The sequence below is a fragment of the Tiliqua scincoides genome, chromosome 4 (assembly GCF_035046505.1).
Source record: "Tiliqua scincoides isolate rTilSci1 chromosome 4, rTilSci1.hap2, whole genome shotgun sequence".
Lineage (NCBI taxonomy): Eukaryota > Metazoa > Chordata > Lepidosauria > Squamata > Scincidae > Tiliqua > Tiliqua scincoides.
In genome coordinates this window covers 143,715,707-144,004,064 of record NC_089824.1, presented here as the reverse complement: position 1 = coordinate 144,004,064, position 288,358 = coordinate 143,715,707, and the positions used below count along the sequence as shown (strand labels likewise).

The following is a 288,358-nucleotide window of genomic DNA, read 5'->3' as shown; positions in this document are numbered from 1 at the left end:
TTCAAGTATAATAATAGGAAGGTATCATGATTTTGGAACCGATTTTGAGTTCATCTAGTAAGAAACTCAGAGCCCAATCGTATCCTTTCTCTCCCCCCCATCAAGGTCCAGTCAGCATGCTACTAAGAGTACTGTCAGACTGATGCTGACTGCTTTCCAGCAGCAGTCAGTACCCACTGAAGAGGCACTAGGATGTCAACTTCAATCAGACAGTGCATTGTTTTCTATTCAGGGTAGTAACTCTGTAACACACAGTGATTTACGGAGCAGAGTATCTTGGCTATAGAATATCTTTGTGCACGCTGTTGTGCAGGTAAAAGAGGTATTCAAAAGTGGGTCAGGACTGAATCTCAGGTGCACCACAGCTGCATTGCCTTGTCATATTGTTTCGAGCCCTAGGCTTGCACACAGCCAGGGCTAGGGTCTTAGATTAGATCCTACACTAGGCTTTGGAGATGTTACTTTTCCAAACCCCAAATTTTCAGTAAGCCCTTTCAGTCTCTCATCCACTCACCTTCTTTCCATTGCCATGGCACTCCCTGTGTTCTTTGCCTTGCCCCAGTTCCTTGTTCTCTCCCTCCACCTTTCAAAACTGAGTGGATGCTTCTCCCATGCCAATATCCACCCCTGTTCTCTTTCCAATTGGCTTAGATTGAAGGAAATAAGAGACAGAATGGTACAGTAGCAACTCACGCTGATTGGCCAACACCAGGTAGAAAAAGAAAAAGAACCATGACTGCTTGCTGGTTCTCCCTTTTCACTTGTTGGGACTTGAAGGTGGGTCCCATCTTGCAGGTTGGGGTTTGAGATGGGCCCCTATCCTTGAGAAACTGAAGATCATCTTTGCATTTTCAGCTTTACATTAAGGATTCAATTCTGATTTTATTTCTTTCTTACTAGTGACTACTTCTGAAGTAAACATGAAGAAAGGACAGGTTTATGAGAATTTCAATCATTTATTTTAATATATACCAAATTATGAAATCCATGGAACTGGCATATATTTTGTCTTCTGATTAGGACCAGCACGGCAAATGCAGCATTTTGTTTGAGTCACAAGAGAAAGTTCAATTTCAAAAGCGGCACTTTTTTTTACAAGTACTCTTCAAACAAATTATTCTAAAGTGCCTCACAAGCACTAAAAACCTTAACAGCAATTTCTGTACTGTAATTTCCAAGTGGAATGGCCCATACAAAATATATGTGGAAGGCAATAGTCTAATGAGGCAATTTGATTTAGTTCTCAAAAAGCAATGCCTTATTAGAGAAGCTGAAGTACTTGAATGTCAGAAGATTCAGTTCAGTGAAAGCACCTCCTCTCCTCCTTCCTCCCCCCCCCAATTTGCTGCTAGCATTTGAACCCCCAGTGTTTTTATAGATATAGACACAAATGCTGCACGTAAGACCTGAACAGAAATGTATTTACATATTTACACAGTACTGAGGTTACTGGCAAATAGATGGCTGGTCAGTAAGCCTGTTTTCTCCTCTTATACCTCCTTATACCTCATTGTCATAGTTGTCGACTCACCTAGGGTAGGTTTCCATTAAAAATCCAGGCAGGGCTGGCCCATCCATGAGGCCAACTTTAGCTGTTGCATCAGATTGGGGGCACACTCTTTCCTGCTACCTTCTCCTCCTTCCTGCACTGGAAAAGGGAGAGGGGGACAGAGAGGAAAAGGAAATGTGGAAGGAAGGAGGTGGCGCAAATCCGGGGTGGACTGCCCCGAACTGCCCAGGAATGGGGCTAGAATCCTGGTCCCGCCTCCCACTCCATCCCCCACCTACCCCTGGGAATGCCTGCCACCCGCCCTTCCCCTGCCCCGAAATGCCTCCCTCCCACCTCCTCCCTTACTCCGCCAGTCACCCGCACCAGCCAAGCTTGGCTGGCACAAACTCACCCTGCCTGGGGCCCAAGTCGGCGCATCACCCTGCCCGGGCCCATATGTTGGCACGAAAGTGTTTTATGGCACTTTCGCAACAACGATGGGGCAGTGCAAGGGACTTGCGCCTGCTCATCTGCCAGTCTAGATTGCGCCCTAAACTGCCTTGCGATGCTTGCAATCAAAGGAATGAAAGAAATAGTGAATTTTCTCCATCCCCACTTTTTTAATGGACACCTATTGGTGGAGAGGTTCTAGTCTTTGTTAATAATTATGGGTACAGAACCTGAGGATGTCATGGAAGCTGGAGTGGTGGAAAAAGCTGCACTGCATCAGATTTTTCTCATCATGACGCTGCAGTAAGAGTGCCAGATTCTAGGTTGGTTTTATAATCAGTCCTTGAGTGCTGCTGAGGCATTGCTGTTTTGCAGTTGGCAGTAGAATTTAAATTGGTGGTTCTCTATGACATTTAATAGAGCAGTATATTATCCAGTAGTGCTGACTCCCTTGGTTAAGATCATTCTGTACAGTTACCACAAGTAAGTCTCATTTAGTGAATATCTCCGGGGAGTGTAGTTGCTTGTAGCTTCTGCCCTTTTTATAGCCTCTATCCAGTGTAGCTGGGGGAGAAGCTGTAGATTGGTGGCAAAGCTCTTGCTTTACATACAGAAAGTCTCTGGTTCAGTCTTTGGCATCTCCAGGTAGGGCTGGGAAAGATCCCTTATTGGAACCCTGGAAAGCCACTGCCTGTCAGTGTGCATACTACATTGTACAAAGGTACAAGGCAGCTTCTGTTCCATGCAGAGAGCAATGGAAAGGGCAGAACCTGCAAGGAGGAAAGCTTTGAAATCTTTAAAAAAGGGAGAAGCAGCACAGTAACCCTTAATGCGTCAATAATGCCAGTTTGCAATTGTGTTTTACTACAAAACAGTATTACAAATCAGATCTGAAAAAAAACATGAAGAAACAAAAGAGAAAACAATGGTTTGAAGAATACAACCAGAATTCTTCATTAAAAGTGACCAAAGACTTCAATTTCAGAGAAGAGAACTGGTGTAGAAAGTACCTCTAAGACAATGTGGCTTGCGCACTACACATTAAGCAACTCTGCTTGCTCTTGTGTCATTGGGAATTGAAGCCAAGTTTTGGGTCTTCCAGGTTAGCTACTAATTGAAAAGACTTCTGTGTATCTGAATATCACAGTTATAACTACAATGTAAAACAACTTAAATTACTTCTGTTACTGGAGGTCAACATTATAACTTTGAATGAGTCACATTCTTGTACATTTATTTACTATCTGTATCTATATGTTTGGGGCTTCGGTTCCTACTAATTATCTGTGCAAAATTAAGATTCTCTTTAGATGTTACAAAAGTGGCATGGGAGTTATTTTTCCATGTGAAAAATCCTAGTGATTTTTCTAGTGAATCACCTGCAGGACTAGCATGTTAAACCCATCAGCCAACCAGTATCTCAAGTGAATGGACTAAGATTTTATTATATTTTTCTCTAATTGCTGTGACTTCGTTTTAATTGATGCTATGTAATATACAGTATGTCTTTGGAAATTAGCATGAGAGGTTTGTACATCATAACTGGCTTGAAGTTATTTACGGACAGCCATATCCTCATTAATTGAGTCTAAAAAATAGGCCCCCTTCTGGACAAAATAGCAACTATAGTACTTCATAAAATGATAGGTTTTAGGGCTAATGGAGATAAAGAAACAAGAATTTGCTAGTCAGCGACTGCTATGGGCTGCATTGTAATAGAAAATGTTGACAATACCACCAGCATGAGTAGTATACTAGTTTGCTTTAGATTCCCCCCTCCACCGCCAGCAAGGCCTGCTAGGTGAACTCAGAAATTATCCCATATCGTTTCGATTACCTCTGTGCTTCAATGAGCACATGCATTTCCATTCCAGAACCCAGAATTATTCACCTTAGTAGAGAGATGGCTGCTCGAACCTTGTGTTCCTCAGTGCATGAAGAGCTTGCCCTGTTTGTTTAAGGGAATGAGGAAGTCTTCTTTTTAGAACCCCAGCACATGCAAAGGGATTGTTTGTTGGGGCAGTAATGTGGGCCATGAATGAGAGTGAACTGAGGTGCAACTTACAAGAGAGCTAGTCGGGGGGGGGGGGGAGAGAGGTAGGATTTTAGAAAACCAGTTCAGATTACTCAGATGAACTACAAGGGAAGATCTGTGCTTTTCATACTTTAATTGAGAGCAGCCACAATTTGTGATTTATTTATTGAGTCTATTTATATATCGCTTTTCAACAACAAAAAATAAAGTTCACAAAGAGGTTTGCACAGTAAAATAAATTTTAAAAAAATTATCCCCTCTCCCAAAGGAGATCACAATCTTTAAAACTCTCTCTCTCTCTCTCTCTCTCTCACACACACACACACACACACACACACACACACACAGACACACACACACACACACACAGAGTGGAAAAGATGTTGTGCTAGAATGCATAGGGGCAGTTGCTGTGCATCCAGTAAATATAAGGGAACCATAATTTAAAAGGAGCCTCTTGACCTAGTCTGCAGAGGCAAGGATAACCTTAGCTTACATTCTGTGAGATGTTATACTGAGCAATTCTGTCTAGCCCCAATAGCCATTGAGCTTTTTGCCTGAACAGGAAATTAAATCCCTCAGCCCTTGTTCAACATTCTGACCATTAAATGACTCTGGCTCTTCATCAAGACAATGGGCTGTATCTTCAAGTAGCACTCATGCAACAGCATTTGCACAAGTCATCTTTTCTATCCCCTTCTTCCTATTGCAGTTATCCGAAACCTCAGAAAAGCCACTCCTGAAGGATCTTTGGGGAGGGAGTTGGGCTGAGGTATGGGAGCTGCAGTGCGAATGAGGAATCTCTGGAAACTGTGCACAACACCTCAAACAGTGCTTTTCAGTGAAATCAGCTCACGTGTTCAGGTCCCAGACATAAAATGCAGAGTAACCAAATGATAAAAGACAAAGACAAATGTAAAGTCCTGCATGCAGATACAAAAATCAGAGCCACAAGTACAGAATGGAGAGATGGGTGCTGTAAGAAAGGAAATTAATGCCAGGGCAAGATAAAAAAGGACAGCCTCATTCCCATAAGTCACAGAATTAAAATACTTCTCCTTTTCATTTAAAATGGCACATATTTTTAAATTTAGTCATTGCCGTGTATATTTAGAGTAAATGTATTCCAATTTTTATAGCAATAGTTGTCGTTTGCTATTTTGTCATTGGAGAAACAATCTTTTAAAGATTATTTATTTATTTATTTATTTATTTATTTATTTATTTATTTATTTAAGGGATTTATAACCCGCCTTTTCACACCGCTTGAGAGCCGTCAAGGCAGCTTCCAAAATAATATTTAATACAATAAAAACAATGCTAAAATAATTAAAACCATAAAAACAATAAGACTCAATTGGATCAGATGTTTCATAAAAGATGTTTCATTTGTTGCAGTGATATCTAAGGGTGTGCAGATAATTTCCAATATGTGTGATCAGTTCATTGCCTTCAAATGACTCTCAGTGCAATGAAAGCTGAAACCTGCTGCTGTCTTCCAGTATCAAGAGGTGGGGCGGGGGCTTCACATGTCTGGTCTTGAACTGCGTCATTCAGATCAGAATTTGGGCAACTGCGTGCTACTCATTGACTGAAAAAAATCTTTTTTTTAACTTTTAGATTGGGGTGATTGTAAAAAAAGAGGGGGCATTGACCCCTTGTGTCTCAGATGACCATCCCGCCCAGCTCTTTAACATTTTTGCGCCCCTCTTATTTTTGTGCCTGGGTCACATTCCCCATGTGCCCCACCCTAGTTACACTTCTGGGGAGACATGGTTTGGCAGTGGCATCTTTGAAAAGTGCTAGTTGTCTTAATGGAGTAGAAGCTGAACATGAACCAGCTGCAAACTCTCAGTCACTAATGCATTGCTGGGTAGCTTTAACAGAGACATAGAGTCCAAATCACAGAGGTAATGGTTCTACTCTATTCTGAAGTAGTCGGACCTCACTTGGAATGCAGTTCTGGGCATCCACATTTTAAGAAAGACGTTGATGAGCTGGGATGGGTTCAGAGGAGGGCTTCTAAGATGGTGAGGGGTCTGGAAACTAGTCCTATGAGAAATAGTTAAAAGAACTTGGTATGTTCAACCTGGAGAAGCAAAAATTAAAGGGAACTATAACAGCATCCTCAGATATCTGAAGGGCTGCCACAGAGAAGAAGGGAAGTACTTTTTCTCTGTGGCTCCCGAGGGCAATACTATAACTAAGGGATTGAAATGATAGGGAAATAGATTTAGGGTAGTCATGATGTAGAATTTCTTAAACATAAGAGCTGCCCTGCACTAGAACAATCTGCTTCATAAAGGAATAGGCTCTCCCTCATTGGAAGTTTGCAAGCAGAGGTTGGATGGTCAGGGTTGCTGTAGTTGCTTGCACTGAGCAGTGGGTTGGACTAGTTGATTTCAGAGGTCAGTTCCAACTCTTAACATTATAAGGTTTTGTGAAAAAGTGACATGCTTGTAAGATAATCAGAAATATTATTTTGTAGGATAGGCATGTGACTTTCCCTAATCTACACGGTAGATCAGTGTTTCTCAAACTGTGGGTCACGACTCACTAGGTAGGTCGTGAGCCATTTTCAGGTGGGTCCCCATTCATTTCAATATTTTATTTTCAATATATTAGACTTGATGCTACCGTGGTATGTGACTACATTTGGAGAAATGTTGTGCATCTGTACTTTTATAGGCTACTATGTATATGCTTGTAACAGTAAATGGGACTTACTCCTGGGTAAGTGTGGGTAGGATCACAGCCTAGGATTGTTAAAAAATTTTCCTGCTTGATGATGTCACTTCTAATGGGTCCTGACAGATTCTCATTCTAAAAAGTGAGTCCCGGTGCTGAAGGTTTGAGAACAACTGCAGTAGATAATCTGTTTTGGCCCTTTTGACCAACTGAGTAGGGACCAGGCTTCTTAAAACCAGTGGAGAAATACAAAATAGCAGCCCAATTCTACCCAACTTTCCAGCACTGATGCAGCCACAGTGCAGCTCCAAGGTAAGGGAACATTGACTCACCTTGAGGATGCCTCCATGACTTCCTCCATACTGCAGTATACTATTCACACCCTGTTGGTACAGCTGTATTGGTGCTGGAAAGTTGGGGCACAATCCTAACCAACTTTCCAGCATCAAGATACGGGCAATGCAACTCCGAGATAAGGGAACACACACTACCTTACCTTGAGGAGGCCTCCGTGACTACCCCCCAACTGCAGGGTGCAGCATATGCCCCACTGGCGCAGCGATGCCAGTGCTGGAAAGTTGGTTAGGATTGCGCCCTTAGAGCCCAATCCTGAGCTCCTGTGGCATGTGGCTGCAGCAGCACAGAAAATGGCTGTCACCGCATCCTGCACACCCACAGCAGCCGCGGGCGGCACCTCAGGAGAAGGGGACTTTGTCACCTTTGCCCAGGTAAAGGGAGTAGCCCCGCAGTGGGGCGACTCGATTGACTGCTGACCAAAAGATCGGTGGTGAGGTAAGAGACTTTGTGTCAGGCGCCAAACCTGACAAGAAGGCTCAGGATCTGGTGGAGTGTCGCTCCACTGGTTCTGCCTCCCTCCCTCCCTGCTCCCACCCCCAGCACGCCTTGCCCACCCTCTCCTGGTCACACCCCCTCCCTGCCCTCTCTCTGCCCTCCGCCCACCACCCACCTCCCTGGAACGCGTCTTCCCCGCCTCCCCCCCCCCGCTTTCCTCTCCTCTGCTCAGCTGTCCATGCGCTCGCCCGGTGTTAACGCTCACAAACGTGCCTTATGGCACGTTTGCAACAGTGCATGCCGGCGGTAAGCTGGCATGTTAAGCTCAGGATTGGGCTCTTAGTTCAGATTGGGCTATAATAGTGCAACCTTAAGCGTAATTACTCAGTAGTAAGTCCCACTGAGCTTTGTGGGCCTTAGTCCCTCATAAGCATTGCCTCCTAAGTGGTCTCACTAGCTCTGAAACTGGTGGGAGTTGTGAAGATTAAGTAATTAGATATAATTGATTACACAGAGGTACTTTTATATTTTAAAGGCAACACAATTGCTAAGTACTGCTATAATTAATATTTTACTGACTATCACAACACAATATGCCTCATGCTATAAACATCCAGAAACCCCAGTAGCTATAGCTGCTTATTCTAGTGCTGTGGCTTTTCATGCTCTGAAATAGATTCAGTCCTCCTAAGGAAAATGTCAGCAGTTTATTTAAAAGACTGGAGGCTTGAAGCTTATTTAAAAACCAAACAATGACTAAGAAGTTTTTTGATAGTGGGTAAAGTGATTTGGGGGTATGTTAAACCTGTGCTGCATGAATGCAAAATAATTCTAATGTTTGCGATGGACTCCATTAATGCCACCATTATATGCAGAGGAGGAATATAAATGATCCAAGTTGGAAGTAGATAAGCATGATGGTGGTTAGAATTTTTCATTTGTAAGCAGTCTCCTTCTCAGAGAGGCAATAGCTCAGCTATGCCAGTGGAAATTGCATTGGAAAAAGCACAGTGTGTTTAGAAATAGATGGATTGCTACACTTCCCCATATACTTGTGCTTTCTTTTCTCCACGTTAGCTAAGCCATAGCAAGAGTTTAAAGAACATATGTCTCTGAAGTAGGAACACAGCCATTTACTCTGGACATAATTTGATCTGAGAATGATTTGCTGGTGATACACATAGGACTATATGGAAAACATTTTGTACTCTGTACTTTTTCTGGTTGGGGGATACCAAACAGTCACCAGTGAATAGAGTCTTGCAACCTGAGATAGTTTCAACTGGAGATATTAGTGATTGAACTTTGGATCTTTTCTGCGTGTAAATTATGTGCTCTTCTGTTGACATCCTCAGGCACTAGGACTGTGGTGTCTAACACAAGAAGCAGCCACTATGTTTAATGGCATATCAAGCCTCAACTTGGTTGTGAATATCACCTGAAGCCTTGCAAGCTTCTTTCTGCAGGATATCCATTTTGGGTTTTGTACCACACTGATTGATCTGTAGAGAGCTCGTCCTTGCCTTGAAACTGTGGATTAGATTAGATGTCCTATTGGTTCCTATTCAGTTGTATGATCAGTTGTATGATCCTGCAAAAAACGTAAGGGACATCCTGTCAAATGAGCAGCATGATTTGTCAATTCTTATTCCAAGCAAGCATACAGTGGTTATAAAAGAGACATAGGACAAAAAATGTCTACTCTGGTTAGCAGCTTCTCCATTTCTATTTGCAGAAAGCTTACCTATTATTCAAATTATTGCTAGTCCCTTCCTATACTTTACGCTTTTTTTTTCCTTAATGCATATAGGTCTGTTGGAAAGCAGCCTGTTATTGAAACACATTGAAAATTGTAGATGAGGAGTTGTATAACGAGACTACCAATTGCGCTTTACAGGCTGGTGTGCAAATTTTTCTTTCCCTGCACAGGAAGCAGGAAAAGCTGGTTTAAAAAATGAGGTTATTCTACCATCCTGTAAATTGGTCCTAGGGCTGATGGATGGTTTTTCCTTGTTTGAACGTTGATGGGAGGGTAGGAAAAGAGGGTCAGAAATGCACTGGAATTTTAATAACCAATATAAGAAATCAGCAATGTAATGCAAAGTAATGAAAGCACTCTGTAATGAAATCTGGTGTGCCTGTTAAAGCTAAAGGGTGGTATAATTCAGAGAACAAGGAAAAGATAAGCATTTCAGCACAACAGCTAAGCTAATGCTATCCCTATAGTTTGTCTTCACTGATTGATTGTCTGCTGTTGGTGATAGATGAATGGAGCATATCTTCAGGTCAACTAGGAAAGAAATTGTTTGGCTTAAACATTGTCAGTGCGTTCCTCAAAAGTAAATGCCAATCGTGGTGGTTGTATCGTACATATAAGAAAGATAATATATAACTGACAGAATGACTGTCAGGAATGATAATAAGGTCTCAGCCAGCCAAGATGACAAAAATCAACAGGCGGATACCTTGTCTCCTTGTAAAAGCTAGCTGCAGGGAGGTGGATCTGAATCAGGACCTTATTACAGGTGGAGGGAGGCATTAAGCTCTTCTCTCCTCTTCTTCACTATATTCTTGGTGAAAATGATTTCATCCTCTCCTAAGCTTCTCTTTGCTCCAATCAGAAAAGTTTTCCATAATGGGGCAAACAGCAGGGTTTTTGTTTTTGTTTTTTTTGGTGGGAGGGAATATTCATCATGAAATGGTTCAGGAGAACAGGTTAATTCTGCTTCCCATAGTTCCAGTGTGAATCATTCCTCCACACTCCAGAAAATTTGCAAAACTTTAAATGCAAAGAAAATATAGATCTCCATTGTCTTGTATAATTCGTTCATTAATAAACCTGAGAGGCAGGATAGAATGTTTTCAAGATGAGACTAGAGCTTCTCACCAGTTAGCCTGTGGGTGAGCTGCTGCACACACAAGGCATTGCCGTGAGCCAAATGCAGGATATTTATTTTAACGTTCTCAAAAGAGCTTGTAAAAGATAGTAACAATATGCTTGTACATGTTAACATACTGCCACTAACTCCTTTTATCTTTGTCTTCCATAAGCAAAGGTGGCCAAAACTACCATTAAATTGAGAGAAACTGCCCCTCCAAGTCACATAATTAAGGGCGCAATCCTAACCCCTTATGTCAGTACTTTCCATCATTGGCATAGCGGTGCCAGTGGGATGTGTGCTGCATCCTGCAGTTGTTTGTCACTCACTGAGGCCTCCTCAAAGTAGGGGAATGTTTGTTCCCTTACCTTTGAGTAGCATTGCCCTTAAGTCAGTGCTGGGAAGCACTAAGGGGTTAGGATTCCGCCCTAAGCCCCCTTTCTTCTTTGCTGTTTTGAATCTACTGTATATGTGAGAGTGACCAGCATCAGGTTACCCTGATCTTTGGGACAAAGATTGTGCTGGGATTCCAGCCCTCACTGTGTGTTGGACCGCTGCACCTCCCTCATGCTTATGCTTCCATGTTTACTGCGCGTCCACCTCCTCTGTGCTTCCTCGGCAACCAGCAGCAACTCCTCCAATACCTCAGCAGACTGGAAAAAAATTATTTAATGCATTTAATATATTTTAAGAAGAAGAAAAAACTATCATTATTGCAGGGACTTTTTGGAGAAAGCATATTGGCCTATAGGAAGGGTGGGAAAAGGCGGAGTTGTTGCACAAATTCAGACTCATGTGGCAGCTCCTCCTTTTTCCACTCTATGTTACCCTATGAGAGCATCCTCTAGAACAGGGGTGTCAAACTCGTTTCATACCGAGGGCTGAATGTCATTCATGATGCCTGCTGAGGGCCGGAAGTGAAGTCATTAGGCAGGAAGTGATGTCATTAAACAACTCATGACCAAAAATAAGCACTTTTTCTCACTTAGGAATTCATTAACTACAAATGACAGAAGAGAAAACAAGCAAATCTTTATCATATTTCAAGATATGGGAGAGCCCACTTTTCATGGGGGCTGCCCTTTTAGCAGTAACACCTCAGCACTGCTCATCAGCTGAGAGCCTGAGGGTTGGATAAAAAGCTTCCGTGGGCCGCATACAGCCCCTGGGCCTTATGTTTGACACCCCTGCCCTAGAAATTCCATGATCATGTTGGGGCTCTTAGGGGATGCATCCATTTGCAGATGGGATACCAAGCAGCATCAGCGGCACAAGACTGTCAGCTATCTTGAATCATTTTTGGCACTCCAAAGGGTTCAGCTCAGTCAAGGAGGGGGACAGATGTGCACCTTTGGGCCTGCATGAGAAAACAGGCTCACCCAGGGCTTGCTTCACCTTTCTATATACTGTGGATGTATTTTAGGCCAAAATCCTAACCAGCTTTGCAGTACTGACACAGCTGTGCCAGTGGGGCATGTACTACATCCTGCAGTTGGGTGGTGGGCACAGAGGCCTTCTCAAGGTAAGGGAATGTTTGTTCCCTTACCTCAGAGCTTCACTGCTCTTACCTTGGTGCTGGAAAGTTGGTTAGGATTGCGCCCTTAGCAATTTCGAGTGCAGACATATAAATATATATATGGGAGAAGAAGATAAATACCTTTCATGTCGTCCCTCAGTACTAAAAAAATGCTAAGCTAGTTGCATATTCTCCTTGCTCCTGTCAGAGCTTACCCTGTTGCCATTATCAAAGTAAAGTTTAGCAGTGCTATACAAAGATGATTAAGAATTCACATTGATTTCGCCTCCTCAACTGAGAACAAAGGACATGCTTGATATAAAAAGGTTACGAAGAGTAGTCAAATCAAAGTGGTAATTCTTAACACTCCATGAATACTTTATGTGCAATTGGGAATGCATCGATGATGCTCTGAAAGTGCTTAACAAACATTAATGGATTTCAATGAATCATGAGCCTTGACAACAACCCTGCTAGGTTCCATGGGGAATTGTTGTTGGCTTTACAATGCAGGAAGTGAAAAGGTGACAAAGAAATCAAAGTTTTTATGAAGTTCTCCTAATATGTCTCGTCTTTTATTTTAAGAGGTACCTGATTTTAGATGCTTTTGAATTGCCTGAGGAATTACATGAAATTCAAAAGTCTTACAGCACAATCTTATGAATATTTGGCCTAAAGTAAGTCCCACTGTATTCAGTGGAGCTTACTCCCAGGTGAGTATGCAAAGGATTGCATACTTAAGGCTCAGTCCTATCTTGCGCTGGAACAGGCAGGCCAAGTTGACTGAGCTGTACCCAGCACAAGGTCGGTGCAGGCTGGAGCGCAATTTGGAGAAAGGGGATATTTATCCCCTTACCCTGTGTTGCATGCCAGCCCGCCCTATGGGGCTACTCAGATCTGTGCCTGCAGTTTCACAAGTGCAAATTGGAGTGGCCCATGTAGGTGGTGGGCCCAGGAACAGGAGTTAGGATCTGGCCTGTGCTGCTGTGGCTGGTCCCACCCCCTCCCAGGCCTGATATGCCTCCCAATCCGCCCTCTCCTACTCAAAAATTCCCCCTCCCCACCTCCATTTTGCTGCTCTGCCACTCTATCCCACCCCTGCACTGGCCTACCCAGGCCCGCACCAACTTACCCTGTCTGGGCACAGATCTTGCCTTGTGCTGGCCTAGCCTGCTCCTGAGTATACTTTACAGCATGTTTGTAACACTCAGTAGCTAGTGCAAGAGACTTGCACTGGTTCAGGGGAATACAGGCGGAGCCTATTTATCTGTGTTAGTTCCGTTCCGTGACTCGACGTGATTAGCAAAAAACGCATCGTGCTAAATTCCATAGAGTTACGCAAATACACTGCAGCCTGACATTTCCGGATGGAAAGAAACGAAGGCAGCTGTTATCAATCGCCTCCCCTCCGCTCCGTACTCAGCTCTCCCCGTTGCCAGCAATGCTTTGCTTGGTGGGAAGGCTTGCTTGTATCTGTGATAGCCTGCACCATGGGGGGGGGGGGTTGCTTGTGTCCTTGATTGCCCGCACCATCTCAATGGGGGGGGGAATTTGGCAAACACTCCCTGGGTTTTTTAAAGCAATCCTCTCTCCTGCCTCCCCCTCCATTCTCAGCCCTCCCCGTTGCCAGCTGCCCAGCTTCCTTCACAGTTGGGATGCTGATCTTTTAAGAGTCCAGCCCTATGCGTTTCTACTCAGAAGTAAGCTCCATTCCAGTCAATGGGGCTTACTCCCAGGAAAGTGTGGAGAGGATTGTAGGCTATATCTCATGCTTTGCTTGGTGGGAAGGATTGCTTGTGTCAGTGATTGCCTGCACCATGGGGGGGGGGTTGCTTGTGTCAGTGATTACCTGCACCAACTCAATGGGGGGGGGGGAATTTGGCAAACACTCCCTGGGTTTTTTAAAGCAATCCCCTCTGTTGCTACCACACCTGCCCCTGTGTGAGAGTGAGTGAGTGAGTGAGTGAGAGTGAGAGTGTGCACGCGCGTGCATGTGCATGCATGCACATGAGAGAGAGAGAGAGAGAGAGAGAGAGAGAGAGAGAGAGCTTCACCTTGCTGCATGTGTTCTGGCTACAGAGATTTTCGGGCCCCCCCTTCTTCTCTTCAGCCTCTTTGCTGGCTCAGGGGCTCCAGGAGTGTTACTGTTCATTTGCAAGGGGAACATCTTCCAGGGCTATTTCCCTGCCTGAGCAAGACAGAGCCCTTTTGCAGTGTTTTGGGCTGCCTGGAAAGGAAGGAGATGCCAGCGCAGGGCAAAGGAGGCAAAGGTGTGTGACTTTTGGTTCCCCCATCCCATTCCGGTTGAGACAAATCCGCAGATAAAAAATCCGTGGATCAATAGGCTGCACCTGTATTTGGATTATGCTGCCCACGTCTCAAAGGCACACTCCATAACTTCAGCAAAAATTAACATGTTATAGGCATTATGTCTACTTCATGGCATTTTACAATATTATACATGTGTACCTACCTTTTGCTTCATTAGAGCCACCTTGTAAAAAATATCCATACATTTAACATGTTTCAGCAAGACTGAATTTGATCAGGGCTTCTGCAAGAGGGACCATCTCAGGCAGACATCTTCTTTGCTTTGGAGAATGAGGCATTGTTTCTAAGCAAGCATTACATTGCTTGTTAAAACCAGACGCCTGGACTAGATGCCTTTAAAACAGAATTGGATAGATTTCTGGAGGAAAACTCCATCATGTGTTACAAGCCATGATGGGTATGTACAGTCTGAGATTAGCTGGTTGCTCAATATGAGGACCAGGAAGGAATTATTTTCTGTCATCCGGCCTACCCCAGTTTTTTCACCTACCACAGACTGACGAGGGAGGGAAGGTATATTCAGTAGGTTTCAAGCATTAAAAATTGGTCACTGTGTTTAATAAAGTAGCACAAGATAAATCCTATTGCAATCTGGTATCTTCTCTGGGGGTGTGTGAACGTAAATAGAATGCTAGATGCAGGGAGGTGGCAGCAAGATGCAAGTATCTTGTGGTCTTGTGTGTGCTTCCTGAGGCATTCTGCAATTCTTGTAATTCTGCAATGTTTTCCAAAACCCAGATTTTTACTGCAGTTTTCTTCATAACTTGCAGCCTGCTCCTTTATTTAGAAACAGGCCCACTTAGTTTGACAGGGCTCACTCCCCCAATTTTACATACCAATTGTTATGATACTGTGATCATATAAATGATCACTGTTACCCTGCACATGCTTGATCTCATCTGATCTTGGAAGCTAAGCAGGGTCAGACCTGGTTAGTACTTGGATGGGAGACCGCCTGGGAATACCAGGTGCTGTAGGCTTATACCATAGTCTTTCGAGACTGAAGGTTGCCAACCAACCAACCAACCTGTTATGATACTTTCTCCCAACTTTAAGATTGACTGCTGAAGAACAATGCCACTGGCTTTATGAGCTAGATAAGACTGGATCTGAGTGGCTTGGTGGTATGCGGTGTGTGTATTCTGCTGGTTGGTTTGGTTAGTGAGCCATCCAACCAGCATGTGAATGGCCAAGAGGAGGTTCTTCCTCTTCTTCCTTTTTTGTGCAGTGATAGCAGCTAATGGGTATGAAATCTGACTGCGCCACTCTGCCCATCCTCTCCTTCAGGCCAGTTGGAAAGAATCAGTTGTGGGGGAGTGAGTTCTGGAAATTCTTCTACAGTGAGAGCAGCAGCATAATCAGCTGAAACATTTTTTTTAAGGGATTTTAGCCAAGAAGCAGCACTAAGCTCAGGAGAAGGCAAACTGAGAGCTTTGCCTAGGGGCATAAGTTAATGACTGGGCCTTCATTTGTCCTAAGAACTACAATCCAGGACAGATTGTTGGTCATGTTACTTTAAGGATGCAGTCTTAACCAACTTTCCAGCACAGAAGCAAGAGTAATGCAACTTGTAAGGGAACAAACATTGGCTTACCTCTGCGGTTTTCAAACTCTCATGGAGTTTGAAGACCACAGTAAGTCTTACAGGGGAAGGGAGGGAGGCAGCGGGGGCAGGGGGGAGGCAGCAACACGATCCTCATGATCCTCAGGATCATGTTGCTAAGGGGGGCTGCAGGGACTGGGATGCACTCACCAGTTCCTGCAGCAGCCTTCCTGGGGTGCGGGGAGCCCTGTGCAAGGGTCTGCAGCTAAAAGTGAAAGTGGAGTGATCACGCTCCACTTCCGGTTCTACAGAGGTGGAGCGTGATTGCTCCACTTTGACTTCTGGAAGACTGAGGAGCCCTGCAGACACTTGCGCAGGGCTCCCTGCACCCCAGGAAGGTTGCTGCATGGACTGGTGAGTGCATCCCAGTCCCTGCAACCCCCCCTTAGCAACGTGATCCTGGGAATTGCGTTGCTGCCTTCCCCCTGCTCCTGCCCCTTAAGGGGGTAAAGGCCAGGGCTCTCAGGCTGGGGTGTTGCAACGCCCCAGTTTGAATAGCTCTGCCTTGCCGAGGTAAGGGAACAATCATTGCCCCCTAACTGCAGGATGCAGCACGTGCCCCACTGGGATAGCTATGCCAGTGCTGGAAAATTGATTAGGAGTGCACCTGAAGGCTACAATCCTATGCAGATTTACCTGGGAGTAAGTCTAATTGAACATAGTGGGACTTCTGAATAAACATACATAGGCTAGCACTCTAATAGCTTTTATATTTATTTGGGTTTTTTAAAATTCAATTTAGAAATTTTTATACATTTGTTTTAAAACTATTTATTTAAAAGATTTTTACACCACCTTTCCTCTGCTGAAGCAGATGCCCAAGGTGACTTGCAACACACTCCAAGAGTTTGAGATGTAAGGATCTAGATCTTTAAGTATAATAAATTTCAAAGTAGAAATAAGTGGCAGGAGAAAAAAAACAACACTGAAATGAAAGCATTTAAAGTTTGTTTTGGTTGTTATAGGCTTAATGGGATGTGGCTATAGGGGTGTCATGGTGAACCTGTGCACTTTAAAATATACCTTTCACTACTGGAAAGGAATAGGCAGAGTGGCACAGCAGCAACACATGCTCTTTGTTGAATGGAGGAGATGAAGGGAGGCAAAACTGGGTAAGGAGGCAAGGAGAGGAGCAGTGGGCGTTCCACAGCAGGGGCAAGGAGCAATTGGGTGGGAAGAGACTGAGGCTGCAAGCATCTGCTGCCCATGAAATGCGTTCTGAATCTGCCACCTGAAGGCTTGCTTCAGCTTGCTTCATGGTGGGTCAGCGTATGTGGGCCAGAAGCCAAAAAATCTAATGTTTGACTGTTTGGTCAGATCGCCTCTTCTCTCTGTCTCCTGCCTTTATTCTGCCTCCTTGCTCTGGTCTCCACACTCTTTGTAACTTGCTTGCCCTCATCTCTTGCTTTTCCCTACTGCCCTGTTCAGCACATAACCTTTCGATCCCTTTCCTCTTCTCAATTCTCCTCTCTTTTTCATAAATTGGCCTCTCTCACCCCAATGTCTCAAGCCCTGTTCAGCAATTCATCTTGTATAGAATGAACACATGTAGGGGAGAGGCACTGCCTTCCCAACACATTAATTAGACTATACAGCTTTATGCACAGGAATCCTTACAAAGATGTTTTAATGAACATGCATAGCTTGCAGAACAAAGGCTGGCACCAAGGTGTAGCCCCCATACATGACTGCAATCCACTAAACCAGGGGTGCTCAAAGTTTTTGGCAGGAGGGCCACAACATTTGTCTGACACTGTGTCGGGGGCCTGGAAAAAAAAAAGAATTAATTTACATTTAAATTTAAATAAATTTACATAAATGAATATATTAGAGACAGAAAATGAATTAATGAATTCCATCCAGTTTATGATCCCATCCACCCTAGTAAAGGGGGGGGGTCTTCATGCCAGCTTATGATCCCATCCACCCTAGTAAGGGGGGGATCTTCATGCCAGTTTATGATCCCATTCACTCACACACACACACACACACACACACACACACACACGGAGGGGGGGTCTTCCACACTTTCACATACCCGCCTGCTCACCCGCCCCCTCGCCCTCCCCTCCTTCCTTTGCCTGGGCTGCTTACCTGCCTGCCCATGTGCTGCTGCTGCCTGCCTGCCTGCCTGGCCGGCCAGCCAACCAGCCCTCCCTCGCTCCGGAGGGAGACGTGCTGCGAGCTGGGCTGGGTTCCCCTCCCTTGTGATCTCTCTCTCTCCCCCTCCCTTGGCTCAGGTTGCAGGAGGGGAAGGGAGGGGACGGGAGCTGAGCCAAACGGAACAGAGCAGAGCAGAGCCCAGCCCAGCCCAGCCCCTGAGCAAGAAAGGAGACTAGCACGCAAGCGCACAGGGTCTTTTATAGTGGGAAGTAATGCGAGACCTGCAAGTCTCACGTTACCATCCCACTATAAAAGGCCCTGCAAGCCGGCTGGGCTCATCTTTCCTTCGCTGCCACTGAGCTCAGTGGCAGCGAGGGAAAGCAAGGCGCGGAGCTCGCGCGGCAGGCCAGCACGGGCTGGGGTGAGGGCCGAGTGCCAATTGGAGGTGGGGGGACCCCCTGGGGGCCAGATGCGGACTTGCAGCGGGCCGCAAGTGGTCCACGGGCCGGGGTTTGGGCACCCCTGCACTAAACAAACAATGGAACAGGTCTACAATATTTCCCAATTTTTTCTGTCTCTTACCCGTGAATCCCCCTTATTTTGTATTATTTTATCTTGTACTGTTCACCTTTCAAAATTTCTATTACTATTAATCATTTTTTAATTTGAGACTGCTGTTTGATCTGGGCCTGAGGGAAAGATGAGATTTATACTTTTAAAACAATTAAAAATGAAAGTGATAGTATTCTTTCAATTTAATAGAAAACATCCATTTAAGTCTGTGTATGCAGACATTTGGTAGGCCACTGTGAGATATAGGAAGCTGGACTAGATGGGCCTTTGGTCTGATCCAGCGGGGCTCTTCTTTTGTTCTTATGTAAAGGGCAAAGACAATTCTAAAAGAATGCATCACAGTCTGTTGCCATATACAGAAGAAGAACTTGGCATTAAACCTAGCTTTTTAAGACCATTTTCCATGTCCTGCCTAGTTTTTTTTTTACAAGTTTCTGGCATTTTGTTACAATACTTTAAGGGGGAAGTCAGATATGGGAAAGGCTCAGTTTAAGAACAGATTGCAAGATGTTTATTTAATCAGACGTGACAAAGTAAAAGAAAATTAAGGCCCTTGCTATTATATAATCAGTTTCACTCACAGTTATGAAAGATTTCTGACAGTTCTTTACAAATTTCACACCTGTGCTGCATTTGCATGTCTTTGTTTTCTGTTTGCAATCTTGGATTGTCACTCTAGACAGTGGGGGCTGTTGGTCAAAGCCCAGCACTGGTCACTCATGACACCCCCTTCTGCCTCCTATTGATGCACTAGGTGCTAGCCATTGGTAATGAGGGTTCCAGGATGAACCTAGCAACAAGGCATCTTTACTGGACAGAGACACTCAGCCAGTGTCAACACCTGGTAGCTCTTCCATAGAATAATTCCATATTCCATATACATTAGATGCTGTATAACTAACTGTGGAGGGCCTACTTCAATCCCCAGGATTGCACCACTGCTGGAGAAGGGGGGGCTATTTTTAAACTTAACTTATGTGTTGCCAGGGTCCAGGGGCTATGGAGAGCCTCATGGAGCACTCTGCAGGGCTCCCTTCCGCTTATAAAAAGTGAAAGTTGTGATCGTGACCCACTTCTGATTTTTCATGATAGCAGAAAATTTCATGATTTTTCACTTTTTACAAGCTGCAGGGAGCCCTGCAGAGCGCTCCGTGGGGCTCCCCACACCCCCTGTACCCTGGCAGCATGAAAGTTAAGTTTAAAAAAAAGCCCCCTTCCCCCACAGCAGCAAAATCCTGGGAATCACTGCTTTCCTCCTGCTCCCACCTTTTAAAAGGAAAGGGGTGGTGTTACATGGGCTGGTTGGTCGTGACCCATCAGTTTGAGAACCACTGGTCTGTGGGGCTTAATTCCTTGTAAACGTGGATAGTATTGTAGCCTTAGACTATTATGGAGAAAACTGTTGGTTCTCCTAACAACAAAAAATGAATTCTGATTAGCCACAAGTGATAAAGTTGTTGTTGAAAAGATTTCATCCTTTGCTATGGCAATCATGTATCACAGACTAATGACCCAATCCTGTCCTTCAGTAGCACTGGTAGAGCACATGCTCTACTGGGTTGAACTGTCACAGAAACCATAAAGCGCTTTGTGTGCTTTGTGCTTTTTTTATGTGCCATAAAGTGCTCTGCTGCAGTGCGAAGGCTAAGGAATGCTGGTGGGAAGGCCAGAACCTTCCTGATGGTACCCCCCCCGGGACACCCACTAGGCAAGGTAAATTTGGTGCAGGGGTGGGTGATGGTGGGAGAGTGACGATGGGGGCTGGTGGGGAGATCAGGCCCAGGGGGGTGTTATCAGCAGCATTGGTGCACACCATATCCTGTCCCCCTTTCCAGGCCTGATTCGCCAACACAGATTATCTCAGACTGTTACCAAAAGGGCTGTTTTGTTTAGGGGGAATTATTACACTACCCTTTTAGAGCCTCAGGATCGCAGGCTGGATAACAAGACGGCGTAATGCAGAGAAATTCCCTTTTAGCTTACAGAGGAGACTGAAAGATAACTTTTAATAAAAGATTATAGTTTTATTTCAAAAGCACAAAGGTAAACATAATGCACATGGATAAGTGTATGTTTCTTGGTCCTAATGCTTGAATCTAGTGTACCTAGCTTTCATGGTGGTTGCATGTAAAAAGTATTTGGTGCATCCGAGGAAATTAGAAAAAGGAAAGGTTGTAGGGAAGGTTTTTAGGGGTCCCTGGTCTGCCAAACCTAGTTGCTAACTAAAGATGGGGAGAGAAGGGGAGAAAAAGGGGGGGGGAAGAAAGGAAAAAGTTCCAGACTCCAGATAGTTACCTGTCTTTTAGAGCAATTGGATGGGGGGGGGGAGTCCTGTGTGGAGGACCCTCTGACACAACCCAGATGTGTTGTGTCGTTGGAGGGGGAGCCAGAGAGAGAGATGTGGGCCAAAGTCCTCTCTTAAAAAGGGTTTTTCTGACTCTGCTGAGCTGAATGGTAACTTCCTTACTACCAGCAGGGTGCTTGGGAGTGTGTGAAAGGATTATCAGCAAAATTCAATGGGGTCTAATGGTTGGCTTCCTTAATGGGGGAACTTAAACAATGGGCAACACAGTTGCAGTTCATAAGGCAGTTCAGGTTTGCATACAGTACTTAAGCAGTGATTGAATTAAACAATACAATGAATAGGAGGCGCTTAAACCATGATTTAAGATGCCAGACTTCTTCCAAGGAGGTGGATTTAAGATGCCAGACTTCCTCCTATAATGTGTTTGCATAAACAGTGATTGGATTAGGAGACACTTTTGCATAAACAGTGATTGGGTTAAAACAATGAATACAGTAACCACAGGGAGGTGGAGGTTGTGTAAGCTTGTGACTTGACCTGATTGTGGTCCTGTGTGCTGGGGTTTAACCTGCATGATATTTTATTCCATAGTACATAACCAGATAGAAAACCACAACTGAGGAAAAAAAGGGATTTTCACGTAACAAGAAGATAACTTGAAGATAACAAGAAGATAACAAGACGGCCAGTGATATTGCTGGTGCAGGTCTCAGTTGACACATTGTGGCTGCTGGGCTTACCCTGAGGAGACCTCCTGCAGCTAAAATTCCTCCCAGGGATGCACTGGCACTGCTGCATTACCTCGTGGGAATTTAGTTAGGATCGGGCTGTTAATTTAGTTTTAGTTTCATTTTTTACTGTATTTTTGTTAACTTCATTTCATTTTGTTATTGTTGAGGTCTAAGCAAAGAAATTACTACTTTATTTTGTGGTGATACTTGCATGACTCTTGTGAAATAGTCACTGATTCCTTTTTATAGAGGTGGAATTGAAGCTGTAGTAGTAGCGTCACCAAGAGGATGGGGGCAAGCTTTTAAGCTTTGTGCAAGGCACAGAAAAATCGATGAGAACAGGTTGCAGGAGACAATTTGAGCATTTCAAATCACGTACTTCAATGTTTAAGGAACAAGCCTAATATTAGAAATAAAAGAAGGCTGAAAAGAAATACAAGCTGTTGGTGCTCTTCCCTTCCCATCTTCCCTAATAATGTGAAAGGCAGGATTTATGGATCCCATCTGTGGTGATATCTGTGAACTTTATTTAAAATCAGTCATATGACCTGATATGGGTAAAATACTGGTTCATATTAAAATAATTAATCTAACCAATGGGCAGCCCAATCCTATGCTGGCTCCAGTTGGTGGGATAGGCATGCACATAGTCATAAACATGCCATAAAGAACATTGCGGCTGTGCAGAGGCCAGTGCTGTTGGCAGAAAGGCCTCTGCTGGTACTGGTTCTGTGCACACCAACTGGGGTAAGTAAACCACAGGGAGGTGGGAAGAAGAGAGGATGGGACAGGGTAGGAAGAGGGTGTTTTGGGTGGGGGATGGTGGGGAGGAGGGCACTTCAGGCTCGGAAGAGGGTGAAGACAGTGCACTGCACCCTAACTTCTGTCCCAAGCTTGACTGCCCTACACGGGTCTTCTCAAATGTGTGGCTGGCATAGATCTGAATAGACCCAAAGGGGCTACCGGGGCCGAACACGGGATAAGGGAACCAGTGTTCTCTTACTGCAAGAAGGTCTCCAGTTACCTTCCTGGTCACGCGGGATACAGCTGCAGTTGTTTTGGGCTGGCAGCCCCGATAGGATTGGGCTGTAAATGTGTCAGCCTACTTAACAATTGGTGAAAGAGATTTTCATTTATTCTTCTTTCTTCTCTTTGAAACAAACTTCTCTCCAGTTAATTACACACATCAATTCTGAATGTATTTGCCCTTATTTAATAGACAATCCATTCAATTTTTAAATGCTTCCTTTCTCAATTTTAAGGTTGCCAATGTTACTCTCCGTAGGAGATGACTATCTTCTGCAGTCATCTTCTTATTAAACAGTGTAAAATAACATTTCAGCTTTTTAAGGGTGTTTTAATTATATATTTAATTGGGATACTTTGTCTCTTTCAGGCATACTAGATCAGCCAGCAAATTATTTGTGACAGCTTAACTCCACTGCCGTTTAATAGTTCAAAAAACTTAATTACTCCCATCATAGAGAGTGAAGAGTAAATATCTGTATTAAGACATTAACACAGCAATGGCAAAATAAGCCCAGTGAAATTAGGGCTATTTCTATCTGGTACTGTATTATTATGAAGAGCCCTTATTATAGAAAATATGCACAGCACAATCTTTGATGGCCACCTTGTCATTTGAGCAACCAGGTTGGGTATTCTGAGTTAGCTATTTTCTGGGGTTCAGGATCTAGTGAATATTAATTCCTGTTAATTCATAGAATATTAATTCATAGATTTTACAATTTCCTGTGGTTTTACGACCAGCTGTAACAGCTGTGTGGAACAGCCCTCAAATTGAAAAATGAAGGAAGTTAGATAAGAAAATTAACTTCATTTTTTAACATGACAGAACTGGTATTTTTGCCAAGCTGTAGCTGTACATGATGGGTGTGAGGCAGAGGGAGTAAAGAGGCTCTTCTTTCCTGCCTGTCTGCCCCCCTCCGTGCATCCAGAAATAGTGATTTATCACACATTGTCGCCTGCGTTAAATTCCTGAAGGAAACAAATATAGTTAACATGTTACAAGTCATGACCAGTACATTTTTTCACAAGAAATCCTGAGGTATTCCAGCTCCCAACAAACGTTTGTAAAGACCGTTACTTAGCTCTAACAGAAATGTGAGCGTGTGAATATGAGCATGTGAACAGGAAGTGAATATGAATAAATTAACTAATCTTTGGATTATTAATACTCTTCACAGATCTGTACCCCAGATTTGGTGGTATTTTTGTCCTGCTCAAATCAGCGGTTGAAAGAACGGCTAATGAAACGTGCTGAGCAGCAAGGGAGACCAGATGATAACCTCAAAGCTACACAGAGACGCCTGATAAATTTCAAGCAGAATGCCATTCCGTTGGTCAAGTATTTCCAAGAAAAGGGGCTGATCATGACTGTAAGTCTCCTGATAAACTGATTTATTACTGTGTCTGACTCCCATCTAACCATAGATATATATTCAAAATTGTGTGTCAGGACAAAATTTTGCCTGTTTATGCAAGATAAAGATACTTGTTTGGGCAACCTTGCAACTTTTGTTTGGCATTTAAAGCTAAAAAATAAGAAACACTTTTAAGTGTGTCATTTATTTATTTTAAAAAAATTTCAAATATTCGTGCCCCAAATACTGACAGTCAGGCTTTTGTATTTCTTTTGCTAGTCTAGACATCTGGTGTAACTGTACAATGCAAAATCAGCTTCTTGCTTTCTCTCTTTACAAAAGTTTTCAAAAAAAAAAAAAAAGTTGTGTCATAAATATGTCTTGGGAAGTCTAAATATTTAAATAATCCACATTTTGGATAAATGGAAATGTTATGTGTTGTCATGACTAAAGGTGCAGTCCTATGCACACCTCCTTATAAGTTAGTCCATTTAACTCAATAGGAGCTCCTGGTTAGCACTGTTAGTGGGGAAGGGTTCCAATGGCCTTACCATCTTCTCCTTCTTTCCTCTGTTTGTCTGCTCCTTTCCACTTCAGACCTTATTGGCCTCTGCCACTTTTCCTCAGGCCCTGGTGGCCTTTCTCTCCTCCATATTCCTCCAAGCTCCTGTTCCTTCTTCTTGACCTTCTTTCTTTACATCCACTCTCTCCCCCGCTCTTCTATCTCCCTCTGCCCTGTTTCTCCCCCTCTTCATGGCAGCTGCCATCTTGAGGCTGTTGGGGTCTCATGATCTCATGCGATCTTGTGTCATGCCCAATCTCGGAGCTCCATCATTGGCCCTGACCTCCCAGCAGATCCAGGTCCTCTTTGTTCATGAGTGTGAAACATGTTTTTGAGACAGTGCAACTTATTTACTAATGAAAGCTTCAGACTGTCCTTGCCAATACTACACTTACCTGCAGCAATTAAAGTATTTATAAACCACAGCCAGCACTTTAAAAGCAAGTCAGCAAGTATTGAAGATATTGCTTCATAGTTGGCAGCTACAACATTGCAAAGAAAAGGGCTCGCCCTACCTCTAACATGAGACTCGTTTAGTTAGTGTATGCCTCTGAAAAATGAAAATACCAGTTCACATGAAAATACCAAGAGGAAATAAATAATCATGTTGAATGCTGGATGTCAAAATTGAGGCTTCAAGATTAATGCCTCTAGCTATAGCACAATACTTATTTTTAAAATGAACTGTAAAATTGCAGAGCAAGCAAGTAAGCTTAGCTCAGGGAAATATGACTTGGATATATGACTTGGCAGCCAATATTTGGAATATGACTTGGCATATTCAAGTGGAATATGACTTGGCAGCCAATAGTTGTAGAAAGATTGTTTAAGCAAGGAATAATTATTTTTGGTGCAATTAGACATAATATGGGAGGTTATGTGTGTGTGTCCCCATGTTTTAAAAAGTAATTAGCAGCTATAGGGGATGGAATTGGATCTGTACCACAGCATTTCAAGTAGCAGCTGGTTTCAGGCAGAGGCTGGATGGCCAGCCTGTCAGGGCTGCTGCTTTATCAGTTCCCACATTAAGCAGAAAGGTTGAACTAGATGATCTCTATGTTCCCTTCCAACCCTAATATTCTGTTACTTTTTCTTGATTAAACTTGTGCTCCAAGCTGCTATTTGCTAGAAGGAGAAAAATTACAGGTAGTTGTATGGATACCTGTAAGTTTCCCCCTGCTGGACATGTAGGAGGTTTGGGGCAGGGAACTTCAAAGGAGAAAGCATGAGGAAGGGGTTAAATCTCTTCTTGTCCAGCACTGTGATCCTGATGTGGGCCCTTTCATAGCTGCTCTTATTTTTTTTCTTTTAATTTAAAAAATATCCATCCTCCCCTTGAGCCCTTAACGAGCATGCAAGAAGAGGGTGTGAAAGTTGGATAGAATGGCTGGGCAGGCAGTGGGCCTGGGTAATGGTAGGTGAGTGTGGGGTGCTGGGCACTTCCTTCCAGTTTGCTACTTCCCCCATCTCATGCAGGGAAGTCCAGTCCTACTGAAATCCCAATCATTCTTTGTCTTAGAGTTAAATCAAAACTGGTTAGTGACAAACCAACAGACTTCATTTAGGATTAACATTTCCTTCCTTCAGTGAGAGGCTACCAAGAATCAAGAAGAGGCAGAATGTTCAGTCTTCCTGCAAGATATACACAGTCTTTTGACTCTAGATGAAGGTTAAATGGAGAAATGCCAATGCCAATGAAGGAGAGTTTTGGCTTCCACTGGTTTGGTCAGAAATACCACATACAGGCTCTGCGTAAAGTAACAGCATTGCTGTGTGTTTGTAAGTAGCTCAAAAATAGAAATCAGCACAGGTGAAAACTGCCTCCCTTCACAGGTTGCTAAAAGAAAAGGTGTCACTTTTTTCTCAGTAAATATGGTGTTTATATTCACAAAGCCCCCCCCCCCAAGAATTGCAGTTAAATTACAAAAGAGGACTGTAGGCATTGCCTCTAAGAATATATTCCAAGCAGTTATATATTTCATTTTGCTAACTGAAAGCCATGGGAATGGTGTTAGATTTCCCCAAGGACTTTCCATTCTCTCCAAGCTTTCTTTGTAAGCTTTGTTTAGGAATATGAAAGAATTAGGCCTCTTGGAAATGGTTTAATGTTACTGAATAGCATTGTGTTTTATGACTTCTTTGTAGTCATTTCAGAGGCATAAAAAATGTATTTGAACTCTTGATGTCTTACTTGTCTTTTGCAGATAAAACTGGCCCAATTCTTCCCTTTAGGTTGAGTTCTATTCAGGATTTTTGTGCAGCTAAGATTTAGCCTTTGAACTAAACAGATTTCAAACCTGGGCAGGATATATTTGCTTCTTATTGAATACATAAGAAGCAAGTGTCCATTTAACATAAGAACATAAGAACAGCCCCACTGGATCAGGCCATAGGCCCATCTAGTCCAGCTTCCTGTATCTCACAGCGGCCTACCAAATGCCCCAGGGAGCACACCAGATAACAAGAGACCTCATCCTGGTGCTCTCCCCTACATCTGGCATTCTGACTTAACCCATTCCTAAAATCAGGAGGTTGCGCATACACATCATGGCTTGTACCCCATAATGGATTTTTCCTCCAGAAACTCGTCCAATCCCCTTTTAAAGGCGTCTAGGCTAGACGCCAGCACCACATCCTGTGGCAAGGAGTTCCACAGACCGACCACGCGCTGAGTAAAGAAATATTTTCTTTTGTCTGTCCTAACCCGCCCAACACTCAATTTTAGTGGATGTCCCCTGGTTCTGGTATTATGTGAGAGTGTAAAGAGCATCTTCCTATCCACTCTGTCCATCCCCTGCATAATTTTGTATGTCTCAATCATGTCCCCCCTCAAGCGTCTCATTTCTAGGCTGAAGAGGCCCAAACGCCGTAGCCTTTCCTCATAAGGAAGGTGCCCCAGCCCCGTAATCATCTTAGTCGCTCTCTTTTGCACCTTTTCCATTTCCACTATGTCTTTTTTGAGATGCGGCGACCAGAACTGGACACAATACTCCAGGTGTGGCCTTACCATCGATTTGTACAACGGCATTATAATACTAACCGTTTTGTTCTCAATACCCTTCCTAATGATCCCAAGCATAGAATTTCCAGTGAAAAAAGATGAACTGCTCAAAATATCTTCACCAGCAAGGATCATTTCATGCACTGTGCTGTAGCAGGCTTGTAAAAGAGGGCAGCATGAGTGAAAAATGTTTTTCGTATCTGCTAAAAAATGCCTGTGTCGTGACAGTGCATTTTTTCCCCTGGAAAGAAACAGGAAGACTTATTATGGTCACATGTCCATAAGCATCTGCCCCTCTTATATGTCTTAAAGACTCTTCAACAGACTGTACAAGGCAGTGATGCCACTCAACAGCTGCTTAAGTTTAAACAATTTCTGCCCAATGTTGCATATACGCAACAGGAATCAAATGTGTACACCTGTGGGCTGGGCAGAAATGGGTTTTAATACTCCTACCTTAAACTCCAAGTTTTCAGGACTTCATTGTGTGATCTTCCAATTTCAGTACAAGGTCAACTAATATTCCTTTCCATAACCCTCATACAGTTACACTTACCCCTGCTAATTGGGTAAGAGGCACTTTTTCAAGTGGGTGCTCCTTTTTTTAGCAGGAGGAGAGTAACTGGCCCACCTCACCCCAGCACTGTCTGTTCTAGTGGCTGTCTGCTGGTATTCATTTGCATCTTTTTAGATTGTGAGTCCTTTTGGGACAGGGAACCATTTAGTTATTTGATTTTTCTCTGTAAACCGCTTTGTGAACTTTTAGTTGAAAAGCGGTATATAAATACTGTTAATAATAATAATAATAATAATAATAATAATAATAATAATAATAATAATAATAATAATAGTAATAATAATAATAGTAATAATAATACAGTTGTTGTGATGTATTTTGCATCATGACCTGCCATGTATTTGTACTGCAACACAAGCATTAAGGGCCCAATCCTATCCAACTTTTCAGCGCTGGTGCAGCCATGCCAATGGGGCATGCTTGACATCCTGCAGTGGGAGACAGTTACAGAGGCTACCTCAACGTTTGATGCCTTATCTCAGGGCAGTGCAGCTGAATCAGCACTGGAATGTTGGATAAGATTGGGATAAAAAAACTCCCGGTCTTCAGTATCTCTGTCTCCTCTGTGGTATCTGAACACACAAAGAGAAGGATAGGAAAGGAGGTAATAACTCACAGGTAGAGACTGTGCTTTGCACATAAGAACATCTGGGATTCATACTTTGTCATCTCCAGTCAAAAGGATGAACTTTGGACAGATCTCCTCCACAGTCTTATAGATATCAAATACATAATTAATGTAAACTGAGCCTAGCTTACATGTGAAATGCAGAACACAAACCAAGCACATTCTTCTAGCACAGTGGTTCCCAGACTTTTCAGCAACAAGACTCACTTCTTGAAACAACACCAATCGGGGCCAATCTAGGTTTACCAGACTTTTAAAAAAAGGAAATCTAGACAGAAAATTTTACTTATTAATTATATATTCATTTATTTACTATAAATAAATAAATTAAATAAATAAATTTATTATATATAATAATAATACCTTCGACCTTTTTCTCTCTTTATTTACACATACCTGCAAACTTCAGGAGCTGAGCTCCTTGCAGTGCAGGTAGCAGCTATCTTGCAAACTTTGGGAGCTGAGCTCGTTGCAGGGTAATTAGGAGTGACAGTATCTGAATTTTCAATAGCCTCAGTACTTGAGGCAATTCATTATCTGATCTTTTCATCACCTTCTGGCAACCGACCAAAAATCAGGTCGCAACCCACCAAAGGGTCCCAGTTCACAGTTTGGGAACCACAGTTCTAGTAGAAACATAGTTTAATAATGAATGAAATCACCCTCCAACAGTTTAATTCCCAGAATAATCCTGGGCTGGGTAGACTGATGGCTTGGCTTGGTTTATGACAGTTTCATATTCATTTGACAGTTATCTGATTTGTTCATCACCTCCTCAGTTTTCAGTATTTCCTCTATTGTCCACTGGAAAATTCAACTTACTTCACAACTCTTTCCTCCATTCTTTTTTATACAAACACAAAGACAAAATATAAATTTGGTTTTCCTTTTTATTAATGCTTCCCTTTTTATTTCACCAACTCTTGTCACGTTGAGTTCCTGCTGTCTCTCTTACTCACTGACATTTTGAACTTCTCTTATGTACTCAGCTGGAGTCACCATTTTTCACTTTTCCTCATGAAGTCTTAAACTTCTCCTTGTCTGTTCAGCTCATTACCCTTAATCTGAGGTTCTATCATATACTTTCCCTAACTATGCTTTTGTCCTTTCCAGAAGTTTAGGCAATTCAATCTCTGGTTACACATAAATTGACAAGGTACATAAAATGTGCATAGCCTGATCCAGTCTTTCGCCTACCCATTAGTGTATGCAGAATTAGTATTCCCACATAGGAAGAGTGCAGGAGGCAGGTGGATTGTACCTGTCTTTTATTCACTGATTGATGGCCTAATCCTAACAGGGTTTTATATTGCCAGGTAGTGCTCTGGCAGCACACGGTCCTTTATAGCTGTCACAAAGCATGACATGCCATACAGCACAGCCTGGCCAGGTTCATGCACCAGCAGAAGAGAAGGGGCACCAGTGCTGGTCTGTCAGCATGGGGGGGGGGATGGGGGGTGGAACAGGGTGAGGAAAGGGAGAAACAATGATGTCACCTATATCCTATCCCTCTTCCTGGCCTTGATAGCAGGCACGGGTCTGAGTAGACCCAGCAGGGCGGTGAGGGCTTACACCAGGGCAAGGAAGAATATGTTTCCTTAACCTGAGAAGAACTTCACAGCCTGAAACTCGCCTACAGGATGCAGCATGCACCCCATTGCGTGCCATGTGGGGAATTAGGTAGGATTGGGCAGTTATTCAAATGTATAGGATAACTTCGCCCATACCAGGTATTTGGGATAGACCACATTTTAAATATCCATTTACTCAACTGAAATCCAGTGCAAGACACCTAAAATCTCAGTCTCTCCTAAAGTCATGTAAAAACCCATTATGCTCTGTGTCAGGGTATATCTCAGAGTGCACCATTTTCCATATCAGCCTCCTGTCCATTAAAAGTCTGTAGAGGCTCTGCCAGGTTCCCTGCTTTAGAGCCTGGGGAAAATAGAACACAGCGGGAACATCTGGGTTGTGGTCCCATTGCTTTTTAAAAATGTTAATCCTGAATGGCTGGGGTTTTCAGGGAGTTTGAGGGCCACAGTAAGTCCTTGCAGGGGAGGGGAAGGAGGCAGCGGGAGTGGGGGGAAGGCAGCGACGCAATCCCCGGGATCGCTTCGCTAAGGGGGGCTACAAGAACTGGGATGTACTCACCCAGTGCAAAACTTCTGGTTTTGTAAAGGTGGAGTGCAATTGCTCCACTTTCACTTTTGGAATGTCGGGGAGCCCTGCAGATGCTCACACAGGGCTCCCTGCACCCCCAACAGGCTGCTGCAGGGACTGGTGAGTACATCCCAATCCCTGCAGCCCCCCTTAGCAACATGATCCTGGGGTTCGCGTCACTGCCTTCTCCTTGCTCCTGCCCTTAAAGGGGCAGAGGCCAGGGCTGTCAGTCTGGGGCACTGCGACACCCCAGTTTGAATAGCTCTGCTGTATGGTCTTATTGCTATGAAAAACAGCTGTTGAGGCTTGCCCAGCCCTGCAACTGATGGAAAAGCATGCAAAATATTTATGGGCTTTTAAAGAGGTTCTGGATTTGTTTAGAATAGATTGCTGTCTAGATTTTAGGATTTTTATTTGGATATTTTATTTGTAACCTGCCTGGAACCAACAGGGGAGGGGAGGGGAGGTATACAGAGCGTACCGTTTTCCCGTAACACACTAACTTTCTATGTGTAGAGAGTCTGTGATGAAAGAAGAGCTTCTGACAGTGAAATCTGTTACATATACAGAGTGAGTCATAATGGCCTCCAGGATTTTAGTGTACTACTACATCGTACTGGAAAGGGATAGGGTAAAATAGTTAATGGTAATGGAAAGAGAAATGTTCAGAGTTTTTAGAGATCTTACAAATGCTGGATATGTCTGCCATTCATGACATGGCAAGTGCCTATCCTGTAATCCAGTTCGACCCATACTCATACCAGCGTTGCCTGGTCCACCTGATAGCTATGGTAATGCATTGCTTCAAAATCTTGGAGGAGGGTGGCACAAACACCTTGTCCTTAAGATAGCTTCAGTGGAAATTGAGCACGAAAGTGCCACTGAGCCATGATAATGGACTTGGTTTTCATGTACTCCAAAACAAGTCTTTTCTGCGCCTGATGCCATCCTGACTGATGGGAACTCCCCCTACCAGCCAAGGACGTGCCGATTCCCTGGTGCACACACATACAAAACTTGGAGACTTGCTCTTTCTATCGCCATGCACTGTGTTTCCATATCCCTTGCCGTTACAGTGTTATGGCTCACCCAAATCCTGGAGACTGTTATGACTCACCTTGTAGTCTATCACTGGATGCTGATGACTTGTGGTGGCGGCCCTGCCAATCATGCAGGTCATGTTTGTTTCCAAAACTGATGCAGCTGTGCCAACACGACATGTGCTGCATCCTGCAGTGGGGAGGGGGGAGCGTCACCAAGGCCTCTTCAAAGTAAGGGAACATTTGATACCTTACCATGGCCTGCACTGCATCTGCATTGGTGCTGAAAAGTTGAATAAGATTTGCCCTTACACTTAAGGAATGTGAGTTCTAATAGCATAAGAGCAGCATAAGATTTTCTGCCCATCAATCTCATGGATGGGCTGGCCCTGTCCCTGTGTTCAGTGCAAGTCTGAAAGTGCAATCTAACAATGTGCACTTACTTCACTTACCAATTCATCTAATTGGGAACCCTGTGCAAGCAATGTTTTTGATCAATTTACAGAGGAATTTACATGTGTATTGCCTTTCATGCTTGTACAGGGCCAGGAGGCAAATATTCTTCCTCTCTGTGCTTTCAGTCTACACAGTAGGAGATGAGGAAGTAGTCAAGGATCTAGTGTACTACTGGTTTTTGTTATGAGGAATCATAGAAATAGAGTTGTCTCAGGAATTGTCTGACTCTGAGGGCCCAATCCTATTCAAGTTTCCAGTGCTGATGCAGCTGTGCCAAGGGGCATATGCTGCATCCTGCGGTGGTGGGGAATCATGAGCCCTCCTCCAGATAAGAAACTGTTTGTTCCCTTGCTTGGGGTTGCAATGCGGCTGCATTAATGCTAGAAAGTTGGATAGGATTGGGCCATAAGACATGTTTGATGCATCTAGTCTTCTATTCCAGCATAGCCCCAAACTGAATAAACAACCACATTCTAGTCCCTAATCAGGTTTTTGTTCTATTGTGTGCTTCATTAGGGCATACTTCTTATTGCTATACAAACTAACTAGTATATCTGCAGTACTTAAGTTGGGAACAAAGCTGATTTTGCAGTTTAATTAAACCACAGACAATATATGTCACTATAGCAATCAGGTAGAAGAGAGATGTGGACAATTATGCTGCAAAACTCAAGTGCAATCAGAATGTACTTCAAAAGGAAAACATAATTTCTGCAGTACAACAACCTATTTTAGTTAAAGGCTATGTTACCACTGACTTCAGTAGAATCAGGTGGCCTTTGGGGGGTATCAGCTGTTCATTTTAACAAAATTCCTTGCAACACAATATGTTTAGATATTGTTCAAAGTTGTTCTTCCATGCTTGTGTAGCATGGAATTTTGAAGAACACATGGGGTCCCACAGCCATGCCAGTAAGAAAATACAATAAGAAAATCAACTTTAACAATCACATTTTAATAATTCCATTTCCAGGTTCCCTCTTCTAGCTAGCAATTCATCCAGGTCCTCACCCTTTCAGCTAATTACAAAGCAGACATTCACCACAGAGCCGCCTTAAACATTTAAGAACACAGAATCTACCAATTTTCCATCCCTAAGTAAAATTTATTACTGTTGCACTCTGCCCTGGGCTAAAATTCATCAATTTTCTATCAGGTGGAAGACTAAGTAAAAAGTAAGATTGACTGACATCCTGTCCTGAATTCTCAACAGCCAGAAGGAAAAGAGAAGCCAGAACATCCCATCTTCATCACCATTGCTGGGATGGCAATTGACCAGCTCACATGTATTTCTTCTAGTGGAGAGGCACCTAATCTGCTGCTACCACTACGTGTCTCAGGGCCATCCCCTGATCACAATCCAGGAGGATTCCATCACTGTCATTACTGCCTCACATTCCCTTTTGTTCCTCATGCTGTTCTGCTGGCTAGGAAAATCAGAATCAGGCAGCAAGCAGTAATATGTAACTGGGACTTCCATTGCTGGAGTGGTCCACCCAGTGGCAGTGCAACCCAAATGTTTAAATATCAACTTTAAAGATATTTAAAACATTAAAGCAACATCTCTGCATTTTAACAATGAAATTAGAGCAATCTCAAGTGCACGCTTTGTCATGTTTTCATACAGAAGTAGTTTGTAATGTGTGAATAAGTACAAGTGACTTTTTAGCCTAAATACAGCAGGAAACTATGACACACAGAACTTTCATGTTTATGTACTTAATGCTTCTTCATGCACTGAGTTGAAATTCGTTGAACATAGTCCAAAAGGCCAGTTTATTTTCTTTGACAGGTAAAACATATGTACATGGATTTCCAATTCGCACGTGTAGCTTGCTCAAAGACAGTGTCAGTTCTGAAGCCCAAGGGTGGGCAGATAACTTGGATAGCAGGCAGGCAGACTAAAGAGCAGTAATTTTGAAATTCAAAGGAAGAACCTGGTGGCCTTCCTCAACTACTTATCCAAACAAAGGGTAGGCAATGAATCTGGTGCCCCTGTCTGATAAGGTCTGGTCTGGTCATACCAGAATGCCAGGCTTCATAGGCTGGTGAATTCTGGAATTTGTACAAGTGTCCCAACACTACCTGGTCTCTCCTGTGGCTAGCAGGCCTAGTGGCACAAGAAGCGGGGAACCAGTGTATGGGGGTACTGTTGTGTGTTTTGATCAGCACACAAGCAGGGAACCTATTCAGTCATGTCTGTTTCACTAGTTGTTCTAATGTTGATAGAAATAGTCTTTTAATTGAATTGCAAAAATTGTAACTGCAATTCAAAAATAATCTTTTACTTGAAATTCAAGTTCAAATGCCATTAGGCATATATGCTCAAAACTAGAAGTGTGAAAAGACAGCATGTGCTGTAGAGAAATGTCATGCATCTTGTAAAATCAATCATTGTCTGCTGCAGTGATGCTTTGTTTCTGAACAAAGTCATTCATGATTCAGAGCACCATACATCATAGGCATTGCAAACCCTTGAATCACATCTACAGTTCTTGGTGTAAATTCATTAGTAACAGAATGGCAGACGTTTCTATTCCTTAATACTTAAATGTATTCAGATGGTTTCCTTAACTTTCTTTATCACAGTTTTTAATTGCTTGTTAGACTGTCAGGCTTACCAAACGCTGTTTTGATTTCTTCTCGGCTTTGTTAATTCACTCTGAGTGCAACTTCAGTTTAGTCAGCATGTCCTTGAGAATAGCAAGGCTTCTAATTAAGAAGCATATGTCCAGTCTTGTTTAATTCTGTAAGTAAGCTTACTACATACCGAAAGAATGTTCGTTGCCATATTCTACTAAACAGATTATTTTTAAATATGATATTTTTAGAAAAAAACTAAACTAAATTAAAACACTAACCTAAAGTGTTGCCTCTTTGAGCACTCCGTTTACAGAGGAAAAAGCTGGGATAAAAATCATTTAAATAAATAAACATGACTAAAAACAAGTCGAATTGCATTGCCCCATTGCATGCACATTCAGACAGCTTGTCCATCAGCACTAGATCCCGTACTTGAGCGTGCACCGTTGAACAAGAATAAGCAGGTTATTATTTTTCCATCTGTGTGCAATTTCTAAACAGACTGTCAATAAAAAGATTATGCAGAGCCCCCCTACCAAAAGAGATATTACATATAATGTGCTCTTACAATTTTTTAACAAGTTTTTTTTATTTGATGTTTTCACATGGTTTTGTGGCTGTCCAGTTGCAATTCTATGACCATGGATTGTTTTTCCAGGCAATTGACAGGGTTCCTTCCCCTACCTACTGCTGCCTAAACAAACAAACAAACAAACAAACAAACAAACAAACAAACAAACAAACAAACAAACAAACAATAAACCTGATTGGTCTTTCCACCTGATTCAGATAATGTTTGATAGAAAATCATATAGCAAGATGTGTGTGTGTGTTTAGTCCTCCAGAAATATGAGAAGATATCTTCACAAGAGGATTAATACAGACAGGGCCATGGCCTGACAAAGATTTCCCACAGATGAACAACTATCAATGAACATTTGATTGCATGTTCAGATGGAAAACAGCCACAGAACAAATCTCACCTGATTAAATTCCCGCACAATAATTGAACATTTGTTCTGGCTCTATATCCTTTTAAAGCAAGCCCCCAAAACTTCCATTTAAAAAATCCAAGTAAAGGTAACTTTGAGATGAAATTAACAGCCCAATCCTAACCAACTATCCAGTGCAGATGCAACCATGCCAATGGGGCATCTGCTGCATTCTGCAGTTGGGGGGGGGAGGATCACAGTGGCCTCCTCAAGGTAAGGGAACATTTGTTCCCTTACCTCAGCTGCCTTGCGGCTACATCAGCACTGGAAAGTTGATTAGGACTGAGCTAAGTCTTACTGTATAAATTTTACTTTTTTTAGCATAACAGCCCAATCCTACCTAAATCCCCATGTGGTGATGCAGCGGTGCCAGTGTGGTGTCCACTGTATCCCATGGGGATTTTCAGCTGCTGGAGTATCCTTGGGGTAAGGGGATACTTGTCCCCTTGCCCCAGGATAACTCCAGTTGCCACTAAGGGGCAAGACAGACCTGCACCAGCTCAATCGTGCAATGTCAGCCCAGCATGCCGGGAAGAAGAAGCCACATAGCATCCCTGTGAGTGTGCTGCAATGCCTTAGATACTGTGGTGCACACTTTGGGCGCCTCTGTTAGGGCCCAGTCCTATCCAACTTTCCAGCGCCAATGCAGCTTCAATGCAGCCCCAAGGTAATGGAACAAGCGTTCCCTTACCTTGAAGAGGCCTCTGTGACTGTCCCCACAATGCAGCACATGCCCCATTGACACAGCTGTATTAGCACTGGAATGTTAGATAGGATTAGGTCCTTAATCACTCAATTCCTGCTCCTTTTGCCAATCTAATTTTTCTTCTATCAACATGTGAAACTAAATTACATTAGCGAAACTTTTTTTCTAAAACTCCTCAGTACAATTTTCGCTCTTAGCTTTCACAATCTGCTTTCACAATTTCACATTATCTGCTAATGTTTTCATTAGTAGTCCAGCCTTTATCTCTTTTTCGCTTGTTCAGACAACCCCACAACTGAATTGTTCAGTTATACAATTCTTGCCTTTTCCTAACTAGTGGAATTTTGTAGAGATGGCAAGAAGCCTAATTTTGTAAGCAAAATTGTTTTGAAGAGCACTTAGGCCAGTAGCCCAATGGCACTTGAGCTGATAATATAGTTTATATAACAAACTATTCCGCTATACCTTCATTAACATGTATTAAATGGCTAAATAGCATGATGCACATGAGCTTTCCTTATATTATGTTCAGCATAAAATTGTCTTGACTAGTAAACATTCAGAATCCATGTATATGTCAGCCTCACTGAGATGCTCAGTGGATCAAACATGCCGTCCAGATGGAGACACCTGTTGAAAGGGGTAAGAAGGGCAATATTTGCCTGGATTCCCCAGCTGCCACATAGCCCTCTATGCCACAGTGTTTCTCAAACTGTGGGTCGGGACCCACTAGGTGGGTTGTGAGCCAATTTCCAGGTGGGTCCCTATTCGTTTCAATGTATATTTTATTTTTAATACATTAGACTTGATGCTACCATGGTATGTGACTGCATTTGGGGAAATGTTGCAGACCTGTTGTTGCAGATCAAATAGATCAGCAACCGCTTGATTGCACTTCTGGTGGATCCTGACAGATTGTCATTCTAAAAAGTGGGTTCTGGTGCTAAAAAGTTTGAGAACTACTACTCTATGGAATTCCTCATAGGCCCTGTTCCTGCTGGTGTGGGGCTTTTTGGCTGCTGCAGTGATACCATGATGGCAGGGCTGTCTTCATGCCAGTAGTGGTATGTGGGCATTTTCCTGACTTAGGTTTGAGCCGTTAGGCTTGTACAGAATAGTCAGATAGCCCTTCATTGCACTTTCTCCCTCATTGCTCCAGTGCCATTCAACACATGCTGGATTAAGTGGGAAGAGTTTCATAACTATAGGTGCACATGTCTCAGCAACAGCAAAGGCAGGTAAATAAGCAAATGCATTGAGGGGTGCTCTGTACAGTGGTAGTAGTACAGTAAACTATATATTCCAGGCGTGCTTTCTAAGCCTGTTTTTCTCTCCCTTCAAGCAACAAATGCTGGGTTACGTTGCCTTTGACTTCTCGACTTTATTAAAAGCTACATCATTGCTGTCATGTCTCAGAGAAATTATATAGTTTTCCACCTCCACAATAACAATTGTAAGGAATGTGTTGATTTAATCCAATCACAGTACTCCTCTTTTAAATACTAAGAAGCATTTCTTAGACATCTGTGACCTTCTCACACTTCTCCCATTTTTCTTCATGAAAAGAAAATATGTATAATCTAGCTAAAGTTGTTCAAGACATTTTTTCGCAACTCAAACTACCTTATAATTCCATACATTTGAATGACAGTGCAATCCTATGTATGTCAACTCAGAAGTAAATTCCACTGTATCCAATGGAGCTTACTCCCTGGTAAGTGTGTATAGGATTACAGCCTGAGAGCTCAATTCTATTCCCCCCCCCCCACTGGAGCAGCCATGCCAAAAACAGGTGCACTATATCCATCAGGGGGAGGGGATTGGGAGACTTCAGAGGTGATTCAAATCACTTTGCAATGGGTCAACTCAGACCTGTTTCAATAGTGCAAGTCCAAGGAGAAAAAGGGGGCAGAGAAAAAGGGGGATAGGATCTGCCATTACCACCAGATCCACTCCCCATAATCGCCCCACCCTGTTTTGCCCCCTCCCTGTCACCATTCTGCCTTCTACCACCACCCCCCATCTTTCCACTGATTTACCTGCTCCAATGGGAGGCAGGAAGACACTTTTGCAGCAGGATTGGGCTGTGAATCTTATTCAAAAACATTTTGCAGTATGCATACTGGCAGATATTTATATTTCAATATTGTCTTTTGTAAGATCTCCATCTTGGTCACTGCCTAAAAGCCCAACCACAGGTTGAGACTAATTATTCGCGTGGGTTCTGTTCCAAGCACTCATGTGGATGGCAAAAAACGCACTATAGCAAATCAATTTCAAAAACAAAGTTTCTTTGCTCCAGTAATTTAAAAACAGCCTTGCTGACCTTTTGACTCTAAGATAAGAGTCATTACGAAGACAGTCCATCAACCAGTCCTCCTCCAAGAGCTTAGAAAGCTTCACTCAGCCCCTCCCCTTACCAATGCAAATCCATCACCTTTCTTTCATGTGCTCAGGGGGAAGGGAGGGGCCCCCTGGAGAGAGAAGGATTGATGGATTGTCAGCCAGCTGCCTTCTCTCCCTCTCCTTAAGGAGGCTGTTGTTAAAGGACTGTTCAGTTTTTTAAACTGATTTTAAAGGGATGCATTTTCCTCTTATCCAGGGATCAGCACATTCCTTCTCAATTGCAGTGGCCATTCGTGTTGAGTCAGATCTGTGTATAAAAAATCCGTGTATAAATAGGCTGGACCTGTATAACATTTTTAATTCAGCCAACCACTAAAATTTAGTTCCACCTCATTTATCCCAGGTAGGAGATTATCTTCAATCAAATTAGTCAAGTCATCAGAAAAATTATATCCCCAAATACTATATCCTTATCTATTTCCACTGTAAGCCTCCAGGTGTTCTAGTATCTGCTCTCAATTGCTGCTCCATGTTAATGGTGATTAGTTCCAATTTATGCAGATTGTTTGTAACCTGATATGTAGCTGAAACGCTGGGTTCTTGCAAAGTCAACCCCACATCACTTGAATAAAGCATTAATTTATCTTGTATCATTATTTCTTTTATACTAGCCTCTTCTTTCACTTGTATGATCTCTACCTCAATACCTCAATTAAAAAGTAGTAAGAGAGAACAACCTTGTATGAACCCAATCTGATCCAATTTTCCAGCCCTGGTGTAGCCGTGCTAATGAGACGTGCACTGCATCCTGCAGTGGGGGAACAGTCATGTATGCCTCCTCAGAGTAAGGGAATGTTTATTCCCTTACATCAGAGCTGCATTGCACCTGCATTGGTGCTGGAAAATTGGATAGGATTGGGCCCTGTGACACCTCACTGGATATTTGTAACGGAAGACAAACAGCTGCTTAATAATATCCAAGCAAGTACTGAGTATATCAAGTCCATCCAGTCTCTGAACAATGCCAAATCCAAAACACATCAAGGTCACCTTAAAAAAAAAAAAAAAAAACCTTTTCGATCCTATCAAATGCCTTTTCGGCCTCCACAAAAATAGAATGTTGTTGATTGTATTGGCTGCTTCGATCAAGTAATTAAATTAATTCTCCTCTTGATGTTCCAAGTTAACTATCCACCATGTACTTTCTCAGAACATTGCTTACAACCCAATCCTAACTGGTCCACAGTACACAGTGCTGCCAACAGAGTGTAAACTGCATACGGCAACCATGCAATCCGGGAAAGTTAAGTAAAAGACTTCTTTTTTTACCTCCTCATAGACTGGCTGACCTCCAATGGGTGTCCTTGGACCTACACCAGATATTTAGCTGGCATAAATGCGAGGAGCCTCAGGGGTCTCCTCCAGGTACATGACCAGCCCAATCATGAGACAAGGTGAGACAGGCTGCTTCAGACAGCAGAAAGGTACAAGATGCCACTTTGCACCTGCCTCACCTAGCTTTCGTTTGCACTTGTCTCTTTTCCTTCTTGCTTTGCCACTTTGAAATAAGATGGCAGATTGGGGTAGAACAAGGAAGCAGAGAGAAGCACTGCTCCACTTCTATTTTTGCCACCATTCTCCCTGATCTACTGTTCTATTCCAAAGCAGAGCAAGAAGGAAACCGGTGAGCTGGGCAAGCTGGTGGGAACAGGGCAATTCTGATCCCTAATTGGGAAGAGGGACACTACTGCCATTGGCATCCTCATCTTCCTTTCTCCTCATGTGTAGATGAGGCAGGTGGGCAGACTAAAAAAACTACCGCTGCCACTGCTACCATTACCTCTCCTTTTCTGCTTCTAGACTGCGAGCGCAATCCTGAGCTCTGCGCACCGGCTAATCACCAGTGTGCACTGTCGCACATGTGCTGTAAGGCTAGTGCCAAGCAGGTGCCCAGCATCCACCTCTCTGCAGTCGCATGGACCACCAAGCAGCAGAGAGGAAAGTGGGGGCATGGGGGGAGGTGGGGCGGAAGCATTCTGAGGAGGAGGGAGGCAGGCGGAGATGCTCCACTGGATCCTGAACCTCTGCATCTGGAGCCTGAGCCTCTGCATCAGGCTCAGCTCTTACCTCAAGCAGATCTTTTGGTCAGTGGTGAATTGAGTAGCCCCATTGCGGGGCTACTCCCTTTACCCGGAGTAGTAACATCTTTTACCTGGAGTAGTATCTGAAGTAACAAGGCTCAGGGTTAACCTACACCTACACCTGAGGCATTAAAAAGCAGCTACCATTTTGGACCAGATCTCACAGGCTTTAGGTCTCACTCAATATAAAGGCAGTTCCTTGTATTTTCAGTACATTAAGGGCCCAAACATATTACTTTGAATACATATGTCAGCCCAGTATTTTCCTTTATTTTTGGTAAAAACACACCTGGAAACATGCAAACTATAGCAAAATAGCGCTAGGAGGTGATAGGGGAGCTTTAACACATTGGCCCATGTCTAGATATGGACCCCCCCCAACACTATTTATCCAGAAAATTTAATGGGCCAACACACCCATTTAAAGCAACATGCATTTTGACTTTTAGAACAGTGTTTCTCAAACTGTGGGTCGGGACCCACTAGGTGGGTCGCGAGCCAATTTCAGGTGGGTCCCAATTCATTTCGGTATTTTATTTTTAATATATTAGACTTGATGCTCCCATGGTGTGTGACTGCATTTGGGGAAATTTTACAGACCTGTACTTAGCTATTACATATATTCTTTTAACAATGATAATCAATGGGACTTACTCCTGGGTAAGTGTGGGTAGTATTGCAGCCTGAGATTGTTAAAAATTTTTCCTGCTCGATGATGTCACTTCCAGTCATGACATCACTTCTGGTGGGTCCTGACAGATTCTCATTCTAAAAAGTGAGTCCCAGTGTTAAATGTGTGAGAACCACTGCTTTAGACAATTAGTCAGAATTTCTAGCATTTAGCCAACTGAAAGCCCAATCCTATCCAGTTTTCTAGGACCAGTAAAGCCATGCCAATGGGCTGTGCGCTGCATCCTTTGGTGGGGAGGCAGTCACACGTGCCTCCTCAATGTTAGGGAACATTTGTTCCCTTACCTCCGGGCTGCATTGCGACTGCACCGGTGCTAGAAAGTTGGGTAGGATTGGGCCCTGAGAATCGAGGTAGGCAACCTATGGCTAGCTTCAACATGCCTGCCACTTTTGTTCCTAATTGTTTAGGACACCCCTGTATAGACTGACCTGCTCTATTATAATTTCTGATGACAGCTTGAGGGAGAACAGAAGAAAACTTTTCCATTGCATTAACAATGCTGGGACACACATACACTAGGCTTTCTGAAAAACAAAAACATATTCGGACCTGTTGGGTTCGGAACTGATTCAGGGAGGAGAAAGAGAGAAAATTGATTTCTTCTGTCAAAAACACTCAGCACAACTGCCATTAAATTTAAAAAGCAATTAAAATGCAGTCATAAGCCAGATCGACAGCATGGCCCTCCTCCCTCATTTTATCACATAATACTCACTAGTCACCCACTCATTACAATGCAGACCTTCTCATTACTTCCATCTTAACCTCACAGCAAGATGTGTTTTCGCTGCAAGCATTTTCTGAAATAAGTAGATTTCACTCAGTGGCTCGTTAATAAAAATTAGAGTCACAAGCTTTAACTGATTTAATCCAGCCATTTTCAACTACTGTGCTGTGGCACACTGGTGTGCTGTGGGAATTTGGGAGAGCATCATTTATCAATAGGACCATTGGAGGATGTGAGCCCCCCGTTGACAGCACAGTGTGCCTTGTCAATTGTCAAAAAGCTGATGGTGTGCCTTGACCATTTTAGTGCCTTGCCAGTGTGCGGCAAGATGAAAAAGGTTGAAAATCACTGATTTAGTCAGTAGATTAATCAGTTACAACAGTGTAATTTGTGCTTACCTGGAAGTCTTCTGTGCCTGCTGATGTGGATACGAGTCCCACTGTGGTCAGTGGGGCTTACTTGCAAGTAAGTGTGCATAGGATTGCAGACTTTGGCATACCTAAGGCCATTCATTTCAGTGTGCTTATCTGCATAGGACTGGGTTGCCAGGGAAATTTGCCCTCAAGTGAACAAGTACAGGACTGTACTATTAACTGATTAGTCAGAGATGATTTGTTTTATTCAATGGAGGTGCCAGATAAAGATAAATGTGGGTATATTTTGACTACTTTGTTCTGTTCTGTTAGTGAAATAGGGAATGAGATAAAAAAGAAAATACTCCCTCTCCCCCCTTTTTTACTTATTCTCTCCCTACTATATGTAGTACAGCCTGAACAGGCAAACTTATATCTTTTGATGATCAGTTTTTCAGGAACCGGCCATTTGTTTCTAACAACACAATCCTCTGTAACAACCAAAACTGAGGCTGCAATCTTATACAAACTTTCCTGGGAGTAAGCTCCACTGAACACAATGGGACTTATTTGGGAGTAGATAAGCATAGGATTGTGGTGTAAGTCCCATTATGTTCAATGGGGCTTACTCCCAGGTAAGTGTGTATAGCCCAAGTGTCACTATTCTCGGTTATTATTATTTAAATTTAAACTGAAGCACATAATCATTTTAGCATAGTATTTTCCATTTAGATCAGAGTGTTCAAAGCTATAATTTGTAGTAATTTTTGATTATAGCATCTTGTTTAGTTTTACTTCCAAGCTTTCGACTTTGACCTGAAATAATATAACAATTGCAAATGAAGAATGTACTCGTGAAGTAATCGAGCGCTTGTAAGAGCTTTGTTTCTTGGTAATAGTTGTCTCTTTCATTTGTACTTTCATTTGAACTACAAATTCATTTGTACTTTCAATTGAACTACATTGTGAACCTAAGCATGTTAGGTCAGTCGGACTTAACTGGCTCTTAAATGAATTCAGGATTGCAGCCAATGTTTTTGCATTAGAACAGGGTTGATTTGAGATGCAAGCCAATTACATTTAACTAGGAATAGGTTGCGTAAATATTCTAGTTTGGGGTCCCCAGAGAAAGGGATTTGAGAACCCTGAAAAACAGTGCATGAATATTTGCAAAAATACCAAGGCTTCCACTCCCTGTCCCTGTAAATGCGCTTCTCAGAGCAGTGGGCGCAAAAGGAATGCATTGACTTTGCCTTTGTGGAACCCAGAATGAGAAGAAGATTTTACCCTGAATACTTGAAAATACTGCACATCCCTGATCTTGTCTGATCTTGGAAGCTAAGCAGGGTCAGGCCTGGTTAGTGCTTGGATGGGAGACCGCCTGGGAATACCAGGTGCTGTAGGCTTATACCATAGTCTTTCGAGACTGAAGGTTGCCAACCATTTGTTACTAAGACCAGCCAAAACGTGTTCTCGTGTCTGTATGTAACTTTCATAATGGCACTAAGTGCAAGTCAATACACGTCTACACAGAAGTCAGCCCAGTGCAGTTCAATGGGACTTACAGTCCAATCCAACCTAACCATGGCATCGCTGTTCCTAAAAGATGGTGTGATCCTGATCATGTGGGCTGATCCTGATAATGTATGGGCAGCCCTATCCTAACCTGCACTGGCACAGCTGGGCCAAGTGGCCCACATTGTATCTAACACAGGTAAGGAGCAGGCTGGAGGTCTCTTTGTGGTAAGGGGATATTTTCCCCCCTACCCCAAGTAACACTTCACCCTGCCTAATGGGGCTACTTGGATCTGAAACAGCTAATTCATGGGCATAAGTCTGAGCAGTCCCATATAAGGCTGCTAGGCCCAGGACAGAGGATGGGATACAGCAGAAACCTCCTCTGCCAATCCCGCCCCCCTCCCAGGCCCCCATTCTTCCCTCCCCATGCCCTGAATTGCCCACCTCACCTCTGTTCTCCCCAAGCCTGCATGCTGCTCAGCACTTTTTAAACCTCTGCTAGTGGCCGGAGGCTCGAATGCAGTTCCAGTGGGCCAGCTCAGGCCATTCTGCTGGTGCTGCTTACTCTAGAGTCATTGCAAATGTGCTTTACAGCATGTTTGTGATACTTTAGAACATAAGAACAGCCCCACTGGATCAGGCCATAGGCCCATCTCCAGCTTCCTGTATCTCACAGCGGCCCACCAAATGCCCAAAGGAGCGCACCAGATAACAGGAGACCTGTATCCTGGTGCCCTTCCTTGCATCTGACGTAGCCCATTTCTAAAATCAGGAGGGTGCACATATACATCATGGCTTGTACCCCATAATGGATTTTTCCTCCAGAAACTTGTCCAATCCTCTTTTAAAGGCATCTAGGCCAGATGCCATAACCACATCCTGGGGCAAGGAGTTCCACAGACCAACCACATGCTGAGTAAAGAAATATTTTCTTTTGTCTGTCCTAACCCTCCCAACACTCAATTTTAGTGGATGTCCCCTGGTTCTGGTGTTATGTGAGTATAAAGAGCATCTCTCTATCCACTTTATCCTTCCCGTGCATAATTTTGTATGTCTTAATCATGTCCCCCCTCAGGTGCCTCTTTTCTAGGCTGAAGAGGCCCAAACACTGTAGCCTTTTGTCATAAGGAAGGTGCCCCAGCCCAGTAATCATCTTAGTTGCCCTCTTTTGCACCTTTTCCATTTCCACTATGCCCTTTTTGAGATGTGGTGACCAGAACTGGACACAATACTCCAGGTGTGGCCTTACCATCGATTTGTACAACAGCATTATAATATTAGCCGTTTTGTTCTCAATACCTTTTCTAATGATCCCAAGCATAGAATTGGCCTTCTTTACTGCCGCCGCATATTTGGTCAACACTTTCATCGAGCTGTCCACCACCACCCCAAGATCCCTCTCCTGGTCTGTCACAGACAGCTCAGAACCCATCAGCCTATATGTGAAATTTTGATTTTTTGCCCCAATGTGCATGACTTACTTACATTGAAACGCATCTGCCATTTTGCTGCCCATTCTGCCAGTTTGGAGAGATCCTTCTGGAGCTCCTCACAAGCATTTCTGGTCTTCACCACTCGGAAAGTTTGGTGTCGTCTGCAAACTTTGCCACTTCACTGCTCAACCCTGTCTCCAGGTCATTTATGAAGAGGTTGAAGAGCACCAGTCCCAGGACAGATCCTTGGGGCACACCGCTTTTCACCTCTCCCTGCTGTGAAAATTGCCCATTGACACTCACTCTCTGTTTCCTGGTCTTCAACCAGTTCCCAATCCATGAGAGGACCTGCCCTCTAATTCCCTGACAATTATTATTAATTATTATTAACAGTATTTATATACCACTTTTCAACTAAAAGGTCATGAAGCGGTCTACAGAGAAAAATCAAATAACTAAATTGGCTCCCTGTCCCAAAAGGGCTCACAATCTAAAAAGATGCAAAAAGAACACCAGCAGACAGCCACTAGAAAAGACACTGCTGGGGTGAGGAGGGCCAGTTACTCCCCCCCTGCTAAAAAGAGCAGCACCCACTTGAAAAAGTGCCTCTCACCCAGTTAGCAGGGGTAATGACTATGGAGTTTTTTCAGTAGCCTTTGGTGAGGGACCATGTCGAACGCCTTCTGAAAGTCCAGATATATAATGTCCATGGGTTCTCCCGCATCCACATGCCTGTTGACCTTTTCAAAGAATTCCAAAAGGTTTGTGAGGCAAGACTTACCCTTACAGAAGCCATGCTGATTCTCCAGGTCCTGAGTACTGCACAATATTAAATCCAGAGTCACCTGTCCTCTGGTGGGCTCCGTGACTAGCTGCTCTAAGGCACAGTCATTTAGCATGTCAAGGAATCTGGTCTCCTTTTCGTGACCAGAACACAAATTGACCCAGTCGATGTGAGGATAATTGAAATCCCCCGTGATTACAACCCTCCTTGTCACCTCCCTGATCTGTTTCCTCATTTCAAGGTCCCCTTCCAATTTCTGGTCTGGAGGACAATAGTACGCCCCCAGTATTACATCGCTCCTCAGGCCTGGTGATTCTATGGTGATTCAACCCACAGAGATTCTATGGTGGAGTCGGACCCACCTTCAATCTCTACTTTGCTGGATTCTATCCCTTCCTTAACATAAACGGCCACCCACCTCCAACACGCCCCTCCCTGTCCCTCCTGTAGAGTTTATAGCCTGGGATTGCGGTATCCCACTGATTTTCCACATTCCACCAGGTTTCCATTATGCCCACTATGTCACTGTTTTCCCTTGTCACCAGACATTCCAGTTCTCTCATCTTCGCACAGAGACTTCGGGCATTTGCACATGGAATGCCCCAGGATGGGCTGCTTATTAGCTCCTTTCCTCTTTTCCTCCTTTCCTTCTTTCCAATCCTCTCATTGTGCCAAACCGTCTATCACGGCCCATCATGCTGCCATTCTCAATATCTTCTCCTACTCTGTCTTTACCTTGTTGTTCTCTTTAGGCTGGTGCAGCAGCTGCTGTGCTGGCAGAGTGCTTCAGTAAGATTGTGCTCTTAGGCAGCCAAGTCAAAAGATAAGAACATCCTTTGGCTTAACCTTATATGCCCTTTGGTTGATGATATCACTGTTTTGCCCTATGAGTAATGGTCACCTCAGCAACCCCCCTTCACTTCAGACCCAGGTTAAGTGGTCAGGGGTGCCCAATCTGAACTTATGCCAGCTCCAGTAGGAGAGACTTGGTAGAATGATTCTTTCTGGAATGAGGGAGCTTAATATCTGAACAATAGACTGTGTGCTGTCTCCTAATGGCAGCAACAACAATCCTTGAGTATGCACTTGCCTATGTTGAGACAGAACAGGGGGAAATCTAGGGGTTTGCACCATAATATGTGACAGGAAGGCAGCACATGCAATTTGTACATGACAGTGATGGCTTGTGTTCATAGAAAAACCACACAGAAAGACAGTGCATGTACGTGTTACCTCCACATTACAGTAGTAATACAGGAACCACCAACCTTTTTTTCTAAGAGCAATATTTTCATCTTTGTTCATAACAACGGCAGAAAATATGTGCACTGGAAAACTATAATATCAGCAGTGCTGCAGAACTCCACCATTATCAAATAAAACAATCCATTATTTTTTTTTCTGTACTGCTATCAAACTGAATAACAAAACCTGCATAGGTCATTTAGCAGTTCATGAAATCTGAAGTTTAGAAGTCTCCCTCTGAAAAGAGTCCATTATTTCTTGTTACATTCTAGTAATAATATTGCCTTGAAAAAACTGGAAGTTACCAAAAAAAAAAAAAAAAGGCTCAGAACAGCTCCAGATGTGACTGGAACAAGGCTCCGGTCACATTCGGAGCTCCAGTGTGCCCCCAGAATTGTGGATTTCACTGTCCACAGTTTTCAATATCTGCAGGGGGTCCAGGAACAGAACCCCCATGAATAAGGAGGCACCACCTGTAATTACTTTAGCCTTTTTTACCTTAAATTGAACTTTGCCAGACTAGCAGGCTTGAATATAAGAAGTTACCCTCATGGAACTCTTTTCTTTGGTTAGGCTATGTGTGCCAAAGTTAGAGGAATAAAATACACATCAATGCCACATTGTAGAAAATATGTATATCCCAGCAATTGAGAACAATTGTAACCTTAAGCAAAATTAAAATAGAATAATGATTAAATTTCTGTTTGTTATTCTGGCTTGTTCACAAATCATGGTTAGAGCAAGACAGGATTTAGACTTGGATGCAACAATAAATCTAATATGTTTTACACCAGGAACAGAAATTGCAAATTTCCTTCCGAAGTGTGCAAGGAAAGAGAAAAGGGTGTAAGCCTGAGATTTGTGACATTAACACTCTAAACCATGGCGTCTGCAAAGTGTCTGTATTACATACCAAGGGCTACCAAGGTATCCTCCACCCCATACTGAAGAAAATGAAGCCAACTCCGCACTACTCAAGAAAGGTCTGATTTGGCTATGATCTTTGAACATGATGGTGGCCAAGAACTCTCTTTTTCACTGTCATAGTTGCCACAGAATAGGCCTTAAAATGTACTCTAGTATTTGATCAGATTGACACACGCATTTCTCTACCAGCTCTGCAGATGCTTGCCTAGTTTTTTCAGTGCTAGCAGCCCCCAAGAAAACCAGAGCATCAATTTTGCTCTACAATGAGGTTTAGGATACTTAGGAGTGATAGTGTTGATGGCCTGCCCCAGACGTTCATCAAGGCCTTGGCAGAATCATTCGCACTAGTGGCACAGAAAACCCACAGAATCAACAGAAATAAATTGGGACCATAAGCCTTTGGGGGTTAACCTTCTGAATAAAGGGGCCATAATAAGTCTAAAACCTCACCAAGTAGTGTTCTGTCCATGGCAAAGAAGTTATTCTCCTCCACAAACAGATCATCACCCACCTGGCCAGCAGTAAACACTAGGTCCAACATGTTTCCTCCAGAATGTGTTGAAGCAGCTAGCAAGTTGAGAAAGGTTCATAGTTGCCACAGGAGCCACGAAAACTTGAACTACTTCCAAACTGGGAACCTCTGTATGAATATTAAAGTTTCTGAGCACCAAACACCTAGGGGACTCCGATGCTGCAGCTGAGATCATCCTGGTGAGCTCAGATAGGGAGACTGGTGGGCGGCATGGTGAATAGTATGCAAACAGAAATCCAGGTCTTGCCCATTCAGCATCAAGAACAATACTCAACCCCCCCCCCTCCAAAAAAAAGAAAACTATTGAACAGGTAACCCAGATGGGGATGGAATCACAATAGATTATCACGAACCTTATTTTCATCAGGAAATAATTTCATCTTGTTTTCAACATACTGTGTTGGAGGTAGGTTCACACCTAGAAACATCTAGAGTGTCTTGTATGCATTTCTCAGCCCGGGGCATATGGCTTGCCTTGTGGAGGCCACGCCATACGGTAAGGGCTGCCCAGATCCCACATGGGTAGTGAAGCTGGGTGAGATAAGAAAATGTAATATCCCAGAAAATTTTGGGGTCTCCTCCTGGGCCCCTTTTGTGACTCTGGTCCCGGGTACAGTTTACTCCCTGCACCCCCTCTCGTGAGCCCTGTTTTGACACAAACAAGAAATTCCTTGACAAAATGCTTGAGTAGGGTTATCCAGAAATTATATCTTCCATCAAAACAGGAACAGTTTTGTATAGGTTCAAAAGGGAAAAGGTTGATACAGTTATTACAGTGACCTCTCAATTCAACAGACTAATGGGGGGGAGGGGGTATTCTTTAATGCTGAAATTGTTCTAAATTTGAATGCATTGAAGTCAATGGAGACATTACATGTAAAATGCTTATGACTCATTTTTATGGAGCAGAAAACATTTGTTGTTTCCGAATTGAGGTCCATTAAATCAAGGGTTCACTTCCTCAACAACCCCCTTCCACAAGATGCAGCAGTGGATATTTCAGCACATGCCATTCTGTCCTGGAGAATCTTTCAAACCTCAGGAGCAGACTTTCAGAGGACACAAGGGACCAGAGAATGAAGGGGAAGGAATGAAATGTTCCATCAGCTAAAAGAAAGTTAGGATCCAAGCCTTTGTTGCTTAGTTATTATCTGAGACAATGGCTTGTTGCACAAGCATGCTATTTTTTCCACTGCAATGTAACAGACAAATGTGATAAATGCTGTTTTTATTGTAGGTAAGTGATGTAGCCAATGCAAAGTAAATGATGAATTCATAATGTCAGTGACATTTACATGAATGAATTTCACAGAGTTATTCTTAGCAGCGGTGAAGAGTTTTGGAGAAGTCCTTTATTATACAGTAGCGTTCAGACCACATACCCTATTCCAAAGTGTCTGATCTCCTTTTCTTTTACCAGTTTGATGCTGACAGAGATGAGGAAGAAGTTTTCAATGATATAAGCCTGGCAGTCGACAGCAAACTGTTGCCCACTAAAGATGCTGTAGCAGGTCAGTTAACGACTATTTCAGTACCAAGTTCCAAAATACACTCTAGGTCCAGAATGTCGTTGCACAGGATTTCTTGTTTTCAAATTCTAAGGATGTTCACATTTATGGAAAGGAACTTAAAATATGACAAAACAAAATGGATTTTCTTGGATTGTGTGTTTAGTACACTGTTTAAACTTTAATGAGCACCATCAAGGTTCTAATGGTGCTGGTTAGAACTTGAGAGCAGAATCAGAACTTCTTCCAGCAAGAGCAATAACTCACTGCCCCGCTGCCCGGGACACATGAGATCTCGGTCACTTCCAGGTTCTCTCTAGAAGAGGCAATGGTAGTTACGGCAGGTTTGCACTTTTCCTTCTGCTGTGGAGGCTGGAAGCCTCTACAAGAGAAGGAATGGTGTGCAAAGCCACTACCACCTCCTTCATAACTAGGGCAGAGCCTGGGGGCAGTCATACACCCCCACATGACGTAGCACCTGAGGCCAGTCTCCCTCAGGCTTCACACTAGTTACAGCTCCGTTCCAACACATCCCCCAAATCCTGCATTCAAGTTACTTCTGAAAGAAAATGGTGCTATTACCATGTGTGAAATGCGAAACAACGATGCACATATTCAAATTGTGTAGGCACACAGCAATTTGCAGTGCCTATGATTGTCACGCATTGCAATGTGCAAGCAAGAATTAAGCAGCTTCTTCCATGGATGTGACTTATGTGTAGGATTTGGTAACATGTAATCAGCAGCCCACATTTCCTACTTTGTGGGGGATGCCAACTCCCACATATTAAAAATGGTATTTCTTAAAGCAACATAATATTAACCTCTGCTTCTTCATAATGTGATTAGTGTATAATCATCACATAAATGTAGGAAATGCAAAAATTGTTTGCATAGACTTTTCTTGCAAAAAGTGACCAATCTAACATTTCAGCCCATTCTGCCTTCTTCTCTCTACTAGTCTTTATGCTGAATTTGACCAGTAGACCACAGAAAAAAACCTGAATTATGACTTTGTTTTTGCATAACAGGGTGTGTAGTATTGACAAGAGTCAAAAGACATTTTTGGGTCAAAGGCTTCAGTAAAGCAACTTCTTGACCCGAGTGTACTCTGCCTCTTTATTGCCAATATAATTTCATCCTGCATTGTCTCTAATCAAACTCACAGGCTACCACTGCAATGTGTACATAGCATGTCAAATTTTGACCTATCCCTATAAGTACCCTTGCAGGTAGCTACATTCCCATAACTGGTAGGGAAAAAAGAAGACATTCTTTTAAAAAAGAACAATTTGCAGCCTTCATAGACCGTAATGATATTCTTATTCATTGTTGCTCCCCACCATATAATAAAACTGTTGCTATGGGCAACATCTTGTCTTGAAATTCTCTGGTTTAGAGATTCAATAAATGTTTGTATTATTAACACCTGAGAACAAAAATGCAACAGTTATCATTCTGATACCTATCAGTCTTTTAATAACTTTTAAGCAACCATTTGTTGCTCCCTCACAAATTTCAGATCACTTTCCCAGCAAATATGTGTGCGATTACAAGCCGCCCTGACTGTTTTGTGAATCCCATCAGATTATACTTCATAAATGAAAAGTACACATGAACAAATAGTCTCTCTCTCTCTCTCTCTCTCTCTCTCTCTCTCTCTCGCTCTCTCTCTCTCTGAGACTATTTATGGCATTCTTTCAGGCACAGTGAACCAATAAACAGTCTCTGAAATGGTCTTTAAGTATTATCATTGGAACCAGAGGAGAAGCTGACAGACAAATATAAAAAAATAATATGAAAAACAATGCTCTGTTATGTGTGAATATTTAATAGCACAGGAGTACAGTTAGAGATTTTGCACTGGTTGAAGGCCCAAGGCCATTGGAGCACCCACATGGCCAGGCTGACTCCTTGAAACCTCTAAAGAGCTGCCACAGATTTCTCCCCATTACTCACTGATGGGGAGGGAGAGAAGCTGCTATCTACTGCTGTCAGTCATCAGCAGTAATGGGGGGGGCAGCTGCAGTGCAACACTTTTTCCCAGGACCTCCAACAATCAGGTGCCAGTAATGAACTGTATCCTTAGTTGTTCCGCATGTGGAAGGCACTACTGTTCAGGTTGAGGGGGGCGGAAGAGATATTGTTTCTGATTCACTAATTTGTTTCCAGCTCTTGTGCCTGTTCCAGAGAGTCTCCCAATTTTTAGGAGCATTTTCAGAAATGCAGAAGGTAGAGGGATTGGCAAAGTTAGTCGAGTCCAGCCTTGCCCATACCCTGAGGAGGTGCTTTTAGGAGAGCAAGAAAAGACATGTCAGCTGAGATCCAGAACGGACCATGGCCCTTGGTGTTCTTCCCATAGACAACCCTCCCAGAGAACCTGGAATCTCAGGGTATTTGAAATCCCCATGTGGGCGCGGGCCATTGACTTATTACCAGCCCCTATCTATTGACACCAGGAGCAGAAACAAGATTGAATAAGGGGGGTGGTCCAAGGAAGTGGTCACATGGTTGCCCAAGGCTTCATATCTGATGGGACTTCTTCAGAACAAGGTGGAAGCAGACAATTACAATGCATGGTAGAAAGCCTAAGAGTTCCAGTTTCTCTTTATGGATGGCACTAAGGAGCAGCATTAGGATGACAAAGGAGCGGAGGAGAAAAATAAAGGGGAAAAACCCTTCCTAATCTGTGCATTGTGTGCTTTGCAACACACCAGAGAAACAAATTGAAACGGGATGAATATAAACCTAACTCCCTTGCCATTTCTTCCACTTGTCCTACCACTGTCCCAAGAACTGAGTAAGTTAATGGAAGGAGGAAAAAAGAGCAACCTTCTCAGAACAGAAAAGAATTCCAGAGGGTCGAAGAGCTTGCCGCTCATTTGAAACCTCTGAAAACCTTCTCTGAATTCAAGCTTCATGAAATTAGCTGGCATCTCTCATTAGAGGCCCTGTGCAAATATTATAGCTTGGTATACAAGATGTGTAGAGGGCCCCCACGATCATGCCAACTTAGCATTATGTGCATGTATTAGCCCTGCTTCACTGCAATCACCTTTTGACCTAAGCAACAAACGCTGAACATAGGAAAAGATCCTCCTTGTGCTTGCCACCCTGTCACTGGTCAGGTAAACAGGAGGGCAAAGCTAATGTAAATGAGTCACTGGCAGAAGCAGGGCTAAAGCAAGTGCCCTCCACACATTTGTAACATCTGCAAAGGTCCTGCTGCTAGGAAAGCTTGAAGTGAAGTGGACCTTGAATCATTACAAGTTGCAGCCCCATAGAGAATTGGTGTTATGTTTTGTTATGAGTGTTATGCAGGAGCCCTAGAACCTCAAGTGTGACATGCAACATTGTGATAGAACTAGCCCATCACAGTAACAGTTGGCTAGATAAGGAAAGAACTGAGGGATCCAGGCGGCAGGATTTTTAAAAAAGTACCAAAAGTGTGGTTTTGGTAACTTCAAAAAATCCTAGCAATCAGTGTTCAGCACAAATCGCAGCATGATTTTATCTGATATGGTCTCTTTTTATGCCCTCCCTCTCTTTCAGTGAACTTTAAATTTTTCTTTAAATCGGATTATTTCTTTAAATCAGTTGATTTAAATTAAAGTAACTGGGCTGTAAAGGCTCCCCAACCAGGAAAGTGATGTTCATATGTAAATTGGTTAGAATCTCCTTCCTTGCTCCTTGAGGCTGTGAATACATAGGCTGGTACAGTCTCTATTTCTATAGAGCAGAGCACTCAAGGAGGTCCTTGTCTTTAAGAACACAAAGTACTTCCCCACTGAGGTTAGTGGTAATGCTTAAAAAAAATGCTTGATGTGCATCACTGCATTTGGAACTATTTCTGTTTGAGTAAGGGGAAAAGGCCTCCAAAAAGATGACTTGCAAAAGGCTTATTGAGAGTCTTGTGAAGCACTCCATTATGAAATATAGTGAGCAACCTAATAAACAGCTTTAGGCAAAATATCTAGCCATGTTTTCATCTCCAGCCTATTTACTAGTTCTTGAATGCTGGAGTGTTACAGCTTCAGCAGCTGACAAGTACAGCCACTGGCTAGGCAGTGTGCCAAATTAAGTGGGATGGAGGTAGTAGACCTGCTAGAATATGTGGCCAAATGACTTTCAATTCAACTTTACACCCAGCATTTAAATATAGCCCTCTTTTCGTCCTTTAGTGGCGAGAGGCAATTAAGAAGTATATTAAAAGTATAATTCTTAATTTCTCTGTTCTTTGAGTAGATTTTCCATCTTCTTGCCAAATCCTTTTATTATTTATTATTATACTGATCTTTCTTAATGGTTCAGTGAACATGAAAATCATTTTAAAAGGAAGATAGTTATAGAACTGTATAATCACTCCCAAATCCAAAAGCATAGCCTTTCCACCTCTTCTTGTTGGCAGTGAGCACAACTTTGAGAAGCAATTAATTCATAGTACAGGTGTCTCCGAGTATCCGTGGGGCATGTATTCCTGCCCCCCCAGGGGATACCAGAAATGTGAATAAAAGGGAACCCAAACTTACTGTTTTCCTGTCTCTTCTTTGGACCTCTGGAGGCCTCTTCTGGGTTGTACTGGGCCAGCAACCCACTCTGTTGGCGTCATGGACCTTGTAATTGCCTGAAGAGGCAACCAGAAGTGACTTCAGGTCAAACTAGAAGTTGCATTTGCAACCCCGAAATAGCTTCCAGGTGCTTCTGTGGGCCATTTTGAGGGCTGCAAAGGCCAGTAGAGTGGGTTGCTGGCCTGGCATGACCCAGAAGACCCCCAAAGGCTCCCAAGAAGAAACTGGAATGCTTCGCAAAAGAGTTAAGAAAGGGCAATGGGTGCATGGGGGTGCATGGAGAACTGGATCCACAGATACCAAGGGACACCAGCAGTTGACCCAGTTTTAGTAAAAATTAAAACTTTGGACAGGAAGAGTGGCAAAACTTACCACTACATAACTGTAGTGGCTTTTGTCACCCTTATATTGAGGTATTTGAAAATGAAAATGGTTTTGTTTTTTGAAAAGTTGTTGAATTAAAATGCAAAATGCAGGGTTTTGTGCTTTTATTCACAAGTGAATATACAAGTCCAGTGTTCCTTCCTCATTTCCTATGAATAGAGGTGTTTGAAAAATGTGGTGTTTGGGTCTTTTTATTAAAATGCAGAACATTGTGCATTGTGATTTTACTTCATTATCAACAAAAAAGAAACACATACAGACTGTCCAGTATGGTTTGAAGTACTCTTGTTATTTACTGTGGGGATCAGACATAGTTGGAACTGCCAGATCTACTACTGATGCCTTTAAATTTCTGGTAATCCAAGTGTTGATATCCAACAAATCTGACCTCTATCACTCTCAGACTTCTTGTCCAGAGGGCAATTTGTCCCTTCTCAAGGCTTATCCTTACCCCATAGCATTTTTTTATACCAGTGCATTCCATTATGTCTCCCTCTCCAAGAGAAAAATATTTGAAATCCCCGAAAAAATATTAAAATGTGCAGAACAAAGAAGTGCAGCCAAAATATTAACAAATAATACAGTTGGACCTCTGTATTTGTAGGGTGGGGTTCATTCCCGCTCCCTTGAGGATACAGAAACATGTGGATAATGGAATTGTGGAGGGAGTCCATCAGAGGACCTCCAGACATGACTGAAAGTGCCTTCCACATCCGGCCTCTCCGGGCCTCAGAAAGCCTCTCAGATACAACCAGAAGGCACTTCTGCTTGCGTCTGGGAGGTCAGGTGAGGCCCTCCAGCGCAGGTTCAGAAACCCATGCTGAATCAAATCCACAGGTTCTGAACCCCCAGATAAAGAGGGGCCAGCTGTATATATATTAGATCGCAATCCTAACCAACTTTCCAGCGCTGACCTGGCTGCAATGCCGTCCCAAGGTAAGGAAACAAACATGCCCTTACCTTGTGGAGGCCCCCTTGACAGCCTCCCCACTGCAGGATGCAGTGCACACCACATTGGCACAGCTATGTCAGTGCTGGAAAGTTGGTTAGGATTGTGCCCTTAGAGCACAATCCTGACCCGAGGCACAATCCTGACCCGCAATCCTGACCCGAGTCAATCCTGACCCTTAGGGCGCAATCCTGACCCGAGATTCTGACCAGAATCCTGACCCACTGCCCACCTCTATCCATAGGAAATGAGGAAGGAACACTGGACTTGTATATTCAGTTGTGAATAAAAACACAAAACACTGCATTTTGCATTTTAATTCAACCACTTTTCAAAAACAAAACAATGCAAGCCAGTGCAAGTCCCTTGTGCTGGCCCAGGAGGGTCGCAAACGTTCCATAAGGCAGAGGCGCGCTGGCCTGTGGAGGCTGGGACAAGCCTCTACGCCGAGCCTTGCATTGGCCCGCCTAGGGGCAGGCAGGGAGCAGGAGGTGGGTCTGGGATCCAGCAGTTATACGGGATCCCAACCCCCATTCCCAGGGAGATTGGAGCGGCTTCAAACTGCTCCGCTCTCCTTGAACTTGTGCCACCTCAAGAGGTGGCGCAAGTCCGAGGAGACCCATAGGGGAAATGGTGCCTTGCCCAGAGGTAAATGTTTCCCCTTACCTCTGGCTGAGCCACTTTTGGCCCCTATCCTGTGCTGGATACAGCACAAGCCTCCTGGCTTGCCTGTTCCACTGCACGATAGGATTATGCCCTTAGTTAAATAAGGTCGCAACCATATGCCCACTGAACATTATAGAAGTTACATCAGAATAAATAGTCATAGAATTAATAATCAGAATAGTCTTGAATTAAAAATTATTATATTAATACACAGATTAGGCCACTACTGTTTTGTGGAATGTTTACCCCACATGTAATCATGATTAATTCAAATCCAAATAATCCCTGCATTCATTACAGCATGATATAGAGTTGGTATTGCTTTTTTCTTATTTTTTTTTTGAGGGGGGGGGATATGCTTATTTGTGTAAAGATCATGAACCGTACACAGCTCAGAAAGTTATATTTATAATATTCATCCAAGATTAGTAGTTGGTTTAATCCTTTAAAGCAGCTGCTTGGAAAATACATAAGCAAGTGTTCTTTAGCTAAAATCTTCAAATGCTTGAACAGCAACTTGTATATACAGTCATATGTTTGTGCATTCCATAATATCAAGTGATATTTTCTGATTTTAGGCCCATGTGAACTTGACCTTAATCTCATCATGGATCCTGGGGATATTGCAGATGCTGAATTTGACTTTGAAGACCAGGTAATGGCTTATACAGAGCAAAAACTCTCTTTTTCTCTGTGATCCCTTAAGTCCATTGCCTTCCACTCTGTTTTACTTTTAGAGGTACACTGCAGACTCCTGCCCTCTGCCTGCATCCAGGTGAATTAAATTAGATGTATGACTCCTTATTATGAGCATTCCTTGTGCAGCATTTACTGCTACCAATAAGCAATGAGCATGTGGCAGGAGGAGAACCATGGATAAGTGAAACTACAGATATGGGATCCATGGATACAGAGGGGTACCTCTATGCATTAATGGCTGCATACTGAGTGACCATGCTTTTAGAAAGTATTTTTCCGGTCATTTTGTTTTTTCTTTCCCATGTTTTTCTTTCCTACCATCATCAAGGACTTGACATCCTCAACTGAATTCTTAAGGCCAAATTATATGTCACGTTAAACACAGGATTAAACTAGGGCTGCAGTTTTGATTAAAATTGTGCCAGTGGAAACTTCCTTCTTGGGTCTAATATAGTGGACCCTCCTTATCTGTGGGTTTGGCATGCACAGATATATAGTGGACTCCTTATCTGTGGGTTTGGCATGCACAGATTTGACTCAGCATAGGTGCTGAGGGCCTCACTTGACCTCCCAGACACAATTGAGAGATGCTTCCAGTCATGTCCAGGAGGTGCTTTATGGGCTTTCCATGGACCCCATTATCTGTGGAAATCAGTATCCATGGGGGGGTGGGGGGGTCTTGGAACTAATCCCCCGCAGATACTGAGGGTTCACTGGAGCAGCTTCAGGTGCACAATCTTGGTCAAGAACTGCAGTGCAGTGGAATAGTGTTGAATGCCCTTTCCCGTACACCATAGGCCTAATTCTGACCTTCTCTCCCCCCCCCCCCCATAGCCACTATTTAACTTTTTAAAAATGTGCAGCTGAACTCTGCATTTGATGTAACAGGTACGCTTAGTGGCACTTGACTGAGAGAAGCTCATGCTTGCCAGAATGCGGAGCTGTCTCTGTTTTTCTGCTAATAAGAATAAATGAGGTCATGATTTTGATACCTCCTAATATGCCATAATATTCTCTCCATTAATTAAGGGGTATTAAAATTAAAAGCAATTGGACTTATCTAGAATAACCTCCGGTAGGCCATTGCAGTTGATGTAAACTGAATCCGAGTAAGCTGTTCAACCAAACATGCTATTAAAAATTTCTTGGTTTCCCTTGGTAAGTCTACTTTCATCCCTTCATTCTTATATTCAGACCCCTCCAAATTCTTCTCCTACTTTTCTCTTTTCTCATTCAATTGTCAGGTGCTCCCACTCACAATTTCATGATTTATCTGAAATGTTCCTGTGATTGTTTGCCAGAAAAGGCTCTTTCACCCCAATATTCAGCCCCTTTTTAAGATTCATTTTCTCATGCCACCAAGTTAGAACTAGGGCTCTCAACAATGAATCCTTTAATTCATTGTTTTTCTCAGAAAGGTGATGAGCTCTGATACATTAAAGTCACTTCATTTTATGCAGTTGGAATAAGTCAGGGGTGTCAAACTCGTTTCATACCAAGGGCCAAATGGTATTCATGATGCCTGCTGAGGGCCGGAAATGGTCTTGTTAAGCAGAAAGTATTGTCATTAAACAGGTCATAACCAAAAATAAGCACTTTTTCTCACTTAAGAATTCATTAGCTGCAAATGACAGAAGAGAAAATACATAAATCTTTATCTTATTTCAAGATATGGGAGAGCCCAATTTTTGTGTGGGCTGCCCTTTCAGAAGTAACACCTCAGCACTGCTCAGCAGCTGAGAGCCTGAGGGCCAGATAAAAAGCTTCCGCGGGCCGCATCCGGCCCCCGAGCCTTATGTTTGACACCCCTGGAATAGTTATGATGCTTTCTATCGGTTTCCATGCTGGTGTAAAATGCATGGATACGTTGGCAACTTACAGCCCAGTCCTATGCATGTCTACTCAGATGTCTGTCCCATTGTATTCAATGGGGCTTACTCCCAGGAAAGTGTGGATAGGATTGGGCTATCATTCTACACAAAGACAGGAAATGTTTTAAGGGATCTGAAATGGATTGGAGAGAGACATTACTTCCCATAAATGTGTATATTCACACACACACACACACACACATGCATGTTAGAATGCTCACATTCACACTCCTTTTGTCCCACTCTTGCCTCTGGGGCAGAGATTTGGCTGAATTTCTGGTCCTCACCTGTGGGGAGTCAAAATACAAATTATATAAAAACAAGCAAACCAACAATATCTGTGTCCCAGAGGACATACACTGCATTAAGTGAAAACTGGATAGGGAGAAAGAAGAGGTCAAACCAAACAGGCTAAGAAGAATAAGACAATTTATCCCACGGATCTGGGAAAATGCTTATTACTAACACCAAAAACACACGTTTGTAGTTTTGACTGTGGCAGCCACCTGTCCAAAGTGAGTGGGAGCAGATTCTTCTTCTATCTCCGAGTAGTAGAACCACTCTAAGTAAATCCAATGTTGTGTTACAATGCTTTCTGTGTAATTGCATAGGCCTAGAACAGGGGTGCCCAAACCCCAGCCTGAGGGCCACTTGCGGCCCTTGGGGACTTGCAACCCGGCCTGCGGGGAGCCCCCAGTCTCCAATGAGCCTCTGGTCCTCTGGAGAATTGCTAGAGCCTGTGCTGGCCCGACACAATTGCTCTCAGCGTGAGGGCGACTGTTCAACTTCTTGCGTGAGCTGTGGGATGAGGGCTCCCTCCACTGCTTGCTGTTTCATGTTTGTGATGCAGCGGTAGCAGTGAAGGAAAGGCCGGACTTGCTTTGTGCAAGGCCTTTTATAGGCCTTGAGCTATTGCAAGACTTTCATTCATGTACGCTCCATCACTAATATATTCATTTATGTAAGTTAATGTATATTTATTCAAATTTGAAATGTAAATCAATTCATTTTTTTCCTGGCCCCCGACATAGCGTCAGAAAGACGGTGTGGCCCTCCTGTCAAAATGTTTGGACACCCCTGGCCTAGAAGAAAAGTCCAGTTGGCCAGTGGGTAGGAGGAAGTGCCCATGTGAGTCTCAGCTGACTCTTTTTCACCACTTCCCTCTTCCCCAGCCAACTGGGCTTTTCTCCTGGGCTTCTGCAATAACACAAACCCCTGGGAGAAAGACCAATGGTCAGTGCAAGAGGATGCTGTGCAGGTCTCAATTTGCACAGCATTTCTTTCTCCTTTTGCCCTGTCTGATGGGATTGGGGCTATCACTATCTGCTGGATCAGGCCCTCCCTCCCAAGAGGCTGAGGTGGGGAGTGATGTGGGATGCCTGCACCATGGGTGACAGGCCTGAAGCAGGGCTGTTGGGGTGGGCATCATAGAAGAAGGGGTCAAGGTTTGACTTGTCCCAGGATTGGGCATTAGTCCTTTGCCCATTATATAACAACTTATAAGAGGGTCTTCCGACAGGTTCCATTTCCTCAGAAGTGCCGTTGGTAATTACCCGCAAAAGGGCTTTTCGGTGACAGGCTCCCCCTAGTGGAAGCCCCCCCCCCCATTCTCTGAAGTGTCACAAGCTTCCTCACTGTCAGTCTTCCACCATCAATTCACAGATTTTCTACACATATTTTGTTGTCTCAAACATTAGACATATTCTTGGGTATATTTGGCGTGCTGAATCTAAAAATTGCATTGGATGTAGTTTTGGGGGGGGGTACTTTATATGCTGATTTGAGCAGCTTCTGTGTAAGGAAGCCAAAGATGTCCTAAATTCATTCAAACATTCTTGGCAAATTAAAAAAAAAAAATTATAGGCCTGTGTTGTGGATGTGCCTTTTTTGAGCAAACTTTTGTTGCTCTGCTATAAATGCAGCTGTATATATAGGTTAATTTTGCTTTGGTTTGTTTTTAGTTTTGATTGTTGCTAGTATTTGTTATTGTATTGTTTTAATTTTATACATTGTAAGCTTCCCTGGGTCAAAAGAGGACAGAATATACATTTTTTTAAAAAATAAGACAATCAAAAATATAGTCACCACACTATACTTTCTTATACCATGCAATAATTCTTCAGGGAGCACCCGGTGAACCCTCTCCATTGGGGATATGCCCAGTAAGACCCTTCCATCAGCACTGGTGAGGGTGGAAACACATGTGGGGCAGATCTCTCAAAAGTCAGGGTATATTTCTTAGCTTACAGCTTTAACTTAAGCATCATGCTTCAGAGCATTAAGGCTGCAGTTTCCAAACTCGCAGGGAGTCTGGGAACCGAGGTAAGTGATAATAGGGGAGGGAAAGGCAGTAACGCAATCACCAGAATCACACCACTGCTGGCGACAGGTGGGATTTGAACTTAGCTAATGCAGTGCCGGCCTCCAAAACGGGAAGTGTGCCATGATCATTATTTTTAGACTTGCAGAGGCGCAGGGATCCCTGTGGAGGGGCCTGCGGGGTTCTCTGCACCCTCTTGGAGGCTGGCACTGCATTAGGTAAGTTCATTCCTGTGTCCCGGCTGCGGTGCAGTCTTGGTGTTTCATTGCTGCTTTCCACCCTCCCCGCTCCTTAAAGGGACAGAAGCAGGGGTTCTCTGGTTGGGGTGTTGCAACACCCCAGTTTGGGAATCCCTGCATTAAGGGAACCTACTTAGTATATTATGTGAAGCACCCTAAATTTACAGTGCAGTAAACAATGCACTCCATTTACGTTATATATGTTGTTTTACTATATGCAGTTGCTTATAAAACAAACGTGGAAGGGACCATTTTCTGTAGCTAATGATAGCTAACACTACTTTTTTGTACTGTGCAATTCGTATGAGACTGCAAACACTTGCACACTTACCCGGGAATAAGTACTATTAAATCCAGTAAGACTTATTTCTGAGCATACATGCATAGGATTGTGCTGTAATTTATGCACAATGCGCTGCAAATTACAGGCAGGCCTCATTATCCATGGGGGGTTCTGTTCCTGGAACCCCCATGGACAAGGAAAACCACAGGTATTCAAAACCCATGGTTTTTGGCCCCCCCTTCGAACCTGACCAGAGATGAGCTCCGGTCTGGTCAAGAGGCTCTTCTGGATTGACTGTCAGACAATGATTGGAAGTTTAAGAAATAAATAATTGTAATTTGGGACCACTCTTGCTATAGTTTAAGAATGTGTTTTTATATCTTTGATTATTTGTTTTTTGTTTTTCTTTAAAAATAATAAAATAAAAATAATTTTTTGGTAAAAAAGGAGGCTCTTCTGAAGCCCACAGAGGCTGCACACATCCAGCCACAGTCTCTGTGGGCCTCAGAAAGACACCCAGAGTGGTTTAAAGGCAACTTCTGATTTTTGCTGAAAACCAGAAGTCTCCTTTAAATAACTCTGGGGGCCACAGGCAGACACGTGTGGCTTCTGCAGACTTCAGAAGAGCCTCCAGAGGCTCCAGGTCGGGAACCAGTGGATGAAGAAACCCACAGGTACCAAACTCACAGTATGTTGGCTGTGGGCTGCCAGTATGTTACATCAGAATTTTCTAGATAAAGAGATGCACCCTATAAATACAGAATATCATTCCTTGGCAATGCATTCTAATTGCAGGACAGTTAGCATTCCAGTAAAAGATTTAATTTCCTGAAGCATACATTCCTTGATCTACTGTGACTGCATAAAAGCAAAGTCAGCTCCTCAAGAGCCAGCTCAGAAATATACAGTACACTGGATTGATCTTTTTTTTTTGTCCCACAAGCTGCTTTTTGTTTTTGTTTTTCTAAATGCAGCCACAGAGCCTACAATCTGGCTTGAAAGCCCTGCACTGGAGAATGAGACTTTTTAAGGTGTTGAAATCATGCCTCTTGTCGCTTCTGGTATTTTCGTTCCAGTGGCACCTGTATCTTACCCCTCACAAACGTAAATGGGGGAGGGTTCAATAGAAAGTCATCAGAGGATTTAAAGAACCCATGGAGCACATGATGCATGCTGTAAGGGGCAAAGCAATTATCTTGTAATTGGATTCATTGCAATAACATAAATCCAAGAGGGATTTATTTTTTCATTGGGCACTGGGCTTTTTTCAAAGGAGGAAGTCATGAAGCTGATTCTTTTTGTCAATTAAAAGTTTTTATTTTTACTAGATGAGATGAACCAGATGCAGCTGATTACATTTGACTGTCATTCCTACACAGAGAAGCAAACAGCATGGTTGGCAGTAATGCAATCTTACTGTATATTTGGGGGAAAGGTCAGCTTGACAATGCAGAAGCATCTGTTGCCATTCTAATAAATCCATGAATAATGACTGCCTTTGTCAGTGAGTTAGAATTGCTAAAAGGGCAAGTGATTAAAAAAAATAACTCACTGGCAACTGAATTTTTTAAAAAATAACTACAGATTTCCATTGTTTTGAATATAGCTAATGTAGGCACATTGTATATGCATGGCAGTCCCCATGCAAAATGCATGATGTCATGTTGCACATGCATAGAGAAAAAGCATTGTCTCATCCTGTAGTGTTTTCTAGCTGGCACTATGAAACTGGTCAATCCACAAAAACTGGATTTGGAGAGACTCCCCCCCACAGATCCTACAATAGAATATCACCTGTGATATCACTGTCTGCCTGTGTCTAAAAAACCACCACTGCCTAAACTGAATATTTTGCATTCATAAAAATGAAGGTAAGCTAAAATGTTTGTTCAGAATATGGGCAAATGGAAGCACTTCTAGCTTTAGACTTTGCATCGAGTGCTTGAGAATTTTATGACTGTGACAGAAACGTAATGCTCCACTGACCTTTTTGTTGTGCATGCAGTCATCAAACCAGGAGTTGTTCCAACCACCTCTCTGCTGAGAATATCAAGTGAGGATAAGATGTGTATCTAGATATCAATGTGTTGTACGTATATAGCTGAAAGTAGATAAAGGGCCTGTCAGAGAGATGGGGCCAAGAGGGTTCGGTTTCCAAGCAACTAAGGAGTTGAACACGAGCAGATATTTAGCAGAACACTTTGGCAGTCAACTGAAGCTAGAAGCATCAGTAAGTTAAACATATGCTGTTTTTGAAAGAACAGAGAATTAGCTGTGCTTCAGAAGTGTTTAGCAGAACCACTTTGGTTCTTCATGGACTTGAGCATTATTCTTGGTTGTGTACAGATGACTACATTTCCTTATGTAATGGTTGCCATCTTGAGGCCCATTTAAATGGTTTCCAAATTTAAGTGCATCTTCAGAGAGAGCTATTTTTTAAGTCTTTTGAAGCAGCTTCCTAAAGACAAGCGTTCACACATTTTTGTTTGACTTAGTAGCCAGCCATTATTTGTAATCTCCAATAAAGATGCAGTGGAATTGAATGTGTGACATGAAAAGAGAGAATGTTCACTGGTAGGTAGTGGGCTGACATGGCTGGATTCACATGTTCTTCATCTGATTGAGATGAACATCAGTCAAGATGCTGCTGTTCAGAGCCAGTCTCCATTGTGACTGTGGTGTCTTCACAAATGCAGATCACTTCTGTGTGGAAAAATGCACAAAGCCTTGTGGATGTGATGTGTTATATATGTATGTGATGATTGCATATACCATGTGCCTTGTTCACTGTATGCAAGTGTTCTAGGAAGCCAATTAACAAGTATAAACCACCTTGCCAGGAATATGAAGAAATGTTATTTTAGTGATGGAGTATGGATAACAATATACTTAAAGGATGATTTTGAAGTGTCTCAAGCAATTCTTCTCACTGAGCATTTATCTCTTTTCAAATTAAATTTTAACATCTTATGAAATTATGTCCCTGCTGACTATTTTACCACTCTTATAGTGGTATATTTAAAGATGTAGGGGAAAATTTTTAACCATGATTACAGCCTTGAATTATTGCAGTCATTGGAAGAAATTCCCAAGACACTGAATGTTGGGGGGGGGGGGGAGGAATAAACATGCCATCTTGAGAAACCCCTTACCTCTTTCCATAGGAGTGGAATTCTGCATAGGGCTAAAGAGTTATGATCATTATAGTGTTTTAGAATCAGGAAGCTCATAAAAGTACTAATAAGGGCATTTATTATATTCATTATTTACAATAGAGTGTGGAAGGTTTGGGTTATATTTGTAAAATGCAGCAATAATTTTAGAGGTATTTTAAATTTATCTAAAGATTGGTTAAAGACTATTTAACAAAGGGGTGGCCAAGCCACAGCCCGAAACATGCCACTTTTTATTTAGAGAATCTTGAACATGCCACTCCATCTTAACATCGCTTTTAGCTATTACCACGATAGCTAAATAGAGCTTCCAAGTTCAAGGACAGTATATTTCTGAGTGCCAGAAAATATAAAGCAAGAAGCATGGGAGTGCTGTTGCCTATTTGGGCTTTTCCAAAGATATTTGGCTGACTGCTGATGAAACCCAGAAAGGTGGTCTGCATAGACGCCCAGCAGGTCTTGTTCCAAGGTCCATATAATGTATGTTGCTCTTATGCATAGCCCAGCTCCCTCCTGCCTGCCCACCTTCTTGGCCTCAGAGGTGATCTTAGCCAGGATCTCTTTGCAAATGATTTTCCTGAGGATGGTATCTGTGCCTGGCTGGCCACCTGGGCTTTGCCGATCTCATTGGCCATCTCTACGCTGCCCAAGCCAGCCTCTACTGCCTTCTACAACCTGCCCCTTGCCTCTTCAGTGCTCTGCCAATACTGTCGTTTATTTAATTTATACATTTATACTCTGCTTTATCTCCTTCTCGGGCATTCAAAATGGCTTCTAAGGTATGTGAGTGACCTGCCAGTTAGTGGAATGCAGCTCACTACCATCCGCCCTATTGGCTTTCTCTCCTGTCCATTGTTCTTTTCCTGCTTTTCTCCCCATTTTCCAACCAGAGCAAATTAAGCAGAGTAGCCATGGTCACCCTGAGTATGCCCTTTGCAGTATTAGAAACTTGGGGACATGCTGTGTAAGGAGTAACAAAACAGAACAAACCCCAAATTTGTGTGTGCCACTTAGAAAGTGTCTGTGTACCACTAGTGACACACGTGCCACAGGTTAGCCACCACTGATTAAACCGTTAGACCAGTGGTTCTCACACATTTAGCACAGGGACCCACTTTTTAGAATGAGAATCTGTCAGGGCCCGCTGGAAGTGATGTCATGACCGGAAGTGACATCAACATGCAGGAAAATTTTTCACAACTAGGCTGCAGTCCTACCCACACTTGCCCAGGAGGAAATCTCATTGACTATCATTATTAAAAGAATATACATAGCTTGTTCAAAGTACGTGTCTGTCACATTTCCCCAAATGCATTCACATACCATGGTAGCATCAAGTCTAATATATAAAAAATAAAATATCGAAATGAATGGGGACCTACCTGAAATGGGCCCGCAACCCACCTAGTGGGTCCCAACCCACAGTTTGAGAAACACTGCATTAGACTATTTAAAGACTATTGGCTAAATACTATTGATTAATTGCTACAAAGTTGTGTGCATCTTCTTGTTGTTCTTTGTGCTAGTGGAGTAAAGAAACCTAAACCAATTCAGAGTCAGAGTGGTCCAGGCACATCCCACCTCCCCATGGATGAGGGTGCCTGTGGAAGAGGAGATATCACACTACTTGTGGACTGGTGTGCTAGTTTTAAAAGGAAAGTTAGTGCTATGAAAATTTGTCTTTGTATAAAAGAGAATAGAACCTTTATCTTGAGCATAGACAAGAAACAGCTTGAAAAGAGAAAATCTGTATCTTTTGTTACTGGAGAAATCATAAATACTGGACTATTGTGGAATGTCAAAGGTTACTAGAATAAAAAGAAGTATTTCAAAGAAAACTGAAACAGAAGAAATGAATGACTCCCACAGGAATTTTTACACACTTTGCTAGCCAGAAAAATCACAGTTGATTAAAATCTATTGCCTAGCAAAATACCTAGCAAAATACCTTCTCAAGAACCATTGCTGCATTTCCACACTGAAGCGTAACAGATCGGTTTTTCATGAAATGCAAAACAAAGGAGGTGTAGTGATATATTGATATCAATATATCAAGTGAAAACCAGATTACTGAGGAATGGAGCAGAAAGCATCTGTTGATTGTGTCTAAAAATCTGACATGTCCAAAGACCACATGGTGGAATGAAGATTGCTGCTAAAAGTCATGAAGTAGAAATATCGCATGGAAGTGTAGTTGTAAAAATTTTTTTGTATTTGCTGAGATTTTTCTGTACTTTTCCCCAGCCTATAGTCTAATCATATTCTGTTATTTGTTATGAATTTTAGGTTAAGTAACCATTGCAGACAAACAGAAATCCCTACCCATCCTACCGCAGAGATTCCAAGATTATTTTTGAATCCTACAGTTCTGCAAAAAATGAGTCTCTGAACCTTTTGATTTTAGCTTTCACGTGCAAACTCAAACAGCTACCATGTACTCTGTCTGGCAATTGTAATGATCATGGGCACATGTAACAATATAGTTCTCTAACACTTCAATCCTTTTGGGCTCTTCCATTGCCGGAAGTAGCATTCCAGCGCTGGTAGCTGCTTTACGACTGTCACAAACTGCCCACTGGCAGCCCACAAGGAAAGGTGCACTTCTGAAACACTACTGGATAAACCAGAGTAGCCCTGTGCATGGCAACGAGGAAAGGAATGCCTGCATCAGCAGGGAGGGTGGAATGGGACAGGGTGAAGGTGGGAGGCATGTTGGAGGCAGGAGGGGATGGCACCCATTGTGAGTGACATGTGCTGGTTGCTATCCATTCTGAGAGCATCCAACATGCTCCTGTGTCTCCTTGGACTTGTGCCAGCTAAAGTCCAAGGAGACAGCTACAGAGCCGGTACAAGTCCAAGGAGACAAAATGGTAATCAGGAGGCTTATGGAAGGGTAAAGGAAAATATTTTTCCCTTTTTCCTCCTGATCTGCCCCCCCCCATAGCCACACCAGCCATAGCCACACATGTTAAGAACATAAGAACATAAGAACAGCCCCACTGGATCAGGCCATAGGCCCATCTAGTCCAGCTTCCTGTATCTCACAGCGGCCCACCAAATGCCCCAGGGAGCACACCAGATAACAAGAGACCTCATCCTGGTGCTCTCCCCTACATCTGGCATTCTGACTTAACCCATTCCTAAAATCAGGAGGTTGCGCATACACATCATGGCTTGTACCCCATAATGGATTTTTCCTCCAGAAACTCGTCCAATCCCCTTTTAAAGGCGTCTAGGCTAGACGCCAGCACCACATCCTGTGGCAAGGAGTTCCACAGACCGACCACGCGCTGAGTAAAGAAATATTTTCTTTTGTCTGTCCTAACCCGCCCAACACTCAATTTTAGTGGATGTCCCCTGGTTCTGGTGTTATGTGAGAGTGTAAAGAGCATCTCCCTATCCACTCTGTCCGTCCCCTGCATAATTTTGTATGTCTCAATCATGTCCCCCCTCAAGCGTCTCTTTTCTAGGCTGAAGAGGCCCAAACGCCGTAGCCTTTCCTCATAAGGAAGGTGCCCCAGCCCCGTAATCATCTTAGTCGCTCTCTTTTGCACCTTTTCCATTTCCACTATGTCTTTTTTGAGATGCGGCGACCAGAACTGGACACAATACTCCAGGTGTGGCCTTACCATCGATTTGTACAACGGCATTATAATACTAACCGTTTTGTTCTCAATACCCTTCCTAATGATCCCAAGCATAGAATTGGCCTTCTTCACTGCCACCGCACATTGGGTCGACACTTTCATCGACCTGTCCACCACCACCCCAAGATCTCTCTCCTGATCTGTCACAGACAGCTCAGAACCCATCAGCCTATATCTAAAGTTTTGATTTTTTGCCCCAATGTGCATGACTTTACACTTACTGACATTGAAGCACATCTGCCATTTTGCTGCCCATTCTGCCAGTCTGGAGAGATCCTTCTGGAGCTCCTCACAATCACTTCTGGTCTTTACCACTCGGAAAAGTTTGGTGTCGTCTGCAAACTTAGCCACTTCACTGCTCAACCCTGTCTCCAGGTCATTTATGAAGAGGTTGAAAAGCACCGGTCCCAGGACAGATCCTTGGGGCACACCGCTTTTCACCTCTCTCCATTGTGAAAATTGCCCATTGACACCCACTCTCTGCTTCCTGGCCTCCAACCAGTTCTCAATCCACGAGAGGACCTGTCCTCTAATTCCCTGACTGTGGAGTTTTTTCAGTAGCCTTTGGTGAGGGACCGTGTCAAACGCCTTCTGAAAGTCCAGATATATAATGTCCATGGGTTCTCCCGCATCCACATGCCTGTTGACCTTTTCAAAGAATTCTATAAGGTTTGTGAGGCAAGACTTACCCTTACAGAAGCCATGCTGACTCTCCCTCAGCAAGGCCTGTTCGTCTATGTGTTTTGAGATCCTATCTTTGATGAGGCATTCCACCATCTTACCCGGTATGGATGTTAGGCTGACCGGCCTATAGTTTCCCGGGTCCCCCCTCTTTCCCTTTTTAAAAATAGGCGTGACATTTGCTATCCTCCAATCTTCTGGCACTGTGGCCGTTTTGAGGGACAAGTTGCATACCTTAGTCAAGAGATCTGCAACTTCATTCTTCAATTCCTTAATAACCCTTGGGTGTATGCCATCAGGGCCCGGTGACTTATTGATCTTTAATTTATCAATGAGGTCTGAAACATCTTCTCTTTTAACCTCTATCTGACTTAACTCCTCGGTTAGGAGGGGCCGTTCGGGTAGCGGTATCTGCCCGAGGTCTTCTGCCGTGAAGACAGATGCGAAGAACTCATTTAATTTCTCTGCCATCTCTAAGTCTCCTTTTATCTCCCCTTTCCCTCCCTCACCATCCAGAGGGCCAACCGCTTCTCTGGCGGGTTTCCTGCTTCTAACATATTTGAAGAAGCTTTTATTATTCCCCTTAATGTTGCTGGCCATGCGTTCCTCATAGTCTCGCTTGGCCTCCCCTATCACCTTCTTACATTTCTTTTGCCACAGTTTATGTTCCTTTTTATTCTCTTCATTAGGGCAAGACTTCCATTTACGGAAGGAAGCTTCCTTGCCCTTCACAGCCTCTCTAACTTGGCTGGTTAGCCATGCGGGTACCCTCCTGGATTTAGTGGAACCCTTCTTTCTTTGCGGTATACACCTCTGCTGGGCCTCTATTACTGTTGTTTTAAGCAGCCTCCATGCATTCTGGAGAGACTGGACTCTTTTTACCCTCCCTTTCAACCTCCTTCTAACCAGCCTCCTCATTTGAGGGAAGTCCGCCCGTCGGAAGTCAAGGGTTTTTGTTAGAGATTTGCCTGGTATTCTTCCCCCAACGTGCACGTCGAAACGGATCGCAGCATGATCACTGTTCCCCAATGGCTCAGTAACGTTTACATCTCTAACCAGGTCCTGCATACCACACAAAATTAAATCCAGAGTCACCTGTCCTCTGGTGGGCTCCGTGACTAGCTGATCTAAGCCACAGTCATTCAGCACGTCAAGAAATCCGGTTTCCTTATCGTGACCAGAACACAAATTGACCCAGTCAATATGAGGATAATTGAAGTCCCCCATGATTACAACCCTGTCCTTCCTTGTCACCTCCCTGATCTGTTTCCTCATTTCAAGGTCCCCATCAGATTTCTGGTCTGGAGGACGATAGCACACCCCCAGTATTACATCGCTGCACAAGCCTGGTAATTTAACCCACAGAGATTCTACGGTGGAGTCGGACCCACCTTCAATCTCTACTTTGCTGGATTCTATCCCTTCCTTAACATAAAGGGCCACCCCACCTCCAACACGCCCCTGCCTGTCCCTCCTGTAGAGTTTATAGCCCGGGATTGCGGTATCCCACTGATTCTCCGCATTCCACCAGGTTTCCGTTATGCCCACTATGTCAATATTTTCCCTTGTCACCAGACATTCCAGTTCTCCCACCTTTGCTCGTAGACTTCGGGCATTCGCATAAAAGCATTTATACACGGAATGCCCCAGGATGGGCTGCTTATTCGCTCCTTTGTCCCCGCATCCTCTCATTGTGCCAAACCGTCTATCACATCCCATCTTCCTACCTTTCCCAATTTCTTCTCCTACCCTGCCTTTGTCTTGTTGTTCTCTAACCTCCCCATCCTCATCCGATAGGGATGAGGAGTCCCGAACCGGATGCCCCTCGGCTCCTGTCGGCCTTCCCCCAGGGATCAGTTTAAAAGCTGCTCTGCCACCTTTTTAATGTTATGCGCCTTTTTAATGTTATGGTGGGGAAAAGGTTTGCTTGGGCTCTGTATTTCACAACTTAAATGTTAGTTTTTTCACAAGTTAAATATTTAGGGTTTATAAATATTATTAGGGGTTATAAATATTTATAACCGTTTTCAATTCAAGATACAGACAAATGTGGATAAGTACAGGGAAATCTTGTGGGACACTTTTTCATGACAGTCAAGAAAAAAATAACTTTCTAAGTCGATCGTAAGGTATGCTTTAAAAAGCACCAACAATTCCCATCTCAGGAATGTCAGAAGTTAGCTAGTAAAAATCTATTGGAGCCCATGAACAATCTGTTCATTTTAAGTTACCATGGGAACCAGTATATTAAGGTCTAAAAAAGAATCCATTCTAGATGCAAAGAACTGTAGTTTGCCTTGGAGAAAATACTGCCTTTAATTTTAGAAAAATATAGTCACTTTGGCATTCTGAGTTGCCTTTGATTGGCTTGAATTTCTATTTTTGTTCTTGGTGTCCAATAAACTGGATGTTGTTATGATCCTGTAATGATCCTGTATGATCATATGACAAATGGTTCTGAGGGCAGTGCGCCCTTTGTGCCCCAATCAGAGGTGCAATGCTGGACATCGCGTCTCTGCCTTCCCCCCCTCCCCTGCTGCCTGCAGCCAAGACTTAGTGGCTCTCCAACTCTCCCAGAGAGTTTGATAACCACTGGTGTAAGCCTTTGCTTTCTTGATGGGTCTGTTCAAACCTGAACCAACTATTTTGGCTTTGAGACTGTCCATGTTCCTAGGATTGTTCTTGTTTTAAAGATAAAATAGATTAGTAGATATGGACAGTCCCATCATAACTTACATCCTGCGCTGCAATGCAACAGCGTCAGAATGGCCTCCGCTGTATTCCATGTAGGAAAAGAGGCTGCTGGAGTACACCCTGAGGTAAGGGGACAGTTGTCCCCATGCCCATGGAAAAGTAGCCACAGTGGGTCTAAAATCGCTGGTGTAAGTTCGAGCAGCCTTATGTCAGCAGTTCAGGCCCAGGAGTGGAAATAGGATATGGCCGTAGCCATTGCTGTCGTTCCTGCCCCTTTCCAGGCCAATCTACCCCCTCCCCAGCTCCATCACACACCCCTGCCCACCCCCATTCTGTCTGCCCCTCTGCCAGCCCATATGGAGCTTACCTGTGCCAGCAAATGCTTGCTCTCTGCTGGCACCAGCAGGCCAGTGCCACAATCAACTATGCTGTTGCAACGTGCTTTACTGCATGTTTGCAAAAGGGTATACCGACAGAGCATGTGTTCCGTTGGTGCAAGTTCTCAATCGGATTGTGCTGTTAACTTGGTAAAATGAGACTGCAATTATTTTAATCCATCATAGCAATTGGCTTGAGAAATGAAAGTCAGATATTTGATAGGTATTTGGTGCAGACTTTTGTATCCTTCGATGTACAAATCTTGTGCTCAGAACCAATCAAGTTTCTTGTCCACTTGCAACAATTTCTCAAAGACTAGGTGATTCCTCAGTTCAGACCTAACTGGTTTCACTGGCAAAATTATGCGGTTTCTATGAGTCTAAGGTCATCTCACCTCTTATCGTAACAAATGAAATATAGCAAGCTGATTACAGATAATATACGTACAACAGAGTAAAAGTAATGGAAGTGGAAGATAATAGAGGATGGATAGGATAATAACAGCACAAGTGATCGTTATTAAAAACAAACCAATATTGTTTGCAGCTTGAGCATGTGGGAAACGTTGATGTGCCTAAATATGAAAGATGAATGGGGTAAGATGTGCCTACATTGTATGACTTCATTCATCCTCTTGATACCTAAATTTTCAATCTGTATACAAAAAAGCAAGTTGAATTAAAGGATATTTACTTTCTAAACTTTAAAATGTTTTTTCCCCCAAAACATTTTCATACTAGATTTCAGTTAGCTTTATTGGAAAACAGTGATCCCTGTACAAACTTTGCATCAGATTTGGGTTTGTTTAAACTGCTATGGTTTATGAGTCACAATTCACTGTTATCACCACCTACAACATCTGAGTGGTTGTATGTCATCTCACTGTGATATGCTGTGATTTACTATCAACAATTAGTTACAATGTCAACACGGATTTCATGCTGCATTTAATCAAATGCATTAATATATACTATTGATCTGAGCAGGGTGCAGCCCTAGTTGCTGGAGTGAACCAGGAACCACAAGCAGTACACAATTCCTTAGTCATTTAACAAAGAATATTGACCCTTTGAGGATCAGAAAAATGTCAGGTCCCTTTGTATGGTAGATGCATACCTGGAAGGAACATGAGTGAAAGACCTTCACCTGTTTTGGTGATGCTTGCACCCGGTTTCTCATGCCACTGACTAAAGTGGCATGCCCAATCCTAAAGAGTGCCTGCTGGCTTACCTCTGGCAGGCGCTGGGTTAGTGCTGGTGGAGCACTGGAGCTCTGTCGCTTGGCGGTTGTATGGACCGCCGGTCAGTAGAGAGGCAGGGGGGGACGTGGGGGTGAGATGGGGAGGAGGCATGCTGGGAGAGGGAGCAGGACAGGAGGGAGGCAGGACTGGTGGAGCTTCACCCGACACAGAGGCTCTAAATTCTATGCTGACCCTTGGGTCACTGTAGAATCAAGTAGCCTCATTGTGGGGCTACTCGCCTTAGTCGGGGGAAGGGGATGAAAGTCCCCTTCTCCTGAGGAGGCGGCAGCGGCTGCCTGAGATGTACTGGATGCAACAGCAGTCATTTTCGGTGCCACTGCAGCCCCGTGCGCTGGTCAGCTCAGGATTGGGCTGCCAATATAATAATTGATTCCTGACATGATCTGCTTTAAATTCAAACTGACAGAATTCTGGTAGCAGCATGGAAACTCAGTAATATAATTCTAGCCTGCCTCATCACCAACCCCCAAGACAGATACTGCCTGTTAAAAAATGAAATCAAAAAGCTCCTTGGTTTTAAGAGCTGTCTCTGCAGGCATGCCCATAGCTAGAATTTTCAAGTTCAAACAAATGTAGCTTTTCTTGGCCTAAGGCTGGTGTTATTTCATCAGGTATTCCTAGCTGTTTGCAAGGAACCCACAAGCAAACCAAGCTTCGTGTCTGTTGTGAATACGTCATGCTAGTAATTGGTTCAGTCTCTGTAAAATACTGAATTCTGATTATATGCTACATTCATTCAAATAATGGCATTAAGAGAAGATATTTTGTGTGGCACAGTGATTGGACTGAAAGTTATAAGTAAAATAAACCTTACTGGTTCAAATAAACAGCTGATTAAAAAGGTCATCTAGGGTCATCTACCTAGGGTCATCTAGGTAGGGGAACAGGTTTTGCTATGGTGAAGACCTCTTTAGATCCTCGTAGTGGTCATGATATTCTGCATTTGTTCTTAGGTAGCAATAGAAGCCTTGATGCTAGTGAAATTTCTAGTGAAAGAAATTGGAAATTGCAATTATTCTACAGCAGTATTAATATTCTTGATCACCTCATTATGTGGTATTAATTATATTAAAAAGTCAGTGCAAATCTCCCTTTTTTCTGGCTTTCTGTCATGTCATTGTGATTATATCTCTTGAGCACCTTGCATGATGTTCCTAGTTTGAATCAAATTTTGAATTTCTGCCTACTGCATATTACCTTTCCAGGGTTTTTCATGTGCACCATGTGTCCTCTCCTTCTGAATTAGCTTTCAGCTGCGTCTGATGGCTGTTAGGAATCATTGTAGAGTAGGAGCAGGAAAGAGGGAGCACTTTCTCATTTTTCCTCCAGCTGGATCAAATAGCAAAGAAATAGCAGCAGCAACAGCTGCCCAAATGACAGCTGCAGTAATTTGTTACAGACTGAACTGGATCCTTGCTTCTTCCCTGAGAGAAAACAGCATCTCCCTTAGTCTCATATTATATCCTACTTTGAAAAAAAGATGATTTCCTATTCTCATATCCGGTTCAGTTGGGAGCTCATTTAAAGATCTTGTCTGGAGAGCTTTTGTTCACACTCCAGAGTGTTGTTTTTTTTAAAGTGTTCGCATTTATTTGCCAAATGTACAGTCCCTCTTCAGTCAAAGCTTCCAATGTGTATGTGTGTGCATGTAATGCACTCCAGAGCCCTGAAGGCTTTCTCCAGTACAGTGTTCTTAAAGTGGCCACTTATGGGAACTGCCATCACACAACAAAGCTGATGTTTTCCCACAAAGGAGTTTAGGCAGACTTAAAAGAGCTAATCAGTTTAGTTTGTCATTTATGGTGCTAATATGAACCAAATCACTGGGTGACAATGAGAGCCCACAGAACTGCATCCCCTCTTGCTACCATCTCTGTGGGGTCTATGTGATCACAGAGTGAGATGAGGAGGTAGGACCTCTGTTTAAAAAAAAAATTCATATCAAGCAACTTCCAAGGAAGGAAACTACTTCTTCCATGATCCTCAAACTAGGTTACTTTCTAGGTGGTGTTCCAGGCAGAGCTGTTCCCAGGTAGGGCAACTGGGACGGCCGCCTGGGCTTCACACTTTAATGACCATTATATGGCCATAATAGGGGGGCCCCCACACTTCCCAAACCTTTCTACAGGTGCCTCTGGTGACTAAATGTTGTTGTTGTTTTTTAAGTTTAGGGGGTTTCTGTTATTTAAAAAAAATTACTTTGAAATGCATTTTGAACAGTGAGGGCATGAAAGAAAATTATAATTACTGATGCAAACATGGTGCAAACATTGTATTCTGTTCATGCAGTAGAACATGGTTAGCAATTTCATTTTCATCTTTGACAGCCAGTTCCTGTGGGAGTGAAATGAATTCAATGCTTTGGATGAGAAGAAAATTTTACAAAAGCTCTATTTATTATACTAAGATGCTGCCCCTTTCTTGAAATTTTAAGATACTGCTTTTCTACCATTCACTGTCTTGCTTATCCTTGGTAGTGTCTTATATTCATGTAGTGCATAATTGCATGTCAGCAAACATGCAATTTTCAGACTGGTATATAGTATTATGTTATCGTCAAGGAAGCTCCCATTTAACTTTGCCTTGTGCTTCTGAAAATCTCTGAGAAGTCTTCAGCTTTTTTCCAAATTAATTGCCTTCATGCTGCAGTTGTCAAGAGAGAACATCATGCCTAGAGTTCCTAGAGATGAACGTCAGTCTCTGAACTCCACTCAAAGGGAAGTTAATACATATATCATCCAAGAATTATGTAACTTTCACCTTCATAATACATGACTGGTTAGCGCAGTGGTTCTCACACTGTTAGCATCAGGACCCACTTTTTAGAATGAGGATCTGTCAGGACCCACCGGAAGTGATGTCATGACCAGAAGTGACATCATCAAGCAGGAAAATTTTTAACAATTCTAGGCTGTAATCCTACCCGATCCTACCCAGGAGTAAGTCCCATTTGCTATCATATACACAATAGCCTGTTAAAAGTACAGGTCTGTAACATTTCTCCAAATGCAGTCACATACCATGGTAGCATCAAGTCTAATATATTGCAAATAAAATATTGAAATGAATGGGGACCCACCTGAAATTGGCTTGCGACCCACCTAGTGGGACCCGACCCCCAGTTTGAGAAACACAGACGTTAGCACATACATCATGGTTTGCTTTGAAATGGTTTTTTCTATACGTAGTGTGGAAGGTTAATTGTTATGCACATTGGCTACCTCAGAGCCATTATCTGTACTTCATTGGTCCACATGGGATTGAAAATTGGAGACACGCAGCACACAGTAGATTCATGTTCTACAGTATTTGGTCAGAATTCATTTGAAAGCATTTGTCAGGCGTACTCAGGTAGCATCCTCAAAATTCAATGACAGTCCAATTTCATGGAGTTAGAATGGTGGACAAAATCTTACAAGAGTGTTTTATACTGTCAGCTTTAATATTGATAAGAACTGTGAACAAGCTATGAAATTAACCTTTCCAATATGTCAATTGCTTAATTGACAGGCATTTGACCAATCAACTCTTTCTGGAACTGAAAACGTGGGAGGTGAGTTTTACCAACATGAGCATTCACCACCATAATAGACATAATTTCGAGAATCCTCTTGTTGTTTATGTGTAAATTAAAACTTCTTGCCATGCAACCCAGTTCAGACCCTTATGAGCTCTAATGTGGAAGAGCTGTGGAGGAAACAAATCAGAAAATGCTAGTAGATAAGGATCTAGTATTTTCATTAACATGAGTATTGCCGCCCTTCTTAGTGAAGGAGCTGCATGTGTACATTGGACATCCTGCACTCATTTAACAAACCACTGCATCACTGAGTCAAGACAGTGGTAGGTATGTGCATGTGTGTGAATCCATGCTAGAGCTCCTCTTCAAGCTAGCATTATCCCAGTCCAAAGAGGCAAACTGTAGTAGGGCGAGGAATTGTGGCATGAGCTAATCTTTGCACATAGTTTGTAACTGATGACATTATCCCAGTGCCATGGGAACAAGTGAGACTGCTACAGCTTCCACACCTTTGGTATAATGTGATTAACTGTAACAGCCAAATCCTATCTGGGGCTTATGCTGATGGATTTTGTGATCCATCTACGTACATAAGTCCTGGAATGATGGTGTGAAAATCATTCCACCATTCTGCAGGCCGCAGCCACCAGGACAAACGGCTGGAGCCCACTGAACCTCCTTTGTTCTGCACTGCTGCCAGTAAGTCAATGGAGTAGATTGAGGGAGGATCGTGGGGGGGCGGGCGGGTTGGTGTGGGGACAAACAGGGCGTGGGAATGGGAGGATCTCAGCAGCAGTGGCACAAGCCAAGATTCTATCCCTCCTTCCTGGCCCAGACCCACACCTAGGAATCTCCTTGGACTTATGCCAGCAAAAGGGCTGGTATAGGTCCAAAAAGACACATTGGAGGCCAGATGATTTATGAGGAGGTAAAAGTAAAAAAAAACAGAAAGAAACTAAGATTTTTGCTTACTTCTCCAGGGCCATATGGTCATTTTCCCCCCCATAGCATGCAGTGCACACTCCGTCGGTGCTGCTGCATCGCACAGGCTGGTGTCATATAGAATTGGGCCCTAAGAGAGGAATCTAATGGAATTCTCATAGTGAAGCCTGGTCACACATAGAGTGCATCCTTATTTCATAGTGCTGCAGTGCTAGAATTCCTTCATGTGCTCCATGAATGACCAGAATAATGCTAACACTTTGCTAACCAGCTCAGCTATACAGTGTCAAGTACCTAACATAAATGGAGTTCAAAATACCAATGATGGAGAAATAAAAATATGCATAAATTACTGCCTAAAAAGATTGCCTAATCTGGTTAAAGAGACTTAAGATCCAATCCTATCCAGCACAGGAGGACTGGTGCCAGACAGCAGCCTCTGCATCCTAAGCTGGATTTCAGAAAGCTGGATGTCTGCTTGGAGTAAGGGGACATTTCTCCCCTTACCCCAAGAAAAGCCCCATCCTGCTCAATGGGACTATTTAGCTGGTGCAGACTCAAGAAACCCCATATCAGGCTTTCAAGTCCGGGAGGGGCGATAGGATTTGACGGAGGAGACCTCCACCAGTCTCACCCCCTGTTCCACTCTCCTGCCACCATCCCCACACTGCTTGGTGTTTAACTTAGCTCTGCAGGCTTCTGGGGTCCAAAGGAGGCATCAACAGGGTGGCATAGGCCTCCCTACTGGTACAGGTTACTCTTTGGGTGCCACAAACATGCTTTATGAAACCCAGAGCTGGGGCCGCATTGGTTCAGGTTGCCTATGTAAAATTGTGGCTTCATTTTATTCACCAAGGCTAGTCGGTGCTAGAGCTCTCTCCATGGATGCACAGGTTCACACATTCCTTTTCCTTGAAATGACTGTGACTGCAGCTTTGCTGGAGGTGGGGAGGAGCTTTTCTTCCAGAGCATGAGACCTTGCTGAGTATGAGGCAAAACCCCTCAATTTTTTCTGGATTAAAGCTATTGACTGTAATGAGGCATAGATTTCAGACTGACGTTTTGGGAAAAGCAATATTTTAAAGATCTTAATACTGTATATGAACTTAATTTAAGTGATTTTGTAATAGCAAGAAAAAAAATAATTGTGACACATGATGCAGACTTATTTTAGCCCAAGAACACTTTGTTGTATAGATTAAGGATTTTTTTTTTAATTTTTGTATTTGGAGCACATATAAAAAATAGTGATCTCATGAAATATATTTTTATCCCAGCTACAGTAGCAGTTATGAAACTGGGCAGGTAACATGCCCATGAACTGCTCTTTCATGCTAAGAATGTTTCAACTGCAAAAACAGATTAAAAGCATGACCAGCCTAATTATAGAGGAGTCCTGTGTGTGAGTGGTGTCATTTGTGTGAGTGGTGAAGTTTATTACGAGCAATTATTTCAAATAATCTTTTTGAATTTAATTTAGATTTTACAGAAGATCTGAAGAAAAACATTATTTTTGTGCTAGGTAAGTAGAAATGTCAGCTACCAATTATCTTAAAGGCAGCTGGTACACTCATGTTTTGTCACAGTGAAATGATGCATGATGGTTGTCAGTTTATGTAAAAAAATTTCTCCTTACAGCTTCCTCAAAATTATGTAACGACGGCATGCATGTCCTTCAAACAACCATGGGTTTTTCTAGATACGTAACTGGAAATAGGATTATCTGCTGCTGTTTTAGGGCCCAATCCTATCCAATTTTCCAGGGCTGTGTCAATGGGGCATGCACTGCATCTTGTGGTGGGGCAGCAGTCACAGAGGCCTCCTTAAGGTATGGGAACATTTGTTCCCTTACTTTGGGGCTGCATTGTGGCTGCACCGGTGCTGGATAATTGGATAGGATTGGGCCCTTCCATATTTTTACTGTTTTGTTGTATTGCTGCTTTTTTACTGCATTTATAATCTGTTACTTTTAGCTTTTGTGATTTTCACTGTACTTACTGCATTTTAAATTATTGTTGCTAGCTGCTTGGCCGCACACTATATGGGATGAAAAGCAGGATTGAAATATTTTAAATTAATAAATATATATAACATGATAGAAGGCATTCTTCTAGTGAGATGTTACTTATAAGAGGGATACTTACCTACAGATATGTAGATAATTTGGGCGGTGAGTAGTGTGCTTAAACCTAAGGATTGCAGTGGGTTTAAGCATACCTCTTTGTTGGATTGTGTCCCCTGTTTAGGACTAATTGTGCTGACTCTGGGCAAATGTTGTATATATGCAGAGTCACATACTTGGAGGATAAGGACGCAATCCTATCCTTCCATGCTTCACTGCTGATGTAGCCATGCCAAAAAGGCATGTGCTGCATTTAGCAGGGGGACGGGGGTATGGGATAGGATGGGGATGATGGGATACAATCCAAAGATAAATGGGAGATAAGTATAAAATATGTATATTTACCTCCCAGTAAGTTCGGAGGCGGGGGTCACCCATGGGTATCCTTGGTTATATGCCACCTAATTAGATAACATATTTCTAAGGAGAGGAAAGGGAGCTTCCAAAAGGAGGAGAAAGGATATGATGCATGACATTGCCACCAGATCCACCCCCCTACCACTGCCTCCCCCTGTTCTTTCATCTTCCCCACCCAGTTGCACCCCCAGTCCACCACCTTGGTCCTGTGGGCACAGTGGGGTCTTGGAGGCTGCAGCACTGTGTGATGCAGATTGCAGGCCAACACAACCCAGAAGCAGCTTCTGGGTCACACACCATATTGCCCTGCAGCTTCCTGGTTGCTGCAGGTTTGGGACCCACCAAAAATTGGGTCACAACCTCACAAGCGGGTTGTGAGCCACAGTTTGAGAAATACTGCCCTGAATATTAAGATATCCCCTAGGCAAATGTCTCAGTTTGCCTCCTGTTGTGCCTGATGTTTCTTCTTAACTAAGGTCCTATTGAAAAATGTTTCAAAGGGAGTGCCTGAGTACTGATGACACTATTCCTGCTCCCAAAGCTGTGCTTCTCTCCACTCCCCAATTGACTACACTCCTGATCATAATTTCCTGTTTGGTGCTTGATCTGAGATAGTTCATTCAGAATTGCAAACCATCACTTAATGCTTCAGGCGTCATGTGTTAGACCTGAAAGTGTAAAACAGTAGAGCCCTGACAGGAAAAATGTAGTAGGAGATGGACCAACTTTGGTTGGCAACTGCAAGATGTAGAGCAGGAGTGACATCATGAAGCAGGAAGTGATGTCATCAAGCAGATGATTGATGTTCTGAAATAAGCACTTTGTTCTCACATAGAAACTCTTTAGCTGCAAATGACAGAAGAGAAAATTTGGAATCTTAACAATAGTTTCAAGATATGAGAGAGCCCAATTATCACATGGGTCACCCTTTCATCAGTGCCACTTCTGCCACAGTGTCACTTTGCAGCTCAGCAACTGAGAGGTGGTCTGTGAAGTGATGCCTTGGCAGAAGTGACACTGTTTGAGGGCAGCCCATGTGATAATTTGGCTCTGCTAGCATTTTTGCAGTATCTCCCTCTCTCAGCCCTCTTGGTCTGCCCCTTCCCTCATACTACCTTCGCCTTCTGAGGCCTCCTTCCATCTCTCCCTCCCTCAGTCTCAGCTGGAGTGGCACTGCTGAAAGGGCAGCTCTGAGAGAGCCCAGTTATAATAGGTGCCAGAGAAAGAACTTCTGAGGAGCTCATCCAGCCTGTGGGCCTTCTGTCTGAGACCCCTGTTGAGCCTTTGTTCTCATCCTGAACCTGTGTGCATTATACCCAAAAGGGCATTGTTGCTTTCTCAATCTTGTTCTGTAGCTAAATGTTCTGTAGGTAATGGTTGTCACAATTCCATAATGCATACAGAGATGGGAAGTTGCTATGGCAATTGACAACTTATCACAAAGGGGAGTGTGCAGTCTTTTGAGAATACCTGCAGCTTTGGGTTATGCAGCAGAACAGTTGTCATACATTTGCAACACGTTTTCAGAATAGGACAAAGTAAAAGATTTCATTGGAACTCTATATCTGACTAACACATGTAAGCTGGGTGTCAACACATGGGACTATCGGACATACGCTGAGGGTGCACATCCTGAGAGCACACTGTGGTTGTGCATTCCAGGAGGATATACATCCTGAGGGTGCCCAAATGCAGGGGGCACACTGTTGCCTGCAGTGCCATCTCTCTGTACTGCCTCCTTCCCAGAGCTCTTCTCTGTGCCAGTATGCCACCATTTTGATTCTCCCTGATTGACATAGCAGTGTAAGTATATTGTGGGAAATTAAAATGGTAGCTGCTCCCTGCCCAGTCAATCCATCAGGGCAGATCCACATATGGTGGCAGTACTCAAACACAGGGCCTATGAGAGGCATTTTAGCCTGGGGAACAAAGTTTCTTCTGAGCCCCTTTCCAAAAAGGAAGTGGGGCAATGGGGGCAGGCAGAACGGGGGGGGGGGGATCGGATGGGGGAGGGTACTGGCAGCCACCATAGTCTTTGGAGCTCAGGTCTACTAGGCTTCTTGATGCAGAGTCCAGGTCTACCCAACTATACGGCATTAGCAGCTAGATAAAGTAATATGGAAAACCAAACACACTCCTAAGTCTCTCTGAAATTTTTGAAATATAGAAAATGGATTACAGAATATTAGCATTTTATTGTATTTAGGCTCACATTAAAATGGCTCAAAATGAACTCCTGCAGCAGCTGTAGCCCCACAGCTGTGTCCCTGAGCTTCTATACACTCCTTCATGGTTACTGGATCCACAAACCAAAGAGCTACTATAGCAGGCCAGTTTCTTCCCAGATTTGGGTCATGGATGCTTTCCTGGGCTTGGTGTGTATGGCTTGCAGTAGCAGTTAACACTGCATGTACATGATTGTGCCCCAGCATTATGCGCTGGCAGTTAGTTTAGGTAAGATAGGAAAATGTCAGGTCCCAGGAACTTTCTGGGCCCCTTCCTTTGGCTCCTGGGTCCTCTTTCTGACCTTGAGCCCGGGTACAAATTACCCTCTTTACCCCCCCCCTCTCCTAGGACTTGCTCAAACAGGTTCACTTCCATCAGAGCAGACCCACCCCCAGAAGTCTTAAGGGAACTACTACTCCTATAATTTTGATTGATGCACAAAAAATAAGACATTCCAGAAAATCCTCACACTTTGTCCTCGCTGATCCAGTGAATTTTTATTTCACTCGCTGCACAGAAGTTCACAGTAGGAACATACATTAAATGAATATTTTATTTCATGTCCTTCCATCTTAACAACAAGGAAAAAATTATAATATAATTACAATGAAGGTTTTAAAGATGTATTTTAGCTGAGGCTATAATAACTGAATTACTGATTTCATAAGATGCTGCTGCTACAGATATATTTAATAATGAAGCAACTAACAGTTATTTTTTCTATATATATTTTTTCCTGTAGTGGGAGAATGGGCTGATTAAAAGCATAACAGATTTGGCAGTAATTAACTGAAAATGCAGTCCAAGAGCCAAATTAATTAGGCAATTATTCTGCAGTTCTAATTCAGAAAGAAAAACATAAAGGTCAAATAGCAAAAAATAAGGTAATAACCCTAGTGGTGAGGAATTTGCTTGTATATTTTGCCCTACAATGTCTTTGTTAATCCCACCTCAAAGGAAGGATAGCAAGGACCTGGAAGGGCATCTTTATTCCTATTTCCCTCCCTTTTCAAGCCATACCCATACTTCCTGGCCTCGTACAGTACAGTACAATACCCATACATTACAAACTGTAGGTGTAAATAGGATACACTTCCATAGATTCTGTTTAGCCATAATGAAATGTATGCTGCTTCATTTTGTTTAAACCTCTACTTCCCAAAATACCTTTGTCATGATGCCCCAGCACCTGGAAGGAAGTGGTGATGATGCACTACGTGATTGTGTGGTGACATCGTCATCACTTCTGGGTTGGAAGGCCAGGCATAACCCTACAAACAGTGGTAAGAGGCTCAGGGTGGCAAGAGACTTTTTCAAGCGTGCGAAAATCGAACACAGGAGATCACCAAATCATAGAATTATAAAGTTGGAAGGGGCCTAATAGGTGATCTAGTCCAACCCCCTGCCTTCGGTAGGAAATCCTCTGAGCATCTCCAACAGGTGCTTGTCGAGCCTCTGCCTGAATATCTCTAGTGAGGGAGCGTTCACCACTTCTCTCGGCAATCTGTTCCACTGCCAAACCACCCTGACCGTCAGGAATTTTTTCCTGACGTCTAATCGAAATCTCCTCTTGCAGTTTGTACCCATTGCCAGACAAGCCAAGCCCCCTGCTGCTGTTTGTAGGGTTACATTGCAGGCCCCACTGCTGGGCGACACGTATCCCACAATGCCCTGCTGAGTACCCCAGGATACCATGGGGCGTTGTGACATACACTTTCGGAACATGTGGTTTAAACCATGAAGGAACCATTTTCCTTTATAGTTTGAAGTGCCTTAAGGGACACTAGGCTTGAGGAATGAATTCATGAGAATTCCCTTTCTTAGAGGTCGGTTCATCTTCTTACAACTTTTTAAACTGTGAAATACAGCCCCTCCTTCAGCCCAAAGGATCTTGGGGACAGATTGGAATTAAAACACACACTAGGGGTCTGTCTGTCCTGCCAGTTTCTTTTTGTCCTGCCAGTTTTGAGGGAGCAGGGCTTTTAAAAAATTTATTATTTTCCTATATATTTTGGAGTCTTTTCCATTTTTTGGGACTCCTTCCAGCCATTTGCCTCCCCTGTTTTGGTACCCAATGCTTCTGTAGATAGAATATTCACCTTATAAATAGCAGAAAGGGAGAATGATGAGTTAGGAGATTAATGCAAGAAGATATTGAAACAACAAAGTAAAATAAAATATGGCAGTGGCCAAGAACAGCATGTATCATTTTCTTAGGCTACTTATAATTCACATCAGTCATGAAAATGAAAGCACATTCAGTTGCTCTGTGTGTGGGAATGTTTTATCTGGATGATCAAAAGTATCTCAGTTGTTAATTTTTAAACAAGTATGTTTTCGGGGAGAAATTCATCTAATTCATATGTGCATGGATCAAAGGGAAGATTATTTAAGGCCAGATCAAAGTAATTCTCAGAAAGCTTTAAAATCAACTAACAGCCCAATCCTATCCCTGCTTACCTGGGAGTAAGCCTCATTGACTCTAATGGGACTTACTTCTGAGTAGGCAGGCATAGGATTGGGCCGTAAATCATTGGGAACCACTTGAAATGGGCTGTAGGTCAAGGTTGGCTTTTTGTTTGAGGGAACAGGCTGTTTTGAGATAGGTGTTTTCTGAAAACAAGCCTGTTCACCACAAGAAGTTTCACCACAATACACCTGACAAAACCACATCAACATTTATTTAAAAATCCCACTTTTCTAAAATGGCAACCAAAGCAGCTTAGGACAAATATTAGTATTAGTATTGGCAACCTTCAGTCTCGAAAGACTATGGTATCGCGCTCTGAAAGGTGGTTCTGGCACAGCGTCTAGTGTGGCTGAAAAGGCCAATCCAGGAGTGACAATCCCTTCCACACCGGGAGCAAGTGCAGTCTGTCCCTGGTCTGTCTCCCTGGCTATGGGCCTTCCTTCTTTGCCTCTTTGCCTCAGTCTGTTGGCCAAGTGTCTCTTCAAACTGGGAAAGGCCATGCTGCACAGCCTGCCTCCAAGCGGGCCGCTCAGAGGCCAGGGTTTCCCACTTGTTGAGGTCCATTCCTAAGGCCTTCAGTTCCCTCTTGCAGATGTCCTTGTATCGCAGCTGTGGTCTACCTGTAGGGCGCTTTCCTTACACGAGTTCTCCATAGAGGAGATCCTTTGGGACAAATATTAAGAGCACAAATATTAAAAGGACAAATATTAAGGGCACAATTAACTACTAGTTCGACTGGTGCAAGTCCCTTGTGCCGGCCCAGGACGGTCGCAAACATAGTAAAGCACATTTGCATTTCCTCTTGTGTCAGCTGGGCCAGCACAGAGACACACACTGGCCAATGGACGCTGCATCCAGCCTCCGCACTGACACAGAGAGGGAAGACTGTGCCGGCCAAGCTCAGCCGATGCAGGGGTCTAGGGATGGTGGGGAGGGGGCGTTCTAGGACAGGGGGAGGATGGGCAGAGAGTGTTCCAGGGGACAGGTGGGTGGGGAGCGGGATGCGGGGATGTGGGGCTGGGACCCAGCAGTTATGCTGGATCCCAACCCCATGCCCTGAGTAGCACAGAGCGACTCCAAGTTGCTCCATTCTCCTCTGACTTGTGTCACCTCCTGAGGTGGCACAAATCAGAGGAGACCCTGTGAGGGTGTGGTGACTTACCCAGGGGTAAGGAGAAGAGTTTCCCCTTGCCTCTGGCTGAGCCGATTCTGGTCCCAATCTTATGGTGGATACAGCGCAGGCCTCCTGACCTGCCTGTTCCAGCACAAGTTAGGATTGCCTGTACGAAGAATAGTTACAGGATGTCGACCCAGTGAAGCCAGCTCTGCCTCCTCCCCTTCTTTCCCTCCCCACCACCCATCCATAGACACAAAATGAACTGCAAGCCATGAATTTCCAAACAAAACAACCTCATATGGGGAACTTAATTTGCTTCCAATTTGGTCCCTTAGTCACACCTGGTTGGACCATAACCTTGTATGTATTCTGTACATAAAGCACTCTGTATTTCTCAGTGCCATCAAACTTAAAACCATTAGATTCCTGTAAAAATGTCATAATGGGAGCAATAAAGGCCTATTCATCTGCAACATACTCTTTTTAAAGACAACTGATAATATGACCTATCAATTGACATGGGGTTTTCTCTGGTGTATTAACAGGTCCAACTAGTTTCAATTAACTAGTTTCAATAGTAACTAGCTGAAGGACCTGTTAATATACCAAAGAAGACAACCACCAGCCCATTGCTTCCTTCTGGATGCCTAAAGCACAAGATTATGTTATTAGCGAAATCAGTCCTGAGCGCTCTGCACTGTGGGGATGTATTCACTGTAATTTCTTCTTTTCTCATATGAAAAGGGAGTCAGATTTCTAGCACAGATGGGTGATGAATAAATAGATCATCACCTAGTAAACCAAGCTACAGGAAAGCTGTCCCTGTTTGCAGTACGGGTAATTCTCCCCCTTCTCCCAAGCACATTTTCCTGTTTGCTTTATTGATTTTATGCATATATCTGGAAGGGTAGCTTGGGTTTAAAGCACAAGACTGGGTTTAGTCTGGACTTTTTTTTTTTTTTTTTATGGAGGGCCAACTATGGGCCCAATCCTATCCAATTTTCTAGCCCTGGTGCAACTACAAATGTTCCCATACCTTAAGGAGGCCTCTGTGACTGCTGCCCCATTACAAGATGTAGTGCATAGCCCATTAGCACAGTTGCACCGGCACTGGAAAATTGGATAGGATTGGGCCCTTAGTCACTGCATGCAAAGCTTGCTTCTGCCTGAACCCATTAGGTTGCATTTAACAAGCTACAATATAGGAATAATGCTTCTCACAGGGTTGTTGTAAGGACAACACCAGGATAACATATGTAAAGCACTTGGCACACACAGAACATGCTATGTAAATATTATGTTTAATTATGTAACAAACTCCCAGGATTGCAAGAGTCCTGGCCCCCTAAAGATATTTCAAGCTGCTTTCAGGGTTTTTTTGTTTGTTTGTTTGTTTTACTGATGGAAGCTACATAGATATGCAAGCAGTAACCAACTAAGCCCTTGTTTTTGTTCATTATAAAGCGCAATAACAGATATAACAACAATAAAACATGTATTACAAATATACACATACAATAGAAAAAAAAGATAAACAAGCATGACATTACACAATATCAAATCTCTAAAATGGAAAACCTACACATTTTGAGACCATTATTATAACTTATTCCCACGAAACCGATGAAAAGTAAGCTCCATTGGTCTTGCTTAGTGCACTGAGATGTATTTTCCCATGAAATAGCTGCATGTTTGGTTTGGGCCTCAGTCTTGTTTGGTGGTACTCCTTTAAACAGTGAGGGAATACAAATGTTGACGTATGTAGATTTGTATCCCACTTGGTCTCAGATGTTCTGAGTGATTAAGAAGAGATTTAAAAGTTCATATAAAATTGATTCAGTGCTGTTTTAGATGCATTTTAGATCCACTCATTACTCCTCTTTCAAAATAGTGTAGTTGCTTGCAAATGATAGATACAGGTGTGCCCCCATATCCACGGAGGTTCTGGAATCACCTGCAGTTAAGTAAAACTGCAGATATGGGCGAATAGACGCTACCCTCCGGAAGTGAGGGGAGTTCCAGAGGGCACATGCTGGGGGGTGGCATGTGTGGGGAGCCCTGCGGACCTGATCTATGGATAACTGGAATTTAGACTTTGGAATGGAAAGATCTACAGGCTCTGCTTATCTTCCTTTCCATAGCATTGGTTAGATTGGGTCTTATCCCTTACAAAGTGATAAACAATTAGGACTACATCTGCTTACATCAATGCTCCAGTGACACTTTTATTAAATGAGTGATTGATAGCCATTCCATTTTGTTCTCATGACTAGTTTTAGGTATAGTAGTTTTTGGTTTTGAGTACAGGACTGTTGCACCTGAAACAGTGGGGATGAATTATATAATTTCTAGGCTTTTAAAAAATGCCTTGGATTCAATGCCCAAGTACAAACCTTTAGCGAATATTATAGCAGTCTGGGATTTTTTAAAAAAATGTGATGATGGCCTTTGAGACTGAGCACATGGAATTTAATTATTAAGAATATTTTTATACTGCTTTTCAACAAGAGGTTTGCAAAGGCTGCAATCCTGTGCATATTTATCTGGGAATGAAGGCCCAATCCTAGCCTCCCCCCACTCCCACAACTGGTGCAGCTGCTCCAAAAAGAAGTTTGCTGTATCCGGGGAACGGGGGGTTAAGGGATGATTGTGAAGCTTTGAAGAAGGGGGAATTATTTTCCCTTATTCCTCAGTAAGCTTCCCACTCAGAGACACCTGACAGAAGGGATAGGATGTGGCATGTGCAATCACTGTCAGTTCCACCCCATCCGGCATTCTCCCCACCCTCATTCTTCTCCTTTTCCAGATAAATGTGCATAGGATTGCAGTCTCGAATGCTTAAAGATTAACTGCATCAGTCCATTCTGTACCCAGAGGCTTTCTGGGTACTTTGTACTGGGAAATGTGTTAAGTAGGAGGGCAGGAGGTCTGGTCTAGAGGGTCGAGCCTCCATTTGCCTGAAGATAACATCTGCAGGTCGCCAGTTCGAGGCCACTGGCGCCATGAATGGTGAGACCTTGAAGCAGCTGACAAGCTGAGCCGAGTTATTCCACCTGCTCTTTGATGTGAGCGAAGAAGTGTCTTGGCTGCCCTCCATGTGAGAGGTGAAGGAGCTGCTTGTCAGCTTGTGAGGGAGGAAACCGGAGGCCAGAATGTGATATCCAGTGCTTTTTTTGTAAAAAAAAAAAAAAAAAAAAAAAATAGGTGCAGGAACTCACAACTTTTTATTTATTTATTTATTTATTTATTTATAAACAATTTTTGATACATGCGCACGCACACACACACACACACACACACACACACACACACACACACACACACACACGTCCATCCTGTGTGAGCTCCCTGATAGCAAGAGCACTCCTGCCACAGCTGGAGTGAAACACCCCATTTTTTTTAGGTGGGGAGGTGCTCCATTGGGCTATAGGAAACTATCTCCATTGGGCTATAGGAAAGCCTATACAGTAGTTAAAGTGTTCAGAACAAATATATAAGGTCTTCAGCCCAGCTGGTGGCCATCGGTGCCTCAAGTGTTAGTTCCAAACACTTTGAGCCTAAGAGCTCTGGTGGCTCAATGGCTAAACTGCAGGTCTGTGGAGCCAGAGGCTTGGGGTTCAAATCCCTATGAGGAATAATTTTTTTTAGGTGGGAAGGTGCTCCATGGATGCAAAATATAAAGGTTGGTTGCTAGTTGCCATAAGGGGGGCCAGTTGAGGTTGCAAAACTCCTCAAAGTTCAGTCCCAGGCAGGCTCTTTTTTGAACTTTTTTTTTTTTAAGTTCCAGTTAGGATTTAACCCAGTTAAGCTCCTGGAGTGAGCCCCCTGCTGGAGGCTGTGGGTTAAGTCCTACCTGGGACTTTAAAAAAAAAAAAGTTCAGAAAAGCCTGCCTGGGACTGAACTTTGAGGAGTTTTGCAACCTCAACTGGCCCCCCTTTTGGCAACTAGCAACCAACCTTTATATTTTGCAGCCATGGAGCACCTTCTCACCTTAAAAAAAAAAAAATTATTCCTCACTGGGATTTGAACCCCTAGCCTCTGGCTCCACAGACCTGCAGTTTAGCCATTGAGCCACCAGAGCTCTTAGGCTCAAAGTGTTTGGAACTAATACTTGAGGCACTGATAGCCACCAGCTGGGCTGAAGACCTTATATAGTTCTGAACACTTTAATAATAGGCTTTCCTATAGCCCAATGGGGAGAGTGCTGGGCTGTGGAGCACAAGGTTGGAGGTTCGAATCCCTCTCTAGCCAGCAGTGCGGAGCGGGGTGGTGCAGGCAGGGGAAAAAAGGTGGGGGCAAGGAGGAGGGAAAAAAAGGGGGCAGGGTGGTGCAGGCAGGGGGGAAAAAGGTGGGGGCAGAGAGGAGGGGAAAAAAGGGGGCAGGGTGGTGCAGGCAGGGGGGAAAAAAGGTGGGGGCAGAGAGGAAGGGGAGGGGAAAAAAAGGTGCCGGAACGCCGTTCCTGTGCGTTCCATTACAAAAAAAAAGCCCTGGTGATATCAGATCAAAAAGATCCATCTGAAATGTTGTCATTCTTGAAAGATAGAACCTTTCTTTGATTGCAAAAATCCCTACGGGGATTTAGAACAGCCTGCCCATGTGAACCGCCTTGAATAAAGTCTGAGGAGAAATCTGATGACCAAGAAAGGCAGTATATAAATACATGTATTATTATTATTATTATTATTATTATTATTAAGTACCATTAAGAGTACAAGTGCAAATACCTCAAAATGGTGCAATTCAAACTCTCAGTAGGTTTAAAAAAGGGCTTTCCAAAGCATAGAATATCTCCTTGATGACCAAGTCCACAGCCTTTGGCATACTCACAATGGTATCAGTTAGTATCTTTCAATCAAATTTGGGGTCTGTCTACATGTTATATGAACTTTGAATACCAAAAGGATATTGATAAATATGTACATATGTGTACAACAATATTTTAAAATTCTAATTCAAAACTCAAAAAAATTCAAAACTCTTCTAAAAGAAATCCCTTGCTTTGGTGGGGTGGATGGAAAACATTGGATTGCTAAAATCATCTTCTTCCTTGCTTCTAGTCTGTTCCTGTACATAAGATTATAGCAACTGTGGTCAAATTTTAACCAGAGTAGAAGGATGCCTGCAAGCTAAAGAGAAGAGAGAAAGAATGCTATGGGTTGGTAAAACCCACCTCTCACAACTACTGATTCCTTACCCATCCATCAAAGTGAAGCAGGAGGTGATTAAAGCCTACTGAGAAGACCTCAAAAATGCCTCAATCCTGCAATGTTCTTCACATAGCAATTGTCCTTGGCATTTTCTGGGTCAGTTGCTGCCTCTTCATCTATCCTTGACCTCAAAGCTAAACCCTAAAGCAAAATGGAATGAAAAACTTTAAATACTAGGAACATTCAGGTCGTATTTGATTTTCAGCTCTCGTCTCTCCTTGAAGAAAAACGGAGAATGCATATTCTCAAGGGCTCAAGGGCTACATTTGGTCTGAGGGATAAGAAAGAAATGAGAAGGAATGACTGATTCTGCAGCACTGACTGGGCTTTTGTGCTTATTTTACCTCAGTGGTGAGGTATTTGGGGCTCATTTCTAAGGCAGAATTATTAATGTGAAGGAATTGGCAGAAGGAACAAAAAAAATCCTTCCATTAGATGTTGCTTCTTGATTACCAGGTTTCTCATTTTCCATAAGAGAATGAGGTGGTAATTAACTGCCTCCTCTGTGCTGGTCTCCATTTCTCATTTGGACACTTGCAATCACTGTATGTGGCAAGCATCCAAATGAGACATCAACCACATATAGAACCACCGCATGTACTAACAGTGGCCATAATTGCTCAGCAAGTGAGTGGTAGTACATTATTTGTCACATGGAAATGTATGAAATACATTAATTGTCTTTTAGTCAGAGGAAAGCAAAACTGGCATATGCAATAATTGCATTGTATAACAATCTGTATAATGTTCTGATTCTTTGGAGAGAAGTACCGGCTCCGTGGGAGACTCAGGGCCCAATCCTATTGAGTGTGCGCTAGCTCAGTGCTGGCGTACACTGTTGCAAACATGCCATAAGCACATTTGCAGGCATTACCACCAGCCCAGCAGCGGAGATGGCCTAGCGCCAGCCTGCACTGGGACAGCACTGGTCAGAGGCTGGTGATCAACTGCCTGGTGCTCTGTGCGAAGCACCTGATGGCAGACAGGTAAGTTGGGGTGTGGGGGGAGGCTGGGAGGAGACATTCCGGGGCAGGCAGAGGGCAGGGGGAAGGCGTAGCGTGGGAGGGAGCGGGATGATGGGGCGGGACTGGCGGAGCTGAGCTTCACCGTATCCACAGCCCCATGTTGGACCTCACAGCCTGAACATGAGGCTTCTTGATTTTGCGCTGGCTAAAGAGCTGCCACCGAGTTGAGTAGCTCCATTGCGGGGCTACTTCCCTTACTTGGGGGAAGGGGATGAATGTTCCTTTCTGCTGAGCTGCTGTCGTCTGCCCGGTGCACACAGGATACCACGGCAGCCATTTTTTGTGCCAGGGCATTCCCACACACCGGGCAGCTCAGGATTAGGCTGCCCTACATGCCCAAAGGGCCCATGCAATGCCTCAATTATGGCCCCGCGTTTCCTTCTGCACCCATCAATTTGGCTCTGTGTTAAGATCTGTTCAACTGAAAATGGATAGGAAACAGGAATAGTACAAGCTGTGTGTCTCTTCTTTGATGACCCTTCTCCAAGCAGGGGTTCTGACCTGGGTTATTGTTGCAGCATTGATGGTAGGTGTAGATTTGCCTCTGATGTGTGGCACTTAAGCAATCTTGCAAAGAGGTACTAGCCTGCAATGTTTTTATTAGGTTACCTGCCCATGCGTCCCTGCCATGCATTTGGGATATAGTAGTAGTCTGAACGAACTAATTTTCACCTAAATTCTGAATAGGCAAATAGTTATTTACACGTTTGCACAAAAATCAAGTGCTTCATCCCTTTTGCTGTGGTGATCACCAAGCACTTTTTCTTCCTGTTTGATCCCAACATCTTTATCTTCTATATTAAACATACTCTGGTGGCTTTCCCAATATTTCCCAATAACTCTTTGCCTTCCTTCTGGGAAAAAAATCAGTCCTTTTTGAAGAAACTGGGTAAAATATTTCCAGTTTGATTAATTTGCACAATCTATTCTGATACTGTTTGTGGTACTGATATATTTGTAAGATTCCAGGAGGGTTCCATTTCAATACAGTGATTGACATTTTATCATTTGATCCCATGATGAGTGAGCCTGCCTCTAATTTGAGAATTTTTATTTATGAAGGAGGCCCTGGTTCTGGTAAAGGAACCCAATGTGAGAAATTGGCACAGAAATATGGCTTCACGCACCTTTCCACAGAAGAGCTCCTCTGCCATGAGATGTCATCACTATCCGAAAGGAGTAAGATCATCAGAGAGGCTATGGAAAGTGGCAAACTTGTACCAGGGGTAAGCTCAAATTCGCATAGGGTTGGGCTGTTGCCCTCCTTCACAGGCTGTTGAGATGCTCAGATGTATACATATGCATGTTCATAAGCATATGTATCCAGCAGCTCTCTATCTTGAGATTGTCACTGTTGAGCATTCTCCTGTCTGTAGGTGATAACAGCTACAGGCATTTTGGAGCTGCCTGCTTGTGATGATGACAGCACAGTATTGGAGGATATATGAGGGCCTGGGGTCTGGTTCTTATTCTCTATAGCAGTGTTTCTCAAACTGTGGGTCAGGACCCACTAGGTGGGTTGTGAGCCAATTTCAGGTGGGTCCCCATTCATTTCAATGTGTTTTTATTTTTAATATATTAGACTTGATGCTTCTATGGTATGTGACTGCATTTGGGGAAATGAATGTCACAGATCTGTACTTTTAACAGGCTACTATGTACATGCTTTTAACAATGATAGTCAATGGAGCTTACTTCCAGGTAAGTGTGGATAGGATTGCAGCCTTTGGGATGTTTGGGGAATTTTTTTTTAAACAGATCAGCAACTGCTTGGGAGGGTTCTTCTTGAGTTTAACTAATTTTTAAACTTATATTTATTGTAATTTTAAATTTACTATATTTGATTTAATTTTGTTGTATAGGGGTGTTAAATTTTTCCTGCTTGATGATATCACTTCCAGCCATGACATCACTCCAGGTTAATGACATCACTACCAGTGGGTCCTGACAGATTGTCATTCTAAAAGAGTGGGTCCCTGTGGTAAAAGGTTTGAGAATTTGAGAACCACTGCTCTATGGCACTTCCACTTCCAAAGCAGGCCCTGAAAAAAGCAATTTGTGTTCTTCAATTCAGGATATTGTTACCCAGCTCCTAAAAGAAGCAATAGTTGCTAATTCAGGAGATACAACAGGATTCCTGATTGATGGTTATCCCCAGGAGCTGAAGCAAGGAGAAGACTTTGAGAGTCAGGTAAGCTTTGTCATAACTGAACTTTCCATTTGCCACTGTTTCAGTGTCAGCTCTACATTACAGACTTGCCCACACATTTTTGGGGAGACAAGTCCTGTGCCTTTTAACCCTGTATGATAAGTAGGAATTGTCCAAATAGATTTTCTCAGCATGAGATGCTTATGTAGATTTTTTTTCTCCTGAATTCCTATATAAAACTGATGAATCACCACTCTGCACAAATGTATCTAAGATGATATGCAATAAAAATACAGAAGAATAGTGCATTCCTAAATAGCTAACATAGAAAATGATTTAAAAATGACAACATACTCAAGTTTTCTGCTTGTCATACAAGCACAAGGGCTCTCCTAGAAAAAAAAATTGACGATGTCAATCAAAGTTGGCCTTAGGGCAATTTGGCCAAATTGGGCCTTGCACCTGGAAGGACCCCACACTGGGATGGCAGGCAAAGTGTGCACAACTTGAACCTCACTCTGTAGCTGATGCTCCAGCATGGAATCTTACATGGTGAAGCTTCACAAGGAGAGTGTGGCAAGTGGGGCATTGCCTCTCGATGGCCCTCCCTCCTGCCCAGTCCTGGGTTCGATTGATTTGAAATCATACCCCCCCCCCGAAAGCAGTTGGCAGTGTCAGGTTGTCAGGTTCATCACCGCTGTTGGGTTGTCGGGTTTGTCACCACTGCCACTCATCCTGGTGAGTAGCCTCTCCTCCCCTTGCAAAAATTGAGCCCCACAGCTCCTAAGGTCAGCCCTGATGCCAGATCACTCCCCTGACAAATGTAGACTTTCTAAAGCCACAATTGTTAACTACTAAGCAAAATGCTATTGTGTTGTTCTGAGTTGTCTTTTTAAAAAAAGGACCCACGAGTCAAGCTACTACATCATCTCAAATACTCACTGCGCTCTGTTGAGTTAAGACCAGGAGACTGACTAGGAAGTGGCTGCTTGCCTCTAGCTAACTAGGCATCTACAATAGTGTGAAATGAAAATGGGTGGATCATAAAGCAATTATAGTTTTTCTGCCATGTCAACACAAACACCATAGTTCGGGCACCCTATGTGCCATCTGGTTCTCACCCCATGCACTACTGTAGCTGGAGATCATAGGGTTGTATCCTAAATTATCTTTCCAGTCATGTGGGCTTGCATGTGCAAAAGTGATGATGCAGAGTTCTTTTTCCTCAGTAGTCCAAATGGAATCCTGACTTGACTGTGCACTTACACAACACATTGCATAAGTTGTTGCACATCTAATTGTTGTACAGTTTCGTCTGCATGCAGAAGAGCACAAACTGTCACCTTATTCCAGCATGTGCTCCTTTAGGCTGAGATTACATATGATGCAACTCTTTTGAATGCAACACTCTGGATATTAAATAAAATTTAATAGATCAATCAATTCAATTTACCAGTGATAAAGAAATTCAATTTGCACGGAAGGTCAGAGAATCCCATAAGGGCAAATGCACTCAGTCACTATCAAACACTAGGGGAGGTTGAACTCTGCCCAGAAAACATTTTTTGGTCAAGCTTTTTGGACAATACCTAGCATTTGTTAGCTAACATTAGCTAACACATTAGCATTACATTAGCATTTATTGTTTAGAATTCTTTTATATTACCTTTGAAGGTGATTTTACTGAACGTTCTAACATACAGAGAACGCTTGTCAGAAAATCAAAACTGAATAGAGAAGGTCCCAGTGCGTGGCCGGTAAGTGCATGAGATGAATTATTATGAATGTCCACTATAAAAGCAGAATACATCAGGAAATGTTGATTTTAAGAGCATTCTTCCATAGATTGGATGAAAAGGGGCTGCAGATGGGGTGGAAGCACCCCATGCTCCCCTCTGCCCCGGCAAATGGGCCCCAGAAAGGATGAAGGTGGGGTGGAAGAAGGGCTGAAATTTGGACACAGGAAGTCTCAGAAGATCCACAGGGAAGGGATTAGGCCTTCCCCTGGGCCCTCACATGCCTTCTTGAGCTGCTCGGAAGGATAGGTGGGGGGCTTTCCCTTCACCTTCTGTTACTTCTCTCATCTGCTGCTTCATCCCTTGCCAGCAGCAAGGCTTCTGTGCCTCACTGTTGGGTCTAAGCCTCTTCCTCTTCCCCCCGCTTTTGGCTCCAGCTCCCAGTACCCACATATTGCCCTTGCATCACCATGGTGACAGAAACATCAGGCACACTTCAGGAGTGCTCCAGGCGCACTGCCTGAGAGATTGTCCCACAGTGGCAGGGGCATGGCTGACACCACAGCAGAATGCTGTGTGACTGCCAGTTGGCAATAGTGATCCAGTATCACTAGGAAACCCCACCTCTTGACAGTGCAAATCTGTTTGTTGGTTTCATCTTGATTTTAGACTTGTGGAATCTGCAGTAGGCAAAGTATCAGATCGGGGTCTATAAACCAGTGTTATCATTATGTAGGCACTTCATTGTTTCTCATAGCTCTGTTCCTGTTGCCAAGTGGACTGATTAGATTCCATTTAATTAATTAAACAGAAAACACTCAGGTAGAGAGCATTTTATAAGTTATGATTCGGCAGTTTGCACAACACTGACGAGACTAATTTGATCATTCGATGCTTAGACCGATCGCAAAGTCATAAAAGAGCTCTAAATACGTACCTAAATTGAATTTGCTCAAGCATACCATTGAAGTGCTGAAATTAAATATATAATTATTGGTTCTTCCAAGAGACAGTTCATTTGCCCTCTCCCTCTTAAGAAGTGTGATGTAACTTATTTTAAAAAGCTGCAAATATTTGGTGAATTCTTACTTTCTCAACAATATTTACAGGAACATCAGGAGATGACAGAATGTGGTTTCTTTGTTTTATCAGAATAATGAAAACTCCTCAGTAGGTCTAAAAAGCAGTTTTTGGTACACTGGTGCCTCCTTGTGTATGAGATGAATTGATTCCCTTCTATATATTGTTTGGGTACACTATCCGTATTTAATAAAGAACTTTCCAATGGCAAAATCTTAGCATCTGAATCAAAAGCAGGGCACTGTTGCTGAACTGTGACCCCTTCTGCACTCATCTTTTTTACTGGACTAGTACAAGTTCCTTGCAGGACATTCATTGGATCCTAGCCATACTCATGTTGATCTAATTGTCCATCCAAGAATGAGAATCTTCATAAAAATGTTGGTTCTGATACTAGGTGAACACATTTCTAGGACATATGAACAGAAGAACAGAAGAAGAGCTGTGCTGGAGCCAGCCAAAGATCTCACTGTGTATCTCACAGTGGTCCACCAGATGCCTCAGGGAGCTGCAAGACAACAAGATACCTGCCTACTATTGCCACTCCCTTGCATCTGGCATTCTGTGATAGCTTATGTCTCATGGCTTGCAAGCTGTGATGGACCTCTCATCTATAAATCTGTCCAATCCTATAAATCCTGTCCACATCCAGACCAGATGCCTAAGTCACCACATCCTGTCAACACATCCAGTCACCACATCCTGTTGCAAGGAGTTCCATAGGAGTGCCCTGCTGGCACTATTTATTCACCTGGTGGTGCAAATGTGCCTTGCAGCTGCCATGCTGGCACTGAAGCCAGTTTGGATCAGGTGAAAGAATTATTCAGTATAGGTTTGATATGCTCCCTGTATAGCTTCCAGTTAATTGCTGGGCAACTGCATTTTGAACAAAATGAAAAATTCCAAGAGATGCCTAAGGTTTTGTGAATCACTCCCCATTTCTGAGGCACAGTACGTGTTCTATTCCTAATGCGTATGGTCAGGATGTTGGATATGAGGTGAGGAAATGTACAAGTGCAGGAACATGAAGTAAAATAGTCACTACTCTGAATTTTTTCTGCAGAAATCCTGGTTTATTCTTCAGTCTGATGCTATTTTCCATGGAGAAAGAACACTATAATGCCATCTGCTCTTATGTCCAGTGAGCAAGCAAGGCATTCAAAAGAAAACGTTTTTGGAAAAAAGTCAGACTTCTTTTTCTCCGTTTCTCCAGATTGGGGAGCCGTCCCTGGTGCTCTGCCTGGACTGTTCCTCGAAGACCATGAGCAGCCGCCTTCTGAAGGGAAGCAGCCAGTGTCTTGATGATAACACTGAAGCCATCATGAAGCGCCTTGAAACCTACTACCAAGTAACTGAGCCTGTGATCACATATTATGAAAACAAAATTCCATTGTTTAAGGTAAATTACCCAAAGCTTTTGAACTGGTTTATCATACTTTCTTTCCCTCAACTAAAAGTTGACAGCTAATTCAAATTTGCAGTTAACTTTCTGATATGGTACCATCCCGTCCCAGGATGCTGCTATCTCAGCAAGTTAGGAGTTTTGGATTGAAAATCCTGCATCAGAACCTTCCCTGCAAATGACAAAGCACCCAGTGAGGATAGATCTGAAGAAGCAAAACCGCAGATTAGCTTACTATGGGATTGCAAGTGGGGAATCTCAAAAAAGGAGATCCCTAGATTATCTTTTTGCTTGTGTAAGGGGGTTGCACGCAATAGCCAATGCAATGCTGACTAAGCTTTGCATGTGTACGACACACTGAACATCATGTTCAGTTATTGCTGAGCATAAAATGCTACATTTATTGTTGCACAATTTCTTTTGCACCTATTTGTCTAACTGCATGGGAAACAAAATGCTGTCTTCATTTGGTATGAGCTCCTTAGGATGTGACCCTTACAGCAAAATCCAGCTGTGATGCAGCACTGATGCAGCTATGCCATGGAGCACATGCTATATCCTGCAGTTGGGGGAGGCAGAAATGGAGACCTCCCCAGGGTGAGGGAACATTTGTTCCCTTCAGGCTGCATTGCAGCTGTATCAGCACTGGAAAGTTGGATAGGATTGGACCCTTATTTGATCAGAGTACTTTACTAATTTGATCAATTATACAGTCACAAATTAAAATGTGGGTAAACCAGAAAGAAGGAATTTTTGCCTTTCTGAAGAGCATATAGCAGTGGTTCTCCAGCAGTGTTTCTCAACCAGTGGTATTTGTACTACCAATGGTACTTGAGGTAGATCCAGTGGTGCAGGACCTCCCAGACCCCTGCCACATAGTAGCAAGACCAGCAATGCAACATGAGAAGCCACAGTAGGAGACTCAGCTTGGCAGGCAGACCTCCAGCGTGCACTTTTCACGTGCTCCAAAAAGCCCTCTTACCGGTGCTTGTCGCATTGAATCTGATCTCCCAATCTGGATGTAAGTGGTGATGACATCATTACTAGTTACTGCTGGTTGTACTTCCAATAGGTGGATGATGCAGAGTGGTACAGCAGGGAACAAACATTGAGAACAAACATTCTCAAACGCTCCTCTACATCCATTCAAAACAACAAAACTTGGTGGTTTTATTGTGCAAAGCACTTCCTGTGTATTATCTTGGTGTAGTCTTTACAACAACCATGCAAGGTAAGTATCATTATCCGCCTATCAGGGAGCTAAGGCTGAGAGGAAGTAGTGTGTTAGAGGCCGCCCAGTGAGTTCACAGTGGAGGGGAGACTCAAACCAAGGAAGTCTTGATTCACAGCACTGTGCTGGCCATCTTGCTGCACCAGCTTTATATATGAATAATGTGCTGATTGAAGTGGCTACCCTCGTGAGCACAGTTCAGCAGAAGTAACTTACCTATGAGCAGAGTATATCTTGCATCATCGACATCATCTTCCTATTTTCAAAGTTCTAAATAACAGGCCCGCATTTCTGTAATCTTGAAAGCATTACATTTCCATGATTATCGATTGAGAAAAACTGTGCTCCATCAAACATATTTTGCCGCTGCTGTATGAAACAAACTGTTCCGTATTATAAAAACTATTGGTGTTTGTGTTTTAAGTGCTTGTTGTTCACTGACAAAGCAAAAAAAGCTACAAGTGGCACATTTGTAAGGCTCTGAAACACTCTGATAATATTAAAGCCTAGTGTGCCCTGTGTTATGTGAAGCAGATATATTTACAGGCCATTTTCTCTTAATGTAATTCAGCTATGGAAAATCCTGCACATTTTAAAAAAGCCACAAGCAGATCATACAGGCTTCCAGAGACTTAACTGAAGTACCTTCTCTTCCTTTCAATAGGCACAATCTCCCTGATGCAAAATATATTCTATCAATGGCGAGCAGCTTTGGCCTAGCCAAGAGAGACTTTTTCCCATTTTCAACAGGCAGACTAAGATATGCTGTTAACTAAAGGCTGCTTTGTATATTATGTTTTTGGCACACACAGAGCACTTCTGTGCAAGGAAAAAGCATGAAACACTCCCAAAAAGATGAGGGCAAAAAGTGCTTCTGTGCACACCTAGTTAGGTTTACTGTTTCTGATTGCAGCTAATATGGAGGACTCTCCAACCGTCAGGAGCTTCTTTTCAGGGGTTATTATAGGTTGCAGTGGGAAGGAGAGCGGGAATCGCCATGCACACACAGTAGCCCTCTGAGTTTGGGCCCATATATATAGGGTCATGTGATACAACACACAGTCTACATGCGGGTTTAGCATGCTTTTTTCTACATGGAAGTATTTTCCATTAAGGAAAATCATAACATGACACAGCAAAAACAAAAAGCAAACATAAAAACCCAGCTGAAATATGACTGCAAAAATTTCTTTCTAGTAATCTGGCCAAACACCAAATGCTTTAAATTGTTTTTATTCTTGGATAATCTAAAAAATGACAGGGTCTTGTAGTTATTCTGAAATTTGAATAAAGCCACCACTTCTGGCACCTTTCCCAGAAATATGCTTTTTGACAACTTTCTCAAGTGAGGACTTGCTGTACTTCAAAGAACTCAGCAGGAAAAAGGGCTCTGGGATCAATACACCTTGCTGTTAGCACCACTCATTTGAGACTTAAACCTAGTTATATGAAGACACTGGGAGAGGTCATCTGGAGGTTTGGGGTAGGGTGCAATCACTAGGCTGATTGCACCTAACTTTTTCCTTTTCTCCTGAGTCCAAGGGGACAGTCAAAGTCCTGGACCGTTATCTGGAGGCAGTTGGGAGCTAGATGTGGATGAACAAACTGAAATTAAATCCTTATAAAACAGAGGTTCTCCTGGTCAGGAAGTCCACAACTACAACAGTATTGGACTATCGTCCTGCTCTGAATGGGGTTGCGCTCCATCTGAAGGAGCAGGTCTGTAGCTTGGGGATGCTTCTGGATCCGCAGCTGCTCCTGGATTCCCAGGTGGCAGCTGTGGCCAGAAGAGCCTCTGCTCACCTTTGGCTGATTCACCAGCTGCAACCATACGTGGGTCATTCAGACCTGGCCGTGGGGACCCATGCTCTAGTGCCATTGAGGTTAGACTCCTGTAATATGTTCTACATGGGACTGTCTCTGAAGAGAGTTCAGAAACTGCCACTAGTGCAAAATGTGGGTGCCTGTGTGTTTGCTGGGGCTCGTCAGTTCAACTTGGTTCGGCTGCTGCTTTAGCGACTACAGTGGCTGCTAGTTCATTTCTGGGCTCAATGCAGAGTACTAGTCTTGACTTTCAAGTTCTTTACAGCTCAGGGCCATGGTATTTGAGGGACTGCTTTCATCCATATAATCCTACACATCCTCTCAGGTGGGATATAAATTCTGCAGAGAAATCTTTTCACCTAGACTTGATAAATTGCCAGTTTTGCTTTGATAAAACAAAGTAGAGTAAAGATAAAACAAAGTTAAAAATGAGGGATAATCAATTATTAGAAGATGGTGTAGGAGAAAAATGTCTAGCTTGGCAGCATGATAGAGGTTGTTAATTGTCTTCCAGAATCCAGGATCTGTAAAGTTGCCCCAAAACAAAACTTTTCATCATGTTCCTCCAAAAACTTAAGAAAGGTTGCAGAGGCTCCTTTCACAAGTCTAAGCCCCAGTGATCAGCAGGATGTATAAGCGTCTTTGGGGAGCTCCATGGAAATTTATAAATTGCCGTGACAAATTTTATCTAGCACTTGTTTCTATGCACATCTAGAGAAGCTGTAGATTCATTTCAGCCCTGAACCCAAATTTCAGTGACCCCAGGAAGTATCTTAACATTGCATTCACATTAACCTGACAAATTTAGAAATTGGCATAGATTAGATTATCAGAATGATTTTTCTTTTGATGTTTAAATATTTTATTCCAAATCTTTTTAACAGATAAATGCAGAAGGGACACCAGAAGAGGTTTTCCTTGAAGCATGTTCTACAGTGGACACTTTCCTGGAAAAAACGGGAACAGTACCATCTCTCTCAATGCACACCGTGTAATTTGCAAAGCTTGCTTGCTCTCTCTCTAGCTCTCTCTTACACACACACACACACACACACACTCAGTGATCTTCAAACTGCTCAGGGCAATTAGCGCTCAGAGCAATAGCTGCTGTCTTGAGAGATTAGCGCATGTCATAAACCTTGTTTAAAAAAATGTAACTGGTACAGTACAGTAACTACTCACTTGTATGCTGTCTGTCAGTTTGCACTTCACAGGTTTAAAAGCAGCATGGTAAAACACTGACTCTGGTTTATATAAATCATGTCTTGCAGTTCATTATGGCCTGGCATACTATGCCATTGGCATTGAGTTCCCAGTCAACAGAACTGACATATATTTCACGTATATATATGCATATATTTCTGTAAACAATGCAATTTTTAGGCTATTTAAGCTTGCTCTTTATTTATATTGCTTGACAAATCTGTTTCTGCCATTTTATTTTACTGGTGGAATATGCCTAGGTTAAGGGCCCAATCCTATCCAATTTTCCAGCGCTAATGTGGCCGTGCCAATGGTGCATGCAGTGCATTCTGTAATGGGTAGTCATGGAGGCCTCCTCAAGGTAAGGGAATGTTTGTTCCCTATCTCAGGGCTGCATTGCAGCTGCATTGGTGCAGAAGAGGTGGATAGGATTTGGACCTAAGTCACAATCATTATCTCAAAGCAGTTGAAGTCCAGCAATCCTCAGAAAAGCAGTGTAAATACCTTGTGCAACAAACAGGTTGAGTGGGAAACAACACATCACAACAGGAACAATTGCTCCATTTTCAGCCAAAGTGGTTTGAAAACTTGTCTATGTAGTTATGGAATGATGTTTCTTTTACATTAAAATGATAATGTAGAGTTATGATTAATGCTATCTAGTAAAACAGCATTTCTCAAACTGTTGGTTGCAACCTGATATGCTCACCCAAGTGCCTTCTTGGGACCTCCCCAGAGGCTGCTTCCCAGTCTCGCTAGACCTGCAACCCATTCAGTTGGCCTCACAGGCACCAGAATGCCCCGCAAAAGTGACTGGTAGTGATTTTCAGTTTTGGGGCACAACTGGTTTGACCATAGGTAGCTTCCAGGTCACATGTGGCCAGTGGAACGGGTCACAGACCTGGCATGATCTGGAAGCAGCCTCCAAGGATTCCTAAGAAGGCATTGCAGCACTATATGGGCATTGTGTCATGACCCACTGCAGAGGATGAGGTGGACCGCAGCATTAAGATGTTTCGGAATCACTTACTAAAAACTATCAAAACCAAATATTGCTCATGTCATTAAGATGTGTACTCTCTCATTTCTCTCTCTCTCTCTCTTTCTATGTATGTATGTATGTAAGTTGGTTACTGTTGAGGAGTAAATATACCAATTGTATGCTTCAATTTTTGATCCTAAGTTGTTTCTATCTGATGTTGAATATAATAAAATTTAAAATGTGAAAGTATGTGTTTTAATCAGCCTGTATCATCATATTTCCATATTTTTTTGCACAAAAAATGTAAATAAAATTTCACAAGTTGACCAGAATTTTAAAGGGGTTCTGTACATTGAAGTGTATTGAAGCAGATAAAAGTGTATTAGCATTCTTAGGAAAAAGACATACCCTTTCTCCATTTTAGCTTGCATGATTGATCTTTCTGTCAACTGTTGCATTATCAATGACCATTTATAGCAAATTTGTATTTTCAAGTTACTTTTCTTGTAATGAAGATGTAATACAAATAAAGTTATTTAAAAGTGCTAAAAGTAGCCATTTTTATAATTTCTTAAGCTATATGAAATATTAGTCCAGCCCAAAAATGTCAGTGTGCAAATAATTTGTATTTCTGCATTTCAACTTGTTTAAAATTTGCAGCATAAAAAGCTCATTCACTGAATTACAAAATGAGATCCCCTCCCTGTTCTCTAACTTTTATATTTGATTCAGCTCCTTTACAAATATTTTCCTGGTTTTAAACTAATGAAACTAATGTAATAGCATGCTTGTGTGAACAAGCCAGAGATGTGTAATCAGGTTGACTCTGACGTTAAGACTTGGGACTTCTTGTCATTTACGAAAAACACCACATTAAGAAAACCGTTCAAAGAAAACAATATAAACTTTGATTTGTGTTGTGATTTGGAGCCAAATGTGTATCTACTAATTAAAGGTTTGAAAAATCATTACAAGGTTTCAAAATTCACAGATGGGTCCACCTTTATTTTTCCACCTGTTTGGAAAAACAGGTTTCTCTTTCATGGAATTTCAGCATGTGTGACCTATCATTTTGGGGTAGCAGTAAAAATCTGCCATCAGTTCTTAAACAAATGTTAAGATCCTTCATGTAGTTTATGTGAAATCATTCAGTTTTTCTAATACCGTATAATGGGTCTGTTGCTAGTGCATAAATGTTGGGATATGCATTGCTGAGTTGAAGGAATGAAATGTACTGAAGACATGTACAGAGAATGCTTCCCTTTGGCACAGGGAGTTCTGATGCTAGTTGGAATTTATTTTCTTGATTTATATCCCATATTTCTCCCCGAAGGACACCCAAGGCGGTTCACAACACATTAAAATACATACAAATTAGAAATGCATAAAATGCATAAATATATTAAAAAGCCAACCAGTGGCAAGCAGCAGTTATAAAAACCATCAGTTGTAAAAAGATTAAATAAAAAAAACCAGCAAGCAGTTCAAAACTCAAAAGGAAGGGAATTCCATAGAACAGGTTCTACTACCTAGAAAGCTCCATTTCTAGCTGCTATCCCCCTAACCTCTCTCAACGGCCTGAGGAGCAATGTAATACTGGGGGTGTACTATCATCCTCCAGCCCAGAAACCGGAAGGGGACCTTGAAATGAGAAAACAGATCAGGGAGGTGACAAGGAGGGACAGGGTTGACAAGGAGGTGACAAGAAGATCAGGAGGTGACAAGGAGGGACAAGAAGCTGATGGAACATACCAAGATCCAAATCTACAGAGCTTGTGTCCTGAGTACACTTCTGTACTGCAGCGAGTCATGGACTCTTCGCTCACAACAGGAGAGGAAACTGAACGCATTCCACATGCGCTGCCTCCGAGGCATCCTCGGCATCACCTGGCAGGACAAAGTTCCAAACAACACAGTCCTGGAACGTGCTGGAATCCCTAGCATGTATGCACTGCTGAAACAGAGACGCCTGCGTTGGCTCGGTCATGTTGTGAGAATGGATGATGGCCGGATCCCAAAGGATCTCCTCTATGGAGAACTCGTGCAAGGAAAGCGCCCTACAGGTAGACCACAGCTGCGATACAAGGACATCTGCAAGAAGGATCTGAAGGCCTTAGGAGTGGACCTCAACAGGTGGGAAACCCTGGCCTCTGAGCGGCCCGCTTGGAGGCAGGCTGTGCAGCATGGCCTTTCCCAGTTTGAAGAGACACTTGGGCAACAGTCTGAGGCAAAGAGGCAAAGAAGGAAGGCCCATAACCAGGGAGACAGACCAGGGACACACTACACTTGCTCCCAGTGTGGAACGGATTGTCACTCCCGAATCGGCCTTTTCAGCCACACTAGACGCTGTGCCAGAACCACCATCCAGAGCGCGATACCATAGTCTTCCGAGACTGAAGGTTGCCAACAAGAGCAGCTAGTCATGGACAGTCACCTACCAGAGGACAGGTGACTCTGGATTTAATATTGTGCGGTACGCAGGACCTGGTTAGAGATGTCAATGTTACTGAGCCATTGGGGAACAGTGATCATGCTGTGATCCATTTCGACATGCATGTCGGGGGAAGAATACCAGGTAAATCTCTCACAAAAACCCTTGACTTCTGACAAGCGGACTTCCCTCAAATGAGGAGGCTGGTTAGGAGGAGGATGAAAGGGAAGGTAAAAAGAGTCTAATCTCTCCAGAGTGCATGGAGACTTCTTAAAACAACAGTAATAGAGGCCCAGCAGAGGTGTATACCGCAAGGGAAGAAGGGCTCCATTAAGTCCAGGAGAATGCCCGCATGGCTAACCAGCCAAGTTAGTGAGGCCGTAAAGGGCAAGGAAGCTTCCTTCCGTAAATGGAAGTCTTGCCCTAACAAGGAGAATAAAAAGGAACATAAACTGTGGCAAAAGAAATGTAAGGAGGTGATACGGAAGGCCAAGAAAGACTATGAGGAACACATGGCCAGCAACATTAAGGGGAATAAAAGTTTCTTCAAATATGTTAGAAGCAGGAAACCCACCAGAGAAGCGGTTGGTGCTCTGGATGTCAGGGAGGGAAAGGGGAGATAAAAGGAGATTTAGAAATGGCAGAGAAATTAAATGAGTTCTTTGCATCTGTCTTCACGGTAGAAGACCCCAGGCAGATACCGCTGCCCGAACGGCCCCTCCTGACCAAGGAATTAAGCTGGATAGAGGTTAAAAGAGAAGATGTTTCAGGTCTCATTGATAAATTAAAGATCAATAAGTCACCGGGCCCTGATGGCATTCACCCAAGAGTTATTAAGAAGTTCAAGATGAAGTTGCTGATCTCTTGACTAAAATATGCAACTTGTCCCTCAAAATGACCACGGTGCCAGAGGATTGGAAGATAGAAAATGTCACACCGATTTTTAAAAAGGGAAGGAGGGGGGACCCAGGAAACTATAGGCCAGTCAGCCTAACATCTATACTGGGTAAGATGGTGGAATGCCTCATCAAAGATAGAATCTCAAAACACATAGACGAACAGGCCTTGCTGAGGGAGAATCAGCATGGCTTCTGTAAGGGTAAGCTTTGCCTCACAAACCTTTTAGAATTCTTTGAAAAGGTCAACAGGCATGTGGATGCGCGAGAACCCGTGGACATTATATATCTGGACTTTCAGAAGGCGTTCTACACGGTCCCTACACCAAAGGGTCCTCTCATGAATTGAGAACTGGTTGACGAGCAGGAAACAGAGAGTGGGTGTCAATGGGTAATTTTCACAATGGAGAGAGGTGAAAAGCGGTGTGCCCCAAGGATCTGGCCTGGGACCGGTGCTCTTCATAAATGACCTGGAGACAGGGGTGAGCAGTGAGGTGGCTAAGTTTGCAGATGACACCAAACATTTCCGAGTGGTGAAGACCAGAAGTGATTGTGAGGAGCTCCAGAAGGATCTCTCCAAACTGGCAGAATGGGCAGCAAAATGGCAGGTGCGTTTCAGTGTAAGTAAGTGTAAAGTCATGCACATTGGGACAAAAAATCAAAACTTCACATATAGGCTAATGGGTTCTGAGCTGTCTGTGACAGATCAAGAGAGGGATCTTGGGGTGGTGCTGGACAACTAAATGAAAGTGTCAACCCAATGTGCAGCAGCAGTGAAGAAATCCAATTCTATGCTTAGGATCATTAGAAAAGGTATTGAGAACAAAATGGCTAATATTATAATGCCGTTGTACAACTCAATGGTAAGGCCACACCTGGAGTATTGCATCCAGTTCGGGTTGTCACATCTCAAAAAGGACATAGTGGAAATGGAAAAGGTGCAAAAGAGAGCGACAAAGATGATTACTGGGCTGGGGTACCTTCCTTATGAGGAAAGGCTACGGCATTTGGGCCTCTTCAACTTAGAAAAGAGACGCCTGAGGGGGGCATGATTGAGACATACAAAATTATGTATTGGAAGGATAAAGTGGATAGAGAGATGCTCTTTACACTCTCACATAACACCAGAACCACTAAACATCTACTAAAATTGAGTGTTGGGAGAGTTAGGACAGACAAAAGAAAATATTTCTTTACTCAGTGTGTGGTTGGTCTGTGGAACTCCTTGCCACAGGATGTGGCGACGGCATCTGGCCTGGATGCCTTTAAAAGGGGATTGGACAAGTTTCTGGAGGAAACGGGTTACAAGCCATGACGTGTATGTGCAACCTCCTGATTTTAGAAATGGGCTATGTCAGAATGCCAGATGCAAGGGAGGGCACCAGGATGAGGTCTCTTGTTATCTGGTGTGCTCCCTGGGGCATTTGGTGGGGCCGCTGTGAGTTACAGGAAGCTGGACTAGATGGGCCTATGGCCTGATCCAGTGGGGTTGTTCTTATGTAATGGTGTCACATCCAAAAGGGCCCTCTCAGAAGAGAGTGGGCTGGATTATATGGAAGGAAGTGATCTTTCAGATATGCTGGTTCCAAGCTATAAAAGGCTTTTAAAAAAATCAAAACCAGGAATTTTGAAAGGGCCTGGAACCAAAGCAGCAGCCAGTGCAGCTGCCAAAGCAGCAGTCTGAGAGAATCAAACCACTGACTTCCATCAACCACATGAGCCACTAAGGACGAATAAATCAAAAATTTATTTTAAAAGGTTAACCAAGAGACTAAAGCTATTCACAACTTGCCACACCATGAGCCCTTTTGATTGCCATATTATGTGATCCACCAAATGTGATGACATTAAGATGCCTTCAATATTGAATTGGCAACATTCTAATAGAAGCTGCTGGTTGGAATGTGGTGGCTATCATAGTCAAGCCTTCTCAAAGGTGTAGTTATACCAAATATGTGGATCCCACCTTCCCACACACCAGAAACACAAAGATTGTTGTAAATGGTGGGATGAATCCTTCCCTAAGGAGCACAATGTCTAAGTTCCTACCCTTTTTATATTTGGTCAAGAACTTAAACAAGGGCTCATTTTCATTTTATGCACACTTCAGAAAAACAGATTTGACTCTTTAGAAACCACACTTGTGGTAACAGGCTGCTTGAATGACAATATGCAAATACAAAGAATAGTTTTTCTCATAATTAGTGATTTTTCCCTTCCCCAAAGCAATTTGGTTTTGCTTTCCTTAAAGAGAAAAGTGAAATACATCAGGTGTATTCTTTTATATTATATATATTTTGGTTTATTAAATTTCTCAAAGAATGAGATATGCTTACAGACGATGTATTATACTGCTCAGTCATTTAGAAACGGTACTGCATCATCTACCCAATATATTAAAAAAATGCTTAAATTCTTCTAACAAAAAGTGATTACACCTAAACAAACACTGAAAATTAACACTGTGATTAAACCAAAATTAAAGCTGCTATCAAATGCACCAGCTGATTTTTTCATTAGTTACTCACTGCTGCGTTTTAAGTTAAACATGTATTCTAAGTCACTCGGAAAATTCAAGTTTTTGTTTTTAGCAAGTGGAAATCTATTACAGTTAAAATAATCAGCATTTCTGAATCACAAGTTATACATGTGAAAACGATATATTAGCTAAAAATATATCACAATTATAACAAAGCTTCTTTGATCATTGCTATTTTTAGGTGAATAAAGCGTACCGAAATTCCTTTCTTCTTTATTTGGGGAGGGAGGAAAGGAAAACAAACACTCATATAAAAGAATACAAGGAAACGTTCACCATGATCATAAACAAATTACGTGGAAGTCTTGTTTATTTCATTGGTATATTCTTCCATGTAATTCCTCTGATCTACTGATTTCTTAGAAACATATAGCTGCCCCAGGTGGGTGTGCAGATCTGTTCCCTCCATTGAAGTAGATGGAGTACCATACACACAAGTGCTCCATCTATGTCGAAACACACATGGGGTTCTGAATTGGATGGGATATGTCAGGCTCAGTGTCAGAGCCTAATCCTGGAAGAGGATGAGTAAACAAAGCTGGACAAGGATCACTATGACACACTTAGCCCCTTAACAGGATCAAGCACTCCTTTGGCCTAGGAGCTAAATGATATCCTTAGTTCTTAATGTTGGTTCAAAAGTCAAACCTCAGAAAGAAAGTCACAGTAAGCATTCTATATATAAACAGACTGTATCCACATAGTTTATTTCTCACAGTTCTCCTGACAATTGAACATTATTTAAGAACATACTGTATACACAGATAAGAAGAAACATACAAAATGTTTTAAATGATGCACAACAAAATCCAGCAGTATAAAAGAATGCATGTGAACCCTTGCTCACTGCTCAGGCTAAATTTAATCACTTGTTTAAATAGTAATAAAAATACAATCTTTCATGGATCTTGTGCATACTACAAAAGAGGAAAATTATTACCATATATGATTTATATTAGGCAGTTTTCTTTGATGAGTTGCGTTAACAACTCCAAATACAGAGGCAGACGGCTGTGTATTTTTACTTTTATAAGAGTTAATGTTGGGTATTGGAAACTTTACACAGTTACTACCACTGGCACTTTTCACCATATTTTTGTACACATCACATGGTCATCTTATATAACATTACATTTAAAAATATATCTGCGTGACAATTTTATAATATTCACACACCATGAGCTGGTTAAGGAAGCAATGCCACAGTTGCCTCCTGTAGTGCTTCACTGTTGGTAAATAAAAAGTTTGTTATGGTAAAACTAAAAAAGAAAATGAAATAAAAGAAATGTCAATATAATTAAGCAGCTCCAATTTAATAAAGGCCTATTACCGACCATATCAGGGACAGTGATTGTTTTAAGAATATATCCTAGAAGCAAACACTGTCATAGGTTAAAACTTTGCCTAAAGTCAGTTTCTGTGCTGAAAACTATTTCACAACAAAACTGCAAACTACTAAACTGTTTTTAATGTAAGTACTTCATCACCTCTGCATCTCAAAATAGCCAAGCTCTTCACGGCTTTGGAATTGACTATCTTTTAACGTGTGCTTGCATTCCTGGCCACGCTTTTGTAATGCCTCTCTTTAGATTTGTCATCTAAAAAAGACTAATGCAGTGGAAGGAACATCTCACCAGTACAGCCTCCCGCACACTAGGAATGTTCAGCCTCTGTTCAGTGATCTAGAATCATGACAGGTTGGAGAGCAGTAGTTTGATGAGGACACGTGGAAGCTCTCATGCTGCGGATGACATTCCTGGGAAAGCAAGTGTCTTTCCAGGGTGGGCACAGAATCAACAGTGCCACTGTTGGTTTTTAAAGTGGATGCTACGCTTCAGGTTGCAGGTTTGCTTCCCATGTCATCTATTTGCAGGAAAGTAGTTGGGATCAAGATAATTATAACTGGGGCCTTGGGACATGCAGTAGTCTCTATCTAAGAACATTTCTGCTCTGTATATAGGCTCCAACCGGTGGTTTTCCTTGTGCAAGTCTGTTTCGTGTAGACTGAAAGAAACAGAAGAGACCCTTATTAGTCAAGGAACCTCATAAACTTGTCACCAACCCACTATGAATATACAGTACTGTGCTTTTAAATACATGGCCAAATAATTGTTCACAGCATGTATTTTCTATATGTATTCCAGTGCAAAAGATCTTCATTGGCCCCAGTGCATGCACGCACATTGGTCCAGAATGCTAAGTGCTTTTCCGATATCTATGTAAAATCGTAAGATGAAGATACCAAAAAGGATTCACTTAAGAAATGTACTCAAACCAACTGTCAATGATGCATACTGCTTACCAGTCAGAACAAGAATCACAGAAATCCAAGGACATTTCTGGAGGACAGTCTTGGCAGTGCCACCGAATACCCTGAATGGGTTCAGTACCACAGTTATCACACTGAAAGCAAGTTCAGGAAAAAGACATTCAGAAAAGAGATGTTCATCTTCAGAACAGTAAGGTTTGTTAAATTAACGCATTATACAGAGACGACAACATCACAAGAGAATTAAATAAGTCTTAAGGAAATGTTTGCAATCTTCCATACCATGACGATACATGGGGAAGGGGAAAACAGGCATTTCTAAGATCAAGAACCACTGGCAGTGGCTACTTTTCTCTCCTAACAGCTCACTAGCTTCTGCCCTTATTCTTGATTTTCAACAGTTCTCCAACATATCCTCTGCCCTGATTTATCCTTGTCAAAGCTCTCATTACACCATCTGCTCCTTGTGTATTTGCATTTTTATTTTATTTTTAAAAGGAGAAGACCTCCTGGATGTGAGTTCCAGTTGCGTCCAGGAGGTCCTCTGAGGCGCTCCAACATGGGCTTGTGATTCATGTTGAGTAAAATCTACGGATCTGTGAGGGCAGACAGTATTATCATTCTGTATCTGACAACACTCACTACTTCAAGGTGGTAAACGACTCCCAAATGGTTCTTTTTAAGTTCTCTGGAAATGTACCCACAGTAATGTAAACAACTTTTTTTTCTTTTAAGGAAAAAATAAAATTGTTGTCAATGGTTAGGAAAGCCTGGAACTATAAAATGGTGCATGACATTTGCTAACTTCCTTCTGAGGTCTAACAGAAACAGGTTCTGAAACAGAGGTCCAAAATATCTGCTCTATTAGCAAAAGCAGCTCTTAATATTCTTGCAAGCTTTTAAGGAAATTGTATTTATGCTGTCTAGAAAACTATATAAAAGATACACACTACTGGATTTCTTATTTTCTTAAAAATACCAATGCTCAGTTGACCAAAGATATGACTTTCTCAGTCTTCTCACCTTGATGCCTATATGCTGCACAAAGCCACTTTCTGCATGCATTTGCTGGAGCTTCCGTTTCTTCAACTTTTTTAGCTCAAGCAGCTCTTTGTATTCTGGCAGTTCTCGATATGTTACAGGAATACTTTCTTCATCCTGTGGTGTGTTTTTTTTTTAAAGAAAAGTGGTGTTACTTTGTAAAACAGGCTCACTGTGCCCTGGGAGGTGCCAACCACGGTGGAGGAGACCGTGCAGCCGCAATGCACACCTCCTCCTGCTCAGCTGAGGCAGGAGGGAGGGGCGAGGCCAGGATTAAAAGGCAGCCGTGGGGAGGGAGAGGTCGGGCAGTGACCAGCTGGCAGCGAAAGGGGGAGGGTGTCGGGTACCTAAACACCCTCCTAGGGCACCCCACCAGTACCTCCAGGGGGGAAGTCAGGGAGGGTCAGGACAGCCCAGGTGCCTTTAAAGCTTCCCCAAAGGAAGCTGAGGGGGTGGAAGGGTGGAGCCGGGCTAACGCTTCATAAGGGAGCCCTGTGATGAAGGCCAGAAGGCGAGCGAGGCATGAGGCTGTTGTCCACAACCCCATGCCACTGAGCACAAAGACCTCAAAGGCCAGGGGGGACGACAAGGGTGAGGGCACCCTCTCCCCCTGGGAGTCAGTCTGAGGCCGCTGAACTGCTTCTCCTCAAACCTTTCCTGGGTGGCCTGAGAGGGGATTAGGGGCGCTTTAGGCAACCACACAGAGAAAGAATGACCCACCACCACCCAAAGCCCAACACCTGTTTTATTTATTTTTTTAAATAGATTCCTCCCCCACTTTTGGAACACAAAGCATACCGATGCATCCTCCTCTGCTGCATTGCCCATGTGACTGTGAAAACTGGATCTGTCGTCATCTTCATCCATATACACAGGGGGTTCATGGGAGGTCATGAAAGTTGAGGGCTTGAAAAGATGTTTATTCAGAGGATGTTGCCTTCTACTGGATGACTGTCAATTAATAACAATAATCACCATTAAAATTTTAGTTCACTTGGTGGAAAAAAAACTATGGGTACCTCATTCGTGAACAAAAAGAATGTTCTACTCACACAGTGGGTCACACAGAGACCCACACAGAGCACATCATCTTTCTGTTCACAGAAGTTTCTGTTCATGAAAGGATTCATGAAACCAGAAATGCTAGTCTGGATGCTGTCTCACATTTGTTTTGATGTCCTTAGCACTTTTACATACTCACCTACTTCTAATAAACTCGAAAAAAATTCTAATTCCATGCAGCAAAGCCTGCAGCACTGATTTTGAAAGCAAGGTTTTTCAATTACTCATCCCCAAACCACCACTTCTCCCATTCAGTCAACACATCTGAACAGAAAGAGATCACTGTCTCAACTCCCCTATTTGCAAAAATCCACAAGTAAAACTACTAGCAATTAACAATAGCACTTTTCATAATCAGTACAAACAGCATGGACTGAATTAAATTAAAATAATTTAAGTAACTGATTTACACCAACAGAAAAATCACCAAACTAAATTAAGGGCCCAATCCTATCCGACTTTCCAGCTCCAGTGTAGCCACAATGCAGCCCTGTGGTAAGGGAACACATGTTCCCATATTTGAAAAATCTCCAATGACTACCCCTTCACCACAGTATACAGCGCACACCCCACTGGCACAACTGCACCAGCACTGGAAAATTGGATAGGAGTGGGCTGTAAGACTCCAATTAAATAACTCCTGAATAAGCACCCAAACTAAAAGGAAGCCTTAATAATTTACACATATTGGGTTTATCATAGGTCTCTCTTGTAAAAACAGAAGTATTTCTATTCAAGTACTATTCTGTTCCAAAGGGTCCACTAACCCTTAGGAGCAGATTTTCAGAAGGGTGCAGATGACTGCTGTGCTGAAGAGGGGGGCAGGCAACTTGGCATCTGTGAAAGTCCTACGGCTCACACTCCTTAGGATACAACCTAATACGTGCAACTAAATAGAACTTTTGTATGATCCAGAAACATAACCCAAAACCTCTGATCAGGCAACCCACATGTTTAGTGAATCACAAAATTTACATCTACTTAGATGATCCACTGTGAAATTTAGATTTTTTTTTTGCTTTCTCTTTACACATGCAATGACACTAAGTAAAACATCTTAACTTGCCACAGAACTCAGAACTTTCTAGAAGCAAAGGGTAGCCACAGTAATTAGGCAGAATAGTTAGATCTCCATGATATGGAAAATAAGCACCCATACCATTTGGTTGTCAGAGACAGTAAGTATTCCTAACTTGCACAGTAAAATGATGCACTAAATCATTTATACTATCATATCAAAGGTAATTTTTTTGGCTGTATTTATTCTTTTAAACAGAAAAAGTCTTAGTCTTATCATTTATAGATGGTTACATTAAGGTATTATGTTGAGTTGTTCTACATTCATGTTATTTTTAAAGGAACAATTTTTAAATTGTGATTTTTTTTAATACTGGATTTATTCTGAATGCATATTCCGGTGTGTCTCAAGAAATGTGATGTTAACTGTCTTTGTATCTTGCTGCAGCCTAGTAACCTTTACATTATTAGTCATTCACTAGAAATACTTTTGAAAAGCAATGGCTCAGTTAGTCATTCCTACTGAATCAAATATTAAGCATGTAGAAGTTATCACATGTAATTGGCTGGATATTCCTACCCTGCCACTTTTCAGGCTGATGTTTTAACACATTAAATTATTTGTCACAATTTCAGAAACATTAATAATGTAACTTGGATGTTGAATGTTTAAAACAATATATGAAATTAATGTAAGTCCTGTACACTAGGTAGGAAGAATACCTGCGTAACTTGATGCCGCTAAATTATTGCTATAGTACTTTATTATACTAATACTGTCAAAGACTGCTGTCATTCCCAAAATGCAGCCCTAGGACCTTATTCTTATAATATGGCTGCACTCAACCTCATTACTGAAGAAGTCATTGGTTAAATTTTGTAGAGGTAATAATTAGGGCAGGAATGCATGCAAGAGTGATTGATCAGAGCTGGATCAGATAGTAGGAAAAAGCTGCAACACAAGAGAAAGCAAGCCAACTTTACTGCCTTTTTAAACAACTTTAGCAGAAGTCAGGGCCCCTCTGACATCAAAGATGACCAGAGTTCTCAAAGAATTTCTATCTGCAAATCAATGACCCAATTAAAGAGAGGCTTGAAACTCTCCTCAGCAGCTGAAACTTTGAGAAGGTGGTGCTGTTGCATGCCTTTGATAAGAAGGTGCATGTTGCATGCAGGCAAGGTGATCGCAGGTGAGCAGGGAGGGATCCTGAGGACAGAGGCCAGGGAAGGGAAGGCTGAATGTCCTCTGCTTTAGGCAAGGGAATAAAATATAGAAACTAGTGAAAGAAGAGGGGCTTATTCTTTGCTGCCTCTTCTGTATGCTTCGTTCTCTATTCAAATTAACTTAAAGAGCTGCCTCTGAGAGTGAGAGCTTGCAAGAAGATGCATGTGCATGCATGTTAAGGACCAGAAAGCAATATAGTGCCGCTATTCTAAAATGTTGCTTTCTTTGACTTCAGTGACTGGAGACATCTCTTCCCAAGAGAGGAAAGACATCTTGCTACAGGGGTACAAATAGGAAAGTCTTATTACTTTTGTTCTTCATTCTTTCCTGTGAGGTAGGCTGCTTTGAACTGCATCATTTAGTTCCTGACACTTATAATAACGTGGAAGGGGTCCACATCTACCAGCTAATAAAGTTCTGCAGCAGATTCTATAGCTTGTTGTCACCACAGACAAAGCTCTCTCTGCAGTAGCTACCAGCCTAATGGATGAGGTCTCCAACAGCTGGTTCTCAGAGATTGATTTAAGGAGAGTAGAGATATATATGGGGTAAAATGCTTAAGTATTCAAGTGTCAAACAGTAAAGGACTCTAAAAAGTCAGCATCTGCCCTTTGAATTTAGCCTGGAAGCCAACAGGCAAAAAGATGCAGTTGTATAAAATTGGTCTTCTACACTTACTGCAGATGACACCAGAAAGTAATCTTGCTGCACCAATTTTGCACCAACAGCAGCTTCAAAACAACCTTCAAAATCAGCCTCCCATAAAGTACATGTTCAGTCAGAAGGTTACCAGGCATTCAGAGCAGCGGCATCTTGTCAATACAAATTCCTCTTATGAAACCACGGTTTGAGGCCATCCTTACCTACCCATCTGATGTTTTTGATGAGGAAGCCCATTTTGATTGATGATTCTGTTCTGATGCTGCTCAAACATTTACTGATTTACTGTATCTTTTTTTTTGTTATTGTACACTACTTTAATTATCCTTTCTGGATGGAAACAGACTGTATAGTCTAATGTAAATAAATACAATAAATAGCTATTGTGTTATACCTAGCAGTAGCCACAGTAAGCTAATTTGCTTTGTCAGCAAGTAGCTTTTCTAATAAGTGATCTTCTTCTGAGCAAACATAGCCAGAATGAAAAAGCATGGGAAAATGTACCATTCTGATGAATCCGTATTGCAGAACACATTTCTGCTCTAAACAACTTAGAACTGCATGTACATCAAGAACACTGGTAATCTCATATACACAGCAAGACTGAACCATGACATAGTGCCTCACAAAACAGAGACACTAATTAGCCAGTTTAAGGGATTTCTTTTTCTTTTGTAACTCACTGCTCAATCATATTCATGTCTACTCAGATGTAAGTTGATAAGTTCAATGGGACTTACTCCCAGGTAGAGGGGGATAGAAATGCAATCTTAGATGTACTATTTTTTAGTTAATGCATCTTTAGTATTATTATTATTATTATTTTATTAATTTGTACCCCGCCTTTTTGCCCAACGGGCACACAAGGCGGCTTACAACATTTTTTTAAAAATACAACCTTAAAAACAATCAACAACAGTTTACCTAATTAAAAAAATCTAAACATCTAGACAAGTTATTCCCATAAACTGGTAAAATGAACACTGAAATAGAAGTTTTAATTTATTCAACTACAAACTAGCTGTAATAGACCAGATGATGTAAGTAAAAAACAAATCATAGTGCAATATTGCTTCAGGATCATTCACATCTTTCCCAAATGTATTTGTATCTTAATGGCAGAAACTGTGAAAATCTTCCTGCAGTTACCTTTTTGGAGTATAAATACAAGTTTGGAGTTCTGCCTGGAACTGGAATGCCAGCTTTAGTCAGTTTTATGAAATACTTTTGCACTCTGCTGGCAACCTGAAGGGAAAAATAAAAAAAAGTTAAGTAAATGCATATGAGTATACTTTGTAAACACTAAATAAAGCCTCTTTGGAGCCATAAGACTTTATCCACTAATCACTAATTACCACATGAACTAATTAGTGATTAGTCCATGACTAATAGTCTATGACTATTCCTCCTCTCCGCTCTCAGTTTGCTAGTAACCTCTACACTTTCTGGAAAGGAATAGCATATTGCTGACATATTGCTGTGTACTTCACTTATTCAGAGAGAAAGGCAGGACACAAATCATTTAAATAAACACACGAGGTCCTCACATGCAGACATTTCGAGTTACTAACATCCGACTTATGAATGGGCTTTCTCAGAACTTTGAGTAGGCAGAGCTGTGAAGACACTGACAAAAAAACAGCAATGGAAGTTGCTTGGAGATAACCCAAGCAGTTCATTAACTTTGAAAATAGCAACCACTTTGCTGTGGCAAAGTGATAAAACAGCTCAATGTTGGACATTTACATCTGGTACTCCTTGGAGCAGAAGAAAGGCAGAGGATGAAGGAAACAGTCACCGTGGCCTGCTGATCAGGCACAGGGAGAGAAGAGATAATTGGGAGGTGCAGGGGAGCATTAATACGAGACAAAGCAGGTAAGTCTTTGTAATTACACCTGCTCCCCAAGTTGCAGATGTCCAAATCACACATGGCTGTGTTGGCACTTTCACACAGGTGCAGTATTTTCTTTGGTGGCACTTTCACACAAGCACAATAATGCTGGTTCTGACAGAAAGATAAAGGTACTGCTCAAGGGTCTATTTTAGATTTAAGCAAGGATACATCATGCATATTTGAAATAAAATTTTTTAGCTGTGTCTTCAAGGTATGTGATGAACTCCACAGATATGCGAGTCTTCTTCATTGTCACTTTTTGGGTTATTCAACCCTAACAAATAAAAGTGGGCACTGGGAAAATTTCTGACTAGGACAGAATTTGTTTTTCACGTATTTACAATTTTTGATCTAGGAAAAAGATTTAAAAGTAAATATGTATAAAGATGAATGTACAACATGCTACTTTCAATTTCATGGAGAAACTGCCAGGACTTCACCAGGCTTCCCAATGCCTTATAAAGCAGTGGTTCTCACACATATAGAACCGCAACCCACTTTTTAGAATGAGAATCTATCAGGACACACTGGAAGTGATGTCATGACCAAAGTGACATCAATAAGCACAAAATTTTTTAACAATTCTAGGCTACAGTCCTATCCACAATTACTCAGGAGTAAGTCCCATTGACTATCATTGTTAAAAGAATATACATAGTAGCTTGTTATATTACTTTATTTCTTGTTTTTCCGACAAAAACACAATGTACATCAATAAACATTTATAAGCGAACACAGAAATATGTACCAAGACACCAAACAGAACCATACAACCAAAAAACAGAGTAAGAAAAAAAAGGACAAAGAAAATTAAAAAAAATCAAAAAATGTAATTATCAGGGTATTACTTATTGCCAAATAACCTACTAATAAATGACTGCCAAATATTTTCAAATACATCCAATAATGATTGCCATTGATAGACCATATGTTCAAAAGACAAGTTCAATAGGTTTTCTCTCCACTGATTTATCGTGGGTGGGCACTGATCCTTTTGCAGTATCAATCCTTTTAGCTGTTGTAAGGACATATAGAGTCCATTTCCGTTGCCATTTATTAACCTTCCAGACTGCAGGTACATAGTTTAATATCACATGTGTCAGTGGTTGTTGTAACACAGTATGTATCTCATTAATCACTTCAAACCAGAAGCTCACATTTACAGAACATGACCATAACATGTGCACAAGGGTTGCATCAGATGATCCACAGTGCCAACATTTAGATTCCTTAATGAAGCCTTTATTATACAACCTCTGAGGAGTCAACTACACCCTGAAAACAATTTTTTGTTGGATGAAGGGAAGTCTGAGATCCATAGATAGAGTTGTAATATTTTCCACCGCCTTCTTCCATTGTTCATACAAAATGGGACAATCTAATTCTTCATTCTACTTATCTCTAAGCACCTGGGTATCATATTTATTTAGTGACAGCAAATGTTTGTAGACAAATATAACTGGCTTCTTCTTTAAGTATCTCCAAAAGCGGTGGAGATTGTGAGGTGGATACTGCTGCAGGGCCATATTATACATAGTAGCTTGTTAAAAGTGCTAGATACATCATAGCTTGTTAAAGTACAGGTCTGTAACATTTCCCCAAATGCACATACCATGGTAGTATCAAGTCTAATATATTAAAAATAAAATATTGAAATGAATGGGGACCCACCTGAAATGGGCTCACGACCCACCTAGTTTCTCTGTGAAACTAGTAGCAGCATTTTTTGCCTCCTGAGCTCAGTATGAGCTTGGTAGAGGCCTCTTCAAAGGGGAGGGGAGCACAGCTGCCCTCACCTCTAGAAGGCAGCCCCACCGGGACCATGGGGACTGGCATTTGCCCGTATCTGCAGTTTCAGGTATCCATGGAGGGGTTTCCAGAACAGAACCCTCGAGGATAAGTGCGTACGCCTGTATTGAACAATATAAACACTGTCTGGGTAGAGGAAAAAGATAGATGGAAGAGCTGACAAAGAATATCGTTAAAATGATGTCTGCAATTTAACTTATAAAATTGGCTTATCTTATAGCTGCGCTGATGCACAATATTACTATTTTCAGAGGAACTATTAACTGTTTCTTACATATTGAAACTGTTTTGCAGATTTCCAATCAACCTCTGAAACATTTTCATCATACAATTTGAACCAATATTTAACATATCATAAGCTATGGAATAACAGTTCTACAGATACTTTAATTTTGACTGCTTAAAATGAGGCAGTCAAAGCTCTTTGAAAATGTATCTTATTACCTGCTTCGCAGTTCTGTTTCCCAGTTCATCAGCAATTTTCTGCCATCGCCGAGATTCTATTTCCTCTGGAGGATACTTCAAGAGTAACTGTTCAAGTTTTTTCTAACAAAGAAAACATCAACTATAAATTCATTTTCATAAAAGATCTCCAAGTTATCAATAGGGTAAGCCATCAGCGCACTTGAAAAAGCAAATGAATCTTAAATCGGTGAGTGTACTAAGAACTATATACAGGTGTGCATGGTTTCAAAACCTTTGGACCACATATACAGTGGTGGTCAAAGCACAACAAAGAGGCCCTTAATGGGACAGTCAGGTCTCCCATAGCATGCAGCACTGTCTGTTTACACAACGAAGAGTCTCTTAATGCAAAGAGGTAACTTATCTCCAGTAGCCTGTGCAACCAGCTAGTGTATGGTAGGGAGTGTCTGTTTACACAGAAAAAGGCACTAGATTGGGCTGAATGTCTGCTTAACAACCTAATCACAAAACAATGGGGATCGGAGAACGTATCCCAGTCATTAAGCAGCACATACCTATATATTATTTACTAGTCTCATTACCTGCTCTTCTACAGTCCACAGCTGGTTAAAAGTTTCAGGTTTGGTCTCATCACAAAGGCGCCCTCTTATCATCTGCTTAAAAAGGGAAAACAAAACATAGGTTAGTATAACTTGACTTCACCTAAAATGTTTTAAAAATTGGATTAATCATTAAAAAATTTAAAAATAAATTAACTGACTAAAAAGTGCTCCCAATTACTGTTTATAATGCTTATAACTTACTTCCAAGTATTCATGCATGTGAAAAATGAAAAAGTGTCTTGCTCTTGTTTTTGCCCACATACACACTTAATAGCTGACTAAAATGCATATAATTAAATCAACAAATATTTCTTTATGTAGGTGATAGCCACGAACAGTTCTATTATCTTTATCTACTGCTAAAGGATAAAACAAATATCACACAGGAATGAAAACTGAGCAAAGCCAGTGGGCAAATATTTGAAAATGGAAACATTTGATTTCATCTCTATCTAGCTAAAAAGTTGCTTTATATAATTCTAACTAAAGTTTCTCCCTTTTTTAAAGTTTTATTTGAATTCGATTAACACTTACTTGTGGACGGTTGTTTGATGAAGCTTCAGGACAATCACTAAAAGGCAATACAGAATACGAAATGGACTCTCCATCCTTTCTGGGATCCAAAGGGCTTTTTGGTCTTGTAGGTAAACCTACTAAAAGTAAAAGAAAATAATTACTACAGGGCATTGGACTATTTTCTCTCATAAAAAATTTATTTATTGAATTACCTTTATCAAAAATAAGCTTTGCTCGTCTACTGTTACGTTTTCTGTTTTTGAATTCTCTTTCAAAATTCCCAAGGCTTGTAGTGTATTGGTCCCAGGATATCTCTGGCAGCTGGACAACCCTCTGAGGATAAGGAAGCCCTACATCAACCTAAATGAATTGCAGAGGAAAAAAATTAAAATCAATACTGAATATACTGAAGGACCTATCTCAAAGGATACAATATGGAGTTCCAAGAACCTGGACTTGTTTTTAAAGCAGTATCAGGTTTCAGGTCTTACCATACTGCCATCACATTCAAGAAAAATACACATCAGAGTATATAGAATATGAAGGGGAACACAAAGATTTAACAAACAGCATGTAAAAAATCATTACAGACAGATACCTACAATTTAATCACATTCCCTATACTATAATACTGCCTTATTAACTATTTAAAAAGCATAGTTTTCTATTAAATGTAATTCTGTGAACAAATGCAGATATTAAGAGACCAGCAAACAGAAGTCACAAAACATGCCATGACTGAGCAAGAACTCCTTAAGCTAAATAAATTGCCAGTATATCAATGGATTTCTTTCCAAAAGACTCATTTTATGGTCTTCTCTTCAAAATACAATTGTAACAAACAAGTTTCATAAAGACACCCTATGGACTGACTAAAACTGGCATTGCTGTTTTCCCATTATTAGATAGTACACCTGGGACTCAATCCTATTCAACACAGGAGCAGCAGTGCTAAATGGCTACTGCTGGATCCTGTGCTGGATTTGAGCAGGTTGGAGAACTTTTCAGGGGAAGGGGACATTTGACCCCTTACCTTGAGTAATGCCCCGGCCTGATCAGTGGGGCTTTTCACATCTGCACCACCCAAGTCTGAAAAGCCTCATGTCTGGCTTCCGAGTCCAATGCAGGGGATAGGATACGGTGCCACCTCCCTCCCGGGCCTGTCCTTCTCCCCATTCTGTCCTCTCTCTGCCCTCCCTCCACCCAAGAATGCCTCTCGCACCCACTCCTGACACTCACACCCCTGCACCACTCAGGGTTTACCTGTGCTCTAGTAGCAGCCACAGCTTCCAAAGCAGTGTCACCGGGGTGGTGCAGGCCTCCCCACTGGCGCCGCTCGATCTCTGGGTGGCGCAAATGTGCCTTAGGGTAGCACCAGTGCCAGGGCAGCGCAGGATTGGGCTGTTAATTGCTACTTCTCAGTGCTAAAATATCTCTCCACAAAGCTCGTAAATACACAGTACAAAATGCAGGTTCCCAATTCAGTCAGTGAAACTATGTACTGACATGAGTATGCCCTACCTGACATGGAAAAAAGCTCAGAGGGAGAGCACATGCTTTGCACACAAAAGGTCTTTGGTCCAATCCCTGGCATCTCCTGGGGCTAGGAAAGTCCCTTGTCTGAAACCTCAGAGAGGCACTGCCAGGCTATTTACACAATACTGAGCTACGCAGGCCAATTGCCTGACTCAGTACAAGGCAGCTTCATAAGACTACAGGTGGGGCCTTTATATCCACAGAAGATCTGTTCTTGGTCCTCCCCATAGATACCAAAAACCACGGATAATGAAATCTGCAGTTTCAGTCCCTTTAAGCCCCCCAGAGGCAACTTCAGCTATACTCCAGTCACTCCTGGAGGGTTTTCTGAAGCACGCAGAGGCCACACTCATCCACTCACGGCCTCCGCAGGCTTCCGAATAGCTGTTTCTTCCAAAAAAGCCCACACTTTTCAATTACTGGAAGGAAACCAGAAGTTGCAGGGCTGTTAGTTTATTTTTGCTTTTTTTGTTTGCTGAAATGGCCATTCTGAAGGCCACAGAAGCTTTGGTTTGTCTCTGGAGGCAGCTCCGGTAACCTCTGGAGGGCTCAGGATGGGCCAAGTCTGTCTCCATGTGGGTCCAGGGCATCTGAATTGAGCCAGATCTGCAGATATAGAATCTGTGGATAAGGAGGCCCCACCTGTATATAATCTTTAGCGTAAACAGAGTCCTCTGCACGAACATACGATCACACAAAGACCTGGCTGCCAAATTTCAGCTAAAAGACACTTAATGACAACAGAAGCCCAGTTTGGATAATTTTTCCCCAGGAACTGCAGAAACTAAACCTTTACACAATCAAGAGCTCAGACAGAAGACCCGGTTCACACTAGACACTGAGTAAATTGAGAAGAGGGTTTCATAAGTACTTCCAGCATGCTGTTTTAATGTCACACCCAGTTGAATGTATGAATTGGATTTGCCATATTCAAGATATCTTGCTGCTTTGGTGGTTTTTTTTAGGGGGGGGGAGAGATAGTTTTTAAGAGCAGGCTTTCACTTCAGGAGCCTGCTGGCCATTGAAAGCTACATTAAAGTGAAAGAGTGGGGTCAAGTCTGGAAGACTGGTCTAATCTGCTTCTCAGGTGTGGCCATTACACAGGTTTGTAGCCCATATACATTTCTGCTTATCTGTGAAGTTCCCAAGCAAATTAGGAGTAGGGCAGATCTTCAAAAACTGAAGATCCATCTCAGTTTTTGTTACCTAGGAACAGAACATGCATCTTGCCGCTGCACAAAGGAGACTGGGATTATTTCAAGATTAGATTAATTACTTTATCGTCATTGTACTTAATGCACAACGAAATTTGATGCACCATCAAGATAAGGACATAAAAAAGAGAACCAGTCCCAAACACAGCACTGGCAGAGGGGGTGAAGGGAAGAAAGAAGCAGGAATTCATCCTCCATATTTTCCATAAAATTGGATGGGAATTTAGCTAACCAAACACTATTACAAAATCTTCACAACAATGTTTTAAAACAACTTTAGCTGAGATTTAGGAAGACATGATAACAGAAGATACTCTAAGGGCCTAGGCCCGACCTGCTTTAGAGGCCACTTTCTCCACTAATTCTACCACCTACACACACTTATTTGCAGAAGATGGATTACTGGTTACCAAACCTCTCTCATGATGAGTGCTTAAGAATTCCCATTGCAATACCTTCTTTTGGAGTCTTTCCACAAATCCAATGGGATCTTTCAGCGCTTCCCTCTGGTGTCTGCCTAAACTCTCAAGATCTTGAACTGCTTGAGTACGCTGAGCCTCGAGTACCGCAATCGTCTGTAACAACCTCTGATAACTACAGAGACAAAGGGAAACAACTCACTACAGATTTCTATTCACAGTAGCCAAAGGGAAAAAAAACCCAACTGTGCTTGCTAAGAGCACTATCCCCCCTATTTAAAAGAGTCAAGCAAAACATTTGATTGTAACAGGAATGGGCATATTAAAATTTTAAAAAACTAACAGAATGTGTCAGAAGTTCTTAAATTATGATAACACTGCCTAGTTTTAAAAGTTACAATTTAATTTTTAAAATGGCAAATACAAGAAACTGCATACTGAATAAGCAGTCACAAAACTGATTTTTTGTCCTGCAAAATTTCTAGTTACCTACCACAACGCAAATGACTGCAACATAATGAACCAAGATAATTCTGACACATCTGGAAAAAGAAAAGACCAACTGATGTACTCATGTATATTATTTAAGCTGCCTGATGATCACAGTTACTGGTTACTACACTCAAGTCTCCCAACAATACAGTACTTCAGAAAAATAGAAACAATGCAGGAGAAAAGCATTCCCTTTTCAAGAATAAAGAACTGACCAGATGTGACATTGCAAGTTTTTTAATTGGGTGAAAGCAACATTCTGGCCACTGTTCCACTGACATGCTTTTGGGTTAATCCTACCACACTGCATTATCAAACCATGCAATTTTAGTGAGATTTTGTCACGAGAACAGCTAATGTGTATAAAAGAAACAGAAAGTGTATAAAATGTGTACAAAAGAAACAGAAAACAAAACTCTTTAAACTGTATATGGGAACCCAAAACCCTACAACTGTGGACCAACGATCATGAGAAAAAAAAACTCTTCTGCTGTTGCTCCTGTCTAGACAAAAATTCTAGCTTCCAAAGATGTATTTTGTTAAGTCAGAGGTTTGTTACATGCATTTGCGATGGTGTCTACCATTCTCTTTGATACATTACATAGAAAGTTAAAAACTGCAGTTCTAGACACTGGTGTGTAGTGTGTACAAATGTACCCCATTTAGCACAGTGCAACTTACATCCTAGTAAACATGCATAGAACTGCTCTTCTAGTCTATTATTACTGATTCCTTTTGCTTTGAATTCTCAAAGGTACCATTCTGCTATATTCCTATGTCTAACTATTAACACACAAGCACACAGGTTGGTTCTTTTTATCAGTGGATTCAGAACCCGTGGATTTGACTAACCGTGAGCTCTGAACCCATGTTATAGAACCACCTACTGGACACAAAAGGTAGTGCATTCCTGTCATATCTGGGAGGCCATATTATGGATAAATGGTAGATTATTGGTATATGCCAACACACACACACACACACACACACACACACACACACACACACACACACACACACACACACACAAAATCATTTAGCCCCATTTTAATCTTCACCATTTGTATGTTTTTGTCTTGTCTGATATCTCTATTTAGCACTTCCAATACCAAAATAGATAGTAGCAGTGATAACGGGCATCCTTGTTTCGTTCCTTTTTGTATTTCAAAAGTCTTAGTTAATTCTCTATTTACCACCACACCTGCTGACTATAAAGTGTAAATTGATTTTACCCATTTCAGAAAATTATCCCCAAACTTCATGTTCTCTAAAAAAAACAAAACTCCAACTCAGATTATTAAAGGACGTTTGTACATCCTCTTTTTGGGCAGGAGGTCTGGTCAAGAAGGTAGAGCCTCCCTTAGCCCAAAGATAACATCAGAAGGTCGCCAGTTCAAGGACACCAGTAGCTCCCTGAAGGGCGAGAATGGCGAGACCTTGAAGCAGCTGACAAGCCCAGCTGAGTGATTCCACCTGCTCTTGGTGTGAGCAAGAAGTGTCTTGGCTGCCCTCCATGTGAGAGATGGAGCTGCTTGTCAGCCTGCGTGGGAGAACAGGAGGCCTGAAGGAAGATCCATTCTGAAATGTTGTTGGTTCTTGAAAGAGAGAACCTTTATGATTGTAAAAATCCCCTTGAGGGATTTAGAAACGCCTGCCTATGTAAACCGCCTTGAATAAAGTCAGAGGAGTAATCCAATGACCAGAAAGGCGGTATATAAATACCTAGTTGTTGTTGTTATTATTATTATTATTATCCAGAACACTGCTAATTGCCTATCAGCTCTACTACAATTCTCATATTTTCTCTCTTATCTATTAGGTAGAAATCCAGCTTGATCTTCATGAATTAAATTCTGTAGAACCATGTATTGTTTCACTCTTTTAAAAGAGTTTTCTTTTAAAAGCAGAATACCACATGATCTTTGTTTAACCATACTGTGAAGTGCTTTTGTAAAAACAGTATTTAAGTAAGTTAATAAGCACAAGCCTCAAGAGGATGAATGCTTTCCTAACAATATGCTGGAGACAAGTCATCCACATGCATATTCACAGAGGGCAGCTGCTTTTTATGGCTAATACAAACACACACACCTACATATGCAGCCCTGAACAATTATGACACAGTGAGGCAACTGGAAAAAAATTTAAACATGGATAATTGTACCTATACACTCATCCTGCAGAGTCGGATATTAGGATAAAACATGCCCAACTAGGATTAAATATTGGGACAAAAATTATGTATGTTGCTGCTCTTGATAAACAATTTCAGTTATTAAGTGTATCTCAGGTTGAACACTCAGGAATCCATGGAGTGTTTAAAGTAGCTACTTTGAAGTGCTTCCAGAAAGTGCACAGCAATTTCTTACCATCTCATATGAGGTAAATAAATTGACAGTTGAATGGTTTTCGCAGCAGGTTTCCCCGAAAGGAAGCCCAAAGGAAGCGATGGCAGCAGTTGCCATGCCATCACAACAGCAGGCTAGGTACACAACTCTCTCTGCCAGTAACCCATATAGCAGAAGAGAGGCAGCAGCACCCATACAACAGTCTCTCACAGCAACGTGCATTCCCACAGCTCTCCCTGATGACAGCTATACAATACTGTATTACGATGCCCTTCAAGGTTCGAAGAGAATGAATAGAGTTCAAGGGATGACCATAGAACTACAAAGATCATTATTTGCAGCAACTGCTACTCACCACAGAAAAGTGGCAAACGGTTGGAACAAATGAAATCAGGAAGTAAAAGTATGGGAGAATATATTTTCCTTCTGTTGTATGGTAAGACTATTTAGGTTTTTATTGTGTTACAGTGCTTAGCAAAATGTTTGAAAATGGCTGGCTTTGACATTTGGTGGTGCCTCAATTAAGTTTCACAACACACCACATTTATCAAAATCCTGTTCAGATGACATTTCTTCTGATCTCAGAAGTGATAAGCATAAGTCTCTGCCTAGCATGCTTACTCCCCTGAACCCCTACTACCTGAGCTACTGCAAAGGCAGGCAGACCAATTTCAAGGGACACCAATATCCAATACATATTGCAAAAACCTGTAACTGTAGAAGGAAGTGCACAATAAAAACCAGCAAGTTTAATTTGCAAAGGTCAGTAAGATTCCAAATTCAAGTAGCTACAGGTTTAGGCACTTGATTTTTTCATGAAGTAAGCTTCGGGGAAGAAAGGAGCTTAGGGGAAGGCCAATGACCAAATAAGAAAGTTCAGAGGTGGTTTAAATGACATTGACTGCAGGTAGAGGAATGGTAGACTTCCTTGTTGGAAAATAAGGGGACCCAAAGCCTGCTGGAAAAAGATTCATGTAAGAATTAATTAACAGCATTATTTGCACTATCATTACATATAACAAAGGTCACAAGCATATTTCTCTATCTGAAAGGAATTTGTATACAGAAATTTTTGAAGAAGCAGGTGGTTGTTCTCTTTTAAACTGTTCTTTATGAGTAATATCACAGACTTTGCTATCATCTATGTGGTGAACTAAAAAGAAGTTTGAGAGGCATTTTATTATCTATGACTAATTCTGTCTTAAATCTTTGGAACACTATCTTTTTCTAAGAAATTTTCAAATTAGTTCTCAAAATCAGAATTCTAACATTATTTGCTATGCTTCAAATAGCAAATAGCATTATTTGCTAAGCTGTGCTATGGGTCAAAATAGGTATACAGTGGAGACCCCATATCTGCAGGTTGCATCTGTGCCTGTCCCCACCTGCTCCCACCAGAAGTGAGGAGAACTCCTCTCACCTCCAGTGGCTTTTCTGGGGCCCACAGAGGACATGTGCATCTGCCCACAAGAGTGGGCTTCAGAATGGCCATTTTAGCCCAAAAAAGCAATTTGCCAAAATATGCCAAAAAGCATTAAATCGTACTACAACTGATCACTTCAATCATCATTAAATGATTTCAGATTGCATCAGAACAGATGAACACATATTCTATGCTACAAAAAACATAACTTCATGTACCGAGAAGCATGGGTTTCTGTAACAGTAGGCATTCACAAGCATGCCATCACAACTGGGGACATCTGCACCATCTTCACACTCTACATAGACCGGACATTTTTGGCCAGAATGCTGCAGTCTAAACAGTGTTTCTCTTTAATAGAAGTATGTTCTTACACTGCCATCTGCTGCTGCAATCAAAATAAAAAAAGTCTTTCTTTCCCTTTTAGAGACATAAATGTCCTCTTATACACAGAGTTAAAGATTATAAGATCACAGCAATATATAGAAATATGGCACTCAGGCTGAAACACTCTAAATCCTCTGGTAATTTGCTATCAAAATGTTTTGTTGATTTTAGTAGCATTTCAGTAACTAAATTCTAAAATCAGTGGCTGCAAAGCAGCTGCCTTGTTCCAAAGGAATTAACATGAGGTTTACAAAAATCACTAAGAAAAAAATCCTCTCTCTATACTACTTCAGACACTACTGCCACATCCAAAAACCACAGTATTATCACAGATGCATTTAGCAGATGGTGTGCATTTTGCTGCCAGAAGGGAAGGCTTGGGTCTGGAGGAACCCTCAAGCTCATTACAAACTTAAGAAAAATAAACTTACTGCAGTTCTCTAAAGCACTACTTCAGTGGATCCCTGTGGGCTTCTAAAATTCCTTATCAAAGAAGCTCTCTGATTCTTTGTCAAGTTCTAAAGTCCCACAGGATTTCTCTGGGAAATCAGAGAAAAAGCCAAGGATTTCTCAGATTCTTATGCAAATGGCCTTCTACAAGCAGGCATCAAGAGAATTAGCTGGCCCACATTAAAATGAGATGCAGAATATATTTCAGCAATAAACAAAAGGGCAATGGGCAAAGACACTAGTAGTAAACTAAAAGCTGAAGGAAAAAAACTACTGAGATGATGTAAAGAGACATAACACATGCAGAGAGCCAGGGTGGTGTAGTGGTTTGGGAGGTGAACTTAGACCTGGAAGATCCAGGTTCAAATGCCTCCTCCTCCCCCCCCCCGCCATGACCTTGGGCCAGACACTTTTGAGGAAGGGTAGTAGAAAATGTGAAAAATATAAACATCAAGTTGAACACCTTAACAAAAAACATGTTCCTCTTTTCAGTTGCCATTATATATTTGTATCAACTAAAGTAGAAAATTTAAAAAGCAAGATTACCAAGTTCCTTGTCTAGACGTTAGCAAGTGATAATAGAAAGTATGCCAACTGTCTAGGAGAAATTAGACAAGTTTTAAAACTCACTCCCCACCCACATGAGCATGCCATGTAACAAAAATATGCACAAATCCTCAAACACTCTCACGAAAAGCAATATCTCTGACAGCTCACTAAAACGGTGTGTTACTGTTAACCATTAGTGGCTGAAGTTTAAGACAAACTTAGATTTAAAAAAAAATCCTCAGTCACAGCCTTGTATCATTATAGTAACTACTTTGGTTTATTTTACCTTCAGAGGTAGGACCAAGAGTTGCCTGATCAACCAATATGTTACTACCACTGTAATAAGCAGGAGCAACAGGACAGAGGATGACTTGTTCAGCCTATGCCACTCAGTTTTATTTCATCATATAACTCTGTTTCTGGGTCATGCAGAAGCAATAAGCTTCTTCAGGTGCACATTCTAACAACTACAAGTATCTGCCACTTAACAATCTTCCGCTTAACAATGGATTGCATATATGATGGTGGTCAAAGCACCACAAAGAGGCTCTTAATGAGGCAGTCAGGACTCCCATAGTCTGTAGCAGAGTGTCCATTTACACAACAGAGAGGGTCTTAACACAAAGAAGCAGCAATTGGTCTCCAGTAGCCTGTGCAGCCAGTTAGTTTCTAGAAGGAAGTTGCTGTTTACACAACAAAGGCACTAGATTGGGCTGAATGTTCGCTTAACAACCTAATCACATAACAATGGGGACTGGAGAAGGTATCTCCGTCAAGTGGCGCACATCTGTATTTGGCAGCTGAGGAAGTGAAAAACGGAATGGGCAGCACGAAGCAGAATGCCCATTTAGGGTTCCTCTGGAAATTTCACAGCAATCATGTCAAATCCTTATCGCTTAGTGATGAAACAGCTTTGTCAGTCAATTAATATTTTTGGAGTGCTTGATTAATACCTGTACTTCTTGTAATGAATTTCGTGCTTACAAATTATACCTTTTGGAAAAGATAAAGACATTTTTATTAGAGTTACGGGCTCTTGCTAAATACTAGTGCTTTTAAGTTCCCTTTCTGGTTCTTTCCAGACAACCCAAAAGCTACAAGAAATCTAGGAAGCAGCACTCCAGGAAGTCGAGTTTCTGGTAAGACACAATATCTAAGTACCCACAATCAAGAATTTCTCCAACTTTAAGTCACTTCAACATACAATTTCTACCAATGTTACTGTATTATGGGATCAACTACAGAGGGAAATCCTGATGCACCCAGGTTAACAGGATATAGAGAAGGCAGACTTACAGGGGCTAACAGTGCACTGGCATTCCTGGAGGAGGGCAAAAACCATCAGTTTTTCATGTACGTGAATACCAGTGTAAAGTGCTTAATCTCTAATTAGGCCAGCACTTGTAGGAAGGCCAGCTGGAATGTATGGAAGGAACTGATCTCTTAAACCCCACCACCAACTCATGCAATCAGTATAATTGCCATCATTCATTTCAAGTTGCCTTGTAAATGAAGTCAATGTTCATGACTGTGTACTGTCAATTGAATGCCTGATGCTAAGCAGTACTAAGACTGGCAGAGCTAAGATGTATACCAAACTACAGTCAGATGTTCTTACTAGGAAAAAGTTTGATTTAGAGAGAAAATGAAGGCTTCAGGTTCATACCAAATAGAAGACTTTCCAGGATCTTGAATGGGAAGTAGGGCAGTAAAGTTTTTTGTTTGCTTTAACACACAAGCTTTCTTTTGCCTCTGCAAGGTCTGGATCCAGATACTTATTTTCAAACTCTTTTGGAGCCTCCCTGATAGTCACTCACCTCCCATTTCTCCTGCATTAATGGGCCATGTGAGCCAGTACCAGTGAGCAACATCAACAGTTTCTTTCCAACTGTCTTTTTATTTTTTAGTAAGGGATATACAAGAGCAAATGTTTGCCAACACAACCATTCATGAAGCCTGAAGATTACGTATATCCTACTTTTCCATCATACAATGCCTAAGGCAGACATTACAGTTAATAACCAAATACAATTAAAACAAAATTAAAGATATTAAAAAATCCGACTCAAGATATAGCCTAGACTAGATTTCCGTTATTTGCCTAGACTTGATATAGCCTAGACTTGAGATTTCAGCTCAAGATATTAACATCACAGCTGTTTTTCTTCTTGAGTCTATTCAAAAGTCCCTACCACTACCATAAAGTTTAGCAAAAGAAAAGAAACCTAAGATAATGGTACAAACTGCCAAGAGTACTATAAAACTGCATATGGATTTAGAAAATTTCAGCTATACTATTAACAGCCGATCCCTGCCTTACTTTCTGAGACAGAAGGAAGTGGAGTTCTCTCTTCTAATAAATATATTTTGTGATTTTTCCTTGTGTAAATCACAAGGCAGCCAGTATTCCAACACTGATCATCATTCTTCTTCCAAGTACATCCTCTTTTTGTTTTAAAATAAGCGTATTAGCTATGTAACTATGAGTACAGCATCTATAACAGATCTGTAAAGAACTACACACTGCTGGCAATCTTCAACAAGTAACATTATTTTATTCATACCAACATAACTCTGAAGTTTATCTCTGGTATTGATCATCATCTGTGTAGGACAGAATGTTCACTGCTGCTAACTTTAGCTTTTCTAGTCATTCAGCATGACTAACAGAAGACAAACAAAACACATGGGTCATGTACTGTGATGAGGTAAAATATATTACAACTTAAAAAATGGAATACCACAAACATTCTGGAAACAAAGAATTCTTTTTTCTCTTAAAAAAGGACAACTTAAATTGGGCAGTTGACTTCAATTGGCATCTTTAGACTGAGAGGTTAAGCAAGATTTATAGTTTGCCAACACAAACTTACTTGGTAGTTTATCTAGAAAACAGGACACCGAATTTTCTCATAAGTTCAGAGAAGACTGACTCCAATGCCCAAGTTCTACAATGCTTCCAACTATTATCCTGTGTTCTCCTAGTAGATGGGCAGCCCAATCCTGCGCTGCCCAGTGCCAGTGCTGTGCTTGTAGCACTGGCATCAGGTGCCACAAGGCACTTTTCCACTGGGGAGAGACCAGCACCAGTCTGTGCTAGCCTCAGCACGGGAAGGATGGTCAGGATAACCACTGAGCAGTGAGTATCCCCATCGAGCAGTAGAAAGGCTTTTCAGGGTGGGGGGAAGGGAGGGTAGGTTGAACCTGGGGGGGGGACAGCAGCAGAGGCTGCCGCTGGATACTATACTTCCTCCAGAGTCATGGAGCCCAACGCAGGTCTCCTTGGTCCTGTGCCAGCTCAAGGGCTGGTGCAGAACCGAACAGACTCACTGGGGCCAGCCACACTCAACACATGGTAAGGGAAGCGATGTTCCCTTACCCCAAGGAGACATCCAGCAGCTTCCCTGGTACCACAGGTTACAGCTGTGGTCATTTCAGTGCTGCAGTACTGCTGAGCACTGGGAAAGCTTGGGATTGGGCTGTTAATAAATTCCAAAATCTAGACATGAGAACAACAAACCACACAGCAAGAGAAACTATGCAAGAACAAGAGCTCAGAAAAGATAATGAGAAATTGTGAAAGGAGAACATGAGAAACCACTAGAATTTGTCCAGAAGGAGAATTCACAGACTCTTTAATTTCTAGGTGATTAAGAGTGCTGTACCGTTTGCAATTTTTCCAGCTCAATCAAGCTATGTTACAAATGAATTCTATCCTCTTTCTTCCTTCGTCAGAGCTAACCATGATGCAGATGTTACACTGCACCAATGTTATCAACACAATCACAGACATGGTCAGTTTGCAATTTGGGTTAAGCTAAACCTGCTCTGCGTTGATTACACTGGTTATATTGCATAGCATTGGTTACACTGGCTCCCTGAGTTACAGGAATCTAAGTTACGGATAATTGTGCTGGCACTTCCACATTGGATGTCCTTTTTGGAGCTTTTGCACAAATGCAATAGCACTAGGTAAGCATTTCAAGCTTCCTATGTTCTGACTTCCATACAGACCTTTGGAACAGAACCAGCAGGAAACTTAGTGCGTATATCTAAAGCAGTGATTTTCAACCTTTTTCATCTCATGGCATACTGGCAAGGTACTAAAATGGTCAAGGCACACCATCAGCTTCTTGATAATTGACAAGGCACACTATGCTCTCAATGGGGCTCGCATCCCCCAATGGTCCTATTGATAAATGACCCTCTCCCAAATTCCCACGGCACACTTGGGGACCATTCATGGCACACCAGTGTGCCACAGCACAGTGGTTGAAAATGGATGATCTAAATCAATGCTTCCTAAACTTTTTAGCACTGGGAACCGTTTTCAAAAGGACAATCTATCACGACCCACTAGACAAATAATAATAATAAAATAAAATCTAGAAAAATATTTTATGCATTAATAATTGAGAAATTGATAATAACTGGGGTCCTGTTTAACTCCCAAGGCTGCTAAAGACCATACATACAGTGTGTGTGTAGAAAATTGCTACACTTTCCCTAGAAATTGAGTTCAAGGACTGTTCCCTAAACCATACCATTCCAGAGTACCCAGAAGGCTGAACTGGAAAGAAAGATGTGCAGTTAGGGACTTCTATGCTAGACAAAAAGGTTGAAACTAGATTCACACATGATCTATGGTACTCCAATTACTAGAGAAAATTGGGAAAAGTGACATTTTAAATGGGGGGTATGAAGATTACCTCATACCATAGGTTAGCATTCCAGCTACATATTTTCTTCTGCAAACCCAGCAAGGATGCTTTCAAAACTTTTTAATGTTTCAAAAACTTTTGGTAACCACCAAAAAATGGCTTGTGACACACTGGCAGGTCCATACCCACAGTTTAGGAAACACTGATATAAAGGCTTAGGAAGCAAGGAGGAGTTTGCATGCAAAGATGGAAGGAATGCACAAGTTTGCAGGTTAGGACTCATCTCTTGGTTAGGAGATCAAAAACTTTACATCAGCATTGGGTCTAGTATGTTTAAGTATAAAGGATTATACTGTAAGGCTTTCTCCTATCACAAAAGCAGACCCATTTGTACAAGGAGGAGGGATAATTTTCACCCATCTTCCCTTTGTAGCTTCCCATACCCACAGAAATTTGTTCCCAAGTGTTGAGGAACCCTCTAAAGCAGAGAGAGCTGCAGAGAGAAAGATGGTGAAAGTAATTTCACCCCCTTCCACAGCTTGACCTTCTTTCATGAACAGAGACTTTAGGATGCAACTCAAAGTATTTTTCAGATATTAAAGTTACTGATTATTAGAACAAAAAGCACATTGAACAAAATGCACACTGAATAATACTTCAGCTATACAACCATGAATGTGAGCCAGAGATATTTACTTATTTATACAGTGATTTCTAAAATACCACTTTCTACCACTTATCAAAATAGCTGTTGTAATTCAAGACAGTTAAAAGTCAACTTCATTAGTAGACACATTATAAAACCATCATGTACTAGATTTGCAGAGGAATACAAATACATTTGCTGATAAAGTGATTTTAAAAATACTGTCTTTAAAACAGTACTTGTTCTTACCCCATTTTATCCCATTTGGAAATGAGGAGAGTTGTACTCCTCAGGTGACTATGAGATACTCTAATCCTGCTCTTCTCATATCAAGAGCCCTTTAAAAGACATGAAACCTTCTATCTTGCCTCAAAGTGGAAAAATAAGGTCCAGTGGATTACTATTAATGGATGAAGGTAATGCCCACAATATGTTAGCAGGAAATAAACACTATTCTAATTCTAACTGCTTTTGTTCAAAAGCAAATCACCTAAAGCCATCACAGAAAAAGTGTAATGTTAAGTGATGTGGCTCTAAAAGCAATAAAAGAACTATAAGATAAAAAGACAACCATCAGCAATGTCTTCACAATGTATAAAGGGATCCGATTGTGAAAGCACAAAACAGCAGCTTCCATGGTTCACTGCTAGTAAATTTTTCTACCTGTTCCTTAGAAAACTGGACTTATACCTTCTCTTAATACCTTGAGTACTCAATGAACAGAAGGCAGACAACTGAACAGAGTCAAAACATGGCATAAGAGATTGAGAATACAGAAAGACAATGTTCACATATCTGATGACTACGTTATAACTTGATCAAAGACATTTAGCACGTCTTGAAATGTAAATAAGTTATTCTGTTACATGTCTGTTATGGTCAAATTAAACTGGAAGCATCATAAACAAATAGGCAAGGAACTTTCTGATCATGAACAAAACTGGGGGAAAGGCAATGCAAAACAGAGGCAAGGGCTTACTCCAGTGGTTCTCAAACTGGGGATTCGCGGCGCCCCACCCTGAGGGCTCTGGACTCTTCTCCCTTAAGGGGTGGGGATGGGGGGAAGGCAGTGACACGATCCCCAGGATTGTGTTGCTAAGGGGAGCACAAGCACTGGCATGCACTTACCAGTCCCTGCAGTAGCCTCCTGGGGATGCGGGGAGCCCTGCACGATACTCCGCAGGGTTCCCTGACCTTTAGAGAGTGAAAGCGGAGTGATCGCGCCCCACTTCCGGTTTGCAATCACAAACCAGAGGAGGGGCGTGATTGCTCTGCTTTCGTTGCTGCAGGGACTGGTAAGTGCATGCCAGTGCCTGTGCTCCCCTTAGCGACACGATCCTGGGGATCGCGTTGCTGCCTTCTCCCCACCCCCGCTGCCTTCCCTACTCCCCGGCAAGGACTTACAGCGGTTCTCAAGCTCCCTGGGAGTTTGAGAACTGCTGGCTTACTTCCTTAGTGTGACTTCTACCAGAAGAGTGGGTCTCTCCCTCTTTCATCAATGCTAATGCAACTTCTGCACCTTTTCTCCTCAGCATGCTTGCCTGCAGAGTTGATAGCATCCAGTGCTACACTTTTCTCCCTTTCTGCCTAAGTTGAACTACCTAAATCTTTACTGTTGACCAAGTGGAGAATCAGGCACTATTGCTGTCTACTCCTGCAACAGCTGCCTGCTCTGAGCATAAAAAGTGAAACCGATGAAGCCAATTGCTTACCTATCAGAGACCTTTTAGGCGAGGCATTGGGCTTACTCAACCCCAATACACAAGCCTTCTCAGAACTTCAAATATCATAATTGTTTAGCTAATGCATGATGTAGTGGTTCAGGAGTTGGCATTAAACTTGAAAGACACAGGTGCAAATTCCCACTAAGCCATGAAGCTTTCTGGATGACCTTGGGCCAGTCACCATCTCTCAGCTACATCATAAGATTGTTGTCACGACAAAAGGAGCCACATAACTACCCTGAGCTCCTTAAAAAAATTGGTACAGTTAGTCAGCATTATCTGTGGGGGGCTCCGATCCTGAACACCCAAGGATAATGAAAACCACAGGTACTCAAACTCCAAACTTTTGGGGCTCCTCCACTCTCCGAACCTGACTGATCGGATTCAGAGGATCTTCTGAGGCTTGCAGAGGCAGTGCATGAATAGGTCTTCAGGTAAAAAAAATGCTACTTCTAGTTTTATGATAAAATCGGAAGTAGCATTTTCATGCCTTACATGGCACTCCAAGGCCCAGGGAAGCCCTCCCCAGACCTCAGAATGCCTTATAAGGCATAAAAATGTCACTTCCATTATCATAAAAGTGGAAGTAGCTGCTTTTTTCCGCCACCTAAGTGGCCATTCCAAGGTCTGCAGGGGCAGCGGATAGTTATGTGCTGTCTCTGCAAACCTCAGAAGACCCTCCATACCCGACTGGATGAAATCCACTGATGCTGAAACAATGGCTAATGCGGGCCCCCTGTATATGACAGCTTAGTAACAAAGATAAATGTACAAGTTGTATAGCTTTTTCTCTTATGTAATAATATGTAACTACCACAGTCACTACTTGACACTGCTATTTACACTAGTATTTAGGCTATTTAATATTACACTGAGGTACCAACTATCAGAAATGTTTTCGCTTAAAAGCCATAATAAAATCTAAACAGCAAAATGGCCAATTCCAACTTGACTTTCAAAAAGACAACACAATCCAATTTGAATTTCAAAAAGACAATAAGCTAGTTTCCTGCTACAACTCTCATACTTAAATATTTAATTAGTAACTATTCCTGCAATTGTAATGAATGGTAATGTTATTTTTTCAGAAACAATGAAAGTAAAGTGTTTTTATAATAAAACTAATTTTAAGTGAGAATTTCATGAAACTATAGGCTTGAGTAATAAACAAAAGCAGAATCCATGGTTACCATAGTTACACATACTCTTTGTTGTGTTTCAATGCCACATGATCTGATTCAAAGAAATACACATCAGGCTCTTCTTCATCCTCATCCACAGCATGAAGATTGGCACTCTCTTTGGCAGATGGTACAGATCCAGGAACAAGTTTAGCCTCTGAGGGTGGTTTACTTAGTCCTTCATCTATACTGTCCCCAGAGTCACAACCCCTTTCTCTCACACTCTGTGTAACTTCTGCATTTATAGTAGATCCATTGATATTAGTAATACTTGATTCTACATTCTTTTCAGGGGCACTATGATTGTTCTCCTCAAGTTGTCCATTTTCTCTACATGGAGAGTTATGTTTAGTAGGGCTACCTCTGGCTGGGCCCAGTCTCCACGGTGATGTTCTCAGAGTATATCTGTGTTCCTGGAGTTCTGATGATGATGTAATTTGGGTTGAAACACAATCCAACACAGAAATTGATGGTTCAGGTTCACCTGAGATTAATGTACTGTTACGATAACTGTCCAGATTGCTGTTGGTATTTTCTGCAGGCTGTTCTTTTGAAGCACTGCTATCCCCCACCACATCTACTTCCTCCTCAGAATCCCTTAACAAAGCTGACTGGATTTCAGAAAAGGACCCAGTACCCGTACCTGACTTGTGTGCCTGATTAGCAGGTTCCTCAGGCAAACAGTTGTTTAATTGTTTGTGGTCCTCTAATTGTTCTTGTGAATTTGTGCAAGGCACAGTGTGGTCTACAAAATTGTCCTCTTTATTTCTGTTGAGAAAAAATGAAGAATGGGCCAATGAATTTCCATTTTCTGCTACACTTTTTTCCTTAGATGAACAGGAATCAACTTTGCTTTGTGTAATATTTCCATCAGGTTGACAGTCATCACATTCAGTTGCATCAGAGCCTCTCCCATCAACCCCATTGACAGTCTGACAGCTTAAGAGTTCTTCGGATACTGAAGAACTATTCAACCTTTCTGCATAGGCATTCACCTTTTTAACTTCCCTTTTATCACTATCATCCAATACAAGACATCGACAAGCTCGCTTAGTCCCTGGAGTGACTGCCACATTGTCCGATACAGAGCTCTTCCGCTCCAATCGTTCCTTCCCTGTTTTAGAAGGCAGCACTTCTTCTGAACTATTTTGAGCCTCTGAACGCAGGCAACGTTTAATTCGCTTTAAAACTGGTGAGACAGATTCTGCTTGCTTCTTCTCACAGTTCTCCACAATTTGTTTCTCAACACTATCCTTTTCTGAAGTTGACAGTCTTCTCTTTCTAGGGCTTACCCATGATTCCCTAGAACTTTGCTGCTTCACGTCGTTTCGTCCACTGTTATTTCCCTTCTGAGTCTGCAGATTTTCTGTTTTCTTCTTTGGTGATCTTGATCGTACTTGTGGAAGAGAAGAAACTTCTTCTGGATGAGCAATGCTACGGTTTCTTAAAGTTCGGCCACAAAAATTTTCATCCAAACCATTTAACCCCACTGTTGATCTTGTGACACGAGTAGATCGAGAAGCAGCCATACTATGGCAAGTCCCTAAAGTATGTTCCTCATGATCCACTCACTTGGAAACCTTTAAAAAAAGGTAAACAAAACAATGAGAATACATAATTCATAACATAAATTATGCAAAACATTCAGGTATGACTAAGTGGAAGATTTTTGTTTTTGTAACTTCCTTATCTGATATTAGGAAAATTATGAGAATTCTCTAAAGGAGAGAAACTAGATGTCAAACTGACTTCATAGAGAAGGCCGAAGTTACATTATTAAGCAGATGATGGCCAGAAATAAGCACTTTGTTCTCACATTGAAACTCACCAGCTGCAAATGTCAGAAGAGAAAATGTGCAAATCTTGTTCATATTTTCAGGATATGAAAGAGCCCAATTATCATGCTGAGAGAGCCCAATTATAACAGGGGTTGCATAAATTGCTTCTAGGGGCCTTACTTTGACACCCTGATTAACAAATGTTGATTTGTTGAAATGCTGCTTAAATGTTTCAGTATTAATAATGCTGCTATTTCTATATTTCCCAAAGGATCGAACACATTTGCAAAGCAAAAGTAGTAGGGTTTTATCGTTCAACAAAGTGGTTGGGGCATAGCCAACAAAACCTATTCATAAGACAGTCTCTACCACAGAATACACAGACTTAAGGAAGCAAAGCATTTCAATGCATTTCTAGTTGTAAAATCTCTGTAAAAGCTTATATCAAGCTTCAAAGCAATTTTCAAAACTTGGCACCCAATATCTATAGAATAAAAAGTAGAGTGGTGATGCAAGGGATCATCTAGCCATACTTTTCATTCCCAATACAGGACATCCTATGACAAAAACAGGCTATAAAATAATGATCAGAGGGAAGTAGCACCCATGTTAATTTTTTATGCATGCATTTTGAAATGGGGTTCAGTTTCTTCTCTCCCAAAAGAAATGGCTTACTGCAAGCCAGGAACACAGAATATTGATGGCTTTCTTTAATCTGAGTATATGAATTGGAAGGAAAAAAAAAAGAGTACAGGTGGAACCTTTTTATGCACCGGGGTTTTGTTCTCTGAACCTCCCAACTGGGAAAATTCGCATGTTGTCAAATCAAAACTGGAAATGACGTGATTTTATACAAATTGCATAGACTTAAGCAAATTGCCTACAGTTAAGCAAATAGCGCTACAACCTGACACTTGGGGACGGAAAAAAAACGAAGACAGCGGTTCTCAATCGCCTCCCTGCTCTGTACTCAGCCCTCGTCTGTTGCTCACTATCCCTGCTTGTTTCACAAGTGGGATGCTGAGTTTTAAGAGCCCAGTTCTATGCATTTCTATTCAGAAGCCCCACTGTAGTCAATGGGGCTTACACTCAAGAAAGTGAGGATAGGGTTGTAGCCTGAGAGCCCAGTCCTATGCCTGCCTACTCAGAAGTAAGTCTCATTATAGTCAATGAGGCTTACTCCCAGGAAAGTGTGGAGAGGTCTGTAGCCTAAATCTAATGCACTGAATTGCTGGGAAGACTTGCTTCCTGGGCGGTTTTCCTTATGTAGGCTGGAGCACAGAGAGCCTCAGTCTGAAGGAGGAAGGAATTAGCAAACACTCCCAGGGGTTTTATTTAAAGCAATCCCCTCTGTAACTACTGCACCTGCGTGTGTGCGTGCACATGTATGCGCTCTGGTTACAGACGGTTTTCCCTTGGCTTCCCCTCTTCAGCCTCTTTGATGGCTCAGAGGCTACAGGAGTCTTACTGTTCCTTCGCAAGGCACACAATCTTCCAGAGCCTCTTCCAGGGTGCCAGGACTATTTCTGTGCAGTCTTTTTTCAGTGTTTTGGGTTGCCTTGAAACGAAGTCCAGGCGAACAACCAGCGTGGGGCAAAGGTGTGTGTGACTTATAAAGATTCTTTATATCTATATATATATTTATAAATAAAGATTATTTATGTTGGCTGGTAGCCACCCAGAGGGGAAATGAGCGAATCTGGATTTAAAGAAACCCTTGCTGAAGTATTTTTCTCTGTTTCGTAATAAGGGTGACTGCAAGAAAAGGACAGAGATAAGAAGATAAAGATCACCCTGCTAAAATGGTACGCATGGAAAAGAAATAAATAACTAATCTTCAACGGCTGAAATTTTACTTTTGCTTTCCTAGCAAGAAGTTTTGATTCAGGCCTGGTCATTTAAAGGCATACTAACTTAATTTGACAGTGTTGTTGACCTGGATTACTGATCCACCCCTTTTGGAAGAAGGGATGCAAGATAATAAGACTTGGATGACTCCTTAATGGTTTGACTGATCTGACATTGCTATTGACTGGAAGTGGAATATTGACTTACCCTTTCTGGATATAAAAATTGGAAATTAGCCCTACAAGAAGGTGAAACAAGATAATGAGAGTTGGTTATTGTTTTTAATTGTTGGACCATTTTATTTCTGTTTTTTACAGCCAGAGGTATTTTGGCTTGATTTGATATTGATAAGAATGGCATTCAAAAATTTAAAGGATGTTAGTAAAAGCCAGTCCTTATTAAAGGATTTGTTGTGGGATTTCAGAAGTGAAATGAAGCAACAGGTCAGAAAATTATCTGAACAAATGAGGCAAATAAGCTCCTCCCTGACAAGCATGCAGGAACAGATTACAAATAACAGACAAGAAAAAAGAATGGATCAAATGTTGGATGAAACTAAAGAAGTGGAGATTTTTGAAATGAGACAGGAGATGGAAAAAGCAACAGTTATTATTAGAATTAAGAATTTTAAGGAAGAAAGAAGAGGGAACTTTCAGAAAGCATGTTGTTTCAAGAAGAGGAAGAATTTTGGGATTAAATCCAAAAAGAACAGAAGGAAGAAAAATAAAGAAGGAAAGAGAGGGATCAAGAAATTTAAGAGAGTTAAGAAGAAAAAGAAGAAGTAGAAGGAGCAGTGGAAGGAGCAAGAAGGAAAACACCAATAGGACAGAGAACAAAGAAAGTACTAAGACAGAAAGTGAAAATGGCTGAACAAGTAAAAAAAAATTTTTTCATTTTGTAGATATCAATGGACCGAATTTTTTTTTAGAAATGAAGAGTATTCTATTAATTATATTAAATCAAAGTAGATGTAAATGAAAATTTGGAACGCAAATATTGCAAAAATTAAAGTGGTATTAACTAAAAGGGTTATTCTTTAAAAAAGAAATTATATAAAATATTTTATAGATGGTATTTAATTCCAGAGAAAATAGTAAAAACGTACCCTGGGTCATCAAACAAATGTTGGATAAGTAAAGAATTGAGGGAACTTTTTATTACAAGTGGTAGATATGTGAAAAAGCAAAGAAATATTGGAAAATGATATATAAACTGTTACAAGGGATATTGAAGCGTGTATTACCATTTAAACTGGAAACATTCCTCTTAAATGCGACATCAGAAAATAAGAATCAGATAAGAAATATTTTATTCTAAATATTAGTTTAGTAACAAGTAGAGCGTATAAGTAAAAATTTGAAGCCTTTTAATGATTGGATAGATAATTTTAGATAAAAAATATTGATTGTTTAGTTAAATTACTAATCAGTAGATTAACAAATATGATAATTTTTGTATTGATGAATAATTTTGTTTTTAGACATTATCAATTTTTTTTAGACTAATGTATGTTGTAATCGATGGCCAATACCCTCATATGTAACCTGTGTAGTCCCAGTCCTAAGTCTAATTGATTTTCCTTACCTGTATCTATAATAAATAAACAAACTCCTTTTAGAAAAAAAAATGAATTCCCCCATTCACGTTGAGATAAAAACGCAAATAAAAAAATGTATTAAAAGGTTGCACCTGTATTAGCTTATTGCATAGCAGTATACTAATATTCCCAGATAGTTTAAAGGAAATAAAACACATGTAAATAGATTAAGTGCTTAGTGACCACCTAATCTAAGACAGCCTACTTGAATTCAATAATATCACAAAGGATTTATAGCCCACACAGATGAATATCTGACAAAAATATATAAAGTAGTGTTTCTCAAACTGTGGGTCAGGACCCACAAGGTGGGTTGCAAGCCAATTTCAGGTGGGTCCCCATTCATTTCAATATTTTATTTTTAATATATTAGACTTGATGCTTCCATGGCATGTCACTGCATTTGAGGAAATGTTACAGACCTGTACTTTTAACAAGCTACTATGTATATTCTTTTAACAATGATAGTCAACGGGACTTAATCCTGAATAAGTGTGGGTAGGATTGCAGCCTAAAGTGTGAAAAATTTTCCTGCTTGATGATGTCTCTTCCTGTCATGTCACTTCTGGTGGGTCCTGTCAGATTCTCAATCTAAAAAGTGGGTCCTGGTGCTAACTGTGTGAGAACCACTGGTCTAGAGCAGGGGTGTCCAAAGTTTTTAGCAGGAGGGCCACATCAGCTCTCTGATACTGTGTCAGGGACATTTAAAATTTGAATAAATTTACATAAGTTTACATAAATGAATACATTAAAGATGAACTTATATGAATCAATGAAGGTCTTGCAATAGCTCAAGGCCTATAAAAGGCCTTGCACAAAACAAGGCTGGCCTTTCCTTTGCTGCCACTGCTGCATCAAAGATGTGAAAGAGCAAGCAGTGGAGGGAGCTCTCATCCCACAGCTCACACAAGAGGTCAAACAGTCGCCCTCAAGTTGAGAGAAGTTGTGTTGGGCCAGTGCAGGCTTCAACAAATCTCTGGAGGGCCAAAGGCTCATTGGAGACTGGGGGCCGCATTGAGAGGCCTCAAGGTCCGCAAGTGGCCCCCGGGCCAGGGTTTGGGCACCCCTGGTCTAGAGGTATGTATGTGTAGACGGGTGTGCATCACTTAACAATGAGGATATCCCTGTTGTTATGCAATTAGGTTGTTAAGCGACCTCTTAATTCAGCCCATTCTAGTGCCTTTGTTGTGTAAACAGAGACTCACTGCCAGACACATGCTGGCTGTGTAGGCTATTGACTGATTGCCTTTTTTGCATTAAGAGCCCCTTTGTTGTGTAAACAAATGCTCAGCTGCAGGCTATGGGAGACCTGATTGCCTCATTAAGAGCCTCTTTGTTGTGCTTTGACCACCATCATATATGTGGTCCAATGTTAAGCTGAAGGTCGTCAAGTGACACACACCTGTATACACACACACACGCACCAACGCACACACACCAACAACAACAAACTTATTTTATTAATATCTGGAATCTCTCCCACCAATAATCAATTCCATCCAGATCCTCCAAAGTTCCATAATGTTTTAAAGCACACATTTCAAAGAAGTTTTTTCAATCAAGGCTACACAATTGCAAGAACTACTAATTCACTCCTTTGAAATGTGCTGTGTGGGTGGTAACCTGATCTGAATGCTATACCAGCAATACAGATGTCACAACAGACCTACTCTGCCCACTGCTTCTGCCGGCTTCAGAACGGCTGTTTCGGCTTAAAAAAAAAAAAAAAAAAAAGCTACTTCCAATTTCCTGAGAAACCGGAAGAGACATTTTTATGCCATAAGGTATTCTAAAGCCTAGGGAAGCTCCTCAGGGCTTCTGCTAGATCCCCAAAGAATTCTATGCTCTCTGATATCTTTGCAAACTGTAATCAGTGGCTTTGCTCTTAATGTCAAAAAAACAAACCTGATTATATCATCTAAATTCTGTATTTCAGTGTTTCTCAAAAGGTGGGTTGGGACCCACTTGGAGGGTCTCGAGCCAATTTCAGGTTGGTCCCCATTCATTTCAATATTTTATTTTTAATATATTAGACTTGAAGCTACCATGGTATGTGAGTGCATTTGGGGAAATGTTACAAATCTGTACTTTTAACAAGTTATTATGCATATTTTTTAAACAGAAAATGGAACTTACTCCTGAGTAAGCGTGGGTAGGATTGCAGCCTAGGATTGTTAAAAATTTTCCTAATTGATGATGTCACTTCCCATCATGACATCACTTCTAGTGTTCCTGACAGATTCTTATTCTAAAAATTGGGTCCTGGTGCTAAATGTGTGAGAACCACTGCTGTATGCAAATAGATCTATAACCTACGGTAATTATGTGACAGTATTTCAAATTATTCTTTACAATTGGCTCTTCACAGATCTCCTTACAGATTAGCATGGCAAACTAGACAATTTGATGCAAAAACACAATTTGTTATGGTGACAAATGGAAGGAGAATCACAGTAGCTTATTCCTGAGAAAAACCTAACAAAAATGCATTAAGCAGCAGAGTGGGTGGTAGTAGTTCATGACCTCTTTCAGCATGGAAAATGATACACATCTAGCTTAGTCTGGGATGGCAAGGCAGAGGGTAGCTGTTCCCTTCTAGAGGGAATATTCTTATCGATAGAAGCACTGGGAGGAAATTCTTCTTCTAGAAACATAGAATACATACAAGAGGAAGGAATCTTTCTCTTATAGAGTTTTTGGGAGAACTATTTTTGCATTTTTAGAAACTTGAGGGAATCTCTGTTGAGGAGAATTTGTTCACCTAGAACACTGAAAATGCTAATTACACTTTCATATAATTCAAGAAATAAACAAAATGCCAAAGAGTGTGTGCCTATTCTGGAGCAGTAAAGTGAAAAGAACAATGTAGCTGTTAGAAATTGTATAGAGCAGTGGACAAAAATGACTAAAACTACGTACACTCCAAGTCATGAAGGAGAATTGAGATAAAATTTAGCAATTAAAAGTATCAACTTTTTTAGAGAATTCTGGTACTGAGAAAGCATGCCTGTGCTTTGTATTGGCCAAGGCCATGAAAGGCTAAGAGCCTGATCCTATGTGCATTTGATCCCAAAGTGCTACTTAAGTTGGAAGACAGGTTCAGAAATCTGAGATGTAGTTAAGTCCATGAAATATGCTGGGGTGTCACAGCACACTTCCATTAGAATTTCAACTTGCCTGCACTTTTGACACAATTATTTTTGGAGAAATTCTATTCCTTCTCTAGTCAGGTCTTTCACTATAACCCAAGTGTAATGTTACTTATGAAAATTCTTAGAGTATGGAAGGACACATTGCTCTTAGAAGCATATTAATCATGCTTGCTCTACAAGACAGCAGTTCTTTGTCATCTTAAGTTTCCTTCAGAGTTGTACAAAATAAATTTGCAGCATTCAGTCCAGAAGTAAACTACAGCGTAGAAGCTACCAAACCTGAACCTGTGATTTAAGACCAAGAAGCTTTATCTAAGGGCGCAATCCTAACCCCTTCTGTTAGTGCTTTCCAGCACTGACTTAAGGGTAATGCAGCTCTGAGGTAAGGGAACAAACATTCCCTTACTTTGAGGAGGCCTCCATGAGTGACACCCAACTGCAGGGTGAAGCACACGTCCCATTGGCACCACTATGCCAGTGCTGGAGAGTATTGGCATAAGGGGTTAGGATAGCACCCCAATTCTACTAAAATTTCAGAAGTTCTAAAAAGTAAAATATATTATTTGTATTACTGTATAAGTTATTCTTTACTGGATAAATAAGGCAAGATGTAAGGAAACATCTAGTAAATCATCCCTCATTTGGCAAGAAAAACAAAAAAGTTATGATTTGTTTAGGGGTTACTGGTTATTCTAAACAGATTTTGCTGCATTTACAAGTGAACTCCCAAGAAAGTATTATTCAATTTGACAAGAAAAGTCAGAGTGCACCACAAAGCATTCTATATAGCACCACATATACTTTAAACACACACACATGCGCGCGCGCGCGCACAATTGAGTCTTGTGGCATACATCGTATTCCCCATGTACATTCACAATGCTGTTTTATACAAGTATACTGAGAAATATGTCTTATTGATTTCAATACTCCCACGTTAAGTGTGTACAGAATTCAGTAAGATCCAAGTTCAGTAACATGTAAGAGTTATAGGCCAATCTTAACCCTCACTGGAACAAGGCAGGTCAGCTGGTCTGCCCCCAATCCAGCACAGGATTGGAGCTGGCTGCAGCTTAGCCCACAGTAAAGGGAATTGATTTTCCTCAACCCAAGTAAAGTGGCAGTAACCCCACTGGAGCTATTCAGACCTGTGCCACCTAAAAGGTGGAGCAGATCCAATCAGCCTAGTACTGCACTGGGTCACCTGGGAATGGGGCTGGGATCCAGCCTGGCTCTTTCCTGGGATTGGCCTGCTCACCCATACGCACCTCTCTAGACCCCTATGCCAGCCCGACTCGGCCAACATGTACTCACTGGCCCGCCGGTGCAACGGTGCCAGGGTCAACCTTCCAACTCCTGAGGTGGCCCAAAAGTGCCTTACAGCACTGATGACTCTGGATTGCGTCCTTAGAGTGCTTCCACTTTTTACATAGGTGACTTTGAGTCACCATTCGCAATGCTTGAGTTTGAAAAGAACAGAAGTCAGAAGCCATATCGTACTAGCATTAAAAAATAGTGTGACTGGGGTGGACAAACTATTTGGAGTAGACTAGTTGGAGTAGCAGATCTAAGTACAGGTCCAGCCTATTTATACACAGATTTTTTTATACACGGATTTGACTCAACACAAATGGCCCCTACAAATGAGAAAGAATGTGCTGATCCCTGGAGAAGGGGAAAAATGCATCCCATTAAAATAAGTTTAAAAAACTGAACAGTCCTTTAACAATAGCCTCCTTAATGAGAGAGAGGGCAGCAGGCTAACAATTCATCTGTCCTTCTCTCTCCTTTGGACCCCTCCCTTCCCCCAGCAAGAAAGAAAGGTGATCATTTTGCATTGGTGAAGGGAGGGGCTGAGTGAAGTGCTGATGGACTGTCTTCTTAATGACTCTTATCTTAGAGTCAAAAGGTCAGCAAAGCTGTTTTTCAATCACTGGAGCAAAGAAACTTTGTTTTTTTAATTGATTTGCTATAGTGCTTTTGGAACGGAAACCACGGGAATAATTAGTCTCAACCTGTAATGAAATTTAGGGTGCAATCCTAAACAACTTTCCAGCACTGGCATAGTTGTGCCAGTGGGGCATGTGCTGCATCCTGCAGTTGGGAGGCAGTCACAGAGGCTTCCTCAAGGTAAGGCAATGTTTGTTCCCTTAACTTGGAGTTGCATTGCCCTTATGACAGTGCTGATAAGCACTGATAAAAACAGACCATGAAAATATATAACAGCTGATAAGGGTTTGGTTAGGAAGCTGATTTGTCTCCTATACTAGGAGATGCACAGCTCAAGCCTATGCATGTCTATGCAGAAGTAAGGCCCATTAGAGTCAATGGGGCTTACTTCCAGGAAAGTGTGGATAGGATTGGGCTGGCAAACACTTCATCAATGGCTGATAAGTATTCCCTTTAAATAGCAAGATTCATCACTTTAAAAATACAGCCTTTCCTCTTCAGTCAAACAACAAGATTATTAAATCACTTTAAAAACAGTACCCTTTTTCTGCTCCTGGCCAAGTAAAGTGTGTGCTTATCTCTCCCCTCCCCCTTCGCCAACTGCATGGAAACAACTTTAAGGGGAGGGGGAGGAAAGTGGGAAGGTTTGGAGATCAAAAGGGGGGAGTGGAAGAGGGAGGGGTTGAAAAGAGAGATTTCACTTTGATGAGAAGTGATCCCAGGCTGGGAACTAGGAACCAACCAGACAAGGATCAGCAAGGGTTAAGGACTGCAAGCCGCTCATGCTCGGAAGAGGGCAGGGTGGCAGCAGTCACTCTCGCAGCTGAGTTACTTCTGCTTTAAAAAAAAAACAGACAACAGGCTCGTATTCTGCCCAGGGGTGTAACTGTATCGCTGCGAGAGGACATCCCGCGCCTCCCCTTTGGGTTCCTGGTGCCGCCCTAATGAGCCTCACCTCACATTTTGAATAACACTGGAATATAGGATAACTATGCTGGGAAGCCTAAACTTAGGAACAAAACCTGTTTTTATGAACTGCTTACACAATGTAATCCTAAAAACGTCTACTCAAAAAGAAGCCCCATTAAGTTCAACAGGACTTGGGAATATATTGCATTAGCAAAGAAAATCTCAATGTGTTTTGCAGCCAGAATCTATACATGCTTATTTAGAAAATTCACTAATTTCAATGAAATTTACTCCCAGGGAAGTACTCATAGGATTGGAATTTTAAGAGAACACCTGTAAGGAGTCAATATTTTTAGCCAGGAACAGTTTGAAGTAAGGAAATTCTATTATACAGTGAATGTAACAGATTTCTCTTTTAGATAGTGACTTTTACTCAAATTTTAACAGAACTTTTTGGCATTCTTGGAAATGCAAAAAAACTACCGTATTTTTCGCTCTATAAGACGCACTTTTTCCCCCCCAAAAAGTGGGGGGGAAAGTGTGTGCGTCTTATGGAGTGAATACTGGGGGCAAGGTCCGCACCGGAGGCAAGGTCCTCATTTGCACAGGCGCCACAGGAGGAGGGTAGGCTTACTTTAAAAGTAAGTTTTCCTCCTCTAAAAACTAGGTGCGTCTTATGGTCAGGTGCGTCTTATGGAGCGAAAAATATGGCAGTTTCACAATCGCTAAGAAAAAATAAAATCCAGGCTATGGCTTTTCCCAAAGCTTGTAAGAGAAGAGTTTTTGTTGTTCTATCTTAAAAATAAACTGAGACTCTAGCCCAGGGGTGCTCAATAGGTGGATCGCGATCTACCGGTAGATCGCGAGGCAAAATGAGTAGATCGCGGAGTGCCGACCCCCCCTTCTGGTGCCTCTGGGAGGAAACGCCGGGAGTAAGGCCCATTGTACTCAATGGGGCTTACTCCCAGGTAAGTGTGGCTAGGATTGCAGCCTCACAGCCTAATCCTAGGCATGTCTACTCAGGAGTAAGTCCTGTTATACTCAGTGGGGCTCAAGGTACACCAACATACATTGTACACATAAATGTTATATGTTATGATGGCGCGAACATTGTAAAAAAAAACTCTGGTAGATCTCCGGGCCTTGCTGGGTTTCAAAGTAGCTCTCGAGCCAAAAAAGTGTGAGCACCCCTGCTCTAGCCTATAAGAAAATTCGAGTCTCAAACAACCTGTTTGTTTTTAAGCTGTCACAGGATTCCTCTTTAAAAAAAGAAGTGTCAGTTATTTTTCACTTCTGTAGTAATTAGGGGTGTATGAGAGTTCTCCAACATGGCCCAAATGGGCTTGATCGCTTGCATATATTATAAGGAATTTGCACAAACCATGAAGGTCTTGCAAGAATTGGTGAAATCCCTCAAAGTACTTGAAAGGATCTGATAACACAGGCCTACAAAATTGAGGGTCAGAAAAGTTTTTCCCAAACTTTATGGTGGTTTGATATGAATTTGGGGTCCCGATTCCAAAAATTGCATCCATTTTGCCCTATCACATCTAGTTTTGGAGATATAGTATAGCCTCATTAGTGAATGGTTCAAGCAGCTTCCTCATGAGGAAGCCATGGTGTAGGTGGGTCCTGACAGATTTTCATTCTAAAAAGTGGTTCCTGGTGCTAAAAATTTGAGAACCACTGTTCTGGAGCACTCAAAAGTCACTTTTAGGTTGCGCCAAGGCCTGCAACTACCTCCCTTGGTCCTATTTTTAAAAACATTTTTAATGCAGATTCCAGCATCCATGAATTTCAGTATCCACAGCAGGTCTGGGAATGGATTCCCCACAGACAGCAAAAGACTACTGTATGTACATACTTCTAGTTCACACATTGCTTTCTCCAGGTAGAAAGACACAGCCCCCATGTGAACCAGGTAACACAAATCTGAGCGAGCACAGTCATTCACTTCTACTGAATAGTTTTGCATACCTTTATCAGCTGTGTTTGATAGGGTACTCTCTCAGTAATTATAATCATGTTAACCATGCCTTTACAACTAGCCATGCATTTTTATAGTAGGGAGATAAGATAAACATAACTTTGGGATTAATGCAAGTTTAAATTTTAAAAGGTATAAAAAATATTCGTGTCATTCCAAGTAGCAAAAGTACTAGCAGTGAGAAAGTTACTAGAATGAGAAATATTACTTAATTATAAGGCAATCAAATTTGCTTATGGGGTACGAACAACACAATCTCTTATGTGCAGAGCAACAATTTTTCTTGAGCAAGTAAGCCTGTATAAATTATACATTATGGAAAGTCAAGCCACTTATGCATGCACATACTGTTTTGCATAATTAATTGTCTCTTATGCAACTTCATGCTGCACAATTGCTTATGCAAAGAGTGGCACCTGGGTACACAAAGAAGCATGAGCGATTTATTGTCTTGTGCAAACAACTCTCTGGATCACAGCCTAGGTCTTTAATGATTATCAGACACAGAAAGCAGACAAGTGTGACACAGTTATGCTGAGAAAGCAGCAGGTACCACATTCAACAATTTCCAGATCCCAAGAACATTATCAGCTTCCAGGAGCTAGTGCTAACTCCCAGAGTAATACAGCACAGTACAGCAATAAGATGGAAACTGAGGCATGTTTGTAAAGCTTAAAACTGGGACATACTTTTGCTTTTCAATAAATGTTACTGTACAGAAAAGCCTAAAATCAAGTAGCAGTCTAAAATGCATCTTCTATTGCGTAACAAGTGATTATTTTTAAGATACATATGAATGCAGTCTAAGTTTTTATAGAGGACAATTTACCGTGACAAATGTTCTAGAAAAAAATGTGTCATTTTTGTTAAAAGTGACATATACAGAGTTGTAAGAGCTCTGTAACAGACAGAGTTATCTGGTCAAGTTGACTGACCTAGTTGTCCCTGTAGTTATCCCCTCTTAATACTGAAATTTAGGCAATTGATAGAATTTGGATATCTGGCTTCTTTCAAATTGATACTACCATCAATGTGCAGGGAAAGGATAGGTGCCTCCCCCAAAAGCAATCTTACAATCTGACACAGAGAAAAACAATGGAGGCAGGAGTAACAAAATGCAGCTATAGGCATGTAACCATCGTTATTTTAGGATGAAGTACAGAACAAGAAACAACAGGTGCAGGGCAACACTGTGAATCCTCCAGCTAAAATGAAACCAGTAAACACACATCCTGAACCACAGAGTCCCAACATCTTTTCCTATACTATTACTATAAGAGCTTATTGGTCTCTGTCCAAAAATGGCTCAAGAGATAGAAAAGGTCTGGATATCACTCAATGAAGGTAAAATGCATTCAAAACTGTATTTGAATTATTAAACTATTGGTATTTGAGCACCTCACAATTGAGGTTATTATACATGATAACAGCAAAAGCACACTGAAGTTTGCAACACCTAAGTAAAAATAAAATATCAGTTGAACAACATGCCAAAAACATTTATTGGGTTCTGTTATTTTTCCCCCCCTCTCCTTCATATTTTTCCTGCAGACTATCAATATTATCCTACACAATGATCTGATCGGTTTTTCTCTTGATGAAAGCTAAAGTAGAAATAGCAAAATTATAGGAAGCTGTACATTGTTACAGCTTGCTATAAAAGAGCATAAGACAGAAAATGACAACTGGTGACCAAGGACCAAATCTCACCCTTCAAGGGGCGTCATCCAACCGATAACTGTCTTCTATGCTCACAACCTTACAACTCCTTATTACTCAAGCAGCTTTAAAAAATAAAGTGAAAGTAGCTTAGAGGGAATGCAGCAAATTGGAGATCCCTCAGAGGACTCCAGAGCACACCTGTATTCCAACTTCACCCAGGATAATGGCACCAGACAGGCCAAAGATATTAATGCAGAGAAAACTGAAAAGCAATGTAGCTAGACAGCATAGGGGTGGGCAGGGGAAAAAGGTAATACAGACCTGTTCGACATCCTGGCCCTCGAGGTACGGGGTTCCACAGGGCCAGATGTGTTTATTTTATTTCAACCCATTTTAGGCATCTAATCAGTGGGTTGTATCCAAAGAAAGTTAGTCATTGCTAAGCAATACTGAAACAATAAGACAAACAAGCCATGATTAACTTAAGTCTAATTAATTTATATTGAACTTATATTGTATACTTTCTTTGGATACAAACTAGCATACCTAAGATTAATGTATACACTGGAGAACAAGATTTCACAACATACAGCTCATTAACTGTCAGGGACCAAAAGACTCTGCAGTTGGATGCAGAGACGGTTCCTGTGGAAGAAATCTTTAGCATCACCCAGACTCAGGGTCAATCTTGCAGTTTCCCTGCCCGTGTCCACTGTAGAAGAAGTGGGACTGGTTGCCAGGAACTAAGACTGACTACAAGAATCTTCAACATACATGCTTCAACATACCTTTATTATACATGCATCTCCATGTGCATTTTAATGGCTAACTACTTCAGGAACTAATTCTGGTAGCAAGTGGGGCATAAATATAATACACAAAAACAAGTTTATATTGTCTCATAGCTATACTTTGACAGAAAACTTAAATACTTACATTGGAATTCCTTTTCATACTAAAAATTTCATGAAGCAAAACAATTTAAAACAAATATTCAAAAATATTTTCCTACCATTGCAAAATGAATGGAATATGAAAGTGTCTTCTTGGGGTGAGAGTACTCCAATGTCACTCTACTAATCTTATTAGTCACCATTGCAAACATCCATGATGAATTTCAGACATCTTTTCTGAACTTTACAAAGCAAACTGCAGGAAAAAAGATACAGAATTATATATCTATATACAAAATAAAGTTCAATTTACTCTTAATATAGCATAGCACCATCTTAAATTACTCATTCTCTCCTACTGTTGTAAAACAAAGGCTAATCACAAATTTGTTCAATTGTAGGAAGTGTGCAAACAAAAAAATTGTCTCAATCTAAGAGACAAGCGGAATGTTCCATAAACACATTAAAGCCCACTCTTATAATTTTCTAAAAATCGAATTGTGACCATCTAACAGCTGCACAGGCCAATCCTAACCTAATTCCCATTCTGCAGTGCAACAGGGGCCAGTGGAGCCTCCACTGCACTCAGTGCAAGCATTGCGGCTGCTGGAGGTGTTCTCGAGGGAAGGGAACATTTGTAGAGCAGCTCTATGGGGATACTCAGATCCACGCAAGCTCTGCAGCTGGCAAATCCAGGTTGCCCTGTGTCAGGCTTTCAGGCTCTGGAAGTGGTATAGGATATGGTAGAGACTGCCTCTGCCCCTCATGCTTGAACTAACCTCCTCCCAGCTCTTCTCCGCCTTGTTATACCACATTTCAATCCTGCCCTCCCTGTCGTGCATAATACCTAGCTGCTCCAGCAGGGAACACCCTCCAACTGGCTGCAGGAGGCCAGTGCAGGCCTTTCTGCTGGCGGGATGGGAGTTTGCACTGGCACAATGTGCCTTACACACAATGGGGATGGACTGACTTCTGAATCAAGCAGAAGTTATGTATTGTATTTAATATAATGGATTATCAACTGGACCCAGCAACCAAGGATGGGAACCAGAATCAGTGACTTAGACTCAAGTCGCAAAAATGTGTATTTTTTGGTGACTTGTTGACTCAGGTGTGCATGGAAGACTCTGAAAAACACCTGGACCCCCTGACTCAGCATTCGTCCCCACGCATACTGACTCGAGTCTGCCTGTGTCTGGGTGTGCTTGCTTACTGTTTTCGCAGCATGAAAAACCTCATGGGGCCAGCATTCAGACTGGGCAACCAGCAGGGAATTTCCAGCCGGGGGCAGGGAAGGGTTAACGTTTGCTTTGCAGTGGGTGGGGGGAGGCAGGAGCAGGTCTCTGACAGGAAGGAAAGAATGGATGATCATTTGATGCATGACCCCTTGGAGCCCAAGGGGGTTCTTGATTTATGATTGGCTGCAGAACCCCAGGGAGGGGAAGGGAGGCAATTCATAGCGATCACGCTTTCCACCACATGGCATGGCTCCATGTTGTTACTTGGGGAGAGGGTAGGAAGCCTCATTGAATGATTGGCTGCAGTGGGATGACTGAGTAGAGCTGCAATCCTCTCTGCTTAGCTGGGAATAGGTTGCATTGAACTTAAGGGGGGTTATTTCTGAGTAGACATGTATATTATAGGATTGGGCAGTAAGAAGTTCAAGGTCCCTTCAAGATTCACTCTTGTAGTTCTAAGTTATGGTTAACATTATGTCTGAATGCAGTCTGAATAGTTTTGGATATTTATACATAAGGAAGCTAGACTTCTATGATATATATTACATAAGATAATAAGGGGCAGAGTACCAAGCATAACTCACAGGTTGTACAGGATTCCTTTCCTTTCTCTACATCCTGGCCTTAGTGGCTCCGGTTTGTATTGGCAGAGGCCACATACACACTTGCTGCTTTTAAGCTGCAAGGTACCTTTTCAACCACAACATACAACACACATTTTCAACACTATAAGCAACTATCTTCATTCAACCAAACTGGTTCCTAAAGTTATTTTCACAATACTACACATACGGGCATATCTACAATTCTTTATTAAAGTTTTTATAAAATACAGTTCCCAGAACTTCTGCAAATACAGAAATCCGCAATGATTGAATTCGTGGATCTCAGGTCTCCAAACCCTCTGAACCTGACCGGAGCTGCACTCTGGCCACATCTGGAGAACCTTCTGAGGCCTCTGGAAGGCTGAAAATAGCTACTTCTGTTTTTTGACCGAAAAACAGAAGCAGAAATTTTTGGCTTCCTGAAGACCAGGGAGGCATCCCCAGCCCTTAGATGGTACTCTGAAGGTGACAGGACCACAGCTCCCATCGCCTCCAGAAGGTACAGACTAGGCACACCCTTGGGTTCAGAACCCATGAGTGAGAAAATCCACAGGTAATGTGGGCTGCCTATACTACAATGTAAGGTAGAATACCAGCTCAGAATGTATTATATATAATGGCATTAAAAGGACAATCTAAATTTCGGTTCTTCCAGTTTAACATAATCATGCTTAATGAAAAAGAACTTAGACTAGGAATCCTTTTCTCTCAGTTTTTTTTCCTAGTCTGTGTCTTATCTCTCTCAGAAGTATAACTGAATCAATTTAAGACTATTGCAGAATATAAATATAATTTCTAGGGCAGTTTTCTTTATATCACACTACAATTTACTATGTTTCGCTTTTCTGTAAAGCAATCATTAAGCCAAGTCTTAATTCAGGTAAGACAGAGATTGTCAAACTTTGTCCCATGAAGTCCATTTTACCTTCTTCCTTCCCCACCCACCACTCTCATATTCACTCAGTAATAACATCACAGCAAAAAAACGTAAGGATGAGGACACTTCAGAAAAGAATTCTGTGGCATTTAAACTACTCATATGTTCCCTACAGCTATATTCCCCCACCCCACTTAGAATTATTAGTCAGCAGCAAGTTGGAACCTACAACAAGATGCTGCATTGTATCTCCAGCCCCTAACACAGGTGATTCTGTTCAAATGTCCAGTTACAAGGCTTGTAGTCCACGAATTCAAAAGTCAAAAACTATTCACAGATAATATGATCAGTGAGACTTGTATAAAACTAGTAAGAAACAGAGCTGCCTCAAAAGAAAATACAGGACATTGAGACAAAACAGAGATCTTAAATAAAGACCATACTAAACGCTGAGATGCACCTAAGCTTGTTTGTCAGAATCAGAACTGAAAACCAGACTCAGAATTGACTATCTTTGGTTCATAACCCAAACAGGAAACTTAGCCCTCAAATGTGGGGCATCACCTGGCAGCTAATAAAGGTTCATATCCCTGCTTCATAAAGTTTTGCATTTTTCACTTAGTTCACGCTGCCTCACCAGGGAGATTTAAACAGGACAAATGGGTGAACTGGGGTTCCTTTTATCCAGTAAAGACACTGATGTATTCTAGCATGACACATCCTGGGAACTTTAAAAGTGGTAATCCCTGTGCTGCCAGCAGCTTTTTATACATTTGTTAGTGCAGTGATGCAGCACATTAGAGACTTTCCCTGCTGGTCAGCAAAATTAGATTTCTGGTCATCAAGTAAATGTTGCAGTTGTGTTTCTGAATACCTGCTTAGAGTAATTTAATATTTCCATTTTTCGAAAGCCTAGTTTTGTGTCATATAGACAGTAATAAAAGTAAGACAGGCAGCAAATCCAACAAACATTTTTCACCAAGACAAACTATCAAACTACAAAGATCAATTAACTGATTTTGCACATATCTGCAATATCATAGTCTGTCCAGCACAACTAAAACTGAATTCAGTTTCCACTTTCTTTGGCAGAGATTATTAAAATGAATACATTAGACTACCCTATAAGTAAGTATTTTTCAGTTATACATTTATGATTTTTTAAATCAATACTACATTATAAAGTTTCACGATATTCAGTGTTATTTTGACAAAGTAAACTAGCTATTCTTGGAAATGAATTTATTTCATTACACAGATGCATGTGCCACACAATTATTAGAAATATTCTCATCTACATAATTAAAAAACCTAACCTGGAATAAACCTTACTCCATATCACCCAATTCCGTAACTTCTACCTCTCTGGCCAAAATTCTTTCACAAGTCATGTGGACTCTTCTCTCCCCCCAACCCTCCCCTACAATCAAACATGCAAAGGCTGCATAAAGGGAAAAGTCAGGAAATACCCCCTTTTTTGGAACTGGCATTCTATCTTAACATTCCTACCTGCAAGCATCATCTATAAACAAATGATGCTGTACAGGCACAAGAATAGTTACAGAACATGGAATACCATTGTCATATAGAGTTCATTGTGCTCCATTTAACTCATTTTTGCCCAGCCCACAGGGGTACACATTTGATCCTGGTTGCATATACACAACGTTCGGCAGAAATGGTTTAAAATGCAGCTTACTTTGGGAAGCATGGCTCTAGAGAACTGACACCAACAATGGCTGCCTATGGGGTGGATCAAATTGCACATAAGATGCCAAGAATGTTCTAAATTTTGTCATTTCACTGACTAAGCACCATTAAGGGCTGTAAATCACAACCCTACAGAAATCAAGCTCCGCACCTACACAGTGAGATGCAAGCAGGCCCTGTCCTGCACCTCTCTTCAGAAAGTGTCCATTCTTTTCTTCTCCAACAGCCTGCTTAACAAATCACAGGGGCATGAGACCACTGGAGCTATTCTATGCTGGGAAAACAAAATAGGTGCACCAAAAATCTTATTGTATTCTACTGTATTTGGGTGGAAGATGCAAATATATTCACAATCAGTTATCAAAGAGGTACAAGTCAAAGCCTCCAGGATACTATGCGCAGGAAAAAGGACCTCAAGATGTTCTGTCCACAGGTAATGTGCTTAATATATCCCCTAGGAAGGAAGAAATTTATAGTCTTTTAGATCTTCTGTCAGAACTGAGAAATAATAGTTGTGACTGTCCCTAATTTAATGCTGTAGTATCTTTTCATTTCCAACCATTAGCAGTATTTTCTTCCCTCTTAGATCTGAAAATAAGTGTCAAAGTGTGAACCAAGCCACAGAAGTTGCTGGTGTGCTTTTCAGAACAGAATAACCACTCACTTTTTAAATCCTACCCAAACTACCATAGCCCCCATCCAAGTTCTATTACAATGATGCCAATACAGGAGAGTGAGCTATTCACAGATTATCAATCAACACAAAACAGAGGAGAAAAACATTAGGCGCAACCCTATAGTCTCAGATCGCTTTTATTTAGGCATTACTTTTACTGCAATAATATTTGCGTTGCATCTTATGAAGAATGTTTTTAAATTGTTAAATCCACAATATTTCAAAGGTTTGTTAGGACTTTTTGCAGAAAAAAAGAACTGAGACTAAAAATTCAAAGCAACAATTACATTTAAGGGTAGTAGCTCAATCTTTCAGAAGAATATAGGCAGACAAATTCTCAAACTTTAGACTAGAACACTTTAATGAACTAAAAATCTTAGTTTTTGTTTAAAGATTCTAGCTTTCATAAATGCCAAAAAAGGGAGAAAGCAAAGACAGCTCTACCAATGCCTCAGAAGCTAGAATTTGCAGACGGTTTTCCATATACATCGACCATTGGAATTTTCTCACCATTTCTAAGCCAGACGCATACTTCTGAACAATATTTGTGGCTTTCAACACTAGGAATCTGTCATATTTCTGAAAATACCAGGACAACAACTTTAAATGTATTATAAAATATAGTTAAATATAGTTTATGTGGAAAATTAACATTGCTGAAAAAGTATTGACAACCTCCCTGACAGAATTTGATCACACACTGTAAATGTTAAAACAATTTTAATCACCATAAAAGGGTACATGGAACTAAGCCAGTGGTTCTCAAACTTGAGCACTGTGACCCACTTCCTTCTCTGGTGCTAGGTCTCCACAGACTTCTGGAAGCAACTGGAAGTGACTTTCATGAACCTGGAAGTAAACTGAAATGACTTTCCAGCTACTTCTAGAGACCTACTGAGGTCTGGTGCAGCTTCCAATTGCATCAGGAGGGCTCCACTTCCCAAACATAATTAGAAGTCGCCAATCACAACCAGAAGTCGCATACGGGGGGATGCTCTGAGGCATGAACTCGGAAACTATGGATGCTCAAATTCACTGATTAAGAGGACCCACTATACTGGGGCAAGCTTCCAAGTAAGTATGTAAGGACTGCAGCCCTAATAGTACCTTAAAAATTGTACAAATGGCAATACAGAACAGCATAAAATTTTATGCCTTTATTTCCCCTCCATTTATTATAAGCATAATTTCTCAGAGTAAGGCTGCATAAGTCCCATCAAATTCATATAAAGGGGATCAAGGTGTTAGGAGGGAGAGTGGAAGCAAACAGTTGCAGCCCAATCCTGAACAATTTGTTATATCAGCGTATCACCAAAAAGCATGCCTTCACAATAATGATTAGAACAGGAATGTTAGACTGGTCTCACTGTAAACCATATTTCAAGCACTAAAAAAAATTACTAAATTGCCACAATTGCTTAAAACAATGTGCTGGGTTTTCTATTTATCTTATCACCATTTTTGCACATCACACAAAAAGTCTTCACATCAGCAAATGAATCAACACAATCATTTTATTTTGCATGGTTATATAAGCAAAGCTATCAACTACTAGTTTTCAGTTGTGCAAAGAAAAACAAAACTAAAATCCAACAGGAGCACAGGTCTTCCCAATCAAGTTACTCTTGTTACTCAAGTTACTCTTACCAGTGAACTTGGATTTAAGAAGTTAAAGCACAATCCTACACACGTCTACGCGGAAGTCCCTTTTGTTCAATGGGGCTAACTCCCAGGAAAGTATGTATAGGATTGCAGCCTCAAGCTATAAACATAACTTTGCAACACAGGAAGACAGCTGAATATTTAATTAAGCCATTTCTGCCCAATGCCACATATATGCAACAGGGAACGAATGTGTACACCTGTAAGCTGGACAAAAATGAGTTAACCTCCATGCTTTCTCAATGCTGCCCTACCTCAGCTTCCAGGTGCATGTAGCATTCATTTTGAATCACATAACATTTATGGAACAAAATAAATTACAGCAAGTTCCCACTTAAAGTTGTCGATAGGTTCTTGTAAACTGCAACTTAAGAGTGAAACGAATTATGATGAAACCAATTATACAGTAACCAGTCTCAATAACAAATGATGGGCTCACTAAGCACTTTCCCCTGCTGCACCACAAAGCACTGTCTCATCTCAGAATGCCTTGAAGAGCATTCTGGGGCACAACAAGACCAAGGAAGTCAGTCATTGGCCCAGTATGACCCAGAAGCTGCTTCCAAAAGCCCTACAATGTTCAGCAACAGAGGACACGGAGGTCAGAAGACTGAGAACCATTGACTGACTTTAAAATGTTACAATGTTGAATGAAACAACTTTAAGTGAGGACTTGCAAAGTTGGTGTCTTGGTAAGTACAGCATTATTAGCATCCCATTATATTTTAACATGGAATTGTAATATTTTCTCCCACATATAATTCCATCCAACTTTTACAATACAGCAGGGGTGTCCAAACTTTTTGGCAGGACCACCACATCATCTCTCTGATACTGTGTTGGGGGCCAGGATGAAAAAAAAGGAATAAATTTACATTTCAGATTTGAATAAATTTAAATAAATGAATATATTAGAGATGAAACTTATATGAATGAAGAAAGTCTTGCAATAGCTCAAGGCCTATAAAAGGCCTTGCACAAAGCAAGGCCAGCCTTTCCTTTGCTGCCACTGTTGCATCATAGATGTGAACATCAAGCAGTGGAGGGAGCCCTCATCCCACAGCTCATGTGAGACGTTGCACAGTTGGCCATCACGCTGAGAGCAGTTGCATTAGGCCAACATGGGCTTCAGCAAGACTCCAGAGGGCCAGACACTCATTGGAGACTAGGGGCTTCCTGAGGGCCAGATTGGGAGTCCTCGAGGGCCGCAAGTGGCCCCAGGGCCAGGGTTTGGGCACCCCTGCAATACAGTATTAGCAACTGCTTCTATAAGATTGAATAGACTTTAAACCATTTGTGAAATAGTACTTCTATAAAGCAGAAAAACAAAAAGTTAAATACTGTACTTTGAAAAAAAGTTACTCTAGGAAAATAATGATTAATCCAATCTGCAAATTCAAGATGAACAATGCAATCTGGATTATTAGAGATCAATTTTCAAACTGTCTCATTTGTAAATTAAAAATTGGAAACATTAGTTAGATGTATACAGAAAGTTTCCTACTTTGTGTGTCCTACACAAACACTTAATATATAAAATAATCTTGTTTGGGATCTCATATACGAAACCTGCACTTCCAAAGTGAAATAAAACACAAGAAACAAATTTAGACTCACATATGCTTTGCAAGGAAAAATCTCCTTCATGAAATGCATGAAGCAGGCAGCAAACATGCCTGCTACAATTGGCATGGTATGTAAGTATACATAAATACTCCTTAGAAGAGGAAAGAGACTCCTTGGCAATAGGTTGCAAAAACTACACTTCCAAACCCAACATTCTGCATGATAGATTAGCATGCTCTACTTCCATGCTTCCCACGTTTTCCAGAGTGACCGTGCACAGGTTTTATTTCATATAGCACTGTTTCTCAAACTGTGGGATGGGACCCACTAGGTGGGTTGCAAGCCTGTTTCAGGTGGGTCCCCATTCATTTCAATATTTTATGTTTAATATATTAGACTCGTTGCTACCACTGTATGAGACTTTTAACAGGTTACTCTGCATATACCTTTAACAATGACAGTAAATTGGGCTTACTTCTGGGTAAGAGTGGGTAGGATTGCAGCCTAGGATGGTTACAAATTTTCCTGCTTGATGTCACTTCTGGTGGGTCTTGACAGATTCTCATTCAAAAAAGTAGGTCCCTGTGCTAAAAGTTTGTGAACCACCATATACAGTAAAAGCAAAGTTCAGGGAGATGTGTTTTAGGCCTGAGTAAGGCACCGCAAAACAAAAGCACAATTAATACGTCTGAAAAGTCATTAGTTATTTGATTTTTCTCTGTAAACCGCTTTGTGAACTTTTTGTTGAAAAGCGTAAGAACATAAGAAAAGCAAGAGACCCCTGGTGATCCTGGTGATCCCTTGCATCTGACATAGCCCATTTCTAAATGGTATATAAATACTGTTAGTCACACAGGCCAACACACATTTTGCTTCCTTAAATGTTACACCAATTCCTGGGTATTTTGGGGGCGCCAATTCCAAAAATGGCATCCGATTTGCCCTGTCATGTCTAGTTTTGGAGACACGGCGTAGCCTCTTTAGTGAATGGTTCAAGCAGCTTCCTCATGAGGAAGCCTACACCATGGCTTTTTTCATGAGGAAGCTGCTTGAGCCATTCACTAATGAGGCTATACTATATCTCCAAAACTAGACGTGATAGGGCAAAATGGATGCCATTTTTGGAATCGGCACCCCAAATTCATATCAAAGCACCATAAAGTTCAGGAGAAACTTTTCTGACTCTCAATTTTGTAGGCCTGCATAATTAATGATAATGAAAGTTAGTGGCACGTGAGTCCAATTAGAGCACGTGAGTCCAATTAGAGCACTGGCTCCCAGCCTGCGGTCCGTTGACCACCACTGGTGGCCCGCAAGATTCAGAGAAGCGGTGTGCGAGGTCTCAGGACCGAAATCACCTGTGATCACCTCCAGCATCCCTCACAGACCACCAGAGAGGGTGGACGGGGATGGCCTGCAGCTGACACTGAAGTTGGGGGTTGTTCATGGGGGGGCTCACTTGAGAGATGCTCCCCCACAGCTGGCACTGGAGAAGAGAGTGCCCACAGTCGGCACCGCTGGCGGTGCGCAGCAGGCCGACTCCCGCCTCAGTGGTCTGTGGACCCTAAAGGCTGGGAAACAGTGCGCTGGGCAGTCAGGGCTGTGTGGAAGAATCTGTCACACTCTGCTTCTACGGTCTTGACTACACACCAAAACAGCAGCAGCTATGAAAGTGCAACACAATTAAACACATAAAGACGCAAGTGGGAAGGAGCATGCGGGACACGAGCGTCTGCAGCTGATGCGGGGCAGAGACCCCTGGAGGGAGGCTGCGGGGCTGGCTGTGGAGGGCGAGGCGGGCGCTGCCAGGGACTGAGGGGAGGCTGTGGAGAGACGAGGCTCAGGTGAGGAGGGAGGAGCCCGCAGGCGCCGCCGAGCCCCGCCCCCCGCGCGTCGACGGGCCGAGGAGGCCGGCCCTCAGGAAGCTCCCCGCGCCGCCCCCTCCCTCCCCGGTTGCCCGTTACCCCCATTACCCATCACTCCCAGCGCAGCGCCGCCATCCTGCCTCCGGCCAGCTCCCACGGGAACGACGCTAACCTCGCGAGAACTCCCCGCTTTTCACCCCTCCCGCTCCTCCTCCTGGGAACCAACATGGCGGAAGCGGCGCGCACGTGTCCGTGCCCCAGATACACAACAGCGCCCGCAAGCTTGCGTGCTCGCTCGCGTGCGCGGGAGGGAGGGAAGAGCGGCTGGAATGTGGAGCGGGTGACGTCGACACGCGCGCAGCCGCGTTCGGTTGAGCGTTCGAACAAGGCGCGCGTGCCGCCGCCGCCTCCCCCCGGTCACGTGGGGCCAGAATACCGCCTCCTCCTACTGCCTCCCCTCCCTCTCACCCCCTTCCGAAGCCTGCACCATCCGGGTCCTTTCGCCTCACCAAACGGCCCCCCCTTCCCTGCCCCCCCCAGGGAGAAGGCCTGACCTAGTTGCTGAGGGGCGGCCACGGCCCGCCGGGACTGAGCAGCCGCTTCCTCGCCCCTCCTCCGCTTGCTGGCAGCCGCGTCAGCGCTCGGCCCACTCACGGCGCCCGTCGGGCTCCCCTCGGCGGCGGCTCCTCTTCCGCTTCCTTCCCTCCCCCACCGCGGCGCTCTGCGTCGCCAGCTAGCGGGGCGCTCCCTGCAGCTCCGCCTGCTGGTTGACTGAGGCGGGAGGGGGGCTGACAGAGCCCGCCAAGCGATGCGCGGCCAGCGAGGGGGGAGGCGCGGGCAGCGCTCCTGTCGAGCATGGCGCGCTGTGTGCCTCCCCGGGCGGCCCAAGCCCCCTGGCGCTGCCTCGCGAGCGAAGCCTCTGTGGAATTGCAGCCTCATGCGCTGGGGTGGGGGGGAGAGTCCCACAGCTCAAGCCTGCCCGTGTCCACTCAGAAGTAAGTCCCAGTGTGTTCAGTGGAACTTACTCTCGTGTAAGTGTGCCTAGGACTGCAGGGGCTCCTCCACTTTCTCCCTCTAAGACAGCCATTTTCAACCACTGTGCCATGGCACACTGGTGGGCCATGAGAGGTCCACAGATGTGCCACAGGACTTTGTGGGGAGGTCATTTATTAACAGAGCCAATGGGAGATGTGAGCCCCACTGGCAGCATGGTGTGCCATGTCAGTCGTCAACAACCTGGTGGTGGGCCTTATCAGTGTGCCATGAGATGTAAAAGGTTGAGAATCACTCTAAGAACTCACGGGTTTTAAAACCCAAGCCCGTGCGCGTCTACTCAGAAGCAAGTTTTGTTATAGTGAGTGGGGGTTGCTCCCAGGTAAGTGTGGATAGGACTACAACCTTATTTCAGCTGGAGCTTTTATGGGCTGCTGCCCTTTTTGGGCCCAATCCTGTCCAACTTTCCAGTGCCAATGCAGCCCTGCAGTGAGGAAATAAACATTTCCTCAGCTTGCGAAGGTCTCCATGATTGTCCCTCCACCACAGGATGCAGCATGGCTGTACCAGCACTGAAACATTGGGTAGGATTGGGCCCTTCATTAGATGCAGTTTCTTTGTTTTCGCTTCAACAGACAAGCGTTGCTAAAGATGGTTCAGACTGAGATGCTGCTACTCTTTGCAAGGGAATTGCATTAACTTTATGGTTTACAGTATGCAGTTATTATAAATAACAAAATTAACACTTAGGTTAAGTCATTAAACACTTACTTTAATGAAACCTATCCCAAGTAAACACAGTTAAGGCCCAATCCTATCCAACTTTCCAATGGTGATGCTGCCATCCTGAGGTTAGGGAACATGTTCCCTTACCTTGAGGAGGCCTCCATGATTGCACTTCCCACTGCAGGATGCAGCGCAACTCCTATTGGCATGGCTGCATTAGTGATGGAAAGGTGGATAGGATTTGGCCCTTTTGCAGTGACAATTTCAGTGGCATCCCATGGAATAAATGCAAACTGCTATTTCAAAACCCTGCAACCTGGCTTCTTATTCATTACTTTACAAATATGCTTGTCTCATGTACCATGTGTTTTTCTTCCATGCTTCAGTATAGGTCCATGGACATTCAATTCAATTCTCAATGTATAATTCAATATTTTACGTTGTTAAAAGTAACTCCTATTATGTTGGAAAGCTTGGACTTACTCCCTGATGATTGTGCAAAAAATTCCCATACAGAATCTGCAAAGGTTACTGAGAGGAAAAAAGGGCTGTGGTGGTTAATACTTATTAGCCATTTTCTCAGAAGTGCAAATCTGCTTCACAAAAAGCCTCTCCCTTCTCTCAGAATTGCAGAGCTTTCAGGAAAGCCAAAGAAATCCCAGCATATAATTAATCTATGAAACTCCTTGTCACAGGATGCTGTGATGGCTTTACAAGCAGATTGGACAGATTTATGGAGGAAAAGTACATCACAGGTTACAAGTCCTGCAGGTTTTAGAGGTAGCCTGTCTTTGAAAGCCAGATGCAAGGGAGTTGGAACAGGATACTAGTATCTTGTTGTCTTGACTGCTCCCAGAGGCATCTGGTGGGTCACTGTAGGATTTAAGAAGCTGGACTAGATGGGCCTGTAACTTGATCCAGCAGGGCTCTTCTTATGACATCTTTGCAGATAGAAGATGACTAAGGGCGCAATCCTAACCAACTTTTCAGCACTGGCATAGCTGTGCCAGTGGGACATGTGCTGCATCCTGCAGATGGGGGGGGTGGTAGTCATGGAGGCCCCTTCAAGGTAAGGCAATGTTTGTTCCCTTAGCTTAGAGTTGTGCTGCCCTTATGTCAGTGCTTCCAGTGTAGGGATAATTATAGGACTTTGGACAAAAAACCCAAAAAGATTCCTGGGTGTACAGTAGTATTTGGAACTTGGATGTTCTGATAAGGGATTCCTGGACTTGAGTTAAGGTGTGTCCTTTCAGAAGGGCATAAAAGCTTGATTGCACCCAATCAAAGGGACAAACAGTATTGCAGGCAGTGTTCCTGGTAAACCATGTGGCTGTGCAGCTCAAAGCCAAAGTCCTTCAAGTTCTGCTGAACCAGAAGTCGGTGATGATGTATTACTGAGTACTGGAAGATGTCACTATGCATAATATGTTACTCTAATTGAATCTTGTTGTCACCAGTGGATCACTGTGGTTGTGTAAGACTCAGCCACAGTTGCAAGTGGCACATCAATCTAAGCTAGCAAAGGCACACTGGCCCTTGCCACTACTTGAATATCAGGGCACAGCAAAGAATCCAAACTGATCCTACTCCTGAGAGGGAGTGCAGCCCCATTTTGAGGAGGTTGATAATCCATTACCCAAGTCTGAGGTCTGTGAAACCAAAAGGACCTGCATTTTGTCTGAATTGAATTTCAACTTGTAGCTCTCATCCAATCCTTCACTGATGGCTGGCAACAGTTTAGAACTACAGTTTTCTCAGCATTCAGTGGCAGATAAGGTGGTGTTCCTCATATTTAGCAGGGAGAGAACAACTCCCTATTCATTCCAGCAGTGTCTTTTCTAGGGCATGTAGCTGGTGTTTCTTCTGCATCTTTTTAGATTGTGAGCCTTTCTGGGACGGAGCCATTCATTTAATTACCTTAGTTTCTCTGTAAGTTGCTTTATGAACTTTTGTTGAAAAGCAGTATACAGGTGAGGCCTGTTTCCATGGATTGTGTATCTGCAGATCTGGCTCCACCAGAAATGTGCTCCAGTTGCCTCCCGAGCACTTTCTGAAGCCCACACCCTTCTATCTGCTACCTCTACAGGCTTCAGAATGACTTTCAGGCCAAAAAATGAGACATACAGTTTCCCTTGGAGGGCTTATGGGGCAAAAAAATCACAGATTTGTTTACCCGTGATTTTCAGTATCTGTTAGGGTGGGGGATCTAAGAACAAATCCCTGTGGATACCGAGGCCCCACCTGTACAGTATAAATATTCTTCGTAATGTAAGGTCTGTATTGCATTTTTCCCTTTAATAAAGAATCAAGGTTGACATTGCATGGAATAATCCTTTATACACTGCCATAAATTAAAGGATAATTTAAGCAATATATAAAAGGTGTAAATAGCAGTTTTGATTCACCTTCAGTGTTTAAAATAACCCAACTGAATTAAGAGCAGTTAGAATTTTCTCAAGTGTTAAATAGCAGGTTTGGCTAATAGTTGAAAATCTCATCAAAAAGCTTTTGCATGATTTTGAAGAGCCTTGACCTGCCCAGAATAACAGGGAAACAGAACATCAGTCTGTGTAGCATTTCATTTTTTTCTGATTTAGCATTTGAACAGGACGTCAGGTGAGGGAAGAAGGGGATGTGTTGCCATGGTAACCAGGACATTTTGGTTTCAAACAGCATATCACAAAAAAGGTACCTAGAATAGGTGGCCTACAGTTAGCCAATTAAGGAGATTCATCTTCCTCAGAAACCATAATTTGCAATTGTGAAAAAATGGTTTTGTTTTGAAAGACTGAATAAAAAGATGAGAGAGGGCAGGAAGAGCTGCTGGGCCACATCAGATTTTGTTTTTTTGTCCACTTACCCCATTAATTAGAAAGGCATAAATACTACTAATTTCATAGTCTGAAATGAAAGCCTTATCAAAATATTAATTCTTTGAGAAAAGGTTTTTGGTTGCATAGTTGCCTGCATAAAAAGCAGCAAAATATACTAGTTCCAATCTGCACAGTGTTTAAGAAGACTATATACAAATTTCCTATTTGGTTTTGTGATTTTTCTTAAAATTTACAGTGGACACAATTTTCTTTGCAGGCTTAAATATTATGCTCTGTATGCTGAAACGTAGTTTAAAAAAGAATGAATGCAGTAGTGGTACCTTTCCAAAAGAATATCCCAAGGACTCTTCAGAAGATAGACACCCATGGTTTCCAAATGCAACAGGAACATGGACTATGAAAACTAAGGCACAGCATGCAGAGATGCCACCTTCACTACTTAGACATTTGCCATATGAGCCTTATTTGTATGCAAAATAACGGCCTTTTCTAGTATTTAGTGATTGGCAGTTCAAGTTGAAACTCACTGACTTGCAGTACATATACAAACGCTTTATCCACTTATTCAGAAGCTTATCTTGATACCCAACTGACAAATGTAATTCCATCTCCTGTAACACCACAGCTCTGATATTACAAATATATGGATTAGTAATTAAAACCCAAGATAAATGGAGATGGCTGCAGGCCCTACTTATCTCTTCCTTGTTAACTATTTACTTATTTTACCAGTCTTGGATATGTTCATATAACACAAAGAAGCTCATTTTAATTGCCATGCCAAGGCCATCTACACAGATTGGCACTGCTGTAGTGTTGCAGGAAAGGGCTGCCACATGCCAACAGCTCGTGGACAGATTAGATTTGGGTACCAATACAGACTGCATCTGGCTCTGTGGAGCAGGTTCATTCCCTGCTACCTGCATTTTCAAATCTGGGGTTGAATTAAGAACTCCAAGTCATCATACTATGAAAGGACATGCAGGCAGCTAACAAAGCTTTCATTGACCACTCTCAGAACAGCTCAGCTCAGTATAGAGTAGCAGCTCAAAGTGGTTACTTTGGAACCTTTTTTCCCCCCTTAGGATCTTCATCATCATGGATGATGGCCGGATCCCAAAGGATCTCCTCTATGGAGAACTCGTGCAAAGAAAGCGCCCTACAGGTAGACCACAGCTGCGATACAAGGACATCTGCAAGAGGGATCTGAAGGCCTTAGGGATGGACCTCAACAAGTGGGAAACCCTGGCCTCTGAGCGGTGCGCTTGGAGACAGGCTGTGCAGCATGGCCTTTCCCAGTTTGAAGAGACACTTTGCCAGCAGTCTGAGGCAAAGAGGCAAAGAAGGAAGGCCCATAGCCAGGGAGACAGACCAGGGACAGACCACTTGCTCCCGGTGTGGAAGGGATTGTCACTCCCAGATTGGCCTTTTCAGCCACACTAGACGCTGTGCCAGAACCACCATCCAGAGCGCGATACCATAGTCTTTCGAGACTGAAGGTTGCCAAAAAAAGGATCTTCAAGATGTAACATTTCAAACCAAGTTATTACTACTTTGAGACAGACTATGGTAAAAAAAAAATCCCTGATTTCTACCTAATTTTCACCTGTTTTAGACCTTTTTATCATCTCAAAGAGTTCTATAATGCCTCAAGCATTGTGAAAGGGCTGCTGAGTCCTGTGAAGACTATAGTCACATTTGTCCTATTGTGTGCATCATTTGAGCATTTTCCCTATTCTGACTGCTCAAGCCAGAAGATGTGGCTTTGACCCAGCATAGAAGATTGTGCTTCCCAGGAGCAGGGAATTTAGGTAATTAATGAGGGCCTGCCCTAGTTTCTAATCCTGCAGGTAATGCCCACAGGTTATAAAACACAGGTCATGTACTCCCTTTGAGCATCTTTCCAGATCCAGTGTTGTCTGCATCTGATGTTTCATGGGGCTTGCCCACTCATCTTGCAGAGAACAGGTTGAAGGATCAAGGATCTCTCATTTTTCCTGAGGATGTAATTAGGACTGCAAGTATACTGTCTTCCCCAATTCGAATGTGCTTTCGAAATCCACCAAAATGAACTTTGCCTTTCACTTATGAAACTGTATAAGTATCACATTGATCTATATTCCCAGTGTATGACTTTGCACCATGCTTGAAATTCAAACACGTTTTACCATTTAAAGATAATTTTATTGATCTAGCATTTAACTATATTGCTTCTATGGTAGCAATACTGGGGGAGAGAAAAACATTTGGGTAACATTCAACATTTCAATATGAATAATCCAGAATGCTTCTGCAATCTTGTTTGTGTATCCATTCTACATCTGACATAATAAATCATGCCAATGAGCATTGCATAACTGTACACTACAGATGCATTTAAATTTAAAAAGACTAGAAAATTCCTCAAGTGCACAAGCTATTAACATATCCACTTCATGCTCTCAAAACAATCCTAATGACTATGGTTTTGTGCAGTTACAGACACTATTGATTATACCAGTTTATATCAGACAAAAGCTTATCAGAAGGTTTAAATAGTAGGCAGTAAGTTACTTATAGCTGGTAACCAAAAAAAGTTCAATCTGAATCATTCATATATTAGATACACTCAAATTAAAAAAGCATTTGAAAGTTTTTTGTTCATTATGTTTTTCTACAGTGCAGTGCAAATAAAAGTGAAATCAACTTTTCCTGAGTTTTCATAGGACATTAGATCCATTTTCTTATAATCTTGCCACCATCTGTTTAAAAACGAACCATTTAAATCTATCAACAAAACTGAATTTGAAGCAGCCCAGAAACTGATAGAGATTTGGGAAAGAATGGTTAATTTCTTTATCTCTACTTTGCACACATACAATTATGTAGGACAGGAAAGTTATATTTTCAAGATTAGACCAGGCTCTTTGAAAGGCTCTAACAAGCATTCAGAATCTGTATATCACATATAGCAACTAATTGTTCCACAGAAATGCAATAATGCCCAATGTCCTGCCTTCTCACAGGGAAAAATGGAAGGGAAACAGCAAGACAAAAGCAGTCTTGGGAATGTATGTTAAGGAGAAGGGAATTTATATTAAAATTTATCTGTGTTGATAGCTACTGACCACGCGTTTCTAATTCAACCTTATCTTCAGATTGTAAAGGTTCAGGTTCAATTTGAGCAACAGGTGGCCGCAATATGATTTCTGGTCCTCCCCCATAAATTGACTGGAGAAAGTTCCATGTTTCCTCAGAAATCTGACCAGAATCAGCTCCTGAAAAACAAGATCATTTGTGAAAAGGTGCAGCTCAGATTACAGATCACAACTATCAACACTTTTTGCTCAGGTTAGGAATATTTTAATACTAAAGCTCCAATCCAAGAAAATGCAAAAACAGCAGACTGTACAGGAATAGTAATAATTGGATCACAATAACCATTGTCAAGATTCCTGTAAAAAATTGGCACCCCTACCCAGTTACAAACTATAGTCTTCACATTTTGTTCTTAACTTTTGAGAGGATGACTAGACTTGAGGCGACCGAGGAAATCAACCTTCCCAAACCTCATGACTATTTTTTATTCAGTTTGAACCTTGAATAGATGCAGGTCACACATTTTCAAAGGATTTTTTCTTCTGTAACATGTGAGCTACAAAAATAGCTTTTTCAGAAATGAAAGATTTTATACTCTCACATAGTCAATAAAAAGGACAGCCAAAAATAGAAAAACCTATGCTGCGTGGAACACACACAAACTGCAGTCTGAGGTGAAAATGTTGTGGTCTCATTCTTGTTATAGTTTTTCTTCCTCAGTGCAACATTTCAAATGCGGCCAAAGCACCCAAATACTACAGATGTGGCAACCTTACAACTAAAATGGGGACGGACAGGTAGAAAGCCATACATGTGCAGCCCCACTTGCAGACAAGAGGAGCTACATGGAGGTGAGGTAATGTCAGTAGTTCCATACCTTGTTTCAGAACAGAAGTACCACATTTACTGACAGCAATTTTGGTATTGTCAATAGGACCAGGAGGATCTAGTATAATAGAAACATGTGTTAGGAGTTTTAAAACAAGAACAAAATACAAGCCACTGTTATTGAATCTGTCTTACATTTGAGTATTCACATTTATGAACAGAATACGTGCTTCCAGTGCCATTAATAAATGTTGAGTTCAAATCAGCAAAGCTTTCTACAAACACACACTGGTAGCTTTTTAAAATTTTATTTTAAGATTTTATTTTTTAAAAAGCAGCTACCCCAAACTAGCCAAAACCTTTAATGTACCTATCCAAGCAAATTATCCACTAGAACTTTTATCACAATTTCTGAACTGCACTGAAATTGAGCTTTTAAAAATATACTTGCAAATAAGCAAGTTTTCCCTCTTGGTTTAATTGCGAATTATGGTAATGTGGTTTCCTATATGCATAGCTAACACATGGCAAAAGTTGTATTACATACTGTCCTGGCTAGTGTCTATTTAGAGCTGCAGTTTTCAAACTCTCAGGGAGTTTGAAAACTGCGGTAAGTCTTTGCAGGGGAGAGGAGGGAGGCAGCAGGGGAGGGGGGAAAGCAGCAACACAATCCCCAGGATCGCGTCGCTCAGGGGGGCTGCAGGGACTGGGATGCACTCACCAGTCCCTGCAGCAGCATCCTGGGGGTGCGGGGAGCCCTGCACGAGCATCTGCAGGACTCCCCAGCATATAGAAAGTGAAAGTGGAGCCATCGCGCTCCACCTCCACAAAACCAGAAGAGGAGCGCCATGGCTCCACTTTCACTTTCTATATGCTGGGGAGTCCTGCAGATGCTCACGCAAGGCTGCCCTAACTCCCAGGACACTGCTGTAGGGACTGGTGAGTGCATCCCAGTCCCTGCAGCCCCCCTGAGTGACGCGATACTGGGGATTGCGTCGCTGCTTCCTCCCTGCCCCTTAAGGGGGCAGAGGCCAGGGCCTTCAGGCGGGGGTGTTGTGACGCCCCAGTTTGAAAACCACTGATTTAGAGTATCTAGAGATGTTTAATATTTTGTTTAGCAAGGGGAGAGTAACTGACCCTCCTCACCCCAGCAGTCTTTTCTAGTGGTTGTCTGCTGGTGTTCTTTCACCTCTTTTTAGATTCTGAGCCCTTCTGGAACAGGGAGCCATTAGTTACTTGATGTACAAACTAAGGTGTCTGTGACCAGAATTTTAGGTGGCACGGAAAAAAAAAAATTCATTTTTGGGCTATCAGACCACATGCACAAAGAAGCTAAAACGTTTCCCAGTGTTTTGCCCCACCTAAGCAGGGCCTTTTCAAGGGAATAAAAAAAGAACTATGCTGCCACTTAAAAGCTCTAAATATATCTTTCCACTTGCTCGATAGTCTAGAACAGGGGTGTAGTCTAGACAACAAATTTTTGGCAAGAGGGCCACATCATGTCTCCAACACTGTGTTGGGGATGGGGGGGGGATAATTTACATTTAAAATGTGAATAAATTTACATAAGTTTACATAAATGAATATATTAAAGATAAACTTATATGAATCAATGAAGGTCTTGCAATAGCTCAAGGCCTATAAAAGGCCTTGCACAAAGCAAGGTTGGCCTTTCATTTGCTGCATCACAGATGTGAAACAGTAAGCAGTAGAGGGAACCCTCATTCCACAGCTCACGCAAGAGGTCAAACAGTCGCCCTCACGCTGAGAGCAGTCGCATCAGGCCAGTGCGGGCTCCAGCAAGTCTTCAAAGGGCCAGAGGCTCATTGGAGACTGGCAGCTCCGTGAGGGCCTCATTGGGAGTCCTCAAGGGCCGCAAGTGGCCCCAGGGCCAGGGTTTGGGCGCCCCTGTCTAGAACTATCCTAGCCAAAAAGCTGAAAAGCCCTAAGCATAGGCATATGTCCCCACCTCCAGCAGAACTATCCCATCAGAGATTTTGGGTGGTAGCATAGTTCTTTTTAACTCCCTTGAGAAGGCCCTGCATAGCTGGGGCGAAATGCTGGGAAACTTTTTAGTTTTTTTGTGCACATGGCGTGACAGCCCAAAAATGAAATTTTCTTTTAGTGATTAGTTATTTGATTTTCTCTGTAAACCACTTTGTGAACTTTTGTATACAAATACTACCCAAAAAAAAATAAGTGGTATATAAATACTACTACTGATAACAATAATGGCCTTTAAACAAGGAATGAGGAATTCCTTTAGAGCAGTGGTTCTCACGCATTTAGCACTGGGACCTACTTTTAAGAATGAGAATCTGTCAGGACCTACCAGAAGTCATGACCAGAAGTGACATCATCAAGCAGGAAAATATTTAGCAATCCTAGGCTGCAGTCCTACCCACACTTAGCCAGAAGTAAGTCCCACTGACTATCATTGTTAAAAGAATGTACTTAGTAACTTGTTAAGAGTACAGATCTGTAACATTTCCTCAAATACAGATACACATACCATGGTAGCATCGTGTCTAATATACTAAAAATAAAAACATTGAAATGAATGGGGACCCACCTGAAATTGGCTTGCAACCCACCTGGTGGGTCCCAACCCACAATTTGAGAACCTGCTATAGAGGAATGAGAAAAACTCATTCCTTTCCTCTGCCAAAATGCTTTATCACAGCAATTTATGGGCTGATAAAGAGTAAATGCTTCCTATGAAAAGCACCTAGTTCCTACTTGGTAGCATTCTCAAAGCCACTCACCATTGTCCTTGCCCTTCACAAATCCTTCCCATTCCCTAAACCAGTGCATACTGATGCAGTAGAAAATGGATGGAGACTCCTCCTCTTGGAATGCCCTGTTGAGCTATAAGAAAAAACATTTTAAGACAGAATAATTATTTCATACTATCAAAACAGCAGAGTAAATAACTGATATTATTTTAGTCACAGGTTCAGGTCATCCACTACCAATTAGTTCAATTCTGGGCTTGTGCATGAGTGCTTCAGAAAGTTGGAGAAACTACTACAAAAACCACTCTCTTTACCCCAGTTGGTGCCAGACACAATTAGAATTATTACAGAGAAAAACACTGGAGTAATGCAAAACATCCAATTACTGTAAATAGTGCAGCATAAGAACTGTAGCTGTAATATACTTATATTTAAATATATTTCTTATATTTAGGGAATCGACTGGATAGTTGACATAAATTGTCAGTAAGGATGCCTTTCTATATAAGGGGTTTTTTTCCATACACGTGTTTTAAATAGTATTCTTTTGTAAGTGAGAAGTGGTCTGGGCATTTTGCACAGCTTTGTGTCAACGCCTATTAGTGTACTATATTCTGCAACAACCATCTCCATGACAGCCTGGCTAGTTTCTACCCACTCTAAGCTTTAGAAGATAGAATGACTCCAGCTCTTCTGGGTACTACAATAATCTTTCCATTCAGGATGCAAGGCATGTCAAGTGGTTGGGTGCAAAAATTTAAGACAGCCCGCTTCCGCAATAGCCTATGGTACAAGAAACTGCCATAAAGGCAGGGAAGTCAGTTCAGTCCAAAGGCTACTGAAAAAACTCCACAGTCAGGGAATTAGAGGGCAGGTCGTCTCCTGGACTGAGACCTGGTTGAAGACCAGGAAACAGACAGCAGGTGTCAATGGGCAATTTTCACAATGGAGAGAGGTGAAAAGCGGTGTGCCCCAAGGATCTGTCCTGGGACAAGTGCTTTTCACCCTCTTCATAAATGACCTGGAGACAGGGTTGAGCAGTGAGGTGGCTAAGTTTGCAGACAACACCAAACTTTTCCGAGTGGTGAAGACTAGAAGTGATTGTCAGGAGCTCCAGAAAGATCTCTCCAAACTGGCAGAATGGGCAGCAAAATGGCAGATGCGTTTCAATGTAAGTGTAAAGTCATGCACATTGGGGCAAAAAATCAAAACTTCACATATAGGCTAATGGGTTCTGAGCTGTCTGTGACAGATCAGGACAGAGATCTTGGGGTGGTGGTGAACAACTCAATGAAAGTGTCAACCCAATGTGCGGCGGCAGTGAAGAAGGCCAATTCTATGCTTGGGATCATTAGAAAAGGTAATGAGTACAAAACAGCTATTATAATGCCGTTGTACAAATCGATGGTAAGGCCACACCTGGAGTATTGTGTCCAGTTCTGGTTGCCGCATCTCAAAAAAGACATAGTGGAAATGGAAAAGGTGCAAAAGAGAGCGACTAAGATGATTACTGGACTGGGGCACCTTCCTTATGAGGAAAGGCTACGGCATTTGGGCCTCTTCAGCCTAGAAAAGAGACGCCTAAGGGGGGACATGATTGAGACATACAAAATTATGCATGGGAAGGATAAAGTGGATAGAGAGATGCTCTTTACACTCTCACATAACACCAGAACCAGGGGACATCCACTAAAATTGAGTGTTGGGCGGGTTAGGGCAGACAAAAGAAAATATTTCTTTACTCAGCGTGTGGTCGGTCTGTGGAACTCCTTGCCACAGGATGTGGTGCTGGCGTCTAGCCTAGACGCCTTTAAAAGGGGATTGGACAAGTTTCTGGAGGAAAAATCCATTATGGGGTACAAGCCATGATGTGTATGCGCAACCTCCTAATTTTAGAAATGGGTTATGTCAGAATGCCAGATGCAAGGGAGGGCACCAGGATGAGGTCTCTTGTTATCTGGTGTGCTCCCTGAAGCATTTGGTGGGCCGCTGTGATACAGGAAGCTGGACTAGATGGGCCTATGGCCTGATCCAGTGGGGCTGTTCTTATGTTCTTAACCCGAGAGGACCTCCAGCCAGCTTCTAAACTGCTTTGGATACAGCACAGACCACTAGGTCACTGGCTGTGCTAGTGCAGCTTAGGGTTGGGCTGCCTGTTTAGCAAGTATGCTTTACTTAGCAGAAAGTTTTAGCTGTGATACTTTTCTGGTGGAGAGTTAACTTATTCAAAACTGTTCAGGATATATATGTGAATACTTCCAGATGCAAGGGAGGGCACCAGGATGCAGGTCTCTTGTTATCTGGTGTGCTCCCTGGAGCATTTGGTGGGCCGCTGTGAGATACAGGAAGCTGGACTAGATGGGCCTATGGCCTGATTCAGTGGGGCTGTTCTTATGTTTCTTAGTCCTCCCTGACTTAATGCTGCACATTGTACCATAAGAAAATTTTAAATCTACCAATTGTGAAAGCCCACCCATCTTCAAAATCTAAAGTAACATGCCTACATAAAGAATGCTACGTGAACCAGGGAAAAATATTTATTATAGGGGTATAACTAATCTTTTTTATGCAAAGTAGGAAACAGAGTGAGAAAGTATGTGTGTTTTACACCTTTAATCAAGCTGTTAAAAGTTATAAAATTAACAGTGTTTGCTTATTTTTTACAAAGAGGGGAGACATATTACCCGAATAAACATTTCCAATTCCGCCTTTCTTCTTTTCTCTATTTTTTCTGTTTCCATTTGGCAGGTATGACAAACATACAGGTGGTTAACAGCAGGTCCTCCACCATACCTGTAATAATTAAATAATTCCTCATCTGCTTTTTGTCAGTTATTTCCACCCTCCTTGATATCATATTTATAGAATATGCATATCTTTTTCATAGTTTAAAGTTAAAATGGCAACAGCATCTAAGCTGCTTATGCTATAAGCTATATTTGTCCAGGTTAACCTCAAATCCAAATAAGCTTTATAAGAATCATACCATTTGTGTGTCAAAAATAGAACTGTTCATAAAAACACTGCCAGAATTCAAAATGGGGAATTCAGTATTAACAAGCTATCACTTTGCATACCTTGCACATCTCACTGGAAAGTAACCCCCCCTTCCCGGTGAGGTTTTAAAATGTGATCAGAATGAGGGATTTAGTTTGACAACATTTGACTTTGTGCTTTACTGCATAGCAATTGAGACCATTTTCACTTTAGAATGTTCCCTCCAATAAGTCACTGTAATGATGATCTTACAAGATTAGTTGAAAAGGGAAAAAGTTCTGAAATGTGTTACATGTCAGGTTTTAAATCCCAAGAGCCATGCTAAAAACCGATCAACAGCTGAAATGCTGCAACTGAACTCCACAATTAACTGTTTTTATTTCACTTTTATAAACACTGAAGATATCAAACTATGGTAACTGAGACAGTCTCTCCTCTTCTATTGACATACTACATAAAGCTGGCTGGGGGGCTAGCTAACCATGAAAGACAAATTGACCTTGATAGGCTCATATCAAGAAGGTGACATATTCAACAGAAATAAATGTAAAATCCTGCACATAGCAACAAAGAAATCAGAGGCAAGGGGATACCCAGCTTGGCAGCAGCATGCATACAAAAGGATCGAGGTATCTTTAGAGCAGTTGTCTCCATGGACCACCATGGACCACTGCTCTACAGAAAAACCATCCCTGGCCTGAACAGAGCTTACTGTTCCATGGGACAGCCTGCAATCTTCACTGCTGCTCACCCCCAAAGTCACGCTGGGCAGTTGCATCTGTCCGGAAATCTGGGTGCTGAGCATGCTTGATCACTGGAATGTGGAAGCAGCTGCCCAGCACTACATTTGAGAACTTCAGCAGCGAAGATTGCAGGCTGCCCAGTTGAACGGTAAGCTCCGTCACATGGGGGAAGGATTTCCATGGGTGTGAGATCCAATCTGCAGGTTGTGATTTGGCACCCACTGCTTTAAAAGCTCACAAGCTGAACACAAGCTAGCAGTGTGATGTAGCTCGAAGCACACTAATGCACTGCTGGACAGCACTGACAGAGGCAAAAGAGTCCAGATCATGACAAGTAATAGTTCCACTTCAATTCTGCACTAAATAGATCACACCTGGAACAATGCACCCACTTTTGGGTCCATGTTTTTTAAGGAGGACAATGATATGTTGGAGTGGGTTCATAGGAGGGAAACTAAGATGGTGAGGGTTCTGGAAACCATCCTGTGAGAACAGTTGAAAGTTGAAACAGCCTGGTATTGTTTAGCTTAGAGATTTAGGGGAGATACAATAGCTATCTTCAAATATCCAAGGGCTGTAAACAAAGGAAAGACTGGCTTCTGAGGGCAAGACCAAAGAGCTGAAACAATGGGGAAGTAGTTTAAGACAGAAAAATGATTTCTTAATTACTAACTGTCTGGCACTGGAACAGTTTCCCTTTTTGGAGGTCTTCAAGCAGTGGCTGGACAATCACCTGTCAGGAATGCCATAGTAGTTGCCTGCATTATGCAGGGGGTTGGATTAGATTATTTCCAAAGTACCTTGCAGCTGTTGCATTCATATATGCATTCTTCATAGAATGCATCTTCCATGTTAAGAACTACTTGCCTCTAGCAAGTAGCATACCAGAGGGAAGAAGAATTCTCCCTGATATACGGCACTATGTATGTAGTTTTTATTTCAAAAACCAAGAGGTGTTAAAAAATGCAGTCTCCCAGCTGAATACTCAGTGGAACTGTTCTAAGAGCACTACCATGCAATTCTGCAGAAGTCTGCCTTTACTCCTCCAGATTTCCCTTAAATATGAAAAACAGCTTATTAGCACTTGAAAATGTCTGGTTATACAAGAATGTTTGGATTCAATTTGTACGAGTTTCTTTTTACTTGATCCCTTATTCCCAATCTTCCTTGCCCTTGTATTTTCAAATGTCTTTCTGAAAGCAGAAATATTAAAGGATTAAATAGACTACTAAAGGATTCTAACGAACTGATGGGCTAATAAGAGCTCAAAGTCATGTTTAGCTTATCTTTATGCTAAGTGGAATAGTTCTTAGATATTTTTTATTTTAGAAGGATGTCGTGTTTATGAGTTCATCCTGCAACAGTTCAATTCCACTCTTTTAGGGGCAGGAAGTTAAACCTTGGACATATGAAATTATTCTAACAGCTTGCTGGAGGAGAAAAATAGAAAAAAAAGATGTGTTTTCTAATTGGGGGAAAATACAAAAATGCTGCTAGGTGTCTTGAAAAATACTGTATATAAGCTTTATAAATATTGACATATTATTTCATTTACTTAATTTTTAGACTACTCTTCTAGGAGATCTTATACATTTACAAAAAAATGATGGGAATCAATCACAAACATAATGAATGCATTACTGATAGATACCAAAATAACATTAAAATCAATAAAAAATATCAGAGGCAGGAAGGCCTTGTTCGATAAAAAACAGTTTTAGCTTCTTAAAAACCACAAGTGTGGGAGCTATTCATGTTTCTCTGGGAAGAGAGAGATCTACAACAGTTACACTATTTATGTGATATTTATTTTTGGCCTATAGTCCAACTCTGATGAATGTCCTGTCCTGTCCCCCCCCCCACTCCCTATTTTTAGACATTTAACTCCTTAGAAGCTCCTGTGCAGGTTCAGCAGCCCCAAAAGTTGCTATGGCATCCCATGCAAGCAGCCCTGGTCTGGAATCTCCATTATTCCCCAAACATGTGCTGATGTGGATTCAAGGTCAGTTCCCCCATCTGGGGTAGCTATTTTACTTAGCAACAGACCTATCTTGCCCACTGTGGCAAACTTGTCTGGTCTAGGTTTAAGGGGTGGGATGGAAAAGCCTACTGGATGGAAATGGGTTCCACTACTCTAGTCAGGTAACTTGATGACCTGGAGGGAGGGCACCAGGATGAGGTCTCTTGTTATCTGGTGTGCTCCCTGGGGCATTTGGTGGGCCGCTGTGAGATACAGGAAGCTGGACTAGATGGGCCTATGGCCTGATCCAGTGGGGCTGTTCTTATGTTCTTATGATGACATCACAGTAAAGTTATATATTTCCCAGCACCAGGGCCTCTGAGAGGAATGTTATCAGGTGGTACAAAGTTTCTTTTGGGCCCCTTCCCAAAGTGGGAGGGGGTGAAAGAGTGGGAGATGGCAACAGGGGTGAGCAGAATGGGGGCAAAACAGGCATGGGGAAAGTGCAACAGACGGAATAGTCTTTGACCAGTCTTACCAATGCAGAGCTCAAATCTACCTGCCTGCCCAGTGTTGGCAGCTAGATACAGTAATACAGAAAACCAAACGCACTCCTAAGTCTCTCTAAAATCTTTCAAATATAGAAAATTATTGCAGGAGATTAGTATCACTGTATTTAGGCTCACACTAGAATGGAGAGTGTCCTGTGCACACCAGAACGGACTTCTGCAGCAGCTACAGTCCTGCAGCTGTGTCTGAGCTCCTATACACTCCTTCATAGTAAGTGGATCCACAAGCCAAAGAACGACTGTAGCAGGTCAGTTTCTTTCCCGATGTTAAGGAATGTATGCATTTCTGGGCCTTGTGGCATAGTTGCTGCCATGTGCCCATGGTAACGCCCCCAGCATTCCACATGGGCAGTGAGTCTGGGTGAGATAGGAAAGTGTAAGATCCCAGGAAATTTCTGGGCCCCCTCCTTCAGCTCCTGGGTCCCCTTTCTGACCCTTGGCCCAGGTACAAATTACCGCCTTTACCCCCCTCTCCTAGGCCCTGTCCAGCACACAGGAAGGATTCATTATTCTCTGCTGGTTGCCTAAATGACCCCATTCACTGGAAGCTCAGAAAGAAGCACCTTAGTTGCTCATCAGCAAATGCAAGGATAGGGACTTCCCTGAATAATGTGCTTAAGCTAGTGACTGTCTAATTAGATTGATCTGGAGAATATATTTTTCCTTTGGGAAAACTACAGGGAGGTAGCCTTCTGGGCAGAGATTTTTAAGTAGCATCCCAGGTCCACCTGCTTTTAATAACTTAGTTGTGTTTTGACTCTTGGTTTGCCCAGTCCATGATCACATGTAATTAAGTGGTTTGTTACATCTTTTCATCCTGCAGCTGCTGATGTGGGTTTGATTTTTTTATAAGAATCTCTGCATTTCAGAGCTCTCCTGGGTTTCCATCAAATAGTTCCCCTCTGCTTGATCTTTGTAGCTTGAGATGGTGGCAGTGAATACAAATTACCAAGGTTTTTATCCCCCCCCCCCCCCCCCCCCGTTCAGCTGCTGATTCAGAAAAAGGAAAGCAGCGATCTGGAAGAGGTGCAAGTGTATTAACCACTAAGCACTCACATGCTAAGAGAGGATCAGCAGGCCTTCTCCCAGGAAACCTTTTCTTGATACCAGCCATAAAAGCATTCTGTTTTAGCTTACAACTTACCTGCTATACAGGCTATCCCATATGTTTTGAGGCAGCACTACTACCAGGTCCTCTATAGAAGTAGCCTTGTGCGGAGGAACCCCTGTGAAAATAATGAAGCAGTTTTGCTTGAATACCAGTCTAAATACAGTCAGGGTTCAAGTTATATATAACAATTTTTATTTTATTTTACTATTGCTTGATTATTGCATTTCATTCCTATTTTGGCATTTTATTATTTTCCCCCCTTATATTGTATAACATGGAGCAACTTGAGAGTTCCATTATTCAGAGCGACAGGCAGGATACAAATCATTTAAATATATAAAGTAAATTGCATAATTCAGGATGTGTTGCTTCAGAGCACTTTTTGAAAGTTACAGTAAAAGATTCACATTTTGTCTGAAAACTTTCTGCAAGTTCAGCAGTCTGACTGCCAGAAGAAATGCATTTTATATTTTTCTTTGAAATGACTAGTTCACACTACATATAGTACAACCATGAAATGTGGTTCTATCCAAAGTGGGCATATAAGTTTTATCTTAATTTGCACAACAGGAATCAAGAAGTCAGTCTGTCAGAGGAACAGACTGACTTCTACTTCCCCTCCCCTTTATCCATTCACCCTTCCTATGCTAAAATCGCTTTAGAGTGTCTCCCAATCTATGGGAAGGACTACTGGGAAGGCAGAGGTGTGCAACTACAATGGAGGTAATAAAAAGGCTGTTTGCATGAGTGGAAGCAACGCTGCACTACATTAAGTAAAACCCAGATCCAACTGATTAGTAACTGGGTGATTCTGAAGATGACTAGCAGGCTTATCCCTATTAGGGCAAGTTTTAGAATTCCATTTCAGTTTGCAACCCTTATAAGGCTGAGTAAAGGCCCCAACTTCTGTCACTTTGGCTTGGGGCAAAAACCCTTATCCATATAATAGTGAAGGTCTTGCATCTATTTGTAACTTTCCCATCAAATTTCATAAACTCACTAAAATACCATTACTATTGTCTCTCTCAGTAGCATAGTTGAGGCAGACTCAACAGTACCATGTGGCATTGGACCACATTCCGTCTCCCCGTATGGAGAACAGCATTCCTGGTGCAGCTGCTGGACGTGAAGCCAGAAAGCCTCTGTCCCAGCAATTGCGCCAAGAATCGCTGTGGGAATGGTGGGCAATAGGATGTTTCCGCCACCTCCACAGCAGTCATTCTTGGCACGCTTGCTGGAAGCGAAGCTGGCCCACCTCTCTCCCAGTGACTGCACTGAGAATTGCTGTGGGAGCGGTTGGCAGGTGGAGGATCTGTCTACCTCCTCCACAGCAGTCCAGAAGTAACTGAGGTGACATCATCGCATCACCACAATTACTTCCAGTTTGGAGGGGACAATGGAACAACCAGACTGCCCCAGGGCGGCACACTGGCCAGCTATGTAGCTGGTTATCCTCCCTCATTATCATGCTGTACATGAGAGAGAACTGTTACTGAGGTCCCACGTATAATGCTCTACCATAATGCTCAAGACAGATGTAGAATTACAAACCAATAGATTATGCCAAACAATTATGTGTTAAACCAAGATTTTTGGAGTAGAATGACAAGAAGCAAGACCTGAATCATAAACGTTTGATACTTTTTACCTAGTAGTCAAGCGTACAGTAATCAAGTGATGTGTGAACGTGTTATGTGTGCATATATACTTACTTGCATGTGTTGAGCCACCCTTAAGAGTGGAATCCAGCCTTTGCTGATAATGTTCTTTGAATACTTGATACATTAGGTACTGATCATAATTAATCATACAAACTGATCCATTGGCTGGTCTTGAATGTGTCACTTGGCACCATTAGGATAACTCTCTGTTTTGGTCCCTAGCAGAAATCAGAGCCAACTTCCTGGCATCAATAGCTTGTTTATTGTCCAAAGCCAAGCCGGAGATGATGAAAAAATTCTGAGCCAAGGGACTGCTTTATTTAAGATAAAAGATCATTCTCCAAAATTGGCTTCTTTAAAATTCAAGTGTTCTGGGGTTGTTTTTTTTTTGTAGTTTGGTTCGTTTTTATTGTTGTTTTTCAGACCACCTGCATTCAAGCAGTGATGGCTGCATAACAAAGAATCCAATACATAGGAATATTTGTGAGTTTTCTATCCCACAGTTGCAAGCAACAACTTTTGCATTCTATTATTTACCCAAACATGATTCCCTTCTTAGCCACCTTGTTAGTGTGCCTTCTTATCAAAGACATGATCCTTTTCCCATTGATTTGGGTATGTATGAGTGCTTTAAATTATATTTGAATGGAGTTAGGCACAAGATGCCTAAGCAGCAGAAAGGAAAAGGAGAAAAAAGAATGGAAGATGCAAACAAACAGCAAATAATCTACTATTGGGCAGTCACACTATGCTTTTCAGCTCCCACCCTGCAGGTAGGTATGGTATGGTGTCTCAACAAGCAAACTACACCAAGTTTCTGCCTGTAGTTTATGGCTCATTTATTCTATGCTTCCACTTTCATTTGGAAAATGCATGTCTCAAAGAGTTACGCTCAAATAGAATTTTCATGTACTGCTAATAGGGAACAGAAGTACTGAAAAGGAGAAAAATGGCAGCGATCATGATTTCAACAAGCTTCACAATACCGCATGGTCAAATCTTATCAACCCATTTCTGCCCAGCCCACAGGGGTACACGTTTGATCTCTGTTGCATGTATGCAACATTGGCAGAAATGGCTTAAGATACTCAGCTTTGTCTAATAACCATCACTGTAAAAAAAAAACTAAGGTTAAGCAAAACAAATTTTTTTTGAAGGAACCAAAATGAAACTGGGCTTTAATTTTCACAGGTTGATTATTTTGCACAATTGTATTCTTACCTCCATGCATACAGAGAAAATCATTATTTGAAATGGGTCCTGGCTCTGCAAATGTCCTGAATTTATTCAGCCACTGTCGTGAAATATAAAACTGAAGGAGGCTTGGCTCTGTTACATTAAGACTCGATACCCTCCGTCTCTCTTTTTTAGCTTCTTCATTGCTTTTTCTGTTATAATGAAAAAACAGACACCATTTGACAGCACTGTCATTACCCCATATATTAGGAAAATCTTATTGAAAGTCTCGTGCAAATAAGAAAATGGAAAACCAGTATCAAAACATCTTGAATTTTTGAATTAAAATAAAGCCAATATAAAATTCTTCAGATTCATGTTGCTTTGCATTTCAGTAAATAAGTTTTCGATCAAAGATGTCTCATAAAACACATGCACAACTGGAAAGATTTACCAGTTTAAAAAACAATAGTTCATATTTTAATGTGTTTCAGCATGGGAAGCCTTATGCTATACCTCAATTCTGAGCAGTACAAGATGTGGTATATGCCCATGGGCACCAATGCAATTACAGCTGCACTAGAAGCATTGAAGCCCTCTGTCATAGTTCTGCTTGTGCTGGTGACACACCATGAATACCGGCACAACACTATGCCAATGTACCTCCAAAGCTAGTCAATGATAGATGTTCCTGCAGAATGGGATGGACATGTGGGTAGTGAGGACGACTTCACTTGCATCATATCCTAAACCCCTTCCAGATGAGAGAAAGAATGGCAGGCTTCCAGAACTGCATGGACTATCATGCAAGCCCATTGACTGGCAGATGCAGTGCTCCCTTTGTTAGGTCCATGTGCTATAGCCTTTCAGTCAAGTGTGCTTGTTTGCAGTGTTGTGGGATGCTAAGTGCCCCATGAAATGCTCCTTACTTATTTTCTGTGACCCTGAGGATAGAGAGCAGCTCTGCAGCCTGACCAGTGTAGGTCAGACCAATACCCACCTCCTTGTTTGTTCCTGCTGTGCATGTTTCTGACCAGTCATGCAAAAGGCAAGGGTGATATTGGTTATGGCAAACCTCCTGCACCTGAACCCAGCTTGCCTAGTTCCCAGCCTGAGTCTCTGAGCAGTAGAATGCCAGCATACTGGCTTACCTAAACACTGTTGAGGTGCCCCTCATAGCTTGTCCCAGATTCTCCACTAGCAAAAGAGTTATTTCCAGCTGGTGGACTCGCACCTTGGGGACATGTGTGCTTATTTCACATGCCTGCCCTCTCCCAAGGGAGCCATCTTCCTTTTGCTGCTGTCAGAAGATCTGTTGCAAACACACTCTACAAAGAAATACTTACTGCAAGTGACATAAAGGAACATGAACTGGGTGCTGAAATTCTTGGCAGTTCTGCTTTTGCCTCTTGCCTCCTGGCTGACTTGCCACTGTAGCTCCTGCAGCACGCGATACAGTGGCATCCTTCTGTCACCTCTACATCAGGAGGTTGTTTCCATTGTCTGGCAGTGGCAGCCACTTTGTTACTTAGTCTACTTACAGTATAAATATTTTATTATACTGTATTATTATATTTATTATAAATAAATGTTTATTATTATTAGTCCTTGAGTCACCTGGGGGAAGCACATTGGCCCACCAGTTTCCTATTGGCCTTGTGCCTGCTGCCACACCTTGCTTGGTTTACCCTAGTGGTGCTTCCCTGGCTGCCAGTGTTTGGGATGTAGTGATTAGCTTATGATGTAGGAGCATTGATAGGTCACTGCTCCGTGACTAATAGGTTACATCACGGTTTCCATGGATACTGACAAAGTTGCTGAGAGAATACATCACCCTAGAATTGTTCCGGTTCTTGTTTCCCCCCTTTGGGTTGGGCAGTGCACAGATGTGCCAATGCTACTTGGGCATAAGATTGCATCTTTAAAAGTACAGGTGGAGCCTCTTTATTTGCGATATTTTTAACCGCGAATATGACTCAACGTTGGTCCCCAGGAGCTGCTGAAGCCAGACTTGGCCCCTCCGGAGGCGCTTCTGAGGCCCATGGAGTCCGCGCGCAGCCTCCATTAGCCTCACAATGGCCTTCGGAGATCCTAGAGAGGCACTTCTAGTTTTCGGCCGAAACCAGAAGTGCCTCTCTAGGACCTCCAGAGGCCTTTCTGAGGCTCATGGAGGCTGCGCGTGACCTCCATGGACCTCAGAAGGGTGTCTGGAGGCAACTGGAGTACAGCTGCAGTCATCTCCAGAGAACTGGCCTCTGAGGCTTTCAGAGGCCTGCAGATATATATGGTCTATCTGACCTTACATGCAACTCATTCATTTTAAGGAAAGGATCCAATCCACACACATTCCCAGTATATGGCAAATATGTATTATTATTTATTTAAGACATTTATATCCTGCCTTTCCTTTGCCTAAGGCTAACGCCCAAGGCAGCTCACAAATTCCACAACACAATTAGGCTTACAATAGAAATAAATACAACAGAAAAACAATTAGTGAAAAAAACAAAAAACACACACAAAAAGACAATTAGAATGAATTGTAAGATTTGCCTCTCAATATTCCAGAATCTATGGAATGGCAGGCAGTTTCTGCTTCTAGTGCTTCAGAGCAAAGCACACGACTTCTTCAATGATGTATTTAGTTCCTCACAGAATTCTGCTGCTATTTATTTTTGCAAAGCTTGAATTTCCTGTACCATTTATAGAACATCTTTGCACTTAAGAATAAAACAGTAACCTTTTCTCTTGACCCTGCTCAAGTTTCAAGAAAAACTCAGCCATAGGAGATGAGAAATTTCAAGCTGCTACAGTGAAGCCCCTTGTTCTCAAGCTCCCAGCTGCTGAAGTGCCAACAAATCCTTCTGTTGCAATGGCATTTTATCTGATTCTAGAATTCTTCCTGTATGTACACTCCTAGAATTAAAATGAGGGAACATAAATCTTTCAGTTTCAAGTGCTAAACACAGTGTTCCAAGTTCACTGCTGTAACAAATCTGGGGATTTTGTTGTCCTCTGCCAATACAGCATTACAACAGTCAATAGCATTAGAAATGTCTTGAAATACCATACTTGAAACATGCATCACTTTGGTTTACCTTCTGACTTTACAATCAAAAACGTAGTGCTGCGAAAGCAAAATTTCCACAATTCCAGCTAATAACTTTCAGATTACTTCTTTAAAATCAAGTATCTGAAGCTTTTCCAGCACATACCTTAGTGGAAAGAAGTAAATGATGCAGAAGAACAGAATCTGTTTTTACTTTTACAGTGGTTGAAAATTAGGGCACATTAATTAGTTCAACTAATTTTAGTGAAATCAAACACATTGAAAAAAATATGAGAACAAAACGTTGGAGGAGTTTTCCATAGGGGCTAAGATAAGGCAGACAGAGTTGATGAACTTGAGAAGTACCATGGGTCCCCGTATCCACAGATTCACTTATTAGGTCAGCAAGGGGGCCCCTGTGGGCACCATCTCCGGAGGAGAGCTCTGCTCCCCTCACCTCCCGGGGGGCCTCTAAGCCCAGCAGATGCTGCACACATCCATTTGTTGCCTCTACCGGGTTCAGACTGAGCTTTAGAGTAAGAAAAGTCACTTCCAGTTTTTTCATAAAACTGGAAGTGACTTTATTTTACTCCAAGGTTTGGTCTGAGCCAGGCAGAGGCCGCAGACAGATGAGCACAGCATCTGCTGGGCTCAGAGAACCCTCTGGATGCAAGGGGTGCAGACGTCCCCTCATCTCCAGAGGGTTGGGATGGTGTTCCTGGTATCCACGGTTTCAGTTAACTGCAAGGGGTTCTGGAAGGGCATGCTTGTACAGGAGAAGTAAAACATAACCAGCTGCTGCAGAGGTACTTCTATAAATAGAGAAGGCATCTGTCCTGAATCACAACGGCGGCTGTTAAGAAAACATCTCCTAGTTGAGAAGCTTTTGTTGGTCTCATCTTCAAACTCATACAGAACAAATTTAATACCCAATGGAGGGTGGTTAATCCCAACAAGAAATTTACCTGAATCTATGTTTCCAAATATTGTCACACCTCACTTTCTCACCTGTAGAAAAGTACATAGGCTTCGGCATTTTGGACAGTTGACTCCGTTACTTCTGTGACACTCTGATCATCAAATTCATACCATCGATTATTTAAGTTGTTCCGGCAATAAGCTATATAATGTCCATCTAAATTTAACAACAGAGAATTTTCAGTCTAAGAACTGCAAGGAAAACAGTCAGTATACATTCATGGAACTTCTGTCCATGTCAATGACTTAAAATGCAACAGGGAACAATACAGAAAAAGCCTGAAAAGGAAAATATAGTGCATGTACTCACTGCTAGCAGTTCCATGGTGGCAGATAACGGATAAGAGATCATACATCACTATTTGAGCTGGACTGTCCTTGGCAAGAAAAGGCTGAAGATCAAGTCCTTCCAATGGGAAAGATACATGGGTCCCAATTTTTGTGGAAAACATAACTTCATGCCTGAATCTTTTGAGATGAATACATAATATCTGTAAAGAGTTGACAGATTCATTCAAAAATTAGTGCTGATTTCTTATATTAGTATTGGAATCAGCAAGCAATTTACTGTAGAAGAACAAACACACATGTACTTGGTCACATATTAATTCTCTTCCTATATTCTTTTATGTATTTATTTAAACCTTGTCTTTCCACCCTTCTGGGAATTCAAAACAAAATATATGCAAAATATGTGCAAAGTGGCCCCATTTTGAAGTTTATCAACAAACTACCAATGTATTTTGTGACCCCACCCCCATCCCGCCCAGCCAACAGTGTCACTCTGAAAATCATTTTACCAGCAGCCCACACGAGAAGTTCTTGTTTCACCTCCTCAATACACTCAGCCTCAGAAGCCCTGCTCCAGCTTCATATCCCGTTAGGGAGAAGGGCGGGATAAAAATAAAGTTTTATTATTATTATTATTATTTATTATTATTATATCCCAGAGGTGTAGCAGTTGGGCCTTCTGTGTAGAAACACCCACCTGTGAAACAACTTCCTCTAGGAAGGTTTGCCTACCACAAAGTCATCTTTTTCAGTACCAGGTCAGTATCTTTTATCTCAGAATGCCAGATGCAAAGGATGGCACCAGGACACAGGACTCTTGTTGTCATGGGCCACTGTGAGATACAGGAAGCTGGACTAGATGGGCCTATGGCCTGATCCAGCAGGGCTGATCTTATATTCTTTATTTTCCCAGGCCTTTAAAATGACTGTCCACTTTTATTCATTGTCATGTTATTTTTAACTACTGCAAGTTCCCTTCAAGTTATATAACTGTATGATTTGGCATACAGTTTCCCCTCATCTTAAACACAGTCGACTTGCATGATTCAACTTCATGCGGTTGGCAAACCAAAACTAAAACACAGCAGTTTAAACAGCGCAGGCAATTTTGCCTGCCAAACCAGTTACTAAACACATACCTGAGATGGAACATTGGGAGAATGAGACTGCTGTTCTCTCTGTCAGTTTCAGTTCTGGCCTGCCTCTCATCATTTTCAAAGAGACTGTTTTCCAGATATAAGGGATTTCAAGGCAATACTGAGTACAGTACATGTGATTTAAGCTTTAAGCGCCAACTCTGGACTGTAACCCTCATGTAAGATGAGGGGCAACCGTATTTATGCAATTCTTTGTACTCAGTGATACCAGTAAGGTTGTTTCTTAAATTCTTTTAGCCAATAGATAATGTGTAGAAGCATAAAAATTTGTTACCCTTTACATGGATTGCTTCTTACATGTTAGAAAAATATTCAGTCCTGCAGTTCTTAAGGGTAAAGTTCATACACGCACATTCAAATGGAAACATCACTAAGTGACTGAGGCCTAAATCCCAAGCAACTTTTCTGCACTGACACAGCTGTGCCAGTGGGACATGTGCTTTATCCTGTAATTGGGTGGCACTCACAGAGGCCTCCTCAAGGTAAGGGAATATTTGTTCCCTTACCTCAGAGCTGTATTGCCCTTACCCCAGTGTGGGAAAGTTGGTATCACCTGAGATCACCTCCAACAAATGAATTCTCAATAAGGTATCAGGAGACCTGTTGTAAGTCTCCCTGTATTTAAATCAACTTTTGAAGTACTAGATATCAAAATTCTCCCTTTACTTCTGTATCCCTGCCTGTATATCTTATTTCTCAAAGGGAAATCCCTAATCATTAGATTTTGCCACTGTTGGACCTTCATGTTCTTCTTTCTCTTCTCTATACCCTCCAAGCTATTAAAGGATCATCATCTTATGGGAGAAGGTTTCTCTCCAAGTCCAATGCAGGACATGGACATACATACAGTCCATTAATCCCTATTTATATTATTTCTCATGACCGAAAATTCCCCTTTTAAGTCATTTTGCTCCAAACTCAAGCTTTCCAGTCCCTTTCTTATAAAGGGGACCCCCTGAAGTTCACTTACAAGACACTGAAGTGAAACACTAAGGGCCCAGTCCTATCTAACTTTCCAGCTTCAATGCAGCCATGGCCAAGGTGTATACAGTATATCCTGTGGTTGGCAGGCAGTAATGGGGGCCTCCTCAAGGTAAGGGAACATTTCCTGCATCAGTGCTGGAAAATTGAATAGGATTGGGCCCTATTACTCTACCTCTACAACCCTACAGGAAAAATACTTCATTTATTTTAAATTTAAAATGTCTTTCCGTGAATAAATTAGCATCTGTGACTGGATTTGTGTTTCAGAAATTCAGTAATGCATGTTTAACTACACCCTATTTACAGCATTCTATTTTATCAAAACTACATCGCCACATTACATCTACATCTGCACATTAAACATTTTTAGAGTACCTCAGGAAAGTGTTGAACTTTACAGAACTTTACTCCATTTCTTAACCTAAGATAAAAACAAACAAGTTGAGTCTTCAAAAGATTCCAACAGAAACATAAAAAATGGTTTATAAGCCTAATATGGTGTTCAATGTCCCAACTAAAAATGAAGTCCAAAAGAATCACAGAATTGAAAAGGATCAAAAAGCCATTGGGTCTAGCAAGATAAGAACTTTCACCAAACGCTTTCACTCATACGACCACAAAGTCAATATATTGGGCTGCAATCCTATACACATTTACCTGGCAGTATGCTTAAAGCCAGAGGTTCTACTGGCCTCTGTAAGGGATGGAGGGGTACAGTTCCAACTAGAGAAGCAAAGTACATGGAGTTGACAATGGTTATGCTTCTTTTGTTCACAGGGCTATGTAAAATAGATGATTGAACTGCTCTTCCTGGGGCTGTCAAAGATAGCCTAAGGACTTCAGTTAGTCCCAACTGCAGTGTCAGGGTTTTGCCATGGCTTAGACAGCTGATCACAGAAGCCCAATCTTGTACCATCTTTATGGGCCCAGTTCAAGGTATAGTCATTAACCTTTAAAGCCCTTAATGGTCTAGGACAGGATGCCTTGAAGACATTTCCCATTTGAAAGTGGCCAAGCATTATTCAAGATACGGCATCGTGAAACCAAAGACTGAGATGCCATTTCTGAGGAGATATGCCAGGCCCCTTCTCTGCTTGCATTTTCATACTCAACTTAAACTGTTTTTTCCCCTGAGCAGGTATTTAATTTTTGATGACTGCTATATTATATTCATGTTACTTGTTTTCTCTTTACTGCTGAATTCAGTTAATAGTCTTAAATGCGTTAACCAATTTAAATAAAGATAAAAGTAAATAAAACAAATACTGAGTCCTACACATTCTTGAAAATATACACCAGTGACTTTAACACAACTTATTTTAAAGTAAGTGGATTTAAGATTAGGCCTATACACCTATAACTAAATGTTTAAGAATTGATGATTGAAACAAAACAGCTGTCTGTTTTGTTTCTAACAAAAGTCTACAAAACAAAAGTTACTGTCTGCTAAAATGATAATCCCATTGCATATAAATATGACAGTAGGTGACACAAGACATAAGAGTTTCAAAAGATCACTTACTTTTTACACTTCTCACAACTGTACATATTGTCACCTGCAGACATTGTAGGGAAGGGGAGCACAATGATTATTAAGACAGAAACATGTTCCGTCAATAGCCTACAATACAGTAGTTCTGACTTTACAAGTAGGTCACAGCATTTCAGCATGAGTACCACCTTTACTGAATAATTATGGGTAAATTACTTCTTGATGATTCACCAACTTCCCACCTATTTAAATTTTATGGAGTCAGTTGTCGTCAATTAAAAATTCAGAACTAGGTGATACAAAAATCAGAGAAAAATTTGCCTCCTGAGTTTTCTGAAACTTTGTCCCATTTGAGGATATTTGTTGTCAACTGATCTTTCTTCAATAATTTAAGAGGACAATATAAGAGGTTTTCTAACTACCACCATATCCACCACTTGTACAGTGCTTCCTGAGAGTGCAAAGCACTGTTCATGCATCAGCATGATATATTTGTTCGACAACCTTGTAAGGGATGTAAACATTATTACCCCTACTATTTCAGTTACTGGGTTGAGGGTCAGAAGACACGGTTTGCCCGAGGCCACTTACAGCCCAATCCTATCTTGTGGCGTGGCACAGCCTGCACTGCATGCTAGTTTCCACAGGCAGCAATGGAAAGGTAAGTTAAAAAACCTTATTTACCTACTCTGCCACTGCCTTGCCCCCAATGGGCCTACTTGTATCTGTGCCAGCTCTTTGACTGGTGTAAATCCAAGTGGGTCCACGGGGGCACGTCAAGCTGGACCAGAGGCATAGGATATCAGCACTGCCAGTATCACCCCCAGCCAGCCCTCAATATGCTCCCAGACCAGACTAGCCCAATCACCACCATGAACCTTCCCCAGAACACCCCCCCCCATTGAACTACCTGCTCAGGTGGAGGGTCTACCTTTTTGTTGGTGTTTATGCTGAGCCATCAGCCATTTGTGTGCTGACAGCCTCCACTGGCACACCATCAAAGTGACTGCCATGCCAGAAATCTAGGCCTTGCACTGACCAAGTGAGTTCCATCAACACAAAGCTGAGATAGGACCGAACCATTAGTGAGTTCATGGCAGAGAAGAGTTTCAGAACGGGAAAGTCTTGATTTGTAGCTCATTTGCTACAGCTATGCTATATCAGCTCTATCATTTTAAAATGTGCATATAGATTTTTTAAAAATACAGTACTTTGGTCCTATAATAGGTAATGTTACTTAACAGCATGTTAGAAATATTGCTTACCTTTCAGTTCATCTCTGGCAAAAAAGGCAGCAAGACAATCTTGTAAGGTTACTGTTGGACCCCAAAACCAGCTAGGAACACATGAGACAACAAACCTGAAACATCATTGACAAAAAAACCAGCAAGTGTTCTGCCAGTACAGCAGAAACATAAATTTAAAAGATCTATGCATTGTAAAGAAACCAACCTTTTGAAGTATTCCACAAAAAACGCTATCCAGCCTTGGGGAGCATATGCTTCACCACATGACCCTGCCTTGACAAGAGATGTCTGATGACTTGCTGAATGCAGTTTAGCAAGGTCTTCCTTACCTGGAATAGGTAATGACAAGTCCTGGAAAGTCTCCAGGGTAATCGACACCTATTACCAAAGCAAAATGAAGACCATTAGACTATCCTACATAATTATTATAAACCAGCACTAGTATCTCATTTTTAACACAATGCTGGACTGTAATTGTATATTTAGTTCTGAAAAATATCAATAAACTACAGGCAGCTAAACACAGTGTTTTGATCCAAAAACACCACTAGATGGCAAACTACATGTAGTTGTTAATTATACAGTCACTCCAAAGTACGAGTATTACTGTATGAACAAGAAAAAAAAACAGTCACTATGAGGGGCTATACTTCAGCTGAAGAAGCCAATGAGAATGTGAAATAGACTTAAGACTTGTGCAACACCTTGCTTTAGTCTTGTTGAGTAAAACTAACCAAAGAGTTCTCTGCATGTTATCATAAACGATGTAACCCAGACAAGTCCACTCACATTTCATTTCCTATAGTTTTTTCCAGCCATGCAAGAGAACATGTACATTTTTTCCCCATGGGGAAAATACATTAACTATATACAATAGCAACATTATTTCTTCCACTTACCCGATCACATGTCAGGCACTGCACTGAACTTATGATAGTCCCATCAAATATGTCAGAAATAACACTTCTGTATTTTTTGTGTTTCTTCTTTTTGGGGGAAGATGCAGTGGGACCTTATACAAAGAGAAATAATCAAAATGGGGCTTAATGCACATTTTGCTCCTAACTTGATCTTCTTTGGCCATAAAGACAAGGTTGATAGTCAATAAAGGGCTTTCTCTGGAGATCACACATTTTCTACATAGCACATCCAATTACTGAAAATCATACCCATAGAAGGGCATACTAGTCCTACATCTCAAAACTGAACAGCAGGTAGCAATAACCATATGTCCAGCATGGTCTGTGCCACTTGATTATACAAGACAAGGCACATCTTAGAAATCAAACTGTCACATGGAAATATATATTTTATATACAGGTATAACCTAATTACCCACGAATTTTTCACCCATGTTTTATCTCAACATAATGAGAGGAGCCTCTGGGCATTGTCCTTCTGGAAGACTGGTAATCTAATATTCCAGCAGGTTAAATCCTTCAGATATTTAGGGATTGTTTTTCATTATCGACACTCTTGGTTGTACCACCGTAGATCCGCTATCTCCTCAGCCTCACTGTCTCAAAATGCGATTGCCCGATTTCACTTTTATAAGGGCAACCAGTACCCTGCTGCCATTCATGCCCTCCAAATTCAAGTCTTTCCTCTATTATATGGAGTAGCGGTTTGGATTGAAGCAGCTAATCAGGAGATAGACAAGGCAGCTGCTAAATTTTTGAGAAGAATTCTTGGAGTTCCAAACTTAATTAGGCTGTCCACTATGATTTTGGAATTAGGTATACATCTCCCCACTACTATAGCTTGGACTTCCACCTTTAAGTTTTGGCTTAGACTCCATCTTAATATTCATCCGAATTCTATTCTCTCAGATTTATTAAAAGACCCTTTTTCATCTAATTGGTTTAAACTTATTGATGCTAAATTATCTTCTTTAGATCTTTCCCCTGAACTTTTAGCTGACCTGGACCTTCAAAAAGCGCATCATCTCATTAAACTCAAACTTTGGGAGCAGGACTACACAACATTATTGTCTAACTCAGGAGTCGGCAACCTTAAACATTCAAAGAGCCATTTGGACCCGTTTTCCGGAGAAAAGAAAACCTCGGGAGCCACAAAACCCTTTTGACATCTAAAATAAAGATAACACTGCATATATAGTTTTTTTTACCTTTATGATCTGCTGCAAGCTCCCCTTCCTGTGCTAACCAGACAATATACTTATTGTCAAGATAGATATATCTTGAGGGCCCAATCCTATCTAACTTTCCAGCACTGATGCAGCCAAGATGTAAGGAAACAAATGTTCCCATACCTTGACGAGGCCTCTGTGACTGACTGCCCACTACAAGATGCAGTGCATGCCCCATTAGAATGGCTGCACTGACACTGGAAAACTGGATAGGACTGGGCCCTGAGACGGCACTCTGAGGCACACACAGGGTGACCAGATGTCATAACAATAAAAGAGGACAAGTCACCCCAAAATGTAGGATATTGAAGAAAAATGTAGGACCACAAAATAAAAGCTAAAAACACTCATCTATATTGATTATATATTGATCAATATATAGATTATATATTTATTATATATTGTATTATTGATCTCATGTGCCTAATTTAAAATTACTTATTATTGAATTTAAAACTGTATTACATATAATTAATTACAAGAGGGGATGCGTTGCCAGCTCACAGGGAAAAGCAGGACATTTAAGTTCTTTTCCAGGACATGGGGCTAAAAAATAGGATATGACCTGGAAAAAGAGGACCTCTGGTCACCCTGGGCACACACTGGGACGGTGCATGCTAAGACGGCACCCTTGAATTTAGCACTCTTCATTTTCCCCAGGTCTACCCCCATCTTTCTTGTTCCTGAAAGAGCACCCCTTTCTAAGGCTCCCACAGCCCCATCTCTGCCCTCCTGCTCCCCATGGCACCCCAGAAAAGCAAGGTAAAGATGGAGTTACACAGGCAGCCCTTCCACAGCCTCCCTCTTCCCCACCCACCCACCCTTGCAAAGTCCCCCCCCTCCCACTGCTCTGCCTCACCTATTGCCCTACAAGACAAAAGTGAGGTCATCCCCATTGCCTCACTGTGCCAAGCCTCACCCCACAGCTGTGTGCACAGGAGATGCCCACAAGGGGACTGCAGGCGCCTTCTGCCCTCTCCTGGGAGCTGCCTCCCCCCACCCAGGCAGCCCTGCCTGGGCTCCCCCTCCTGCCTCTGCGCCCCCCACCGACCCCCCACTGGAAGCCCACCCGCCTGGCACCCCCACCCCTTGCCAGCCACACTCAGGGTGGCAGGAAGTCAGGAGGGGAGCCTGGCTGCTGTCAGCCACACTCACCATATACATGACGTAGAGGGCGCACAGCGCATTATGGGAGCAGGCAAAGCCCCAGCACACCATCTTCCCAGACAGGAGCGGCCAAGCCCCCCTTTCCCTCCCCCGCAGCACAAAAAAATCTCCCGCTCCCCCCAAGGGGAAAGCAGCAACAGCCCATCCTACACAAAACAATCTCCCCCTCCGCCCAAGGGGAAAGCAGCAGCCACCCGTCCTGCCCCTTTAAATCCCAGTCTGCAGGAGCCAGAGCAGATGGCTGAAAGAGCCGCATGCAGCTCTAAAAACACAGGTTGCCGATCCCAGGTCTAACTTAAATCCAACCTGCTCACCTCTCTTTTTTGGTTTGTCCCCCTCCCTTGGCCGTCCTGTGAATTGTTTTGTTCAATTTACCAACGCTAGTAAAAGACGGGCTTTTATGTTGGCGAGACTGAATATATTTCCATCTGCAATACACCAAGGAAGATTTTCTAAAACCCCAAATCAAAACAGATTATGTCTGTTTTGCTCAGTTGAACCGGATACTTTGGATCACATTCTCCTTCGGTGTACTGCTCATCATAATCTCAGGTCTCATTTACTTGTCCCTTTTCTTTCTTCCCTTCCCGTTTCCCTTGTTGATCCTTTCCCAATTAGTGATTATTCCCTTCCCATTACCAACTTGGTGGCGGAGTTTTTAGTGGCAGTTTCTAAGGATAAAGTCAGAAGTTAACACCTTTCTGTAAAGTTGTATCTATTTTATTATGTTATATTTACTATTTGTAAACTCCTAATATGCCAATAAAGGTTATTGAAGAGAGAGAGAGAGAGAGAGAGAGAGAGAGAGAGAGATGAGAGGAGCCTTTAATTTAATGGAAACAAATTGTTTAACAATAGTCTCCTTAGTGTAGGAGAGGGCAGCTGACACAATCCATCAATCATTCTCTCTCCAGGAGCTTAGAACAGCTTCACTCAGAGGCAAGCAACCTCTCCTTCCCCCTGAGCACATAAAAGAATGCAAGTGATTATCATCTCCTCCAGTGAAGGGATGCATCAAGAATGATCAGTTCTGCCTGAGGGTTTACCTGATGCTTCTGCTGTGCATTACAAAGGTCATCAAGGGTGTTTTTAAATCACTGAGCAAAGGGACATTGTTTTTTAAATAATTTCCTTTAACATGATTTTTGGTATTCACATGGTGGATATGTGAATACCACATATATGATACCCATATATAAGAAAAGTCAGTCAATGCTCCTAAAGTCATTTAGCTATTGGAGCTGAGGGACTCAGGACCAGCCTATGGTCTGCATACATGGCTCTCTATCAGTGCAACACTTCCCATCAAACCATAACAGCCAGGACATTTATTAAATATTTATGAACATGTAAGGTGCCTATGTAAACTACCTTAAGTTCTGTGTAAAAACAGAGAAAGGCAATTCACACACACACACACACACACACACACACACTCATGGGGCAGGGGAAGGGTCACGCATGCATATAGTAGTCCATAATAGTGCTGCACTATGGAGTAATCTGCTGTGTGGGGAGGGGGGAGTGTGAGAGTGAGTGTGCATGTAGCTTAACACAAACAGGAGAAAAGTCAAACTCTTAACAGAAGTTTCCTAATTGGAAGTTTTGAAAAGTACTAGCCATATGAAGAACACAAAATAAAATGTTTTTTGGAAAATAGGACACTATGACAAAGATGCAAATATGATGCAATTCCCCAATGCCCCAGGGAAGATAAATATAAGCCACAATGGCAGTGCTTGGTCCCTAGATAAATATCATCTGCACTCTCACTCTTTGTGAAGTTGTTCTCAGTGTTTGTTGATTGAAAAAGAGGCAACAATACTTAAAACCTTCAGCATGGGCTACAGCACCATAGTCAGAGCTCTTGTTTCTCAGGAAGACATAAGAGTGTCAATTTTTTTTTTTAATGTTGGGAGGATACATTTCTTTTCATCCCTGTGTGTCCAAGAACATAGTTTATTTGGTCAAGCAGGGGTTGCCTGGGTGTTTGCCTGGAGAGAATTCACAGAATCTACAGCCATTCCTGCTCTAACTACTGTTAAGAATGCAACCATATTAGGCAGGGATAGAAGCATGTGAATTTATATCCCCACTTCCAGTATGACAAAGGGTACAGGTTTCAAATGTGTGCATAATCTAAACAGACCCAGAAAGTATAAATTCTTCTTTGAATATCTGACTTGTAGTCCTGGGAGTTGTACTCCTAAAAACGGATCCAATATAACAAACATATCATTTTATACTCTTATAGTATACATATATCATTTTATACATTTTATGATACAAACATATCATTTTATACTCTTATAGTACAACAACTTTCTAGAATTTGTTCCTAAAGAATGTTTTACTTATCACTGTTATTTTATATCTTAACAGTTTTAAGTGGAACTTGTTTTTAGCTTGTAAGCATGTCAGCAGCCTTGAGGACCGGGAAGAGACCTAAAGTCAGGATGCAATTCTACGAAATACTCTTTTTGATAAAAGTTTCCTTACTTTTTTGAAAACATTGTTTGAAAGCCTTGTTTGAAAACATCTGTCTGATTTATGATACGATGGGCAAGAAATGTTGGCCATGAGATATCAGTGGAGCAATGGGAGAGTTATTGAACCAAAAGATTAAAATTTACATTAAATGTAAACCTTAAAGAGAATTTTTACAAAATGATGTATAGATGGAATATGACATCAGCTACATTAGCAAAAATGTATGAAACTGTATCTAATAGATGCTGGAAGTGTAAACAAGAACGATTGCTTTATTATATGTGATGGACATGTACTGAAGAGAAAAAATATTGGACTTTGATGCAACAGCAAATGCAATTGATACTTAAGGTAAATCTGCAATTGAAGCCAGAAGTTTTTTTGTTGGTAATATTCAATTAGATTAGAAAGATTTTGAAACTATATTTTTATATATGACATCTTCGGCAACAATGTTGTATGCTAAGCATTGGAAGGTTCCAGAGATTCTTCAGCTGAAGATACTAAACTTAGCTGAAATGGACAAACTTATGAATTTTCTTAAAGTAAGTAAAGACTTTTATGGACAATTGGAGACCATTGATGGAATTCATGCACGCAAAGTAGACAATGGGTTTAGTGAATTATGAATTTGATGAGTAGATAATTGATACACAGAATTTTTTTGTTGAAAATGTACTTTAGAAACAGACTGGTTAAGATGATACCTAATATGGTATATGCTTTTATAGAAGAAATAAGTAAAGTAGATTCAGAGCTCGGCACTTGCCATGCAACTTTCAATACCCGTTTTTATTTTTGTTTTCATTTCTATTTCTATTTTTCTGAGTTTGTATTTGTTAATTTTTGTTTTAAAACAAAAAATGTAGAGAAAAAGGAAAAGGTCAAATAAACACTTCACTCTCTGGCAATGAATAATGTTTTTCTCTATTTCCTTAATGTTGATGTTCTTTAATGTAACATTTTAAAGTTTGCATCTTGGAAACATTCAATGTTAAAACAATACTGTAAATTACAGACTAATTCTTAATATGCTGAACAAGTACATACATGTCCATGGTAATTAATGGTCTAAATGCTACAGACACCAATATCGATTTAGGCCACTTCAAAATTATCCAGAGCCTTAACACCATAACAAAAAGATTTTCCTTAAGAAGGATCCATTCTGTGCTTGATGACCTAACTATCTTTTATTCAAAATCCTAGATGGTGAACTTCTTCCTCTCTTTGGGAGATGGATGGGGCACCATCTTGCACCACCTAGACCACAGGTTCTCACACTATGAAGCCCTGTCACTGCCCTCTTAAGGGGCAGGGCAATGGCAAATACTCCGCTGTGATGGCCATGATCCTGCCACTACTGGGGACAAAAGGGTTTTTCTTACTTATCCCTCACAGCACTGGCTCTCTGGAAGGTTTGGGGTATCCGCAGACCCCTCTGCAGGGCTTTTTCAAGCAATTGCAAAACTGGGTCACACTTGCTATTTTTAGCTTTTCTGAGGCTTGGAGAACTCTGCTGAGGGGTCCACAGGCTTCTTGCACTCTCTGAAGGGCCAGTGCTGCCAGGACTAAATAAAAAACACCTTTTTGTCCCTGGCAGCAGTGCAACTGTGGCAACCATGTCTCTGCTTTCACCCCTCTCCTGCAAGCACTTACAGCGGTTCCCAAACTCCCAGAGAGTTTGTAACAAGACATTTTATTTATATTGTATAAACCACCAGTTCCCAAACTATGGGTCCAGGACCCAGCAGTGAATCATGACCCAATTTCTGGTGGGTTGCAAAATTGACAGGGCAGATTAGGCTATGTGCATCAAGTGTTAATCCAGATGCTACGGGGGGGGGGGAGAGAACTGCTGCTCATTCACCATTATTGCCACACCACTTGGTATTTATAAATGATGCAGCACCTTAGGGCCTCTAAAATGTTTGGGAACCACTGGATAAGCCAAGTCAAAACTTCTCATGTCCATAAAGTGCAACAGGCAACAAGCTAGTCCAAGCAGTCATGGATTAAATTACTCGAAGTTTGGATATTATAACTCATCTCATGCCCTACAACTACTGCACCAGATACCCAATTTATGTGCACCCACACTGAGGAAAGAGGTACAGATAAGGACACTGCCAAGTGCCTATTTCTGCTGAGATTATTCAGTTGCCTTCAAAGAGGCTTATCATTATTCTAATCAGAGCTTCACTCCCCCTGGAACCTTTAATAGACAATATTTGCCCTTCCTCCTTCATTATGCCATGACAGTATAGGGATGATGCCCAGCTGCCCAACACCTGCTTGTTAGTCACCAGGAACACAATAAATATCTTCATTTCTGCTCCATGTCCCCCATTCTCAATCCAGCTCTGTGTAACAGGTGCGTGACCTATTTCATCACAGTACTATACTCAGAAACAATCAAATCAGTGCCCAATATGAATAGATGAAAAGAAAGCAACAAAGATTTAAAAAAATGGAAGTGTTAGGACTTCACAAACACAAACAAGCAGCAAAGGCACAAGAAAATCAGGGGATACCTTTTTTGTGGGAGGGTGCCAGTCCAGACCAGAAGGAACCTGAACCGGGGGGACTGGTTGATGAGCGCGTACTCCCCCCATCTTTTGAAGGTAAGCCTTGTGGCATAGACACATCATTCATACGGACATCATTGACATAGTCTGCAAAATATACATATAGTGCAAAATAAAGCAACCAATTTCAAATGGTTATATTTTAGTAAAGTGAACCAAGAGGATAACTCTGAAAATTTCAACAATAACTGCCAAAATACACTCATGACCAATTGAAAACACATTGGATTATTTTAAGTGGTGATGTAGTGAAGCAGAGTATCCTTCAATAAAACTTGGGAAAAATTGGATAGTACGTAAGGCAGAAAGCAAAAGGCAGGGAATGCAGGAAATTAAGAGTGTAAAAGAATGAAAGAGAAACTGCCAGATTACAAATTAGAAATAGAGACAATATAGAAAATAGAGACAGGAAATTGTGGAAGAAACAGAAAAATTATGGAAAGATGTGTCAAGAACTGCAAAAGAATCCAGTGCCTATTTTGCTACTTCAGAGAGAGCCACAGAGTTCTGGAATTGAAGGCCATCTAGTCCTCTTGGAAGTCATCTAGTTTAATCCACTGTTTCATGAAAGCTGTGCAAGTCTGCTGTAATAGAACTCCCACACAGCTGAATGACACCACCTTGCACGTATCTTTTTTCTTTTATCTTCTTCCCTCTGCATTCAAACTCTTCCCTTTGCCCTCTTATCACTCTCTTTCTATGGAGTCTGCCAAAGGAGAACCAAGCATTGTGAGGAGATCACTGAAAGAATAAGGCATGCCCCCTTATCCACTGGGGTTCTCTTCCAGAACCCCCCCCCTCCCCATGGATATCTGAAACTGCTGAAATGGGCGAACACCTGTCCCCACACCTGAACCCATCAAGTACAGGAGGCCCCGTATCCATGGATCCTATATCAGCAGTTTCACATATCAGCAGATACAGGTAGCCCCCCCCCCATCTCCTTTCACCTCCAGAGAGGCTTTTGAGCCCTGTAGAGACCACGGATGCCCACCCACTGCCTTGGCAGGCCTCAGAAAGGCAGCTTTCAGCCAAAAAAAAGTCACTTCTGGTTTTCAGCTGAAAATCAGAAATGACATTTTTTGGCCAAAGACAGCCATTTGGAGGCCCAACAAGGCTGCAGGCAGACCTCCGCAGCCTCTGCAGGACTCAGAATCCCCTCTGGAGGTGAGGGGGCACAGCCCTCCTTGCCTCTGGAGAGTGGAGGGACTCAGAGGGCACCCATATCCATGGATATGTGAATGCGTATGGGATACAGATAGAGGAACAGGGCACGATTCTGTTTGTGCCATCTCAATAAGGTAGTCGTGGGGTAGAAGGTACAAAGAAGGGCTATGAAAGAGATAAGGGATTTCTCTGCTGGTGGGGAAGGGTCAACTGATAGAAACCTTTATACGTAAAATGGCAATTGCAAAGAATAGCTACCAAAATAATCAGGGGCTTTTTAGTTTGGGGAGGAAGGGGGAGGGGTTTGGGTTTGGAACTAAGGATGGGGAAGAAGGGAGAAGTTCATGAAATTAGGTATAGTTTCAAAAGAAAGAACTTCGAAATGTCACAATATAGTAATATCTCTATTAATACAACCCAGAAAGACACAACATCTTAAGGAAGTTTAATAAGGATAAGGTCTCCCTCACAACTTCAATGGTTTACGTGCTCAGGTAGGGCTGGAATTTCTGATAACAGACCCTTATTTAGAGCCGAAGGCTACAATCCTATACACAATTTAAAGGAAGTCTCATTGAATACAATGGGACTTACTTCTGAGTAGACATGTATAGAATTGTGCTGTAAATTTTTTTTCACAGGGTCTATTGCCATTTTAGCAGAATACCTAGCATTCACTACGTGGAGGATTGTTTTTATCCGTTTGTACCATTTATTCCCTCTTTCACAGAGTTGTGGATTAAAAAAATGTTAAATAGTGGAGCCAAATGGTCATAAAATATTGTATGTCATGCATGAAAAGTTTTATGTTATAAATAAATAAATAAATAAATAAATAAATAAATAAGACAATCACAGTGCACTACAACAATAATTGCTGATATCAAAATTCTTCTACAGTGCTAAACTGTATTAACCTGTAATGTGAGAAGGTTGGGAAAAGGATTTTCTTGTCAAAATCTATCACATGGCATGCTTGAAGTACTACGTTTCTAGCTGAATTCCTCCAAATACGAGTTCATCAGGGTGTGGGTACTACTGATCTGTGTTTCATCTGTAAATTGCAGGCATTACAAGAAATAGTTGATTCTAGTGAACCTATTTTTCATATAAGGCTGAAAATATTATATATTGCAATGTGGTGCTACCATATCTCCCCTAGAGCTTCTTCTCCAAGTTACACATACCAGTCTCTTTAAATCATTACTCTCAGAACTTGGTTTTGAGACCTCTCATCATCTCAGATGCCTTCCTCTGAACCCGCTCCAGTCTATTAACATCCTTAATAAAAACATAATGCTTAAAACTGTATGTCATATTCCAAATGAGGCCTGACTAGTAAAGTGGAACAATTACTTATCATGAAGTGAACTCTATGCCTTTGCTGATGCAGGCCAGTAGCACATCAGTGTGCATTAGCAGCTGCATCACACGCCTGGCTCATGTTCAGCTTCTGGTCCATCAAAAAATAATCATTCAGTACAACTGTTTTTCCACATGAAGATCAAAGCATCAAGCTTCTAATTGGTGAAATATCTGGAGTTCAATCCCTAGGGAAAAACTATATTTACTTCTTAGCTATATTACTACAGGGACAAACAATAGCTTAGAAACGCCGCTTCTGCTACTAAAACTATGTGTATAGAAGATGCATAGAAGAAATACATTTTAAAAATTATATCTAAGGTAAATTATGTTTGCAAGAGGAACTATTAATGAAATCTGTTTAAGTGCATAGTCATTTCACAAACTACTCTCCGTCTTTTCTTCTGTTCAACTGAAACTAGATCCTGTCAAGGTAGTGAACAAGCACGCTTCTCAAACTAACCCATTCTCATAACATCCATTTCCCTCTTACAACGCATTTTTACCTTATTACATTGAAATAAGTACCATCAATAATTGGCACAAGTTGCACAAGTAGCATTAGATATGGTGCTACAATAGTGAGTGACTCCTCATAACCAGAATTATCTAACAACAAACTGTCCTGTAACTACCCATCCTATTTTTGTTGCTGATGCAATTGGGACTTGTAAAGAGGTAGCAGAGGAGGGGACATACACCTGTTTTAAGAACCAACCCACCTGTAAGAAAATATTTTTAATTATTATATTTTTTCTCTGCTTGCTTTCTTTGCCCCCCCCCAAGTTCTTCTATTACTTCTTTTCTTTACAGAGTGAAGCAGGAGCTTATCACTGTCACATAAAATTGCTACAGCCCGGAACAAAACAAATGGCATCTATACTAAATGTTCCCAATACAGCAACAAATACCGAAGTATTGCATTAAAAAAAGTTGCAAGTCGGGTTATTATCACTTGAATAATGTTACAGTATGGTCCTGTAGTAAACAGAAATTGATAGTTAAAATAAACATTGGTAACCTTGGACAAGTGAGGTGTCCAGATCCAGGTTCACTTCTTGTGGGTCTGCAGGACCATGGGATGCAACATTGAACAGGTATTGTTTGGGCCTCAAAAGCCCACAGAGATGGGGGGGGAGCGCCTCTGTTGCTCTGAAGGAGAGTATGCCCTGAAGAGCAAGGAGAAGCAACACTACCACTGGGAGGACCTGCATAGAGGCACCAGAAGGGGTAGAGCAGGAAGGAGAGGGAACAACAGGCCCCTTGCTCAATTCAAAAAGCTTTCTGCAGGCCAGGGATGAGATTGGCTGGGTCAAGGCTGAGGGACCAACTAGCTAGGGAAAACCCAGTACTCCCAAGGAGGAATGACAACCCCAAGAAGGAGGATCACAGGAAGAGGAGGACTGAGGGTGATGACCAATCCCCACTTCAGAGCTAACTGAGGCCTAACAGGGAGCTCAGGTGGATAGGACCACTCCAGACAACAGGGGAGGGGGAAATCAGGGGGAGATAGGATTTACAGGGGAGCAGACCTCTAGCTACAACTCCTTCCTTCGTGGGTGGGTGGGTGGTATACAGAACTATCCCAAATTGCATTTCTGTCACACCCAAATAGTAGTTATAAAATCACCTGAGTATCTGCTGTGTATTTGCACCTTGACAGTTTCTTGGTTATTCAAAAATTCAGTTGTTTCAAAGAAAGTGTTTATATCTTTCTCTATGTCTTCCATAGAATTTGTCCTGTTCATCTTGGCACACAACGTTTTCTCTTTCTGGTAGTCTTTAGATGCACTTTGATCATCATGAATTAACATAGCATCTTCCAAATGGTGCTCTGCAACAGGTTTTGACAGACCCTCACTGTCTACCTTATCGATGTTCCCAGAAGACTGAAAGTCTGCATCTGACTGGCTTGTCTCTACTTCCATGCTCTCTTCTACACTTGAGTTATTATCTTCTGTAGTGATAATAGTTTCCTTTAGCTCTTCATGCAACAAATCCATTAAGCAACGCAGAAATTCTTGTGCATCCTGAAATTTTAAGAGGTACATAGCATTGTGCTTTATTCAAATTTTAGTTACTAAAACCAAAACCACTCGAAAAAGTACCTACTTTGGTCTAGAGGGCATATGACATGTCATTGGAGTTAGTTTAATTTTGTAGTTTGTTTTCTCTATAAACATAGATAATTACGAATCCAGTTCAAATCTTCAAGCATTTCAGTCATTTAACTTTGTGCAGAATTCCCCTATTCTCATTGGATCACTAGACATATTTTTGAGGTAATCAAATTAGAGCGCAATCCTAACTCCTTATGTCAATGCTTTCCAGCACTGGCAAAGTGGTGCCAATGGGGTATGTGCTGCATTCTGCAGTTGGGTGTCACTCACGGAGGCCTCCTCAAAGTAAGGGAATGTTTGTTCCCTTATCTCAGAGCTGAATTGCCCTTATGTCAGTGCTGGAAAGCACTGACATAAGGGGTTAGGATTGCGCCCTTAATTAAATCAATATAAAATGATACTTTAAAAAATGAAGTCCAGGTATGGCTAAAGCACCATATTTCCTTTTCCTTCCTCCCCATCTCTTCTCATTAGGACCTTCATCAGGGATCTCCAAATTCAGGCCCTCGGCCAAATTTGGCTCTGTGGAGGATTGTATCCCGCCCTTGTGATTCCTTAGCCTGTCAGGGCTAAAAATAGCTCAGGATGCACTTCCGGGTCTCCCAGCGCGGGCATATACCGCATTCAGCCACTAAAGGTGCTGAATGCAATGCAATGAAATTTCATTACATTCAGCACCTCTAGTGGCTGAATGCGGTAAATACCCACGCTTTTTCAAAATTCATTCCCCACTCTTCCTGTGCAAGTCAATTTTGCCCTGTGCTCTCCTCCACCTTTCATCCCCACCCACTTATTTACTCAAACACTCAGCACATTATTTCTCCATGTATTTATTTTCCAGCCCTCATCACCTTCTCAGATATACAATATGACCCTCTGGGCAAAAGGTTTGGAGACTCCTGAGCTACATGAAGCATGAAAAGTAATTATGGCTTCTGTTAATGCCCTATCTGATCCAAATAGATATGGCAAGAATACTGGAACATCCTGCCATCAATTTTCAATAAGTCTGCTTGGAGAGAGTACTCTGCCAACTCAAGACTGGTTTTGCACATTCTTACCTTTGTTTCAGTGGCTGCACTAACTGACACTCTTACCATGCTCAAGATATCCATCATCTTCCAAATCTATATCCCTTTGACCCCTCTCACCCAAGAATGTGGTAAACAGGTAGGTAGATAGAATAGTGAGCCTAAATTCCTACACTTTGACTCAAAGGATCATGCCCGCCTCTCCAATCAGGATTCACCCACCCCACGAAACTTTCAAAAATAATTTGAATTCTTTCTCTGTGTCTGAGTGAGTGATGTTCCTGCTATGCCGTGTTAAGGCATCTCTAGCAAACCACCAAAGATTTTAGCTGTTAATTAACTGTGGTTTGGCCCCATTGGGTGAAGTCACCAAGCAGCAAAGAAAGGTATCCTGTTTAGCTGCACCATCACTGTCTTTCTCAGATTTCTGGGCCGATCTATCTGCCTTCTTAGCTTCCTCATTGCAGCCTGCTTTTTTACCTCTGCTCTCACTTTTGCAACTACAGAGCAAGGCATATGTTGTTACCTCAGCTCTGATCAACTGCAGAGCATTTGCCTCAGCTTGGTGAAGTGCAAAGCATGATGATTTCTACTGTCTCTACTCAACACTATTCCTCCTCCACACGCCTCTGATATTTAAATAATCCCTTAATCAACCAGCATTGGTTTGTATCTGTTATTCTTGACTCTGTCTCTTCTTGTAACCCTCTTAGTGTCATCGCAATGTGTGGGTCTGCCATAAGTCAAGGGTCACAGGTTCCTACACAGGAGTCAAAGGAGCAAGGGTATTCCACACACAACTCTGCAGAACACTCAGGAACAATGTCTACCCACCATCACCATCCTTCTAATTCTGTCTAAAGATCTTTATTACACCTTCTAAGTCTGGATGCAGGCAGAATTGCTGGTATCAATTACTTTATATATCAGGAAGGGGAAAAACTGCATTGTTAAAGAATAGAAAGTTTAGCAGCATGCCAATATACTCAAGGAAAAAAATCATGAAAGTGTGGTCAGCATCTGAGTACATTTTAAAGTCATTTTTATCCCTGAGTACAACCATACAATAAATATTTTACTTAGTTGAACACACAAATGGAAGCTTTTTAAAAAGCTTTTTTTTACCTGTTGGGAGTAGCCTCGAAATGTTGGATTAACAGATTTGATTCCTTGAAACAAATTTGTAGGGACCACAGCCCCTGGCCTGAAAGAAAGAGTATTTAAGTGTACTTATTCTCCAACTACTTGGGATTTTTCAGCTTAATCAATAGTCAAACTGTGATGGCTTTTAAGTCAGCTTTATGGCTTTACAGCTTTAAAGCTTTTATGCAAAATGACATCATTCAGGTATATTATTAACATTGGATAAAAAAAATCTTTACTTCCTGCTAAGCAATGCAAGAAATATTACACCTGATGTTCTCACCCTGTTTTTAATTCTAAGTATTGGTTGTTCAATTGGGTACTTTTTGTACTGGTACTGATGACCCAGTGTTACTTTCATACTTCAGCAGTACTCACACAGAGCTCTCCTCACTCATGCTTGCATTTACAATTCTGTAAAAATGCATTTTTAAAAACCATGTGAGTGGGGACCAGAGTCTTACCACAGACTTTGATACATCAAACTACAGCAAAATCAACAAGACAGCCTACCAAGAGAATGGTGACTTTTATGTATCTAGTCACTGCTGCAAACAGAAGCTGGAGTAATCAGAACTTGCTTTCTTCTACTGAAGCAGTTCTCACTTTCTCATGTTTTTAAATGAGTATGTAAATCAGACTCCATTGATTTGACCTTGGAATTTTAGAAATAAAATAATCTATAACATTTCACTATTTTAAGAGATTGAGGTTGCAAACTTAAGCATGCCTACGAAAGAGTAAATCCCTTTGAGAGGGATTTACTTCTGAGTAAACACCATTAATTTTTAAACCTACTTAGTTCAGTATCGCACATACTACTGTCCTCATTGATATTTATTGCTTCAATAGATATCACTCAAAATTAATGATACAAAAAATTGCTATGCAATTAAAGAGACCTTTTTTCAAACTGAAGATCACTACATGATGCAACAGCTCAGTCAGTTCACAGGAATATGCTAATTGCTTAGATCATAAGCCTTTTATCTAGGTGCTTTATAAATATTAGATGATGATAATGATAATTACAGTGGTTTTCCATTCCACAACGGAATTGACAAGCAGCTGTAACAGACCTTCATTCCTAGAAAGATGCCCCCAAGTACCTATGACATATCACAAGTACTATTTCATGTACTGCCTGCTAAGCATATTCAACTATTTAAAAAGTAGGACTCTCCTGGTAAAAAAAAAAATCACCAGATGGATTTAAAGAAATATCCCATAGTGAAAGTAGAACAGTAGAAGGAGTAGAGAAGGAGTAAAGAAGGAACAGTGCAGCAAGAAGATTGAAAAGCCCCACTGCTCCTACCATCACCACTGCCTCCTTCTGACTTAGCCTGCCAAGTGACTTTGGCAGATCAGAACCCAGAAGTAATTGGTGGTGATGTGATCACGTCACCACTCACTACTTCCATGTTTACACAGTTGGGGGGGTCACACCAGGGCTGAGTGGGGCCCTAGCTACCAGAAGTTGGATCGCTGAGGTCTAGACCAGGGGTGCCCAAACCCCGGTCCTGGGGCCACTTGTGGCCCTTGAGGACTCCTAATCAGGCCCTCAGGGAGCCTCCAGTCTCCAATGAGCCTCTGGCCCTCTGGAGATTTGCTGGAGCCCACGCTGGCCTGATGCAACTGCTCTCAGCATGACAGCCAACTGTTCAACCTCTTGCTTGAGCTGACGGATGAGGGCTCCCTCCACTGCTCGCTGTTTCACATCTGTAATGCAGCAGAAAAGGAAAGACTGGCCTTGCTTTGTGCAAGACGTTTTATAGGCTTTGAGCTATTGCAAGACTTTCATTCATTAATATAAGTTCCATCTTTAATATATTAATTTATGTAAATTTATTCAAATTTTAAATGTAAATTAATTCTTTTTTTCCCTGACACAGTGCCAGAGGGATGGTGGCCCTCCTGCCAAAAAGTTTGGACACCCCTGGTCTATGCTAATAAATTCTATGGAAGTTTACATTTATATGGGTGCTTACTATGACATCTGATATTCTGTTTGACAATCCCATCAAAAAGCGCTATACCATAAAGTACTTTTCTAGGACTTGGTCATCATAGTCAGAAGAAGGCATCCTCACATGAGATTGCATAGCAATGCACCTTTGTGATCTCAAGCCCTGGTTCATGCATTAGTAGGACTCTCCAAGATAACAAAAAAATCAGCAGATGGATTTACAGAATATCCCATAGTGAAAGTAGCACAGTACCTGTTTTTATGCCAAAGTTCTGTCATTAGTTTGTAATAACTTCTGCAAATGGCTGGTTTCTTATCAGTCCGTGCTAAGCTCCCGCAGTCCAGAAAAAACTGTGTCAGTGGTGGACTAACACAAAAGAAGAACAAGACCATTAGTATTTTGTAGTAGACATGTGTCAATCATACTGCTTTTTTACAAATTACACATTAATTTTTAAAAATCCCTTTAACTTCTATTTTAGACTACAGACTACTATTGTAGACTGCTTCTGGTTACGTTCCTTACTAATAAAAGGCATCAACATTGCCATTCTATGTGTGCCTACTCAAAAGAAGTTCAATTAAGTCCAATTGGGCAGGAGGTCTGGTCTAGAGGGTAGAGCCTCCGTCTGCCTGAAGATAACATCCACAAGGTCGCCAGTTCGAGGCCACCGGCACTGTGCGACCTTGGAGCAGCTGACAAGCTGAAGCCGAGCAATTCCATCTGCTCTGAGCGTGGGAGGATGGAGGCCAGAATGTGAAGCCAGATCGGAATGAAACACCTTGAATGTAGTCATTCTTGAAAGAAAGAACCTTCTTTGAAATTGTAAAAATCCCTATTTAATAGGGATTTAATAAAGCCTGCCTATGTAAACCGCCTTGAATAAAGTCTTGAAGAAAGACGAAGAAAGGCGGTATATAAATACCTGTTGTTGTTGTTATTATTATTATTATTATTATTATTTCCAGGTGTGTACAGGATTGCAGCCTGAAGCTCTGAATATGGCTGATAGGGCATCTTCCCACCCTGTCTGGGAATGTGAAGTATCCTTGTAGGTTATTGCTATAGTGCTGCGATTCCCAAACTCTCCAAGACCAGAAGCTGCAGTAAGTCTTTGTCGGGAAGGTATGAATGCAAAGAATCAATCCCCAGGATTGGCCACTCAATATGTAAATCTCAAAACTGACAGTTTTAAACATTTGTACTAGTTTACTAGAGTCAATGAAGTCAATAGATCTTATAAAAGAAACTGTACTGAAACCAAACAGTATCATGTGGTTGAAACTTAATAAAATATTAACATGCCTATCTTGCCCTTACTCAACAGGAAATACTTGAGAAAAAAATATGAAAGCCTCTCTTAAACTAATTATTTCAATATTTTTGAGTATTCAAGAGCTTCAATATCTCTGAAGCTTAGAATACAGGTACTTAATAATTTCATCGTTTGAAAGTATTCCATTGCAACCTTGAGCACTTCCACAGATAGAAGCTTCCATTCTGATCTATTAAAGTGCGTTAAGATAGCTAATTATGCTAGCCCTAAGGATGACTACACAGCAATGTGATGCAACGAACAGCCCCAAAGCATTCTTTTCCATGCTCAAAAAAGGACTCGTATCCACCCTGAGACTCTTACAGGTGTTTGTCACATCGCATCTGGCCTCCAAATCCAGAAGTAACTGGGGATGATGTAATCAACAGTTACTTCCAGTGGTGCTTCAATTAGGTGGACCATGTTAAGTGGTACAGTGGAGGACAAACCTTGAGAAACACTGTTCTAAAGAGTAAAAGGCAAAATATTGGGTTAAAATCTAGACTTGGTAAATGTGTCCTTGAAACCCAGGAAATGAACCTCTCACAATGTAGCAAGCACATTCTGAATAAGAAACAAATGTATTTACAGTACACCTACAAAACAGTACTCTATATTGCAGTGGCATTCCTGGGATGAGTTACGGGAGCAAATGCCCAGGTGGCATGCCTATGTGGCCTGTGGGGGTGGCACTGCCACCCACGCCCCCCAACTGCCGCACCATCGCCACACATCCTCCTGAGCCTTGAAGGCTGGGGAGGCCTAGCCCTGAGACCTCTGGCCCTCAGAAAGGCACCTGAAATCTCTGAAGGGCTGTTAAACATTACCTCTGGCTTTTTGATGAAAACCAGAAGTAACGCTTAAAGGCCCTCTAGAAGCTTCAGATGCCTTTTGGAAGGCCAGAGGACTTGCACAAGGCTCCTAAACAGACCGGTAAGAGGGGGGCAGCATTCTACGGTCCTGGCCTCAGGCGACACATGGGCCAGGATTGCAAGTGCTATATTATGAGGTTCTACCTTGGAAAGTGGGATAATGGGGCTTACTGGAGATGGCTTTTATGGTTAGAAATTTGGGATACAGATACTGTGCAGAAATGTATTTTCATTCCTACAAAAGTGCATCCAAATAGTAAAAGTGGATGACTTTGTTTTTGGGATCTGAACTGCTCCTATTCAAGGTCCACTTTTTCTCATATTAATGCTCTCCTGAGCCTGATAAGTGAGAGCCCTCACGATATCTTGTGATACTTCCAGTCCTTTAATAGGGTCTCTTTTAAAAGCAGGAAGCCTTGCACTGGTGACCTAATGGGAGATTTCCCCAGAAAGCAGTAAGATTAGAATTCACCAGAGCCCTTCACAATACCTCTGGAGACAGAGGCTCCAACCAACCACATTCCTACCCTGTTTCCCCAAAAATAAGACCTAGTGTGTTTTTTGAGAATTGCTGAAATATAAGATCTATCCAGAAAATAAGACCTAGTTGTGATCAGGACTGGGATGGGGGGGCGGAAGGGGTCCTCAGGTGAACAACATGACCGGGAACGCTGTACTCCTATGCACGCCACCTAGAAAGCGCCTGCTGTGCTACCTTGGGCAGAGGACGCTGAGGAGGAGCTGAGGTGAGAAGCAGCAACCGAGGCAACCCTGCCTACAGGGCTCTGAGGCTCAATGGGACTTACTCCCTGGAAAGTGTGGAGAGGAACTACAAAGGGACTGAGTTCTGAGTAGGTAGGCTGGCAGGCATCCTCCAGGGCACTGAGGGGACAACCTCTCCACACCTTCCAGGGAGTAAGTCCCATTAACTATAAAGGGACTGACTTCTGAAAAAAATAAGATCTACCCTGAAAAGACCTAGTGTGTTTTTCTGAGCCAAAAAAAAAATAAGATAGTGTCTTATTTTTGGGGAAACACAGTATCTCTAAAGGTCGTTAGACAAAAATAACTATGGAATTATTAAGTATGGAAGCTTCTATACAGCAAGGACTACTACCTAATAAGAGAGCTTTGAAACTCTACTGAAAAACAAATCAGTGTACTGTGAACCCAGATATACCCTTCAACTTCATTTGTTGTTCATTTATGTTCAAACTTGAAGAAGCTGGGGTAAACACATCCGAATGAGATTATGGTTCAGTTACTGTTATCAGATTCTTGATATGCTGCTAGTCAGTTTGGGATACAGGTAACGAACTGAAAGGGATTCTCACTCCTGCAAAAGTACAGATGATAAAAGTAGGTGGCTTGGTGCTGATCTGATGCTCTACCCTAGGGCTTTTTGGTGATCTGGATGCTTCTGAACATACTGTCCTTCACAAAGGTTTGTTTTAAATCTTACCAATTTGAAAGAGCTTGTAAAGCTGCATTCATGTAACAAGTGTTTCCAATGTTTTTCAAACCTGTCAGACCTGAAAATAAAGAAAGCCTGCTAAAAAAGCTGAAAAATTTTGTTTCTTGTGTACCGTTTCACAGAGATTTAGAAACAACATTTTATAACATAGTCCCCTGGAAGTCAATAAGCTTGCCTCATAAACAGATTTACTAAAACCTAGAAGCCTTCAGACAAGATTTTTGCTTACCTCTCCCACAAAGAGCCTCTCATACACCTCAATATCCTTTATGTGTGAACAAATGAACCACTTCACTCTATTCTCCTTGGGTTTTTTTTAAAATTGCTTTTAAGAACACCATTTTGAGTGCTCCTTGAGGCATCTTATAGGCCACTGTGAGATACAGGAAGCTGGACTAGATGGGCCTTTGACCTGATGCAATGGGGCTCCTATGTAAATTTTCTGTGCTTTGCTTCAAGAGTCTAGTACATTGTTCAGAGATACTGTTATCTCTGAACAATGTACTAGACTCTTGAAGCAAAGCACAGAAAATTTACCAAACTGTTTGTCACTAGGAAGTTTACTTGTTCCTACTTATCCTAATAAATAGCCTTGCAGTTAGGTACTTGCCCAGGACAACATGTGATGGGTGGCATCAAAACCTTTGGCACAGCAGTGCACCATTGCTGGAAGCGCCTTCCTCTTGCAATAGTACACCACTGTGTTGAAGTTTGGACACACTAATGACAAAGGTATTAACAGAAAAAAACTGAGCCACAGTTGGTTGGTGGAATAGACACATAAAAACAGTCTACAGAAATACAGATGTGTCTGTATTTGTCTGAAATACAGATACAGAAGTACAGATATGTCCGTACAGATAGGTTACCTGAAACTGTGGATACGAATGAACTCCAGCCCCTCCAGAGGGTCCTCTGAGCCCAGTAGATGCCACTGATGGAAGTCATAGACTGAGCTTGGCAGCTCAAAACACGTGACTTCCAGTTACAGGGTGAACCTGGAAGTAATGTGTTTTGAGCTGCCAAACTCAGTCTAAGTCAGGCAGAGCCGTGGACGAATGTCCACAGCCTTTTTTGGGCTCAGACAACCCTCTTGAGGCGAGGGGAGCAGAGTTCCCCTTGGCTCCAGAGGGAGCGCATGGGGGGGGGCCTGGACCTAATCCACAAACAACTAAATTCACAGACTTACCTGTATCTCTATTTCACACTAACTAGAAAATGAACACTGTCTTGATATTCTGACATCCAAACAAAGCAGCTACAGAAACTGTAACAGCAACACACACACCCTTACCTAATTGGCACCCCCAACGTAAAGACTTTTGAAAGAAGGGATGTCATGCTTGCTGGATCTCAAATTAAGCCTTGGTCAAGGGTTTCAACAGACCGTTTGTATCTTCATCTATGGAACTTATGTACTAGGCTTCGATAAGTTGCAAAGTGACAGTGTTGGGCAAATTAATTTCATTACTGACTAAGTACAATATTGGGAAATACAACAACAACATAGCACACTTTCAGGGCGTGGGTCACACATGTTCCATAATGATACACATGAAGCACAGCAATATTAACATGAAACCTAATTACTACAGTATTGGGTAGCATACAGAGTTAAAGTACAGCACAGCCGTATCAGCAGAAGTGCCTTTTGTTCATAAAAGGATTCCAATCATGCAAAGAAACTTTGCAAGTAAAATTCTTCTTCCATTCAGGGTCGTCTTTCTGTTGACAGGTGTCATTGTATGGAAGCTCTGGATGTTACTCACTGATTAACTCACTGATATTACTCATTTAAATAAGCAATCTTGATGTTTTCTAACTGCAAACTCCAACTCTTAAGTACACAAACAGAGACATTTTTAATGTCTACCTGAAAGGGAAGATATAATTTACAATGGCAACATGCTTTGGAACCAAACTACAGGGCTGGATCTAAAGAACCATGAGTGGAAAGGAAGTGGCCAGTAGTGCTGTTCTTGACATATTTTAGCATTCAGCCATTGCTACAACAGTGAGCAGTTCTCATAACCAAACATCTTCCAATGTCGCTTCAGTGTTCTTATGTAATGTTCTAGCCCAGGGAATAAAACAACCCTTCCGTAACCAGAAGAGGAGGACTTCCTGAGAGAGTGGATGTACTTTTGGACCTAAGCCTTGGTTCATAAATTGTTTAAACCACTATTGAGATAAAATTCCAAATAAAATAGCTGATTATGTATATGGCAATAAAAACCTGTATCTGTATGGCAGAATTAAATTACCTCTTGCCTTGAATTCATCTTCATCATCTACCTGTACATCTAAGTCATCAAATGTCCCAATTAAAGGAATTTTCAGTGTTGGGATATTAGGCAATTTAATATCCTTTAGGAAAGAATTAAAAGCAAGATATAAGAATCACCTTTGCAAACATAACAATTTTCCATTATATCTTTTGAACTATGCTATGAAAATTTTTACATACACTTCAGATGTACTTTTTCCATAAAGTCAAGCATTTACTAACATTATACCCTGAATACATCAAACAAGGCATATTTTCTATAGGAAGATCAATCACAATATAGAGATCAATTAGGTAAATGCTTTCTTCTGCTTTACAAACAGAAAGCAAATTTTAGCATGCTTATTTAAGTCACCAGATGACTCACTATTTTAAAAGATAGAGATACAGAAAAACTAGCTTGTGTAAGAGGAGTTCAGTTGGAACATTTTAACAGTCAACAGTCAACAAAACCTTTATTAGGCATAAACATTTGATAGGTGAAGACTCTGTACAGAAATCTTAGTTGGAACATTTTGCTAACTAAACAGAACCTCATCTCATTAAATTCCAGGAGAAGTGTTTGCCTAATTACCTGTAAGATATGTTCTGGAGCTTGATGAGACAGTCGAACATTTTGCAATGAAGAATGAGATTTCAGTTTTCTGTCTAGAAACACTTCTTTGCTACATGCATAACACCAAACACGTAGTGTAGTAAGATTAACTGTTAGACAGTGCTTTGTTTCCTAGAAAACAAATATTAGATGAATTTAAGAACTGTAAATAACTAAGGCTACAATCCTATGCACACTTTCCTGGGAGCAAGCCCTATTGAACAGAAGAGGACTTACTTTTGAGGAGATCTACTTAGGATTGGGCTGTAAGTCTCTGTAAATAACTAAACATCAATGCAAAAGATAAAGTACACATGCCAGTAAATACAACTATTAATTCTGACTAGAAAGTAGGAGAATCTAACACTACCACCTACAAAAAGGTGTCTATTTTAACCATATTTTACCTGAAAAGGAGACAGACAACTGTAGCTATCTTGAAGACAACACTGATACTGTACTAGTCATACTTTTAAACTTCAACTGCACGTGCTCCAGGAAGAAGAGAAAGTGAAATGGAGACAACTTAATCTACATTAACTCAGAAGCATCTACAGCAGGGGTGCTCACACTTTTTGGCTCGGACTTGAGTACAATGGGCCTTACTCCCGGCGTTTCCTTCCAGAGGCACCTGAAGGGGGGGTCAGCACTCCGCGATCTACTCATTTTGCCTCGCGATCTACCGCTAGATCGCGATCCACCTATTGAGCACCCCTGATCTAGAGATTGGCACAGGGCAGTGGTTCCAAAAGTGTCCTTCATAGTGCCTTGCAACATCCCAGGGCACTCTCTGGGGCATCACAGGACAGCTAGTGCCCAGCAGCAAGACCATGGCACAAACCTCCCAGCAGCGGCAAGAAACTTGGAGTGGAGGGCAGAGCTGTGGCACACACAAAAAAACACACACTGGGAAAAGTCCTTTCGCTCGCCCTGACTCTCTTACTGCTATTTCTGGGCTCATGCTAGGCCTCCGAACTAAGAAGTGGCAGTAACATCATCATGTGATGCATTTCACATTATTGTCACTTACTCCTGGGCTCCTTAGGGCATTGTGAGGCTGGAAAGATTGGAAAGCACTGGTATAGGGCAATGACATACTGAATGGTGTCAGTGCTTGAAGTCAGTATAAGAAACAGGCCCAAATTATGGAATTCACTACTATGGTGGGTGGGTGGGGCAAGTGAAGAGGAAGAACACAAGCTGCCAAGATATAATAGTGGTAATGAGCAATTACATATGCTCATTCTTGAGAATACATAGTTCTGATCAGTACAGTAATTCTACACTCAAGAATGGCTCAGCAATGGCATTCCACTCAATAGTAGCCCTGTTCCCACAAGGAACATGCAATATCCTGCACCCTGAAACTGAACTGAGCATCAATATATGGGCTAAAGTAGAAAACAAGCCTTCAGTCTTTTGGTCAATCAAATATACATTTTGAGTCTCATTATTCACGACGGTTCCATTCCCAGAACTCATATGGATGGCAAAAAAAAATCGCACTAAAGCAATTTAAAAAACAGTGTCCTTTTGCTCCGTGACTTAAAAACAGCCTTGCTGAACTTTGTGATGTAAGACCAAGTCATTAGGCAGACAATCCATCAATCAGTCTCTCTCCAGACAAGCCAGCAACCCCTCCCTTCACCCAAAGTGATCTTTCTTTCAAGTGCTCAGGGTGAAGGAAAGGGTTGTTTTGTCTTGGAGCTAAGCCTGGAGAGAGAATGGTTGATGGATTGTCAGTCGGCTGCCCTTTCTCACATTAATGAGGTTATTGTTAAACAACTGTTTTACAGAGTCGTTTATGAGAAGGGCCCTTCTCATAGCATTGAGATAGAAAAATCTGTGGATAATTAGGTTATACCTGTAATCACTTGCATGACTGTCTCTCTACAATAGTAAGAAAAGCAGTTTTTTAAACTGTGATTTTAAAGGGATGCATTTTTCCCCTTCTCCAGGAATCAGCACATTCCTTCCCATTTGCAATGGCCATTCGTGTTGAGTCAAATTCATGAATAAAAAATCAGTGTTCAAGAAAGTTGGACCTATACACTTCTGTTAAAACACTAACATATTGTATTGTATTGGCAACCTTCAGTCTCGAAAGACTATGGTATCGCGCTCTGAAAGGTGGTTCTGGCACAGCGTCTAAGTGTGGCTGAAAAGGCCAATCTGGGAGTGACAATCCCTTCCACACCGGGAGCAAGTGCAGTCTGTCCCTGGTCTGTCTCCCTGGCTATGGGCCTTCCTTCTTTTCCTCTTTGCCTCAGACTGCTGGCAAAGTGTCTCTTCAAACTGGGAAAGGCCATGCTGCACAGCCTTTCTCCAAGCAGGCCGCTCAGAGGCCAGGGTTTCCCACTTGTTGAGGTCCATCCCTAAGGCCTTCAGATCCCTCTTGCAGATGTCCTTGTATCGCAGCTGTGGTCTACCTGTAGGGCACTTTCCTTGCACGAGTTCTCCATAGAGGAGATCCTTTGGGATCCGGCCATCATCCATTCTCACGACATGACCAAGCCAACGCAGGCGTCTCTGTTTCAGAAGTGCCTACATGCTAGGGATTCCAGCACGTTCCAGGACTGTGTTGTTAGGAACTTTGTCCTGCCAGGTGATGCCGAGAACGCGCTGGAGGCAGCGCATGTGGAAAGCGTTCAGTTTCCTCTCCTGTTGTGAGCGGAGAGTCCATGACTCGCTGCAGTACAGAAGTGTAATCAGGACGCAAGCTCTGTAGACCTGGATCTTGGTATGTTCTGTCAGCTTCTTGTTGGACCAGACTCTCTTTGTGAGTCTGGAAAACGTGGTAGCTGCTTTACCGATGCGTTTGTTTAGCTCAGTATCGAGAGATAGAGTGTTGGAGATCGTTGAGCCAAGGTACACAAAGTCATGGACAACCTCCAGTTCATGCGCAGAGATTGTAATGCAGGGAGGTGAGTCCACATCCTGAACCATGACCTGTGTTTTCTTTAGGCTGATCGTCAGTCCAAAATCTTGGCAGGCCTTGCTAAAACGATCCAAGGCCCTCCACCAACACTAATGTATAGTATGCGAAACTATACAAAACATATTGTAAGATACAGCGTAAGTGTTCTTTGAAAAGTGTGCATGCTTGCAAATGGAAGATGAAAGGAAAAGTAATTTGGCATTACTGTGCTCATAGGCTAGTTTGCTATGGAAGCCTGCATTTATATGGGTGTTTGCTATGACATCTGCCACTCTGTTTATGACAACCTCACAAAAAAGTGCTTTACTATAAGTCCTGTACTAAGACTTTTACAGAAGTCTTAGGAGAAGACGAAGGTGCCCTCATATGAGGTAGAATAGCAATCCACTTTTGTGATCTCAGCCCTGGTCCATGCATTAGCAGGAAACAACACTATTCTTGAGTGGTGAAGGAACAAACATGCTTAAAGTTGGACACACCACATGAGCTGACTGCCTGGAGACATATTTCAGCAATTCTTGCCCCTTAGACAGGGAGAGGGCACAAGAAGAATCACAAGAAGCGGAACTCTGTGTGATTGGAGCATTCCATTAATCTTAAGTATTAACTGGGAGAGTTCTTCCAGCATGCAAGACAGCACCACCCCCTCTAAGTTAAAACATATGAATCAAGGCTCACTAACTATGTTTGCCAATTGATGAGAATTTTCCCAAGAGATCGTATTGCTTGTCTAAATCCAAACCATTTTGGGAGTTTTCCTCTCTACAGTGTCTGGACTTCAATTCTTAACAGCAAAAATGCAGAAGAATGCAATTATACTAGTTCCTACTTTTAAAATTGTGTTTTGCAATCATATCTCCTTCCCATACCAACTTCCTAAATTAAACATCTTCAGCGCTAAAGAGTTCAAGTCTCAGCAAAATAATCATGACAAATACAGCATTTTGTTTTTATCTCAATGCCTTTGTTTTTCATCCCCAACTTTGTAGCATTGGGTACTATTTTCAGCAAAAATTATTGAACAAAAGCATTCTATTTAACTACTATAAAATTATGAGATGTGACACTCATACTGTTTACTAATATACAATGATAATTTGATCATCAACAACATAATTCATACTAGAAACTACAATATGTCATAAGGTTAACCATTACAGGTTATGTGTATTAAGCAGACATATTTGCTCTTATATAGCTGAAAGCAAGCAATTCTGGATTCTAATTTAAAGTTAATACCTTTTCTGTCAGTCATTTAAATTCATAAATTAACAGTAGAAAAAAGGACAACTTGCTGTAAGTTAGAAATTTGCACACACATACCTGAGAATGTATTGTGCTGTGATCTATATGAGATTCTCCACAGCCAACATACGAGCATCTATTCTGTGAAACAGAATAATTTATTGGACAAGGCTATAACACACACACGATACAATCCATATACAGGTTGGACCTAAATAGATTATCTGTTCCCAGACTCCCTAGGGATACAGAAACCCATGGATAATTAAATCCACTGATTAGTCCTAAAACGACCTCCGGTCACTGTCCGGATGTACCTTCTGGTCTCCATCCAGAGATGATCAGAGAGGCCGTGCATGACCTCCTCATGTCTCAGAAGGACTGCCAGAGGCCTCGGAGGTACACTTCTGGGTTTTTTGTTTTTATAAAGAAGTGGATTTTTGAGGCTTCCAGCTGGCCTTCTGAGATGCAAGTAGGCCACAGGCAGCCTTCCCTCATGTCAGAAAACCTCCTGGACATGACCAGAAGGTATTTCCAGTCACATCTGGGAAGTCCATTGAGGCCTTCCACCACAGGTCTGTCAAAGCCACAGGTTCCAATTCTGCAGATATGGAGGACCCACCTGTACATGATGAGGCACTTCATATTCCTAACTATCCAAAAGAATCTTGAAAGTTCCTTATGAAACCAACATTGAGTGCCCAAAGCATACACCACCCCCCACCGAAGAGCAAACACCTCTAATGGTAAGTGAAATATTGCACCCCGTGTTGATGAATAAGTCATCCTTGAGAACAAATTACTAGTAAAAAAACTGCACAAAACAAAAAACTCTCTCCCTTAGTTATTATACTATGTGGTATTTCTGCTTACCTCTAAGCACGCCCAAAGATTTGGTCCTTTTACTTTACAGTCCAAGCAAGTGCCCTGTTGATTAAAAATACAGAAACAAGTTGTCAATTAGTATGAAATACAAATGGTAAGAAAAGCAAACATACCACCATTTCTCACTTCTCATACTGAAAAGATTAAGTGTAACTAAGTAATTCAACAAACCTGCTATTATTGCATTGAATAATAGAATTGTGTTTCTATGAAAACTGTCCTACATCTTTGGTCCCAGAAATACAATTAGCTGTATAATTTCTGCCTGGTGCACAAGTAAAAAGAACTTCTAGAAAGAAAAATAGTAATGTATTTTATATTACAGGTCTACAATTAGAACATTAATCCTGTTTTAAACTCCTCCATTTTTAAGGTTAAAAAAGCACTTTTTTAGCAAATGATTTATATCCTCTATTTGTTTCAGTTCTGAGAACTTAAAATTCCAAACTTTATAAAATATAAAAATAGCTGTTCTAATGAGTAGCTCAAGTCACAATCTCTTTCTGAAGTCATTTGTTTAGGCAAAGAAGCATGTTGCCTAGTCATTGTACTTATTCATTTTCACTAACAACAAGTGTTACTGTACTCATATTTGTATTTAAATAGATAATTACAATACAAGCTAGTCTTAATCCATCAGGGAAGTTGCTGAATTTATAACTCACGTGTGACTTGTGAATTAAATCTTCCTTGGTAATCTCACCAACTGATTCCAAATGTGAGCAATCGTTGCTCAGTGATGACATTTTAACGGCTGTCACTCAAAATCACGTAGTATCTACATCTTGAGAAAAACACACAACCATTGTATTCAGAGATATTTTTAGAATAAGCAACAGCACGTTTTAGCAAAAATGAAACTAGATTATGCAATTTTACACAAAGAATATTACAAAATGAACGTGGAGACTCAGTATTATACATAAACTAAAAACACATACCTACTAAGTGCTTCTGCTCAATACATTGAAAACATGAATACTTTATCCCCTATACACTCCACAAAAATTACTTATAATGTCCTTCCCCCTACTGCGAAAGTCTGAAAAACATTTTTAAATACCACAAAGGCTGATAATAGGTAAATTAAGCTAATTCATTTTAATTAGTATTATACAGTTTGAGAATATGGCAAACTGAATTGAGCCTTCACTCAAACCAATGCATGTTTACGAAAGACCATCATACAATGCCAAATTTTTAAAGGCAGTTTTTCAAAACCTTCTAGCTAAGAGAAATGTTTTGGAAAGGTTCAAATATATGTCATTTCTTTAAAGAAAGAATGAAAAAGCAGATTGCATCTCAATCTAAATAATTTAGAGAGCAATCCTAAGCACTCTTTCATCCAGAGCAAGTCCTTTGCAGCAGCCCGGAAGTATCACAAACATGGCATAAGGCATGTTTGCATCTCCTTGTGAGTCAGGAAGGCCAGCACAAGAATGCATGCTGGCCTCCCCATGTCAGAGCAAGCCCTGGGGACCGGTGAGGTTGTGCCGGCTGAGTCAGGCCAGCGCAGGGGGCTGCGGGAGGGTGGGTGGTGGACAGGTTCAGCCCAGGAGGGGGTGGAGCCAGGATCTAGCACTTAGGTTGGATCCTAAACCCCATTGTGGGTTACCCGGCACAACGCCAGGTTGCTTGGATATGAGCCACCTCTCCAGGTGGCGCAAAACCAAGTAGCCTCCTTGGGGCTGCTGCCGCATTACCCAGGGTAAGGGAAATTAATTCCCTTTACCAAGCTCAGCCACAGCCAGCCCCAACCCTGCGCTGGATGCAGTGCAGACCTTCTGGCCTGCCTTTTTCAGTGCAGGTTGGGTTGGGCTATTAGTGACACTCCTAAGCAGAAGTATCAGGAAATTAAATTTAACAACTTGTATGCTGTATGGAATATTAGAACACCAAGGATTTTGCCTGCTATCTTTGACAGAAAAAATACTGATTAGGATGCTTAAGGCCCAACAGGATAGAACCAGTACTGTGCTCCAGTGCCGGCGCTAGGTGTTGTAAACATGCCATAAAGCACATTTACAGCACCCTCTGAGTAGGAGGTGCTGGTGCAGGGCCAGTGCCAGTCGGCGCTGGGCCCAGCACAAGTGGAGGATGCTGCGTGGCTGCCTGCAACATGGTAAGAACTAACAAGAGGAAGAACTAACTCATGAGGTGGGTGGGACCAACGGAGACCTCCTCCGCCAGATCCTATCCTCTGTGTTGGGCTGAGAAGCCAGACACAGAGGTTCTCAAGTCTGCGCCAGAAAAATAGCCAGTGCAGACGTGTGAAGACCTATTGTAGGGCCTGGGAAGGGGACAAAAGTCCCCCCCCCCAGACCTTTGGTGGCTTCCCAGCACCGGCAGGACACAGTGGTTGCCATTGTGGTACCACTGTTCCTCCGGATGCCAGGAAGGATAGGACTGAGCTATTATTAAGTGTGTTATGTTACTGTAGCCCTATAGCTGCACTAGTCCTAATCCTTCAACACTATTAAAGCCATACACTCTTTCCACATGGATGGGAAGGGGCCACCCAAGCTTATGCTCATCATTCTTAAAATCAAGAGATGCCAGCTTCAGAACTGGCAAGGAGGGGTGGGAGCTATAGTCCAGTCATCAGCTTTGTCAGTATTAAGACTAAGATATTAATCAACATGATTGTACTTTAGTTTAATGAACTTTAGCTCTACCCCCAATGTCTTCTGAAGGGGCCCTGCTGTGACTGCCACCTCTGGTTTAAGGTGAATTGGTAGCAACAAGGGGTACAGCCTTTTCCATTATGGCACCATTACTGCAAAATTAACTTATAGTTGAGTTACACCATCCCTATTAGCCTTCTGGCAGGGGCTGAAAGCATTCTTCTTTCATTGAGCCTTTCCTTCTTAGTTCTGCTGCTTTTGATTTATAGAGCGTGTTAAAATGTTTCTATTCTTTATTATTACAAAAATGAGTTTTGTAAGTCATCTTGGGTGCTCCAATAACCCGGGGGGGGGGGGGAGGCAGAGAAGAAAAATCAATGTATATATTTCCTGAGAGCATTGTTCTCAGTGTTCAATGTTCTTTATAATCACATTACAGATAAGGGAACCAATATATTGGCTTGCCTATTATCACCTAGCACAGCATTTCTCAAACTGAGTCAAGAACCAATTTCAGGTGGGTCACATAGCACCTAGCTCAGCCACCGTTGAAAATACAGAACTGAAACTAGAGGACTGCAGAGCTGCTGGGCAGAACAGGCTCCCAGTGGGAGAAAGGTATGGTGCTTTGCCCTGAATAGGTGGGAAGATGGGATGCTGGAAAGGGGGAGGGCTATGTGGTTGGAAAAGAACCCAGGTCCACTTTGATTTCCAAGCTAGAATGTTTGAGTTTTGAGCTATGCAAAATAACTGCATAAGCACAATGTATGATGGGAACTTTGGCTGATCACAGCTTAGGTTTGAAGCCTGAATTAATGTCACTTCCAGCCATGACATCACTTCCAGGTTGATGACGTCACTTCTGATGAATCCGGAAGATTGTCATTCTAAAATGTGGGCCCCAATGCTAAAAAGATTGAGAACCACTGACCTAGCAAGTTCATGTCTGATGTAAGATTTGAACTGAAGACGTCTTAGTTCACACTTTTAGCCACTATACTACCTTTCGTTTTGTGAAGGCAGTTCAAAGGGTGATGAAGCTTTTCATAAAGATACAGATCATAAGGAAAGTAACACCGTTCATTATATCCTTATATATACTTATTTTTTCATATTTCTATATAGCCCTTTCCTCATTGTATACATGGCAACTCCTCCTTTTATACTCACAACAACTCTGCAAAGTAGATTAGGCTAAGAGGTAGTAACAGACCCAAGATTACCCAGTAAATCTCTCAGCTGACTTGGAATTTGAACCTGTCTTCATGGTCCAAATCAAACACTCAAACCACTACATCACACTGATTCTTCTGGTCTCAAAGCCAACACTTAAAGGCTGGTTTATACACTGAAGAATTTAAATCTTTGCTATAGCAGCTAACTGTAGTAAGCCACAAAAGGGGATCTTGACAAGATCTCTTTTGTTGCAAGCACAAGCACAGGATGAAAATGCAATCAGAGATGGAAGGCACTCTAATATCAGAATTCAATGAAAGAAGAAGATAGGACAGGACAGAACCATGTGTGGGTCATCCTAAAGTCATTCTACCTGCTGCACAGGCATTAAGTTATTAAAATAAAGATATTTAACAGCAGGCTTGGCCCAATCCATTGGTCTCCACAGGTTATCATGCTGGGGATGCTAGAGCCAGAACAATCTATACATTCAAGTCACTTCTATACATTTCCTAGAATCATCACCATAAGTTTTGTTTTAATGCTATTTTTAATTAAATATCAAAAGGTGAATTGTAGATCTTTCTGAATAAATGTCAGATCAAGTACCTTAATTATCTAGCATGCTGCAGTAAAAATATTCAAACTGAAGAATAAGATTTTCAAATTGCAGGTAACAGACAGCATAACTAAAATTAGGTTCCAATTCTACAAATGGTTATATAGAAAACCTTAACAACTTCAGGGTATGCTCTTTTTTGTTACATGTTGCAACATGTTTTAAAAACCTGTTGGACAATGTTAAAAAAATAAAAGCTGTTTTGCAACTCATATATAAGCATTGAAATACAGGATAGTCAGGAACCTTACATGAAGCCTTCAACAATGCTGTTTTAAAATAGCAGTAAGACTTCCTAGGGATATAAAATCAGCTTCAACCTCAAAACATAATTATGGCAATTTTTGCTACATAAATTCTTAATGGGCAGTTTTTTCCCCTATGAAATAGGGCAAGTTGTAAAACTCTAACAGCATATAATTTATTTGTTATTTACACTTAACTGCAAGCATCTCCCTTGACACAGGAACTATTATCAATAGTTGGTTTTCTTGCTTGATATTAGAGTGGTTGGGTGATGCTTAAAAATATTCCTTTTTGCTAAAGTGCTTTGTGTCTTTTGGCAACTTCATAACTCAATGACATCTAATTCAATCCTTAATTGCTATTGAAGCACTAAAGCTTAATCTATGCAACACCAAGAATTCAACTTTGCTGTATTGACAAAGCCTTTTCACTCTAGAAATTCTATTTACCCTTTCATCTTTTTATGTCCTCTTGAGATGGGGGGGGAGAGCGTTATCTGCACCCAGGATAAAAATGTTGCATACTCAAGTCCTTGCATTGCATTTTCAGATTAAAAAAAAATTATACTCCTTGTCCTTAGCAGAAAACTCCCATGCGCAGTACAATTCAGGGATGATTACAAAGAAATTACTCCACTGTCTAATTTCCTCATTTTACAAACTGTAGTACAAATCACAGCAGAACCAACAATTTAGAAATATATGCATATATGATGGCCATGGAGCCAGATACTTTACCCTGTGATAGCATTTGTCCAATCTATTTGCACAAGCATTTTGCTTCATACACCCATCTCCCAAGAAAGCCCAACCTCATCAAATATAAATTAAGTTTGATTTTCTATTCAGCTCACATCTGTCTCATTCACAACCACACTAGTCCAAAGCATTTCAAGAATGAAATAGATTTGTTCATACAAAATAACAGTTTAGTTATTGGTACAATCCATTTCACACTGTCTGGGTTCTCCAGTTTCATACTTTGTAAAAAAAATTCTCTCTGCTGTTCTGCAGTGTATTCTGCAGATTGATCCTTCTGCAGCAAGCTGCTGCCCCTGCACTACTGCAAACTGTACTGGGGCTGTCAACCATCCCCTATATCAAAACATAACTCTACTGGGTGGTGCAGGGTATCTCTACTAATTATTAAATGTGATTTCTGTACTGAAGAGTACAGGATAATAATCTCATCCCCTTCTCCCTGAATGTTCAATACTGTTTCCCAGGACATTTAGGCAGGAAAAAGTGCAACAAGCCACTGGATGAAGAAGTATCTTCTAGGTTAGGGCATAACAGTATCACTTCCTTCAAAACTGTTCAATTTCACAGAAAAGAGAACAGAAACCCATATTTAATACTTTCAGATTTGCTCCAACAAATGCCTGAAAGCTCATGGCAAGCGCTAGTTCAGGGGTGCCCAAACCCTGGCTCTGGGGCCACTTGTGGCCCTCAAGGACTCCCAATTCGGCCCTCAGTGAGCCCCCAGTCTTCAATGAGTCTCTGGCCCTCCGGAGACTTGCTGGAGCCCGCGCTGGCCTGATGCAACCACTCTCAGCACAATGGCCAACTGTTCGACCTCTCAAATGAGCTGTGGAATGAGGACACCCTCATTCATATAAGTTCCATCTCTAATATATTCATTTATGTAAATTTATTCAAATTTTAAATGTAAATTAATTCTTTTTTTCCCAGCCCCCGAATGCAGTGTCAGAGAGATGATGTGGCCCTCCTGCCAAAAAATTTGGACACCCCTGCGCTAGTTCAAAATTAGTTTTGAGATCCACAAAACCAACAGGGCACACAGCCTCATTACATCTCCCTTACAATGCAAGTTCTATTTCAGCAGGTGATTGGACCAAGGAAAATCTGTGTCCAGTGACTCATCTCTAAAGCAAAAGTGACCCTAAAATCAAGTCCATTTGGGGAAGCCTGTTACTTGGAACCCCTCAAACTACATATAGCCACTTTGAATGCCTACTTGGGGAGATAAAGCTGGATGGATGTCAATTTCAGCAGAAGGGCACTCTGTGTATAATCAGGATCTTTGTCCCTTCACTACTGATTCTTTTGACAGCCTGAAAACTCAACAGGGCACATAGTTTCATTACATCTCCCTTACAATGCAAGTTTTATTTGAGCCGGTGACTGGACCAAGGAAAATCTGTGTCCAGCTACTCATCTTTAAAGCAAGAGCAACCCTAAAATCAAGTTCATTTGCGGAAGCCTGTGACTCGGAATCCCTTGAACTACACTTTGAATGCTCGCTTGGAAAGATAAAGCTGGATGGATGGATGGCCAGATATTAGTAGCACTCTGCAGGTATTCAGGAGTTTTGCTCCTTTGCTATTGATTCTTTTCAAGCTTGAGAGCCTGAAAACCAATACAACACATGGTATCATTACATCTCCCTTACAATGCAAGTTTTATTTGAGCAGGTTACTGGACCAAGGAAAGTCTGTGTCCAGTGACTTGTCTCTAAAACGAGAGTAACCCTAAACTCAAGCCAGGGAAGCCTGTGACTTGGAACCCCTCAAACTACAGACAGCATTTGAATGCCCACTTGGGGGGATGGATGGATAGATAGATAAATAGATATGGCAGCCACATAAGGGCACTCTGCGCACGCCCAGGAGCTGCAGAAGGGCACTCTATGCACGCCCAGGAGCTCTGCCCCTTCACTACTGATTCTTTTCAAGCCTGAAAGCCTGCACTTAGCCTGTGCTGGGGCCGAGCCCTACAACCACTGTGAGAAAGGAGAGGACTGGAGCAACTAAGGGCACAACCCTATGCACACTTACCTAGGAGTAAGCCCCACTGACTACAATGGGAGTTACTGATGAGGAGACCTGCACAGGCTTGGGCTCTGCGTGTGGCGCCTCCACCACCGAGGGCTGCAGGTCCCCGGGCGTGCACTGCCTCGCCTCTGCCTCCCCCGGCCCCGAAGCCCCGAGCGCTGCAGCCGCGTCCCACTGACTCCTCCGACCAAGCGGCTTGGGGAGCCCGGCTATCCCCAAGGGAACTCACCACAGCAGCCCCGCGTTCGCCCGCGTCCTCCTGCTCTGGACCTCACGCCGCCACCAGGAGCGCCGACCAGGCAGCTGCAGGCACCGGGAGATGGAGGGCGAGGAGGAGGCACCGCCTTCCGCTTCCTTCCTTCTCGTCCCCACCACCTTTCGCACCCTGTGGCGTCCAGCGTGTGCGCATGCGCGTCCCCTGAGCCTGCAGATTAAACACGCCTTGCCCTTCACAAAGATGGCGGCGCGGGCGTTCTCCGCGATAAGGAGTAGCAATTGGTTGAATTGGCCGGAGAAGGGGCTTGCCCCTGACAAAGATGGCGGCTCAGGGTTTCTGTCCTAACCCCGCAGGATAGAGTTAGAAACCCATAGAGGGCTTCTGAGTTGCACTTGTCTTCAATGGCATAAGGGTGCATGCAACACCTGTGGATTGACTGATAGGTGGCATGAGTGTAAGTTTCACCCATGCAGCTGCGGCGGATGCTCCCTAGAGATCCCCTGTGCTTTCCTTCCTTTGGCCTCAGAAGGAGAGTCTCCCACAGGATTGCAGTGCATAGTTTCCTCAGAAGGGGGTCTGCAGCATGTGCAGTGGGACTTATTCCCAGAGAGATGTGGCTGGGATGTCAGAATGATAAGAGCCACACTGGTGCGCAGGCAGATGAATGGAGCATCACACATAGCACTGAATTGAGTAGCAGCGTGGGAGGGGGCACATTAGATATTAGTGGGTGCTGTAACTAGATTGATAAAGAAAATGTCTTTACCCAGTATGTGATTAGTCTGTGGAACTCCCTGCCACAGGATGTGGTGATGGCATCTGGCCTAGGTGCCTTTAAAAGGGGATTGGACAGGTTTCTGGAGGAAAAGTCCATCGCAGGTTACAAGCCGTGATGGCTATGTGCAACCTCTGGTCTTAGAAGTGGCCTACCTCAGAATGCCAGATGCAAGGAAGGGCATCAGGATGCAGGTCTTTTGTTTTCTTGTGTGGTTCTGAGGTACATGGTGGGCCACTGTGAGATACAGGACTAGATACGCCTTGGGCCTGATCCAGCAGGGCTGTTTTTATGTTGTCATGATTTACAGCGCATCCTTGTACATGTTTACTTGGAAGTAAACCCCACTGTGTTCAACAGAACTTATCCCCAGCCAGTAAACTCTACCAGACTGCAGCCTCTCTGCTTTATTGCAAGTTGAATTTCCAGCCAGAGGCACCCCACACACACCAAACATACAAGGGCAACCAAGGATGCAAACCTACACACACACTTACCTGGGAGTAAGCCCTATTGAACTCCATGGAGCTTTATTCTGAGTAGACTCTCATAGGCTTGCATCCTGAGGCTGCAATCCTATACACTTACATGGGAGTCAGTCCCATTAAAGACTTCGAGTGCACATCATGTACTGTATAGTAATGCGCTTTCAATCTAATTGCAATGGTCCTTTCAATTCAGAACACACACAAGTCCCAGTTACTGCCCAGTTACTGCCCAATCCTATCCATATCTACTCAGAAGCAAATCCCATTGTAGTCAATGGGGCTTACTCCCCGGTAAGTGTGGATAGGATGGCAGCCTCAAGCTAAATGCTGACTCACTGGGCATTTATTACTCTGACAGCACAATCCTATGCACATCTACTCAGAAGTAAGTCTCATTACATTCAATGGGTCTTTCTCCCAGGAAAGTGTGTATATGATTGCAACCTAAATGGTGCAATCCCATGCATGTTTACACAGAAGTAAACAGCACTGCATCCGATCGTGCTTACTCCCTAGTAGCAATGTTTAGATTAGCAATAAAGCTGAATCCGAAGTGGGACAGGAAGCCAGGGGAATGTGCATTACTCTGTATTTTTTCTCTCTCTATGGTTCTCCCCCCTCCCTTATTTTAAGCCGCAGCAATAGCAATTGCTGGTGCAAAGGAGGAAGCCAGGAACTGCTCTCCTGGGTGCTGGAAAGGTAACCCTGCAGGGCTAGTGGAGTTCTGTTCTCTTTCAGTGGGGGTCGGGAAGAGATCTGTTCCTCTGGCAGTGTGAGGAAGGAAGACTGTTCTTCCAACCCACTCCGGGACCCGGGAAGGCTTCTGAGACCCCCTTCCAAGATTCCCCTTCTAAATGCAAGCTCATCAGATGCTCTTAAGGAAAGCAGGGCCTGATTTCTTTGGAAATCTTGCAGAAATCCATTTATGGAGGAGATCAAGATCAAAGTTTTGACAGTAAGGATAGCTTCATGGCTGAGACACCTGAAATTAGCAGCATCCATTATGCTGTGTGTGTATCTATAGCATTGTGGAAATAAGAGATGCCCAAAGGGGACTGGGGGTGGTGGTGGTGGTTTGTGCAAGGAAAGGCAAACCACCTTCTCGCACAAGGAAATGAAAGACGAACGCCTTTTGCTATAGCCGGCCATGATCACAAGATTCTTTAGAAACTCCTCCGTTGTTTTATTTTTAGTGGGCTAGCCTGTCCTCTCCAGTGCATTCTGTAAAGCCGTGTCTTGCGTTTCACTGCAGTCCTGCAAACTGGCCGCACTACGTTTTTGCCCGCAGATTTCCTGTGAGGTTGGTAGATCTCTTGTTTTTACGAATGGCATGATCTCAGGGGTGTAACGAGGGTGGAGCATGAGGGGCACCTGCCTTAGATGCTATGTGGGGCTCATGACTACTTGGACTCTGCCCTGCTTATAGAGAAAGTGCAGGCAGCTTCGTGCGCCCTGATTCCTTCTCTTGTGGAGGCTCCCCTTGGGGAGTCCCCACAGGAGAAGAAACGGACAGTGCCAGACCACTGCAGCAAGTACCCCTCCTCTGGAAATAAAGCAGGATTGATGTCACGTAACATCACTGCCTCAGGCACCTGTGCAGTGCATTACACCTCTTTTTCTTAACTTCCACCACTTCGTAAGTGTGAGATCTCAAATCTTGAGATCTGGCCATCCAGGAAAAGTTGAAGCATGTCCATGTTGGCCATGCACCATAAATCGCTGACAGGTGTGTGGGAAAGGGAAGCCTCCAATGGCAGAGGCCGAAGGAATACCTTAACTGCACGTGGATGGTTCCTGTGGCTTTAGGACATACTCAAGTGTTTCTGTTTGTTTGTTCTGTCATTAATCTTTGTGTGTTCTCAGACTACTCTAAAACCTTTGTGTAGCAAAAAGCTGCTTTTGGAGATTTTAAAATCTCATGTCTAATACTTAGTGTGAAAATGCCCCACATTTTTCTAGACTGGCCATAGATCAGCTGAAAATGGGAATTGTAATGCTTACAAAAGAACTGTTTCATGTGTTGTCCTTGACCTATTTCTTCTCCCCCCCCCCCCCGCCACCAGGGAAACAGTACTGGGAGTCTATTCATATGTATAAAAACCTCCACATTGCCCCCTTCTCAAAAGCATTTGAAAGGCACGCACCTAATTTTATTTTATTAGCAACCTTCAGTGTTGTTTTTTTTAGATTGTGAGCCCTTTTGGGACAGGGAGCCATTTAGTTATTTGATTTTTCTCTGTAAATCGCTTTATGAACTATTAGTTGAAAAGCGGTATATAAATACTGTTGTTGTTGTTTATGGCCAATAATCTTCCTTCTGAGTACTGTTTCAACTCTTGAGGAAAGATTGAAGGCATTTGAAATAACATCTCAAGGCATTTTCCAATATCTGTCTTTCATTGGCAGAATAAACCCTACATCACGTGCAAGTGGCATGACTTTGAGTTAATATTACTTCATGATGGTATGGGAAAGAAGGCACCATGTCAGAAGATGCTGCTAGCGAAACACATTTTTCTTTGAAGACAGCAGCTTTAAGAGTCTTTGATCTTCCTCTTTCCTGGTATAATTCTCTAAGCCAGGTAATCCTTGCATTGCAGTGTATTTGTTCATACCGCTTATGAACATTGAGCCAAAATATGCATGCTTCAGCATCAAATCATGTTTTATATAGTCTGTTCATGTAGCCAGGCTTGTTTAAAATAGCATATTTTGTGTGTATGTGTATGCTGTTTTGTTGTTAATATCCATTGAACATACAGTAGTGTTGAAAAACAAGTATATATTCTGATATGCCTTGTTTTATTGTACTGTATATACCAGACTGCAGAGGCTGCTTTGAAGCCCTGCAGTCCCAAATATCTTCAATTGTAGAGTTAATTCAGTTGTATGTTATTTGGCAAACCAATGTTACATTTCCTTATTTTTTTGTAAGAATCTTAAGGAAAGCATAATTGCTATAGTATACAGCTAACTGCAAAATATTTTCTGCTGTTGGAAATAATTTTTATAGAGCATATAGACATGAAATATAAAAATTAATTGTTTTATGATGTTAGTAGTTTAAGGCTGGAATCCTATCCATACTTTCCTGAGAGTAAGTATTATTGAACACAATGGAACTTACTTCTGAGTAGACATGTATAGGATTGGGCTGTAATTTGTGTACAATAAGTTAAACAATATCCTGCTAAGAACCACGCCCTAGGGTTTTGTTTTCAATACATGTCATAGAAAACTTAAGCCATTTCTGTTTTATTTTTACTTTATTACAATGTGTATGTATTGCAGGTTTGCTGTTGCTTATGATCTGATTTATAGGAAGAAGAGGGTAGTGTTGAAAGCTCATTATTGATCCTTTTTGATTCATTGAAGATGATAGAAGTAATTGTAGAGCTAGGATTTGCTGTTGGAAGTGTTGGGTGCAACATCTGTTTCTAAAACAGGCTAGGGTGGGGTTCCAGCTGCTAGGAATACGGTTGCACTAAAAGAGGTGGTGGAGTAAAAACAGACAGAATAGCTGTGAAGTTGGATTTGCCATTCCATTGGAGCCCTGGACTGAAATTAACTACATTAAAGTAATAGTTACATGAAGTGAAATTATTTTTAAAAGCATATTCTGCTAGTGCCCACCATACAGAAGAATGAATACTGGAGATCTACAAAATATGAACTGAGAACTTATTCACATGTCTGAATATGTATATTATATGCATGGTTCAGAGCAGCCTTCTAGGCATACAGCACTTATGCTTGTGGAATGGTATTTATTTAGCAACAGGGAAACCATGTGGAAGAAGGGACTTCCATGAAAGGATTGTCACACTGTATGCAAGAAGGAACTGATAATCCGCGGTACCCAACATCTCAACTTGCATGTGCAGGGTTGCCCAGTTCTGAGATTTGCAAGTGTAACAGGTGGATGCCTGCCTGCTGCTACACTAGTGAAGATATTTCTCCTTCTCCCCCACTACACATATACACAAAATTCAGATACCATTTTTGCCCTCTCCGTCGGTCACTGTTTAACAAGGGAAAGAGGTGATGACATAGCTAAAAGCTATGTCCTCCTGAACAGTCGGATCTATTGAGTAGAGGCAAAATATATTACTGAAGATTGGTAATTACATTGTTGATTAACATCGTATGTAAAAATTTCATGTGTCAAATATGATTTTAAACTAGTCCGCTCATTGACCCTAACCTAACAGAATTGTTCATTAAGGTTGTATAACAGTGTGTACTCACTGCTATGCTAGTACAAATGGTACAAATCACTATAGTACCATGGCAAAGTTGCAGGCGGACACACTGGTGAAATGTTTAGTGCTTGTGTGAATTGTTTATTGATAAGCTGTGCTTTATCATCCTGTGGGTGTAAGTATAGAATACACCAGTGTTTCTCGAACTGTGGGTCGGGACACACTAGGTGGGTTGTGAACCAATTTCAGGTGGGTCCCCATTCATTTCAATATTTTATTTTTAATATACGTATTATACTTGATGCTACCATGGTATGTGACTGTATTTGGGGAAATGTTAGACCTGTACTTTTTACAAGCTACTATGTATATTCTTTTAACAATGGTAGTAAATGGGACTTACTCCTGGGTAAGTGTGGGTAGGATTGCAGCCTAGGATTGTAACAAATTTTCCTGCTTAATGATGTCACTTCCAGGCATGACATCACTTCCGGTGGGTCCTGACAAGAAGTGAGTAAGAATGCTTGTAAAAGTGGGTCCCAGTGCTAAATGTTTGAGAACCACTGGAATACACATTTATATATTGCTATGCAACAAACAATTGCAAAAATGCATATGTTACGTATGTGAAGAATATCTGATGTTTTGACCCTAATAGGACCCAATGACTTCTTCACAACTCAGATTGATGAAGTGTTTCCGTGTTACTTAGAAGCAAAAAGAGAGAGTCTCTTTTACTTGCTGGTTTACTGTGGAATAAGTTTTTGTAGATTGGTTCTCTTCTGATACAGTAAGTAAGCCATGAAGGTGCTGGGTACTATAAACCAATGTTCAAAGGAGGACAGTGATGTCATCAGATAAGATAGCATGTTAATCCAAGTGTAGCACCATTGCCAAATCCTTAAAAGTAAGCAGGCAGCTACAACACTGGAATCAGACATACACAAACAAAGCCAAGGGATAAGCCAACCTCCTGTCTACAGTAAGACAGACTGTTGAAACCTCTTTCAAGCTGCAAAGCTCTAGGAACTGCAGAGAGTGCTGAATAAAAAGATGCTACAGCAGTGTCTCCGGTCACAAGAGAAAGCTTCAACAGTAGTACTTAGCAATATGTCTGAAAAATGTGTCTTAAGACATGATTTAAACAGAGTGAAAATAATAGGTTTGATTAAAATATTAACATCTCACTACAAATACACCAGGGTATATCTTAAGTCTATACCCAAAAAATATATGGGAAGGAGCATTATTCCTGTTAGGCCACAGATAACATTTGAAGTACTCACTTTCAGGTTGAAAGCAATAGTGGACCTGCCATTAACTGAAAGGGGCAAATGCCCCAGGTGCCTCTAGGACCATGTGGAAGCCTTACTGAGGCTCCTGATGCGGTTGAAAACTGTGCTTCCAGTTTGCCAGAAGCACAGTTTAAGACTGTGGGGAAGTTTCAGAAGGCTTCCTCAGTTCGTCCTGGAGTCATGTGAGGCTCCATTTCATTGCGGTGTGTGGGGGGGAGTGGATTTGCATGGGGAGGCAGCAGCATCTGTTGGGGGGGGTGCCATTGTGGACCTTTGCCCCAGGTGCAGGGCTGGGGAAGTCTGCCACTGGCTAAAAGTTTAGGGATGATGATCAATGTAAACACATTTCCTTATTGAGCAAGAAAGAAGGCCCTGATGTTGCTTTCAGGAAACACATCACAGAAAAGCATCAGACCTATGTCGGAAATATTTTGGCCCAGTTTATTCACTGCACATTCCTCAAAATCGAGGGGAGTTGCCTTGATGGACATTTTATTTTTATGAAAGTCTCATTCTCAGGTTCTAAATTGACACTCCAGTCCATCTGCTGCTGTGACAGAGCCCAATTACCTTACCTGCAGTCATATCTAGCTCTGTGAGACTCTTACTGAGAAAGAGAAATGCTTCTCATAGATGATTTTAAGTTAATAATCCAAGCAGCACAATCCTATACTAATACTGTACTGATGGTAGTGCAATATCAACATGATGAGTACAGTATCCAAAGCCTGCCCAGCATTTAAAGGAAGAATACTGTAGCCCTCCCACTAAACACTGCCAGCATCAGTGGAACCCAGCTCACCAATCATGGAGAGTGGCCTGATGTGCAAGGAGCTAATCCCAGTATTTACATAATCCCAGCACCAGCAGCCAGAGAGGTGGACCAAGCAGGGAGTGGGAACAGGAACAAGACCAGTGAGTGGCCAACACTGGGATGATGTTCCCTTGGTGATTTTTAGGAATGAGTAACACATCAATCATGGGAAGATGCCCAAATGGTGCATGCATGTGCACACAACACAAAGATGCCATAGCATCCTCATTCCGTACAGGAACTACTGTGGCAAAAGCAGCAAAGGGACAAAAGCAGAGGACTGCTAGAAATCCCAGTACCCAGAGTTCAAGTTCCCTTAGGTCACTCAAACACACATGCCCAAGAAATACCTTAGACCAAAGCCAAGCAAAGGATGGAAGAAGGCAGCCATGTAAACATGTTAAGGGCACAATCCTAACTTGCACTGGAGCCAGTGGGCCTGTGCTGCATCCAGCGCACGTTTGGGACCAGAATCAGTGCAACCAGAGGCAAGGGGGAAAAATCTCCCCTTAGCCCCTGTCGTGCAGCACTGGCCCCAATGGGTCTACTTGAATCTGAGCCACCCCAGGAGGCTCCTGAAATAGCCATCGGATCCTGGCCCTGCCTCCTGCTCCCTGCCCAGCTCCCCCTGCCCCAAAATACTTGCTCCCCATCCTTTCCACACCCCCATAGACCCCTACGTTGGCCAAACTCGGCCAACAAAAACCTAACCCGCTGGACCCAGCGCAGGGAGGCCAGCACAACTTCTTGTGCTGGTCTCCCTGACTCTAAAGTTGCAGCAAACATTCCTTATGGCATGTTTACGACATCCCTGGGTCAGCACAAGTAGCTTATGCTGGCCTAACCCAGGGGTTAGGATTGCACTGCACGTCCTATGACAAGGATCTAAGTTTCCCATCTGGAAGAGGACTTTTGACATGGGAGGGACCAGGATGAGTTGCATGTGGAGCCTCAACAGCTCTTGCAAAACGCAGGGTGCTGATGGCCTACTGCATGGAATGCAGGCTGAGAGCTAGGTGAGACAAGTTTAAGCCAAGTCTCACTGGCTTGCCTCACCCAGCAAGTCACTATCCTTTTGCATAACTGACCAGAAACACCCATGGCAGGAACAAAAGAAGAGGGGGAAGAAATTCTTGAACCCACACTGACCAATTTGCAAAGTTGCTATCTAACCATTCAGCTAAAGCAAAAGGCAGGCAAAAGGCATCTCATGCTACATTTAGTACCCTACATCATTGCAAACAGGCACACCTGGCTGGGAGGCTAAAGCACATAGACCTATTAGAAGGAGCATTGTTTTGTTCAATCATTGGGCTTGCATGTGACATAGAGCATCTACTGCTGCAGCAGCCTGCCCATCTAGCCATACCCACCCTTACCCTTTCCATTGTCACTGACATTTATTGGACTGTCTATATGCTGCCCTCGCTGTCACCCTGCTGCTGACTGCTTTATAGACCATTGCAGCAGAGAACAGGGATTTATGACCATGGAGGAACATTGCCACCACCACTGGAGCCTAAAGAGTCACAAAGTGAGGCTGATGCAAACCCTACTATCAGAGATGCCCTTGTCCTCTCACCTGCAGAGTCCCATCCTGAGGACAGCTGAGGTGAAAATAGTTAGGGTGGGATGAAGGGATCCTATCTACTAAGAAAGGGACACCAGGATTGCTCACGTCTGTTTTTATTGCACAGTCTCAAAGATGGAGCATCACTTGAAAGAGAAACATCCAACCATCACGTCTCAGTGGACCATTTGCCACTGCAAGTTATCTGAAAGCCAAGCAACAGCTGCCAGTGCGGTCTGGCTGCTTTGGTTGCTTCACCGTCTGTCAGGGAGTTTGCAAACCCTCAGGAATCTGACTGGAACAACTTGGTCAGCAACTTCACGAAGCAGCAGCTGGGCTCATGCTGGTTGCTGCAGGCTGGCAAGCTGTGGGCTTCCCTTGGGAAATGCACAGTGTTTTCACCTGTGTGAGAACTGTCTATGAGTAGCAAGGAGACACAAGGAGAAAGCATAACTCAGAATGGACAGCAGCATCAGTAACACGTTTTCTGGATTGAGATGCATCACAGGCCTACAGAAAACAAACTTTTAGTTGCCAAGGATGTTTAGACTAATTTAGGATTGGGGGGGGGGTACTGAATCAAAAAATGGCATCCTTGTGAGGAAGCTGCTTGAATCAGCATATAAGGTGACAAGGCCATACCTCCCCCCCAAACTACAAGCAATCAGGAAAAATCAATGCCATTTTTTGATTCAGCACCCCAAATATACCCAAGAATAGGTCTGACTTTTAAGACAGCAAAATCTGTGTAGACCTGTGTGTTTGTGGGGGAGAGTGGTGCCCTGTTGGAATTGAGCACATGGTGGCTCAAAGCTTTTTCTTTCCCTTTTCTGTGGGAGGGGCTGTAGTGGAACTCTGTGAGAAATGAGTGTTTTACCCCATATGGCAATGCTGCACTCTTGAAAAGAAAAAAAAGGGGGGGGGGAGGTTCCAGATAAATGTTTGGCCAACAGTAGCAATGGTTGAAGTACCTGGCTTTCACCGAGGGAAAGGAGATATTCACTGCTAAGTTGTTGCAAAATGAAGGGATGGTTAGACAACCCATCCCTTGAGAGCAAAGATGCATTTGGAAATACTGAAGGGCCAGTATTGGGGGAGGCAGACATGAGATGGATATGCAGCATTGATCAATTGTGGCATGGCATTCCCTCCCCTCCTTTCACTTGTGTGGAATGCATTGTCCTTGCTCCCCCTATTGGGATGGTAGTGGTGTGTTGGGACCTCCTGGGGCAGAGTCCTCGCAAGAAGAATTCTGAGAGGACAACAAAGTATCTTGCCATAGTTGTGCGAAGCAACAGTTGTCTGTGCGAAGTGCTCCCTTTGTGTGCCAAGTGCCTTTTCTCTAGTTCTCATCACCAAAGTTCTCATGTGTGTGCTCTATATCTGTGAGATGAGAGGCCATAGAGTCTATGCCAGCTCTGTCATTGGCATAGTGTTTTTCCAACATCAGGGGTGTGTCCATTGTCTCAAGGGGGGGTTAGGATATGATGTACATCAACTTCTCATCCCCCTGTATTCCTCTGAGGGCAACAGTATAGGACTCAGCTGTGACTTGGATACAAAAGGAAAAATACTGAAACACATGTATCATAAAAGATTGGATGAAGTCCTAAGATAATTTAATTTAAAAGATATTTGGAAGGAAACCAACTGTACAATTAAACTTTTTTTTTAATTCAGCCACCACAAGATGTAATCTGCTTCAGCAGATTACATGCTTCACCCAGATGGGTAAGGCTGCAATCCTATAAACACTTTAAGTAATTTAAGATGTACTGTACAGTATAGAAAAGAACTTGAATAGACTTTCATATGTTTATGAAATATGTTATTTGTATATCTAAAATGAATTTTACAAAAAGAGTATAGAAATAAAATTATTTGTTTTTCCTTTTGTAAAACACATAATATAACCTCCTTTTTATATGCATTCAAGGTTAAGATCTCACCAGGTTTAAAGAAGCTATTTGCAGTAACAGCTGTCGGTGCGATATCTGTGCTTTTCCTTGCCCATCACTTCAAAAGAAAACGTGGGAAGAAAAACAGGAAAATATCTCCGTGGGAACCTAGCCACCTGGTTTTAGGCTATACAAAAACACCTGCATCAGAGAAAGGTAGGTGATCTGTCCAAGAAAAGCTAACATGCAAAAGCTTAGAACAGCCATTTTCAACCACTGTGCCATTTAGTTATTTGATTTTTCTCTGTAAACCGCTTTGTGAACTTCTAGTTGAAAAGCAGTATATAAATACTGTTAATAATAATAATAATAATGGCACACTGGTGTGCCGCGAATGGTCCCCAGGTGTGCCGCGGGAATTTGGGAGAGGGTCATTTATCAATAGGACCACTGGGGGATGTGAGCCCCCACTGACAGCACAGTGTACCTTGTCAATTATCAAAAAGCTGATGGTGTGCCTTGACCATTTTAGTGCCTTGCCAGTGTGCCGCAAGATGAAAAAGGTTGAAAATCACTGGCTTAGAATTACTTGGAAGTAAGTTCAGTTGGAAGAAGTGGGGCTTAATTTCAAACAAACATGAACAGGGCAGGGATATATCTAAATTACTGGATCAAAATATATGATTGAATTACAAGCTTCTAGATATCTCAACATTCTGACAAGTTTCTGTTGGGCTTCATTCTTGTAAGTTTGTCACCTCGTGTTATGGTAGGAATTGGTCACTGGCAACTGGTTCCTGAGTTGCAAATCCAAAAACAAAAAGAGTCTGTTGGAGCACAGAAGCTGTGGAAGTGGGACTTGTTGATGATCTGATTTGGGGAGTATATGTAGGGACCTGACCCACCACAATTCCACTGTGGTTCTCTGCTGAAACACATTGCAGAGCGGGTGCTATGTGAATATGCTCATGATAGCACGTGTGCACCAGAACACTGTCTGCCTCTTCATTTCACTTGCTTTCTCAAATGCCTAAACTGTCTTTTTTAACTTCAGAGGTTGGAGGCTTGGATGGAGGATTGTGAGGGGATGAAAACATGTGCTCTCTTCCCTAAGGTGAACCTTCTGCCTTCCATAAGGTTTGCATAATCCTTCCTATCTCCAAGCCTGAAGCTGAAAAACAAGTGGAAAGTGGAAAATAATGGATTAATGCTTAGTGAATCACATGTTCAGAATCTCATCTATTGTATTACATAAGTCACATTCTAGAACAAAATTTTACTGATGTAATGTTGTAAGATTTCTTTGAAAGTTCTTCTACTATTGTTAAATTTATTGTTGAAGTACAGCAGGAGATTTTGATACTGCTTCGTTGAAAGATTTTGGCTATGTGTAATACTTATATCCACAGACAAAATCTTAACCCATTTTTGCCCAACCACAGGTGTACACATCTGGTCCCTGTTGTGTATATGCAACATTGGGCAAAAATGACTTAATCATTATATTTTTTTTCAGGTTCCAGTTGTTCCAGCAGCAGACAAAATCTGACACTTTCATTGAGTTCTGCTAAAGAAAAAGGTTCCCAACCCTGTATTAGTGCAAATGGAGGCCTCTTCAGTAAATATTCTGGTTCAGTGCAGAGTTTGGCATCGGTAAGCATAGCCTATAATTAAGGATTATCATCATGTACATTGTAAATGAATTGTGTGTCTTCCATGGGTTCTCATAATGATTTACAGCCCAATCCTGAGCAGCCTGCAGCGCCCAGGCTCGGCAGCTCCATGGTGGACTCCCGCCGGATCCTGCGCCTCCCGTGCTACCGCGGGAGGCTCCTCGGGAGAAGGGAACATTCATACCCTTCTCCCAAGTAAGGAAAGCAGCCCCACAATGGGGCTACTCCCTTTAGCGCCGACCAAAAGGTCAGCGCTAAAGGCACTCGTGTAGGGCGACCAGCCCTACCCGAGCACCTTGGATCCTGTGGAGCTCGGCTCTGCAGATCTGCCTCTCCCCCTCCCCCGACATGCCTCCCCCATGCCCCTGGCCACTCCTCCCCCCTCCCCGGAACGCCTCCCCCACACCCCCAGCCACGCCCCCACCTCCCATTTCACAGCCCGGCGGTCCCCTGTGGAACCCAGGCTCCTGCCGCGCGCCAGCCCAACTCTGGCCAGTGCTGGGCTAGCTCTGGCGGGAGCCTGGCGGTAAGCCCCGCAAACGTGCCTAATGGCACGATTGCGACTGAGGTCCGCGGCACGCTCATATTCATGTCCCAAATCTACTAGGACCTTATGCCACCAGAACAAGTGTTCTAGCAACATAAGGTCTTTTACAGCTATCACAAAACACAACACACCATTCAGCATGGCCTGGCAGCTGCAGCAAGCAGTCAGAGGATGCCCACCTGCAGCAGTAAGTCAGTGCAGGGGGTGGAAGAGAGATGGGGAATGGGGCAGGGAGAAACAATGAGGACATGGGGCTGGGGAGGAGGGCAGACTGAGAAGGGGGTAAAATTGTTGGCAGTGGCACCATTAATATCCTATCCCTCTTCCCAGCCTCAGTCCTCAAATCCAGGCCCACTGATGCAGATCCAAGTACACCAGTGTTTCTCAACCAGTGGTATGGGTGCCACCAGTGGTACTTGAGGTGGTATCTGGTGGTAGTCACAGGACCCCTGGACACCTACTACCTGGCAGAAAGGCCAGGAACATGATGCAACAAACAGCGGTAAGAGGCTCCAAAGCATGCTTTTCTGTGCTTGAAAAAGCCTTCCCATCCACGCAGAGCCTCTTGGAGTTTGTCATGTCACATCTGGCTTCCCAACCTAGAAGTTACTGGCAGTGATGTCATCACCAGTTACTTCTGGTGGTCCTTCGAACAGGTGGGCCATATGAAGTGGTGTGGCAGAGAACAAATGTTGAGAAACACTGAAGTACACCCATGGGCCAGCGTGGGCTTACCCTGGGTCAAGGGAACAAATGTTCCCTTTGTTCACAATGAGATACAGGGGTAAACAGGCTGCTGTGAGATATAGAAACCTGGACTATAGAAAGCTGGACTAGATGGACCCTGGACCTGATTCAGTAGGGCTCTTCTTATGTTCTTATTTTAGAAATACCTTAGCTTACTAAACCTTTTTTTGTTTTAATAAGGGCCAGAGTGCCACTTCCTGTCCTAGCTGTGCATGTGCCAACTCCAGTTCATGGGACAAAGCAGATGATGATGATTTGAAGCTGGTCAATATTCCAGTAACTACCCCAGAGAATTTATACTTAATGGGTAAGTGAGAGGTTTTTTTAATGTACTTATATCATTCCTGCTATTACTTTAAAATGTTTTCAAATAAAGAAGAAACCAATGCCTTCTTTCAAGTTATGAGAATGCTTCACTGTATATTTGAAAGGTAGACTTTGGGGCTAAGGACTCTGAGGCCAATGTAGCAGAATGCACAGAGCACAGTCCAACAGAATCTTCCCAGTCCAGTGGCAATCTAGCAGCATCCCCACATCTGTCCTTGGATGGGTCCAATGCAGATCTCAATATCCCCCTCCATTCTCTCCATGTTCCTCCAGCAGAGTCCCAGCATTCCGTCCTCTGTGTTCTATGCTCCTTCTGGGGCTACTTTTTATTCGTGCAGGTCCCTTGTTGTCCAAAATGGGGCTCAGGTGTGAGCCACCTCTTTAGTCCATGCAGTGTCCCATCATCATAATACCCCTTCAGTCCATGTCCATCAAAGTCTTCATTGGCCTTAATTGAGTACAGCTGTGGACACTAGCCTTGCCCTTCCCAGAGCTGTCAACCAGCTGTCAAAACATGGGAATCACTGTCAACACCATATCATCTGCCCGGTGATCTCCTGATCTTCCATTCCATCAGTGTCTGCCCCTATTGAACAAGTACACTTCAGAAAGGTGTCTGTACAGCAAATGGCTCCAAGCACTTGAGCCAGCACACTCAAATCAAGGCAATGCATAAACTTAATGGAAAATGATGTTTGTTAATAACATTTCTTTCAGGAATGGAACTATTTGAAGAGGCATTGCGGCGATGGGAACAGGCACTGACCTTTCGTAACAGACAAGTTGAAGATGAAGCAAATTGTAGCTCCATCAAACTTGGAGCAGGTGATGCTATTGCAGAAGAAAGTGTAGAAGTGAGTGAATGGTGGTGGACATTTGCTGTTCTTCACATCACTGTGCATTGATTCTGAATAACTTCCAAAGTGTACTGCAGCTTCCAGTGAAGAAGCTAAAATTTAGACTCTAGATTTAGACTCTAGAAAGAAGAGTCTTCATCTGTTTGACACTGAAAAATAGACCACGTGGTATGCAAACTGTGACAAATTAACTAACCCCACCCAAATTCAGGTTTATTTTACAAATACCTCAGTGCTATTCATGTTAACAAAATTTAAGCATACATGGAAGAGCTTATGAGGTTTTTTTTGTTCTTGTTGGTATGCTTTAAAATATACATATACATATACATATATATAATATATATATTTAAATATCTATACTGATGTTCTTGGTAACATGGTTTATGCATCTCATCCTAAACGTTGCCCAGTTATCCCCCACAGAACATGCATGACACAGATCTAGGAAGAAAAACAGAACCATGATTTATTTGGAATCACAAGCAACAATTGGCAAATTCAGCTGGTCCTGACTTGATTCCACCCCTTTAGTGCAGGCAGTTAACCTATCTGAACCTTCCATTGGGTGAACTTCCATGGCTCAGAAGCTGACTTCAGGTTCTTTGTCATCAACCCCTAGAAATGAAGGGCACAATCCAAACCAGGTCCACTCAGGAAGTAGGTCCTATTGTATTCAATGGGACTTACTCCCAGGAAAGTGAGGTTAGGACTGCAGCCAAGGTCAAGGAAGCTGAATTGAGCCATGTAACCAACTAAGGGCCCAATCCTATCCAACTTTCGAATGCAGGTGCAGTTGAAATGCAGCCTTGAGAAAAGGAAACAGATGTTCCCTGACTTGGAGGAGGCCTACATGATTGCCCCCCCCCACAAGATGCAGCACATGCCCCATTGTCACAGCTGCACCAGCACTGGAAAATTGAATAGGATTGGGCCCTAAGGTGGGTGTCCCAATTCCATCCCAGGGTCAAGCCAGGCTGAACCCCAATACGGGTAGCTTCTGAGTGGAGTCCCAAGTAAGAGTGCATCTAATTGCTTCTTTAGTTTACCTAAAGAGAGAACTTGACCTCTTGCTGTTACTATAGCATTTATTTTTTTTACACAAGTTGTTCCACTTCATAGTGAAATGCTGTTATTATCTGACTTTCTTACTTCTGTTTGTTTTTTCTTTGTAATAAACTTACTTGCATTTTGACCAAGCTGTGCTTAAGTGCTGGATCCTGCTGTCTTTGCATGTGGTGCTGTATAAATAATGAATAATCAAAGTACTCTTGCTGATCCTTGTACATCCCAGAATCTCCATTAGTGGCTTAAAATATTAGTAATGAAGGAATCAATTTCCATAATACGTCTTCTGTCTGCACTGCAGGACATCATTAGTGCCGAATTCATTCATAAGCTTGAGTCTTTGCTTCAAAGAGCTTATCGCCTTCAAGAGGAGTTTGAAGCCTCTCTTGGTGTAGCTGACCCAGCTTCTTTTGCTAATGACATTGGTGAGTGTTCCTGTTTTTACATTTGCATTTTTTCTTGAAAGTGTACACCACTCGATCCGTGGCAATGAAAGGCAGAAACTGGACATTGAGAAATTACTTCGATTTTGACTTTTTCCTCTTGCATGAATGCCCAGTTCCCCTTAGCTGGTTTAATTTCCATGGATAGCAGTTCACATGTTGCATGTGAAATTATTCACTTTCTGTCTGCTGACATATTTAAATTTGTAGGAAAATGTATAGAACGTTAAGCTTTTAGAGACATGCAACAGTGCAGGCACACCTGCATTGGCATCTGGACACATCTAGAAGCCTCTGCCTTGTTCTCGTTAAGTAGAAACCGCAGACCTCTGACTCATTGCTTAGTATTGTAAACAAGATAAGAGAATAGAAAACCCCAGCCTGTTGTGTATTGTTTAAGAGGGATTAAAAGCCAGAGAAGTCTGAATCCCAGCAGCCTTCCTTCTGCATCTCGCTTCTATACATGTCTGTCATTTTATTCTTTGCTCTGGCCTCTATGTCTCACCAAGCAGTCCTTGAATCCCAGGGTCTCGGACTGCTTCCCAAGTAGCATTGCTACACTGCTACAAAATTGAATTTCATTTAGAGCCCCTGATCAAGTGGGTGATACCTGATGGGCATTGGAATGTTGCCAATAATCTTTGGTACAAAAGTTGAATCCCCAGTTTTGTTTTGGGCCTGGTTTGAATGTTGGGCATCCTGGCTGCTCTTGCATTGGGCTGACAAGTGTGATAGCACTGTATGAGATGAGAAAGCAAGGGAGAAGGGAATGTGTTTTTCGTATATGGTGCAATACAGAGATAGTAAAAAAAGATGTGACTTTTCTGGTTAATGTTAACCTCTGTTTATAACATTTCTCAGCTTTCCCTTAAGGAGTAGTATTATATTCCCTCAGGAATATGGAAAACAATCACAGAACAAATGCTGACAGGGATGGGAGTTTTACTTGCAACAAGCATGCTCTTGGTAAACAAGCTAGCCAGTCTGCCAGAACAGAGACCAGTTATGGCTGGGCAAGTAGCTTGTTGGACACAACGCCTAGGCATCTGTGTGCAGGTGGGATAATACCATGATACAACCGGCCTTTTTGCAAAGTTGATTTGTGTTGCAGTGGTATTTCAAAATTTGTAGACACTTGCACAACAAAGGAGGTAGTCCATTCACGGCAGTCTGTTACAAGGAATCATTCTGTCTGCCAGAGACTGAGCAGAGTCAACTCTAGAACACTGTGCTTTCATAGTTCTATTCTGTAGTACCTAGAAAAAACAAGGTTGCATGGAGATTTCATATTTGGGTGTAGTGATAATCATGAGATGAAAATAATGTGCCTAATTATTTGGGCTTGACCTCGCACCATTGCCTGCCATTGAGCTTGACCTTTGAGCCATTGCTTATGGCTATGAAGATAAATTTAATACACAGATGGTTTCAAGACATGAAGGCTTGGAATTGGGAAACAGAGCCTATTGTAAGAAGATCAAATGCTGTGATATGTCAGGTTAATTGCTTTCTTGTTGCATAAACTTTCATGAAAGGTAGTGATGTAAGGTATTGACCAAGATGCACTGCGAACCAGGAAGTTTGTGGTTTGACTCTACATTGGTCATTAATTCAGTGGCCTTAGGCAAGATATTTAGCCCTTTTCACTCCATCTGAAAATTGATTATTTACTGCTATAAAAGTGCAAAGTTATTTATTTAAAAAATAATATTTATATCTTCATAAGTTACAGAAATGCTAGAATGTGCCAAAAGATTGCCAAATTGTTTCTCTTTCAAAACACTTAAAAACAGCAGAGGGCAGTACTGCATAATCTGAGTCATGGCATCAGGCATGGAAGCTGACTGCCAATATTATTGCACTGTACACCCCCCCCCCCCCCAGAATTAAGTAATGCAAAGTGCTATATCTGGTGCCAAGCAGACTTAGTGGTCAGGTTTTGTTCCTGCAGAGTGCTTGTGTATTTTAATATAAAGTCAACCTCAGAACTTGATTGACACTCCTAGTTTTTGTAAATACTGTATTAAAGTTAAGAGACAGAAGATGATTTTCCACCATAGCCTGCCACTATGACACTATGGGCACAGTCCTATCCTGCACTGTGACAGGCAAGCCAATAGGCTTGCACTGTATCCAGTGCAGGATAGGTGCCCAAAGCAGCTCAGCCAGAGGTAAGGGGAAATTTTTCCCCTTACCTCTGGGTAAGCCATCCTTACATGTATGGGTCACCTTGGACTTGTGCCACCTTCTCAGGTGGCACAAATCCAAGGAGAGCAGAGCAGCTTGAAGTTGCTCTGAACTCCCCGGGAATGAGGGCTGGGATCCAGCATAAGTGCCAGTTCCCAGCACTACCTTCTGCTCCCCACCTGCCTGCCCCCGGGACCACCCACTACCCACCCTCCCCACGCCCCGGAACACCTCCCTCCCACCTCCTCCCTGCCCACACCAGAGTCTTGTGTCGTCTGAGCTTGGTCAGGCGTGGAGGCTTATTCCAGCTTCTGCAAGCTGGCACACCTCCACATGCCGGCCTAACCAACTCACAAGGAGGTGCAAATGTGCCTTACGGCATGTTTGTGACCCTCCTGGGTCGGCACAAGGGTCATACGCTGGCCCAACTGCAGCTCAGGATTACGCTGCACTTGATACAGGCAAGCTTGCCTCCAAGAGCACATTAAACTATCTTGGTGTATTAAGCGATCTGAAATTCCTCAAAATTGGTCTAGCAAAGAGATAGTGGATTGTAGCTTTAAGGTATATATTACAAACTCTCACATCAAAACATGACATTTATCAACCTTCTTTGTTCTAACTAGTTTACAAGTTAGAAAATACGAATGCCACCAGAGGTCAGTACTCCAAATCTTATTTCTGATGACATCTTAAGTGTACTTTTCAGTGACGGGCTAGTTAAATTTAGTTAGTTTTCTGGCACATTGTTTGAACACCTGTCACTGTAGCTCAGTACACAGAAAGGGGCTTAGATGTCATTTCTGATTCTAGCAAACATATATATATATATCGGCTTATCAGCCGTTGATATATCAGCTTATCAGCTGTTGGATGTCAATTTCCTTTTTCATTCTTCTTTCCTGTAGTCAGTCAGCTTCTATAGTTTTCCAGGACTTAAAAGAACCATCTCATTCAGATTGTTTCTAAGAAGTTTCATTGCTTTGAGCTTTGGAAAAGGCGATAAGTTAACATTCTGTTTGCCTCCATTTTTGTTCTCTGCACAATTCTTAAAATTAAGGGGAAATCTTTGAAAGCTTATTCTTAAACTAAATTTGTTCTAATGGAGAATTTCCTGGATGCTCTTGTCAAGTAGATACTGCCCTTGGGTGACTGGCATGTAACATTCTGAAATATGGCTCAGGCCTTTTAAAAATAATTTTATATATCTTGCGGACATGCTAAGTTCAGTACTGATTGAACTCCTGTCAGTCACTGAGAGCCCAATCCTGAGCTTGGTGCACCAGCACTGGCTAGTGCTGGGCAATCGCCTGGCCTCTGCCTTGCGGAAGTCTCATGGACCGCCAAGCAGCGGAGAGAAAAGCTCTGGGGTGCGGGGTGTGGGGGGAGGTGGGGAGAAGGCGTTCCAGGGATGGGTGAGGTGGGGGGAGGGTGGGGAGAAGGTAGGGAGGAGGTATGATGGGAAGGCGGGGAAGGGGCAGGGGGAGGCGTGCCAGGGGGAGGGAGCTGGGGAGGGAGGGAAACGGGAACGCCTGACACAGAGGCTTTTTCCTCAGCGGTGAATTGAGTAGCCCCATTGCAGGGCTTTACAAAACGTCCCCTTCTCCTGGGGTGCTGCCTTCGGCTGCCTTGGATGTGTAGTATGCGGCGGTGGCCATTTTTGGTGCAGCTGCAGCCACATGCCCGGACAGCTCAGGATAGGACTGAGTTGGACAGCTCAGGATAGGACTCAGGACTGAGTTGGACAGCTCAGGATAGGACTGAGGATTCTCATGCCAGAACCTTCCTGTATGCTTCCTTTGCCAGAGTAAATAATAAAAAATAAAAAGGTGATATATGAATGTCCACCTGCAGAGCCCCACACCATTATGCAGTAAATAAGTGCTGGTTTAAGTAAAAGGAATGTTTGCTTTTGCCTTGTTCCGTTAGGCTCCATGAAGGAGAACTAGTAGTGAGTAACTTTTATACAATTGTGGCCGTGATTTTATTGCAGGTTTCTTTGTGGCCTCCTTTTGCATTACACTAGAATCAAGATTTATAAAAGGTCTCCTGTGAATTTTCTTATTATGTTGTAATCTCTTAGTAACTGGGATTGGGTTCATCTTTTAAAAACTGAAGGGGAGGGCTGTGTTTTTCTGAAATGCTTTTCTAGCTCCACTGTTCCTTTCTTGTACACAGTACACAGTATTTCGAATGTGACCACACTATATACAAGAGCAATATAATATTAGTAGTCTTATTCTTAATCCCATATGGTATGGGAGTTCATTGTTCAAAGACAAAAGTTCTAAAGCCCACAAATATGCTTAATAAACAGTAAAGGCTTGATTTAATGGAACTTGATTTAACAGTCTTCGGAAAAAATGGATGTTTTCTGCTTCATTAAAAACTAGTTATATATATCGTGGACATGCAAGTCACTGACTTCATGCATTAATTGATACCCCTCTCTCCCTATTAGTTAAATTGAAATTTCATTATACCTCCAAACTTCAGTAATGGGGCTGTTCTGGGGATGTTTTGTGCGCTCTGTCAGGTGAAATTTGAGGCTTGTATTATCCTGTAATCTGGGATATGTTTCTCTTGTATTAAGATACCTTAAAAATCCTTTATGGAGGAACACAGGGCCCCACAGCTTCAACTTCCTCTACCTATTCTACTACATTTTTCTAACCACAGGATTTGTAGTTAGTTACAGAATAGGAGGCAAGAGTTGGCAACAGTTTCCTGGGACTGCTAAGAAGCTGAATTCTGCCAAAAGCAATACAACCACAGACACAATAATGGTAGGACAGTTTGGCAGAAGGAGCTGCAAGCTCAGTAATTTGATGATTGCACTGGGACGTGAAGGTAAAACAGTATTTTAAGGCCTCCAGATTTTCCTGAATATTCTCCTGGAGGACCAGTGTGCCAAATTGAGAGGTCTTGTAATGAACAGACTGGGGGGGGGGGAAGGGAGGGACTGGCGAGGATGTGAATTCTACAGATAGAGAACGAGAACTCATACAATGTGATCCTGAGGAATAACTTTTGCTATGGTTGTGCAAAGGAAATGTACACAAAAGGGCAGAAGGGAAGGGCAGTGCCTTTCTGATGCATTTTTTGTTAAACTTTTCTATTTCGAAAGGAAAACACTGAGTTCTGCTTTTCTAAGAAATACAAGGAAAGTTCAAAGACGAAATGACACACCGGTCACTGAAGCTGCAATCCCACACTGTCCTGGGAGTAAGCCCCACTGAGCACACTAAGACTTATTTCTGAGCAGACATGCACTGTAAGACTGAAAAAAAAATCATAGACAACAGCTATATGTGTGCAGTATGTGATCAAGAAGAAATATTTGATCTTGGCTTATGGAGTGTGAAAAGAATCTGTTGAACAGAATGGGAGGGGAATTGATGTCCTTTGCCCTCCCCCTTTTAGGATTTTCCTCTAATAATTGTTGGGGTACTGATTCTCATTAGTGTTTGTTTACATTATGAACAAGAAGCGGTATTTCCTACTGCACCAGTAAATTCTTTCACAAACTACCCTATCCATTCCCCCACAATTGGCACCAACATAGCCACACTGATGGAGCACACGTTGCATTCACTGGTGGGAGGGGGACCGGGCAGCCAGCAATACATAAGTAAAAATATTTTTTACTTACCCTCCCTGGTAGGTCACCAAATCACCTACTAGTCTCCTTGGACCTATGCCAGCCATCTTGCTGGCATACATCCAAGGAGAGAAAGGGAGCGGAGCACTAGTGCTGCCATGATCTACCCTTTCGTCCCTGAACCTGAATGGGGTTGCACTTCTCTGAAGTTCTACAACTTGGGGGTTTCTCCTGGATTTGCAGCTGCTCCTGGATGCCCAGGTAGCAGCTGTGGCCTGGGGGGCCTTTGTCCAACTTTGGCTGGTATGCCGGTTGTGGATGTATCTGGATTGCTCAGGCCTTGCCATGGTGATCCATGCATTGAATTATGGCATTCAATTATTGGGGGGGGGGGGGTGAACGACTTTTCTCTGAAAAAAACAATATGAACAAGAGCATCCCTTATCTACCTCCACATCAACCAAAGAATCAACTCTTGAAATTTTGTCATAAGTGGTATGTCACGTCACTAAAACAATTATATATGAAAATAATCCAGAAAACAAGGTACTGATTATTATTATATATGGTTAGTCTGTGGCACAGTTCATCCATTCTGGACAGCCATATTTTTGAAACTTTGAGAACTACTGAGACTTTTCTTTAGTGTGCTGACTGTATATTTTTGCTCCTTGAGAAGTGTGTGGATTGTGCTGATACCTTGAGAGGTACAGAAGTAAGTTATAATTAGAGTTGGGTGAAAACAGAGATAAAATAAAAACCCATGAACACCACTTTCTGCACTTCTAACTTTGGAAAACACCAAAATCAATAACAAAAAATTCACTCACCACAAGTTATAATTAAATTGGTACTGTCTCTTTTTATCACAACACAATTTTGCAGTTCTCAAGCTATGAATCACTTAATATCATTGCCATTTGTCTAATTCAGCACATGTGGTTTGTTCCTCCGAACCCATGTGCTTCAGTTGTCCTTGAAGGCACTGGCATTAGTCACATGCTAAGATGGTCATATGAGTTAGGACTTGAAAGATGACACTTCCTTCCAACCCCCTGCACCATAAATGAAAGAGTAGTGTAGTATCACACACTTCCTATGAATGCTTCCTTTTGCAGAAGTTGAGAAGATTACCTATCATCACATATATAACGACAAGAAACTTAAGCTATTTTATTCACAAAACACATATAAATGACTTCCTAAGGCTTCCAAATATTGTTCTTGATTTAGTTAAGACATCAAGAACAATATTTGTAGCTCTGTAAGTTTTATGACTGACAAAGGTGATTTGCAGTAAAATTAGTTTGTTGCTTCTTTTAGGTTCAGGCCTCAGAATGGAGTTTTGCTAACCAGACTTCTAAAAGTTATGCCTTAGGACAATGGTTCTCACATATTTAGCACTGGGACCCACTTTTTAGAATTAGATTCTGTTGGGACCCACTAGAAGTGATGTCATGACCAAAAGTGACATCATCAAGCAGGAAAATTTTTAACAATCCTAGGCTGCAATCCTACCCATACTTACCAGGAGTAAGTCCCATTGACTATCATTGTTAAAAGAATATACATAGGAGCTTGTTAAAAGTACAGGTCTGTAACATTTTCCCAAATGCAGTCACATACCATGGTAGCATCATGTCTAATATATTAAAAATAAAATATTGAAATGAATGGGGACCAACATGAGATTGGCTCATGACCCACCTAGTGGGTCCTGACCCACAGTTCAAGAAACACTGCCTTAGGAGGTTCTTGACATGAATTTTGTGAATAAAATGCTTAAGATTCTTGTAGCTGTATCAGTCTCCCAACTTTAAATGTGTAAACCAAATGAAGTAGAATTTATTAGGTTCAAGACAAATGGGATGTCTAAGGGTCCAATCCTCTTGGGCCCTATCGCCGGCACTGAACGCCAGTGCTGGAGCTAGGTGTCATAAATGTGCCGTAAGGGACATTTATGGCACCCTCAGAGTAGGGAGCGCCAGGCCAGCACCAGTTGGTGCTGGGCCGAGCGCCAGGTGGAGGATGCCGTGGGAGTGCCTGAAGGTAGGTCGCACCAAAGGGAGTGATGTGGGGTGTAGCTGGTGCAGATTTGAGAAGCTCCATTACTGGAAACAAGGAAAGCTCTCTTCCCCTGAGGAGACCTCCAGCAGCTTCCCAGCACCCATAGTATACAGTAGTCACAATTTTGGCACCACCACTGTTCCTCCAGGTGCTGGGAACCATAGGATTGGGCTGCCCCATAGCTGTTAGTTGCTTCCATAGATACAGTGGTTTGGTATACCATCTAAGAATAATACAGTAGTAAAATATCAACAATCACTAATTGGTCTCAAAACTTGATGCTGCAAGACAGATGTAGGTAACAGTCTCTCAACTTTTTTTTTTTAATGTGAAAAACGTCTGTGGAAGGTTGAAACCTTGAAGAATTGTATATGTTGGGGGAGCGGCTTAATGGTTTTTCTATGTACATTTTTCTTCCCCAATTTGCTCCCCTGCACAAACTGCTATTCCCACCTGTGTATAGAGAAGAGAGGACCTACAATAAAAAAGTAAGTAGATCTTATAGTACCCAGCATTTTGGAAAATTCATGTACCATTGCTTAGTGTTTTGCCTCCACAGACTTCAGTAACAGGCTGTTACTGTTAAGGCTACTGCTGTGAAGGTTTTCCTCTGGTGCCAAAGTTGTTGTTTCATTTGCCTCAGCAGATGCTTTGATGCACTGATCTTCAGGATACAATCATTTATTCTGTCTCCCTTTTGTTCGTGAACATACTATGATATTAGAGCAACTCTGCCAGTAGCTAGGAAGGAAGGCTTGCAGTTGTAAAAGGTAAAGATTAAAAAAAAACCTGAAGGCTACATCTGTTTATGCTTATCTGTTTCGAGATCCAAATTCAATGGCAAGTAGGAAATAGTAAAGTGGAGTCTTAATGGGACTAGACTAAACAACTGAGTGCAAATAAGCTCTTAAAAATTTTATTTGTCTTGTCTTTCTACCCAAAACTGATAGTGAATGGAGTGTTTGTTTATCCAAGTGTTAAATCTTACAATAACATTATTGGAACTAGTTCAATTCATATTTTTTATCTCTTCCTACCTTCAAACTAATGACACTTTCAAAAAGACACAGCAACTGCCTAAAATGAGTTGTAGTCTGGGATTTCAAGCTAAATAGACAGGACTGATTCATGTGTCTGCTTTCTTCCAGCAAGCAGCAAGTTTTGCTGTACTGCAGTTTGTTACATTAATCGTATATGTCAGTATATCCTGGGCTGGCATGCTGTGGCCCAGAAGGATAGATACACAGCATCAGACTGTGCATCTGATTTTTCTCTTACCACTAACCATACAGGTCTCAGAAGATTGGCACAAGAGTTACTCAGTGAGAATGGTTGGCAGTATTTGTGCTATATCTTTTCCCCTACCCTCACCTTTAACAATAAGGAATTCTTGATCTCAGTCACACAGGAAGGACCCTATAGAATCATACTGTCCAAAGATCCACCTAGTACAGCATCACTCTTACCACAGTGGCCAGCCAGGTGCCTATGAGAAGCTCAGAGGCTAGGTTTGAACTGGAGTCAATAGCCCTCTCTTGCTGTTGATCCCCAGCAGCTGGTATTCAGTGGCATACTGCCCTTGAAAATGGGTAGTGATCATTATCTAAAGCTTTTCAATCTTATGAGAGTTCAGAAAAGGATTTGGGAATTCTCTGAATTAAGCGACTGAGAGGATTTGTTAGCTGTACTGCTTATGGGGCTATACCTTTGAATTGCATCCTTGATGTGTAGTCAGTTTTTACATTAAGGGATGTAGGACGAAGGTCTATATTTTTGTGTTTCATTCTCTTTTTGGTTATAAAGTCCTGTGTTTCTCAGAGTCAAATCTTATGGAATTTACTTACTGCTGGGTCAAATCTTATGGAATCAAAGTCCATAAATCAAATCTTATGGAATTTACATTATTGCTGCTTCTCAAATGGGAAGAAGTGAATAAAATGTCTGATTTATTCACATTCTGTACAGTAGGAAGAAGGAACACAGTAATCAGTATGCCTTTATTTCTCATTTAATTGTATTGGTTTCCTAAGATTGCAGCAAATAGATTGTTTTTAGCATTTTCATTTTTAAATTATATGATCGTGATTGATCATCACCCACTCTTCCTACATGCATGTTGCAGAGCAAGAAAGCTGCCTGTGTTTCTTCCTTCTATGTTGGGTGGATTTTCATTTTTAATCCACTAAAGTAGTGTGTCTGTTCTTTTCCTGGACAGCCCTTTTCTGTGAGCCTCAGGGCTTTGCTTCAGTCCAGGAGGTGGCAGGCAGGAGGTGACATGAACTTTCAACATAGTCTGGAGAAGATTGGGTATGGCCTGGCATCTTGCCTAGAGTGATGCTGTGCCAAAGCAGACTGGCTGCTGACAACAGGTGGACTGGAAACAGTGATCTGGCTGACTGTTTTGATTGTAATAAAGGCTGCAAAGAGTGGGCATTTTCTAAAGAAAGCCATGACATTCCTGAATGGTGTACAAGTAGCAGAGAGACTCGTTGGTTTAGTATATTTCCCAAGATTGCTCTGCATGTAGTCTCTGTATGTTCCTTCATAGAATGGTGGGCAAAGATCTTAAAGTGAAGCATAAATAAAAGAAAAGCATGTTAATTCTAGAGAAGAAAATCCACTCAAGCAATGGATAGCATATCTGAAACAAAGTTTCTTTGCTTAATGGAAGTGTTGAATAAATGCCAATCCGATGGGCCTTTAGTACTGGTGCTGAACTCCAGCACCGGTACTAGGTGTCGTCAGCATTCTGTAAAACCTGTTTATGGCACAGTGGGAGGAGGGAATGCCATTGCCAAGCCAGCGCCGGTTAGTGCTGCGCCCAGCACCAGAAGGACACCTCCCAGAGCAAGGTAACAACTCTGGGAAGTGGGGCCATTCCCGGGTATGAAGAGTGCAGGGCAGGGGGATGAACCAGCCTGGGAGTGGGGTGGGAGCAGTGGATGAGTACTCTGCCAGATCCTATCCTCTTTGTCGGGCTGCAAAGCCCAACACAGAGGTTCTGAAATCTACACCGGCAAAATAGCTGGTGCTGACATGAGAAGTCCCATTGCGGTGCTTGGAGCTTTCCTCAGAGGAAAGGGACAAAAGTCCCCTTCCCTCTGAGGAGACCCCCAGAGGCTTTTGCAGGACAGCAGGATACAGTGGTCATCATTTTGGCACCACTGTATCTGGCGACCCCACCAGGGGTAGGATTGGGCTGTAAAAGTGTTCCATGACAAATGCTGTAGATTTTATAGAAAACAGATAAAGAATATTCTTGGAATACTTGGTGACTACATTAAGTTCCGTTTAGATGTATTGATGATACCTTAGCTAGTACTATGTTGTTTCTACTTGTACAAAGCTATATGAATGATTAGGAGGACAGAGGAGAATAATTTCTCTACTCTTTTGTTTGTTAACCTTGGTCTCTCTGTTCCGGGATGCCTGTGAGAATCAAGTAGTTTTGTAAATCCTCAAAAACAGTCATCTAAAGTATGAAATTTTATTTTTTTAATAAGCGAACAGACAGTTGTCAGTCTGCAGTAAATCAGAATTTAGGGAAGGGGAGCACTCCTATATTTAAAGGTTTGATCCTTGAATCCTTCCCAAAATGCTAGAGTTTCTTTCTGTAGGCTATGTTTCTCAACAATTACTTTAAAAAAAACTTTTAAAAAATTAGTATATTGTAGCTGTTCCCATCTTTAAATTAAAAAAAAAAATCTTATTTTTGATTTAGAAATAATTGCCAAATTGGGATACTTTGCCATTTGAAGACGAGGAAAACTGAAGTATTGTGGCTTCTAAAATAAGTACCTTCAAAGTATATAAGCTAACAGTATTTCAGACTCCTGGGACTGGCTGCTTGGGCGGCTGGGTGGATCAAGCAGCTGTGCATTCCTAGAGTCTTGATTGTGCTGGTGTCTCCTATCTAAAGCTGTCCAGAACACTTATACAGTATACATTTGTATGGGTATGTGTGTGGCCTATACAAAGTATACTGTAATGAAGTGTTTCCTACACAGCGCTTGTCACTGTACATTTGGCTAAGGAGTTATTTATTGTAGATGAGAAGTGACAGTTGTAGATGCTTTAAAAAATTATTAGTTAAGCCTATTTTGTGTCTTTGGGTCTAGTGCTTGAACTTTGCCAAAGGATTGCCACAATTATGTCATTCATTGAGTTAACTCTCTACCCAGCTAGTTTCTATTTAACCTCCTTGCATTTTTCTAACACTGTTGGCAAACTGAAGCTGACTTCTAATTTTTTGAAAAATAGATGATGGGTTAGAATATTCAGAATTATAGCTCCTGCCAAAAATAAACATATGAACTGAACTGAAAGCAATCAGCTAGGAATAAAATAGCTTGTAACCTCTCTTGATATCCTTTGGCTTGATACCTACAATCCTTTGGAATAGGAGTACTCCAACTTTTTGGACTTTGGAGCCCTTTACACTTCTAAACTTTATTGTGTTGCCCCAAAGAAATTTTGTTTATATGGGTTCTATCAATCGATGCCTACCTCATTAGAATTTAACCCCTGGCTTGGGCATTAAAACTAATGCATAGGCATTATAACGTATTGGGTTGGGGCTTACAGAACAAATGTTTTGGGAAGAGCTGGCTTACGGAACAATCCGTGGGGCTTATGTGTAAGCTACTGTACTTGCTATGCTCCCTAGGAAGAAAAGCAGTGGAAACGCTGTGTGTGTGCAGTTCAACCCCTGACTTAGGCATTCAAACCAAGGCTGCAAACCTCCACACTTACCTGGGAGTAAGCCTCATTGACTAGAATGGTACTCAGTATACATGGATAGGATTGGGCTGTTAGGCATTAAACTATATTGGGTCAGGGCTTACCTAATAAATGTTTTGGGAAGAACAGGCTTATAGAACAAACTGCAGGGCTTACATGTAAGCTGCTTGTTACAGGGCTTGCTTCCATGTAAGCACAACTTGACTGCAGTCTCTGTTGTTCATGAAGATCGCTCAAGCCTCAGCAGATTCCTCCTGCCTAACCAAGGCATTGAAAGAGGGCGGATTTTAGCACGTGTGGGGTGGGCTCTGCAGGGTGCTTGTGATTGGTGTTTTATTGGTTTCTGCTGGTCTCCTTGCTAGAGGAGGTTGTTTCCTTTTTGTGTCACTCTTGTAACTGGTGGCAGCTCCTGCCTGCTGTCTTTTGCAACATTCCTTCCCCCTCCACGTGGACCCAAGGAACAGAAGGTTAGAGCAGGAAAGAGCATTGTGGTACTGTGCTTGCGGAGCCCTTGAAGGGGTCTTACAGGGTTTCCCAGAGTTTGAGGAAACCCTGCTTTGGAAGTTTGTGCTGTTTGGCCCTAGTCAATACTCTAAGCCAGCCATTTTCAACCACTGTGCCATGGCACACTGGTGTGCCACAAATGGTCTGCAGGTGTGCCACAGGAATTTGGGGAGGGTCATTTATTAGTTGGGCCATTAGGGAATGTGAGCCCCCACCAACAGCAGGGTGTGCCTTGTCAATTGCCAAAAGACTGATGGTGTGCCTTGAGAATTTTAGTACCTTGTCAGTGTGCCACAAGGTGAAAAAGGTTGAAAGCACTGTCCTAAGCACTAAGAGATCAGAAGTGCACTGGAAATTAATGCAAGTAGCATATGATTTGTTTAATAATGGACAGGGCAGCAGTCTGTGTGAATGGTGAATATTTTATATAGTTTATGTGCTATGGATTATAAAATAGACAATAACAGGACCGTTCAATCCTAGTGTGTTTTGGAGAAAAAAGTAATGTTTCACTAGAGAAAATAAATGTTTTGGCACTAAATTGGCTAACAAAAACCACCTAGGTGCTATTTTACTAGTATTAAGGGTAGGGGTTGAGGACACACCCTCAGGGCAATAATAGTCTGGAATAAAGCTGTATTCCAGAATATTTTGAGAGTCTATGGAACAATATGCTACAGTAAAGTAACTTTTGAAGCCCCTTGTGGAGGTTCACTGCAGCAGTGCAGAGTGGTTGCCCTTGCACCAAAGTGTTAGGTTTCGATGTGGAAGACTCCAGTTCAGATTCTTACTTGGTCCTGAAGCTCAGTGATTGTGAAAATAAAATGAAAGGAGGCCGTAACCTGCCTTGAACCTTGAGCTAAGACAGGAAAGAACATCCATGGCAAACCAGTACATTTTAATGAATGTGTTTAGTCAGCATTGCCTGGTCTTTTGAAGAAAATGAAAGAAATCATGTTAATGATTTTTTAAACTCCCTTTTTAACTCCCTTTTTTCCTCTCTGTTTTAAAGATAAACATACAGATATCACTGTGAAGGATAACACAGATGAATTCAGTCTGCGGGATACATTAAGCATTGCATCAACGGATTCATTTGTTTCAGCTGCTGAGGTACGTTGAAGCAGCACTGCTCATTCTCTTATATAGTCCTCATACTGCTGGAGTCTTGAGATAGGTCTGTGGTCCCTACTTAGACATTAACGACATCTCTTAGAGCAGGATGTCCAAGAAAGAGGCATACCAGGACATATGCCTGTGGATTGGCTGCAACTTTCTCGCACTTAAAACTGTGTACACGTGCAATGAAAAGTGGCGTGTCATTGCATGTAATAAATTATTCACAGATGTATAGGTTCATATCGTTTTCTTACATGTTTTCTTTATAGGAAGCATGTAATGGTTGCTCTGCAAGAAGGTCTGTGAGAGAAGGGTAGGAGATACACACTTATAGAGCTGCTTGTACAGAATCAGTCCATTGGTTCATCAATATTATCAACATTGACCAGGGTTTGAGAAGGGATCTTTCCCAGCCATGCCATTAAGACGCCTGGAACTTTCTGCATGCAAAGCATCTCTTCTGCCGTTGAACTGTGTAGAAGTTAAACCTTGCTAAGTTTCCTGAATACTTCAGCAGGATTTGTTGCCATTGGCCATAATCTTGTTCTCAATAGGCTATCTGGGCTGAAAGCATTACATTGTTATAGTTCTATTCCTTTCTGGATGGCAGTTTCAAAGGTGTTGTAGGACTCATGAGAAAGCCATGGCATAGGCTTCCTCACAAGGAAGCTGCTTGAACCATTCAGTAACAGGGTGATCCTATATCTCGGAAACTAGCAAAACTGGCAAAACTCTGAAACTAGGGCAAAACTGATGCCATTTTTGGAATCTGCACCCCAGCTACACCCAAGAATAGGTCTTACTTTTAAGACAACAAAATGTGTTTTGACCTGTGTTATCGAAGTTCAGTCTGTAAACATGAACTTGAACATTCAGCTCTAAACCCAGGAGTTTTATTGCAAAGGGTGTAAGTTCTCTTTGATCTAAGTTGCCTTTCCACAGATTTCTTTAAAGCAAAAGCATGCCTCTTGCAAGAAACAAAAAGGTAATTTTATCCTTTCCAGCGCATCTCTTCCTTCCCCACCAGCAATAGATCTAGGCTTTGATGTTGCTATGTAGAAAAAGTTGCATTGCAGCCCTAACACACAGCTGTCCCAGACTAAGAATATCCCTTTGATTCAGACTACAGATTTCAGTGCAGTGATGCTCCAGTGTCTTGAAAAACGTTAGTCTCAAGAAAATACTGCTTAGGGCAGCCTTTTTCAACCACTGTGTCACGACACATTGGTGTGCCATGAATGGTCTCCATGTGGTAGCCGCAGGAATTTGGGAGAGGTTCATTTATTAGTAGGGCCTTTGGGGGATGTGTGGCAGCATACTGTGCCCTGTGAATTGTCAAAAAACCAATGGTGTACCTTGACCATTTTAGTGCCTTACCAGTGTGCTGTGAGATGAAAAAGGTTTAAAATTGTTGACTTAGGGCTAGTGAATTGATCACCACTAGAGTTCATTAATAACTTTTTCTTTCTAGTGAATCTGTGAGAATCATTGCTTACCCTATTCCCATTTTTATTTACCTACAGTGCAAACCTATGCATATTTACCAGAACTAAGTCCGACTGTATTCAATGGGACTTACTCTCAGGCAAGTGTGGATTGGTTTGCTGCCTCAGATTGTTTATACTGCCTTGATAACAATAAACTCAGGGGGAAATGACCACATATTAAAATACTTAAGTTGTAAAGCAGTACAATGTAATAATAATAATAAAAACAGGATAAAAACACGATTACATCCTTAGGAGCCAAATAAAAACAGACCAAGCCTTGTTTAAAACTGAGAGCCTATTCCTTTCCTATGCATGTCTACTCAGTAGTAAGTCCCATTATAGGCAATGGAGCTTACTCCCACATAAGTGTGGATAGGATTGCAACCTGGCAAAATGAAAAAGGCTTTGCCTAGCATTGAAAAATTCTAAAAGTCAGCACCATTTCTGGAGCGTGCATTTCATAAACAGGGAACCACCACCAAAAAGGCCTCTTCACAGTTTTTACCCATCTAACTTCGGAAGGTGATGGCACCTAGCAAAGGCTCTTCAGTTAAGATCTTCATGTATTGGGCAGGCTTGTACACTTTTTGCAATGCTGGTTACGGTTTCCTTTCCATACCTCTGAACTGTAAGATATTGCTCTGAAGTTCCCTTATGCTGTCAGTGTAACTTGATAGCACTGGTTTTGGCTTTTCTTTCTGCAATCTTATGCACTCTCTCTTTCTGGGAATTTCTGTAACCCTACAGCTTATGACTGAGCAACACTAGATTTAGAGCCAGTATAGATTCAGTGTTGTTTAACTCCCAGTGTTTAACATGAACTACTTGGTTTTCATTTTGAAGTCCAGAAACTTAACTGCCCTGTTTTTAAAATGCTCTTATTCCTCTATTCTGAATCCTTCTCTTGGTAAAAATATAATCAGAGGCTAGCTTGTAAATTATCTCCCCTTCCTTGCGTGCCTTTGGTTTTCCAGAATGTGCTACAAAAGCAGTTGTGCCTTGATAAGAGCTCAGCTGTTGTTGCAGAGCACTAGTGTTATGTAACCGCTAATAAAGACAGTTAAAATTATACTATTACCAAATCTTTCTTGCATATCTTTCTCTGCATATGTGAGTGTTACTTTTCAACAAGAGAGATGTTGAAAGCACTTTATATATTAGTGTGTGTTACAGAGTACTAATTGAGCTATACCTTTCCACTTCACTGAGTCATGATTCAGTGGCAGTCCTGCATCCCAGTGTGTCATATAGCTTTTCTTTTACATGTTTTTGCATTGGTTATTGATCTGTAACTGTAAAAGTGATTGTGAAAAGGAACTGTATTTCAAAGGGATACTGTTCAGCTACTATATCTGTGACAGTATTTTAGCAGGTTGCCTAATAAATCTTGACCAAAGGTACCTTTCTAGCTTGCAGAACACAGAGAGAGTCGAAATGTTTACAATCTGGATTCACTTTGCCATTGTCCATTGTATGAAGAAGCTATGCATTTGGCAGAAGAGGGCAAGGTTTATTCACGTGTCTTAAGGTACTAAACATTCCTTGTATTTTTTAACTTTAATTACAGTTTGTAGACTGTTTTTGACTTAAACTGCAAATCACCATTGTTATTTCAAATGTTTATTCTGTTGTATGTAGGACTGAAATGTTGGAGTGCCTGGGGGACAGTGATTTTCTTGCAAAACTCCATTGTATCCGACAAGCCTTTCAGGTAAAAGTTCCAATGTTGGGGTGTACTGTCTTTTTCAGCAGATCTTTGTACTATACAATACAGTGGTGTAGTTAATGAATGTGTAACCCAGTGCGGAGTTCAAAATGATGCCCCGGAAGTGATGTCACAACCGGAAGTGACATTCACGCTCAGGCTTTTTAAAAAGTGCATATTGGGGAAAACCTGCCTCCACCCCCCAGAAGCTCACCACCCACTTGCTCTGCTGCCTCCCCCCAGCCAGTAGCATAACTAAGGCATCTACCTGCTACCTGGGGTCGAAAAGGTTCTATAGCCCCCCCACAACAAAATCAAATTTAATTAACTAAATAAATAAAACGTTTGCCCCTTATTGGTTAGAGACACTGCTCTGGGGTGAAGAGGGACAGTTATTCTCCCACCGCTAAATATAAGAGGAGCACCACTTGAAAGCACCTCTTTACCCAGTTAGCAGGGGTAACTGTATTATGATACATGGAATTGAGAGCTGACACATATTCACACCTTATTGGTTCCATGCTGTATTCATAATAACATCTCATTAGAACAATGAGTCTCACAAGGCAGTTTTGAGTTAAAGAAATCCATTTTTTGTTCCTTAAGGGAGTTGTGCTTTCATTTTCTGGTTAATTGGCCATAATGTTTGATAGAATACAGATATGCTAATGTGGTTTGTTTCATTGCATTCTGCATTAAATTACCTTTCCAATGATATATAACATGATGGAATTATTCGTACATACCAAGATTTTCACAATTTTGGCCACTAGTGTCAAGCTCAGCTTGTTGCCCCCCTAAAGCTTGTTACCCGGTACAACTGCTACCCCCTGCACCCCCTTAGCTATGTCACTGATACAATATACTATTATACCTTTCTACCCTACCTTTCCTTACTTTGAGAGAGAGTTTACAGAATCCATTAAAAACACAAATAATACCAAAGTACAATAGGATAACAGCAGCAACTAAAACAGAATCATATGGAGAGACAACAAATTAAGCAAATTCAGTAAAAGTTATTGAAAGAGGCAGGTCTTAATCCCCTGGTGATATACTGGCAGAGAAGGAGATAGTCTCATAGTCTTCTGTGGGGATAATCTGGAGTGGACACCACCTCAGTTTAAGCCACCCATTCTCAATGGGAGCCATATAACCCCTGAAGGGGGCCACAGACTGGTATTCAATAATAAATGATTATATATTTATCTCTTCCTGTTGTATCCTTGCCTGACCAGGGTGGAGGAGGACCACCTAAGAAGAGCTCCTAGCTGGTCATAGCCTCCCAAGAAAGGTTGAGAATGGCTGGTTTAAGCTATCAAGCAAATTAGAATTCCATCTAGGAATGATCAAGGGAATTGGAAAGCTAAGGATAATGAAATGTACACTCTGGATTTCAGGAAGGTGATTGTAATGAGCTCAAGGGACAATTAAATCTTATACCATGGCTAGAACTGATCAAAAAAAGATGGTTTTGAACCATGCCCATTCATATATTATTACTATCTAATCCACAGCTCAGTTGTAAAGTGTACCCCTGGGATTGATTATTGTGTAGATGGTTGCACAGAATGAGTCATCATAAAACCTGCACCTTTGTGCCCTACAAATTCTTGAAACTGCAAATCTTTAAATAACTTTACTTGGGAATCCACAAATCTTGGCTTGGCTTAGCAACTATTCATTATTAGTGATAACTGCTAGTTATTGGGCAACCTCCTTCTCTCTCCCCCCTCCTCCCAGCCTTCCACATAATTAGGTTGGTTTTTCTGAGCTTTCTTGGAGACAGCATTTTTTTTCCTGAGTGTTTTCTGACAGCCCAGGGCCCAATCCTATCCAATTTTCCAATGCCGGTGCAACAGTGCCAATGAGGCATGCGCTGCATCCTGTGGTGGGGAGGCACTCACAGAGGTATGGATTATTTGTTCACTTATCTGGGGGCTGCATTGCAGCTGCACCAGTGCTGCAAAGTTGGATAAGATTGGGCCCCCAGTCCTGTGGGCTGCAGCTGCCAATCGAACATGCGTTTTGCTGATGGTGACTGCTGAAAAAAGCACTTTCCGGCACTGTGCTGAGTAGCATGCTGCTGGGATGCTGGCAGGAAGGCCAGAGCCTTCCTATATATGATGCTGGCTCTTCCACCACTAACTGAGGAGGGGGCAAAACAGGGCAGCAAGGGGGACATAACAGTGGTGGAGAGGCTGCAGGGGTGGATCTTGTGCAATAGTGCATGCTGGATGCTAGATCCCATTCCTACAGCCTCCCCAGCCCCTTTTCTCCACAGACCTGCACCAGCAAAATCACTATTGCAGGTCTGAACTGGAGTGGAAGGCTTATGCAGGAGTAAGTGGAGGTAAAGCTCTTTTCCTGCTGAATCCTCCTGATCTGCCCCCCCCCCCCACTGAATGCAGAGCACCCATTTTTGGCCCAGCTGTGCCCATGTGTGGGGAGGATATACTTGGGCTGTGAAACACTTGGAATGCAGATGTAGATAAAGGGAATTCTTCTTTCTGTTCACATAAGCAAATGTAGGTAGAACGTTGATGATGATGTTAATTATCTAGCGCCAACAGCGTGCATGGTACTTTATAATAGAAGAGGAGTCGGAACCCTGCCCACAGGGCTCAATTTGGAAATAGACACAAAGGAGACTACATAGGAATGTGATGGGAGCGATGCCAGGGTAAATGGGGAAGAATATGCAATTATTTTATGTATGCATACTTAGGCTTTGTTGCAGTAAGGAAGAAATATTAGGGGGTCATGATTTGTCAAGGCTCATTTAGTGGAAGAAATAGAGGGAGGATCCCACAAATGATCAGGGAGAGAGTAGCAAATTCAGGTGGTTAAGTTTGTGTTAGAAGGGATGGTGATGATAGCATACCGATGCCATACCCGGTGTTCTGGGGCAGGGGGAGGGCAGGTTGTGAGCGGCCCTGGGGGTGGGCAAATGGGGAGCAGGAGGTGGGGCTGGGATCCAGCTGTTATGCTGGATCTCAACTCCCGTTCTGGGGGAGTTTGGAGCGGCTTCAAGCTGCTCCGCTCTCCTCGGACTTGCGCCACCTCAGGAGGTGGCACAAGTCCGAGGAGACCCATAGGGACAAGTGTGCCTTACCCAGGGTTAAGGGAAAAGTTTCCCCTTGCCTCTGGCCGAGCCGCTTTGGGCCTCTATCCCACGCTAGATACGGCGTAAGCCTCTTAGCTTGCCTGTTCCATTGCAGGGTAGGATTGCACCCTTAGGTTTTGCAAACTTCTAACTGTGTAATTGTTGATGATATTTTCCAGGTAATTCTTTCAGATACTGCCAACAGAATATTCCTTGCTGAAAGTGGAAGAAAAATTTTATCTGCTTTAATCACAAGAGCGAAAAAGGTAAGCACCGTTTTGTTGTTTAATAATGTAAGCTTCCTTTGTTGCCATGCTTACAAATTAACCATGTTAATCATGTTAGCATGATTGCACAGTGTTGCCCACTTTTAAATGATAAACAATTACTTTTTAAGGTAAGACAAAGGTTCCCAAACTGGGGTGTCATGACACCCCAACCAGGAATGCCCTGTCTCTGCCCCCTTAAGGTGCGGGAGTAGGGCAAAGGAAGCAACATGATCTCTGTGATCTGCTGCTGGAGGTTAAAGGGTTTTTTTTTAAAAAAAACTCATGTCAGACAGTGCTGGCCTCCTGGGAGGTCTGGGGAGCCTACAGACCTCTCTGCAAGTTTCCCCAAGCTTCCAAACATCTGAAAACAGTTTTTAAAAAATGCACTTCCTGTTTTCATTGCGAAACCAGAAGTGTCTCTTTTTTTACTAGAAGTTTGAAGGCTTGGGGAACCCCGCAGAGGGATCCACAGACTCTGCAGATTTCCCCAGGAGGCCAGCACTGTCTGAGGCGAGTTTTAAAAGCCCTTTTGCTCCTGGCAGCAACACAATCACAGTAATCACATTACTGCCTTTTCCTCTCCCCCCAGAAGAACTTACAGCAGTTTCCAAACTCCCAGAGAGTTTGGAAACCACTGAGGTAAGGGCTTAAAAAGAGAGTCGTATCTAATTTTCCTACTACTATTTGGTTTTACTTCACAGAATCCAAAAAAATTTGAAGAAGTCTTTGATGAAATGATTTTTTTCTTAGAGCAAACAGATCATTGGACTAATACTGAAATGGAACTTGCTGCTTGGGGAGTAAGTACATTTTGACCTTCCAATTCAATTAAGAGGTTTGTAATTGTTATGATTTATTTGACTGGACAGCTGCAATTTTTATCTTTACTTTGTATTTCGAGTTATTGATTCTATTTTAATTAGCTAATTAGTGGCAATCCTATGCATACCAACCTGGGACTAAGCCCCATTGACTACAGTGGGACTTCCTTCTGAGCAAAAATGCACAGAATTACTGTAAGCTTTTGGGCCAGTGGTTCGTAATCTTTTTAGCACCGCAACCAACTTTGTGGGTAATAGAGGGCAGGTAGCACCCCAGAATGCCTTGTGGTGCCACAGCTGATGCCAGCCATGCCAACCTGTAACTTTATTTTTAGCACCACAGCTTCATTTTTAGCACAGCTGGTACTGGCCCACAACTTTATTTTTGTACTTCGTTGGTCACGGCTTCCAGGTAGTGCCCCAGTAGACCTTGTGCGTGATCCACCAAAGGCCAGCAGTCGCAGCCTTCTCCAGCTTGGTGGTCCTTTTTGTCACCCACCAAAAATCAGTCGCAAACCAGTTTGAGGACCACTGTGTTCTGTTCTTTAATAAAAATTAGCCTTTTCTGTGAAATGTAGAATACTGTTTTATTATTAAACTTTAAATTGTATAACTGTGGGCGTAATCCTAACCAACTTTTGAGCACTGACATAGCTGTGCCAATGTGGCATGCACTGCACCCTGCAGTGAGAAGGCAGTCAAAGGGGCCTCATCAAGATAAGAGCATGTTTGTTACCTTAGCTTGGGGCTGCATTGCGGCTAAGTCAGTGCTCAAAAGTTGGTTAGGATTGCGCCCCGTGTTGAATAACTTCAAACATTTTTGTCCTAATCAAGGTGAAGCATCTAAATTTCTATGATGTCGTTCTGGACTTCATATTAATGGATTCCTTTGAAGATTTAGAGAATCCACCAATGTCTATTCAGAATGTTGTTAACAACCATTGGCTCAATTCTTCATTCAAAGAAACTGTAAGTAACTGTTTTCTTCTGAGCTCTGATCTTTTCTCATGATTGTTACAGAATCTTGTAACACTTGTAGTTAATGTCTGCACTTGTAGTTGTACTTGTAGCACTTGTAGTTAATGTCTGCACTCCTCTTCCACAATTTTTAAATGTAGAAGAAACTGCATTGTGGGAGATGCATATTTCAAGCCTTTTGAAATAGTATTGTGCTTACCTAGCAGTTTATAATGCTGTTTATAATGTATGTATATAATGAATGTTTATACCTTCTTGTACTTCCACTGACTTTCCCAAGACTGCTTGCTAGTACTCTTAAAAATTAACCATAAAACTCAAATAATTTCTTGGATCTAGCTAGAGTGCTTAGTACTTTGTATGATAACAAGTCATGTGCACTAGTAGTATTCCTAGAGGAGGGGCTAGGCAGAAATGGGTTAAAGGAATAGGCACTTTGTCTTGCTTTATATCTAGTTACCCTGGAATAAAAGGATTACCTTTAGATAAGATTACCTTTAGATACTCATGTATAGTATAGTACAGGCGTGCTCAAAATGTCGATCGCGATCGACCGGTCGATCGCGAAGCAAAATCCGGTCAATCGCGCACTGAGCCTCCCGCCCGCCATTTTGAAAGGGGCGGAAAAGAGCCCCGAGTGTCCCGATTGGCCCACCATCGCACCCGGACACTCGATCGCCCTCGAAGCGGCCCCGGGAATGAGCCTCGCGAAGGGGGGAGAAGGAACCACCCCCGCGCCAGCGCTTCTCCCCCTAGCCCCCCTCAGAGGGACGAGCCTGCTCAGCCACACTCCCCGAAGCAGCGGCAGGACAGCGCCGCTCCATCCAAGCCACTGAGGGGGCGGCGGAACGACCAAGCCGCCTGGGGGGAGAAGCGCTGGCAGGGGGGGTTCCTTCTCCCCCAGCCCCCCTCAGAGGGACGAGCCTGCTCAGCCGTGCTCCCCGAAGCACTTGATGACTTGCACTGAAGTGAATCAGGCTGCTGACAGCCAGCCTCAAGCACACTTCCAAATGTTCATTAGTGGGGCTTACTGCCAGGAAAGTGTGGCCAGAATGGCAGCCTAAGAGCCCAATCCTAGGCAGGCCTACTCAGAAGTAAGGCCCATTCTAGTCAATGGGCCTTACTCGCAGGAAAGTTCAGGCAGGGCTGCAGCTCTCGACCTTCCAGGCTCCCACCCAAAGCAGCGGCAGGACAGCGCCTTTCCACCCAAGCCGCCGAGGGGGCGGCGGAACGACCAAGCTGCTTGGCGGGAGAAGCGCTGGCGCGGGGGGTTCCTTCTCCCCCCAGCCCCCCTCAGAGGGACGAGCCTGCTCAGCCACACTCCCCGAAGCAGCGGCAGGACAGCGCCCTGGGGCAGGGACAGGGCAGTTAGGCCCTCCACTTGGTCGTTCCGCCGCCTCCTCGGCGGCTTGGGTGGAAAGGCGCTGTCCTGCCGTTGGGTTGGGTATGTTGCTTACAGTGCACTTACTCTGATAGTGTTTACAAAAAGGTGGTGAAGACCAGAATTTAAAAAGAATAAAGATGTATCTTATGATCTTTTACTATGTTTTTAATAAATTAGAGGCTATAGTTCTTAGGTAACAATTAGTGGTAGGTTATTTTTCAGGATCTGGCCTCGGTAAAATCAGACAAAACTATAGTCAGACACCCCCCTAAGTTTAACCCCTGACTTATCTGAGGGACATAGAAAATTCCATGATTTTTGGCTCAAAGCCTGCCCTCAACTTATCTGTGGGATCGACTTATAGGCTAGTATCTGCAGTAATTTCTACTCTTGTACACATCAGCAGCACTCCTAGAGGAGGGGCAAAGTACTACAATTTGCAGGGCGCTTCAATGCTGCCCTTCCCCTGTTCCTTCAGAGCCTTCAGAGCCATTCTGGGCAGCATGAGAAATGAGCAAGAGAAATGTCTCCTCCAAGTTGCTCTCACTGCCCGGAATTGCTCCAATAATGAGGTGGATGTGCAGGTTACAGGGCATGTTGAAGCACCCTGTAAAACTTAGCACTTTCCCCTCCTCTAGGAGTGCTGCTGATATGTACAAGAGTAAAAATTAATCCTTTTATCCCTGGGTGACTAGATATAATGGAAGACAAAGTGCCTATACCGTTAACCCATTTCTGCCTAGCCCACACGTGCACACATTTGATCCCTGTTACATATATGCAACATTGGGCAGAAATAGCTTATGGCCCAATCCTATCCAATTTTCCAGTGCCAGTGCAGCCATGCCAACAGGGTGTGCACTGTATCCTGTGGTGGGGAGGCAATCACAGAGGCCTCCTCAATGTAAGCAAATGCTTGTTTTCTTCTCTCAGGGCTGAATTGCAGCTGCACCAGTGCTGGAAAGTTGGATAGGACTGGGCCCTTAATAGTTGTATATAAGAGAGTTGTATACAACTCAACATGGAAGGGTTTAAAAAGCTGCACTTACCAAAATTACCTCTTCTATACAGTGGTTAAAGGTATAGGTATCTGGTCATCCTGTTTTATCCACATATCTAAGCCATTAAAAATACATACAAAAAACCAGACAATTCAACTTGTCCTCCTAACCCCATATGTCAGAGTATCTTACATAGTATTTGCAATTTACCTTTACTCAGAAAAAAATTTACTCAGAAAAAAAAAATTTAATCTCGGTAAACTGGTGGCTAAACTGCATGGCCTGTCCGATCATGCATGTATTCTTAGTTATCAGTTCTACTGATCCAGTTACTCAGTATGAATATTGAGAAACCAGTGCAGCTAGGATTTCTGCAAAATGTCTTCTATCTCATGTCTCACAATTTGAACAAATTAGTGTATGGTTAACTTTAAAATTAGAAACTTGTATGGAACTTTGATGAATGACATCATACTGTTTAGGGATGATGAAATCTCCAGGTGAGATGACCCCAAGCATGCATTCTTGCTTAAGAAATGCCAGGTGGGATCAGACAGTGGTTATGTAACTGCTTCTTTAGTTTTCAGCTTTTCAAAAGGAAAGGGGGAGTGCCAACAAAATCCCTGTTGCTACAGAAACATGAATTCAGCCCCCCCCACCCCATTCTTTGGCAATTAGCCCATGAAGTGCAGATTTGAGGAAATCAGTCTTTCAAGGACCCATTACTGCTTTGAGGGGTTGTGGCTTGAATTTAGTGCATAAGCCTTCTCCTCCCAGTGCATCCCAGTCTTGTTATGCAGAAATATTTTACAAATACAAGGTGTTTCTGGTTGGAAGTTGTTTTTCTTCCTCATGTTTTCATGCATGTCTAATTTGGCCCTAAGGATCGTTTCTGTATTTTCACTAACCCAAGAGGAATACATTGCTGTGATCTGAGGAAAAATATTTTGATGCCATTTTATCTCAGCGCCATCTCTCTGTGTCCCATAACATGGCTCTTTTTTATTTTTTTGAAACCTTGTTTATGCGAACCCACTCTTCTGGGGTTTTTTTTCTCTCTCTCTCTCTGCACTCCACAGCACACACAAGGTTTCTGTCTCTTTCTTACCACAGATCCGCACCCCATCTCTCAGTTATCCTCCTTTTTTCGGTTTCCCTACCCACAGATCTCTCTGCGCCTTACTCCGTTACACATTCTTTTCCTCTCTGAGCCACCATAGCTCTCTCTGCGTTCCCACCTTGTTTACCTCATTTTTCTCTTTTTCTACCACAAAGGTATCTGCATCCCATCTCTCAGTTAGCCCCTTTTCTTTCTTCACTTTATGACCTCCCTCCATTTCTCATTTCACACAGTGGGTGGCCTCTACAGGTGGTTGTTGTCTTCTGCAACAGGCTCAAAAACTGGTGCCATTTTCACCAGTGTCTTGGGGCGCAATCCTAACCCATTTTCCAGCACCAACATAAGGGCAATGCAGCTCCAAGGTAAGGGGAAAAAACATTCCCTTACTTTGAGGAGGCGTCCGTGAGTGCCACCCAGCTGCAGGATGCAGCACACGTCCCATTGGCAGAGCTATGCCAGTGCTGGAAAGTTGGTTAGTATTTGGGCCTTGGGCAACCCAATCCTATATGAGCCTTATGTGACCAGAGCTAGTCGCATTAGGAACAAGTGGCATAAGGTCCTTGATGGTTGTCACAAAATGCAACATGCCATCCAGAGCAGCCGAGCCACCTCTGCAAGAGGGGGAGTATAATGGCCTACTAAAGGATCCTTAACATCCCCTGGTGCTGGTAAGTTAGGAGCAGGAGAGAGGTGGGGAGAGACGAATGGGGTAAGAAGGGGGAGGAACAGGGTCAGAACAAGGGATGGAAGGGGGTCTGAGTAGCACCTGCAGTGCCAGTGTCCTATTCTCTTCCACGCCTCTGTCTGCCTTCCCAGGTCCACTTGGATTTGCACCAATTAAATAACTGCTGCAGATTCAAGTAGACCCGTTCCTGTGCCGGAGGCTTATTCCTGGATAAGGAAATAAATGTTCCCTTACCTGGAGTGCCCCCTCCCACAGGATGCAGTGCACACTATGTTAGCACAGCTGCATCAGTGGGGGTGGAAAAGGATAGGATTGGGGCCTCAGGGCCCCATTCAGTGCTGTGTGCACCGGCAGTGCACACTGTCGAAATCATGCCATTAGGCACGTTTACGAGCCTTATCATGGGCCCAGTGCCAGAGCTAGCCCAGCGCTAGCTTGTGCTGGACCAGCACCAGTGCTGGTCCCACTTTCTACCGCCCAGAGGCTTGCCTGAACCACCTGGTGATGGAGAGGTGAGTGGGGGTGGGGAGAAGGTGTTCTGGGGCAGGGGGAGGAGGTGTGGTAGGGAGAGGGAGCAGGTTGGGGTGCAGGACTGGCAGATCTCAGCTTCACTGGATCCTGAACCCCATGTTGGGCCACATGGCCCAACACGGGACACCCTTGATTCTGCGCCGGCACAAGAGCCACCACAGAAGAGTAGCCTCATTGCGGGGCTACTTCCCTTATCCAGGGGAAGGGGATGAAAGGGGCAGCTCAGAATTGGGCTGTAAGTCTAGCAAGAGGATGAGCAAAGCAGATATACTGATGCAAGGATTATCTCCTCCCCCACCTCAATTGGGCTTAAGTGGGTCTCACAAACAATGATATTTGAGGACCCCTCAGGAAATTCCAGTCAACCAGAAGTCACCAAGGAAAGAGCTCTTTAGAAAGAGCTAGAATTGTTGCTTCAACCAACCAGGTTTTTGTGTGCATTTTGTTCTTGTTCTGATTTTATATATGTAAAAAGAGAGACTTGGGACACAATCCTAACTAGGTCTACTCAGAAGTAAGTCTCATTTTGTTCAGTGGGGCTTACTCTCAGGAAAGTGTGGTTAGGATTGCAGACTTATACACATACAGAGTCAGTAAGTGGTGTTTTGTCAGTAGCTTAGTACCTCCTAGTTCTGAAGCAGCATTACATTCCATTCAGATTCTGTTATGCCCAATGGGAGACAAAAACTTAGGTTTGCCATCTGTATATTGTATTATTTCAATCCTTATTAGGACAAAACTGCTTAGCTGTGTCAAAAACTATTTAAAGTATTTTTTTCTTATAAGTTAAAAAAATTTACAATGTGGTCAAAACAAAAGTATGTACTGTCTCTTTCTTGCTTCTCAAATACTTCTGGTTTTAAAAACAACTTTTGGCATGAAAAATATGCTGGAGATTTTGGCTCCAACCTCAGCTGTAATGGTATTAAAATATGAAAACCAGAATGTATTTATTAATTGCCATATAACTTGATACAAACACCATGTATTCTAGAAGACACTGACAAATGATAACAAGAATATAGGATAGTAATATGCCTACTACTGGGGCAATTAACACTAATCAAAATTACAGCCCAATCCTATCCTGCGCTGGAAGAGGCTGGTCTGCACTGTATCCAGCAAGGTTGGGTCTGGCTGTGGTGCAATCTGGGGCCAGGGAAATCTATTCCCCTTACACTGGGCAATGCAGCAGTAGCCTGAATGGGGCTACTTGGATCTGTGCCACCTAAAGAGGTGCTGTAGATCTGAGCAGCCCAGCACTTGGCTGGGTCACCCGGGAGGGTGTTTAGGATCCAGCCTAAGTGCTGGATCCTGGCTCCACCACCCACCCAGGTCCAATCTGCCCATGGACCCACCCACTGCCTACCCTGCCCCCACCCTGGAATGGCGCCAGACTTGCCTCCCCAGACCCCCATACCAGCTGAGGCAGGCCGATGCAAACCTACCAGGTGCTGGCGCTCCGTAGGCTGAATTCGGCCTCCAGAGGCTGGTGCATATCCATGTACCGGCTGGCCTTCTGTGATGGCACAAAAGCGCCTTATGGCACTTTTGCGACACTTCTGAGCCAGTGCAAGGGACTTGTGCTGGCCCAGCCAGGCCTTTGGATCCCCCCCCCTATACAAAGAGTCTTCTCTTTTTAGTTTGGCTCTGTTAAACTGAGAAATTTGCTAACTATGTATACAGTTTGCATCTAGCTTTAGAGAACAAAGATCCTAACCTTTATGTAAAAACTGCCTGGATTATTTGCTTTCATAGTTCAGGAGTAACCATTCCCTTTTGGTATACTAAAACAGTCTGGAATCTGAAAACTATGTACAATACTATGGAAGCTGAACCACAGTCCTTTGAACCCAGCTTCCTGTCTTTCACAAGTGACTAGATTCAGATGTTTCAAACAACATACAGCAGTCCAGCTTAGTTCACTGAAGCACAGTATAGCAGTAGACAGTCATTCAAGAAAAAGAGGCAACTATGTGTACAAAATAATCAAATATAGCATTGTGATAATTTGCTGGCATTGATACTGCTCTGGTTTCACTGATTTCATCTAGGAGTACAACAGAACAGCATCTTGATGCAGAAACTCCTTACAATGCGTGGAGCTGTAGTTCAGCTTGTATAAGTATGTGTTAAGTTCATCAGGGCAACTCTGTACATGTATTCCCGTTGTGCCTGAAGTGCTTTTTAAAGTAGTATGACTCTATAGCAGTAAAAGGGAGCTTGGGTCACTTTTTAACACTTGCAATAACACAGTTTTAAAAATTAGGAAAACCATACTTGATCATACTTTCTGGTTGTTATTTATAAATATAAAAGTCAGGTGCATAAATAACTTTTAAAAATTTTTTATTTAGGCTGTGGCTTCAAGTTGCTGGTCAGTTCTGAAACAAAAAAAGCAACAAATGAAGGTAAGTAGACATTTAATTTTCTTAATTTGTGATTTTCTGATCTCTTCTAGCTATGTAAACTGCATCGTGAACTACGTGTTGTTGAAAAGCTGTGTATAAATATTCTTAATAACAACAACTTGTAGAAATAGCAACCGCGTCCTCCACTGTTGATTGTGGCATATGTGATAGGAAATTAATTAGTGCCTCATTTTCCCCAGCATTTTTACATGTGATAGATTCCAACCAATTAGAAGATGCTGAATGACTTGGTTCAATATCTAGGTTTAACTATGAAGAACCAGAATAATAACAACTATGAAGAATAATAAAAATCCCTTTATTAATATATTCATTTAAAATTGCTCAGTAGAATTATATTTATATATAAAACTATATTTAATTCACATGTTGGTGCAGCAAATAACGCTCAAATAATTGGCTCAGTTGGTGCGGCAAATAATGCTCAATGTAGAAAACAATTCATAATTGTTCATAATTTTTTTAAAGGGTCCAGAGATTAGAAATATTTGTATATCTGTGAAGAGAGAAAAATACAAAGCCAGAAATATCTCGACCCACAACATAAATTGGTTTATAAACCAATTTATATCTGTGTAAAGGATAAAGGATCAAACTATTATTTGATATAAAGGTACTTTAATTAAACGGAAAGCTCTTTTTGTGAAATAGTCACTTACAGCCCAATCCTATCCAATGCTGGCGCAGTGGAGCTGTATCCATCACTGGAACTGAGCAGGCTGGAGGTCTCTTCAGGGTACATTTGTTCCCTTACCCCCTATAGAGCCCCAGCCTGCTTAATGGGGCTAAATCACTGCTGCATAACTGAGTAGCCCTGTGTAAGGCTTTCAGGCCTGAGAAGGGGATGAAGACATGGCAGACACCTCCTCCACTGCCCCTGTCCCCTCCAGGACCTGAACCACCCCAACCCTGCCCTCCCCATGCTCTGAAACACCCTCTCTCTGCCTCCATTCAGTCCTACCTCTGCCCCTCTGCCACCCAGCACAGCACTTACCTGCCCTGCTGGCCGTTGGCAGGATGCAGCACCTGGAGAAAAGGTGCAGCCCTTCCCTCAGTATCTTTTACTCTTTGGGTGTCATAAAGCACTTTATAATGCTTTTACAACAGTCCACTGCCGCTACTGTGCAGGCGGCTAGCTGAGCATAGGATTGGGATGCATATGTTGTACATCAGATTAACAGTGACATAGTTTCAGAGGTGAAAAGGTTTACCTTTATTTTTTCTCTCTTTTCACAAATTTTGTATCAGGTTCCTGAAGGCTTCTTTGCACACTTCTACGCTATTTGTGAACACATCAGCCCTGTTCTGGCATGGGGCTTTTTGGGCCCCAGAAATTCTCTAAATGAGTTATGCAGTTTCTTCAAGGTATGCAGTGCTGTAGAGAGCTTATTGTAAGCAAACTAAAAACAAAGAGTAAAACTAGAAAATATTCCTCTATATAATATCCAGAACCCGCAGATTACCAAATGTAACTGACTTTCCTCTTTATTTTACTAGGATCAGGTGCTTTATTTCTTGAAAGACATTTTCGACTTCGAAAAAGTACGATATTCAACTCTGGAGAATCTAGCAGAAGACCTTATGCAATTGCTAATTCGGCACACTGATCTTCTTCTGGCCTACCTTGGAATTGACTCATTGCGGCATGTCAGTGGCTGTGTAGTCGGGTGTGGACATGCAGCCCCCAGTGGCCTTTTGGAAGCAAAAGTACAATAGGTTCTTGATTTTTGGTTTTAGTGTGAGCACAATTTTTGCCTTTCTCTCTCAAGAAAAGATGCCATTGCTGCTGCTTCTTTTTTTTCCTAAGTACTCGTAGTTACCTGAAAATCTGCAGTGTTGCTAAATAAGGACTCAGGGAGGTTTAAAAAACATGGAAATAATTGCTGAGAATATTACTGCATATATCTGGAAAGAGCAGCTTAGCTGTCATTGGATCTCTATGTAATAAATCCCAAAGTTTTTTAAATAGTTGTGAAATTTATTTGTGAAAATACTGTACATTTGCCTCTGATATTATTTGTGATTGAACTTGTTACAAGGATATATGGTATAGTAAAAAAAGTTTGTATCAAAGGATTATATTGTGTGAATTGCTTGGTACAAAGTCTCAAAAGCTCTACCTAGCCATGTTTTTGCCAAGCTATTTCCCCTTTTTTGTCTTAAATGAAGTGTGCAATAACCTAACACTTGTAGTGACAATGTATTTAACTTAACTTTGCCTTGAAATAGCATTTTGTGTATATAAGCTAATTAATTCAGCCTTTGGGCAGCAAGGCACTCCATAAGCATTGTTGCAAAATTTAAGTGCTAAATTGTGTACTTTGGCTACTATGTAAATCAATCTTTGCTGAAGTTTTGCATCAGATAGCCATGTGGAAAATCACAGTCTAGTGAGGCCTTATACAATAGTTGAAATAAAAACAATACAATTTGTTACAACAAATTGTAAACAACAGTTTAGTACAAATTGGTTTAATCCCCTTCATCTTTAGAGAGCTTTTAAAACTTTATACTAGTTGTGAATAAGCTAAAATAGTATCTTGTTTGAATGTAGTATATTTTTAAGATAAAATGCATTGCAAAAAGACTCATGCAACCCTATTGAAATACATGTTTGTTTATCATTTAAATGTCTTGGTTTTTCCTCAGAAATCTTGCTTTCAGTTTAGATGAGGTCGCTAAAGATATACATGTGTGTTTGTAGGTACATCAAACAAAAAAGTTTGGTCTCAAAATATTTCTGAAAACATTTCACCTAAATCTTACAAACAACTTTGTTCTGCTTTTGTTTGCTAGGGTATGTGCTTGTACTGTATATACAGTATAGTCTTGAAAGGTGACGAGATATTCATGGCTTCTATCATATGGCATGATCCTATGCTCCAAAACAGAACTCAATGAATCAAAGCTGATATTTTCTGCTTTAATGAGATGACCTGCTACCTCTTCCTGAGTGGAAAACAGCCAGGACCTTCTGTGTGAGTTATCTAGGAAAGCCAAGGCAGAGCTAAGCTTAGAAGCATAGTCCTTGTATGACAATGATTAGAAAGAACTTTTCAGTAGGGTGGTGGAGAATGTGATATTGCCAATAGCTCTTTGCACTGTAACCATCTGAGCAGCCCCACTGGTGTACCACTGATGTAGCACTGTACCATTTCATACTGCAGTAAGAACAGTGGTGTCGCTAGAGGGTGTGGGCCGCACCAGGTGATGTGCAAGGGGGGTGACGCGCACTGGGGGGGATGACGTGCTAAAATTGCGGTTTTAGGAGCAACCCCATCATGCCATACACCGTTGGATGTGGAATTCCCAGTGGAATGCAATGCAACAAACCAGAGTGAAATCACTTCTTTCCTTCAAAAGTTATGGCCAAAAAAACAGAAAGAAAAAAATGCATGGAGCCCTATGGAAAGCGAAACAAGCCGTATCACGTGTTTACTTGTTAGTACTTGCCATAGTCCTTTGGAAAGGGCAGGCTGAGAGGAATCTAATGACACCAGAATGGTCCCTATCCAGTGAATGCAGCCCCCCAAAAACACCCAAGAAGAAGGTCCCTCCCTCCCAGCTATGTGTGTACTGAGCCCTATGGAGAGCAAAATGAAGCCACATGACTGCGTTTACTCATGGGTAGGCAGATGTACCTTGGCTTGTGATCGGGCCAGGTGAAGGGGAATGCGAGGACACCAGAATGGTCCCGATCTGATGGAACTGGAGTGCAACAGATGCTCCAGGAGGCATCCCCCCCCCCCACTAAAAAGGACCAAAAAAAGAGAAAACATTCCCCTTACCAAATGAAGCCTATTTTGCACTTGTAAAGCCAGGTGGGTCCTTATCCTGATATGCTTGAAATAGAATAACTTTAAACTAGGCACTGGGGAGGGCTGGAAATCTCACTGATTCTTTTTTGCGGGGTGTTATTGCAGGCAGAACATAGAGAAAATTCACTTGGTGGAACAGGACTGGCTCCCCCTTATTTAATTATTTCTTTTATTTTAATTTAATTATTTATAACTATTTATTTTAATTTGCTTGATGATGTCACTTCTGGCCATGACATCACTTCCAATGGGTCCTGGACAGATTGTCATTCTAAAAAGTGGGTCCCAGTGCTAAAAGACTGAGAACTGCTGCAAAACGGTGCTAGTAAGTGTGACTCTACAAGTTTTCAAAATCACTAAAATCAGAGTTTGGAGGAATAATACCATCATGTTATATATCAATGAATGTGTAATTTCATGCAGAATGCAATGAAACAAACCACATTGAAATATCTGTGTTCTATCAAAAGGTACAGCCAAAAAACAGGGGGGCGGGGTGATGGTACATCACCACGCCCACCACCTGGGTTGTTGCCCCGCCCACTGCATGGGGTGACGCACAGGCCTCCCACATCAGGTGACATGAATCATAGTGACACCACTGAGTAAAAACCTTAAAAAAGCAAATGGAGCAGAACCTGGATTGGTTCTGCGTCTCTGGCTGACACAATTATTTTATTCAAGCTTTTCTCGCACTCGTTTTTTCTTCTTTGAAACCAAGTTCAAAGTGTCTCACGCAAGCATGACAATATAAACATGGGCTGCCAAATCCCAGTTCGTGGGCCAGATCTCGCATGCCAGAATAATTATTCTGGGTGCTACAGTGGTGAAACTTTATCGCTCCATGCTGCAGCCAGCAGTTTTTGCACCTGATCTTCACACAACCACTAACCAGTCAGCCGCTTCCCCAGGAAATTGCCCTAGAAGGCTCTGCACCTGGATTTCCCAGAGGAAGTAGCTTGCCGGCAAATGGCTATGTAAAGACTGGGTGTGAAAACCGCTGGCTGTGGTGCGGAACAGTAAAACTTTGCCACACCACATGCAGAGTCATTATTCTGACACACCTTGGGCCGTGCTTTGGAGACCACTGATATAAAGTAATAGAAATATCTGCAGACTCATTAATACACTCATAAGATAACACCCCCCAACTCATCTACTGAAACATTAAATGGATTGTTTAGCAAATGTTTGCTGAAATATTATTATTTTTGTACTGTTCAGTATTTTCTACACTGGCTGACAGTGGTTCTTCAGCATTTAGAAGTACTTATTTTTCACATTTTAATACTACCCTTTCTCCAAGGAGCTCAGGTTCGTGTACATAGTTCCTTCCCTCCTTTTGTTGTAAGAACTCTGTGAGGTAGGTTAGGCTGAAAGAGGGGGTCTATATTTTGCTATCCATGCATTTCCTCCTTTTTGGTGCTATTTAGGTTCCATTTGCTCACACTACTGGTTTGCTTCAGGTCATTGCTGATAGCTATACCACACCTGGTCTCAGATTGGCTAGAGACAGTACATAGAATAGCACTGAGCTAGAAACCCTTAAGCATAGCCCTGAATTTAACCTTCACAGAACCTCCATTGGTCCATTGCCGACATAAGTGAGAGAGCTGGGAGCTCTGTTTAGAACCATAGAAGCTTCTATGAACTTGGATGCTGTGGTAGGATTTGCAAGAGACAAGTATGCTTAGTGGACAATGCTGTTTCCACCTTGAAGTACTCAAAAGTCACTTCTAACTTGCCAAGTCCATTGATTTGAAGCAGGCCTAAATGCTGAAAAACATGGCATACAGTATATGCAAATTGATGTGTTTTTCCATAGAGGCAATTATGCAACTGCAAGAAGACAGCCAGTACACACAGATATTCATAACAATTCCCATGATAATGTCTGCAGTTGTGGTCTCTGTATTGCCCTGTTCATTTCCACATGATGGAATACAGGTCGGCCATCAGTATCCATGGGGGTTTCATTCCTGGAACCCCTGTGGATGTTCAGATCCATGAATTTCAAGCCCCTTAAAACTTCTGAACATGACCAGAGCACACCAGTTGTGTCTGGAAGTTGTTTTGAGGCCTGTGGTGACAGCACACATCTGCCCACAGCCTCTGCGGGCCTCAGAATGCCTGTTTTGTGATTAATAGAACTGCAACTTCCAGTTTCTTGTGGAAACAGAAAGTGATGTTTATATGCCTTTAAAGGCATTCTGAGGGCCAGGAAAGCCCTCAGCCCCAGCTTCCCCAGCCCTCAGAATGCCTTCTAAAGGCATATAAATTCATATCTGGTTTCCACAAAAAACTGGAAGTTGCAGGTTTTTTTGTTTTGTTTGCCCCAAACAAACATTCTGAGGCCCGCAGACACCATGGGTGGACGCCATGGGTAGATGCCATCTGTATGCAGCCTATGCGGGCATCAGAACACCCTCAGGTTGGGACCAGAGCACAGCTCCAGTCATAAGAACATAAGAACAGCCCTGCTAGATCAGGCCATAGGCCCATATAGTCCAGCTTCCTGTATCTCACAGTAGCCCACCAAATGCCCCAGGGAGCACCCAAGACAACAAGGGACCTGCATCCTGCTGCCCTCCCTTGCATCGGGCATTCTGACATAGCCCATTTCTAAAATCAGGAGGTTGCACATACACATGGCTTGTAACCCATGATGGATTTTTCCTCCAGAAATTTGTCCAATTTCCTTTTAAGGGCATCTAGGTCAGATGCAATCACCACATTCTGTGGCAAGGAGTTCCACAGACCAACCACATGCTGAGTAAAGAAATATTTTCTTTTGTCTGTCCTAACTCTCCCAACACTCAATTTTAGTGGATGCCACCTGGTTCTGGTGTTGTGTGAGAGGGTAAAGAGCATCTCTCTATCCACTCTATCCTTCAGGTGCATAGTTTTGGATGTCTCAATCATGTCCCCCCTCAGGTGCCTCTTTTCTAGGTTGAAGAGGCCCAAACACTGTAGCCTTTCCTCATAAGGAGGGTGCCCCAGCCCAGTAATCATTTTACTCGCTCTCTTTTGCACCTTTTCCATTTTCACTATGTCCGTTCTGAGATGTGGTGACCAGAACTGGACTCAATACTCCAGATGTGGCCTTACCATCGATTTGTACAAAGGCATTATTATATTAGCCGTTTTATTCTCAATACCTTTTCTAATGGTCATGTTTGGAGATGGGCCCTCCATCTCCAGGTGGGCCCTCCCCAGCGGGTTTGGAACCCATGCATTATTAAATCAGTGGGTACTGAAGTATCTACGTACAGGCATACCTTGACTTTCATTGTCTTACTCTTTCGACTGCCTTCAATAATAACCGCATTTCAAATTTTGTTCATGTACTTTCCACTTTCATTCAGTTTCATCCAGCCTTCCATGATGCTCGTCAATGTTATTAGGTTTATTTTTCTTTTATTATGTTTATTTAGGTTTTGCATACATTTGCATTTTTCACTGGCCAAAATTCATTTGCTAGCTAAATAAGGCTATGCTTTGGCATTCATGCATTTTTTGTCTTTCATCCATGGTCTGGTCCCTAACCAGATGAAAGTGCAATTTTCATTTTCTTTATCCCATCATCTACTACTACATCATCTACCTATAAAATGTTTTAGGTATCTATATGGGGGGGGGGAGGAGAAGCACTTCAAGGTGGCAAGGTGAGGAGGCTTGAATGACAGCACGTACTAGACCAACATTAACCTTCCACCACTACATGTCTGCATTACATAATTCTGGCAATGGCTAAAAGGAGATAGGTATCTGAGAAGGGCTCAGAGACAGTGAACAAGGATGGTGTTGGAGTGAGGAGGAAGCAACCTAAGCAAGATAAAGGTGATTTAGGGTCAGGTTTTGAATTTTGGGGTTAGAAACAAGGGAAGAGGCAAGGAAATGAAGGCTACAATAGACCTAGCACAAAAAAAGATTAAATAATGTTAGGGCCGCTGAAAAAGAAAGTCAATCCAAATCAAAAATGGAGGCTGCCATAATAGTTGAATGACAATATTTTTACATGCATTCCCAGTCTTTGGGCTTGCCATAGTTGAACATTCATTCTGGTCCAGCCCATCCGTGAGGCTGACTGAGACAGAGGGAGCCTCCGCTGCCGCTCCTCCTGCTTCTCCTTGAAGAGGAAGAAGGGAAAGAATGGAAGAGGAAGCATGGAGGAGAGTGATGGGTTAAAGGTTAATATTAAGTTTGGTTATTAAGGTCACAGATAATGGCCTCCCTTCAAATAATGGTGGTCTTACTGCGGTTTTTATTACAGCCAGTCCAGTTACTAGCTATGTGCAAAAGCTAAACACAAATTTACCCATAGGCTTACAATTCTATATTAAAATGTGCATTTGGTCTATTAATCCATATGCACTTTTGAAGTGCACATTTTGATTGTTTTCCATTCTCCCATAAATTGTATTT

General features: G+C 42.2%; 4 protein-coding genes across 12 annotated transcripts in view; 2 read left to right on the top strand and 2 right to left on the bottom strand.

Annotated features, from left to right (window-relative positions):
* Positions 1-104,006, top strand: part of AK5 (adenylate kinase 5) — a 110,636-nt gene extending 6,630 nt beyond the window's left edge. Inside the window, exons 5-13 of the mRNA XM_066625457.1 lie at positions 23,703-23,894; positions 50,702-50,792; positions 57,935-58,011; positions 78,113-78,155; positions 80,545-80,586; positions 94,652-94,815; positions 95,664-95,780; positions 99,768-99,953; positions 103,896-104,006. Of these exons, the coding sequence (XP_066481554.1) occupies positions 23,703-23,894; positions 50,702-50,792; positions 57,935-58,011; positions 78,113-78,155; positions 80,545-80,586; positions 94,652-94,815; positions 95,664-95,780; positions 99,768-99,953; positions 103,896-104,006 (1,023 nt within the window). The remainder of the gene's footprint in view (positions 1-23,702; positions 23,895-50,701; positions 50,793-57,934; positions 58,012-78,112; positions 78,156-80,544; positions 80,587-94,651; positions 94,816-95,663; positions 95,781-99,767; positions 99,954-103,895) is intronic.
* A 6,830-nt stretch (positions 104,007-110,836) lies between these two features.
* ZZZ3 (zinc finger ZZ-type containing 3) lies at positions 110,837-167,272 on the bottom strand. 7 transcript variants are annotated; one of them, XM_066626274.1, is made up of 13 exons: positions 167,143-167,272; positions 156,509-156,645; positions 140,638-142,193; positions 126,789-126,927; positions 123,796-123,943; positions 123,602-123,720; positions 123,047-123,121; positions 122,484-122,585; positions 119,486-119,581; positions 115,171-115,323; positions 114,355-114,489; positions 113,365-113,465; positions 110,837-113,066 (listed from the first exon to the last, which is right to left on the bottom strand). In XM_066626274.1, exons 3-13 carry the CDS (start codon positions 142,140-142,142, stop codon positions 112,922-112,924), a joined length of 2,718 nt encoding a protein of 905 aa, XP_066482371.1. In that variant the 5' UTR covers positions 142,143-142,193; positions 156,509-156,645; positions 167,143-167,272; the 3' UTR covers positions 110,837-112,921. The 7 variants fall into 7 exon arrangements, with proteins under 7 accessions (XP_066482371.1, XP_066482375.1, XP_066482376.1 ...); XM_066626278.1 differs by having other exon boundaries at positions 123,047-123,118; XM_066626279.1 differs by having other exon boundaries at positions 123,602-123,717.
* Positions 167,273-173,336: 6,064 nt separating this feature from the next.
* On the bottom strand, positions 173,337-233,817 carry USP33 (ubiquitin specific peptidase 33). 2 transcript variants are annotated; one of them, XM_066622835.1, is made up of 24 exons: positions 233,684-233,817; positions 226,661-226,779; positions 225,984-226,037; positions 225,189-225,251; positions 220,907-221,059; positions 220,310-220,412; positions 218,034-218,103; positions 214,637-214,750; positions 212,400-212,478; positions 209,754-210,153; positions 205,538-205,678; positions 198,097-198,209; positions 197,403-197,575; positions 197,216-197,310; positions 195,981-196,014; positions 194,834-194,879; positions 192,337-192,517; positions 192,057-192,183; positions 188,045-188,211; positions 185,196-185,277; positions 180,467-180,575; positions 177,813-177,915; positions 175,097-175,165; positions 173,337-174,398 (listed from the first exon to the last, which is right to left on the bottom strand). In XM_066622835.1, exons 2-24 carry the CDS (start codon positions 226,739-226,741, stop codon positions 174,241-174,243), a joined length of 2,715 nt encoding a protein of 904 aa, XP_066478932.1. In that variant the 5' UTR covers positions 226,742-226,779; positions 233,684-233,817; the 3' UTR covers positions 173,337-174,240. The 2 variants fall into 2 exon arrangements, with proteins under 2 accessions (XP_066478932.1, XP_066478933.1); XM_066622836.1 differs by having other exon boundaries at positions 197,216-197,286.
* A 1,749-nt stretch (positions 233,818-235,566) lies between these two features.
* MIGA1 (mitoguardin 1) lies at positions 235,567-282,718 on the top strand. 2 transcript variants are annotated; one of them, XM_066624303.1, is made up of 17 exons: positions 235,578-235,633; positions 236,128-236,234; positions 237,341-237,516; positions 244,752-244,929; positions 246,230-246,366; positions 247,861-247,987; positions 248,725-248,861; positions 250,234-250,357; positions 264,487-264,587; positions 267,493-267,611; positions 267,722-267,794; positions 271,074-271,160; positions 271,865-271,963; positions 272,819-272,953; positions 280,041-280,094; positions 281,364-281,480; positions 281,613-282,718. In XM_066624303.1, the coding sequence occupies exons 3-17, from the start codon at positions 237,418-237,420 to the stop codon at positions 281,829-281,831; spliced, it is 1,806 nt and encodes a 601-aa protein (XP_066480400.1). In that variant the 5' UTR covers positions 235,578-235,633; positions 236,128-236,234; positions 237,341-237,417; the 3' UTR covers positions 281,832-282,718. The 2 variants fall into 2 exon arrangements, with proteins under 2 accessions (XP_066480401.1, XP_066480400.1); XM_066624304.1 differs by lacking the exon at positions 236,128-236,234 and having other exon boundaries at positions 235,567-235,633.
* Positions 282,719-288,358: the final 5,640 nt, after the last annotated feature.

Excerpts from the sequence above, each read along its gene's own strand:
- MIGA1 (XM_066624304.1), top strand. The coding sequence starts at position 237,418 with ATGTCAGAAGATGCTGCTAGCGAAACACATTTTTCTTTGAAGACAGCA. Across the intron at positions 246,367-247,860 it reads CAGTGCAGAGTTTGGCATCG|GGCCAGAGTGCCACTTCCTG; the intron begins GTAAGCATAGCC and ends TGTTTTAATAAG. Across the intron at positions 281,481-281,612 it reads AGTTATGCAGTTTCTTCAAG|GATCAGGTGCTTTATTTCTT; the intron begins GTATGCAGTGCT and ends TTATTTTACTAG.
- ZZZ3 (XM_066626274.1), bottom strand. The coding sequence starts at position 142,142 with ATGGCTGCTTCTCGATCTACTCGTGTCACAAGATCAACAGTGGGGTTA. Across the intron at positions 123,721-123,795 it reads AAAGCTTATTTTTGATAAAG|TAGGTTTACCTACAAGACCA; the intron begins GTAATTCAATAA and ends TTTTACTTTTAG. Across the intron at positions 123,122-123,601 it reads CATCAAACAACCGTCCACAA|CAGATGATAAGAGGGCGCCT; the intron begins GTAAGTGTTAAT and ends TCCCTTTTTAAG.
- USP33 (XM_066622835.1), bottom strand. The coding sequence starts at position 226,741 with ATGTCATCACTGAGCAACGATTGCTCACATTTGGAATCAGTTGGTGAG. Across the intron at positions 218,104-220,309 it reads AGATGAATTCAAGGCAAGAG|GTCTGACAGGTTTGAAAAAC; the intron begins GTAATTTAATTC and ends CTTTATTTTCAG. Across the intron at positions 198,210-205,537 it reads GGCACCCTCCCACAAAAAAG|GTCCCACTGCATCTTCCCCC; the intron begins GTATCCCCTGAT and ends TCTTTGTATAAG.